This window comes from Pteronotus mesoamericanus, unplaced genomic scaffold, assembly GCF_021234165.1.
Source record: "Pteronotus mesoamericanus isolate MK-2021 breed Mesoamerican mustached bat unplaced genomic scaffold, CSHL_Meso_final contig_65, whole genome shotgun sequence".
Classification (NCBI taxonomy): domain Eukaryota; kingdom Metazoa; phylum Chordata; class Mammalia; order Chiroptera; family Mormoopidae; genus Pteronotus; species Pteronotus mesoamericanus.
The window spans coordinates 6,104,051-6,371,443 of record NW_026555228.1 but is presented as its reverse complement, the minus strand read 5'-3'; the positions used below and the strand labels follow the sequence as shown (position 1 = coordinate 6,371,443).

General features: G+C 38.6%; 5 protein-coding genes and 1 non-coding gene across 7 annotated transcripts; 5 read left to right on the top strand and 1 right to left on the bottom strand.

The window, feature by feature from the left end:
- The first annotated feature begins 25,716 nt into the window (after positions 1-25,716).
- On the top strand, positions 25,717-65,649 carry ACE2 (angiotensin converting enzyme 2). 2 transcript variants are annotated; one of them, XM_054581190.1, is made up of 18 exons: positions 25,717-25,905; positions 34,700-34,849; positions 37,989-38,082; positions 38,516-38,659; positions 40,697-40,809; positions 42,818-42,923; positions 45,176-45,273; positions 47,754-47,923; positions 51,119-51,345; positions 53,477-53,621; positions 55,744-55,842; positions 56,570-56,692; positions 57,100-57,272; positions 58,174-58,232; positions 60,895-60,995; positions 61,828-61,944; positions 63,650-63,844; positions 65,541-65,649. In XM_054581190.1, the coding sequence occupies exons 1-18, from the start codon at positions 25,717-25,719 to the stop codon at positions 65,647-65,649; spliced, it is 2,412 nt and encodes an 803-aa protein (XP_054437165.1). The 2 variants fall into 2 exon arrangements, with proteins under 2 accessions (XP_054437165.1, XP_054437166.1); XM_054581191.1 differs by lacking the exons at positions 57,100-57,272; positions 58,174-58,232; positions 60,895-60,995.
- A 3,527-nt stretch (positions 65,650-69,176) lies between these two features.
- Positions 69,177-125,430, bottom strand: BMX (BMX non-receptor tyrosine kinase). The gene is made up of 20 exons (XM_054581188.1): positions 125,305-125,430; positions 117,199-117,345; positions 116,238-116,342; positions 113,889-113,970; positions 109,300-109,419; positions 107,022-107,086; positions 102,935-103,110; positions 101,396-101,404; positions 100,084-100,155; positions 99,129-99,182; positions 97,183-97,237; positions 93,688-93,767; positions 90,851-90,978; positions 87,426-87,500; positions 86,514-86,685; positions 82,973-83,189; positions 82,018-82,082; positions 79,056-79,174; positions 71,224-71,381; positions 69,177-69,307 (listed from the first exon to the last, which is right to left on the bottom strand). The coding sequence occupies exons 1-20, from the start codon at positions 125,305-125,307 to the stop codon at positions 69,233-69,235; spliced, it is 1,977 nt and encodes a 658-aa protein (XP_054437163.1). The 5' UTR covers positions 125,308-125,430; the 3' UTR covers positions 69,177-69,232.
- A 7,847-nt stretch (positions 125,431-133,277) lies between these two features.
- On the top strand, positions 133,278-219,779 carry PIR (pirin). Its single transcript, XM_054581085.1, has 10 exons — positions 133,278-133,387; positions 134,940-135,070; positions 142,771-142,863; positions 157,048-157,131; positions 159,019-159,225; positions 181,753-181,837; positions 197,882-197,926; positions 206,001-206,083; positions 214,679-214,745; positions 219,245-219,779. The coding sequence occupies exons 2-10, from the start codon at positions 134,975-134,977 to the stop codon at positions 219,355-219,357; spliced, it is 873 nt and encodes a 290-aa protein (XP_054437060.1). The 5' UTR covers positions 133,278-133,387; positions 134,940-134,974; the 3' UTR covers positions 219,358-219,779.
- LOC129077001 (U6 spliceosomal RNA) lies at positions 151,741-151,847 on the top strand. Its single transcript, XR_008529767.1, has one exon. It is a non-coding gene; the product is annotated as a U6 spliceosomal RNA (small nuclear RNA).
- A 160-nt stretch (positions 219,780-219,939) lies between the features above and the next one.
- Positions 219,940-246,537, top strand: VEGFD (vascular endothelial growth factor D). Its single transcript, XM_054581187.1, has 8 exons — positions 219,940-220,499; positions 225,599-225,607; positions 234,329-234,530; positions 236,767-236,957; positions 239,952-240,100; positions 241,310-241,410; positions 245,307-245,502; positions 246,111-246,537. Exons 1-8 carry the CDS (start codon positions 220,401-220,403, stop codon positions 246,235-246,237), a joined length of 1,074 nt encoding a protein of 357 aa, XP_054437162.1. The 5' UTR covers positions 219,940-220,400; the 3' UTR covers positions 246,238-246,537.
- A 5,921-nt stretch (positions 246,538-252,458) lies between these two features.
- On the top strand, positions 252,459-263,929 carry PIGA (phosphatidylinositol glycan anchor biosynthesis class A). Its single transcript, XM_054581186.1, has 6 exons — positions 252,459-252,534; positions 254,171-254,945; positions 259,234-259,366; positions 260,305-260,437; positions 260,599-260,805; positions 263,660-263,929. Exons 2-6 carry the CDS (start codon positions 254,228-254,230, stop codon positions 263,924-263,926), a joined length of 1,458 nt encoding a protein of 485 aa, XP_054437161.1. The 5' UTR covers positions 252,459-252,534; positions 254,171-254,227; the 3' UTR covers positions 263,927-263,929.
- Positions 263,930-267,393: the final 3,464 nt, after the last annotated feature.

Below are 267,393 nucleotides of genomic sequence, written 5' to 3'. Positions count from 1 at the left end.
TGCAATTATATTATGTCCGAGTCTGTCTGGCTAGCAGATTTGTCCTGGAGACTCTCCTTGCTGGCTTGATCAAGTAAGGGGCCATGTTGGGACAGCCCACATGAAAGAAACTGTGAGCAACCTCTAGGAATTGCTGGTGGCCTCTTGGCACTGAAGGCAGCCTCCGATCAATCAACATCCAGGAAGACGGCGGGGTCCTCGGTCCTACAAACACAAGGAAGTGGATTCTCTGAACAATTAGAGTAAGATTGGAAGTGGGTTTTTCCACAGTCAAGTCCTCAGATGGGAATGCAGTCTGGCCAACACTTCTGAGTGCAGCCCGATGCAGAGGGCCCAGTTAAGTTGCGGCCAGACTCCCGACCCATGGACACTGTGAGATGATAAATGCGTGTCTTTGAAGCTCCCAGGTTTGCGGTAATGTGTTACGCAGCAATAGGCTACTAGTAAGGTAGGGTTAGGCAGAGGAAGAAGAGACCAACAACACGGTTACATCAGAGGCCTCAGCAGGTCCTTCAGGGAGCTTAGGAGCTGAGGTTGTCCCTGATCGAGAGAAGATGGCTGGGCCTTTGTATCTTGTTTGCCACTTATGCTTGTGGGTGCTGCCTGGAGAGGGTCTGCCCGTGGAAAGAGTTCCCTGTGGCTGGGGGCAACTCCCGTTGAAGGACTCATCTGTGAACCTTCAAAAACAAGTATTTCTAGAAGCTGGGGATGGGTACATGGGCCCTGAGAGGGAGCCTGGCGGACCCTCAGAATATCCACCACACCACCCAGTCCATTGGCTACAGTGTGCTTGAATGAATATCCAAAATGTAAACTTAATCCTGTTAGTTCCTAACATAGAAGCTTTTGTTTTTATTTATTTTTAAATTAAATTTATTGATGACACTAGTTGATAATGACATCATATAATTTTCAGTTGCACAACTTTATAATATGGCATCTGTATACTCTATTGTGTGTTCACTAAATGCCTTATTATCTTTAGGATAAAGGCCAGACTTCTTAACAAGTGAAGGGCCCAACTGTAGTTCGACCTTCACTTTCCTCTCTAATTCCATCCCTCCCCCCTCCTCCCCTTTCTGTCTCTTTGCCTTTCTTTCATCAGCCATACTAGTTCCCTCACTTCTAGGCCTTTGAACAAGCTGCTCCCTCTCCCTAGAACACTTGTGCCTATCTCTCAGCCACTCTTCCAGCTTATCCGTAGGGTCTCCCTTAAACATCTTGCCCTCCTGGAGGTCTTTGCTGGACCTCCTGGCTATGTGCTCCTAGAATACTCAGCTCATTATGCTCATTTTATTGTACTATAATTATATTTAAATGTGTTTTATGGAAGAAGGAGACCACAAACCAAGAGTTTTGTAGGGCCCACAAAAGTCCTAATATAGCCTTGTCTCTCTAAACTTTTTCATAACCCAGTTCAGTTTGCTACCACCTCTAACCAGGTAGAATTAGCCACTGCTTTGTAACCTTACCATATCTGTACAACTTTTTAAAATTATCATTATTACAATATTTTACTTGTTTACATGTCTGTCTTCACCCTAAATATTCTTAGAGGCAGTCTTCAAGTCACTCAGCATAGTGCTTTGTCTTTCTCTTTTCTTCCCTGCCTTTTGCCCATCCTTTTTTCTTTCCTTTATTCTACAGTGGTAAGCAAAATCAAACACAGTCCCTGTTCTCATAGAGCTAAAATTCTACATAGTCAGAGCTCAATAAATATGTGCTAATAGACAAGCACATGAGCTGGTAGTTGTTGCAAGCTCATAGTCTTATCCCTTCTGAGAGTAAAGCCTGCCTCTCTCTATGTGGAGAAGTTTGAATTTGTGGCTGCAAGATTTTTTGACTTGGACACCATTTTTACTTGGGAACCATATACTCTTTAATATTATTAGAGTTTCCTTATTTTTAGGAGAGGAATGAGATTTGATCTCTCAATTGTAAATGATTTATTAAAGAACCATTTTCTATCTTACCTCCTCTTGAGTTGTATAGTCCAGAATAAGGTAGCTTTGCATATAGAATTGACAAAACATCATCTGAGTTCAATCTGTGTACTAGCAAGCATAACCTAAGAGGATGGAAACCGTTCTTGGTGGAGAGAGAAAAGTTTACATATTATAATGGTTTGTAGTCCTCCAAAGGACCACAGTACATAAACAGATACATAGTATAGCTATGGTATTAAAATTTCATAGCTGAGCTATTAGTAAAATATATTTAAAAAGTCTCAATAAGGGGAAAAATGGTTGAGAAACACTGATTCTAGATAGGCTTCTTATTTTTAAGACATAGATAAACCAATTTGTTTACTAGATCATTTTCTTCACTGTCTGTTTATTCTGATGCTGAGGGGGATTTATCCCAGTTGCAAAGGTCTATTCCACTAAATATACTAGTCGGGGAAGTCTTCTATTGTAGCAGAGATGTGCTGTAAACCTGACAGTGCATGTAACAGCAAAATGGAGCTTATGTCTCCTGCCTACTGCCTTTGACAAACACTCTGGGTAATTAGAGAGCAGTCAATCTTCAACTATGCCTTCCATTTTTAATTTAATGATCCTGAAATGTGTCACAAGGGAACACATTGCAAGATGATATGTACTGGAAATAAAATGTTGTAAAGCAATTGGAAATATAGCTGTCATTCAAGTCGCCAAGCCCTTAGCAAAAACTACAATGAAACTGGAAAGAGGGAAGTGTCTGAGAACCAAGTCACTATAAAAAAAATTAGCTGGGATAGTGATATCTGGACTTGTTTCACAGAAGTATTTTAAGTACAAAACTGGGGGGTACGGTTTTACCTTTCATGTTTTTCACAAGGACTAATCAATAGAAAATACCACTATATAAAAGAATTCACTGAGTTCTTGAATTTAGAATGATACGTGATCAGATTTCAAATGTGAATATCACCAAGTGAAATATGTACATTTATCATTCCTGGATAAGGAACAAGGAATAGGAGAGAACACAAGTTAAGAACCAAAAAGAGTAAGAAATTCCTTAGAGTCCCAATCCCCAGTCCTTACTTGGAATTCCTAGGGTCCCTTAATATAGTATTTTACTCCCCATTTTACACCTTGTTTTCCTTCCTAAAAATATCACATATCTAGTTGCCTCAATTACTTAAGCAAGTGTATAGAAGTTTCCTTCTTTCCTCCTACTCTTCCTGTGCCCTTTCCTTCCTTTCTGCCTAAAGAATTTATTGAATGTCCACTCTATGTAAGATACCATGTTTGGTTCAGGAAACGAATGGAGAAAGAATGTCCTAGAAGGGACTCTCATTATTTATGACAAGATTAAGTTTATTACTAAGAATACCACTCTCTTTTAGGGGCTTTTAGCACCCTTCATCCCCCCTCCTTTGACACACAGTCCCTTCTTGAATTTTCTGTGATATGGAGAAGCTGAAAGAGAAAGAATAAACAGGTGAAAAATTGAGTGGTTTTGTATAAAATATAACTTAGTTCTCAGTAGGGAAAGAAAGAAGAGAATTGCAACTTGTGCATAATGAAGGTGATGGAGAAAATTCTAGGGATTAATTATTCTTTCTGAAGACTACCAGCAGGTTACTATCCAGAGAAACGTTGAAGAGAGAAAAAGTGTGCAAGTGGTTGTTGTTTATTAAATGATTAGTTGCTCCATATACTGGTGGAGAGTACCAGGGCTAGAGGAATACATCTCCACAATCCCTTATCTGCAACTCCAAAATCTGAAAACCACTTGGCAGTAACACCTGACCTGAACAGATAGGTTTCGTGGGATCTTTATATATTGTACTTAATATTATTGAATGTAGAAATATTCAAGTGTTTGGCAATAGGATTCCACTGGAAGTAGATTAATATATGGTATATGCACAGTATCACCTGTACTGCCTGAGTTCTAATTCTACCACCACCCTTTACTAACTGGGTGGCCCCAGGTGAGCAGGAATTCATAAAAGTGGAGAGAAGGCAATCCAGTGAAGTATCCTGTCTCCATTTGATGTAAACAGGCTAGCTGTAAAAAAGGAACTAATTGGCCTTATTTACCCAAAGGGTTATTGCAAGAATAGAATTAAATGATAAAGAGGCAAAATTAATAAAGAAAATGTGCTCTGTGAATAAAATTTTTATTTATTAAAGTTGATATTGAGACTTACTCAACTTGAGGCCATTAAGAGGAATAAAATCATCTGAGGGAAATATTTTACTATATAAATATATATTCATATCTACAATGGCTGAATATCAGAATTAGATAACCTACCCATCTAGAAAGACATAACCACATGTAGATCTTGTAGGGAGACAGCAGGTAGGCATTTTCAACACAAAGACATAAAAAAAACCGTACAAAAACTCTGCTAAGAAAAAACTTTCAAGTACACATCACTTCTAACCCCCAATAATGCTGTACCCACTGCCACACAGAGAATATCATCCCATATAATCCCTAAAGAGAGAGACACCGAGAGAGAAACAGAGGCAAACTTGTGATAACAGCTAATTATCCCAGTATTAACTTCAACTCAATTAGGTAATGATGATCATGTTTTTAAACGATTACTCTTTTTTTTTACTTTATAATTATCATTGAATCAGCTGACATTTATTGAATCAACTACCCTATCAATTCAGTTAAAAAATTCTATCTGACTGGATGGACGAGCTGTTAGGTTGAATTATCTAGTCAGCATGGTAGAACTTGGTGTATCTGGTCAAATTCTAATGATACTTAGACTCTCTTATATTCAGAACTGGAACCTGTGACTTATCTGCCAGGTAAGTGGGGATGAGTCACCTATCCTATTTTCTCATTTCTTGGAGCCTTTACAAGCAGATTCAAAGGTCTCTGGGAGGACCGGGCCACAGCCAACAGTGGAACAATTAATTCATATGATAAGCCTTTGGCTTTTATTTGCTACAATTCCATGAACACTATAACATGGTTTTTTTTTAAGAGCTAAAGAAAATTTAAACTAATGAGTATAAGAACTAAAATCTGCTTCCTCAAAAGTGACAGAGGCTTGCCAATGTTATTATCTTTGCCATCATTCCAAGGATAATTGAGGCTCATGTTAAAGTCCCATCACATGTTTTAGTATTTGCTTCCTAGATTATCATCTGCTTAGCCATCAAGGGGAATACCAAGGTTCATTTTAATTGTACAATGATTGCAGAAAACCTTAGGCTTATAGTTTCAAATGTAATGCTTTGACACAGCACATTCCAATAGATTAGCAAATAAAATGTCATTTATAAAACCTCCCCAAGGATTATACCAGAGCCTTCTGGGTGGGGGGTGGAATTGAGGGTGTTGTTGGGGCTAAAAATTAGTGTACTTGGCAGTTTTTCTCATAGTTTTGCAGTTCTTTTTTAGGTTGGGAATCCAAATAGGTGCGTTACTTATATCAATGTATTTCCTTTCACCATTTCCTTGCCGATTTTATGTTTCTATCCAGATAAGTAGGTTATCTTACTTCTAAGATTTAGTCATTGTGGATATGAATATGTATCCAAATAATAAAATATTTTCCCTAAATAAATCTCTTTCTTTCAGGACTCAAGTTTCCATATCTTTTTATAAAGAATATAAAAGTTTTACTCATAGAGTTCATTTTATTCACTAATTTTTTTACTGCTTTTCATTATTTATTTCACTGAATATCAAGTGTCACTAATCCTACTTAAAAGAAACAGAGGCTAAGCAAATTTTAATGTTTTGTCCAAAAGTATACAGTATTTAAAAATGTTCATACATCATGTTAAAGAATCAGTTGCTATCATACATTGTGTTAAAGGATTCATAGCAACTGATTCTTTGTTTCCATGTTTTAATTATTACCGTTCTACTTTTAGCTTATTTCCACCTAAAAAGTACTTTCTCGTCAACTCTTCTTTCTGTAATAACTGGAACATGTCATCTATGCTGTGCCAGGTGTGTGCTCAATGGAGGACAAGAACTGGGATTGGGGTGCCTGAAACTCCGTGACTGAGGAATGTCCAAGGTGATTTCCAGGCTTATTCTTGGTCCAACTGAATATAGTACCATGGGCAGTGGAATGGAGAGAAATTAGAATCTTAAATAGATATATTTCACAACTGGAAAATTTAAAAGTGAAGATCATATTTTTGTTTCACTATTTACATAGCACTTTCAATTTTGTTGGCCATTTTCTGTGCTATACTTGATTTAGGTCATTTGCTATTTGTGAGTAATGCAGGGCACATTTTAGAGGCTACAGTAAAACTGCAACCAGATCTGCAACTTTCCTTTAAAATAATTTATTTTTAATTATAATTAACATATAGTATTATATTATTTTCAGGTGTACAACATAGTGATTCAACATACCTTACAAAGTGATCGCCACATATCTGGTAACCATCAGTCACCATAGTTATTACAATGTTATTGACTCTATTCCCTATACTCTACATTACATCCCCAGTATATAATGAGACCAGTACATACACATTTCTAAACAGGATCGGATACTTTGTGCTTGAATGTGTTGGCAGCTTTGCTACTGGGAGTAGGTAATTGACTATTCTGCTTGGTCCTGATTAAGATGTTGAGAGATGGAGTCATGTATTCATATTAGTTCTTGAGAGCACTATGTTTATAGCACTATCTAGATCAGGGTCCCTTAACTTAAGCACTCGACATTTGGGGTCAAATAATTCTTGTTTGTGGGGCACTCTCTGGTGCATTGTACAATGTTTAGCAGCATCCCTAGATGTAGTAGCATCCTCCCTCAAGTTGTGACAACTAGAAACGTTTCCACATGTTGCCAATTTGTCCTCTGGGAAGCAAAAATCACCCTGGTTGAGAACCACTGCTCTATACCACTGATACGGATTTGCTTTTAAGAGAACAAAATTACTGACATTCCATCTGAGTTTGTCATTTGTGAATCTATGATCTCTAATTACTCTCTATTCCTGAACATTTTCACCTTACTGAGAAAAACATAGCTTTTCACCAAGATAGGACAGAGCATCAATGGTAACCCCTCAGTGAAAATCATGACAAGTACAGTATAAGAACTGCGAGGAGAAACTGCATTTATAACTAATGCAAGTTTGATGTCATTCTGGGACCATTTTTTGAGCTGCCCAGCCACACCTTTTATGCTTCTTCATTCCTTGACTGTCCCTCTCTTCCATGTTTGCAATAAGATTTGTTGCAAGGGTTTTCAAAAGGCCCTTTCTGACCACAGAGAGTATGAGCTCGAAGCCAGACTGCTGAGGTTTGAATCAGTTTTATTGCTTTCCAGCTTTGTGACCTTGATTCCATGCCTCAGTTCCTTCATCTAGAAATGAGGATGGTGCTATTGCTTACCTCATAGGGTTGTTGTGAGGGTTAAATGAGGGAGCACATGTAAAGCAGTTAAACTCTGCCTGGCACATAAGCACTCAACCAATTTGGATATTGTTATTGTTATTGTTGTTAGTAGTATTAGTCTTTATGATTCAGAGTCTCATCTCCTTCAGAAAGTCTACCTGACACCTTGGGTCCACACTGACCTTCTATTTCTCTGAAATCATGAAAAGTTTTGTATCTTACAAATCAGAGTTTATTCACTTCATCCTTTATATGTATCATCTAAGTAAAGTTTCCCAACAACAGAAGTTGTTTGAGCCAGAGATTATGTGTTCTACATGATTTACATTCTCTCATCCATCTCATTTATTGGGTAAGTAGCTAACACTGTTTCCCCATTCTTATCTGGTTATATCATATATAGTCAGTGGGTAGAGTCATCAGCATGACAGTGATACTAAGATGGAAACTCCCTTCAGAAAAAGGCGCATTTCAGGAAGATCTTGCAAGTTCTGTCTTCTGTGTCTGAAATTCATGAGAACCTACACTCATGGTTGGAATAAAGTTTCTACAGAAAATGTCCCCAGAAATAATCTCTTCTACAATGGACAGAAGAAGTACTACCTATATTACCTATATGAAAGACATCCCTTCCTATTTCCGTAAGGCAGAGCCAAGTTTAGTTGGATGTCTACTATTCTCTGACATAAACCAGATGTAGACATTAGTCTAATCCAATTCTCCAAGTCTGCTGGGAAAGCTTCCCTTGTTATTAAAAAATTCATTAAAAAAGAGAGATTCACAGGAAGAAACAGTTTCTCATTTTTCACATCGTCATTTTTACATATGATGCCTGAAATGAATGTAGCCATCTTGTGGCTTATCATGAGGGAAGCTTGTATCAGAGCAGAGGTCAACATGCTGAGGGTGGCACAGTGGAAAGATGGAAGAAACCTAGGTCTTTAATGATATCATTAAGCCACCAAATTAAGTAACTCTGGATTTAACTTATAATGGTGTTTTATGAGTTAATATATTTTCCTTATTGTTTAAGCAGTTGAGTAAAAGTGTCTTCTTACTGGCAGCCCAGAAGCATCGTGACTGAATAGATAATTTGGAAAGACCTTGGTGAAGTAATTAAGAGAATGTATCAGTTGGCTTTAACTACATTAAAAGCTACCCCAAAACTCCATCACTTGAAACAACAGCCATTTATTTAGTTCATGATTCTATGGGTTGACATTTTGTATGTGCTCACCTGCTAAGTTCTGGTCTCAGCTGCTCTCACTCATGCATCTGAAGTCAATTGCCAGGGAAGCTGGAGGCTGGCTGGTCTAGAATGGTCTCAGCTTGGTTGTCTCACCTCTGCTCTAGTGATTTCTCACTCTCCAGAAGTTTGGCTCAGACTTGTTCACTCTGTGGTGTGTTTGGCCTTCAGAGAGAAAGAGAGAGGAGGAGGAGGAAGAGGAAGAAGAGGAGGAGAGAGAAAGAGAGAAGATTCTTGAGATCTAGATTCAGAATTGGCCCACTATTACTTCCCCCACATTCTAAAGCAAATTCAAAAGGAAGAAAATACATTGTATATCTTGATGGGAGAAACTGAAAAGTCACAATATAAAGGATGTTGATCCAAGGAGGAGTGAATAAGTAGTTTTGCAATCTACTATAAATATAGTAAATATTTACAAAGCCCTCTCCCTAATTACTTGAGCATTATGGTGAATAAATGGGTTAAAAAGGACACCCCTACTTTAAAAAAATTCTCATTTGAGGACATGTTCATTGATATTGAGGAGGGGAGTGAGAGAGGGAAACATCAATTAGTTCCTTCCCACAGGTGCTCAGACCGGGGATTGAACCTGAAACCTAGGTAAGTGCCCTGACCCAGAATCAAACTGGTAACCTTTTGGTTCATGGGACAATAATGCTCCAACCAACTGAGCTACACCTGACAAAACTACACCTCCACTTTTTAATTAAGCTTAATTAGTTTTCTTTAAGTCTTCATTTATACTCTTATTAAATGGAAATTATAATAGTTCCTTACTCATTGGGTGACAGCGAGGATTCAAGAAGATATTGCTTGTGGTGCATAGGTTCTTTGGAATTGGCGTTTTGGGATTCTTAGGGTATAGTCCCAGCAGGGGAATCACTGGGTCAAAAGGCAGTTCCATTTTTAGCTTTTTGAGAAAATTCCTCACTGCTTTCCACAATGGCTGCACCAGTCTGCATTCCCACCAACAGTGTACTAGCGTTCCCTTTTACCGAGGAAGTAAAAGACCTGTATGCAGAAAACTATATAACACTGAAGAAAGAAATGAAGGAAGACACAAATAAATGGAAACATATATTGTGTTCATGGATTGGAAGAATTAATATAATCAAAATGTCCATACTACCCAAAGCAATTTATAGATTCAACACAATCCCTTTTAAAATACCAATGACGTATTTCACAGAAATAGAACAGACATTTCAAAAATTTATATGGAACAATAAATGGCCCCGAATAGCTGCAGCAATTTTGAGGAAGAAAAACAAAGTAAGAGGGATCACAATACCGGACATCAAACTGTATTACAAAGCCACTATACTCAAAACAATCTGGTACTGGCACAAGAACAATAACCAAGTGTTGGAAGCAACCTAAATGCCCATCAGTAGATGATTGGATCAAAAAAACTATGGTACATTTACACAACGGAATACTACACAGCAGAAAGAAAAAAAAGAACTACTACACTTTGCAACAGCATGGATGGAACTAGAGAGCATTATGCTAGGCAAAATACGCCAGGGGGCGAAAGACAAATACCATATTATCCCACCTATAAGCGGAACCTAACCAACAATACAAAGATGCAAGGAAAATAAGACCAGCAACACTGAAAAAAAAAGAAAGAAAGAAAAGAAATCAACAGAGACAAGAGGGAAGGAGGGAGGGGTAGGTGGGGAAAAGGAAGGGAAGTGGCAAGTCAAGGAACATATAGCAAGGACTCATGGACAAATCCAAAGTGGGGAAGGACTGAGGGAGGGAGGGGGGCAGGGGAAAGTCGTGGGGGGTAGGCGAAGACAAATGTATTTGAAAAAATAAAAAAAAATTTTAATTAAAAAAAAGAGAAGATATTGCTTGTAAGTTGCTTAATAAAGTTCATGGCATATCAATATCAACCATTATTTGTAATCTATAAAGACAGACCCATACTCTCTAGTTAAAGCCCTAGAATTCTCTTTCTTTCACTCTTTCTCATTCTCTTCCCCTCTCTTTGTTAAAGAAAACTTAAATAATTTTCTATCCCTTTTGCCTCTACTCATCACCCCATTACTATTCTAAATAGCATAATTTAATGCATTTTTATTTTATTATACAAAATATAACAGTACATGTATGTAATTTTAGTTTTTTAAATTATATTTTATTGCTTATGCTTTTACAGTTGTCCCAATTTACACCCTTTGCCCCCCTCCACCCAGCACCCTCCACTCCCTCAGGCAATCCCCACACCATTGTTCATGTCCACTGGTCATGGTAGGTGCTTTACTCCATTTCCTATACTGTACTTTCATCCCCATGGCTATTCTGTGACTATCTATTTGTACTTCTTAATCCCCTCACCTCTTCACCCATTCCCCCACACCCCCCTCCCATCTGGCAACCATCCAAACACTCTCCATCTCCATGATTCTGTCTCTGTTCTTGTTTGCTTAGTTTGGTTTTTAGATTCAATTGTTGATAGATTTGTATCTGTTGCCATTTTATTCATAGTTTTGATTTTCTCCTTTTTCTTAAATAAGTCCCTTTAACATTTCATGTAATAATGGCTTGGTGATGATGAACTCCTTTAGCTTTACCTTGTCTGGGAAGCACTTTATCTGCCCTTCCATTCTAAATGATAATTTTCCTGGATAGAGTAATCTAGGTTGTAGGTCTTTGTTTTTCATCACTTTGAATATTTCTTACCAATCCCTTCTAGCCTGCAAAGTTATTTTGGGTAGTCATCGGACATTCTTATGGAAATTTCCCTGTAGGTAACTAACTGCTTTTCTCTTTCTACTTTTAAGATTCTATCTCTCTTTTTTAAAATTAATTAATTAATTAATTTTTTCAAATACATTTGTCTCTGCCTACCCCCCACCACTTTATCTTTAACCTTTGGCATTTTAATTCTGGTGTGTCTTGGAGTGGGCCTCTTTGCATCCACCTTGTTTGGGACTCTCTGTGCTTCCTGGATTTGCATGTCTCTTTCCATCACTAAATTAGGGAAGTTTTCTTCCAGTATTTTTTCAAATAGATTGACCATTTCTTGCTCTTTCTCTTCACCTTCTGGCTCCCTTATGATGCAAATGTTGAATCTCCACAAGTTGTCCCAGAGGCTGCTTACACTATTATTGTTTTTTTTTAAATTTATTCTTTTTTGTTCTTGTTGTTATGATTGGTTGTTTTTTGCTTTCTTATGTTCCAAAACATCAATTTGATTCTTGGCTTCACCCACTGTATTATTGTTCCCCTGTGAATTGTTCTTTATTTTAATTAGTGTATCCTTCATTTCTGATGGGATCTTTTTTATGCTGTTGAGGTCCTTACCAAGTTCCTTCAGCATCCTTGTAAACAGTGTTTTAAGCTCTGCCCCTGACAGATTGCTTGCCTCCATTTTGTTTAGTCCTTTTTCTGGAGTTTTGACCTGTTCCTTCAGTTGGGCCATGTTTCTTTGTCTCCTCATTTTGGCAGCCCTTAGTTTTTTTTTTTCCCATGTATTAGGTAGAACTGCTATGACTCCCTGTCTTGGTAGTGTGACCTAATGTAGTAGGTGTTCTGTAGGGTCCAGTGGCACAGCCTCCCATATCACCCAAGCTGAGTACTCTAGGTGCAGCTTTCGTGTGGGCTGAGTACACACTCCTCTTGTAGTTGAGCCTTGGTTGCTGTTGGCAGATCAATGGGAGGGATTTACCCAGGCCAGTCAGCTACAAGGACTGGCTGTGATCACTGACCACCAACCTCCACCCTCTGGGAAGGATCAGCTCTGTAGGGGCAGGGTGGTGGTGCTCGGATATGGTCTGTAATTGTCCACTGGATGTGCTGGTCCTAGGGTTTCCCAGGTGGTACAGGCCACGGTCAGCCCCCACCTGTGTTTTTCCCAGGTTATAAAGCAGTCTGAAATGGCTGCTACTTGTGCTTGGAGGTTCCCACGTGAAGCCAAGCTGTAAAACTAGGCTGCTTGCTGCTAGTGCTGGGTCTAGGGTCCCTTAGCAAGAGGTATGGGGGATGGGGGCTCACTGAGGCTGGCTGTTGCTTATTTGAGAAGATTTAGGAAGTTGTGAAGCAGGAGCCATGACAACCCATTTATATGGAAAAGCAGCTTGGGTGGGCCTGTAAGTTGGGTGGGATAGAGTCTCTGGGGATCTCCAGGGTGGGGCAAACAGTGTTAGCCAGATTAATGGAGTCTCAGATATGGCACCTGCCTACCAGCTCTGTGGCTCTGTGTGGGGAGTGTTCAGAAAAGGGACAATGACCTCTGCACACATTTTGTCTGGGAGAAAGCTGTTCCCTAGCTTTTGCCTTGATGCCAGACACTTCAGTTTCTCCATGTATGACACTCTCCATGTATGACCTTTCAAGCTACTACCCTGGTGCTGGAGCTCAGAGGGAATGAGTCTGAGTAAGTCCATGTGTGAGTTCTTTAAGAGGAACTGCTTTGGACTGCATGAGTTTCTTCCACCAACTCATTCCCTATTGGTTTTTGCAGCCAGAAGTTATGGGGAATTATCTTCCTGGCACTGGAACCCTAGGCTGGGGGGCCTGGTGTGGGGCTGGGATGCCTCACTCCTGAGATATCCCTCCTGAATTTTTGTCCACCACCCGTGGGTGAGGGACCAGCCTGTTCCAAGCCTGTGCCCCTCCTACCAGTCTAGATGGATGTGGTTTCTTTAATTCTGTAGTTGTCAGACTCCCATTCTACTCATTATGACGGTTCTGAGTGATGGTTGTTCCATATTTTAGTTGTAATTTTGATGTGGTTGTTTGAGGAGGTAAGCTGTGTTTACCTGTGCTGCCATCTTGACTGAAAGTCCTCTGGTTTTTCCCTCATTACTATTCTAGTTGGTAGCTTGACCACAGCATCTGCATACCTGTCAGAAGCTCTGAAGAGTAAAGCTCTTCAAAGTGCTGGATTGCCAATGCCTAATGCTTACCACTGGGTGTCTTAGTGCCTGGCCTAATGCTTTGCCTTTTCCTGGGCCTTGTTGCCTCTGATTTTTGATTATCAGTGGCTTTCTCCTTAAAAGTATGCCGGCATTGAAATCCCAATTGAGTAATTGATGGAGATTTTTGCCCTTCCCCATTGTTTCTCCAGTTTTCCAAGGAGAATGTTATTTTTAGGTGTGGATCCAGACTATGAAAAGTGTCTCTAGATTGCCCTATGCTCTCAAGCATCAGAAACATTTTAAGGAATTTCAGGTTCATATTGAATTTGTACAGGGCATGGGCCTAAGGACTTCTTGACCACATCAATTCAGAGGGGATTCTAAATTATCTCCCAAATATTATCAAACTATCAAGTGAGCTGTAACTGGCTCCTTCTCCCCAGCTAATTTTAGGGAGATTCCAGTGTACTATAGGAAAGGCCATGAAAGGAAACAACTTTGGGTAACACCAACCACAAAAATCTAGTGAAAAGCCTGACCAGAGAAAGATACTCAGTATGAGAGCTCCTCCAAGTGTTTTCTCAAGTTTTCAATGTTCTCAATTGCTTAGGGACATCATCCTTGCAGAGGTTGCTGAGGCCTTGCTTAAGCTTACTCAAACAATTTTAAGTAAATCAATGTTAAAATGTTGAAAATCACTGAGATATAAAAATAACATCTTGTAGCCCAATGACATTATTCAAATTCCAAGGCCATAAGGCCTTGATTTCTTTCTGGATAGAATCCAAATTAATATTCCCAACATCTACCACGTTCTGGCTGTCCCCAGGAAAGATGCATTCTGTCCTGGGATTTATGTTGTATAGTTTCTAGGCACTGACCATATTTATCAGCCAAAGACTCCTCATGAGATTGAAGGGAGTTGGGCAGATACTAGGAGGGTCTTTCACAACAAAGAATAAAGTAATAGTAAGGTTGTTAACCACCTTAACTTCTAGTTTTCATATATTACATGTCCTGCATCATCAAAACCAAGAGATTTTCATTTAAAATATGGTATATTCTGAAGCCTCAGAAAAGTTTTTATAATTTCCATTGCATGTATCCATGTGGGCATGGGATTAAAGCTTTTACCCTTCAATTTTTGACTTCCAGACTGATCCTCCTTAAAGCTCAGATGCTAGGCAGTCAGGGATTTACAATGTAATTTATTCACTTCCCACCTCTCTGATTTTGGGACCTAGAGTCATCCATTGTACTTCCCTCTACACCTGTTACTTGCTCGGGTTCCAGAGAGGGAGAACAAAGGAGCCTTTCAACCAAATAAACATTATCATCTTTAGGCAGATTCTTACAGGATAACCTAGAAGAAAAGTTCAAAGCTCCAATTAAATTCTCTTTTCTTGTCCTATAGACCATACAAACAAGCTTATGTCTGAACCTCACCCTGGTCCTTCCAGCTCTTCAGAGCTGATGTCTTCAAAGAAGGCTTCCCAGCTTTGAAGCTTACAATCCTTCCAGCACCACTCATATTAATAGGCTCTTATCTGGGACATTGTGTGCCAGAAAAACAAATGGAAAAGAGAATTCTGTACATTGTAGTCATTGTCATACACCTTGCCATGGCATTCTGTCTTTGTAATAACCATTTTTCTTTCTCCAGACTTTTGGAATATTAGTTTTGTAATGTACCAAGCTATTACATAGTCAGGTATCTTAACTTTGTTTCTGAATTCTCATCATCACAATCACATATTTTATTTTGAATTGGTGACTTGGCCATCAATTATGGATAAAAGATGTTACATAGAAATCTAGGGTGACCTTATTATCCTATAGGGCATGAGAATAGAGCCTCAAAGGGTCAACACAGTTCTGGGGCATATTTGCCAGAGAATCCTAAAGGTCTCATTATTCAGAGTTACCTTACTCCTCTATAACTGATGTTGCCTAATTTATTCTGAAGTAAGCACACCCATTCCGGTACCAGACTTCTTGTTAACAGGTTTGGCACCTCTTAGATTTCCTATCATAATGACCTCATCCTCATTCTCTTGATACGTTGTCACTTTTGCAAGCAAATGCATTCAACCTGGCTGCCAGAACAGCTTTTCAGTCTAGCCGGTATTCTAGCCTCTGAGGTCAGTTGACTGTCTAATCTTGCTGAAGTTAATGGCTAGCTATGAGGGCCATTTTTAAATAACAGGAACTCCTCAAGAAATGGCATGAAATTTTGATGGCAGTCTAAGCTTTTAAATTCAGATCACCTCCAGATTGTGGAATAAGTTAGCAATGCTAAAATAACTAAGGGTGTGTATAGCTCCTGACTCAATCCAGAATACTTAGTTTTACAGAATAGTTTATATTTATGTCCTAGAGTACTGTTATTTTAAGGAACATTTTATTTTTATATCCCAATTAGAATAATATTTTCCATCTGGTTATCTGGGAATCCTGATGGCCACAGCTGCAAGGAAATGAATGTTAGCTTATGGCCACGATGATACAATCCCGGGTAGAAATGAAGAATCAAAGTAGCATTAAAAATTAAAAGAGTAGATGAATGAATTTAATAATTAAAAATGAAAAATTTTAATAAAATCAAGTGGAAATTTTTTTTGCAATAAAACATCATTTACTAACACTGAAACATGAGTTTTACATCGTTTTTTTTTTGAAGGTTAATTTTTTAAATTTTTTTTCTTTCTTTCTTTCTTTATTTATTTTTAAATACATTTGTCTCTGCCTCCCCCCCACCACTTTCCCTTGCCCCCTCCCTCTTTCCCTCCCTCAGCTCTTCCCCTTTGGTTTTATCCATGAGTCCTTGCTATATGTTCCTTGACTTTCCCCTTCCCTTCCCTTTCTCTGCCTGCCCCTCCCTCCTTCCCTCTTGTCTCTGTTGATTTCTTTTCCTTTCAGTGTTGCTGGTCATATTTTCCTTGCATCTTTGTATTGTTGGTTAGGTCCCGCTTATAGGTGAGATCATATGGTATTTGTCTTTCGCCCCCTGGCTTATTTTGCTTAGCATAATGCTGTCCAGTTCCATCCATGCTGTCGCGAAGTTTAGTAGTTCTTTTTTTCTTTCTGCTGCGTAGTATTCCATTGTGTATATGTACCATTACTTTTTGATCCAATCATCTACTGATGGACACTTAGGTTGCTTCCAACACTTGGCTATTGTAAATTGTGCTGCTATGAACATTGGGGTGCATAGGTTCTTTTGTATTGGTGTTTTGGTGTTCTTAGGGTATAGTCCCAGCAGGGGAATCACTGGATCCAAAGGCAGTTCCATGTTCAGCTTTGTGAGGAAATTCTGCACTGCTTTCCACAGGGGCTGCACCAGTCTGCATTCCCACCAACAGTGGATTAGGGTTCCCTTTTCTCCACAGCCTCGCCAGCACCTGTTGTTTGTGGATCTGCTTATGATGGCCATTCTGACCGGTGTGAGGTGGTACCTCATGGTGGTTTTGATCTGCATTTCTCTGATGGCTAGTGATGCTGAGCATCCTTTCAAATGTCTCTGGGCTCTCTCTATCTCTTCCTTGGAAAAGCGTCTGCCCAGGTTCTTTGCCCATTTTTTGATTGGATCGTTTGTCTTCTTGGAGTGGAGTCGAGTGAGTTCTTTATATATCTTGGAGATCAAACCTCTATCTGATGTGTCATTAGCGAATATATTTTCCCATAGGGTTGGCTCCCTTTTCATTTTGCTGATGTTTTCTATAGCCGTGCAGAAGCTTCTTATTTTGATGAGGTCCCACTTGTTTATTCTTTCCTTTATGTCCCTTGCTTTAGGAGGCATATCAGTGAAAAAATTGCTGCGTGGGATATCTGAGAGTTTCCTGCTAATGTTCTCCTCTAGGATCAAGTGGAAATTTTTAAATGATTTTCACCTCACTCCCTGACACCCAGTTTCATAGTCATTAATGAGCTTTGTCACCATGGCAGCTGTGATATAAAGATGGTTCATCTCATACAATGTCAGAGTGCCCCACTCCTTCTGTTGCCTGCAGCATAGAATGTGGGCTGAAATATCTGGCTCAAGGGAAAGGCTGACCAGTGTCCAACCCTTGCTTTTCTACTTATTAATTAATAACATGGCCTTGGAAGAACTGGCTTGATGGAGGGAAATTTATTTTCTTCATCTCTAAAAAGCTGGCAACAATACCTTTCTTAAACAGTCATTTGGTGGATTCAGTGACTTAATACATGTAAAGCACTTAGCCCCAGTGCCTGGATTATAGTAATCATGCTAGTTTTTTTTCTCTCTTATTAACTCAAATCATATCTTCCAAATCACGTCTTGTTCCAGAAATTTTTCCACCTTTTCTCAGTTGATACTCATTTCTATCCATTATGTCTTGTGGAGGGGAAAGCAAACATAATATGTGACAATACCATATGATCTCACCTATAAGTGGAACCTAATTAACAATACAAAGATGCAAGGAAAATAAGACCAGCAACACTGAAAGGAAAAGAAACCAACAGAGACAAGAGGGAAGGAGGGAGGGGTGGATGGGGGAAAAGGAAGGGAAGGGGAAAGTCAAGGAACATATAGCAAGGACTCATGGATAAATCCAAAGGGGAAGAGTTGAGGGAGGGAGGGAGGGAGCAAGGGAAAGTGGTGGGGCATAGGCAGAGACAAATGTATTTGAAAAAAATTAATTAATTAATTAAAAAAATTATGCTACATACAGGGTCTATCCTCCTCTTCTTCCTTAATACTGAATTTATATACAATCTCTTCATTTAACAAATATGTATTAAGTTCCTATTATATGCCAGGCATTTTTCTAAGAAGCTGGGGATATGTTAGTGAACAGAACAGAGACAATCCCTGCCCCCTTCAAGCATATATTATAGTGGAGAGAGACACACAATAAAATAATTAATTATTTAGTAAAACAGGTAGTTAATTATCAGTATACTGTAGCAGTTGGTGGGGAGTGCCATGGAGGAAAATAATGGAAGTTGTTTAAATAGTATCACAATATGTTTATGTGGTGGTAGGGAGTATCAATTTTAATAGGGTGATTAGGTAGTTTGAGCTCCACTCCTTGACTCATTACAAAAGAGAATAATAATTTTTTTAAATTCTGAGTTTTCAGATTGGCAGGAGGCAAAATAGTGTTGAGTAAAATTGAGAGAATTTAATCTTGTTCAGCATTCCTAGGACCAACCTTGGACTTAGTATAACAGGCTTTATTTGGATATTGTTCCATTAGCTCTCTGTGAGATCTCCTCTTCCAGGTTGGTAGAAGGAACTCTCTGAGTGTATAGGGAAGTTGGGGATGGGGTCAGTAACTACCCGTGGCCAAGCCCCACTGATGGCCCAGACCACACAGATCCGTTAGAACAGTGATTTTCAACTGCTGTGCTGTAAGAATTTTTAAATATCTGACTATTTAGTCAGGGACACTGACCCCTTTTCCCTTAAATTGTCAAATAAAAAAATGACAACAGCCAACACAAAAATAGCCATTTGGTGTGAATGCCCTGTCTTGAACCATAAATATATACTTGTAGATTATATAATAGAGTTGCATCTTACTGGTCACGTTGCATAATAAGATTGCACCTGATTAGTTATTTCTTGGTACCATAAATCCTTATATACAAATATAGGCACCTGAGTTTTTAAAAAGTCACTTTGGAGCAAAAATGGTAATTACTGTTATTATTTTTTAAATCATTCAAAATTATACCTGTTGTTTTTGTCAGATCGGCAAAAATGTATTTTTGGTATGCCTCCAAATTTTAATGATTAGTTTCTGTGTGAAATGTGATGAAAAAGTTTAGAAATTGCTGCCTTAGAAGATGAGGAGGGGAGGTTACAATGTCTCCAAGAAAGCCTGCTAGACTTCAAGAAGACAACTACTGTTGGACATTTCTAGTTGGATTAGAAAACATGGGCCTTATATTCAATTTGAAGACTGAGGTAGAAGACAATAGGGATGCAGGCTTATTCTAAGATATTTAGAGCCAATTGAGAAGCATTAACTGATGTGTAAAAAAGTCTTCAGTCACCCTCAGATTATGCTTTGAATACCCCTTTGGCCTTGACCTGAATGGGTTGTAAACCACTTGACTTTGACCATCTCTCATGTCAGCTGTTTTCTCTGAATCTGCACCGTGCTCTACCTCAAGCTTCCTGTGCTCCTGAGATGTATCTATCTTCTTTGCTATAAACCAGTGAAGAATGTTATGCTCTGGCCAAGCTCATGAAACACCCTTTTATCACATCCCTGTTTAATCCACAGATGGCTCCTTGGGGCCAGGGTTTGTTTCAAGTAACTTTTCCCCTTATTTATCCATCCAAACTTCCTCCTGAAATCTGGAGTACCACATTTTGCTGTAATAATGCGCAACCACGTTTTTGGCCCAAACTTTCAGGAAAAAAAATTTTCATTCTAATTTTTTAATTTGATTATTTATTTATATTTAGATACTTGTTTTTTGTATTAAAAAGGAATTTTAGCATTTATTTTTGAACATATTATATTACAAAAAATTTTATGTAACAAATAATTAGAAAAAACAAGAACAGATACAAGGTATTTCAGGCACTACCCATGTATAATGTAAATCATTATTTTCCCTTCAAAAATTTGGGCAACAGTGTGCATTATACATGGCAAAATCTGATAAGTAATACTTTCCAGCACGTTGGGATTCTGAAGAAGTAAGATCTTTTCCTCTTGGTCTTAACTGAAAAGGCATATTTGGCTAACCATCTCTAGCTAACAACTCTCAAACATTTATCTCCATCCCTGACCTCTCTGCCAAATTGCAGATTTGTTTATCTAACACCTTCTCAACGCCCTCACTTGGATCTCTAACAGATACCACAAACCTGACTGAACTCCTAGTCTTTCCTCCAAACTGCTTTATCTGCAACCTTCTTCATCTAAATCAGTATCAACCTTGTCCTTCCAGTTGTTCAATCCAAAAGCCCTGCAGCAATCCCTGATTCTTCTTTTCTTTCACAGCCCACATCCATTTCACCAGTAAATCCTGTTGGTTTTACTGTCAAAATGTATTCATGGTACAAAATGTATTCAAAGTCCAGTCAACTTTCACAAATTTTACTGCTACCACAAGCCACCATTATATCTCACCTGGAAAATTTCAGTAGCATCCTTACTAGCCTCTCTGCCTATAGTCTTGTCTCTATGTAGTCTATTCTCCATATGGCAACTGGAGCAATTCTTTTCAAAGGCAAGTGAGGTCATGTCACTCCTCCGTTCAAACTCTACCATGAATTCTAATTTTACTTAGGATAAAGGCTCAAGTTTTACTCCTTAGACTCTAGATGTAAATTAATGCTAGTGGCTCTAGTTTTACCTGATATTTTTCACAGTCTGGGTATGAAAAATAAATTAGGGTTACATGGCAAGCATTATATTATCATATATTTAAACCAGTAATAATCAGTATAACCTCCCTGGAATCCAGTTTGTTCTCATAAATTTGCAGTCTGTTGGAAATAACTGTCAGTTTGGTTAATAAAGATAATCTTTGTTTTATCTATAGGAAAAAATGACTGCTATGCAACTAGAAATGTAAACAGGAAAGAGCTTTAGCTTTTTCTTTGAACTAAAAAGTCAATTTGTTATTTATTTTCTGCAAAGTACTTATAAATTCACTTCATATAATAAATATATGTGGTCAAAACCAATTATACAAAATGCAAGTAATTCTTGGCCATGTAAGTTTTAAATTCTTTATGCTTTATATTCCTGATATCCATTTTTATTTCTGTCGGAAGCATTACTCTATCAATTTTAAGATAAAATATTACCCAAAATATCCTTTATTTCCCCTCTCTGAAGTTTACTGAAGTTGTCCTCTCATACTTAAGTTGTCCTCTCAACTTCAGGAACTAGAGGAAGCTTTTGCTATAGCTATTTGGCAACCTCGCCATTTATGACTGTTAGAAGTAAGTAAAAAGTTGAGCAGTAAGGGAAATATGGATCTCAAAGTCTATGTACTTTGCTCCAGCAGAGTGGAGACCCACCCTCAGGTCTGAGCCTATGAAGGGGGAATTTTCTGATTGAACTCTATGGTTATCTAGTTTCCATTTAGGTTTTAGCAGGTAGCATATCATAAACAGGGAGGGGATTTGTGGTGGGCAGGGCTACTAGAAGTACATACTTCAAGAAGTGACAGCAAATTCAGAGCCTGCATAGACAGGAGAGTTAAGAGCAACAAAGCTGTTTGGAGCCATTTAATGTAAAGCCTTGATGACAGTGTCACATTATAGCCTAGTCAGTAAACAATGTTCACGATAATGACAGTGAGTCATTGTAAAAAAGAAAGACACGCAAAATATTGTAGTCAACATCCTGATTAGGATGGAATATATTATAGAAACATTTCTACCTTAAGTGGTTTAAAAATGCAAAATTGGTATAATCCAACCAGTACATTTTAGATGTGTTTATGTGAACCTTCTTATTCGTGGACTATAACAGTTTCCTACAGAACCACTATGGGCAATTCTCCCATTTCCCTCACTTCTCAAAGTTCCCTAATGATTACACAGCTCCTCTCATTTTGAGTGACTTTTATTATTACTAGGCTCCTAGCATTCTTCTTTGTGTTCTCAAGTATTAATTAATAAAATACTTACGACATCCCTATGAGATGGGTATAATGCTGTCATCAACTTTGAACTTAGGAAATTAGGTGTGGAGGGAATATTACCTGCCTAAAGCCACATAGCTAGTATGTGGTGGAGTAAATCTGTTATGTTACCTAAGTCTTCTTTCAACTGACAGCCCCATGATGGGGGAGAGATGTCCATCCTAAACCTTCTCTTCCGTGTCTGAATTGTGCTTCAAATGACATTATTTTAGATGCATTTATTTATTTTTCTCTGGATATCCTCCTATGTCTCTCTAAAGTGGTGGTTATCAGAAATGAGTAGGATGCTCTAAATTATTTCATACCTAATACTTGTATTAACAAAGTCTAAGAGAGTCTAAGATGGATTTACCTTCTGTTGAGCAGCCAAGTTGGATTTACAGCTCATATTAAGCCTTTATTCAACCTGCTTGACTGGATTGCTGTAGTAACTCCCTGGCTGACTCCCTGCATCTACCCTTACCCCTTAAGTGTCTGCTTGCTATTTGACAGTGAGAATGATCTGGTTAAGACTTTTGCTAGATCACTCTTCTGCTTGAAACCCTTCAATGTCTTCCTGCATTACTCAGAATAAAAGCCAAAGTCCTACAATTGTCTCTATGGCCCTCCTCGTGTGGCCTCCAGCCTGGGCTCTGGACACAAAGGCTTCTCATGTTCTTGAGATCTGCCTGTACTCTTTGCACTTGCTGTTTCCTCTGCCTAGAACAGTCTTCCATTAGATGTCCACATAGCTTTCGTCCCTTCCTTCAGGTCTTTGCTCAAATGTCAGCCCTGTCATCCCAAACCCGTCATTCACCATCCTCCTTTCTTGTTTATTGTAAAGTCATAGCATTTTATCATCAGCTATTTTGTTTCTTCCCTCTACCCCACCTTATATAATATGATATCCACAGGAATTTTCCTGTCTTATTTATTAATGTATATCCAACATCTAGAATAGTGCCTAGCATATAGTAGGTAGACAATAAATAATTGTTAAATCAAGACCTGTTGTTTTGGACACCAACTGTTGTTGATCAGGACTGCTTAATCCTATAGTGTGTGGTTGTCTCTGGGACATTTACATATATCTATTCATAGGACTTTACCTTTGTTAAATCCCTTATTGAAATGGAAGATACACTGTGTCTTTGTCTGTTTACTATTCTATTCTTTTTTCAAAAAGGAAATGAGGCAGACAACATCTGACTTGTTCATAGTGAATCCATATATATATATGAATATATATAAATATATGTATATTCCAAGTGCAAAACACATTTTACAAGTTATATTTTATAGTTTTGTGAGATGTCAAGATCAAGAGCTCTTCTCTCTACCCTTTATGAAATTTACCCTCCAGTCCTTTTGAAAAGTAGAACACGTTTCCTGCATCTCCAGTCTCCTAGTATTTTCTTAATTCATTTTTTTTCCTCAAAGAGAATCCTTTCCTCTATGCCAATTGTCTATGTGTGTTCTGTCCCTGGGTCTTCAGTAGATTCTTTCCATTCTCAGAATGGGCTTGGAGAGAATGCATCTGGGTAGCTATCAGGAAAGCGACATCTTCTCAATGGAAAGTGAACAAAAATTCCACCAATATAGTCACTGCTTTTAGTTGTCTATCATCTAGCTGGTTTCCCTACAGAATTATTGTGGATAGCTTACCCATTTCCTTTGCTTCTCAAAATTTCTTGGCTTCCAGAATTTTCCTGCCTCACTGTTATCTCAGGCTCCTTGTCCATCTATTTTTAGCTTTCAGATTTTATATTCTGCTTTCGCCATTTTAATTTGATCACATTAATCTTATTTTCTGCCTCAGTGAATTGAAGTTGGACTACTCCCATTTTTTTCTAAACCCAAGAGCTTCATTCAGGAAGTGACCTTAGTAGAGTTTTGTTTCAGCTCTTATTAAAGTAACATTCCAGCTCTTTGTTCAGAGCCTCCTGTGATGTTCCCCTTCTCTTGACTGGTTTTCTCCTAATGCCTGTGAGGACTGAGTGGATCTCAGCTTTCTCAAATGTAGGAGGAAACTCACTGAAATTTCACTGATTCCCCCGTCTCACTTTCCTTAACATTCGTTATCATAATTACTTAAATTTGTCAATTACTTTATTTCTTAAAAGATTTGTGTATTACAGGTCACATCAAGGACAGTAAGAATCTACCTCTTCTTGATGTGGCCGAACCAAAATCCATTACCTTCACAAAAGGACAGCATCAGCTCTGCCCCTCTGCTGCCCTTGATCTACACTTCCATTATTGCTTTTAGACTATTGACTACAAGTTAAAGGCCTGGGCTCTAGAATCAAGCTGCATGCATTTGTGTCCAGGCTGCACCACTTACTAGTAGGTGAGGTTTAGCAATTTGTTTAAGTTCTCTGAGTCTCAGTTTCAAATCTGTATAATGGCAATAAAAAATATTCACCTCTAGGTTTTTGGTAATGATTGAGATATAATGGAAAGCACTTACTTATAATTATATTTCCTTAATAATAGTATGTACAACTTTGTAGCAAGGGGAAGTTGTGAAAACTTTTTTAAAAGGGTTGGTTACTGACATTTCGTCTGGACCTGGAAGACTCGTTTTTCTAGGTGAAGAAATGTTTTCCCTGTTTCAAGGTTTCATAATCACAGTCAACCAGGCCCATGAGCCTTGCCATTTAAAGTGGCTCCTCTCTTTTATCTACTACATGAATACCTACAGCCTGGGAATGAGGACACTGATCCTGCCCCTGAGATTCGACAGGATAACAACTAAAGTCTCTTTAAACTCTATACTGCCATGATCCTATGGCTAAGGATGACCAGAGCTTGACATGGACTCTCCTTCAATTTCATACCATGCAGAGGCATTCTTATTTCCTTGTGACCTTCAGTGAGGTTTGAACAGGTAAGTGAAAGGGAAGGAGGCACAGTGAAGTCAGCCATAGAACCAGTGTTTAACATGGTTGTTTGGTAAATAGAAAAATGAACCTTTTTAAGTTTTCCCAAGCTAGATCAGGAGAGTTAACCTGTGGAATCTTATTGTTTTAAAAAATGATCATGAAAATTAAAATTTATCAGAAAGAAATGAATTCCATGAAGACAAGGGCTAAGTCATTTATTAGGAATGGGAAATGTTACCCAAGTAAACAGTTTCTGGGAATATGAGCTTGAAATAAAATGAAAGCAGTGGTAATTTACTATGGAATTGTCTGAAAAACATATAAGTAACAACATTACCCCCATGATGCCTAATTCTAGGCTTCTTTGGTCACTGTAAAATTAAAACACTTTCAGTGTTTCTTTAACAAGCTTTCAAGGAATTTGGTTTATAAATTATTAACCCAAATGTACAAGTTTTCATTTGGTCATAAAAGCTAGGAGAGCTATGATTCTCTGGGATTAATGAATAACATTTTTTATTTGATTTACTTAAAAAAAATCTTCTAAAATATGCTTACATATCTGTCCTCTGCAGGATGAATTTTATATTGGTTCATCAGATTGTTTACTGTTTTTTTTCTTCTGTTTTTTTTTCTATCTTCCCTGCTCAGTGCCCAACCCAAGTTCAAAGGCTGATGAGAGAGAAAAACTCATGAGGAGGTTTTACTCTAGGGAGAGTTGTTCAGTGAATGGGATCTTGGCGCACAGGGAAAGATGTCAGGCTCTTCCTGGCTCTTTCTCAGCCTTGTGGCTGTAGCTGCTGCTCAAAACCTCACTGTGGAAGAAGAAGCCAAGGAATTTTTGGAGAAGTTTGACCTTGAAGCTGAAAAACTATATCATCAAAGTTCACTTGCTTCTTGGAATTATAACACCAATATTACCGACGAGAATGTCAAAAAAATGGTGAGTACTCATAGCTATATAGGAGAATTTGTTGCTTCTTAAAAGTTAGATTATTGCCCATACAACAGAAAAGGGAAATCAAAGAAATGCTCTGAGCTGGGAGATTGGATGTTTTCTTCAGTATTTCTGATTCTGAAGTCCCAGATGACTAACCTTAATTGACCTTGGGGCTCATTTGGAAAACTGTTACAAAATAATTCACTGGTCTCAGGCTAGATTCTTGGAAAGCAGTGAACATGCTTCATAAATTTGCCACCATAATTCTCAATATAGTCAGGGTTTCAACGCATTTCATGGAAATACTATAAGTTAGTGAGTTAATAACTTCCCCCAAGCCCACGGTGTCAACAGAAAGATCTAAAGACTCTCTAAAATATTAACTGAAAAATGCAGCTGGAGGCTTAGTGAAAAGAGCTAGCTAGTAGTTATCTAATGATGGATTGGATGAGGCTGGATTTGGGGTTTTCTTCCTTCATTGTTGCCGAGCTCTGAAGGACTCATAAAGGTCACAGAATCCATCCAGAGCCTTCCAAGAAAAACCATAATTAAAACAGTTCTGACAAATTTCAGAATGTTCTGGGAAAGAAAGATGCTTTGTTTGACAAGTGCAAGGGTTTAGGGTTCTTCTCTTACAGATCCCAAAGTAGTATCTTTCCACATTTAGTCCTGGAAATTGAGCAACATTATTTAAGAAAATATTTTTTATGGCACTTGCACAGCAATATATTCCTTTAAAAATGTAGTTCAGAAGCTTATTTTTTCAAATGATTAGTAGCTTGCATGTTTAAATTAAATAACTGCCATTCACTGGACAGATCAAACCTGAGACCTACTGTCTCATTTGAAATCTGCCAACAGTATTTTTTTTCGTCTATTTTTCTAAAGCTCAAAGAAATCCAGATTTTGACAGCCCAGTGTTGTCATGGAAGATCGTGTTTTTCTTGTCTCATGTTTTTATCTTACCTCTTTTCATCTCTTCATTGTTGCTTTTTCCTCACTTTTTATTTGATCTCTGTTGGAGGTGCCTGTAGTGTATTGTGTATTTATTTTCATGCTCAGCTGAATGGTCCTGTGATGAAGGTATACCAGCGTCATGCCTAAGAGCTCTGGAACCAGGCTGCCAAAATGCAAATCCTGACTCCACCACTTTCTAGCTGGGTGAACTTCAGTTAGTTAATCAACCTCTCTGCATCTTTGTTTTTCACCTGTAAAAAATAACATAACATTCATGTCTGCCTCAGGATCACTGTGAAGACTGAATTAATACACAAAACCACCAGTATAGGGTTTGATGCTTGTGACCATGGGAGAACAATAAGATATCATTATCATTAGTGTGAAAGGGAATTATAATTGAGGAAGGGACTTGTAATAGTTCTGTTAAGTGTCCAGAGGTTGAAAAAGCCTGTTATAGAATGACATGTAGTGATGTTTACTAAACTCATCTCTGGATCATTAAGTGCTATTATTTTTGGATTTTTTGTGTGTTTTGTTATTTTTCATTTTTATTGACTTTATTGGGGGTGACATTGGTTAATAAAATCATATAGGTTTCAGGTGTACAATTCTTTAACACAATACTGTATATTGTATTGAGGGTTCACCACCCCATGTCAAGTCTCCATTTATCACTTTTATATTGCACTGGTTGATCAGAGCAAAGGTCAGAAGTGAAAGAACATAAATCACAAAGTATAGCCAAACTGCATAAAGTTTGGGCCTTTTAAAGGAAAGTGAAAATATTTGAATGCAGTGGTGAAGGGTGCATTAGTGTACTTAGGTGCACCTGTGTGGGTTTACTAGGGGAGAGGGGCAATAAGCAGGGAGGGAAATGGGTTTTCCTTCTATTCGCTTATCACATGTATTGATATGCCCCTAATGAAATAGGCACTGTGGCAGGTGCATTGAGAGGTATCAAGATGAGCAGCATGCTTAGAAATGGTATGCTGCTGATGGCCATTTTAGAAATGGAGAATGTTCCCTAAAAGAGAGCAGCTGGAATGATTTAAGGGGATCAGAGAGCTAGGAGGAAAAGCAGAATTAGCTGTACAAAGCCTGACTCAAAAAGGAAAAAAAAAATTAGTCTGAGGTGGAACAAGAAAGGATAGTGTGTTCACAATTATATTGGCCAAATCTCTTCATATTAGAAATGTGGTGCCTTTGAAAGCTCAAAAGAGATAAATTTACAACAAATAGAAGGAGGTGGTAAAACTGGTAAGACTTGTAGAACTAGGCCATTTGTTTCCCCCTACCCCACACCTCCCTCCCCTTTGGCAACATTGGCTTGTTCTCTGTATCTATAGGTCTGTTTTTGTTTGTTTAGATTTTACATATAAGTAAAATCATACAGTATTTGTCTTTCTCTGTCTGACTTATTTCACTTAGCTTAATACCCTCTAGTTCCATACATGTTATTGCAGATGGCAAGATTTCATTCTTTTTTTTCAAATTGCCTAGTAATATAAAGCCTAGGCCATTCTTTAATCTGAAGAAGTGAGACATTAATAACTATAAATAGATTCTTGAAGTATTTAAGCAAATGTAAGAACTATAGATCAACTCTGGATAAGGAAGTATGGTCAAGTACTCTGATGGACCCAGTTCTTTATCCTTTCCTATATCAATGCCCAAGATTATGTCACTTTGCAGTGCTATCCCACAAAAGATGATGTGACTGTGTTCTTCATCATGTGACTTTCTATGATCAATGGGATGTTAGTAGACATGATGCAAGTGGAGGCTTGGAATACATTTGAAGAGTGGGGCTTATCCTTTGCTTCTTTGCCTTTTTTATGAGAGTGTGCCTGGGTTCACTAGCTAAAGAATGAGAGACATACGCAGTAGCTATCCCAGCAGAAACCAACCCCCCAAAGTTGTAAGCCAATCCAGTCGAGGTCTGCAGAGCTGCCTGGCAACCTCCAGTGATTCCAGGCATGTAAACAATAAATGCTTATATCGTTAAGGTTTTTGGTTGTTTGTTATGTAATACTATTGTAGCAATAGATAATATGGTAAAGGAAATTTGGGCCATATTTCAGAGTTAGAATATTGGACTTGTCGGCCTATGGATCTGAGCTAGCATGGTGATTTTTAAATCAAATGGTATGAACATACCTTAAAATAATAGAAGGCATCAAAACTTGATCAGTGTAGTATCCCAAAACTCCCTACTTAGGAGATAAGAAGAGAAGCTTGATAGAGATAAGAAGAGAAGCTTGGTTCAAAACAGGTTCCCAAATAGTTCAGAAATTCAGTGAAAATTAATTACCAAACGATTGTCATGTACTATATAAAATAAATTGCCCCCTTACTTTATAGCAAACACAGTTGTCATGTTTGAGACTGAATATTCACAATTAAACTGTACTTATTTTCTCAGTAAAATGACAAAATAATACTCTTATCCTTTTTTTTTTTACATTGCCCCTTCTTTGTGAGTTTATCGTTGGCTTGATTTTTAAAACAGGGTCCTTTGTAAATCAACAGGATTTTTTTTTTGTAAAGTCAGAAACTCTGCAGCAACATAGGAGGTCCCTGAACAGTTTTATCCCTTGAAGAGAGCAAAAGGATCCTATTTCGGTAGAGACATCCTGGTTCATTTTTCCATGCTTGCCAGTAACTACTACAGCTGCCCCAAACTCCTGTCCATGCAGCTGAAGTGTTGAAGAATGTCCTCTTGGAGCCTTGAAGGTCTCCAAGAACATTTTATTAATATTTTTTGGTGAGTCGTAAGGAACTGTGAAGAGAGAGCAGGAGGCCAACACTTAACCTTTTGGGTTCTCTCTAGAGCTTCTTCAGATCTTTGTTTCTGGCATGCCCTAGAGTCCTGGGGCATACTTTTCCTCTGCCTTTCGGGCTGGCATCACAGTGAACTCAGAACAAAGTAATTTTGAACTGCTATTATGGACCCAAGGGAAGAATGTAGACTTTATCCCTCTCCAATGAGTATGTCCCACCCTCCCTGACACACACGAATACCTACACACAGGTAGAGGGTAAAGAAAGATCACTGTGCTGGAAATACAATGGAATTCAGAAAATCCAATATTCTCATGACTCTTCTGAGTTGGCTGTGATGCCTTGGAAAAATCACTTATTTCTTTGTCTCTTGAAATATAAGGATATAGGTGGACACAGCTAAGATTTTCAGTAGAGAACAATTGTGGATGAGTAACTTCCTCATGTAGACAATTAACCTGGATCAAGTGTATCAGAGGCCTTGTTCATATGTTTCCTTTTGTCATGAAAACTTGGCAATGTCCCAGTTTAATGAAGTAATTTTGGTGAAATTAAGCTTGAGCAACTCAAAATGACATGTTTAAATACATCCAAATTTGGCACAATTATTCACTGGTCTAAGCACTCTGACAGGATGCCAGGCTACCACCAGGTACACGGAGGAAGGGTAGTCTGGGGGTCAGAGACTGCCGCTGCTTCTTAGTGTGTGCTAGGTAACTGGATGAAAGAGCATTACATTAATTGGGCTAAATTCTTTGGTTTAAATCACTCCCATGGGGAGTTAAGACCTTGTTATAGGACTTCGGGAATGAGGTGATTTTTTTCTTTGCATTTACTATTGCAGGCTTTAAACAATAGCTTTATTAAGATATAACTTATGTACCATAGCATTAACCAATTTGAAGCATACGACTGAGTGTTTTTTAAGTATATTTACAGAATTGTACCATCATTACCACTATCTAATTTTAGAATATTTTTGTCACTCCAAAAAGAAACCACCTGCCCAGTAGCAATCATTCTTTCTCCTATCCCCAGCCCTAAGCAACCACTAATCTACTTTCTGCCTACAGATTTGCCTACTCTGAGCATTTTCTATCAATGGAATCATACAATAGATGGTCTTTGTGACTGGCTTCTTTTACTTTGCATGTTGTAGCATTACTTTGTTCCTTTTAATTGCCAAATAGCATTCCATTGTATGAATTTTTCTTTACTTTTCATCATAAAAATTTTGAAACATGTAAAGGAAGAAAGTCTAGTATATTGAATCTCCTTATACTCATCATCCAGCTTCACCAATTGTCAGTCAGCACTTTGGCCCATCTTGTTTTATTTTTCTCCCCAAACATCATGTAGCTTTATGTGTAAATGTTTCACCTTATGACTTTCAAAGTAAGAATTTTTACAATCATCTCAATATCAGTACCATACCAAAAACTCAATAATCATTCTGCAGTATCATCAAATAGCTCACCAATATTCAAATGCACCCTGCTGTCTCATTAAAAAATTTTCAGCTAGTTTATTTGAATCAAAATCTAGCAAGGTCCTCTCCTTTCAATAATTTTGATGGATGTACTCTAAGCCTCTTTTAATTAATAGAGTCCATCCCTCTCTCTTGCTGTCTCTCCCTCTCTCTCTCTCTCTCTCTTTTGTAATTCATTTGTGGAGAGATTGAATTGCTGGCCCTATAGAAACTCCCACTTTCAAGATTTGTCGATTGTGCTCCCTTAATTTTGCTTTACATGCTCTTTTGTCCCCTGTATTCCCTGAAAATGTATAGATCTAAGGCAGAGGTCAGAACAATTTTTCCGTAATAGACCAGATAGTAAATATTTCAGGCTTTGTGGGCCCTTCCACCTCTATTCAACTCTGCCATTGTAGTGTGAAAGCAGCCATAGGCGGCATATAAATGGGTATGACTATGTTCCAATAAAACTTTATTTGCAAAATGGATGGTGGGTAGAATCCTCATGTAGATACTTTATCAGATTCAAGTCTCACCTGTGAGTTATTTAATAGGTGTGGAAGTTGAATTTATACTACTAGCATGATGCAGGAATATTGAGCCAAGAAATTAATCAAAAGATGGTTAAGGTTCCCAGAGCTCTGGAAAAAAGAATATCTTGGGATGGAACAGTATGTCCTCAGGGGTCAAAATTCAAGGCAACATAATGTAATTTTTTTATGAATTAAAGTGCAACACTTGTAGTATGGTAGTGATAAAATAAAGCAGATATCTTCAAAGTTTCCATATGCAATATAATAAAAGATGTTATCAGACTGATACATTTTGAAGATTATGAATTGTTTCCAAAGTAGATTGAGAATAAAATCATTCCTATAATTTGTTATGAAAATTTTACCAGGAATTTTGCTTAATAGTAAATCATCCTGGATTGGGTGAATAAGGGTAAAGATTGCATAGATGAGTTTGTGCTGTAGAAAAAATTCTTCTTTCTATAGCTCACTCCTTCCAACTCATGCATGTTAGAAAGCTAGAATGTGTCAAATACAATCTATAGTCAATGGTTAGAGAGCATTAGCTTTGGAGGTAAATATATCAGAGTTGACACCCTGATTCTTTCAATTACTAGCTGTGTGACCTGGGGAAAGTCACTTACTCCCTCTGTGCTTCATTTGTGAAATGGAGATAATTAGAACTACCTCAAAATATTGTTTGTGAAGATGAATTGAGAAGTAGTTCCTGAGGGGTTGTGTGAGCTCAATAAAGAGAGAAATCAGCCCTGACCAGTGTGGCTCTGTTGATTGGGCATTGTCATGCAAAGCAAAATGTCACCAGTTTGATTCCCCATCAGGGCACATGCCTGGGTTGCAGGTTCAGAGGCAACTGATTGATGTTACTCTTTCACATCAATGTTTCTGTCCCTCTCTTTCTCCATCCCTTCTCCTCTAAAAATAAATAAATAAATAAAATCTTTTTTAAAAGAGAGAGAAATCATTTTTCACCTCTACTGCCACTATTCTCTTCATTTCTTTTTCTGATCCATTGTTTTTACTTTATGCACAACTTCCATCTTGTCACCTGTCTGCTTAGAACCCCTAAGTGACTCCCTAGCATTCACAAAGTAAAGGTAAAATTCCTTGGCCTGGAAAGTACAGTGATGCCTATAACCTGTACTAGTTATTTATTCTGTAAAAAAAAAATTACCAGAAGCTTAGCAGCTTAAAGCAACACACATTTATTAACTCACAGCTTCTGTGGATCAGGAGTCCAAACTTAGCTATATCTCCTGCTTCTGAGTCTCTAGTTGCAATCAAGATCCTGGCTAGAGCTGTGGTCTCACCTGAGGCTTGACAGGGGATGAATCTACTTCCAAGCTAATGTGGTTAGTGGTAGCATTCAGATCCCTATATGCTACTGTACTGAGGTCCTTAGTTTCTTGCAGGATGTCAACCAAAAGCCATCCTCAATTCCTTGCTGAGTGGCTGTTTCCACAGGGTAGCTCACAACATGGCATCTTGTTGCATCAAAGTCAGCATGGGAGACAGAGTCCTCCAGCAAGATAAAAATTACAGTCTTATATAACATAAACATGTACATCCTATCTTCTTTGGTATATTTTACTGGTTATAAGTGGGTCCTGTTCACATTCACGGGGAGGAGATCTCACAAATATATACCAATAAAAAGTAGGGGTTGTGGGAGTCATCTTAGAGTCTGTCCACACAAGATCCAAGATCCAGATGCTGGCAGTTGATTCCAGCTCCGCTATTTATTTCTCTCAGCCCCTTAATGCACATATGAAAAATGGAGACAGAATGATTTTTTATCTCATGGGGTTCTTAAGAAGATCAAATGAGGTAAAGGATTTTGCAGAGAGCTCTACACACATCCATCTCCTACCTACTTTAAGGTCTGTCTTAGGTCCCACTTTCTCCATGAGGGATTGGCTAAATCTACTTGTCTGAATGAATCTCTCTTTTCTTATAACAGAAACTGCTTGGCTTACTCATAGTTTCTACATTATCATATGCTGCTGTGTGTCACTAATGAAACATTCATGATGCATATCTTATCTGTCTGATAAAACTGCCAGAAACTTAAGGACAGGGATTTTTTCTACAAATAAAAAATAGAAAATATTTGAATGCAAAGCTTCATTGGGCACCCTAATAAACATTTTCTTATTTGTTCATTCTTCTTATCCTTAAAACATCCCTTTGAAGTAAGTTCTATTATTACTCTCATTTTACAGATAAGGTAACTGCAGCTCAGAGGGGCTAAGTAATTTGCCCAAGGTCACACGGCTAGATGGAGGTATCTGACTCCAGGAATGGGGCTCTTACTTGCCTCAAAAGCTACCTCTTTTATATGGTCTAGAGAAGTACAATGTACAAAGTAGTTGCTCATTTTAGCCTTTGATAAATGAAACTTTGTGCATTGAGGGAAGACTGTACTAGAGAAGTCTAGAGGAGTCTACTTGCATGCTGATGTTCAAGATGGGGCACAAGTGAGTTCTGGCATTAATACCTGCTTGTTGATTTCTTTTGATGGTAAAAAAAAATCACCATAGCTACCAAATAGCCATATTCTGGGCAACCTTCTTCGGGGAACATAATTTAAGATCACAATCTCTGGTAAGACATAGCAAGTCTTGGAGTTTACTGCAAACTGGTGCTCATTTCCCATGGTTTCCATAGTCATGAGGGGTTGTATTCCCACTAAGTCCATGCTGAGTGCTATTAGGCTCTCCCTTTGGAACATTCATCCTCAATTCCTGATCAACTCACCCATGTCTCAGTGCTAAGGCAATAAATTCCAGAGCTCTAAAATGTGAATCATCTGTGAGAATTCACTTCCAGTTCTGAGAACAGGACCCTTGGGAAAACTAGGCACTGGGCCAGACAGAGAGAGTGACCAAGAGTGGCCTGGTCACTCTTAACCTAAGCCTTGACCTTCAGCAAAGTAGAGAACTAAACCACTTAGGAAATATTAGATGTCCCACCAGATGTTCTTTGGACCATATCTTCTGTCCTATCTGTTCAAGCAGTGTCGTTCTGACTTTAATTTTATTTTTTGTCATTTCAGAATGAGGCCAATCAGGAGTGGTCTACCTTTTATGAAAACATGACCAAGCTTGCCAAAAAATTTGAACTAAAGCAAATATCGAGTGATAAAGTCAAGCGTCAATTGCAGGCCCTTCAGCAAAATGGGTTATCAGAAGATGAGAACAAACGGGTATGTGAACATTCTAGTACAGATCCCAAGAGTTGAAATATTGGGGAATGTTAAACATCAATATCGCCCAAGGCTACTTCCTTTACCTGCAAAGAGTGGTATGCTGACATTAAAAAGAGCTTTGGCCTTAGGTGGGGTGACCACATAATTTGTCATCCAAACTAGAATCCTTTTGAGAGTGAAAGAAGACACATAGTAATTATGTTAGTGGCACAGAGTTAAACTGGGATTATCTGGGCACTGTAGTGTAAATGGACACCCTCTACAGAAGTCACCTTCCTGAGGACCAGGCTGCCTGAAGAATACACCTAGTCTATGTCCATGGTTCTCAACTGGAGGTGATTTTGCCTCCCAGGGACACTTAACAATGTCTGGAGACATTTTTGTGATCACAACTTAAGAGGGGTGCTATTGGCACCTAGTGGGTAAGAATGCTAGTAAACATTCTACAGTGCACAAGATAGCCCCAACAACAAGAATTATCTGGTCCAAAATGTCAGTGCCAAGCTTGTGAAGGCTCGTTTAATTCTTCCTCCCTTTCATTCCTGACTCTCCTCTGCAACCTCTTTAACAAGTGGCTAACAACTTCAGCTCAAACTGCTTTAGGGACGGGTGATTCATCTCTTTCTAAGATATCAGTTCCATAGATGGGTTCCTCTAACTGATGGAAAGGTACTCCCTCCATTGAATGGTAAGTGCTTTACGTCCACTTTGCTCCACCTTCTAAAGCCAAATTGCTCTTTCCTATAATAGTCTTTAATGAATTCTTTACTTTGTCAATTTTCCCCTATACAATGGTTTTGAGTCCACTAACCAGTCTTAGCTACTGTTTTCACTTTGTCCATATCCTTGAACTGAATACAGTACTCTGAGTTGCTTCTGGTCTGCATGGAGAAGCAGCAATGTGACATTGTGCACTCTGTGCTCTACATCTACTAAGACAGTCTAGACCTATATTAGCTTTTGTTGTTTGGTTGTTTTTGTGTGTGTGTGTGTGTGTGTGTGCAACAGTCAAGTTCATGGTTGGCTCGTATCAATGTCACTGTTAATGAAGTCTCTTAATGTTGCTATGAAGTGATCCATTTTCAAATTCTATTCTTAGGTAGCTCGTTTATCCAAATTCAAGAAAGCCTATATTCGCCTCTGTTAAAATGACATTTCTCATTCCATCTCTCTAGCCTAGGAGTTAACAAACTGTTTTCTGTAAAGGTAAAGATAGCAAATATTTTAGGTTTTGTGGGACATATTGTCTCTGTCACAATGAGTCAATTCTGCTGTTGTGATGGGAAATCAGCTATGTTCCAATAAAACTTTTAAAAAATAGGAAGCAACAGAATTTGGCCTACAGATCATAGTTTACAGACCCTTGAACTAATCTAATGAAATATTTTAATCTAAAATAGTCCCCAGGTCTCCAGCTGGGGGCGTGTGAAAGGTAGCTGCTTGATGTTTCTCTCCCACATTGCTGTTTCTCTCCCTCTCCTTCTCCCTCCCTTCCCCTCCCTCTAAAAATAAATAAATAAAACTTTTAAAATATCTGGCTATTTAACATCAAAGCCTTCTTTCTTAGTTGCTTATCCTCTGGAACTCTGTTTTCTAATCTACATCTATAAAGAAAAAATGCATGATAAGAAGAAAGATGAAACCATATGGTCTATATCTTCCTACAAGTTGATATTTATTTTTCTGCATTCTTTGGATCTAGTCATCTAACTAGTTATTAATCCACATTATCTTATCCATTTCATGCTTCCTCGTCTTTCCCACAAAGACACCATGTGAAACTTTGCCCATTGCCTTGGTCTGGGGTAGGTGGAACATGAACATTGTGCTTTTAAAAGATCCTAGATAATTCTAATATGCAGCCAGGACTGAATACCACTGAAATGAATGTACAAACTTGAAGTGTTTGGGAACAGGGAGACTCAAAAATTCATGAATTCAGTGGGGAGAAAGAAGGGGGGAATTGAAAAAGCATGTAGAGAAGGAGACCATGAGGGGCTTTGTGCCATGGGCTGATTCCTTTGCATTATGGGATGTTGCTGAAGTTTTAAACATGGAATCTATTTTATGTTTTAGGATAATGACTCTTGTAGCAGAGTGAAAGAATGATGGAAGAGGGAAGTTGGAAAAGGGGAAATAGGACCTTTCATCTGGTGTTTCTTAAATCATCTATGGGAGAGGAATAAGTCCTCCCTCCCATCCTCCCTTCCTCCCTTTCTCCTTTTCTTCTTTATTACCAATCCATCACAGATCAATCCTTGGTTAAGATCTCATGCCTAGATGTCATGGAAATGTTAAATGGCTTTAAAGTTTATAAACATTTATTCTCTCAAGTCATTTACTGGCTTGCACTGATCCATGGACCATACTTGAGTAGTAACTACTTTATTGTCTTGGTCTTTTAAACTCTACCTACAGGGTAAAGTTTAAACTTTTCAGTATGGCATAGAAGGTCCCTTATGATCTGGCCCCTGCTTACCTCTCCATTCCCACATCCTCCACACCCCTCAATCAGCACTTTAGGCACTGCCCTCCATCTCTCTTTTCTGCCTCACCAATTTCTGCTTCTCTTCCAAAACACAGCTCTAATGTCCCCTCCTCTTTGAAGCCATTCCTGAATTTTCAGTTTATTAATTTACCCACTTTTCTCCATACTACCACATTACTTTTTGGTGACAGTTATAGCCCTTGTCACTCTGTTATGTAATTATTGATGTCATGGCTGACTCACTGTCCCATGACTGTGGGGTTGTTGAGGACCAGTGACTTGTTCATGTTACAATTGTCAGAATGTAGGACATAATAGATGTTCAATAAATGTACAGTCAATACTGAATAAAAAAACAATTGCACTTCTCTGTGCATGCGTAGGTGAGAAATGGTTTGGGGATTTTAGTAGATCTATTTATTTCAGTCACTCCACATATATTTATTACATGTTTATAAGGCTCCATACTAGTTGGCAGTGGGGAGATTTAATTGAGCTCTTTCTGCCCTGCATAACGGAAGATATTTGGTAAAGAAGATGTGAACTGTTATATTTCGAGGCATAAAAAAATTACATGGCCAAAAGGACATTAGCATTTTCTTTAGCATATTTTCCATTTTAACGGTGTTTATTATCTTTAAGTTGCAGTTGAATAAAATTCTAAATACAATGAGCACCATCTACAGTACTGGAAAAGTTTGTAAACCTAATAACCCACAGGAGTGCTTATTACTTGCAACAGGTAAGCTATTAATTTTGAACAGTGATTATGAAATTCACTTTTTTATTCCAAGTTTTAAAAATGAAATGGATGTTAGATAACGACATTGTGTCTTTCAAATGGATAATCCAAAGATGAGAAGATTCCAAATATGTGTTTCAGTACATAGATAAACTTTTACCATTTAACAAAATGACATTTGTAAAGTCTGCCACATTCGAATTTTTAGATTAAGTTAGTAGTTAAATGATGTTAGTGGTTTCTTTTCTTTGAAAAATATTTTGGAACTATAATAAGGATGAAGAAATTAATGAACTATGGATTTCATTTTATAACTTTGTGACCTTGATGTCTGCCAGTCTTACTCTTAATTCTTGAAAGTTCATGTAATTGTTTACACATAAAAATTTTACAAATGCATGTCTCTTTCCCTTCGGGTGGTTTGCAATAGCAGGCTTGGAGGACATAATGCAGTACAGCAAGGACTATGATGAAAGGCTCTGGGCTTGGGAAGGCTGGAGGTCTCAGGTCGGCAAGCAGATGAGGCCATTATATGAAGAGTATGTGGACCTGAAAAATGAGATGGCAAGAGAAAAGAGTAAGTTTGCTGGTCTGTAGAGGTCCTGAAGTTCTCTTTGGGGCTGTGGGGCTATTTCTCATGAATCACTAAGGCTGCCCTTTGATACAAACTACATCCCTAAATTAATGATCATCTGTTGAACAATTCATGTTGCCTGTCTCAGAAAAACTACCAGGGAATAAGGAAAAGTGAATTGACATTCTACAGTTTAAAGAACTCAGGAGTGTGACTCAGCTACAGGGCCTCAAACAAATCAGTTGTCTGGGAAGGTCTCAGGCCCCTGAAGTTCTTGGGGTTGTCTTGGGACTGAGTAGGGATTCTATTTCTTAGAAAGAATGAGAGACAGAAACACCATCACTCACCTAAACTCCCATCTAGCTACAGTTCATTCTCAAAGGTGATTTGTGTGTTTACCTCAGGGTGGTGCCACAGAAAGAAAAAATATCAAGTTAATTTAGACTGGAAACCCATTATTTTCTGCAGTTGTAATCATAACTCATCATGTGGTCATAAAAATGTTAACATGAGGAGAAATTTTCATATCTCTCAACTTACTCTCCTGCCTGAGTAATGAGCTTGAGCCACAGCATTATGAATAACTTTATGCTTTGATGATTCACTGCCTCCCGGGGTTGAGCGAGGAAGAATTTTTTTTCATTTGTTATTTCTAAATATCTTTCACGGCCACTTAAATTTGTATTCTCTAGCTGTAGGTAAGCTGGAGACAGTAGCTCTTCACCATATCCTCGCATCCAAATATTTACTTCTCTCCTCATCTTCATGATCACCCATTGCCAATGTGTCTATAAAAATAGAAATTATTAATATACATTTGCAAACTCTATTAGCTAATACCCTTAACACAAGCTCATGTTTCCTGACGAGTGAATACTACATGAAACACACAGAAATGTACTGTATATACATATGATTTGCAAATAAACACATGCCCACTGTGGCCATGTCTAAGATGAGTTGGGTTGAAATTGAAAATTTAAGACCTTGAATAAAATGAGACTTTTTAAATATATTTGACATGTTTAAAATTAATTTATTTATTTTTCCAAATACATTTCTCTCTGCCTTCCCCCCACCACTTTCCCCTGCCCCCCTCCCCCCTCTCCCTCCCTCAGTCCTTCCCCACTTTGGATTTGTCCATGAGTCCCTGCTATATGTTCCTTGACTTGCCTCTTCCCTTCCTTTTTCCCCATCCACCCCTCCTTCCTTCCCTCTTGTCTCTGTTGGTTTCTTTTTTTCTTTCAGTGTTGCTGGTCTTATTTTCCTTGCATCTTTGTTTTGTTGGTTAGGTTCCGCTTATAGGTGAGATCATATGGTATTTGTCTTTCACCCCCTGGCTTATTTCGCTTAGCATGATGCTCTCCAGTTCCATCCATGCTGTTGTGAAGTGTAGTAGTTCTTTTTTCTTTCTGCTGTGTAATATTCCATTGTGTAAATGTACCATAGTTTTTTTGATCCAATCATCTACTGATGGGCATTTAAGTTGCTTCCAACACTTGGCTACTGTAAATTGTGCTGCTATGAACACTGGGTGCATAGGTTCTTTGGAATTGGCATTTTGGGATTCTTAGGGTATAATCCCAGCAGGGGAATCACTGGATCAAAAGGCAGTTCCAAAACTCAGATCCAACCACATGTTTTAAAGCAAAATATTCCAACTGACCTATGGCGAGAGTAAAGAGATCCAGGGTTAGGAGACTAGGAGTATGCCTTTGTGTCTTACCAGTTGTGTGACTTTGGACAAGTGATTTAACCATCTAAAATCAGCCTGTTAATCTGCACAGTGTCAATCTTGTAGTGTTTGAGTTTATTAGATGAGACAATGCATTTAAATTTCTGGCACACAGCAAATGTTTAACAGATATTAGCTGGTGTTACTATTCATTTGCATTCCTTTGAGGTGATACTTAGAAGGGCAATAAACAAGTGACAGATGTTTGGATTTTTTCTTAACTTCCAGGCAAGGCTAATCTAAGTATACTGTGCTTAAACTCTTTCTTTCCCTTATGTTCTTCTCTTTCTTCTTTTTAAAAACAGATTACGAGGACTATGGGGATTATTGGAGAGGAGATTATGAAATAGATGGGGAAGATGACTATGCATACAGCCGCAACCAGTTGGCTGCCGATGTGGAACGTACTTTTGAAGAGGTAACCAAGGAATTGTACCTAGAGACAGATGTAGCACAGTGCACGTAAAAAAAGGACAGTGAACAAAGGCATTCTGGCTTGTTCTTAGCACACTGGTCAGCCATTCCCAGGACTCATAGTTATGGAATATCAGAGCTTAAAAAGATCTTTAAAACCAGAAGGGCAACTCCTACGGATTATCAGAATTGCTCAACTCTCCTCCCCCTTTCAGCCACTAACCAGCAATGACCAACAGCAAGATTGTAAGAAGGAAAGATTATAGGCAGGAATGATCTTTTAGATTTTAAAAAGGAATGGTCTTGGTGAGCTACCTGGGGCTGACACTGTCTTCCTTTGTTAGCAGAGCCATTGGTTTTGCTTCCTTCCTCAGGACAATTGATATTACTCTTTCTTTATGTTTGACTAAGGAAGCCTTTATAGGAAAGGGAGGGTCCTATTAGTAAAAGTGCCCCATGGGCACTTCTTAATGTCTCTATCTCCTTTCATTTTTGTCCCTATATCTCCCCCCTTATCTGTGCCTTCAAATTTCTTATGTGTGGCTACTCTGTCACAGACATAGTTTTGGGCAGAGCTATAAAAAATGGAAGCAAGACAAATACCCCCCCCCAAAAAAAAGGGAAATGGGCAAAAAATTTGAATAAGAACCTCATCAAAGAAATGGCAAATAAGCAAGTAAAGCATTATTAGGGAAATTCAAATTAAAACCATGATTATAGATACAGAGAACAGACTGAGAGCTGTCTGAGGGGAGAGGATAGGGAGGCTGGGTGAAAAAGGGGAAGGGATTAAGCAAAAACAAAAAAGTCATAGACACAGACAACAGTATGGTGATTACTGGAGGGCAAGTGGGTGGTGAAGGGAGGTAGAAGAGGGTAAAGGGGGGATAAATGGTGATGGAAGGAGACTTGACATGGGGTGGTGAACACATAATACAATATACAGATGATGTGTTATAGAATTGTACCCTTGGAACCTATATACTTTTATTAACCAATGTTACTCCAATAAATTCAATTAAAAAACGCCAGAATATCTATGATTTAAAAAAACTGAAAATACCAAGTGTTGGTGAGGATATGGAGATACTTGGGCCCTTATACACTGCTGACAGAAATGTCAAATGGTACAGCCACTTTGAAAAATAGTTTGACAATTTCTTAAAAGTTGAACACACCATATGACTAAAGTATTCTACTCTTAGGTATCTGTATGAGAGAAATTAAAAGGTATATCCATACAAAGGCTTATGCATGAAGGTTCATGGAAGCATTATTCAAAAGAGCCCCAAATTGGAAACAGATGGTGAATTTTATCCATGAGATATTAAATGAAGCAAACTCTGATGTATTCATACAATGAAATGCTACTCAGCAATAAAAAGGAATAAAGTATTGACACATGGAGTAATGTGAATAAACCTAAAAAAACATTATACTAAGTGAAAGAAGCCAGACACAAAAGGTCACAGAGTGTATGGTTTCATTTATATGAAATGTCCAGAATAAGAAAAATTATAGAGACTGAAATCAGTGATTGCCTGGGGTTGAGAGTGGGTGTAGAACAGACTGCAAATGGGCACAAGGAAACTTTCAGGAGTAAGGAAAAGTTATAAAACTGTATGGTGGTAATGGTTGCCCAACAATATAAATGTACTAAAACTCATTAAACTATACATTTAAAGATGGGTGAATTTTATGGTATGTAAGTGATATTTCAATTTTAAAACAAAGGGAGTAGGTAGCATCTTAGAAATGAATATTTTTGCATCTGCTTTCATTTTGGGACCTGTATTCTTCCAAGTGTATTTATTGTTTTATGCAGTGGAGCTAATTATCATCAACATCTGGAAAGAAGGAATGCTTTCAAAGTATCCAGAACATTTGAGAGGAAAAGGAATTAGAATTTAGCAAAATTCTAGTTGTCTAAAGGAGTTTCTATTTTTAGTGTTAAGGATTGGAAGTAGGGGCAGACTTCTTTTGGTCTTAAACTTCCTTCCTGGTCTTTTCAGATTACACCATTATATGAACATCTTCATGCTTATGTGAGGACAAAGTTGATGGATGCCTACCCTTCCCGTATCAGTCCAACTGGATGCCTCCCTGCTCATTTGCTTGGTAAAAAACTCCACAAATTTTTTGTGTACTTTGCTCTATGTTATTTCCACCAATAAAGTTGTTTTTTGGGAATGAAGCTCAACATAAAATTTTTGAAAAATTCTGTGACTGGAATTAGTAACATTATAGAAATCACATTTTGAAAGCACTGTCTTCAATAGAAAAATTTAAATCGTTTTCTTTTGCATTACTTTGTTTTGTACACAACAGGTTATTATGTTGGTTACAATCCAAAGGATAAACAGATTATTTAAGATAGCTAGAGAAAAAACTCCAAGTTCAAATGACAGAGGAAATGGGGGAAAATGTCATACTCTTCAGATTGTTTGTCTAAGTTCTTGAGTTGGAATTTGAGATTTTAGTATCATATTGTCAGAGAAAAGAAGCTTGACAGGCTAGAGGTAGTCAGCCATGAGAGAAAGGACTAGAATTAAGGTATAGCCTAAGTTAAAGCTTCATAAATTCTAAACTGTAGCAATTACTTTTGCTGGAAAGCACTTGGTTTGGAATCATATGAGTAATGAATGGAGTCTTCATCATGAAGAAAGATGCCTAACTTAGGAGGAAAATCAATCTTCCAAGAATTTTGGATTGTGCCACAGGGCCTTTGTAAACCATGCAAGACCTGGGGACCTTTATTGAACCTCCTAATTCCCTTCTAGAGAGTGGCTATCCTCCACTTCCCTCTCTATCACTCCAGAAGCTGAGACCAAATAAAATATATGTGTTTGAAAAATTCATGTCATGTATACATAACATTCCTACTACAGTTAAGCTAAGTTACTGGAAGCTAATTCTTGTCCAAGGCCAAGCTCCTTTCAGCAGGAGAAAATATGGACAAAGGACTTGTGGAGAATTTTTACTTTAAAGCCATATATAAATACACTCTACAATGTCTTTGGCAGGCATTCTTCAGTAATTCATTTTCTGTTTAAACCTTCCTGGTATGATGTGGCTTTTCCTTCCTTCCAAGGTAAACTATTCTGTTGCCTCACGGCACTGATTATAAGAAAGCTCTACCTTGCGTGGAACTGAATCAACACCCCTCTAATGCCTTCCATTCACTATGCCTAATTCTGTTATGAGGTTACACTGGGTATATCCATTCTTTTACAAGATGGCCTTCCAGATATTTATAAACAACCACCATAGAAGACATAACATAGTACCTGGCACAAGAATATGTATTAAATATATTTTAGTGAGTATTATTGTTATCATGTATATACTGTTTTCTTATTTTAAGTTAAATATCCTACCCAGATTTTTAACCATTCTTTAAAATGTCACTTTTCTAATTGTTCTCCTTTGGACAAGCTATCTTCTGTTGATGTCCTTCTTCAAACATCATGCCCAAAACTGAAGTTATTCTAGATGAGGTTTGATCAACATAGAGTAAAAATGGTACTATGGTTTCCTTTGTTCTAGACACTATATTCATTTATGTAAAGGTCACATTTGGGTTTTGGAAGCCATGCCATACTGTTTGTTAGGTCCTTTTTGGTCTTTTGCATGTGGACTATATTTCAACCTGATGTCACATATCACATATTTCTATAGCGGATAGATAGACTTTTCTTTAAAGCATGAGTTCATTGGAGTATTCTTTATTTAGTTATATTGTCTAGTTTCTTTGGTGTCAGGATTCTTGTCCTGCTATTAAATTGACTTTTTCTGGATCCATCTTTCCTTTTAGGGTCTCTGGCCTTGAAATCCAATTTAACATTTATTTGAGATGTTTAAAAAGTTACCCAGTTAAGTGTACTACTATATATAATAACAAAAGTGAAAGTCACTAAGTTAGAGATTCCTGAATGATGATCCTATATGATCTCTCTTGAATCCAACATTAGGGATTACCAATAGTTTAATTCGTAGTATTTTGTCCCTTGGATAATGGATTATATCGACATGTTTCTAATCTATAGTATCTATGATGTTCCATATATTTAATAAATTGTGCCTTTGAACTTCAGTTTTAAAAGAGAGAAACTAGGATTATTCCCTAGTAAGTTTTGCCTAACCACATAATCTGCCATTTTAAACTTTTAGAGGAGATAGAAAAAGAAGGGAGTATTGAAAAGTTAAAATAAGAGAAGAAAAAAAGAAATAGTGAAAAGGTAGTGCAGAAACTAGATTAAATCTAAACTACTATGTGGCCTGTTTACCAATCTCACCTCCTGCGCTATGTAAATATCCGGTCTATACTTCTGCTGTCTTTGTCATGTATTAACAAAATGTTTTTTTAATAGGTGATATGTGGGGTAGATTTTGGACAAATCTGTATGATTTGACAGTCCCCTATGGAGAGAAACCAACCATAGATGTTACTGCTGCAATGGTTGAGCAGGTAGGAAGAAGAGACCTTAAAAAGCAAATCTAAATTCTCAACTTCATTTCTTTATAGGCCATCTTTCTCTTCCCATCTGTAGTATATGAAACCATATAAATAAAAATCTCAAGATAATTTAAATTTATTTCTTATGTAGCTATCTCTTCATGGAAAAGTGGTTTACAATGTCAATGACATCAAGTGCCTTGAATAACCGCTAGGATATTGATCTTACTGAGAGATATTAAAAATGGAGATGATCTGAGCTTTCCATTAGGCAGTAAGATGTGCAATTATCAATTGGTTTGCCTCATTCTTTCCAAAGTTAGTCCTTGCTAAGTAATCAGTCAGTAATCTCTATAAATAATGAAAACAAGAATATCATTAGAAGATTTTTGCATATTTAATAATTAGTATTGTTTTTAATTTTTTAAATTTTAACTTTATTTTTATTGTTAGCACTATTACAGATGTTCCCATGCCCCCCAACCCCTTGCCCACCTCCACCCATTCTCCACTCCTCCTTCCCTCTGGCGACCACTACACTGTTCTCTGTGTTACAGAATATGCATAGATGTTCTTTGGCTAATCTCTTCCCCTTCTTTCATTCAGTATCCCCTTCCTCCAACCCTCTGTCAACTATCAGTCTGTTCCATGTATCCATGCCTTATTGTTAAAAATATTATGAAAATCTTTAAAATAATTTTTAAATCACCTTTATGTTGCCATCTTGGTGTAATTGTTTAAATTCTTTCTGGTCCCTTCTATTGATGAAATCGGTTATCATTATATACTTTTAGATAATTATGAAGTTTTATAAAAGTTATAATTGTATATTTTTAAATTTAGGTAATAGCCTACATTTCTGGGTAGAATTCACAGTCACACCTCTATTGGCTGTATACAATTTTTTCAGACAGTTGCATCATAATTTACTTTAAATTTTAGGCATTGCTGGACTTTTTTGCTTGTTAACAGTTTTAAATCTGTAAGCAGTCATGCAATGAACATCTTCACATATATAACATATTCCTGCAAAGAGTCCACAGCTGAATAAAAACATGGAGCTCTAAGGGTCTCCAGACTCCTGCAGCTGTTCTAACTCCATTTTTTAGTTGAGTAGCAGCAGAAGCCCATCTTTATACCTCCCCCTTAGCCAATCTACAGTATTTTTATACCCACCATATCTCCTAATGTTATTTCTGTAATAAACCTATGAGGCGATCAGGACAGGTACTGTGATAGTTCCGTGTTGTAGGTGAGAAAACTGAGGCTCAGGTGAACAACTTGCCTAAGTCACAAAGACAGTCAGCGGCTACAAAGCTTTGAACTTGGAACTTCTAGTATTTCCAGTGTGGTTTTCTATTCATTCATTGTTTATTTAACAGACGTTAACTGTTCTTAATAGTCTACACTGTTTTGGTATACATTCATTTTGCTCAAGAAAGGCATACTCATTAATACCAATATTGCCTGACATTAAGCCTTTATACGTCAATACTTTTAAAAAGCCATCGTGTCATATCCTGTTTAATATCCCCAGGGCTCCAGACTTTACTGGTCTTCAAGATCAGAAGACATTTTCTATGTTACCAGAAGTGACTCATGAAGTATATGTCAGCTACACAAACTTAGTTTGCCTGATATAGGCCTTATCTCCAAATAAATGTCAGCTCCAGGGACACTGGCTGGCAGAACAGTTTGCTGGGTGGGAAACATCTCCTGCTGCCTCTCTCTGCTTCCAGAATATTCTGAAGTTTAGATTCCATAAAGTCTATGAAGTCAAGGCCCAACTACACATTGGCTATTGGGTCACATGTCGGCCTTTTTGGTTCCAAAAGCCTATGACTTCATGTTCATGTTAATGTTTGCATCTTCCACCCATTGAACCTAGCATCAGGGCCTTACTCCTTGAAGGAGCTCACTCAGTAATTGTTGGCTTGCATTAAATAGCTTTTAGCAAAGAGGTTATTGTTGTTTATGCTTATACTTGGAATATAAAGAATAAAGACAAAAAGCCCATCACACATAATGTTACCTAGTCTGTGAATATTTTCATGCATTTTCTCATTAAGATTATATACTATATAAGTGGTTTACATATTCTACTTTTCACTTGTTAATTTATTATATTTTCCATTTCATAGTCATCATTATTTATTTAACCATTCTACTGGTTGTTTCTGTTTTTTCTTATTAAAAATCATTTTACATGCTGTACACCTTAAATTTATACAATATTATATGTCAAATATATATTAATTAAAACAATAATAAACAAAAATCATTTTAAATTTAATTCTTTGACCTAATTTCTGAGAAGTTCCTAGGTTAGTTTTCTAGAGACAGGACTACTAAAAGAAAGAATATAAATACTTTGAACACTGCCCATACATGTTGTCCAATTGCCATCCAGAAAGGTTATGCGTATGTACATATCCAAGAGAGAGAATGCTGTTATTTTAATGCTAGAATTAAATGCTGTTCTTATTTTCCAGTCCTGGGATGCAAAGAAGATATTCAAAGAGGCTGAGAAGTTCTTTGTGTCTGTTGGCCTTTTTAATATGACTCAAGGATTCTGGGATAACTCCATGCTAACTAAGCCAGATGACGGCCGGGAAGTGGTCTGCCATCCCACAGCTTGGGACCTGGGGAACAATGACTTCAGGTAGCAAGGCTGATACAAAGCTGATACTAAAGTGGGAGTCAATGGAGGAAGGAAAGAGGATGAATTTGAATTCCTTCTCTGCTTCTCTGAGCACAGAAGAGATGAATGAACTTCCCTTTAATGAAGGCTGGGAGTCCATGAGAGCACGTCTGGGCTTTCCCAGAAAAGGGGGATGGTCAGCAGGCCCTAACTTGAATCTTTGAACAATTTGACTCATTTGAAATAATATGCACCCATTAGAGTTGCATAGTCACGGGTATGGTGGTGCCCCCATTAGGAAAGTTTTGGTGCTAAGATTTATATGAGATGGATGTGTGATTCAGCCATTGATTCTTCCTTCCATGTGGATGAGACAGTACAGGTGGGTAAATAAGCTGGGATAAAAGAAAGTGGTGGTATCATAAGAGAAATAGAGAACGCTCAAGGGGGGAATTGGAAGACAGCTGACCACACCTGGAATAGCAGGTAGGCTCAGACAGGGCTTTTCAGGTAGTATTTAAATTGGGCTTGAAAGACAAGAAGTGTTCAGCCAGACAGAGCTGGGAGGAGTACCCTAGGCTGGGAGAATAGCAGGATTAAATGCAGAGAGGCAGGACCTAGCACTGTGTCCCAGAGTCAGCAGATTAGACTAGAAAAAAAGGCTGTGAAGAAGGTTCTGTGTGATAGGGCAAACTGGGCACAGGGTTTCAAATCCCAGGTGCCACTTAATGACTAGGCAACCTTGGGCAAGGTGTTTAACCTTCCTGGGTTTCAGTTTCCTTATCTATAAAGTGGAATAGTAATTCCCAGTTTGCAGGTTTGTGAGTATCTTAGGTTGGATTCCCCAGCTTGAGATGAAGATTCTTTACAAGTGCTGCACTGTGGGACAGCTCTCAGGCAAAGGGGAGTGAGGGAAGCAGAATGGGGCAGGTGAAAGATTTAAGTAAGGATGCAGTCTCAGCTGAAGACTTGCCTCAGCCTCATCCCACAGGGCTCTCTGGAGCAAGACTTGAACCAGAGTTGGTCACACCTTGGGACAAGGTGTATGCAACGGACTAATAGGTACCCCCATATTAGTCAGTCATTGACTGTGGACTGCCTGAGTTGGGGGAACATGACCTGAGTGGGGGGAACGCGACCTACCTGTTGAGGCACCTCACATTTAGCCAAAGATAGTGAAGAAGGAAGCAGCTATTGGCCTTTAAGGGATACACCTCAGGCAGCTGGGAGATGGGTGAATCTGCCTGGTAAAGTAGATCTGGGCAGGAATCCAGCACCATCCAGTACAGTAGCAGTTGGCCACCATTTTCTGTAAATGATCAGGTAGTAAAAATGGCCAGGTAGTAAACCCTTTTCTGCAAATGGTCAGGCCAAAGAGTCCATTATGTTTTTTCCATATGATGGCATTAGTAGTGCCTAGTTGTTTTTAACTTCATCTGAAACAATTTTGTTAGATTGTATTGTGACAGCTGTCCTATCAGCATGCAATTAGAAAAAACTTATCAAAATTGGTAAATTTTCATGCAGCCATTTTAATATTGAAGATGGAAGAAAATATGCAACATTTTTGGAGTATTATGATTTATTATTTCAAGAAAGGTAAAAATGCAACTGAAACACACACACAAAAAAACCGTACCGTGTATGGAGAAGGTGCTGTGAATGATTGAACATGTCAAGAGTGGAAATTTTCTGGGTACTATTGACATTTTGATCAACTAATTCTCTGCTGTGAGGCTGTCTTGTGCATTGGAAGATGTTTAGCAGCACCCCTGGCCTCTACCCACTAGAATCCAATAGCAGAACATAGCTGACAAACTCAAAATATCCAAATCAATCAAGTTATTGGTGAAAGTGAAAAATGTGTCTTTTATTTTATGGAAAAACTGTAATGGACTTTTTGGCCAACCCAATAGTTTAGGCATTGCAGGTCTCTATTGCAACTACTTAGCTCTACCCTTGTGGTGTGAAAATAGCCCTAGAAAACACATAAACAGATGGATGTGGCTGTGCGTCAATAAAGCCTTATTTATCAAAACAAGCAGTAGGCCGCAGGCCATAGTTTACTGACTCTAGGACTGAGTGAGGCTTACAAATAAATGTATGTAAGTTTCATAGCACAGGATCTTACATACAGTAGACATTACATATATAGTAGCTATTCTTATAATTGTTTCAAAAAAGGATGGAGAAAAACCAAGTTGGAAAAGCAGGTCATGTTGGGGTATATAAAGGAGGTTGAGTTCATTCTTAAGCACTGGGGAGTCCAAAGGGTATTTATCAGGGAGATGATACAGTCAGAGTAGTAGGAAAATTAATTTAGGAACTGACTGAAATATGATGCCCCCACATTCATCTGAATGAAATTGTCCTTGCCAAGTTGAGAAGGACCACTACCTAACTGCCAAATGTAGTCCTAATTTCATTGGGCCACAGCAGCATTAGATAACATTTACAAGTTGTCTTTGAAATGCTATTTTTCATTGGCCTTTGCATTGCCATCCTCTTCTGGACTTCTTTGACGTCTTTCTCCATCTCCTCTGAACCAACTTCGTCTCCCACTCTGTACATGCTGGGACCTCCTAGAGCTTTGTCTTTGGCCCTCTTTTCTTGACATTCTACCTATACCTGTTTCATGGACCACCACATCCACTGCCTGACTTCATCCACTGCTAATGATCACCAACTGTCAATTTCTAGACCCTTCTCTTGTTACTTCTCTATTCTGGCTATACCAAAATGCTCAGTGTCCTGAAGAGCACATTCTTTTCTTAAGTCTTTCTCACTGAGCTCCTCCAGGAATTTAAAACTCTTGTCCTTCCCTGCCCTCTACCTGGAAAATCAGGGTCCCGATTGCTCATTGCATCCTCAGTTATGCCCTTCTTGGTGTTTCTAGGAGACTGTGCCTGCATTCACTCATTGTTATACCCAAAGCCATTCCTACTAATCATTTATAGAGTATTTGTCTCAGAGTTTTTGTAGTAGAGGACTCTATTTATCTTTCTTTCTGTTAGTCTGTGAGCAAGACAAAAAGATTCAGCCCTGCCCATCACTTTATACTGAGCACCTAGTATAGTTTCTGGGATCTAAAAGGTAGGTCCTCACAATTCATTGGTGAGTGAATTTTGGAAAGATGATTCATGCTACCAAAATCCCACACAACTCTATTGTAATTATTCAATGAAATTTGTTTTAATCTTGTCCATTTATGCGCAGGATCAAGATGTGCACAAAGGTGACAATGGACGACTACCTTACAGCTCATCATGAGATGGGACACATCCAGTATGACATGGCATATGCCAAACAACCCTTCCTACTAAGAAATGGAGCAAATGAAGGGTTCCATGAAGCTGTTGGGGAAATCATGTCACTTTCTGCAGCTACACCTAAGCATTTGAAAGACCTGGGTCTTCTGGCACAGAATTATCCTGAAGACTATGGTACAGACATTTTTGTCATGGCTTGTTTTGGAGATTCTTTAGTCTGATGTGGGCAAAGATATTTATTATCATGCATAGGATATATTTAATTTTTGCCACATAAAGGTATTTATGGGTAACTGGGAATTGCTACTGGCTAAAAAATTAAGTATTTATCATGACACGCCAATTTGTAGTTTTGCATCTTTGTAAAGGACATAAGAGAGATAACTGAATGAATGATGTTGGGACTCTAAGAAACATCTAATGGGAGATTTTTTAAATGATGCTTAAACAGGCCCACAGAAGTGAAATGGCTTATCCAAGATCACCTAGCTAATTAGTGTCAGAATTCTGACTAGATCCCTCTGGTTCTAGGTAAAAACTTCCCAAAATGTTAGAGGGAACAGATTCTAAAAACCACTTTGCAGAGGAAGCAAAGTGAAGACAAGAGAGGGAAAGTAACCAGCCCAAGGTCAAAAAGCAACATGGCCAAACCAGAACGAGGGCTCTAATCTAAAGCTTTTTCTATAACATTATGCAAAATAAAGGGTACCTTGAAATTTGGGAGTTCTAAAAGAACAGGTGGTAAAATACCAAGATTGGAAGGGACTGAAATGTTTTGTTAATCCAACAGAAGCATGTATTTGCCCTCATAACATCCCCTCAGATCCATGCTATTTTTCAACAACTTTGCTAGAGGTAGCCTGTTTCTCTTTGGATGACCTAGACTTGCTAGAACACAACAAATGTTCACAAGATGTAGATTCTTCAGTGAGGATACCATGACTTCTGATTCTTCTCTGTAAAAGGACACTAAAAGCTAAATATGCTTCTCTCTTTTGAGTATTCTGTCCTCTCATGTTAGCTCTGGTGGTTGGAAGTTTTGGTCAATGAAGTCATGGTCATGAGCTCAATTCTTGTGTGGGCAATTCACTTTGCCTTGATTTCTGGCTCCAGACCTTACTGCGCTCATGAGCAGCTTGGGAGTAGGTCAGTGTAAAGCTATCATCATGTCTGAAAAAGTTACTGTAAGCAGACTCAGTAGGTAATAGACTCATAGCTGCATCCCCCCATAAAGGGAGAAACAAAGAGAAGGGAGTTCACAATAACTACACCTGTTTATTAATTTTAAAATATCACTCTCAAGTCAATTAATAGACAATTATTTATTTTATAATTTAAAAAAAAATTCTTGACAGCAGGAAAAGATGGTTGAATCACAAAGACAGTACTAAACATGGTTGGTGAAACCACTGGTTTGAAAACTCCTTTTCTTGGCCCTGCCCCTGATTAGTACATGATGTTAAATTAGTTCCGTTGTTCTTTCTCTCCTGCCTTCCCTCTTTCTCTCCCTTTCTTCTTCCAAAAATATTTCTTAAGCACATACTATGTGCAAGGCATATTTCTAGACACTAGAGATAGAGTGGTATGCCAAGTAGAGAATATCCCCTGCTTACATTTCAGTGAGCCCTCTTTGTACACTGGAGTGAGCTCTACTGCCTTTATATATGACTAATAAAGGATAAGTGAAATACCATAATTTCTTAAAGCATTTTAAACTCAGGTAAGGAAGATGTCAGTACACTTAAAATACATTGTACTTCCAATTATCCAGTAAATTGTTTCTTCTATGGAGGTTCTTTTTGATTTTTTGTTTGTTTGTTTTACTGTGTGGTTTGCTGGCTTTTGACCACATCTGTTTATTATTTGTTTATTTAACAAAAACACAGAGGGCATCATGTGGTAGACACCATGCTAGGTATACAGTCTTGAATGAAACATTACCAGTCACTGCCTTCATAAAACTTCACAAAAATAAACAGTAAGACTGTAAAAGTCGATAAAGTAACTTCAATAAGTTCTGATAATAGATATTCAAGGAAGACAATTGAAACTAATTTAAAAAATGAGGACTAGGGGTTACTTGTGAGTTTATTTCATCTGTCCTATCCAAGACTTCATTTTACCCCAAGTCCCTTAGCTGAGAAAATGAATATATGCATATTATTACATCAACTGTCAATATTTCTTATGTAACCATCCTTATGGTAACTATATCTTGAAGAATATTTTGGGATTGGACAATTATCCAACACAAAACATCTGTCATCCTCATCTTAATATTTATCCTTTTCTATTTTACTTTCAGAAACAGAGATAAACTTCCTGCTGAAACAAGCACTTAACATTGTTGGAACTCTACCGTTTACTTTCATGTTAGAAAAGTGGAGGTGGATGGTCTTTAAGGGTGAAATTCCCAAAGATCAGTGGACGAAAAAGTGGTGGGAGATGAAGTAAGTCAATGAATATGCAATGTGTAAAACATTTTCTCATGAGTTTGCTGTTTATTTAAAAGCGATTGACTGGTAATTTGCTTGATAACATGTCTTTTAAGAGCTGCTTTTCTTTCCCTGTCTCACTTCCTCACTTCTTTGCCAGTATTTCCTGGGGTCATTTCTCAAGACCTTGTCTCAGAGTCTGCTTCTGTGATAATCCAATCTAAAACAACTAGGATTGGGGTTCTCAGAAAATTAATTGTAATAAGAATAACTTGGATTTCAACAATTGTATTGTAATCTGCTGAGCTGGGGCTAAATATGTGAAAATAAGAGAGAAGTGCATTTAGGGCAGGGAAATACATCACCACACACAAAACACACCACCACCAGCACCAGCACACATTAAGTGCTTCCATTTTTTTAAGTCTTTATTTGGGTGCCCTCTCCTCAGATAATATTTTTTGGCCCTGCCCCCCACCCAAGCACGGTCAGAGGACACAACTTCTCACACTCTGTCTTTTTGAGTTTTTGGTCACCCATTAAACTCTGATATTATTTAGGAAGTCATCAATTTATTCATTCTATTTATTCTTTTAAACAAAGATATATTGATTCCACATTTTAGGCAAAACCCTGGGTATCTGATGCCGATCATTTCAGATGTTGTCCTTGACTTCAAAGAACTTTAGTCTATGGTTACTAGGGAGGGATGTGGAAAATAAAACCACTGCAACATATTGTGTTGTGATATGGGAGGGAATGGAGATTCATGAACAGCCAAGGGGAGAGCGAAGGCCCAATCTGATGGGTCAGATGAGGAAAGGCATCCAAGCTGAGCTCTGAGAAAGGTGTGGGAGTTAATCAGGTATATGTAGAGGGGAACAGAGATAATTTCAAGCTAGAGAGAGCTTGGCATATTTGAGCAACAGATAATGATCCCTTTCAATAGTTTTAGCACTCCATCGTTTGTCACTGTTTTCTAAGTGCCTTGGACAGTGCCTGATGCATGTGGATATGAAATAAATGGGTTTTAGATGAACGATTACAAAAGAATACAGGAAAGAAGGAAGAGGAAAGGCAGAAGGAATGAAAGAAGAAAGGAAGGGAGGGAGGGAGGGAAGAAGAAAGGAAAATCTTTTCCCCACCATCTATTAGTCAGACTGCTGCCATTTTTTTAAAATTTTCTTATTTTTCCTTTCTGTAGTGAAGATCTACCTATATAGCATTCAGCCCCATATCCAGAAGTTTAACTCAGCGCCACTTTTTTTTGGCCAATATTGTCTTTGTTAACATAAATCCTACTTGGGATTTCTAGTGTCTGAGTATTACTAAGAGTGTGTTTATAATCATTCCACAGTCAGATAGGACAAATGCATTAAGTTTAAACAATGCCAAATGCATGATTGCCCTAGCTTTATTCTAAATGAGTCATGTTTTGATCCTTTTAGTTTATTTCTAAAGGGACATGGAATCAGACCCTTAAGATGGCTCATTAATGCATTCATTACTCCGTTCACTCAGCAAATGCACATGACATTTTTCCTTAGCATTAGACACCATGTTTTACACTGGAGCTATAGGGGTGACCAAGACACAGCCCTGCCCTCTAGGAGCTCCAGTCTCAAAGGGAACAAGGAGGTGTATGTGGATAATTCTAAAATGGAGAGAGAAATGGCAAAGGAGGTGCAGCTAGAGAAGGCTAAGGGAGCTGGAGAGGTTCACTGTACTGGTGGGCGGATGGGAACAGGGGCAGGCCTCATAAAAGGAGACATTTGAGCTAGCCTTGAAGAATAAGGGAGATTTCAATTTTATACAATTCTGTCTGCCAGGAGCACATGAACTGTGGTGCCAGAGAGGAGTTATTAGGACTTCCACTGTATGTTTTTGGCCACACAATGCACTTTACTGAATCCTTGTTTTGAAGACACAGTTAGTTTCCAATGGTATACTCTGGCTGAATTAAAAACGGAAGAGAAAACCACATAATGAGCTGTAGTTTGTAATTTTGGCACTGTTTTTATTTCACCTGGCAACCAATTCTAGTACCATTGGCTGATGAAACAGCACTAGCTGCATCCAACTGTCCCTTCTCCTGGTGAGCAATCCACAGCTAATGTATCTTTTTTCTCCCCCATAGGCGAGATATAGTTGGGGTGATGGAACCTTTTCCCCATGATGAAACATACTGTGATCCCGCATCTCTGTTCCACGTTGCTAATGATTACTCATTCATCCGGTAAATTACAGTTTCTTTTCACTGTTTAACTTGTGGGGCTTGTGGACAACTGTGCTAATGGTAGAGAAATAGGGATCTATGAAGCAATGGCTGTAATTTCTCTTTCTATCTATACCTGCCTTCCCCCTCTAAAACCTCAAAATAGATTATCAGTTTCTATGCAGTTTAACTCAACACAATTTATTGTGTTAAGTAAAATTGTGTGAGATCTTTTATCTACCATCAAGGAATTTATAGTATCTTTGGGAGAAAACAAACAAGTATTTTTGTTTGTCTTCTTGTTACTGGTAGAGTTCAGAATGATTGTAAAAGAAAGCATTTTTAACGTGAAGTGCGAAAACCTGTGTTCTTCAGCTATTAGCCCCAGGTCTTGAGTTTGCTGAGCCTCAGTTTTTTTTATTTGTACAGAGAAAGTAATATTATTCACCTGCTGTAAGGATTGATTGGTATCATTTATATGAGAGGGCTATAAATCTGTGAAACACAATGCAAATGTGAGCTAATACTTAACAAAATAATACTGCCTTTTTATCACCTGATACAGGAATACAAGTAGGTTATAATGAGTCTGTAAGTATTCATGTTTGGGTCTTTCTGGAGAAAGAGGTTTGATGATTATGTCTTTGATTACTAGGGTCTCAGAATTTAAATCTATGCCCCAATCTATGACTCTACTACATTAACTAAACATGGGCCTGCTTTTTCTGTTTATTTGTCTCTTTTACAGTTATTACACAAGGACCATTTTTCAATTCCAGTTTCAAGAAGCCCTTTGTCGAACAGCTCAACATACAGGTCCCCTGCATAAATGTGATATTTCAAATTCCACTGCAGCTGGGGAAAAACTGCGGTAAGAAACGCTTCAAAATGTGGTACCTCTGCTGCTATCCAGAATTACTAATTTCCATGTCTAGCTTTAAATTTGATTTATTTTCCTAAAAAGAAAAGTTTAGGCCTCAAAATGTCCTAGTTCACTAATTAAATTTTTATTTTGTGGTCACACATGAACCTAGACCATGTGGTAGCTGAACAGGCCACCTCCTTTCTCCATGTCATTACTACAGAATTTTCTTCATAGTAATTGGAAGGGAAAAGTGATCGAAGTATGAATACATCCATTAACATGCATTATTTTCTTATGTGCCAGGAGCAAACTTACCAAAGCCAGAAAGGAGAAACCATAGATCAGACATGTAAATATTGTGTACATCTGAAATTCCTCAAAAGGCCCTGAACCTATTCCCTTTTTTCATGTAGCAAAATGCTGGAACTTGGAAAATCGAAACCCTGGACGTTTGCATTGGAAAATATTGTAGGAGAAAAGAAAATAAATGCAAGACCACTGCTTGACTACTTTAAGCCTTTGTTTAACTGGCTGAAGGAGCAGAACAACAATTCTTTTGTTGGATGGCGCACCGACCGGAGTCCATGTAAGTTCACTGAGTTAACACATTTCAGATCGCTCCCTTTCTGCTTCACTGAGTCTTCTCTGGCCCCAGTCTTAGGGGGCTGAGACATAGCAGAGTATGTTTTCGCTCTGAGCAGACCCTGCTTCCAACTGCTATGATGGCAACCATCATTTTATTGGGGGAGGAAACAATGTTTTTTGAGTACCTACTATGTACAGGGGAAACTACCCCCTCCTGTTTTATTAGCCTAATATTGAAAATAAAAGAATATAACAGTTCCCAACCCACTGTACTTGAATCCTGCTCTTCAAAGACAATAAAGCTTAGTAATGATTTTTAGTGAAGAAATTATCAATATTTACATCATTATGTCTACAGAGCCAAGTAATATACTATCTTATATCCTTTATTTTTGGGCTTTTAGGGACAAAGGATGGTGAAAGGGTAGGCAGAAGTACATGTCTAAAACTAACCAAGAAAGAAATAACAATATAAACAAATTGTTTAGAAATATGAAAGTAATTGCTGGGAAAAAGTTAATTCAAGAAAGAAGACAGAGAAACGAGGAAGCAGTAGATTCAATCCAGAAAAGCAGCAAAGGGATGAGATTGAAAAGAATAGATATATTGGAATAGTTGGTATCTTCTATCTACCTCCCACTGTACCTGAATCCCAAACCTCTCCAGGATTTTCTGGAACGTTTGAGGTCTTCAGTCTCTGTGCACACATAAGGCCATGGCCTCCTGACTGTTGAGAAGGCAGTTGCAACTCCTCTACTACTTCTTGTTTTCCAAAAGTGTATTTATACATTAAAAAAATTCCTTTACTATCATTTAGTGGGGTCGTGGGGGGAGGGCGGGAAATAAACACACATGGTCAATCTGTGATTTGTAACTATAGTCTGTGATTTCTCTTTCATCAGATGCTGACCAAAGCATCAAAGTGAGGATAAGCCTAAAATCAGCTCTTGGAAATGAAGCAGTAAGTATTCTGGACAGTGTGTTTATCAATTTTCAGTGCACCCTCTTAATTAGGATACAGTAAGCCCATTCCAGTGTGGTCTAAAAGGTGAGAGCCCACGTAGTTCTCTTAGGAACTACAGGTCCCAGATTCTGGCCTTCAGCTTTCATTTGTTTGTTTTCAGTAGCATATTCTTTATTGGATTGGCTATGTCTACTTTTTCCTTGTTGCCTTGAAGGTACTATGAAGACCAATGAGAAAACATCCAAATTTAAATAATATTTAAATATATAAGGAAACATCCAAATAGAAAATGATATTTAAATACCCACCCTTACAATTTACTCTTAATACCATTACTTGTATTTCAGGAGAACATGGTTATGTTTTGATAGAATGTTTGTTTTTAGAAGTAATGTAGGAAGCTTTGCTTTGTTTTGCTTTAGTCAATCATCTACATCCTGAAAGCTTGTTAAAATGCAGAATCTTAGGCCACAGCCCAGGACCTCCCTAACCAGAACCTGCATTTGAACAAGCCCCAGGTCATTTGTGTACACAATAAAGACTGATCTAGAACAGTTTCTTAAGTCTGGCTGCACACTGAAGTCATATGGGATGTTTTACAAATATTAATGCTTCAGTCCCACTCCCAGAGATTCTGATTTAATTGCTCTGGGTGTGCCATCAAGAGTTTGAAAGCTTTCCGTGTGCATTTTGGGATAACAATGTTTTACGATGATATTACGTATACCTTCTTGTGAATTACTTTAATCAGCTAGTGTTTTCTTCTCAACACCTGTTTCAGGTTAGTCAGTGTGAAGGTAGTGGCTTTGGTAGGTAAAGAGGAGAGCGTTGTCTCAGGCAGATGGGGATCAAAGGCCTGGGTGGGACATGGCATCCTGAAGGCTCTGCAGGATTAAAGGACAATCTGGGGCTACTGAATAAAACAATCCAAAGTGCTATAGTAAATTGATATTTGTACTGGATAGATCCAAAGGTTGCATTTCTATCCCCTTACTTTTCTTGGGAGGTTAAATATTATCCAAGACTCCACAGTAGTTGTAGTGTAATTTTCATAAATAAGTAAGACATCTGAATATAAATAACATAGTAGAAATAAAAATGAACATTTAAGAAAGAAATAATAAAAATAGAGGGACAGCATTTCTGAAACCCTCAAAGTTCAACTTCCTATTTTCTTAACAATCATTGAGTGTCTGTGGGATAATTTCTCTTTCTGTCATTATTAGCTCTCCCTTGACCTAATAAATTTTAATTAAAGTATCCAGCAGATCAGGTTCCTTCTCGATTTTCTCCTTTTTTTTATTGACATTTGTCCCACGTGTTCTTTCCATGCAGCAAGGGATTGGTAAAGTCTTTAGGAGGTTTGAACATTCTGAGGCCAATTCACTGAGCAAAAGTCTCCTTTGATGAGACCAGAACCATACTTCCAGCACACCTACTACATACCAGGGCTAGAAGTTCTGTTCAACTCAAGCTATTTCATGGAAAAGTCCAATTGGATCTTTTGATAACTCAACCTTTAGTTTTTTTTTTAAATATAGAAATAACAACCAGATGAGGCCAGTTTCTACAAGAAAACGTCGGATATTGCCCAGGCCTGTGTCAAGACCTGTTAAGTCTTTGATTTCCCCTGGTGGTTGTTGGGATTTCTTCACTTTGTTTCGATGTTTGTATTTTATTTTTCTCTCTGACACCTATTTTAGACAAATCTAAGGGAAGGGCCTTGACAACAGAGCACTGATTGCTGTGTCAAAGAAAGAAAGAAAGAAAGAAAGAAAGAAAGAAAGAAAGAAAGAAAGAAAGAAAGAAAGACCAGAATATTTTAGTAGTAAATATTAATAATGTTATTAATATTAAAGGAACTTTTTCCAGAGCCTGAGTGATATCAAGCTGAAGCTAATAATGTACAAAATTCCACAATTCTTTTGTGGAACCTTGTCTAATTGCTTTTCTTAAAAGAGAAAGGGGAGATACAATATTTGTCCCATTTATTAACCTCTACTGCCAGCTACTGGAGAAAAGAGTGAATGCTTTTTTTTTTTCCTGTCAAGTTTTTCATAGACTATGCAAATACACAAACCATTTGACACAAACCACTTGTTCAGCACTGAAAAACAAGAACAAATAAATTACCTTGTTTACAAAGAGTTATTTTTTCCTTTGAACCTCAAATTTCTTTTTCTTTTAAACATATTTGAGAACTTACTATAAAAATAGTAAAAGCTTGGCATATTTGTCTACAATATATGGACATTTTAACCAAAACACATGACTTGCCTGACTCCCATCTATAGACCTGTCCTCAGAGTGTTTATTTCATGTTACAATAAACTAAACTAAAAGAATCGATGAATCCAGTGGTTCTTAAAGTGTGGTTGCCTGGCCAGCACCATCAATACCACCTGGGAACTTGTTAGAGCTACAACTTCTTGGGTCTCATCACTTTGTTAATTAGAAACTCTGAGGGTGGGGCCCAGTGTGCGGTGGTTTAACAAGGCCTCCAGGTGATGCTGCCACACACTCAGGTTGGAGGCCAGTGACTTCATGAATATCAGGAATCTTTGAAATATTAGAAAATTTAAAAATAATCCTTCTGGGCTAGCAAGCCTTGCCTGTATCCTGATTCCTACTGAGCAGTGTTTTTCTTTTGAATTTGCAGTATAAGTGGAATGACAATGAAATGTACTTCTTCCAGTCATCAGTTGCATATGCTATGAGAAGGTATTTTTCAGAGGAGAAAAAGCAGACGACTCCTTTTGGGTGAGTTGATTTGCTATGCTTTCAGATTACTACAACCAGTGCTAGCCAGTAATGCAGACAATGGGGGAAAATGTTTCAGTCAAGGAAAGTAGCAGGTAGAAAGATTCTGAGGAATGAATATCCTTGACCTTTTGAACAGCAAGGCGGCCAGTGTGACTGGAGCAGAGTGAGCTAACAGAAGACAAGTAGGAGGTACATTGGTTAGGGCGGCACTGGGACATGGGGGTTGGAAAGGGAGAAGAAAATTCATGTGGGCCTCACAAGCCATTCTAAGGACTTGGGCTCTTGTTCTGAGCTACATGATTGGGCTTAGATTTGATTAGAATCACTCTGGCAGCTGTGAGAGCACAGTCTCATCACTTTGTACTGTAAACCCCACTCCTTGCCCACACCAGGGGGTATAACATGACAGTTCTGCTGAGTGGGGCAAGATTGCAGGATGTAAACACACCACCTCTGTCCATGTTACTAAATCACTACTGCCCACCGTGTTGTTTTTCACAATCCTGACTCACCAGTGATTCCTCACTGATTCTTCTGTTGCTCTTAGTTTGAAATTTCTCTGTCATTGAAAAAAAACATGCTTTTTATATAGTGGCAGCACCAATAGTGCCAAGGCATGCCATCACCACTTATGTAGCCAAGTTCATGTGCTTTGGACAGTGTTATGCTTTCATGGACAACTACATTCTTCCATTGTTTGCTCTGCCCCATATTTCTCTACTTAACCCCGTGGCCCTCTGCCAGTCTCCTTTTTACCAGCGGAAGTCTTCATTCTCTTCATTGTGTCCTCTGTGCTACAAAGGTAGATGTTTCTTTTGCTTCTCCACAGGGTAGAGGATGTGCACGTGAGAAATTTGAAACCAAGAATCTCCTTCAACTTCTTTGTCACTACACCTAAAAATATGTCTGACATCATTCCCAGAAGTGAAGTTGAAAACGCCATCAGGTGATATTTTACTTTCAAACTATAAGGTTGAGGGGCTTAACAAATGCAATATTGAGTATGCTGTTACTGTGTACCACCCGCTGGTCTTAGTCATATATATATATGTGTGTGTGTGTGTGTGTGTGTGTGTGTGTGTGTGTGTGTGTGTATGTGTGTGTGTGTGTGTGTGTGTGTGTATATATATATGGGGAATTCTGGAAGACTGTGTATAATATGCACGTAAATTGTTCCAGTAGAGCTGGGATATTTATTTGCCACCTTCCACCGGTCATTGGTTGAGAACTGCTTATAGGTGACATGGATTCCCCAGTACTTCTGGCCTGCAAGCAGGGCAGAATCTTGTGGCCTGAGAATGCTCTCAGGCAAAGGCAGCAGGTACTGGCTGAAGAAAGTCTGGCCGGCACTCATGGAAGATGTTTTAAACACAGAAGGGATATGGACAGGTATTACCATCACTTGCTAGGGGGACTTGGATATAGGATTCATTCAACTGACCCAAGTCTGAAACATAATAGGCAAGCATGGATTTTCTTCGGCACTGGTTAGCCTCCACACAAAGAGAGGCACTTGCTGTGGCAGTGGGCGTTTAGAAGAAACAGCTTGCCCAATTTGCCTCAGCTGTTTCCCAAAAGAGCAAAAGTGAAGAATGGGTAGATGACGATGGTTTCCCTTGTATTAGAAAGCTTAGGATGCCCTGACATGAGGAAGCTCAGTAGGTGGCCCTCTTGAGCTGAGAACTTAGACCTGCTGGGCACTGTGTGTGCCTGGAAAATCTGGCTTAGGTGAGTGCACAACCTACCCGCGCCCAGAGACTCACTACTACTTCCAAATGATTTATTTGTCTCTCATTTGGGGGAGAGTGCTAGCTGAGATCATCATGAAAAAGCCCAGTCCTCCTGAAAGCTGCAGGGGACCTCAAACTTCCTGTTTCCAGAATGACTTGAAACACTTTCAGGCCAAGGTTGCCAGGGGTTACAGGACTAATTCTGCTTTGACCTCTTTCCCTCCCTTGGTGGGCCCTGACTTCCTGACCTGCACTATACTCAACGGTAGGAGGATGGGATGCCAGACACTTTGGTTTTTGATCCAGAATATTCTCCATTTCACTAGTTTTTGTTTTGTTTTTAAAATAATCTTCATCCATTTTTATGTATAAAATCCAACCATGTCCCATCCTGGTGCTGGAGAAATTGGCACAGCCCCTTTTCTTTTGTTCCTCCCCAGTGCTGGTTCCAAATGTCAACACCTTTTATTTGGAAAACACAACTGGGTACAGGACCCAGTTCGTTTGTAGAAGAGGTGTGTTTGATTGCTCTTTTCCATTATTTGATATAAAGTCATTGTAGACATACTCTGACAGAAGGGAAGTTCTTGCCAAATATGCTAACCTTGCTTTTGCAACACAATCATCACAAATGAACAAATGCTATCTAGTTGCATGTTTCCACACCTGCAACCAGTTATCCAATGAAACTGTTGCCAAACATAATCCAGGTTGCAAGACATTAAAGGTGCATCATTATTAAAACATATCTTTCCTTGAACCGGATGATCTACTTTGATTTCACTGCTATTTAAGGTGTATGTTCTTAGGATAAGCCTTATGAAGTTCTTTCAGAAGGAGTGATATAAGGAGTAAGCAATTATACCCCATTTTATTTTGCCCAAGTGTTTCTTTTGCTTAAGTGTTTTGTTTTGGGAATAGGATGTTCCGGGGCCGTATCAATGGTGCTTTTCTCCTGGATGACAACAGCCTGGAGTTTCTGGGTATTCAGCCTAAACTGGAACTCCCTTCCCAGCCACCTGTCACCATATGGCTGATTGTTTTTGGGGTCGTGATGGGAGTGGTAGTGATTGGTATTGCCGTGCTCATCTTCACCGGGATCAGAGACCGAAGGAAGTAAGTGACCTTTCCTAGACTTATCTATCCTAAAACAAAGGTTCAGGGAAAATCAGCTGGAAATTTTGTAGGAAGTGGTAGGTTGTTCAGGACAATTAGCACATTTCATCAGCACTTCGTCTTCCTGGCAAGCCCTGCCACACAGTAGAGACCCAGCCTGCGGTTTACCAGCATGTCCTGGTAAACTCCACCCCGGCTGCAGCATCCTTTCCCTACTGCTAAGAGGCCCTGTAAATGGAGCAGTGGGCTGGCTCAGGCTGTTATTATTACTGATGAGTCCTCCTGGGTCTAGACATGACCCTAGAGACTGCAAGGGTGATGTGTTTGAACTGTGAAACATTTAAGAATGAGCTCTGAGATTTGTTTCAAACTGCTACTCTCTAATCATCTTCATTCTTCTGGGTCAGGTGCCATCTAATCTGTTCTTGAGTTGAAGATCCAAGTCCACTGGGGATTTTAATCACTGGAGACCTGGTTTACAGTTTTATTCTGCCACTAGATTTTTTTCCCTAGTCTTGTGAAATAATTTACTTTCATTGGGCTTATGTAATTAAGGTTAATAATATGTTTTAGCACCTAACAGAACTCTGCGCACTTCAGGTTGTTTAAATATCTTCTTGATGTAATTTTTACATGCACTAGCCTATTTTGCTCAATTTTCTTCCATATGGAGTTTTTCAGTTCCCCAAAGTAACTTCATTTTAAAAATTAGGTATTGAATAGAATACATCCATATGGTTAAAATTTTAAAAACACAAAAGGATATACAGGATTCCTCTGTTCCTCTTTGCCTCCAAGTTTCCTTCATAAAGCCAACCAAGTTATCCATTTCTTATAGATCTGTTGAATCAGAATCTTCATTTTGGTAAACACCCTCCAGGTGATTTGTATGCACATTACAGTTTGAGAAGCACTCTTCTACATACTAAAGTTTTGCCCATGAGATACTATTCCAAAGTTAATTCATTCAATATATTATTTTGGGACATCTCCTTCATGACACACAATATGTTATTAGAAGGTACACAGAAAAATAAGACTGGCTACCCGGCTCAGTACTTTCATACATTAATGTTTTCAGCAAACCTATACTGTAAATATGTAATTATCTTCATGTATATGTAAAACTGAGATTCGGAGAGGCCAAATAACTTTCTCAAGTTTACACAGCTCATGAGTAACAGATTGGAATATACATCCAGTTTTCAAAGCTGGTCATTGTACTACAAAGCTGTCCTACCCTGATTTTTATACTTTGAAAGCTGCTAATACAGTAGAGAGCTCTTTAATGAGGCAATTGGCTAAATGACCACTGAGTTCCTAAAAATAATAATGGTTAATATTTAATGAGGTTTACATGCCAGGTACTGTCAGTGCTCTGCCAGCATTACTTCATTCATTAATTGCTATAATTTCCTGAATAGGCAAACTGAGGCACAGAGATCCCCTCCCTCTGACTCCAGAGCTGATATCCTAACCAGACTCTTATGCTCTGCCAGCCACGGTGACAACCAAAGCTAAAGAAGTGAACCTAATGCACTGCAGGTGTTTGTAGTCCATTAATAGGAGACATACACAAACAAATACACCAGTGATTAGATGTTGACATGTAAAATTGCCTAGTGCCAGTGGAGTCCAAGGGAGGCAGTGTCATTCTAACATCACTATATTAAGGTGACTTCATTTTATTTAACAGGAAAAATCAAGCAAGCAATGAAGAAAATCCTTATGCCTCCATGAATTTGAGTAAAGGAGAAAACAATCCAGGATTCCAAAATGGTGATGATGTGCAAACTTCCTTTTAGAAAAACCTGTTTTACTTCTTCTTGAGGTGATTTTATTGTACATAAGCATTAATTTCACAGTACAGAAAATATGAGATTATAAAGATGTCATTAAACATCAACACCATGGCTCTCTCTGTTCAGGAAATCTGTCCAAAGAAGACATGATGGAGAGAGGGCCCCTTCACTTGCATTGCTTTTACTACGTAATTCTGCCTCAGAACTTGACTTCTCCTGTTTCCTAAAAGAAATGTTTATCTCTGAGAATAACAGAGAAAGTGTGTCTTTGGCCTCCCAGGCTGTTCGTGGGTAATGGAAATAGAAATGTCCGTTGTGTTGCTGGAGTTGTGGGAAAAAGGCATATAGGGCAGGATTCAGTGTAGGAGCCTGGCATGGAATCTGGATGGATAGCTTTTAAGAAAGGTGCATGTGAACCGATGGAGCTGCGGGGATTAATAATGACACATATTGTTCACTTTATTCTAATTCAAGTGTAAAGGATGACTTGCTGTCTTCACATTAATCTAAGTACTATAGTGATTTGCCCAATGATGATTGGACTAGACTGTGCTTTCCTCTCGGTGACAATTCTAAAGAAGAGAGAAGAATCCAGAATGTCAGAAGATGTGGCCTTCTTACTTCCAAGCTATTTAGCCCCTGAGGCCTCCATGATGCCTCCCGCACAGCACACCTGGTAGAAACTGACTTCCATTGCTCTCTAACTGTGGAGTGAGTGGAAAGCCCAATTGCATGTCACCCTCTGAAGTAGGCACTCAATCTCTTAAATCTTTTGTATTTATCCACAATGTCTGGGTAGTGCTGAGCACAAAGTAGATACTCAATAAATACTAGATTTGCACACTCCTGTGGTCTCGTGGATACTTACGTACTGGGGCTTCTGTGGATTCTGTGCTCTTTTCACTTCTAGGGACAACTAGGTTGCTGTTTGAATGCCTGGGGCCCTTGACCTCTCAAGTGGTTTGGAATGTATCTGAATTTCTTAAATTTCTTTATTATATGAAGCAATTGTAAATTCAGCCTAAAAAGAGTTGTGTTAAGATTATGTATCTCAAGAACCAAACATGATGCTGCTTTTATGTGTATCTCAGAGCCTCCAGCCCAGCTCTGAGCACAGCATCCACTACATACCTGAAGACTGATTTAAAATAGATTAAATAGATGAAAATATCCAAACTCTACCCATCAACTCACTCTATGTGGTGACCAACATAATGTTAGATACCTTTGCTCTTAATAAATTCTATAGAGAAAATGATGACGGTGGCTCAGTTAGCCAAGTCAGGGGAGGATGAACTTTTTTTTTCATTTCCAAGAAGTGTTAGCAGTCCCCTGGTTTAAAACAACAATAAATGCCAGGTATCACCACTAAACACAGTTGAACGGCATTAAAAATTATTATGCATGTTTTAAATAGTATACATGTTGTTCCTTTACCTGGCTACCCCTAGCATCACTGGACTTATTTTCTGATGAGCCTCTGCTAGGACCTTAAAATCTTGCTTGACTTGATTTTTGGAGCCAGGTTTGTAGGCTAGGTTTTGGTTTCTTTTCACAGTAGACAATTCTGCATTGTTTGAACTTTTGCAACAAGCATGAATTACTTTAATTATAAGGATGACTATTTTCTGAAAAAATACATAAAAATAATAAGAAAGAAAAGCAACATTCACAGGGCGGGGGGCAGTAAGACATAGCTTGGGCCTGGGAAATATTTTTCTGGACAGGGATCACAGTCTGTGCTGCCATCCCTGGTAGATAGGATCAGAGAGCTGATCGCGACACACTGAGAAGGAAGGGCTATGTTAGTTGTTCCTTCTTTCCGCAGAGGTAGGAAAGAACCTGGCACGCATTACATGCTAAATAAATGCTGGCTGAATGTGTAAGTACCCTAGTGGTTACTTTTAAAATTTTGTTTCAATATAAATTGAGATTTGTGTACCTCTGTAAAAAATAGAAAACTATTATGAGTCAATTGTGTTGAAAAGAAAGGAATCATTATTGAAATGTCAAGAAATAAATAACTAAGAGGGATCATTCAAAAAAGCTGAGGGGAATGAGGGAGTGAATGGGATGAGAAAGGGTACGAATGTCTCTTAAGGAAGATTGTTAACTTACAGCTCGAAGGTTAAGTAGCAGGGCTTAATTGGTGTATCTTTTTATTGTAATAGTGTCCTCCATATAACCTCTCTCTTCCCTTCTTGACATTATAGAAATGTCAATGAAAGACTCCAGAAATAAACTAACAAGCAAAATAGAACCAGAGGCATGGAAACGTGTAACAGACTGTCAGAAGCCAGAGGGGAGGGGAATAATGGTGGAAAGAAGAGGAAGGGGCTAGTCAAAGAGCGTGTATGAATGACCCATGGGCAGGGACAATAGGGTGGAGATTAACTGTGGGAGCTGGATCGTGGTGGGATGGGCGGAGGAGGGCAAAGGGGAAAAATTGGGACAACTGTAATAGAGTTATAATTTTAAAAATTTAAAAATAAAAATTTAAAAAAGAAAAATTCCAATGAAATGAAAACTGTGGGTTCAGCAGCAGGCTGTGAAGGGCATTCCGAGGAAGAGTTTTAAAGCTAAAGTATGTTTTAGTAATAGCCGTGAGAAACTAAATGCACACTTCTGCACTTTTCTGTCAACATAGGAGTCTGAAATAGAAACTTTAGTTACCAAACTGGCCAGAAACCTCAGAGCCCCAAATGCAAGGATTTCAAATGACTAGAAAGCAACAATCTAATCAATCCTAGATATAAGATCAGGGTTACACTTGAGTTGAGATCGATAATGGTTAATGGTAAGGAAAAAGGCACCAAGTTAAATCTTAGCATCATCTTTTAATATTTGCTCTATGTGAAACATAGTTAATATATTATGGGATAATATTATTCACCTTTACTTTTCTATTTGTGTACATGGTGACATAAAGAGTGATTGTTCTGATCCAGATGTCAGATGAGAACGGTGTTACTTGGATTCAATGATGGAGCACCTAATGATGCCCGCCACATAATGAGGTCCCCTAGGGCAGTTCTGACCGACTGCACAGTAACATCAAGGTGCTTTTTAAAGGCTTTACTTGGACCTGCTCTACCAGAATCTCTGGGGTAGTTCCTAGGAATCTGTGTTTTAATAAACTCTCCATTGATTCTCATGCATGCTAAAGATTGAGAACATTGAAGTAAATGTCCACATTTCTGTACTTATTAATAGCATATTTAGTTAGTATCATGTGAGTGACAATATAAAGAAAAGAACAAATACCCAACAAACAATTTTTCAGTTCTGTTCAAACTTTACACATGGTACATGCCTACTCTCTATTGCAATCAGAAAATGTGCTTTTGCTATAGGCTTGGAAGTCTAATAATAAGAGCAGCATAAACAAAATTACTAATTTGACCTAAATTTCAAGGATATCATTTGTTTCCTACCTTCTTCATTTCTAGATAATAAAACAGACAATCATCACACAGAATATCACTAAGAACTACTTAGATTACATCATCTGTGCCTTGCTACTTTCCTTAAAAATGAAGATGTTGGCTAATATTTGTATTCATTCCCATCAAACCTCTTTTCTTCTTCAAGGCTTGTCTTTTTCCCGAAGTGGTTCAATGGAAGATAGGAGTTGCTGAAATGTGGGACGCTTTTCAGGAAGCTAAATAAAAGACAAAATCCTTTGGCTTAGTTTATGAAGGTTGTGATTAAAAATAAAATATGTAAATATTTATACCTGAGTCCTAAAGCTAGCAACTTTTAAAATGTGGAAACACTACAGACATTTTTACTAAAGAAAAAAAAACAATTAAAGCCCTAAGAATTGACAGGAAAAAGTAAAAGTATCTTTGTTTGCATAAGATATGATTGTATACCTGGAAAAACCAAGAGAATCAATGATAAAACCAATCCAAATAATAAAGGAATTCACCAGGAGAGCAGTGTGTAAAATTATCATACAAAATCAATATATATGTACAGTAACCAATGAGAAGGTATAATGAAAGAGAAATCCCCATTTACAGTAGCAACAACACCAAAACAAAATACTAACAGAAATGTACCCCCCAAATAAGGAAAATTTTAAAATACTGCTGAAAAATACAAACTTAGACTTGAACACATAGAAAAACATTGTTTGTTCTCAATGGGACAAATCAATAACATAAAGGTGTTAAATTTCCCAAGTTAAAATATAAACTAAATACAATCATTTTATAAATGGAATTTTTAAATTGATGTGGGGGAAACAAAAACCTGATAGGAAAAAAAAAGGTAAAAGCAAGACACATAATTCTCAGAAAGATACACAGATGTCCTTAAAAATATACCTCACTCTTACTGAAAGACGGACATATGAAAGCTGCACTAAATGCCATTTCGCATCTATCAGTTGGCATGAATCCAGAATCTTGACACTGGTCTGCGTGGTGAGATTGTGGGAAAATAGGCACAGGGCTAGAGGGGCCACACGTGGGGAGAGAAATTTGGCACTTTTTTGGTAAGGAAGAAAGGAAAACAAAAACACACATACATACATGTTTACTTTTGTGCAAAAAAGTACAGGAAAGATAAATCACAATCTAATGAAAATTGTGAATGTTTTTCCAAAAGTTGCAAAATAAAATGTAAAATGAGGGGAAACTAAAATTTACCAAATGCTCACTATATGCAGAGCCTCCAGCTGGGGGTTGTTTCTGCAATCCCCTCTCAACGGATTCTGCCACAATTCACACTCCTGGGGGGGAGCAGCTGAGGGAAGAAGGCAGTTCCTGCCTGTTCAGGGGCCCCTCCATCCGAGGGTGCAGTCCTAGCCCCTGGAGCTAGAGTGGGGAAGGCCAAGGATGTCTGACTTACTCTCATCCCCTTGTTTAGTCCTCTTCTCCACCTGACAGGAGACAGCAGTAAGTCCTGTACTTTTCTATATTTATATTGTACATGTATAATATATAATTATAAACTCCTTGGTCTTTTGGTCCCACTGTGTGTGTATGTGTGTAAAGACTGAGTTCTGGGTTCCGATAGGGTAAATCAATTTCTTGCAATTTCAGTTCCATGTGTACCCCCAAAGATACTCCTCACTTGCAGGGAATGTTTTTATTCAGTATTTGGGAAGCATGGGAAGAGAGAACGGAACCGTGTCCATTATGTGTTCTCTACATGTGGTTGTAAGTTCTTTGTTAGACATTTTCTACTTGAGAGAACCCATAATGTACTTCAGAACAGTGACTCCCAAGGCTAGCCAGCCAGTCTCTTAATAGCTGTGTGACCTTGGGCAAATTACTTAACCTCTCTGGGTCTGTTTCCTCTTCTGTTAGTTTTAACCATGATAAGAGTACCTACCTCATAGTGTGTTTCCTGATGAATAAATAAGCTAATATTTATGAAGTTTGTAGAACAGTGCTGGACATAAGTAGTTTGTTAAATTGTTGGTACTTGCATTGCTTGTTTCCAATTACAAACACTTGAAGGCAGAGGCCCAGAGCCATTTACACCTGATCTGTAGCAGGAGCCTCCCCTCAGCAATGCTTTGCCTAGTAGTGACACAGCACCCATCTCCCCTGGTGGTACACTTACCTCGTGCCAGCAGCTGTACATGATCTGGTAAATGGTGTCTGAAGCCAGTTTGGGCCGGTAGAGCCTGTGGCCCTGGGAGACCTTCACAACCACCTGGGAGTTGTCGTACAAGTCATAAGGCTGCTTCCCCAGGCTGAACACTTCCCACACCAGGATCCCTGCGTGATGCCGAGGGGTGGCCAGCAGACGACAAAGAAAGAGAGCCGATGTCAGAAGGTACCGAGTTTCTTGAATGAGCTGCCCATTTAAGGTCAGGAAGGCTTATGGGTCAGAGTGAGGAAACTCTGGGAAATGAATGCTTAGCAGAAAGGACAAGGTATGAAGAGTGGATCTGTGCCATCACTTCTGGAGCCCAGAGTCTCTCCTCCATATTCCCTGAGAACTAGATATCTCTTCTTGCTGGTAAGTGGGTAAATGGCAAAGGCAGCTTCAAGGAGAACTACTTGGGGTCATGATTCTTGGGCTGCTTCAGGGAAGCAACTGGGGTTTCAGTAAACCCACAAACTACACAGCTCTAGTCCTTAGGAGTGATTGATCGAAATCATCACCCTTCCTTTCTCTTTGTCTTGCCAGTTGTGTGCAAAAATTCATTGCACAATCAAATTACCTTTCAATGGAAATTGAAATATAAAATCATTGACAGCATTGGTCCTTTTCTTATTGCCACAGTGGTTCATAATATTCTGTGGGCTGGGCATCCTTTTGAGAATCTGATAAAAACCATTAGCTCTCCCTTGGGAAAATGAAAACACAGCATTTTTGTGTTTGGTTTCTGGGTGTCAACAGTCCTCCAGCCAGGGTATCATGGATTCCAGGTAAAGAAACTGAGTTCTGGCTGCCCTGGCTGGTGTGGCTCAGTGGATTGAGTGCAAGCCCGTGAACTGAGAGGTTGCCAGTTTGATTTTTGGTCAGGGCACAAGCCTGGGTTGCAGGTCAGGTCCCCAGTTGGGAGCGTTCAAGAAGCAACCAATCTGTTTCTATTGCACAGGTTCTTCTCCTTCTCTTTCTCCCTCCCTTCTCCTCTCTCTGAAAATAAGTAAATAAAAAATCTTTAAAAAAAGAAAAAACTGAGTTCTGGTCATGGTAGTCAAAGGGCTGGCATTGGGATGGCCTTTGAGGCCCAGTTCTGCCACTTAGAGGCCAGGAAAACTTCTTACCCTCTCAGCCATTTCCCCCATCTGTAATATGCGGGTAGTTGTACATCATGTAGTTTCCATGATGATTGAATAGGATAAAACATGCAGAACACTAAAAAGAGCACAGGGCATTTTAACTGTTCTCTAAATGGTGGCCATTTACTCATAGCCAAGGCAGAGAATTTCAACAGTGAGCCAGATGCAAAACCCTGGAAAACCAGATATATGTAAGAAGGAAGAAGATTGTTCTAGAACCATAAGTAAAGTACTACCTTCAAAAACTTGTTTGACTTTTAGGGGTACAGATTTTATGTAAAATGTTTAAAATAAAATAACAAAACAGGTTGTTGTTGCTCCCTTTACTTTTTCTTTTTCTTTTAATTTTTTTATTTAAAATTTTTTAAATTTAGTTTTTCAAACATTTGTCTCTGCCTACCCCCCACCACTTTCCCTTGCCCCCTCCCTCCCTCAGCTCTTCCCCTTTGGTTTTGTCCATGAGTCCTTGCTATATGTTCCTTGACTTTCCCCTTCCCTTCCTTTTCCCCGCCCCCCTCCCTCCTTCCCTCTTGTCTCTGTTGGTTTCTTTTCCTTTCAGTGTTGCTGGTCTTATTTTCCTTGCATCTTTGTATTGTTGGTTAGGTTCCACTTATAGGTGAGATCATATGGTATTTGTCTTTCGCCCCCTGGCTCATTTCACTTAGCATAATGCTCTCCAGTTCCATCCATGCTGTCGCGAAGTTTAGTAGTTCTTTTTTTCTTTCTGCTGCGTAGTATTCCATTGTGTATATGTACCATTACTTTTTGATCCAATCATCTACTGATGGGCATTTCGGTTGCTTCCAACACTTGGCTACTGTAAATTGTGCTGCGATGAACATTGGGGTGCATAGGTTCTTTTGTATTGGCGTTTTGGTGTTCTTAGGGTATAGTCCCAGCAGGGGAATCACTGGATCCTAAGGCAGTTCCATGTTCAGATTTTTGAGGGAATTCCACACTGCTTTCCACAGTGGCTGCACCAGTCTGCATTCCCACCAACAGTGTACGAGGGTTCCCTTTTCTCCACAGCCTCGCCAGCACCTGTTGTTTGTGGATCTGTTTATGATGGCCATTCTGACCGTGAGGTGGTACCTCATGGTGGTTTGGATCTGCATTTCTCTGATGGCTAGTGATGCTGAGCATCCTTTCAAATGCGTCTGGGCCCTCTGTATCTCCTCCTTGGAAAAGCGTCTGCCCAGGTCCTCTGCCCATTTTTTGATTGGATCGTTTGTCTTCTTGGAGTGGAGTCGAGTGAGTTCTTTATATATCCTGGAGATCAAACCTCTATCTGATGTGTCATTAGCGAATATATTTTCCCATAGGGTTGGCTCCCTTTTCATTTTGCTGATGTTTTCTTTTGCCGTGCAGAAGCTTCTTATTTTGATGAGGTCCCACTTGTTTATTCTTTCCTTTACGTCCCTTGCTTTAGGAGACATATCAGTGAAAAAATGGCTGCGTGGGATATCTGAGAGTTTCCTGCCAATGTTCTCCTCTAGGACTTTGATGGTGTGGCGACTTACATTTCAGTCTTTTATCCATCTTGAGTTTATTTTTGTGTATGGTGTCAGCGGATGATCCAATTTCAATTTTTTGCATGTAGCCGTCCGGCTGTCCCAACACCATTTGTTGAAGAGGCTGCTATTGCTCCATTTTATGCTTCTGCCCCCTTTGTCAAATATTAGATGCCCATAGAGACCTGGGCTTATTTCTGGGCTCTCAATTCTGTTCCACTGGTCTATGGGTCTGTTCTTGTGCCAGTACCAGATTGTTTTGAGTACAGTGGCTTTGTAGTAGAGTTTGATGTCCGGTATTGTGATCCCTCCTACTTTGTGTTTCTTTCTCAAAATTGCTGCAGCTATTCGGGGTCGTTTATGGTTCCATATAAATTTTTGAAATGTCTGTTCTATTTCTGTGAAATATGTCATTGGTATCTTAATAGGGATTGTGTTGAATCTATAAATTGCTTTGGGTAGTATGGACATTTTGATGATATTAATTCTTCCAATCCATGGCATGATATATGTTTCCATTTATTTGTGTCTTCCTTCATTTCTTTCTTCAATGTTGTATAGTTTTCTGCTTACAGGTGTTTTACCTCCTTGGTTAAATTTATTCCTAGGTACTTTATTTTTCTTGTTGCTGTATAGAATGGTGTTTTTTTTCTGATTTCTTCTTCTTCTATTGCATTGCTGGTGTACAAAAATGCCTTTGATTTCTGAATGTTGACTTTGTATCCTGCTGTTTTGCCAAATTCACTTATTAGGTTGAGGAGTTTTTTGGTAGAGTCTACAGGGTTCTCTATGTACACTATCATGTCATCTGCAAACAATGATAGCTTTACTTCCTCCTTTCCTATTTGGATGCCTTTTATCTCTCTCTCTTGTCTGACCGCTGTGGCTAGGACTTCCAATACGATGTTGAAAAGAAGCGGTGAGAGCGGACATCCTTGTCGTGTTCCTGATCTTAGTGGGAAAGCTTTCAGTTTTTACCCGTTGAGTATGATGTTGGCTGTAGGTTTTTCACTTATAGCCTTGATTACATTGAGGAATGCCCCATTTATTCCCATTTTGCTGAGTGTTTTGATCATAAATGGGTGCTGTACCTTATCGAATGCTTTTTCTGCATCTATCGAGGTGATCCTGTGGTTTTTGTCTTTTCTTTTATTTATGTGATGCATTACGTTTATTGACTTGTGTATATTGAACCATCCCTGCATCCCTGGGATGAAATCCACTTGATCGTGGTGGATAATCTTTTGAATGTATTGCTGGATGCGGTTTGCCAATACTTTGTTGAGGATTTTAGCATGTATGTTAATCAGCGAAATTGGCCTGTGGTTTTCTTTCTTTTTTAGGGTCTTTATCTGGTTTTGGGATCAGGGCGATGTTTGCCTCATAAAAAGAGTCTGGGAGTCTTCCCTCCTGTTGGATTTTTTGGAATAGTCTGAGAAGGACAGGGGTTTGCTCTTCCTTAAATGTTTTGTAAAATTCTCCTGTGAAACCGTCCGGCCCTGGGCTTTTATGTGCCGGGAGTTTCTTGATGACGGCTTCAATTTCCCCAGCTGTTATCGGTCTGTTCAAGCTCTCTGTTTCTTCCTCCTTCAGTGTTGGAAGATTATACTTTTCTAAAAATGTGTCCATTTCATCAAGATTTTCAAATTTCTTGGCATATAATTGTTCATAGTAGTTTCTGACGATCCTTTGTATTTCTGCGGTATCAGTTGTTATTTCTCCTCTTTCACTTCTGATATTATTAATTTGGGTCCTCTCCCTTTTTTTCTTGATGAGTCTGCTTAAAGGCTTGTCAATTTTATTTATCTTTTCAAAGAACCAGCTTCTGGATTGGTTGATCCTTTGAATTGTTCTTTTTGTCTCTATGACATTCAGTTCTGCTCTCATCTTGACTATTTCCTTCCTTCTACTTGCTCTGCGATTTATTTGTTGTTGTTTCTCCAGTTCTTGAAGTTGTAGTGTTAGGTCTTTCATTTGAAATGTTTCTATCTTTTTTAGGTAAGCCTGTATTGCTATGAACTTCCCTCTCAGGACTGCCTTTGCGGTGTCCCATAGGTTTTGGACAGTTGTCTGTTCATTTTCATTTGTTTCCAGAAATTTTTTGATTTCTTCTCTTATCTCATTATTGACCCATTCATTGTTTAATAGTGTACTGTTCAGTCTCCATGAGTTTGCAAGTTTTTGAAGTTTCTCTTTGAGGTTGATTTCCAGTTTCAAGCCCCTGTGGTCCGAGAAAAATTTTGGTATTATTTCAATTTTCCTGAATTTGCTGAGGTTTGTTTTGTGTCCTATCATGTGGTCTATCTTTGAAAAACTGCCATGAGCATTGGAAAAGAATGTGTATTTTTCTTCTTTGGGATGTAAGGTTCTATATATGTCAGTTAAGTGTCTTTGATTCAGTGTGTCATTCAGTGCCACAATATGTTTATTAATGTTTTGTTTGGCAGATCTGTCCATTTTTGACAGTGAGGTGTTGAAATCCCCTACTATCAGTGTGTTGCTGTCTATATCTTTTTTGAAGTTGTCCAACAATTTCCTTATATACTTGGGAGCATATAAGTTTACAATGTTGATGTCTTCTTGATAGATTCTTCCTTTAAGTATGATAAAGTGCCCCTCTGGGTCTCTCTTTATGGCCTTTGCTTTGAAATCGACTTTGTCTGATACAAGTATGGCAACGCCAGCCTTTTTCTCATGTCCATTTGCTTGGAATATTATTTTCCATCCCTTTACTTTCAATCTGTGTAGGTCTTTTGCTCTGAGGTGGGTCTCTTGTAGGCAGCATATGTGTGGGTCATGTTTTCTTATCCATTCAGCTACCCTGTGTCTTTTGATTGGGGCATTTAGTCCATTCACATGGAGAGATATTACTGATAGAAACTTACTCATCTTTTCTCTTTGTACCCATGTTCCTCTTTCTCTCATTCTTTTCCTTCATCTTCTTAAACCAGTCCCCTTAGCATATCTTGGAGTGCTGGTTTGGTAGAGATGTATTCTTTTAGCCTTCTCTTGTCTGGGAAACTCGTTATTTCCCCTTCTATTTTAACTGAGAGACTTGCTGGGTAGAGCAGCCTTGGCTGTAGGCCCTTGCTTTTCATGACTTGGAATATTTGTTGCCATTCCCTTCTGGCTTGTAGTGTTTCTGTGGAGAAGTCAGCTCCTAGGCATATCAGGGCCCCCTTGTATGTTACTTTCTCCTTCTCCCTTGCTGCCTTGAGGATTCTCTCTTTGTCTTTGATAGTTGCCATTTTAATGATGATGTGTCTTGGAGTGGACCTCCTTGAGTCCCTCTTGAGTGGGGTCCTCTGTGCCTCCTGGATCCATGAGAGCCTTTCTCTCCTCAAATTAGGGAAATTTTCCATCATTACTTTTTCGAGGAGGTTCTCTATCCCTTGCTCCTCTTCTTCTCCTTCTGGTATCCCTATTATACGGATATTATTGTGTTTCAGGTACAACCCTTTTCTTTGAAAGGATAGCCACTTATCTCGAGAATAATTTCATTGCTTAAAATATCTGTACAGCTTCTCTTTCAGGATTGCTTTCAGAGGCTCTGGTTCATTTTGGATACCTTTATTGGGACCAAATTATTTAAGAATGGACTTAGTTTTTAGAAATAGCTGGAAAATGTCAGGAGCCAACTTCTGGTGCAAAGATGAGTAATTAAGATGAATGATGCAATTTTGGTCAGAAACAGGGTGGAACTCTTGAGTAAGCATACTGAATTTTTTTAAAAAGTGTTTTTCATAGGTATAGCAACTGAAATAAGGAGATTGAAATTAATTTTGACAAGTTAATTAGCTCAGAATGACATCAAATATTCACCAAAATGCTCTCTTTTTGGTTTTTTCTTTTTCTTTATACATTGGATTATTTTTAACAATAAACAATACCACTTTTTACAAAAGGAGTAATTATTTTTTAAAAAATCATGTCATATAAAAATAAATGGCTAACTTAAATTTTGCTTTTCTAAAAGACAGCCTTATAGCTGTCATGTAAATTATGCTTAAGGATCAAGACAAGCATGAAATAGGTCTCAGTTGAATTTAATATGTTCTGTAGCTTTATAATAATTTGGATTATTTATCCTGGATCCATCTGACAGCGATTGTAAATAGACCTCACATTCCTCACAATGTAGAAAAATATCAACAAATCTACAAACTTGCAATCAAAGAATTATTTGTTTTCTAATTATCTTTGCTAAATTTCAATATAGATCTTTTAACAAAACAGAGGTCAGCAAACTTTTTCTGTAAAGGGTTGCACAGTACGTACTGTAGGATTTTTTGGATCATGCAGTATCTATGGCAACTACTCTGCTCTGCTAGTGCTCTACAAAATCAGCCAGAGACGATACTGAAACAAATGAGCATGGCCAGGTGCCAATAAAACTTTAGTTACAGAAACAGGCCACTGGATTTTTGTCCTGGGCTGTGGCTTGCTCATTCCTGATCTAAATTATGAATTTTAATGAGAACATTAGTTGAAATTGCTATGGGCCAAAGAGAGCACTGAGTCATGTTTGGTTTTTCACATCAGGCATGCCCCGACATTCGTCAACTCAGAAGGGAATTGTTATCACAGCTGTTTTCATGCCAAAAGTTGATGACTCCATTGTAAACCCTTCAGTGTTTTGGGCTTTATGCAAATTCACTTTTAGTTTTCAATGGCTCCTTTTAAGATATTACTTGACACAAATGTATTTGAACAAAATAAATAGAAAATATTCAAAATTTAACATTTTATGTGAAAATAAAACAGAAAAAAATATTTTTAAAATCCAAAATGTAGAGTTACTTAGAAAGCCTACTCTTGTTGAGAAAATCTAGTATAAATTAATTAGTAAAAAAGTAAAAACTATAAAATGGAAATAAATTTCAAGATAATTTAAAAGAAGATATTACTTGAAATCTTCAGTAGAAGAGCTTTTATGACAAGGTGGCAGTAGGATGCAAATTATAGAATATGTGGCAGACATCCTAACACTGACCCAATAAAAGATTTTCTTCTACTTCTTGCTTGTGTACAGGTAATTTTGTAAGTGCTCAGGGCTTTTGCTAAAAATGGATGTTGCTCCTCTTGCGGTTTCCTGTTGTGGAAGGTAGCTTGTGAAATGGGGCTGGGGCCTGTGTGGCCACATTCTTACCGAATGCCCATACGTCTGACTTGCTGCTGTATTTGAAGTAGTGAAACACTTCTGGGGCTGACCACTTGACCGGAAACTTTGTTCCTACTGAGCTGACATACTGGTCATCAAGAACATACCTGTGGGGGGAAACATCAATACAGACATTAAGCTTCTTGGCTGTGCAGAATGGGAAGACTTCTGCTGGCCGCCGTTTCCTCGTGGCACAGGCTGATGAAGGACATAGAGGCAACCAGTCTCAGCCGATTGCCTTGCTATTCTTGATCTTTCCCTTCCTTTCAATGGTACCCTTTTCCTAGAGGCTTCTTATGACTTGTAGGCTTTTAAAAATGATGTCTCACTTTGAAAACACCAATATCCGAATGTAAAATGTTTGGTAAATACAGAAAAACACAAAAATGTAAACAAAATCACTCAGAATCCCACCCCAAAGATAACTTATCATTCTACTTCTCAAGATACATTTTTGCTTATATTTTCCAATATTTTTTCTATATATAACTTGAACAAAATTGGGTTTCTGTCATATTGAAACTTGCTTTTATTTTTCCTTTAATGACATATCAAGAACATTTTGCCTATGTGGCTACATTTTCATCTGTAGCATCATGTTTAATGGCTGAATGCCCTCTTATGGATTGACATAATTTGTTTAACAATGTAAATGGATTCTAATCTGCTGTTATAAACAATGATGGACAACAACAATATCCTATGGAGATATAAAGACCGTAAAAATATGTTCAAAGATATTCACTATACTCTTATTTATAATAATGATAAAAATGGAAGCCATCTTAATTTCCACATACTGAGGAGTGATTAAATATAATATGATGCATTAATACAATAGAATAATATGCAGCCATTAAAAATGAGATAGTTCTATAGCAAAATAGAGACACATGGTATATGGTTATGTGTAAAAGCAAGTAGATACGATGTGATTCCTCTTTTGTGGAAACAAACAGTAAATGTACTTATTTGTGTATATGATTGGGTATACCTAGGAATCAGGTATGGAAGGACATCCACCAATTGCATTAGTGATAGTTGCTCCTAGTGCTGAAAATGGAGTAAAGGGGAGGGGGCAAATTCTACTTTTGACTTCATATACCACTGCTATACTTCTCACAATAAGCACAAACCATTTATGTAATTAATAGAGGGGAACCACATATATTTGCCCATAAAACAAATAATGACTCATAAATAGGAAAATAATAAAATAATAAAATGAAGATTATGGAAACTGAAATTTTAGATATAATTTATAAGAAAACTTTACACACCTAAATGTGTTAGAGATATTTACTGTAATTTAAAACATCAGAAAAGGATGGTTTATCAAGTCATTCTTTGAAATATTAATAATAGTAATAATAAATAATGCCTTTATATGATTACATATAGCACTTTCTGTACTTTCCTCCCGAGGCATCTCCAGCTTCTCAGACATTGCAAAGTACCCAGAAACTATGCTGGTATCCCCTCCTACTGGGGTATGCTCACAGCTTAACCCTTCCTTCAAATCATCAGGACCAGGTTAAGTCTCAGGCATCTGAATGATGTGACACAGAGCTTCATGACCAAAAGGGCTTGGTGCATGGCACCCAGGATCCCTTATTCAGAGCAAGACCCTGTGTTCCCCTTTTCCTAAGCAACAAAGAACTTGAGGTATATTTCCTGTATACTGTCCTAACAGCCAGTATTCCTACTTCTGGAAAAAAGAGGGGATCAGCCCTGTTCTGGAAGCCTATCCCTGCCCTAAGGAGCAGAGAGCGGCTTTCTCTCTTGCATTTGGGAGAGCTATACATATGGAATGTCTGTGCAAAAGACTTGGTGTATGGTGCTTAGAGTGATGCAAGTAGCACACAGCTAAAGGGATACCTTGCAATACTGAGGGGTCCCAGAAGAAGAGCACGTCCTAGTACTAAATTTTGGAGAAGACTTAAAGAAACACATCCTCCTATGCTGTTTTAGGGATATGTTTGCTAAATACAGAACTGGCCTTGGTCAACTTCTTCAGATCTCTGCATTATTCTTTCTCAGAATTACGTGAATTTATGTTGAGTCAGCACAACTTTATAGCTATATTTTGTCTTCACATCAGGAACGTTGACTTGCCCTTTATACCAACTGTGGGCATTTTGAGGGTATGGGTTATCTCATTTATATCAGTATATTCCAAAGGCCAAGGAGTCTAATATAAACTCAACAAACATTTGTTGAATGGCAAGGCCAGCATGTATGTCTTCATTTCCTATGTAAAGTTATGAAAATTGGCTTTGAGGCTTAAATAGTATGATTCAGAATTAGGGAATGGAAGACTCTTTTAAAGTGCTATTATAATAAAAATGATTCTCCGAATAATGAAGTGGTGATGGAGCCAACATCAAGGGAACCTCAGAAAAATTTAATGCTGTGACAACAAAAATTTTCCTAGTGTTAATGCTCTACCCATTTGAACATATATTAAGAAAAAACTCTGACAGGGCTAAAGGAGACTTCATTGACTCTGTCTGTCTGTCTGTCTATCTATCTATCTATCTATCTATCTATCTATCTATCTATCTATCTATCCATCTATCCATCCATCCATCCCTCCATCCATCCATCCACACATTATTTATCCAAATCATCTGGCTATAACATGTTATATTTAAATATTTAGAATCTTTCGTCAAATTTATTTGTAAGTTTAGAAAATATATTTATTAAGGTGCTGAAAGAACTAAAAGGAACTTTGGATGATTTCTAAAGTACAAGTTCATCTTACAGGTGAGGAAATGTATGGAATGTGTTTCATAGGTATTCACAAATTGTATGGGGGAGGAGATCCAGGTTTCTAAGCCTACAATTCAGGGCACATTCTGTATCCCCACAGGGCCTTCAAATACGATGGCATTTAGATGAGAATGGAAATCCCCCTTCATTGATTGCCCTGTTGGAACTGGCTCACCTTGTCATTCCAAAGTCAGATACTTTCACAGAGAGATCACTGTCGACCAAGCAGTTCCGAGCAGCCTTTGGAGAAAACAACAAAATTACCACCTAATAAAAGTGACCGTGAATCTTCTGACATCAAAACCTGACATTTTTCTTCTCTTTGACAGAATTCTCAGCAAAATCTAAAATTGTTTCTCAAAACCCCCAATGTTGGGAAGCCATCCTTTTTTTCCTCTGCAGTTTTCAATTTTACAAAGTAAAAATGTGCTCCCATAAGTATTTTTACCCAGGCACCCATCTTTTTCAAACACAAAAGGTATTTCACATTAAACACAGAATATGAGCTCCTCAATGAGAAGGGAAAAATTGGTTCTAGGGGCTTGTCTTCACCACTAGGATCCCTTGCAGTTACATGTGCTCTTAATGTATAAGTGCTGCACCAGAGACTCAGAATACACTTGCCTAGTGTGTATGGCATGTTTGCTGTTCAGCACAAGAAAATCTCTAAAGACAAATACCAGTACATACCAAGCAGAACACTTCCCATTCCCATTCTGACCCAAAGACACACAAGTTTCATTTTTTTCTGTTTTTGTTTGTTTTTTAATTAAACGACTGCTTTAGCACTAAGCCCTTCCCAGAGCAAAGGTCAGCTTGAGTTTAATCGTTCCAAAAAACACTAAACTGACCAAAGCCTTTCCTTTCCATCTCTTTTCCTTCAAACCACAACACAATTACATAGATCTTAATGGCTTCTTTTACTTTTTCTGTCCTTTCTGTACTTCAAATATCTTATTTTGAAACTGTGATTTTTTTAAATCACAAAACTGTCATGTGTTTAAGCAAGTCATAAGTGAGTAAAATCAAAAGTGTCCTTCTTGCCATTCCTCTCAATGGCCCCATTGCTGGAGGTAGGAGCTGTGGATTACTTTCTTTCCTTCCTTTGAATTTCCAATGGCTTTGCTTACCAAGTCCCGATGTATGAACTGGTGGCTCTCCAAGAAGGCCATGCCTTCACAAACATCATAGCACATTTCTAAAAGCTGGTAGGGTTCGAGTCCTTTTCCATGACTCTTCAGATAATTAAGCAAGCAGCCATTGGTTATATATTCAGTTACTATGTATATGGGGTATCTCTTTGAGCACACTCCATAGAATTTCACCAGCTTTGGATGGTTGAGTTTCCTGGAAACAACAGATTTTCAAAGTTCAATATTGAATTTCCACACTCCATTTTCTAGATGCCCTGAAAAAAGAACACTCTTATGTTTTTCTTTGTTTGAATTCACCCCCATTCCCTGCTCCTGCTTGAAGAGAAAGAAGAAAAAGTTTTGGCTCTTATTCTGGGAACATTAGCCTTTGGAGGTAAAAAAAAAAATGCTGTCTCATATTAGACACCAACAATCCCAGCAGCAACTTAGCAGTTATGGGTGCTGCGTTCAACTTTCATACAGAGAAGTAGGGAAGCAATGGTCTGGTGCCTTGAAAATCCTGTTTAGTGTGTGGCATCTTAAGAACTTCCATGACTAATTTGGAAGAAACTAAACCTAAATATCACACACTTGCATTTTAAAGTCTCTAACTTTCATGTCTAAATATTTCTAAAAAAAATTGTATCTGATTATAAAGGGTGTAGATAAAATGAAAATACTGGTAGTTGCCATGTTAGGGGAGTGAGAATAAGCATGTTTTTTTTTTAAAAAAACCCCTCATTTTACATTATTGTATATTATTTTTTAAATAATCAACTTAGAGAATAGTAACCACATGCCATAGCACTTCTGGTAGGTCATGATGGATGGATAGTCAGTTGTTAAGATGTTCATCAACTTGTCTTTACGTAATTTATTCTTATCAATTTGCAGGATGATTCTTTAATGTTCAAATGTGTAAAGTAAACCTAAATTTAATATGCCAACCTTTAAATTTTTCAATAATTGAGGACTTATTAAATATTTAGTTATTTTTTTCTTGATTTTTTAAAAAAATGGTTTGTGTATTTTTAGAGAGAAGGGAAAAGAAGGAGAATGATGGAGAGAGAAACATCAATGTGTGGTTGCCTCTCATGGACCCCCTACTGGGGACCTCACCCACAACCTAGGCATGTGCCCTGACTGGGAATCAAACCCATGGCCCTTTGGGCACAGACCAGCACTCAATCCACTGAACCACACCAGCCAGGGCTCTTCTTAATTTAACTATAGGAACATGCCTTATTATGTTACTCAGGGCAGTGAGCCCAGTTACACATCATTCAGCAACTGTAGAGACCTATGTGGTACTCATCAATTCTCTCTTCAGAGGGAGGACTTGGGAAGGGACATAGGTCTATCACTCAGTGATAGCTATTCCTTAAGCAAGTTTTGTCACTGACCAGAGAGCATATGGCAGGAATACCATGCCTACTGGTACCCTCCACCTGTTAGGTTTCAGTTTGACCATTACATGTGGGATTTGACATTCCCCTTATGGTATAGTTTGACCCCTTTTTTATGACTAGGTGATTTGTTAATGATTTTATTATTCTGTATGATCACCAGCCCTCTAATAGCAAAAAATGTAAAAGTTACACCAGGAGACAGAGGGTTATACCATGAGCCTAAGGCAGTTTCTGCCAGATTTTTCTATGCTACAAAAGGGAGACATCAGGGTCCCCTCCTCAGTTTTATGATGGCCCAATTTCTAAAAACTGAATGAGCTACACAATTTGCAGGAATCAGAGCAAGATGAAATTCAGGGGAGCTTGTTTAAGAATTATTAAGAATTTCAGGATGGTGACAGCACAACTCTAAACCAAGCATGGAGCCCTTCTAAGTATAGGGATTCTCAAAACTGTGCAGGCTGCATGCCCATAAAGCCAGCCCTAGACAAAGGCTTATATGCACATAGGCCCTCTGCTTCGAAACCATTCTGCAATTGTGGTAAAAGTGATTGTTCTGGCTCTCCTGCTACCATTGGCCTTCATAAAGGAATGACTAAGGAGATGGACACTGGAATGTCTGCCTGGGTTTGCATCTCTGCTCTGCCACTTTAACTAGCTTGGTGACCTTGGGTAAGTTATTTAACATTTCTGTGCTTTAGTTTCCTATAAAACAAAGATAACAATTGTGCATCCCCCATAAGCTTCTTATGAGTCTCGAATGTGCTAATACTTATAAAGTGCTCAGAGAGATGTCTGTAAATACCATGTAAGTGTTTAAGTAAAAAAAAAAATTATTTCTAGAGAGGGGAAGGGAGGGAGAAAGAGGGGGAGAGAAACATCCATGTGTGGTTGCCTCTCGTGCATCCCCTTCTGGGGACCTGGCCCACAACCCAGGCATGTGCCCTATACTGGGAATCAAACCAGCGACCCTTTGGCTCACAGGCCAGTACTCAATCCATTGAGCCACACCAGCCAGGGCTAAGTAAAAACTTTAAAAGGACTATTACTCTGGCATTGTTTTTTATATCATGCTGCCTATTTCCCTAGTAGGGTGACCAGCTGTCTCGGTTTGCGTGGTACCGAGGGCTGCCAAGGACACGGGACCTTTAGCACTAAAACCATGGAAGTATCAGGCAAAGCTTGGTGATTGGTTACCTTTTAAAATCTGACTCACCATGTTGGCAAGAAGAGGTAGATTTGTTAAATTAATTCTTTGTACTTTCATGGAGTGGAGAGAGAGAGGGAGAACATATATATGCGTATGTACTGCCAAGAATTGCAGACCGTACTTGGAGCCAAGGCTCATTAGGAAGGGTACCTTCACTATCAGTAAGGAAAGAATAGGTTGAAAAAGGGATTTGTTAGACTGTATTGAAGGTACTAGGAAGCAAAAGGGTATTGTCTGTCGGGCATTAGTTTTCAGTATTGTCTTACTCCTGGCCACTAGAAGCTCCTGCCCTCAGACACGTACTTTACAGAAACCCACTATGTTCCTCATTCCACCATATACCTCACCAGAGGGCCAAGGAGACATGCTCACTCAGAACCATACATCCCTTTCTTTATCACCCTTGGGCTGTCCCCTGTTGACATAGCCCTGAGGTCCCTTCCAGGACCTGTGCAGACTCTTTTAGGGTCTTTCCCTCCAGGAGTGAGTTGCACTGTAGGTGTGCCTACTAAACCAAGATAATTAGCCAATAGTTGTTTGTGGAAAACACAAAGCAGTCTTGGATGTACAGAATGCTATGTTTGCACACAAGTACTGAGTACAGTTCAGGATGGAGCAGAGGTTGGGAGGAGAAACAGGAGGTGGGGAGCTTGGGGGGGCCATGGGCCAGAGGCTGTTTTCTCTAAAGAGTCTCCAGAATTCTAAATTTTAATATAGCCTTTCAGGTTGTCATGAAGTTCTACTTGTCAAAGCAGGAGCACAGAACTGATTTTATTTAACAGTGTGTTAGCTTGATTTATAACTTCTAAGTACTTTTATCTAATATATATGGACTCTTGCAAATGTTAGACCCAGGCCTGTTAACATGAATGTCCTCCCATGGCAAGTGCTAAATGGCTTTTCCTCAGAAGAAACTTACATCATGGTCTGAGCCTCCTGGAAGAATTCGTCTTCTGACATGGAGCCCTCCTTGATCATCTTAATGGCAACATCATACTGCCCCTTCCACTTGCCCAGATGGACCACACCAAACTGGCCACTTCCCAGCTCTCTCAACAAGGTAATCTCTTCTCTTTTCAGTTCCCAGATTCCTAATAAGGCAAGACAGACACTCTTTAGGGTGAGAATAGAAGGCTTTGGGACTAACAGCTTCCCAAATGGTTTCCTCTCCAATAAGAGTTTCACACTGACAATAAGAAGAGCAAGAATTTTGATTTTTGGTTGATCACTTAAAAAATCCTTAGTGATGGGTCTTATGACTAATAAGCCACATGATGACACCAACAGCACAATATTGTTCTTGAAGAGCTACAGTTCTTGACAAGAATGTTTATAGTAAAAACACTCTGCCCAGCAGAGGCATCTTGGAAAGAAAGACTCAATTTCAAAATGTGCTGATGCTCTTGATGCTTGGTAAAATATTATATTTTCTTATAAAGCAAATTAAACTGTGGTCTGGGTGGATATCATCATCCTAAATACACAAAGTTGAAAACTGGCTCCCCTGTGCAGGCACCAAATCTTGAAAGAACAACAGGCAATGGGTCTCTAGAGGCTGACAACTTGGTTTAAGAAGGAAAAATTTTGACAATATTTTTCTCAAATGCTGGAGAGATTACAGAGTTAGGTTGGGAGGACAGGAAAGGTTTTTGTTTTTTTGTTTGCTTTTAGAAAATGAGCAAATATATTAGAGCTGAAGCCCTTCCTGGCACAATCTGACAAGGACCACCTTCCTGTCTTCCCTATTATTTTCAGTAAATTAACAATATATGTATATTTTAACCAAAAATGGTAGGAAATGGAGTTTAAGAGTCCAAGGGTATGTCCATACCACTTCCCAAGGACACGGAGGTGGGGACCTTGTTGGCCTTCGGTGACACAGGGTGGCGGAGTCTTGTGATCATGCCTGCAACACAATCAGCATCATATTATCACATTGGCATCACATCACATCACATCACATCACATCTGTGTATGTTCTCTCCAGAGTAGCTGGAAAAGCATGGAGTTGAGGATGTTGAGATGCAGGGTTTGGGGGGAGAGACCCTTCTGATCATATTCATCCTGTAGTTGTATCAGTTTGCTTGACTTGACTAGTTAGCTCAATGTAAAGCAAAGCTTGAAGGACTAAAAGCACTTTATGTGATTTTGAAAATCCCGTCCAAGTTAGTTGTTTGATAGAATCTTTCATTTTTAAAAACCCCACTTTAATTTTGCTATCTTTTTAGAGTCCTACATTTAAATGTAGATAAACACAGCACATACCTTTGGTAAAACAAAACAAAATAAAACATCATCCAAACAGTACAGAAGGGTACAAAATCAAAAGTGAACCACTTGAATTAAAAAAATTAAACCTATCACTAAATGGCTTTAAATGGTCAAATTACTTTAATTGTTTACATCAAATTATGGTAAAGCTGGGTTAAAATAATCATAGTATTTAAAATGGCTTGAAAGAACTCATTCAAACATTTCTTTTTCTTTTTCTTTTCTTTTTTTTTTTTGCTTTAAGTGTGTGACATTTTCCACGTCCTGGGAACTATCACAGTTGTACTTTTTCTCCCCTTGCTTTTTCTATGTTATTTATTAACTTTTTATTTGAGTGGTCTTCAAATGGTTTAAATCCTACACCTTTAATTGGCAAAAAAGTCTGTGCACTCTATACACACACCCACACACAATTGCTGCTGTATTGCTACATGATATAAATCAAAATATCCTCATAAATAGAAAACTTAAGAAAATAAGATTTTAAAAACCAACCTTAAAACATTTTATTCTTCTTACACTCTGTGGGGTTGTTTGTGCATGCTCTGGAGGGGAATCATCCCATCTGGAGATGTCTATTTATACAACCCCTTTCCAAGGGGGTGCTTTTGCAGCACTACAGGTTAAATTAAACAATTGAGGAAATTGGGACAAAGAAAAAAAATACAAGTAGGAACCACAATGAAAGTGAGGAATGAAGCCAATTCACTTATGTGCACACAGTCAGGTTAGGCAGATTTGCACAAATATGACACTGAGCCCACAGCCTAATTTTACTCAGTGTTGGAAATTCATCCAGTCGCTGCCTGTAAGAGGCACTAGTGTGGAAAGGGAACTTAGAGGGGATTTTTTTTCAACTTCTTTCTTTCTATATTTACTGAGATGGTATTGATATATAGCATATGTAACTTTAAGGTGTACAACGTGATGAATTCATATATATATGTATGTATTGTGAGATGTTTACCACAATAAGGTCAGCTAACACTTGCATTAGGAGGGATTTCTATATACAGTTTCACCAGTCAGTTAGGCAAAATTTAAAAAGAATAATAGTACCCAGTGTTAATGAGGATGAAGGGTTTTGCTGTTGGTGGGAATGTACATTTCTAAAAAGCATGTGAGAATGTCTAAATTGTAAATGTTCTTAACCATTATTTCAGAAATTCCCTTTCTAGGGAATTTGGCTACAGAAACTCATATAGGTGCATAGGCCTATGTGTGCAGGACTGCATTAAAACATTAATTGTAATGGGAAAATATTGTATATGATCCAACTGCTAATCAATACAGGATTAGGTGAATAAATTATGGAGTAATTCTGTAATAGCATTCTCTGTAGCTGTTAAATAGACCAAAGTAAGCTGTATGTATTTGCATGGAAAGACCTCTAAGACATCCTGAGTGAAGAAAGCAGCTGAAAAGTGGCATGTGTAGAATGATCTCATCTCAGGAAAAATATAATGTATATATATATACATATATAAATAATGAATAATAAGGGTTAGTATCAGCATAGAAAAAATTCTGTCAGGAAACAAGTTGTACATCATTGGAGAGATAAACTCCATGGACATATCTATAATGCTTGATTTTTGCAATCAACTTCTATAGGCAGAAAAAACACTGCAGATATTTTTACAAAGATAATGACATAAGCCAGGGTGTGAAAGACAAATACCATATGATCTCACCTATAAGTGGAACCTAGCCAGAAAAGCAAGCAGGCAAGGAAAATAAGACCAGCAACACTGAAAGGAAAAGAAACCAGCAGAGACAAGAGGGAAGGAAGGGGGGGCAGGGAAAAGGAAGGGAAGGGGAAAGTCAAGGAACATAGAGCAAGGACTCATGGACAAAACCAAAGGGGAAGAGCTGAGGGAGGGAGGGGCAAGGGAAAGTGGTGGGGGGAGGCAGAGACAAATGTATTTGAAAAAATAATTAATTAAAAAAATAAAAATAAAATAAAGAAGATAGTATATAAAAATAAAATTAAAAATGTTCTACTACTATAAACATTTAAGAGCAGAGATTTTCCTCTAAATTCTGACTTAGTGTCTGATATGTATCTTACATTTTTATTTTTGTTATTCAGAAAACTGATGTTATTGTGATCTGGATTTGCTTCTTGATGGCTGTCTGTTTATAAAATTGATAATAAACAAACAAACAAAAAAGAAACCAACAGGGATGGGAGGGAGGAGGAGAGAGGGAGTGGGGTAGTCAGGAGGGGAAGGGGAAGGGTCAGATCAAGGAACAAGCATGAAGGACACAGGGTCGAAGCCAAGGTGGGGAAGGATTGAGGAGGGGAGGTGGGGGTGGGTGGGGCAGGGGAGAGTGGTGGCAGGTAAATGGAGACAAATGTATTGGAACAATAAAAAAATTTTTTTAAATTAATTTATTTTTCCAAATACATTTGTCTCCGCCCCACCACCACCACTTTCCCCTGCCCCCTCCCCCCTCTCCCTCCCTCAATCCTTCCCCACTTTGGTTTTGTCCATGAGTCCTTGCTATTTGTTCCTTGACTTGCCCCTTTCCTTCCTTCCCGCCCCCCACCTTCTTCCCTCTTGTCTCTGTTGGTTTCTTTTCCTTTCAGTGTTGCTGGTCTTATTTTCCTTGCATCTTTGTTTTGTTGGTTAGGTTCCACTTATAGGTGAGATCATATGGTATTTGTCTTTCGCTCCCTGGCTTATTTCGCTTAGCATAATGCTCTCTAGGAACAATACAATTTTTTTTTAAAAAAGAGATAATCTCTACTCCTAAGTCACTCAGCTTACTCAATTTATTTTTTTCTGGTATTAGAAAGTGTATAATATTATATTCCAGGGAATGTAGGTTAAAAATCACAGCAGGTGTAGATCTTGAGAACATTTTTTTCTTACTTTCATGGTTCCTTATGTAATTAAGAATATTAGGAGGATCAGTAGTATCCAAGACAATTGATATTTATTAACAAGGATCTATAAAAGAAAAAGTGAAATAAATTACCTGCTGAATTGTGTTGATGATAGTGAATAAGCTTTGGAATGGAATCAAAATAGTAGTTTTCAGCCAAGTACAATTTGTTCTCTGCATTTGTATGCACATGGTAATGTTTGACGGTTCCTTTTTTATCACTAGTAAGAAAGAAAGACTGTTAGAACGCTTTTAGTAAACAATTGGAGATTGATTACACAATGGTTAAATTATTTTAGGTGCATTTGCAAATTTTGGAGAGGGAAGTCAAGAACAGGTTTCTTGACATCTGGCGTTTTCCCGGAGGTATCCATGACAATCAGTAATTACAGAAGAGGGCTCCTCTCTGAACTCAACATATCCTTTGTGCTCTTACAGAATTCATGTACAATAAAATTCAAACTTTCTAGATTGTTCCTCACTTAGTAAGTATAAGGCTGGAATCTTACTTTGATGATTGAAAGCACTTCGGTTCTTCAGGATCATTATTCTGAATATCAAATCTTTTTTAGGATAATAATGAAGATTAAAATGTGGGAGGCAATGGTGCTTAGGCTATGGGTGTTCTCCCCCAGAGTATGGGTAGGAGGCTCTTTGGGGAGTGGAACAGGCAGGATGGAGTGGGTGGGGATGTCCTTTAATTCCTCATGTGAACTTGAACCTTTTCTACATTGAACATTTTTTTCCTTTTCTCTACTTTTAGAAAATAGTGGTGAATTGTTGTACACTGATTTAGGCTAATCAGGAATAATATATCTGTCTTAGACTTGAGAGTATGGCATAGTGGTTAAGAACTGGGCTTTGAGTCCAGTTCTATAGTTTGCTGACTATCTTATCTGGTTGTTATGAAGATTGAATGAAATTATACACATATGAATCTGTACTATGCTTGGCACATAAGAAACTGTTAAAAAATTGTTGTTGCTGTAATGCTAGTCTAGATAAAACTGCAATTCTTTTTTAAGATTTTATTTACTATATTTTTAGACAGAAGGGAAGGGAGGGAGAAAGAGGGAGATAAACATCAACATGTGGTTGCCTCTCATGTATCCCCCACTGGGGACCTGGCCTACAACCCAAGTATGTGCCCTGACTGGGAATAGAACCAACGACACTTTGGTTTGCAGGCTGGCATTCAATCCACTAAGCCACACCAGCCAGGGTGAGTACTTTCTTGTTGCAAATAGATAATCAGCTCTTGGTCTCAGAAGAAAATACACTCAAGCCCATTGATAATGTTTTCATAAAAGAAGGCTTCTATATTCATTGATTTGGATTATTTTCATTTGATTTCTTATCCATTTGCTGATTTTTCTGCCTGACCACCTTCAAAAATAAATCTGGTGTCAAGAAACTTGACTAGGAATATGTATGCTATCAGGTTTGGCTAAAACTGCAGGGCCAGAGAGCCACAGAGTTTTTTGTATTCAGTGAACCAAGTCTTCTCCCAGTTCTTACTGGATTGGTTTCAGCCAGCATCTAGATGTGCAATCTAGTATGTGAGATGCATCAGGGACATGGCTTCTGGCATTGGAAAATGCCAGATGACTGCGTAGAATACATGCTATTCTTTCAAATTGGAGATAGATAATTCTGTTAAAAAATTCTCTAAATAAAATAAAGTTTTAATCACTTAATTATTACAAAAATACATATATGCACCGCAGGGCAGGACATATGGAGAAGGTATTAAGACAGCAAGTTATTCAATCTAACCATTAAAAGAGGGTTGCACAACATAGAAATAATTTTTTTCAAGTGGTACTAATCAAAATTTGGCCAGATTCTTATTTTAAAACAGGGGGAGTTTTAGTGTAGGAATAGAAGCATGGTTGAAGGAACATGAACTTAGCTTTTGAAGGCCCAGTTTCAAGTTGGTCATTTATTAGCTTTGTGGGTGGGTCTTCATAAGCTCTTTTTGAGCCTCAGTTCTCTCATCTGTAAAATGGCACTAATAGAAATACCTTTCCTATTTGCTTTGTAGGATGATTAGAAGGAAAAGAAGAGCTAACAACCAATGGGAAAGCAGCTTGTGAAACTCTGAAGTGGGATCCTGATGTTGATAATGATGACTTGCATGAGATGACTGTGGGGGTCTTTCTGCGATGGAGGTAGGGGAGCAGGTAGAATTATTCTTTCCCAACAACAACAATAATAGTAATTGCTGTTAGTTTATTAAGTATTTACTATATACCAGACACTATTCTGATTCAATACATGAATTAACTCACTTCATCCATAGAGCACAATAATCATTATTATGTCTGCTTTTCAGATGATGAAGTTGAGGCACACAGTTTAATAAACTTACTCAATGTCATAAAACTTTGTAAATGGTAGAGTCATGATTTGGACCCAGAAGAGCAGCTTCAAATCAGAACTCTTAACCACATAGAGAGGCCAGCACCCTGGAAAGAAGGTATCTAGGGAACAGAGCTACAGTGATTCAACCTTTTGCTAACTCTGCACCCACTGGAAAGACTTATTAAATTCAGAGGCTGGGGTAGGGTTTTCAGTTCAGCAGGTGGCTAGGACTAACAGTGTAAAGGCTGCAATGCTATTTTTCTTTCTTTCTACACTTACAACCAAACTGAGGGTAACAACCGAGGATTCTCAGTAAAATGTTTACTGAGGCATGCTATACACTGGGCACTCTGCTGCCATCTGGAATGAGCAGGAGAGGATCCTGGAGAGCAGCCTCTTAGAAGTAAGGGGGAAAGGCCATTATAAATGGTCCCATTCAACAGAAATACTTTGATATAAAATTCCAGAGTTTAAAGATGGTGCATTATCCCAAAATGTTACTAAATGTTCAGCATATTCAAAGAATACACAAGAAAATAGAATAAATAAATCCATGTCATACTTACTTCACAGCCTTACTAAATAGGGACACTGTGTACATTCCTGCCTGGCTGGAATTTCTAACCATAAATGCTCCTTCTTTTCCCTGGAAAGGAAGGAAAATACAGAAGGAACAGAAAACTTTTTTTATTATCCTTGAAAATGATTTTTCCTGGTAGGCAGTATGTGCATAGGTCATTTAGATTCACTTTAAATCTCTTTGATGGCACAGATTACTCAACAGTTGGCACAGAAGAGGACCCACACTAGCTTTCTTCCTTTTCTCATTCAGTTTCTTTATTGACCTACCCTATGTGCTTTGACTTTTCCTTTCCAGTTAATTTTTAACCCTCGCTGATAATTTTCTCTGTTTTGTATTTATGTAATCTTAATGTTTTAATCTTTCAGATATAAAATTTAAAACCACATGTCATCATATCATGCTCTTAAAAGGTTTTAGGAAACCAAAGATGTATAACAAATCTTTCTTAATGAGTTTTGCTGAGTCTAAAGAGATTCACTTCTGGTCAAGATGGAGGCATAGGTAAACAGAGCTTGCCTCCTTGCATAACCACAGCAAAAATTACAACTAGACTACAAAACAAATACCACCCAGAATCATCAGAAAATTGAGTCATATGGAAGTCCAACAGCCAAGAAATTAAAGAAGTCACATTAAGCTGGATGGGTAGGAGGGAGAGAGATGTAGGGAGAGGCACAGAGGCACTGAGACGCAGAGTGGGCAGTCCCACATCCACGTGTGGTGGATAAAAATCAGGAGGGATACCTTGGGGGAGAGGGTTCCCAGCCCTACACCAGACCATTCAGCCCAGGGTTCCAGTGCCAGGAAGGTAAATTGCCATAACTTCTGGCTGTAAAAAACAGTGAAGGTTGGGGCGGTGGAAGAAACTGCAGGATTCTCAGCTGTCTCCTCTTAAAGGGCCTGCAGTGGGCTTAGGACTTATGCAGACATACTCCCTCTGGGCTCCAGCACCGGGGCAGCAGCTGCAAAGGCACCAGTGGCATACGGGGAGAAACTGAAGTGTCTGGCATCAGGGCAGGTGCCAGGGAACAGCTTCCTTTTGGACAAAACTCCAGGGGCCAGGCAACAGCATTGTTCCCTTTCTGAGCCCTCCTCCCCACACAGCTACAGAGCAGCCACACCATATTGGAGATTTTATCAACCTGGTTCACACAGGTTGCCCCACCCTGGTGATTACCTAAGGTTCCACCTCATCCAGCTTACTGGTGCACTTTTCTATAATAGGCCACACTACTAAGACAGGGAGTCAAAGCAGCTCTATCTAATACATAGAAACAAACACAGGGAGGCTGTGAAAATGAGGAGACAAAGAAATACGGCCCAAATGAAAGAATGGAATAAAACTCCAGAAAAAGAACTAAACAAAATAGAGATAAGCAATCTATCAGATGCAGATTTCAAAGCACTGGTTATTAGGATGCTCAAGGAACTCACTGGGCACTTCAACAGCATACAAAAGACCCAGGGAGAAATGAAGGTTATACTAAGTAAAATAAAGAAAAATTTACAGGGAACCAATAGTGGAATGCATGAAGCCTAGAATCAAATCAATGATTTGGAACATAAGGAAGAAAAAGAAAAAAACACTCAATTAAAACAGCAAAAAGAAAAAAGTACCCCCCCAAAAAAACCCCAAAACCCTCCAAAAACATCAATGAGGCTAAGGAGCCTGTGGGACAACATCAAATGTACCAATGTTTACATCATAGGGTTGCTGGAAGGAGAAGAGAAAAAACAATAAATTGAAAACTTACTTGAAAAAATAATGAAAGAAAACTTCCCTAGTTTGGCAAACAAAATAGACATACAAGTCCAGGAAGCAGAGAGTCCCAAACCAGTTGGACCCAAAGAGGGACACACCAGGACACATCATAATTAAAATGCCAAAGGTTAAAGATAAAGAGAGAATCTTAACAGCAGCAAGAGAAAAGCAGAGAGTTACCTACAAAGGAGTTACCATAAGACTGTCAGTTGATTTCTCAAAAGAAACTTTGCAGGCTAAAAGGGAATGGCAAGAAGTACTCAAAGTGAAGAAAAGCAAGGACCTACAATCAAGATTACTCTATCCAGCAAAGCTATCATTTAGAATGGAAGGGCAGGTAAAGTGTTTCCCAAATAAGGTAAAATTAAAGGAGTTCATCATCACAAAATCATTATTATATGAAATGTTAAAGGGACTTATTTAAGAAAATGAGGAAGATCAAAACTATGAACATTAAAATGGCAACAAACTCACAACTATCAACAACTGAATCTAAAAAAACAAACCAAGCAAACAAGCAGAAAAGGAACAGAATCATAGATATGGAGATCATTTAGAGGGTTATCAGCTGAGAGGGAGAAGGGAAGGGGGAGAATGGAGGAAAAAGTGCAGGGATGAAGAAGTATAAAATGGTAGGTACAGAAAAGACGGGGATGTTAAGAACAATATAGGAAACTGAGTAGCTAAAAAACTTATATGTACAACCCATGGACATGAACAATGGTGTGTGGATGGCCAGAGGGAATGGGGGTGCTGGGTAGAGGGGGACAAAGGGGCAAAATTGAGACAACTCTAATAGCATAATCCATAAAATATATTAAAAAATAAACAGATCCAGATTCAGAAAGAGCAGATAATAAATTGGGAATGTGACAAAATATCAAGTTAGATAGTGAAGTTATCACATTCTCATCAGTACCCCTAAAAGAGACAATTGGTATATTATATAAGGTTGAACTATATAAAAATGTCATTTTGTAGGTCAAAAGTTTGTTATTTGTCATTCCATACCAGTTAGTAACAAAATTATGGAGATTTATGCCTTATTGCATCTGCTTTATTGTAGTTTAGGTGCTAATGAGAAGGGACGGAGCAGAGGTTGACTGTTCCATAGATGGCCCCCAATAAATTACCATTCTGCAGTCATGCCCTCTGTATTCCCCTCCCACATTGACTCTGGGCTGGACCATGTGACTTGTTTTGGCTAATGGGACATTAGCAAACATGACAAAAACAGACGATGGTGCTCGCACTGAACTATGAAGCTCATCCTCTTCAACCACTGCCTTGAGATCATCATGCTGTAAGGAAGCCCAAGTTAGCCACATGGAGAACTATGGCATCCAGTTTGACTGCCTCAGCTAATCTCAACCCTCCAGTGACTGCATCCACCAGCTAAATGCAGCCAGATAAGAGGACCTAAACAAAACCTGCAGAAGTACTACTGGCCCAGCTGAATCACTGACAATTGTGAGAAATCATAAATCTTGTTTCAAGCTGCTGAATTTTGAAGTGGTTCATTACACAGAAATATATCATGGAAACATGGTAAATGGCTATATGTGAAGGACCTGGTAACCTATAGGCTGGACAATCAACATTATGATGACATGACTGTATAATTGGCACTAAGGTTTCTATAAGAAGTACATTACGCCCTGGACCCAACAGAAGAAAGAGATTCTTAGGGGCTCTTTTAAAGACCAGACTATTTACCTTTTGTCTCAGTAACTGTTCAGATTGTGACCTGGAGATGTTACCTGCAAACCAGCTGCAATAGGAAAGAATTCTAATTTTAATAGATAATGATATTCAATTGCATAAGTTGTTACTCAGCTTTATAACTGTATCCTTATATAATATATAATTAACACGGTAGATATCAAGTTATAGTTTTATTACTAATATTTTAAGCTAATCATAGTTAATCAAAAGACTGTTCAGGGAATATGATTCAGTATATATGCCTATGAGAGACAGAAGAAAGAGATGATCAGGAATATGGAGAGAGGCCTGGAGAGGTGAAATGAGATCATGTGTGAGACCCTCATATACACATACACACACTCACAGACATACATACTTTGATTGTGTCATAATTTTGCTGAAACTTAGCTTTGTTTGTTTTTTAAAATATTTCAGCATTTCAATGTCAGAGCAGCAGAGGCTTAGGTCTAATACTACCACATAAGTTTTCATCTAAACCTTGGTGCCTCAGTCTTTATAGAATGGAGTAGAGATGCTCATGAACTTATGGTCATAAAACAGATGTTTCAATGACACTGATAGAGCAGGAAGCTGGGGGAACAAAGAACAGTGTGAGAAGGCAAAGCTCCAGATCATATTGCCCTCTGGTCCTCATCTCTCTTTGGCATCTCTTTGACTTTGAAGAGGGCAGGTCTCTCCTATCATTTCCCATAATGCATAGCTCTCACAAAACATTTGAATCTAGAAATGATGGCAATGTAGACTCTGTATGATCAGATCTGGGTTTTCCGAATCAAAGAAAGACTTCCAATTCATCTAAATACTAAAGACTAAAATCCACAATTAGAGATTCCGTCACATTGGTTTAAGTATTTGTCATCTGTTAAAGTGCAATTGTCTTTGGATAGTTTTGGTGCCTGTCTTCTCAGTCTTTTATGTCTTATTTTGAATTATTACATTGGAGGTGTTTCTGACTGCAAATGTTGTGGAATAAAGTAGCGCTAAGGGGAACTTTAAGGGTTGTAAAGAGACCACAATACAAAAGGGTGGAGGGTACAGCATTTCTACTCCAATATGACAGGTATGTCTAGGACTAGGCTGGATTAGAGGGAAAGAAGAAGAGTTGAAACAGTAAAATGTACTTTATAAAGGCTCTCACTACACTTAAAGCCAATAAATCAATAACAGCACTCATAAAAAAACAGAGCTAGATACATGCATAATCCTAGTGTCTAAGAGCTGCAGTATGTCCTTTTACTCCTACATCTTCCTAACACCAATCTTTAAGTCCAGAAGACGTGTTTGACCTTATTTGTACAATGATAGAATCTCAGATTTTGGAAAGGAACTTAACCGCCACTTTGACCTACATGTCTCAGAATAGTTGGGATGATCACACAGTCTTATTTGCCTGAAGAGCCCAGTTGTAGTATTTAATAGTGATTTTTCTCTCTCTCTAAAGTGCCCTGATTTGGATGTTAAGTCATATGGCTACCCTAGGAATAGGAATCTCTCAACATAAATGGTGTCATGTGTAAGTCTTAGTTGTGTTAACTTGTAAAATGACTGCATCATAAATAACTTTAAAAATGGGACTCAATGCTAAAATGAGCCTCCAAACATCATTCTGATGAGAGGCCTCTAGGGAGGAATAATCAGCAGAAATGTCATATGTTGTATCTATGAAGATAAAGAGAAATGACAGGAATACCAGGTATGTGATAAATCCAATGAATATGTGCAGCCGATTTAGGTAATACAGATTGGGAAAAAATATTTTCATTAGTAAAAACCCATCATCCAGATAAATGGCCCAGAACCTCACATGAGTTTACCCATGTAAACACTACCTCTTTAGCAAGTCTGAACCATATGTTGTAATGCCTTTTGTAAAGGATACGTATAAAACATCTATGTCTAGTTTCAGAGGAACACAGAGGACTTTCAAAACTCACTCATAGTCTTCCAGGTTTTCCTCTTCTTCAGGTGAATCTGACTCAGGTAATCCCCTTAAGAAGAAAGAAATCAACATGAATAGAAAAGAACCACCAAGAAATAATCCAAGGACCTAGAAGTACAGTATGAAATCCCACCCTGTTTTCATCCATGTAAATAAAATGTAGACTGCTAGGTTTCCCTTTTAGCACTTGGGAAGTTATCAGCAAAGTGGATAGAGAGTGACTGAAAAGTTGAGATAATGCTCACTTTAATGAGAAAATGGCTGTTTGATACAAGAAGACCCCCAGGAGACACCCAGGAATGTGGATTTCTTTGTCTTTCAGAAAAGTGTGCTCATGAAATACATGAAGATGCCTTGAGGGACCACTGTAGTATGAAGTAAAAAAACCCTCAGGTTGTGCTCTGGCTGGTGTGGCTGAGTGGGTTGGGCATTGTCCTGCAGACTCAAATGTTTCTGGTTTGATTCCTGGACAGGGCACATGCCTGGGTTGCAGGCTAGGTCCCCAGCTGGGGTTGTGTGAGAAGCAGTCAATATTTCTCTCACACTTCAATGCTTCTCTCCTTCTCTTTCTCCTTCTCTTCCCCTCTCTCTAAAACTAAATAAATAAATAAAATCTTAAAAAAATACTTAGGTTGCGTATAGAGCTATTCTTAGAGGAGAATTATTCAACTCTAGGTTGTTCTTCCTCTTGCTTAAGATGCCTGAACCAGGTGTATTAGTGTTCATGCTAACACCAGTGTATGTCATAAATGATGAATGGGAAAAATCAGTGTGAAGGAAACAGAAACCCGCAAGTTATAAGGGTTCAGAGAGGCAAACTACATAGATTTTTGGGATTTATATTTACTTCAAATGTAAAGTCTAGTTGCAAAATTATTGCAAATTTGGTTAGTTTTTCCTGCAAATGGTAGCAAATCCTGGGTGGAAAGGACTATTTGTATTTGATATACCATGACATCTTTGAGGTGCTGTGGTTCATAACATTTCTTTCTCTTTGGTTACTCCATGTAAAATCTTCACTGCTATTAAAAAAAAGAGAGAGATACATTGCATAAAATTATATTTATAAGTGTTAAATGAGAAAAAATAGTTTTGTTAGATATGTTTTAGCTTTATTGAATATTTTGATCCATGAGTTTCACTTGGTTTGGAAATTTAAGCTATTGGGTCATTTTCACAGTTTTGTTGTTGCAGGGACCCCAATAAAATGCTGTAGTTTGACAGTATTCATAAACAAAAATAAATTGTTAATAATGGCTTATAATAGCCCCAGACAGTAGAAAATTTGGATTAATACATTATCTTGACTGGGCTTTCCCTGATTTTCCTGTAGATATGCAAGCATTCTGCCAGATACATATTTAAAATAGGTTATTTTCTTCTTTGCTGTTGTGATTGCTATTAAGAATCTTGAAAATACTGAACTTTTAACTCCATGTGGACACAGATGGATCAGCAGGCTTTTCATCATCCTTTGTCACCCAACATTTTTTATTCTGGGTGGTGAGCAGAGCATGAGGAAGTGCCTACTGCTCCAAGTTCAAAGGCTGTTTTATTTGGAATGTGGAACCTATTTCCTGTTTGCCTTCATATCCCAGGCTCTTATTCAAAACCACACTTCATAGTGACAAGTTTCCTTAACAAGGAATGCTCCTCTGGCTTCATTTCCAGGAGTGCCTGCCCCTCCGCCTTCCCGAACAGCCTTGCTCACTGGCATGGTTTTTTCACTTCATCTCTTCATGAGAAAATACTTACTTAAAATGCTAAAAAATATAGTTAAAAATTTCCTATTAAAATTTTTAATTAAAGAGGTTTGTTCATATAATGGAATACTATATACACTTAAAAAAATAAAGTAAGTTGCACAACAATATGCATATATTTAACACTGCTGAACTGTATGCTTAAAATGAGTAAAATGGTAAATTTTATGTTATATTTTACTACAGTAAAAATTTTTTAAATTAAAAATTAAGTACCCACATATCTTCATGTATTCAAATGGGATAAACGTCCAAGACATTAAATGAAAAGAGCAAGTGGCAAAGAAGACTGTATAGTGAGAATCTGATTTTTTTATTATATATATAAGGTAACATGGACATAGAAAACATTTTAGAGGAATGTACTTTGAAGATTCTGCAATATTTGAATGTATTAATTAGAACATGGGTTATTTTACTACTCAGAAAAAATAAAGATTAGAAAGCAGCTCAGGCAAAGAGTATAAAGGACAGAAAGTTAATAAAAAGTATGATGTACTTACATGAGCTGAGAATCATGACTGAGTTTTTTTTTTAAATTCAAGCCCCATGAAAATCTTTTAGCAATAATTATAATTCACTCATAGGTGATGTAATGCTGCTCATGCTAAGATGTGGTTAATCAATTGTTTGTTCGGATAACTAGCTTTTTGAGCTCCAGGGAAAAATTCAGGGTTGGAACTAAATTTTTGGTGCAAGACCTAAGGCAGTGTCAAAAAACTCAGTAACCAAGACAGTACTTTAATAAAATATTTTTAAAATAAAAGTTAACACAAAAATCCATGATGAACAAAATATCAACATTTTAAAGATAGGATCTGGCAATCTATGAGTTGGTAGTTCTGTAGCAACCCCATGTGAATCTATAGTGCTCACTACTTACTTGAATACTGGTCAGTCAGTTTTATTGCATATCTCCCTTGATGAATCACTTGGATTTCTATCAGGGAGGGGACCTGGTACAAAGTTGACATGACATCTACTCTGCATGAATCTGAGTTTATTGTTTCTTTCTACCAGAACAGTGGGCTGCAGGCAAACAAATGTAACTCCTGCCCTCAGGAATCAACTATAGATCAATACACTTGGATTCTATCTCCATTTTGGAATGAAACCTACCACGACTTGTTATACTGAACACAATAAATAGCAAGAATACACTTACATTCTTTCAAGTTCCATATAGCCCTGTGGCTGTATCATTGGTACAGTGAGGTATTTGTTTTGGGTAAAAATGATGATGAATAGAAGAAAAGAATAAGAGGACAAGGGAGAAAACAAAGAAAAGAGATACATGGTGAGTCAGAGAGATGCTCTGCATGCTTTGTGGGGAAAGACAGACATCTGTACTCTGGAGGAATGCTGATAACTGGGTGAGAAGATATCAGACAGTGAACAGCATGATGGGAAGGAAGTATGAGGCAGCAAATAAGGAAGGATAGTCAGTTGACCCTTTATTGTCATCTTGCAATTCGAGTTCATATTTGTTAAGCATCAAGTATGGAGCCAACTTGGTTCCAGACCTCAGAGATCTACACAACTTAGGTACTGTCTTCAAGGTAGTTTCACATTTGGCTTTAGGTAGCATCTTTTGCCTTAAAAACATGAGGAAACTAAAACATCCTGAGATGTTTTAATAAAATAACAAGCTTGAAATGCTCTTTGTCATTTGGTCAGTGATGCCCAAGCACTTTACAAAAGTTAGCCCACTCTAAGCTCTCTCATATAAAAGATATAACTCAAATATATGGAATTCTGGAATATGATTGTTTAGGGGGGAGGGGAGAGAAACAAGATGGAATAAAATGCCTAAGTATTACTTAGAGCATTGGATTGGAGAGTCTAAATGGAAATGCTGTGCTGCTCAGTCCCAATGGGGCCACTGCTTCTGGCTTCTGGCTCAAACAGTGAATATTTTCTGACAAGAAATCCCTATCTCAGCTAGGGCCTGCATGGACAGCTTTGAGACTGAAGTCCAAGGCAGTGGTGTAATGTTTATTCTACACACTGGGCAGCCAGACTAAAACCTGAGGTTTACCTTTTCAGTTTTCTTACTTGCCACCAGTCAGGGCTGTCTTCTTGTGGAACATGTCGCATATTAATGTTTGGCTGGGAGCCATAGCTTTTCTTTGAGTCACTGTCATACTGGGCTACAGTTGTACTTGAAGATGGTTCGTCCATTTTGAAAATAGGAACTGCTCGAGGAATCTTCAGCTTTGGAGGACAAGATATTTTAATAGATCACAGTGAGGCACATGCACAGATTCATGTATTGGGAACTAGCACCTGAGGTATATCAACTCTTAAAAAGGAAGGAAGGGGAAGAGAGAGATTGAGAGAGAGGAAAGAAAGAAAAAAAGAAGAAAAGAGAGGAAAGAAAGGAAAAAAGAAGAAAAGAATGGAAAGAAAGAAAAGAGAGAAAGAAAAAGGAAGGAAGGGGAAGGGAAGGAAATGAAAAGGAAAGGGAAGGAAGGAAGGAAGGAAGGAAAGATGGAAGGAAGGAAGGAATACTAAGCATTAGCAAAGATAGAGCAATAGGAACTCTCAGCTTTGCTGGTTGGAGTTTGAAGAGTTAGAACCATATGGAAAAGCTGTTTACAGAATCTACTAAAGCTGGACATGCACATACCTTATGATCTTAAAAGTTTATATACATACCCAACAGTGAAATCAAAAGACATGTAAAAGAATGTTCATAGCAGAATTATTTCAATTAGATAAAAACTGGAAATTACCTAAATGCCCATTATAAGAATAAAATATTAAACATTGTGATTGTAGTAGGCTAGATAATGCCCGACCCCCCGCAAATGTTCATGTCCTCATTCCTAGTACCTGTGAATGTTACCTTACATGGTAAGAGAGACTTTACAGATGTGATTGTTAGGTATCTTGTGATGGGGAGATTATCCTGGGTTATCAAGGTAGGCCCAATGTAATAAAAAGGGCCCTTTTGATTTTGTCAACAGGAAGACAAAAAGGTCAGAGATTAGAGAGAAGATGTGAGGGTGGAAGAAGAGATCAGAGAGGAAAGAAGGTGCTACCCTACTGGCCTTGAAGAAGGAGGAATAGGCTAGGAACCAAGGAACATAGGTAGCCTCTAGAAGCTGGAAATACATTTTTCCCATAAAACCTCCAGAGGGAATACAGCTGCATGAACCCATTTTAGACTTCTGATCTTCAGAACTATAAAAGAATAACTTTGTGTTAAGTCACTAAATTTGTTACAACAGCAATAAGAAACTAATACAGTGGCATATTCACATGCTGGAATTCTATATGGCAATGAGAATAAACTATAACCCCATACTAAAAAATGGCAAATCTCATAAATTGAACAGAAGAAGACAATCAATAACTATGTGATTCCACTTTTATAAAAGTCAAAAGCAGGCAAATAATTTATAATGTTATAAATCAGGTTAGTGATTACTCTGGGCAGGATGTAGCTACTGAAAGGAAACATGAGGCTACTCCCAGGGTTCTGTGATGTTCTGTTTCTTAATCTGAATGTGAGTTATAAGGATGTGTTCAGTTTGTAAAATTTATCAAACTGAACACTTAGGACTCATGTACTTTTCTAAGTGCATGTTATACTTCAATTAAAAATTTATATAATATGTATATAAGCTCTGAATTTAATTTTTCTGACTGCATTTTAGTTTTTTCCAGGGAGTAACATCCTGAAAATTTTAGTTATGCATGACATTGCTATTTATGAGCTGTGGGGTGGTTATCTCCAAATATAAATGCAGTGGAAAGTTCCCTAATCGGAAATCTGAACAGAAGGGCTGAAAAGTGAATTTTAATTTTCCTCAGCTCACTAAATCCTCTACTGAATGTTCTGGTAAAAACAAAACCAGGAAAACATACTTTTCACAATAGTCTCTCTGATCCCTGATCTCTTAGGGCAGCTAGTAATCAAAACAGGCCTTGGCCACTGATTTGCCTGATTGATAATTTTCAACACATTTTCCAGAGAATTCCTTACCCTAGACTAGATGCAGTGGTTTCTGGATCCCATTTTATCTTCTGCTCTTAGATTTGTTTTAAGCAAACTTTATTGGAGTATAATTTACTTATCATAAAAATCACCCGTTATAAGAATTCAGTGACTTTCAGTAAATTTATCAAGTTGTCAACTATCATTACAACCCAGAGTGAGCACCTTCCTATCAGCCCTGTAAGGTCCCCCACATCTATTTGTAGCCAATTCTCATTCCCATCCTAGCCTCAGGCAACCACTAATCGACCTTTTGTCCCTACAGATTAGCTTAGTCTGGACATTGCTCTTGGGCATGTCACAGGGCCACAATTTTCAAGCCTTAGGACTGGAGCATGCATCTAAACCAAAAGAGCAATGGTGTTGATAACAACAACAATAACAACAAAACTCCTCAAACCTTAATAATTGTATTAATTTCCTGAGGGCTGCCATAACAAATCAGTACACATTTGGGGGATTAACACAACAACCTGTCACATTTCTGGAGATAGAAGTCCAAAATAAAGGTTTCAGCCTGACCATGTTTCCTTGAAAAGCTCTAGGGGAAAATCTTTTTTTGCCTCTTTCAGCTTCTGGTGGTTCTAGGCATTCTTTGGCTTGTGGCAGCATGATTCCAATCTCTACCTATGTCTTCAAATGGCCTTCTATTCAAGCATGTCTCATCTTCTTGTAAGACACCAGCCAATGGATTTTATGGCCCATCCTAATCCAGTATAATCTCATCTCAGTCCTTAACTAATTACATCTGCAAAGATTCTGTTTAGGTCACATTCTGAGATTCTGGGTGAACATGAAATTTGGGGGACATAATTCAATCTACTATAACAAGGGGTTTGTTTTTGCCTTTCATGTTTGTTCACAAAATTATACTGTTTTTACTTAGAGAGATAGAAGTAAGTATGTGTGAATGTGTGTAACTGAAAATAAGTACCCGAGAAACCATAGAACTGATGGATGGGTAGAGATGCTCCCTGAATTTCAGGTGAGATTCCAGAAAACCACTGGGATGCCTTTTTTGTGTCTCCTGGCATTTGAGGTGGCAGACACTTGCCTGGGAAGTCTAAAAGCAGGAGATAGTAGCTATGAACCTAAGAAAGCAGAGCACAAGGAGAGCACTGGCCTATACTGTGAAAGCGAGCCACATACAGTTTTACTAACCAAAGCAGTCAAGGTTTTGTGTGTTTTCCTGGAGGCCAACTCCATCCTTGGGAGAGGGTTGACTGGGAGCCATCTTGAAAACTCTGTCCAAGATTGGTGAATTGACCAAGCAGAAAAATTGAGGGCTAAAAACCCAGGAACTAATAGTCAAGACATTTCCTCTGTCAGAAAACTACATTTGGATGTCCACCCCAGTGTGAAACCCATAACAGTATTCTGCAAGATAAAGAATCAGCATTGGAAAACTATCTTACCAAGAAGCCACCACAATCAAATGATGATGGGACCAACCATATATGACTCTCTTTTTCATTAGAACTGTTCTTTCTGGGCCTCAACCCTTACACCTAAGCAGGCTGTTCTTTGATACAGACTTGAACTAGCTGAAGGGGAAAAGTTTTAGTCTGGAAAGATGTTCAAAGTCATGTGATTATAGCATTGGATGGGACAATTGGAGGCTGTTCTCATGACTACTGGTAATGTGAAAATTTATGTCATCTGCGAATGACTAGAAGAAAGCCTACTGAGTGGCTTTGAAAGGATAATGGAGAGAAAGAATGATATTGTTTTCTGCTAGTGCCCTGTGGGGTCCCATTTTTATACCAAAATACTTACATGAGGTACTCTTGGCCATGCTGGTGGTAGGAGAGGAATGACAGTTAGTAACAGCTGCCCATTATATGTGATGCTACCTCCCACATGCACCATTTTTAGTGACTATGTACTTAAAGGTTATAAAAAGGCCCAATTATTAAATATAAAAATACAAAGTGGTAAGATGGTTCAGTATTTGAATTTATTATTTGATATTGCCATTGCTATTGGTGATAGCTCACAGTTTTTCTCTCTTTGCTGATAATCTGAAGGAAGCCCATATTTTCTATTTGGCAACTCTTAGATTTGGCAGCTGTTGATTTATTTAATATATCCTGATTATGAAAAAAATTAAATGTTGACTTACCATTCTGTCTGGGAAGATGGGAACTCTTAGTTTCTCTTCCTTTGTTGCAATGTGAAGATCAGCATCTGAAAAGTAAAACCAAGTAATTTCAGAAGGACCTTTAAATAAAACAAAGCAAAATATCCAATGTTATGAATCAAAAGAACTACTTGCATAAGCAATACTGCAGATTAAATTAATTTAGATACAACATCTTGAGTGATCACTTTCCTGTGTAACACCCAAATAAAACACTACTCTTTCACAATTATCAACATCCTCTCAAAGTAGATAAAATATACAAGTTCCTCTAAATCCTAAAAGCTATTAATTTGTACCACATTTCCATCTTGTATTTGAGTAGTATATTTCTAATCCCTTGGATAGGACCTATGACCCTGGGATTCAGAATCCAAATCTGATTCATCTTTAATTGGTTCATAGAAGATGATAATAAACAGATGATTTATAAAAGAACAAACCTATTTCATGAGTTTTTAAAGTTCTTATCATTATTGTTGATTTCTCTTTCCACCCACACATGTAGATCAATGTCCAGGCCATGAGTGTGAAGCCATTATATGCCTTATAAATGGGGTGGACATTAACCAAACTGGAACATTCTTGACAGTAATAGATAGGCTTTTAATATAATTATGCCAGGTTGCCAGCTGCAGAATGAGACTGTCCCAGACAAAATGGGGTGTACAGTGAACTTGCTTATAGGACGCATATCCTGGAAAGAGGGTGGTCCCGGGCATTTTGGAGGCAAAAAGAAGTAAAAACATTCAACTATTTCCTTTCTGTGCCCATGGGCTTCCCTGTAGCTCAACTACAGAAGTCCAAGGGAGTAAATTACACTTGGGCAGGTAGACAACATCACAGCTGCTTGTGAGTCATAACAACTCTATATTCTGTAGTTTTCTTCAGAGGATGGCAAAGAGCCTGTGGCCACTAGGACATGCCACAGGTGGCAACCAGCCAGAGCCTAAGAAGGTAATCCAAAGGCAGTGCTCTCTCTGGCATTTCTCCTGGCTATTCCTCTGGGAGTTAGGGCAAGGTCAGAGCTAAAATTTGGCTTGCTGGGTGATGATGCCAGGTCATGGACAGTGTAATTGGAGCAAATGATTAATGATATAAGGAGACATTACTCCTTAACCCCTCACAGTGGAGGGAAGATTCAGTAAATTCTGTATAGTTCATTAAATCACTATCTTTCAAGAATATAAAGGGCAGTGATAGAATTAAGATTAATAAATATTCATTGTGTAGTCTAATTGAGATGGAAAGCACAGTGAATATTTATTCATTGTTCTTTGTTGTAAAGTGACCAGCAGTAACATTAACATAATTGTCAGGTATCAATATCATTATAAAGTGAACTTGGATAACATTACACCTGTTTCTGTGTTTTACAGTTTAGGAAGTGTTACCACACAGCTGATCTCATTCAATCCTTTAAAGTTATCATAATCCAAGCAAATTTTGTCCAGGCTGGTAAAACTGTTACCAAAATAAGTTCTCCTTTTTATTTATTGGCAAGTTCGTGTTGTTAAACAATGATGAACTAAAATATGTAAGACTGTCTCATGTAAGTATCTTGGTGAGGGAATGGGACTGAAGGGCACAAGAAGAAAATAACATAATTCTCTCCCTCCATTACCCCTTTAAAATCACTCCATAGGCTTTCTTTTCTATCCCTGGATAAAGTCTCAGGCAGATTTCCAGAGGACTGTAACTCTGCATAAAACCCTTTGCTAACTTCTTTGATGTTATTAAAAAATCAAAGAGTATATAGAGAATGGCAAACCACTTTAAATATATCTTTTAAAACTTGGCTGTTCATCATTTTGTTATATATGGTGATTAAAAGTGTTACTTAAATTTGATCTTTTGACATATTTTTTTAATATTTTTTTTCAGTTTATGATTTAATTTATGAACCATAGTGATATGTTCACCACGTTCTACCTACTTGGAATCTTTTTTAAACCAGGAAGAGTTACGGAGAGAGGATAAACATCTCCTTGCTTGATTTATGATTCAAAGGTAAAAAATATTTCTCATGGAGTGAAAGAATGGCAGATTTTAATATTGTTCTTATTTTAATCAGCATGACTCAATTGACCCTAGAATTAGACTTCATTTGCCAGATAGCATCTTTGAGGCTGAAATTTCATGATGCCAACCAATCTGGCACATCTTGTTTTCCTGAACTGGCGAGCTGTTCTGGCATGGGGCAGATTTACCTAATGGGGTACCATCCACCCAGGGTCCACCCAATACAGGGCCACATTACATGCTTCCCAGAGAGTACATCCCGGGGCGGCTTTGCAACTCTGTTGGCAGCACAGGAACTTCCCGTCCACGAAGAACCCACTGTGGTACTTGATCAGCAGGTGGGGGTTGCCCCTTATCTCTGGGGAGCAGACAGGAAGAAAACATATTCAGTAAGTGCTGTTATCACAGAACAATGAAAACATCATTTTTGCCAGCAACCAGGGTAAGAGCAAATGGTTCCCAAAGGATGTAAGTCTTTCACTTAGAAGTTAAAAAGCCAAAAAGTCTATCTATGCATATAGTGAGAACAACACAATAACTTATATCAGTCTTAAAACTGGTAGAAAATGCTTGTACAGATCAGCTTGGTGTTAGGATTTTAGAAATACATCTATAAAGAAAGTAAGCAGGTTACAGCACGTCCATGTTGTTCTCTTATGGCAGAAAGAGGCTGGAGAGTAGGACTAGATCTTAGCAAAAAGTGGGGGATATATTCCCCCACTCTTTATTTTGAAGCATTTCAAACATAGAGAAAAGTTGCAAGAAAAGTACAATGAATGTCCACAGACACTTTACACAAATTCAATTTTTAACTGTTTGCAGCATTTGCTTTATTTCTCTCTCTCTCGCTCTGTATAACTATTTGTTATTTTAAAATCATTGTTATATTTTGCTTGACCATTTGAGAGCAAGTACAAACATTATGATGTAAATAATGTCACCCACAAATGCTTCAGCCTGTAACTTCTTCTAACAACGATAGGCAACCTTATATAACCATAATGCAATTATCAGATTCAGTAAATTTCATACAGATACAATACTATTACTTAACATAAAATTTTCAATTTTTTCTAATTGTTCTAATAATATCCTTTATAATCATTCATTTTCTTCTGATTGTGGATCCAATCCAGAGTCACAAATGACATTTAGTTATCTAGTTTTCCTTGATATAGATCAATTTTTCATTCCTTCTTTGTCATTCATGACTTTGACCTGTTTAACACTAAGGAATTAATGGTTTATGGGAATACTTTTCTAGGATTATGTATAGATTTTAAAACTCATGGGAATAGGACAAATAAACCCAAAGAAATGAAATTCTCATATTAGAGTGTAATACTATATCTACAGCAAGCTAGCATCTCTTAAAGAAGGAGAGAAACCTACACCGTCTTAGTAGAGAATAGTTCAAGAAGAGTCTCTAGGTGGGGAGGGCTGGTTCTACATGTGGCTTCAACTCTTTCATTCTTGATTTTTTTTAATCCATCTTGAGGATTTCTTATTTTGATTCTAGGGGAATTCTGCTCCTCCTTTACAACCCCAGTTCAAGGAAGTGTATGGAGAAAAAAATAACCACTTTGCTGCGTCATTGGAAGTGTATGAGAAAATGTATGTAAAGCATCAAGCACAGTTTTTGGCTCAGAGTAGGTGTTTGGTGAGCAGTGGGCTTCAGTAATATCATTTCCTTAGTTTAACTCAACTCAGCTTACCTGAAAGGTCTGGCATTTTAAAACCTTTACTACTTATTAATGAGAATGAAAGAAATTATTATAGAAACCACAACAAAAGAAGTTTATAAAACACTAGTTTCTGAACTTGAGCTTTCTCAGAAGCCTAGCATCTATACTGTATTAGTTAAAAAGATGGATTTGGCAGTCAATGTGATACATCACATAAATAAAAGAAAAGACAAAAACCACAGGATCACCTCGATAGATGCAGAAAAAGCATTCGATAAGGTACAGCACCCATTTATGATCAAAACACTCAGCAAAATGGGAATAAATGGGGCATTCCTCAATGTAATCAAGGCTATAAGTGAAAAACCTACAGCCAACATCATACTCAACGGGCAAAAACTGAAAGCTTTCCCACTAAGATCGGGAACACGCCAAGGATGTCCGCTCTCACCGCTTCTTTTCAACATCGTATTGGAAGTCCTAGCCACAGCGGTCAGACAAGAGAGATAAAAGGCATCCAAATAGGAAAGGAGGAAGTAAAGCTATCATTGTTTGCAGATGACATGATAGTGTACATAGAGAACCCTGTAGACTCTACCAAAAAACTCCTCAACCTAATAAGTGAATTTGGCAAAACAGCAGGATACAAAGTCAACATTCAGAAATCAAAGGCATTTTTGTACACCAGCAATGCAATAGAAGAAGAAGAAATCAGAAAAAAAACACCATTCTATACAGCAACAAGAAAAATAAAGTACCTAGGAATAAATTTAACCAAGGAGGTAAAACACCTGTAAGCAGAAAACTATACAACATTGAAGAAAGAAATGAAGGAAGACACAAATAAATGGAAACATATATCATGCCATGGATTGGAAGAATTAATATCATCAAAATGTCCATACTACCCAAAGCAATTTATAGATTCAACACAATCCCTATTAAGATACCAATGACATATTTCACAGAAATAGAACAGACATTTCAAAAATTTATATGGAACCATAAACGACCCCGAATAGCTGCAGCAATTTTGAGAAAGAAACACAAAGTAGGAGGGATCACAATACCGGACATCAAACTCTACTACAAAGCCACTGTACTCAAAACAATCTGGTACTGGCACAAGAACAGACCCATAGACCAGTGGAACAGAATTGAGAGCCCAGAAATAAGCCCAGGTCTCTATGGGCATCTAATATTTGACAAAGGGGGCAGAAGCATAAAATGGAGCAATAGCAGCCTCTTCAACAAATGGTGTTGGGACAGCCGGACGGCTACATGCAAAAAATTGAAATTGGATCATCCGCTGACACCATACACAAAAATAAACTCAAGATGGATAAAAGACTGAAATGTAAGTCGCCACACCATCAAAGTCCTAGAGGAGAACATTGGCAGGAAACTCTCAGATATCCCACGCAGCCATTTTTTCACTGATATGTCTCCTAAAGCAAGGGACGTAAAGGAAAGAATAAACAAGTGGGACCTCATCAAAATAAGAAGCTTCTGCACGGCAAAAGAAAACATCAGCAAAATGAAAAGGGAGCCAACCCTATGGGAAAATATATTCGCTAATGACACATCAGATAGAGGTTTGATCTCCAGGATATATAAAGAACTCACTCGACTCCACTCCAAGAAGACAAACGATCCAATCAAAAAATGGGCAGAGGACCTGGGCAGACGCTTTTCCAAGGAGGAGATACAGAGGGCCCAGACGCATTTGAAAGGATGCTCAGCATCACTAGCCATCAGAGAAATGCAGATCCAAACCACCATGAGGTACCACCTCACGGTCAGAATGGCCATCATAAACAGATCCACAAACAACAGGTGCTGGCGAGGCTGTGGAGAAAAGGGAACCCTCGTACACTGTTGGTGGGAATGCAGACTGGTGCAGCCACTGTGGAAAGCAGTGTGGAATTCCCTCAAAAATCTGAACATGGAACTGCCTTAGGATCCAGTGATTCCCCTGCTGGGACTATACCCTAAGAACACCAAAACGCCAATACAAAAGAACCTATGCACCCCAATGTTCATCGCAGCACAATTTACAGTAGCCAAGTGTTGGAAGCAACCGAAATGCCCATCAGTAGATGATTGGATCAAAAAGTAATGGTACATATACACAATGGAATACTACGCAGCAGAAAGAAAAAAAGAACTACTAAACTTCGCGACAGCATGGATGGAACTGGAGAGCATTATGCTAAGTGAAATGAGCCAGGGGGCGAAAGACAAATACCATATGATCTCACCTATAAGTGGAACCTAACCAACAATACAAAGATGCAAGGAAAATAAGACCAGCAACATTGAAAGGAAAAGAAACCAACAGAGACAAGAGGGAAGGAGGGAGGGGGGCGGGGAGAAGGAAGGGAAGGGGAAAGTCAAGGAACATATAGCCAGGACTCATGGACAAAACCAAAGGGGAAGAGCTGAGGGAGGGAAGGAGGGAGGGGGCAAGGGAAAGTGGTGGGGGGGGTAGGCAGAGACAAATGTATTTGAAAAAATAAATTAAAATTAAAAAAGAAAGATGGATTTGGGTAATTGAATTATGAGTGCTCCATTATTGGGCATGTGATATTGGCCATGTCTCTTTAACTTCACTTATCTGTATAAAATGGAGAGAAGTATGGCCCGTTTTCACAGTTACCAAGAGGGTTACCTAAGAAAATGTTTTACAAGTATTTGACACAGTAGCTGGCAAATGATAAGTGCTTAGTATTAGCTGTAACTTCCTATGAACATCGAAAGGACAGTAGCTACAGGACCTAACAAAACCCCAGGAGACCATAGAATGGACTTTGTCCTGGAAAGCAAGTACAGTACGTGGGGAGCAGATGGCCTGGCTTCCTCCAAGCTGTTGGGAAGTACAATAGCCAGCTCTGTGCAGAGCAGAGAGGGCGGGGGGTAGGGGACGGGGGATTTGGTGGGGGAAAGGATATGTGATCCCCAGCTTTCTCCTATGTAACAATGAGAATGCAAAATGAGGATAAGCATGGCATATTCACTGAGGTTGTTAGGAAAATCAGTACATTCTGTCTTGGCATTGAGTTCTTTTACTGACATATGTCTCCTCTACCAAACCTCAAAAGAACTCAAACGATAATTCCCTTTTATGACTGTTTAAAATTACCTTTTTGTAATGCTTTCAACCACTGACTTCGGCTCTCTTCATTTGATGCATAGACATAGAGAAGCCCATCTTTATAGACGATCTAGAAAGTAAAATATTTAGTGCACTTAGTTGTAATTGCATCATAGTTCACTCTGGCGTAACTGCAAGTTTTCTGCTTTACAAAAGAAACCTTGAGTTTGCTTATATAATATCCATTAGCTCTGGAATTAGGTAGAAAAAAGTCTAATTATTTTTATCCTCCACATTTCAATTTGTTTTTATCTCAGATACCTCTATGCTTTTGAAAATCACAGCAGAGAATTAGAAAATTATAAAATGATTTTTTAGATAGTGCAGGTGTTTTAGGAGTGTTCTGGTCTACCCACTTACCCAATGCATGACTCTCTTTATAGCCAGTTGGAAAATGTTTATCTGCTCTATCCTTAAAAATATCTTCAGGGATAAAATTTCCTTCACTTTTACTATGACACCCTTGCCAAATTTCATATATTCTGATCATTATATAGTCCAGGCTTATATTGAGTAAAAATATGTCTCCCTATTAGGTATTCCCTTGGGTCATATCCCACCCTATGAATCCCAAGCATAAGTCATTTTCTATTCCTTAAGACACTTGTTTAAATATTTGAAGATTATAGTGTCTTCCCAGATCCTTCCCTAGTTTAGTTACTTTTGTGGGGAAGTAATACAGATCATTTATTAAATACCTACTTGGATCTTTCCTAGGTGCTTTAATATTTTAATCCCATTTCAACTTTGTCAAAAGTATATGATTATGCCCATTTTTCAAGTGAAAAATAAACACAGAGAGAGACTATGTTTTTGGTGGTTACACAAGTATAAGCAGGGGCTAGGAGCTCTGAGGGGCTCTAAAGCCTGTGTTCTTTAAGAAACCCATGCCCCTGTGATATGAATTTGAAGCATCTTCCATGAGCACACACTCCTCTGGTTTCTCCCAATTAGGTAATGATCTTTTTTAAAGCAGGAAGTATAGATTGTTCAGCAATCAGATTATTTTATTTTATTTCTTTTTTGGCCACAGCTCTCTCATACTAGCACTTGGTAGTCTGAACATCGGAACAGCAGTCCATCTGCCTTTTGTCCTGAAAGATAACTAGTCATGACATAATAAAAGTAGGGCTTGACTTAGTTCAAGCCACTTCCCAAGGGTACTGTAGGCACACTCCATAGCATGCCATTTAAAAAATACTCCAGGATAAAATTAAACTTCTTAGCATGCTGTGCAAAGCCTTTCTGATGTGGCCCTGTCCATTTTTCCAGACTCATCTCTTTCACTCTTTCACAGGGCCGCTTTATTCATAGGGACTACTTGGAGCTCTCCAAATCTGTCATACTTCACCTATTAGTGCCTTGACACTTGCTGTTTCTTTTGTTTCACTGCCCTTTCCCTTTTTGCTGGGTTTAACTCCACTTGTCCTTCCCAACCCACTTCCAGTAGAAAATTTCCCTGATATCTTCGAGTAAAGAGTGAAGCTTCTGCTTCCTGGGGCACCATGGCTATTCTGCTGACTTTTACCTTAACACTTACCCTCACTTCATTATAATGATATGTAAATACCTTGAAAGCAGGGATGACATTTTATTCCTTATAGTGTGCTTAGTATCTTTTAGCACATTGGATATGCCCAGCAATATCTGATTAAAGAGATTGTCAGAGCCCAAGGCAAGTCAGACCACTGGAGCTCACTCACTCACCTTTCTTCCCCTCTCTCTAGGGAAGGCAGATGGTTAGACAGAATTTTTGCAAGTTGCCCAACTCCTATCTAGAAATGTTCCATGCCTTAACATTGTCTTAATAGATCTTTTTGCAACATCTTTATTTATCCCCGTTATATTGAGTTCCTCTTAGAAATTATTAAAAGAAGAGCCATTCTACCTTTTGTGATAGCATGGATGGAACTGGAGATTATTATGTTAAGTGAAACAAGCCAGTCAATGAAAGACAAATACTATATGACCTTACTTATAAGTGGAATCTCATGAACAAAATAGACTAAAGAGAAAAACAGAACCAGAGACATGGGAACATGGAGCAGAATGATAGTTGTAGGAGGGAAGGAGGGAGGGGGGAATGGTGGAAGGAAGGAGAAGAGACTATTCAAAGAACATGTATGAATGACTCATGGACGTGGACAACGGAGAGGGGATTGACTGTAGGCAAGAGAGGTGGGCTGGGTGGAAAGGGCAAAAGGCAAAAAGAAAAAAAGAAATTGGGACAACTGTAATAGAATAAACAATAAAAAATAAAAATAAATAAATAAAAGGTCAAAAAAAAAAAAAAGAAGAAGAATCATCCATCTAATGGAATGTTGCCCCTCCCCTTACCTGAAATGGGTATTGTCTTTCCACAGGGGTCTGCTCCTCGAGGTTGACTTTCTCTACACATCTGATTTTCTTAATTTCAATTGAGCCTTTTCTGCTGCCTCTTTTCTGAATTACAAAACAAAATACAAGATGCCTCATGTGATATACAGTGGTGCACAAAGAAAAGCATAAAGTTAAGGTTATGCTTGGAAGGGAGATTAGGAAACGGGGTGGGCATGTGAGAATTTTTCCAATTATTCTATAATAGTCAAAATCCAATGGCAACAAGATATATTTTCAAGTATGGACACACCCATATATGCCTCCCAAAGCAAGTCTTCAAGCAACATTTAATAATTTTGTTTGATAATCTTGAAATACATTTCAAGTCACCTGCCATGTAGTTAATCTACTCAGGAAAATCAAGATTTAACTTTACAAAGGATCTTCACTTTTTTTCAATTTTATGACAGTATTTCAGTGTTTCTACTGTGATAGAGTTCTCAACTGTATGAAAATAGTCATATTTCCAGCACTGTGTTAAGGCAGGATTTCTCATTCTTAGCATTATTTGGGGCCAGAGAATTCTTTCTGGTGGGGGGCTGTCCTATACATTATAAAATGTTTAGCAGCACCCCTGGCCCGTACACACTAGAAGTCAGTAGTACACTACTTCCACAAATTATGACAACCAAAAATGTCCCCATTGTTAAATGTCCCACAGGGAGCAAAATCACCTTCAGTTGAGAACCACTGTTCTAAAGTAATTTGCAATTTGTCTTTGTAAAGTTAGCCAATGTTTTAACATCCTTTATTCTTGAATTAATTATACCTCAGTTAAGAAAAGACAAATGTTATAGAGTGCAAGGTGAACTTTACTGTGGAAGCTAAGAAATCTGAGAATTGTTTCATTATAATTAAGTGCTTTGTGGAGCCTTAAAAAATAAACACTATAAAACCAATGGAATAAATAGGGTCTCACCATTTTGTCATATTCATAGTAGGAGAGGTTTGTTTTGGTCAAAACAAAGAGCCGCTCTTTGTAATTATTTGGTGACATTTTCTTCTTTTGCTGTGATCTTTTGAGAAGAAGTTCTTCTAGAATGGATTTTGTATCCATACTGTCGTCCTAAATAAAATAAAATAACTAAAATGTGTATTTGTAGCACCTAGCTCGGTTCTCTTTTACTTTCATAATTTTTATTCAACTATTTCTCATTCAGGGATAAAATAAATAATATAATTTTTAAAGTTAGATTTAGGATTATAGAGGAAAAGTAACTAAGCAGGCTCTTAATAAACACATACCTGAACTTTTTTCTACTGCTTTGGCTTTTACTTTTATAAATGTATTAATTTTTATAGCTTTTTATGCATTTTACTCATCACCTCCTCTAAATCATAAATTCACCATCTTCATAATACCCACCAGGCCAACTCATCAAAATTCTCCTTATTCCTTGAGCATCTTATAGGCATTTGTTAAATTGAACTGGATATAATCAAACTTAAAAAAAACTGGAACTACACACAGCTTACTGTGTCTGAAGTAATTGATCAACTGAAATTTCTCTCCATTAATGTGACTAGCTATTTGACCAAATTATCCAAAGCACTGTGAGACTCTGATATCATTGTAAATAACACCCATAGACCCTGATCATGATCAGATCTTTACTATAAAGGACATGGGATTACTTTTCAAGGGTTCTAAGAATAAAACGTTTAAAATGATATCAAAAGAGATCAAAAAACTTTAAAAAGTGATACTTTATAAACTAAAAAGACTTTTTTCCTTCCCAAACCATGTAAAACATTAAAACTTAAAGTATTTCTGGAAAATAAATGCATTAATTTTCTGGTTCTTCTAAGACAATTGCTTCAACATTTAGTCTGATATCAGGTCTGATCATGAAAAGTAGTATTCAGCAGTAGGCCACAAGAAAGTTTCTTATGTTCTTTGCTTTGTGAAATCACATCATTATTAGCAGTCACATGCCCAATAATTACCATCTTTATTTTTCTTATTGATAATCAGAAGGAAATTAACTTTACTCACCTTATGTTGGAAAGAGCTGAAGTGTTTGTGGTTTCTTACCTTTAACTGTCAAGCTCTAAGCAAAAAGTTACTGCTCTAAGGCACCATAACTCATATTCCCTCTGAAGATATTTGCATCCTATTTATCACTCTGGATCAGGAAGCACCCACATGGGCATTGCTCTGTCTAGATAGAGGTAGATGCCAAGTGAACTTGTCCAATCACTAAAGGACACTTCTCACTGGCCCAGGAATATGGTGGGCGCACTATGGTAGGGGAGTGGGAAGAAAAGTACACTAAGAAACACAGCTTGGTATTGAACAAACCATGGTAGGGCCCAGACAGCTTCTGTCCTAACAGAGACAATACCACTCTAGAAATGGGAATCCAGGGAATCAGCTTTAATTATTTATTTACATAGATCAGAAGACTATTAATCTCTCAAGTGTTCTCCAAGGGCATCATTTGATTTATAGGCAGAAGTAGTAGAAATCTTATCCATTAAATTTAATAGAGTTTTGATCACTTTTTGTTTTGAATATTGTTTTATCTGGGGGGAAAAAAGTAAAATTCTTTTGCAAACATGGAATGTGCTTCTTGAGTACAATGGGTGCTATTTACCATGGTCACTGGTATCTTTGCCCTGGACAGGGCAGAGATCGGGGTGTAGTAAACCCAGCAGGACCTGGGGAGTCAGATAACACACTTACCTTTCACCTTCGTCTCCATTAGAAACTCTACCCATATTCCTGTTCAGATAAGATTATTTTCTACACCTGAAGCCTATGGCTGAAAGAGAATTTGCTTGAAGACTTACTGAAACTAAAGTTCTACTTTTTGCGAGTTAAAGTCAACTTTTGGGCATATTTTTAGGGCAGTTTTGCCTTTTACATTTCTACATTTAAAAATTAACTAACAAAACAAAAAGAGAAAACTGTGAAAATTCGTGTCAAATATCTTTTATATCCAAAGCTAATACAGTACTCTTCAAAGGAGAGTGCTAGTTAAATAAATTTGGTTAGTAGAATAGAAAGGTTACTTTTCAAATTTTTTTCAGATGCTGAATCGATTTGTAACATTAAGAACACTGTTTTGAAAATGCAAATCCCAGTGTCTAAGGTGGTACTCAGCCTTTCCCAGTACTGCATGATGATACACACACTTTTGTGTCTATAGATCTTTTACATTTATCACATTAAGGATAGTATTGGGAGAATTTTACCTAAAAATTAATATGGTGAGTCACAGAAACCATTGATGAATGAAATTCACAAAGTCACTTCTGTCTATTGAAGGAAAGAACAGTGACTAAAAAGGAAGGTACCAAGTCCACAAGCACATTCTCTAATAAATCGCCAGGGTTTATACATGTTGTTGTGTCTAAAGCAATATAATTTGTCAGATTTCAACAAAATTGTTCATTTCAAAATCCTGTCTTTTGTGAATTTTTTGGCTTTCATTTAAAAAATTATATGTGATATATATTCATTCTGCAAAGTCAAGAATTACACCAAGCAAAACAATAAAAAAAGTCAATATTATGGTGCACATACCTTTATATTTTTTCAAGTATAGACATGCATGTGTTTATTTTTACAAAAATGAGTTTGCATACTATACATATGGGTCTGCAATCTGTTCTCATGTAACAAACACTCAGAGCCACAGGTCTTTGAAGTCTTTCAAAGCTGACTCTTTGAAGCTGACTCTTCAAAGCTAACAAAGTTGAAGAATACTGTTTAGATCAGTTTCTTCTAATACCTGGTTCCTGCCCAAGTTTGGATCTGTCTTTCTCCTTCTATTTGCTTCTGTCCCTTTCTTGTACTTCTCTCTTCTCCTAGATTAGCTTAGGAGACATGTCTAAATGAAGACATTCAGACATCTGGTCTAAAATGGAGACATTTCATTACCACCTCCTTTGGTATAGGAGGTGATAATCAGTGATAACTAGTTTTTAGAAATGTAATGTCTCATATATAAGGACAATAAATTGACAGGGCTGAGGTACAAATGTTGACTCAAATGCTTATCCAAAGACTAGCAAAATTGATTCTGCCTACACTTATTTAAGGTAAATTCAGTTGAAAAAGTTAAAAAAACTTTCAAAATAAAATGAAATCCTAAATCTAGTCAGTATTCACCAGAAATCTATTTCCATGGAGGAGCTGATAGGATGTGGCTGGACTCTCATGTTACCACCTACACAGAATAGACACATCGATTTGCCTGCCAAATAGCCCAGGCTAGTTATTTCCATAAGCACATGAAACTAGAAAGAGACTAAAGTACAATGGAAGAAAAAAAAACCTGACAGAAATTAATATAGTATTTTTTTATGAGGAAACCAACAACCATTATGTACCCTATAACATATATAAAGGATTCATGCTGAATTGGCATGGGTTATTTAGCATTTATAAGGGAATTGTATCATGAAAGAAAGGAGTTCAACTCTGTAGGTCTATTCAACACACTTGAATTTGAGCCTACAATGTACTCTGAGTGACAACAAACAGGTTGAAGAGCTAGGTTTCACCTTAAAAGGATTATTGTGTTTTTAAGAAGAGACAGGAGTTTGTTCCTTCTCTCTCTGCTCTCTACCATAAGACAATATGACCCTTTGCAAACCAGGAAACAGCCCTCAGCAGACCTGGATCTGCTGGCACCTTGATCTTGGACTTCCCAGACTCCGGAACTGTGAGAAATAAATGTTTAAACTACCCAGTCTATGGTAATTTATTATAGTAGCCTGAGCTAAGAGAGACAGTAACCCTAGAAACTGGCAAAGCGTGATCTTCCTGGAAACTGGATAAAAAAATAGCCATGCAAGTTCCATTAGAGGCTATGCTCCAAGGACTTCAGCATTGGGGAAAAGCTGAGGATCCCTATGTTTCAGGGAGACACCAGTCATGAAGGTCGTCATTTACAGCACTATAACTGAGAAGCCACAGGAAACAGTGATACTGATGGAAATTAACAGACTCTTAATGCATCTTCACATATACTCATTTACTAGGACATAAGTGCCAAAGAGAGGGGAGTCCATCAAAAATTGATAATCAACTTATTGCAAATCTAAATGAGTTGAGAGTATGTAAGAAATTATCATTTGATTTAGAAAAATAAGGAGATGCTGTGGAACATTTAATACCTACTAGGGTTAGTGAGTGAATTGTTAGAGCAAATCAGTATGGAATTCATTAGTAAAATACTTAGTGGTTTATAGATAGAGAACAGACAACATTTTTGTATTGGTTGTTTTTGATAGATTCTGTAATCCATTGGTAGAGAAATAAAAGTGACAATATGGTTAAAAACAAATTTGATGAAATCACATACTTTTATAAAATCAGAAATTAATACAAAAAAAGAGCTAGGTTTCATAACTGATTAATATGCAAGGTTGCTGTGGGGTGGTAGACTCAAAAGGCTTGGAGGAGGTGACAGTATTGTCATTTGTGAGCTGTGTCACCTTGGCTACACCTCTTCCCTGCTCTAAATGTCAGTTTTCTGATCTGTAAAATGAGATAGCAATAGCTCTTTCACTTTATGGGACTTAAATGAGAAATCTTATGTGAAAATACTAGGCACACTGGTGGATCTGAATCATGATTAAAAGAATAGAAGGTGAAAGGAAACAACTCAAGTGCTAGAACAGAGTCTGTTGTCTTTGCTATGAAAGGCCAGAAGAAAAAGGGTTTTTTTCCCCTTAAGATAATCAAGAAAGATATTATGAATTGGAGGGAAGTAATATTGGACCTTGAAGGATAAGGATGATTGTAGTAATAATTAATAATCCTAGCTAACATTTCAGGAAGACTCACCATGTGTCAGGCAGTACTTAAAAAGCCTTAAAAATATGCTTTCATTTACTGGTCACAATCATCCTATTGGGTAGGTTGTGACATCCTACCCTATGAGGCACACAACCACTCTGTGGGGTATGTCACAACACCCCAGTCCTGTGGGGGTGAGTTGTAACAAAGTCCCTCTGTGGGGTGGGTTCCAACCTTATTCTCTGTTTATAGCTGGTGAAGCTGTGACAGATAGTAAATTGCCCAGGCTAAACTGCTAGTGTGGTGAAACTGGGATTTTAATCCAGGCAGCATAACTCCACAGCACATGTTCTTGACCATGATGCTAATGTTAAGGAAGGCCATACCAGCTGTGTAACCCTCCTAATCAGAGAAGGTTCTAACCATGGGTGTCTAACCTGTGGCCCACAGGTACCATAACAGTCCACGATGGCTGTGAATGAGGCCCAGCACAAAATCATAAACTTACCTGAAACAATATGAGATTATTTTGTGATTATGTGTCGCAATGTATTTAATGTGTGACCCAAGACAACACCTCTTCTTCCAGTGTGACCCAGAGACACCAAAAGGTTGGATACCCCTGCAACCTAAATGTACGAAGGCAGCCATAGAATATCAAAGCTGGTAGGAACCCTAGAAGTCATTTTATGGATGCAATAACTAGCCCCAGCAGCCTAAAGTGACTTAGCCAGAACTGCAATGCTGTGACCTGAGACACACAGCCCAGGGAGCGAGATTTTGGTGTCTTATTTGGGTCGCTGTCCACACCATCATGACAATAAATAAACTAAAAGAAATCTGTGTCTTCAGTTAAACATACTATAACCTTGGATAAATTTGGTATTACCAGACCCATGCAAGGGATCTTTTATTGGAAATAACAGAAAGATGTGACCTATGAATAATCTTTTAGCAGGAACCTCCAAGTTAATGTTAAATAGCAAACCTCTAGCCCACATTTTGAAAATAGGTAAGAACATACAACTCAAAAGTTAGAATACATTCTAAGAGGTGAAGAAGGGGGACAGGAGGCAGGAAAGGAAGGGAGAAAGGCATATGTAGTTAAATGGGGTCATTCAAAAATTTCCTCAACCAAAAAGTATATTCCCTGATTGGCTCAGGATGGTGCCCTTAAATCTTTATTCCTTTGAATTGAGATATGAGAGTAGCAATTCCTTATTCCTTTACTTGATTTAGTTATCGTCCTTTATCTAACATATTATTTAGCTAAAAGTTTTCGTGGCTTCCAAGATATTAAAATAATCCATATTGCAGGAGGACAATCAGTGGAGGAGGGGGAAGGAAAGGAAATGTGCTTCAAGTGAGGACTTGGGGGTAGGGAGGCCTGTGGAAGGGAAAATGGACAACACTGTGACAAACTTGATCTGCAAACATTTGTCCCAGGCCAGGCCTGCTTGCCTTCCTGCTAAATAACTGAACAAAGTATGATGGTAAATTAAATAGGAACAAAAAGTTTAACTCAGAATCAATTAAATTGGTTCAAAAGTATAACTCATAAGATGCTGGCCAAAGACAAATACTAGCTCCACAGAACCCGCCAAGTCCCCCTTTCACATGATGTTATACAGAAGAGAGAAAGTTACAATTGTCTTGGCATGATGGAGACAGAAATCCCTTAACATTAACACAAATTCTCAGCATTTTGAAACACCATACCTTAATTACTTCAAAATTAATTTATGAAAAACAGACATTTTGTGAAGGCCATTTTTGCACAAAGAAGGCAAAAATTCCAATGTCATTTTTGTTGGAGCTTAAGTTTGTGTTAGGTATGAAATTCATCAGTAGTGCCCCACAGAACTTTTCTAAGCCCTTCCTTCTTTTCACTCACCTCTTCCCTTCTGCTCCCTCCCCTCCGAGCACCTTCCTTAGGAGAAAAGTGAAATGTGATAAATCTATGTCCTAACACCTTATGCTAAATTAGTTTAACACATAGCACTTCATAGAGAATACAGGTTGGTATGTGCAAAAGCACCCAGGTTTGGTGGGTTCAAATCCCTACCATGTCTCCATGCAACCTGACATGTTACTTAACCCTGGTAAACCTCAGCTTCCCCATCTTAAAGGGAGTAAAAAAAAAAACACCTCAAAAGGTTAGGAGGAGTAAAGAGAAGATGTCAGTAAAATGCCTAGCATAGCAGCAAATGTTCGAGAAACCCCACTCCTTTTTCTCATCACTCTGTAGGCAAGTTTTTAAAAAGTCCATAGAAAAGTCTAAAAAAAACATTACGCTCAACATAAAATTTCAGTTCTCATCCCCCTTCCCCCAGCTCCTGGGCATAAGAGGTAATGAGAGGCAGGAATATTCCCCATGTATTCGGTAGTCAATAAGCACTGCAGGTCTGTTACCAGCTTTCAGTCATGGAATCGGACCTTAAAATCAGGTGGAGCCAGCCCCTTAGTGACTGCGTATCTGTGCCACCAGATTTCTTACAAACCAATGTGAGATGTTACTCAAAGTGTACTCCCTGGACTGGTAACATAAGAATCACCTGAGAGTTTGTTAGAAATTCAGAGTCTCAGCTCCCACCCTAGACTTAGTGCATCAGAATCTGAATTTTACTGAAATCCACAGGTCATCTAAGTGCATAGGAGATTTTGAAAATCACTGATCTAGACCACATGATAGTGCACCACTTTTTAAATCCAATGAAATCATCACAGTCCACAAGAATTTTCAAAATTATATGGATGTGGATACAGCTTATGGTTCCCCTCCCTTCCATCTTTTTTATTTCCATCTAAAATACCCCTAAGCCTCTGATTTAAGGATACTTCAGGGACCTAAGAACAAATATCTGTAGCTAAAATAACATCATAAAAACAAAGAGAAAAGAAATAATGGCTAACATTTCTTTGCCTTTGGAAGCAAAGAAGCCAATATGAAAAGTCACGGACAGGCAATATGTAAAAAATAGTGAGGAGAAAATCAGAGGAAACAACACAAAACTCGATGGAGACGGTGGGGATATACATACGGCCTGACAGCTGCCCTGGACAAGATTTTGAGCCAGGAGGTGGAGGGGGGAGCAAATTACACGGTCCCATCCAAAGTCCTGGAGGAGCCCCAACAACTATATAGTCATAATTTTTGTATTTTTAAAAGCTGGCTCCCCAAATTTTTTGAACTGTAGGCTCTACAACACCCAGATCTGCACCTGTGTTCCTGTAGGATATGAAATTGCATAGCCACCTGTTGCTTAAACGCACCATTTTGGCCTGTTCCACTGCCCCGGTCCTCCACGGTGAAGTCGATCTCTTGCAGGGACACAACCCCACTGTCCTTCTTCCAGCAGCAGCAAATTGTCTCACATTTTCCCGGCTGCCAGGTCAGAAATGACTACATTACTCAGTGCCCCCCAAACGTTTATTGTCCTGCAAGCCCTTACACAATCCCACAGGAAACCACGCTCGACACTTAGCCAACACTTGTTGATCTGATTGAATGCAACAAAAACGGAGACAAAAGCATATTTCTTAAAGGTTCCAACTTTGATAACCACAGCTCCTGCTTTTCTCAGGCAGCTCTCAGGAACAAGTGATAACCCTGCATTTGTTTATAGAACTTGGTGCTGGAAAGGACAAGAAAATATCTCTGCAAAACTCCACTTCTGACATTGACTTCTCTCACATGAGTCAGGAAACCATGAGGTAACGTCAAAGTGCACAGAGGATAAGCAATGAAAATTTCAACTCAACACCAGACAAAGGAGGCAAGAGAATATATGAGAGAAGATAGTTAGTATGACTGAAAAGGGGCACATTGTACACTTTAGATTATTAAGAAATCCAGAAATGGAAAAGAGATCAGTTTTGCTAAAGTGCCATGCACTGAGATTATAATGAAAGAATGTGATTGGCATTTGACATCATTATGAAGACATCACAGCTTTGGTTTTATTCTTTTCTACCATTTTCTCTGGTGCACACTGGCTGGTCACATTAAATAAATCTGACTTATTTTAGGTTTGGCTATGGGCAACCAAGAAAATTAGTTACCGTATTGACATGCATTGTCATACTGTTTACTTATAAATCGTTGGCTATTTTAAGTTATTAGTAAACACATACAGTATGATGAAATCTTGAGTTGGAAGAGGAGAGTGAAGCTACTGACATTCAAAGAGGTATTATTTTGAGTGGACACAGGATTAGCATCATTTCTTTTCATCCATTCAGTCAGCCAAGTCTTACTGAGAACCTTCCATGTGCTATGCAACCTGTTAAGGGCTGGAGACACAGTAATAAGCAGGACAGAGGCAGCCCACATCTTCAGGGGGCTTATGTCTAGCGGAGGAAGAACTGCAAGTAAAGATTCAATTATAGCAGAATGTATGAAAAATAACTTGCAGAGACATTTTTAATATTTCTATTTCAAATTGGGATTTTGGGAAGGGCAAAAAGTCCTTCAGAAGATTTCACACAAAGAGAGATTACACTCTGACAACAAGTAAGTCACTGATGAATTCCAAGTAGCTCTCCATTCCCTAGGAATAGAGTTGGCAGTCACTTGAGAAACTGCAGGTGAATCAATGTTCTTTCCTACATGGCTACTTGTATTTACTCCACTGTTTAAGCATGGGAGCATGGCAGAAGATCTATTCTAGAATAAAAAGTAAATGGAGGTGAGGGGAACGAGGAAGCAGTAGAGCCCTGGACATACTTGGGCACATTCTCTTGGGATGCCCATCCCTTCTTGAGCCTTAAAACACTCAAGGGCAGCTTGGAGGAGTGGTTTCCTCTGAGTCAAAAATGTCACAGTTTTATTTACTTATTCTCTATTCATTTACTTCCTCTGCCACTTCTCCCAAGCCTTTGTTTGGCTCTGAATTTTCCATATCTTTAGTTTAATTCTAACTTATTATGTCAACCAGCTCTTTTGATTACAAAATTTATTTCCTCAAGTTCTAGTGTGCCTTTTCACCTCTACCCAGCGAGAACCTTAGGAATTTTCTTTAAAACCTGTTCTTACAAGCCTTTAGTACTCGCCAAGCATAGGGATGCAGCATGGGGTAATTTGACTTCATGACATAAACAAGCTTGTTCACTTGGGAGTTGTAGTGCTTATACCAAGGTCTATCCAGAAAAAGTCCAGCCATTGTTAATGTAACGAGAATGGTTTGTGTGACATCAATATAACCTGGCAGCCAAGGAGAGTGGACTGGAATGCGCATGCAATGAACAATGATGACTTCACTGTACTAGTCAGTGGGGGAAATAGATGCCATTGAGTTAGTACTGTGTACTGTGTGGCTGTAACATTCAAAATGACTGAGCAAGTAGAGCAATGAATCTGCATCTAATTTTGCATTAAGCTTGAACATTCCTCCGAGGAAACTATTTGGATGATTCAGAAGGCCACATCTATGGGCAAATGGTGATAGGCAGCTTCATCATGACATCATGCCTGCTCATGCATCATGTCTTGTGCAGTTCTGTGGTGAAACATCAAATCACCCAGGTGACTCAGCCCCCTACAGCCCAGATTTGGTGGCCTGCAACTTCTGGCTTTCCCCCAAACTAAAATCACCTTTGAAAGTGAAAAGGTTTGAGACCACTGATGAGATTCGGGAAAATACAACGGGGCAGCTGATGGCAATTGGGAGAACTGTGTGAGGTACCAAGGTGCCTACTTTGAAGGGGACTGAGGCATCATTGTCCTATGTACTATGTTTCTTGTATCTTCTTTAATAAATGTCTCTATTTTTCATACTACATGGCCGGAAACTTTCTGGACAGGTCTCGGTGTGGTTAGCTTTATCATCAAAGTATATCCAAAATTTGGCCTTTTTACCACCTCTACTGCTACCTGCTGGTCTAAGTTGCCACCATCCGTCACCTGGAACACTTCACTTTCTTCCTGACTCTGTCCCTGTTTCCACAATTGCTCCCTGCAGTCTATTCTCCACTTACTAGCCACAGTGATTTTTCTAAATGTAAGTCAAATGCTGCCACTCCTCCAGTCTGAACTCTCCAATGTGCCCCCAACCTCTCTTCTGCTCCCACCTCTTACATCTTATTATTCTTTTACCTCGCAGAGCAACTCCTAAAACTGGCCTCCTTGCCGTTCTTGCAATATTCAGAGTGCCATCTGCCCCAGGTCCTTTGCATTGGTGCTTTCCTCTTGGTGCTTGGCAAACTGTCACAGATACATGCCTGGTTAATTGCCTACATCTCTAGGCTCTGCTTCAAACTGCATCTTCCTAATGAGGCCGACCTGGAACACTGTTGAATACTGCAACCTCCCTCCACTCAGTGCTCCCAATCTCCCTTACTCTGTTCTTCTTGTTCATTTTTTTAAACTAGCATTTAGCACCTTAAAGCCTACTACATAATTTACTTATTTATTACATTTAATGTTGGTCTCTCCTCACTAAATAGCAAGCCTGCAGGGCTCCAATAACTTCTCTCTATAGCCTGAGCTTTTTCCATAAGAATCTCTTCATGGCAGTGAGTGGGGGGTGTCACTTCCTCACCTCCTACACTTATTCATTCTGGTGCTGAAATAATCAGCTGGGAGATTGGGATCTGATGTGAATTATTTACATTTACTAGCATCGAAGATTAATGTATCACCTTTCCTAAGGGTGCTTCCATGTTAAACTTCAGGTTCGATGGTGGAACGAATCTTTCATGAGCCTTGTTTGTCATGAAAGAAGGTAGGTAATTGAAGGGTAGAGGTGGACATGAAAAGGTTTGTTGTTTTGTTATGACCTTGAGTGACATCTGAAATATTTACATAGACTGTTGGCATTTTGCCAATTTTACTCCTACTTTTTAGTGGAAAGTAAGGATTTGGGGTCTAGATGGGGTTGGCAAAGTATGACTACCACCTGTTTTCATAGGTAACGTTTTTGGAACACAGCACTGGCCATTTGTTTATATATTGTCTATGGATGCTTTCATTGTACAGTGGCAGAGTTGAGTAGCTGTGACAGAGACCATATGCCCACAAGTTGCAAATATTTACCATCTGACCTTCACAGGAAAATTTTGCCAACTCATGCTCTAGGAGAATTCTGCCAGCTGCGGAAGTGACTTACCAGCTTGGAATTTAATTTAACAGCTCAGTTCAATAGACATGCATTGAATTTTACTGTGTTCAAGGTGTCAGAGTTGGAAGCAAAGAACATAAGGAAATGGGGTATCATTATGGAACTCTTCTAGCCATGAGTCCTACTTTGATTCAAATTATTCAATAGTTTTTCCCAAAATTATATCATGAAAAATTTTGAAATACAGAGAAGTTTTTAAAAAATTGTACGGTGAAACCCATACATCGCCATCTAGATTCTACAATTACATTTTACATTTGCTTTGTCATCTACCTGTTTATGAACCTCTCTATCCATCTATCTGTCCACCTTCCTGGTATTACTACTACTGCTATTATTATTTTTTTGTGCAAAGTAAGTTGCAGCCATCAGCATACTTCATCCATAAACACCAGAGTATATAAAACATTAACTAGAGTTTAATTCAAATTAGCTTTTATTTTAATCCAATACTATAATCTTGAAAGCAGCCTTTATTTGGCCAGAAGATACAACCTTACAAAAGCTGAAAACGGAGAAAAGTTATCAGAGTTTCTCTATTTCCCTGGTTCACAGATGAATTGGCTTTTCAGGGCCAAGAGCGTTTGGCTTATGATGAATTCTAGGAAAGTTCTGTGGCTCAGAAGAAAGGGTCATAAGCCATTCCTTCCTGGCATGCTGCCCAAAGCTCAACGGGAAGACAGGAACACAGTTATGAGTTTTGTGCAACTGTTGGTTACATATAGCTTCTGAGTCAGAACTCTGGTCAATGGAACAGACCAGGTCTGTGCAGATTGCTCTCATGATGGTGGAAATGGGAGTCACATATGCTCATCTTTTCTGGATATATTTGGATGTCCTCAACCACATTAATGGCTTTCATAAACCAATGCCTACAAAATAATCAGTCCCAGGCTTGGAGCCAATTGATTTCCTGGGTTCAGTGAGTTTGAATCCCTAATATGGAATAGTCCAGAGATATTCATCATTTAATGAACAGCAGCTACAGTGCCCTGGGAGGCGCATCATGAAAAATTGACCAATCTGTAAGAAAGAGTTTTTGAGTGACTGTTTCAAGGAGAAAAAATGCAAATAATGAAATGTACAAGATGTCCATATATTCCTATAAAATATATCTTTCAGAAGAAAGTCAAGTCATACAAAAGAGAAAAATATAATTTTCACATAAGGAAGGAAAAAGTTCAAATAAAATCTATTTATGTAGGTATCTTTAAAGATTATAATGCTGTTATTTGCAACTATTTAGGGAAGACTCTCTTCACCGTCATATCAGCATGGAGTTTTCTTTGTTTCCCAGGGTTCCAAAGACCATCGATGGTCTATTTATACACTCATATATCCAGTTGCCTGCTTCACATCTCAATCTGGGTGGCAAATGACAGTGTGAAAAGTGCTCAAAGCTCTATGTCACATTTCTCAGCTCAAAAGTGGGACCTGCTATAATGAAATGCTACATGCCCTATATTCTATTTGTAAAAATCTGTCCCCTCCTAACTTTGTTTTACCTCACTTTAAATGTTCTAGCTTTTCAGGCCTAACAACACCTGCCCTTGGACTTAGCTTCTCCCTGTCACTGGTTTCTCATACTGAAGGAGGAAGGGAAACTCTTGCTCCTGTTATAGTTTCAGAGGTGGAGGGGATTTTAAGGCCCAGAGAAAGCTTTGAAAGGGTGATAAACTGAAAACCTCCCCAAGAGTACCCCATACCCAGTATAGAATGCATAATGACCCAGTATAGGTGGTAAAAATGCATAGTGAAGTCATTCTCTCCTGTTTTCTTTTATTATGAAGCTGTCCCTGTGAATGCTACTTGTAACAGAGGAGCTTTTCAGGACACCTGAACTCCAAGGGTCACTGCTATGGCCTGTGGGATCCCACAGTTAATCTCTCAAGTCTAGTTTAATAATTGTTGATCTTCCTGTAAGGCTGGTTGCCTTGCTAATAACATTTAAATGGACATAGATACTTTCTAATAGGGCAAATATTTAAAAGAGTTTTCCTTTAGTCCAGAGAACTTTGAAAATCCACCTCATGTCTCCTGTCACATAAAAGAATATTTCTCAGCTGTTATTATGAAACAAATGACTTGGAAATTGAGTGGCTTAAAACAACTATTTTTATTTGCTTACAATTCTGTGGGTCCAGAAGTAAGGAAGGATGCAATTGGATGTTCACATCTCATCACTTGCCTCAGCTGGGGCTAGGGGATCTACTTCTACGATGACTTCTTTGTCTAGATGTACTGTTGGGGCCATCTTAGGAAGAGAATCTTTCAAAGAAAGATAAACTGCAACTCTGGTCAAGAAAGCATAAGTGCGATGATTACTGTGTCCAACATCTCATCCAGACTTGAAGTGACAAAAAGGGAAGTTTTCCCAGAGGGAGTGATACCCAACTGAGAGCTGAAAGATGAATGTGAATAAGCCAGATCAGGAGATAGAAAGTTTTAGACAGAGGCACAGCAAGCCAACAAGAGAGAGAATGCACATTGCAGAGCCTAAATGAAGTTCAGTATGGTGGAAAAAGGCGGTGCCTCTGTGTGTGTGTGTGTGTGTGTGAGTCCTTGAGCAAATGTCATTGTGTTGAGGGTTAATGACATCCCAGGACTTTCTCTTGAGGGCAATGCAGGTCTTAGGCAGTTATTCCATTCCCCTGTGAGTTGGAGTGGTAGGCCTGAATGTAAGAGTGGGACCGGCTATCAGAGAAGATGGATGGTGGCAGTCAAAATGGGAAGGACTGGATGTATTTAAGAGATTAGGAGCAGCATCCATAGGATTTCAAAGCAAAAGTGAAAGATTGAGGAGAAAACTTGTGTTTTAGGCTCAGACAATTGGCTAAATGTTGAACTTTTTGGTAAGGAAGGCAGAAGCATTTACTAAAGATTGCAGAATGCCAGAGAGCCCGTGCTTCTATTTTATTTGGAGACAGTTGCAGAAGTAGGCATAATGAAGATGTAAGCCACAATACTTTATTTCATGACACTTTTAGTGCTCATGTGTATTATCTCATTTAACTTTGAATTATTTAAGTAAGGTGGGGAGGGAGTTTGAGCCCCACTGACATATTAGACATCCAGGGGAAAGTCCTTGTTCCACTACTAACCTCTTTTAAAGCAGGGGTGGGCAGACTAGGCCTGTGGCCACCTCTGACCCACTAACTAGTTTTTACAGCCTGCAAGCTAAGAATAGTTTTTACATTTTTAAGTGGTGGAAATAAAAAAAATCAAAAGAGGAATAACATTTATGGACAAGTGAAAATCACGCAAAACTCATATTTCAGTATCCACAATTAAGGTTTCATTGAAATAGCCGCACCTATTTCTGGTGTTTAGACAACAGACACATACCCCTGGTACCCCTGGTATCCTGGCTAAGAATCCTAGCAATGAAGAAAGAGAAGGAGAAGAAGAAGGGGGGAGGAGAGGAAGGGGAAGAGGAGGAAGAGGATGAGGAAGAAGAGGAAGAGGAAGAAGAAGACGAAAAAGAAGAATTCTAACAGTGAACTAGATCCCTTTACTGGCTTTTCTAACTCCTCCCTCTCCTGGGAAAACTCTTCAACAACCGCCCCCCCCCCCCACAAGTGGCAAACAGCAGGCAACTTATTTATGTTACAAACAATTGTGTAGAGTTTTGAACCTGTCAAGCTCATTTAATTCTCATCACAACTCTAAGAAGTTGTATTGTATTATCATCAACATCCTCATTTTACAATGGAAGAAATGAGCCACTTGCAAAAGGTCACGGATTTAAAAAGTGGTGGAGGCACGATTCAAATCCCCGGCAGGCTCTGCGGGGTTGCTGGCAAGTAGATTCCAGTTAAAGACAGGTTTCCTAGGGAGTCGAGCTGGGACCCTCACTCTGATCAGAGCACCTGTCTGGCCCACACATTCCTCCAAGGGCCCAGCCCCTCCACACCCCCAGGGCAGGAGGGACGCAGAGGCCAAATGGCAGCTGGCAGTTGAGCTGGCAGGGGAGCGCGGAGCAAGAACACTTGTACAGTGTCAATAAGGAGTGTCGCCCCTGCCCAAGGCCCCTGAGACACGAACTCTCGCCTCCCGCCTCCCCCCTCCCCCCTCCCCCCTCCCGCCTCCGCCTCCCGCCTCCCTGTGTCAGCAAAGTGCTGAGTCACAGTGATGCGGCTTCCCTGCGCCCGCCCTGCATGCTGCCTCCCTGCACTCGGCCCGCTGCCCACACACGCACCCGCACCCGCACCCGCCGCACAGATTCCAGCCGCCGTTGCGTGAGTACCCAGGCGCCCGCGCGGGGTGGGGGTGGGGGTGGGGCGCTGCGCATCAGGAAGCAGCACCCCTGGCTTCCCCATCTCGCTTCAGATGCCTAGGGGAATCTACGAGGGAGATGACTAGAGATGCTTAGTAGTTCTTTGCAATTGGGGGAAAGTGGTAGCCAGCTCTTCTTTCTGCGAAGCAGTGTGATTTGGGAGTTGCTCGTAGGTCCTTCACATGCATAGAATTTATTATAACAGTTGTTTTTTTTAATTTTATTGTTTATGCTATTACAGTTCTCGCTTTTCTCCATTTTCCCACCTCCACCCAGCCCCCCTCCCCTCCCCTCTCTCAGTCAATCCCAATATCATTGCCCAGTCAATAGATCATGCATAAATGTTCTTTGATTAATCCCTTCTCCGTCTTTCATAGAGTCTGGCCCCCACCAACTCGGCAGCTGTCAGTCTATTCCATGTATCTAACGTGCATAAAATTTAATTGTAGGAGCCTGGAAGGCTCAGAAATAGTCCACATGTGGGCAAAATACTTCCGAATTGCTAGTTTGTAGGTGATGACTATTTTGGATGGTTCTGAGGCTTGCGCTTGTATCTGTGCCCCACAATCCAGCACCCAATAAATATTGATTAATTGCTCCTGGGAGGGCACATCTTAGGTTGGGCCTTGACTGACAGAGGAGGGCATTGCCAGATAGAGTGCTTTGAACAACAGCAGCTGACTTTAGAGCGCTGATGGAAAAACTGAGGAAGGAGAGGTTTAGCAAATGGCCTAAGGTCACACAACTGGTATGTGGTGAAGCTGGGATGCAAACCCAAGTTGTCTAGCTCCAGGATTTATGCTTCTTGCTAAAGCATCTGTTGGTTTGGCTAGGAATCTTAGACGTAATGGATTATATTTCTTTTGAAGAAGAGCTTTAGGAATTGGGGTTCCTCTCTTCAAGCACTTGAGGAGGAAAAACTACTGGTTATACTTGTTCTGTGCTTGGTCCTGAAACACTGTGCTCTGGAACACTTCATGAGAAAGTGTGAAGATTTCTTGCCAGAAGACCTGGTCCTGAACTTTAGGGATAGATGGGCCTTTGAATTTGATGACCCTTAAAGATTCCTTTCAATGCCATGTTCTTCAGCATTCTGCAGAGAGCCACAGACCTCTTGTTTTCCCTCAGTGTTCCCTATGTTACCATGCACAACTCTCTCAGCCTCATGGGGCAATGGGTGGGGGGCAGGCTGAGAGATTTTAGTGACATAAAGCAGATAAAGTGCCCATAGTGCTAAACCTTGTAGAAGATGGCTGGAGGATCATATGAGAAAACAATTGTAAAAAACTGGTGTCTGGGAATCCAGTAAGTACTTATACACATTAACCATCATGACTGCTGTTTAAATCATCAAATCATATCTCATACATAATAAGCAATCAATAAATTGTAGCTGTTAGTATTTGGGGCAAGTCTGACTTTCATATCCTTTATTTTGTATTATTTGGATGTGACTTAGGACTTAGTAACTTTTCTGTTTTGTTATCCCTCCTTTTGCCTTCCACCCTCTACAGTTCAGCATCAGAACAGTCTCTTTTGGGACTTCAACATGGTATCCTCCAAGAAGGTCACCCTCTCAGTGCTCAGCCAGGAGCAGTCAGAAGGGGTTGGAGCAAGGGTCCGCAGAAGCATTGGCAGACCTGAGGTATGTGTGGTTTGGTGGCTGTTTTGTGCTTTTTTGCAGAAGGGACTGGTGGGACACTGAGGGCAAACTTGGGTATAGAGGGCCCAAGACCATCATGAACTGACCTGTGAAGAGCCATAGGAGCTAAGTCTAAACTTAGCATTTGGGATCCCTGTCAAAAGGGGATTTCTGTAGCATGGATATAGAGGTCCTGGGCAGAAGGTGCAGCTGAGCATCATGAAACATCTGTTCTCTGCCCACCCATATCCCATCAGCCTCAGCATGTGTATCACCAAGCATGCCCATCATATGCCCCTAAGTTTACATGCCCACAAGTGAAAGTAACTGGGATGACTCTGGGTCTCAATTCCAAATTCCTAGGAGAGAGAATCTGATTGGCTTGGCTTGGAACAAGTCTATACCCTTGACCAGTCAGGCATTGCCAGGGATTTGGGTTCATAGAGAGACTGCTGGGATCCAACCCTGTGGGCCTCTTGTGATGGTGGAGGCGGTAAGTAGAGGCTTTCTCTGAAAGCTCTGAAGCTCTACATCAGAGGGCTCTTTCATTTGAAAATTATGGGAGACATGGGACTTGTGAAAGGAAAATCTTATATTCACAGAAAGATATTCAAATGATGATTATAACACATGGAATACTATGCCCAGCACCATACCAGATTCCAAAAAGATACCTTTTTTTGAGGTATAATTGACATATAACACTATATTGGTTTCAGGTGTACAACATAATGACTCAATATTTGTATATATAGTGAAATGATCACCACAATAAGTCTAGTTAACATCTGTTACCATAGATAGTTAACAAAAATTTTTATTCTTGTGATGAGGACTTTTAAAATCTCTCTTAGCAACTTTCAAATATGCAGTGCAGTATATTAACTATAGTTGCCCTACTGTACATTACATCTCATGACTTATTTATAACCGGAGGTTTGTAACTCTTAACCCTCTTTACCCATTTCACTCACCCCACCCCCCACCTCTGGCATCCAGCAATCTGTTCTCTGTATCTGTGACCTTGTTTTAGATTTTTGCTTTTTTTAGATTTCACATATAACTGAGATCATATAGTATTTGTCTTTCTCGGACTTGTATCACTTAGCATAATGCACTCAAGGTCCATTCATGTTGTCATAAATGGTAAAAATTTCCTCCTTTTTTATGGCTGAGTAATATTCCATTGCATATAATACATACCACATCTTCTGTGTCCATTCATCCATGGACAGACACTTAGGTTGTTTTCATGTCTTGGCTATTGTAAATAATGCTGCAACAAATATGGGAGTGCAGATGGCTTTTTGGGTTAGGGTTTTCATTTGAATAAATATCCAGAAGTGGGACTGCTGGATTCTATGATAGTTCCATTTTTATTTTTTTGAGAAACCTCCATACTGTTTTCCACAGTGGCTGCACCAATTTACATTCCCACCAACAGTGCATGAGGGCTCCCTTTTCTCTACATCCTTGCTAATACTTGTCTGTTGTCTTTTTGATCCTAGCCATTCTAACAGGTGTGAGGTAATATCTCACTGTGGTTTTGATTTGCATTTCCCTGATGAGTAATGCAATGCAAATAAAGGAAGAAGTATACTAGGGAAATAGATTTGTTTTGAAATGTGAAGTTAGTTTGTTCTTCTTAAAATCTGCCCTGATATTCTCATATGCTTTTTATCATTAGCTTCCTCTTTAGCTACGAATATCTTTTGAGGTCCATCAACATTGTTTTCCAAAAGATAGATGCAAACAGGATTATTCAAAGGGCTAAACACACAATGGATGTTGGGAGATGCAGATGGATGTGGTATCATATTCTACTAGGCCACATCACCAACAAAGAGTTGTGAAGAATTTGGACACTCATCAGTAAACCCATTATTGTATGTTGAGGATAGCTAATACTTTAATTACTCCACCTATCAGGAACACATCTGCTGAGGGTTTCTACATTTTTTTTTTACCTGTGAACCCGTTTGGTGGTCTGTTGAAACCTATCACTTCCTTCTCAGAATAATGGTTTTTAAATGCATAAAATAAAATACATAGGATTACAAAGGAAAACTTTATATTGACATGTGGTTAACAAAATATTACAAAACAAATTTGTAATGTAATAGTTTTACATTAAACCACAAGACTTGAGGGCAGTTCTAACTACTTAATTTCAAAACTGTGAAGAGCATGAAAAATAGTTCAGTATACCTGAAACAACTGTAACATGATATGAAAATAGCTTTGATTTGTATTGGCGACAAAGTCAGGTACTGATAATTTACTGTGGTTCTTTGACTACATTCATAATTGAAGGAAGTGTTAAATTTCATTCTGGAGATAGATGATGGTGACTGTTGCACACCAGTGTGAATACCCTTAATACCACTGAAATGATACCTAAAATGGTAAAATTTATGTTATGCATATTTTACAGCAGAAAAATCCAGAAGAGGTAAATTTCAGTTAGAGGTTAGTGAAAATGAGAATGTAATTTTTTTCCAGCCAAGTTTATAGCCCCTGAATTCCACCCACAATGCCCAGTTAAGAGTCCCTGGCTGAAAACCTATGCTTTAAAGATCTCAACATTCTACATACAATCATATATTTTACATTGTGGTGATTGCATAGAATATACAGTTTTGTACCCTTATTTTTTCATTTAACATGGTAGCATAACCACTTCCTATGCTGCTATTCATAGGAATAATTTTTCATAGACATCATTTCAATACCTATGACATATTCCAGTGTATGGGCATACTATTATTCTCTTACTTATGGCCCTACTTTTGGCCATTTAGATTGCTATTATATTTTTAGCACTCTATACACTACCACCTTGCCTAGAAGTTAGACCATAACCGGCCAATCAGCAGAGAAGGAAAGCATCTATCTAACTTCAAGGCAGTTACTTTTCAAACTTTTTGCACCAAGGATTTGTCACTGAAGGTATGTCTCATAAACTTCAGAGCCCAAGCTATTTTAGCATAGAATTTACAACAGTGTTTAGCATCAGTGGCTCTAAGTTACTTGTTCCCTATGACTGTAAGTATGGAGTTATAGGAATTCACAATGCTCTCACTGAGCATTTTGGTAATGAATTATCAAGAAGAGATGGAGTGGGGCTGGCCCACACCTTTCATTACAATTATACATGGGCTGAATCAGCCAGGCTGGAATTTGAATGATTGCATAGCATGATGTTAAAGGGTGATTTGTCTGTGCTCCCAATAGGAGGGAAGTCCACTACTCGTCTGCATTTGTCTCTGTGCCCACTCCCTCTCCCCCTCCCCCTCCTTGGGTGGAGTGTGAATTTCCGGGGACCACTCATATTTCTTTTTTTGAATTATGAAGAATTTCAACCTTATCAAAATAGAGAAATAGTATACTGAATCTTCATGTACCCAGTGTCCACAATGATCAGCTCATGGGCAATTTTATTTCATCTATATCCCCATCACTGAGAGTATTTTGAAGTGAATAATTTCATTTATAAATATTTCGGTTTGTGTCTCTAAAACATAAGAACTTTAAAAATATAACTACAGTCTGCCCTGGCTGGTGTGGCTCACTGGATTGAGTGCTGACCTGTGAACCAAAGGGTCACCTGTTCGATTCCCAGTCAGGGCACATGCCTGGGTTTTGGGCTGGGTCCCCAGATGGGGGCATGACAGAAGCAACCAATTGATATATCTCTCACACATCAATGTTTCTCTTCCTTTCTTTCTCCCTTCCTTCCCCTCTCTCTAAAAATAAATAAATAAATAAAATTTAAAAATATAACTGTAATCCAATTATCACACTAAAAAATTATGAGTTCTTTAATATTATCAAATAATCTTGGTTCTGATTGATATAGCCTCTGTAGGTGGAATTCTCCATTATCAGGGTCTATAGATAGTGAGTAAAGGTAGAGGGGTGTAGAGTTATAGCTGAAGTCCTTTCCAGGCTAGACCTGGACCATGTACTGGCAGTTTCCTTCTGCCTTCTCATCATTACCCTCAGGCCACAGTCTAGAGGCTGAGTAAATCCAGGAGGTAGGCAGTGCTGTTGGAGCTGCCTTTGAAGGGCTTCCCCCTTCTGCTGCTGCCATATTGTCTTGATGTAAGCTGGCCTTTTGTGGGGTATTGGGAGGATGGGGTCTGACTTGATTGTAGGTTGCTGCCACAGGCATTATTGCCCTTATATCTGTTAGAACTAGGTCTGATTATACATAACAAAAAGCACCCTCCAAAACCAATGGTTTACATACATGAAGCTTCGTGTTTTTCTTCTGAAAACTGAAAATTAAATGGCCCAGGGTGGGCCTGGAGGCTCCATACTTACCAGAGACCCACACTCATTCTATTTCAGTTCCTCATTCTTAGTACATCCATACTGCATCACTTTATGGCCCAAGACAGCTGCGGGAACTAGAGCTACCATTTGCCCTTGGATACCAAATGGAGGAAGAGAGGAAAGGCGAAAGAATACCTGCCAACACTCTATCCTCCTTTTATAAGGGATTTCCCTAAAAGTCTCACCCAACAACTTCTCTATAGCTCTCTTCTGAGTCTCTAGTGAGATTCAGTCATACGATCACACTAGTTGCAAGGGATGCTAGGGGCCTAACACAGTACTACTTAGGATGTTCATGGAGTATTTTCTATATACACAGAATTATTCTTATTCAATGGAACATTATAAAGTAGAGGGTTGGCCCTGTCCCCAAGGAACTGACATTTCTGGTAGCTACTTCCAGTGCTTCCTGACTTAAAAATACCAGGCTGCTGAAGCTTTATTATGGGAGTGCCGCAGACTTGAGGGGTGGTGGCCACAGGTTTTGACTTGCCTTCTCAAGAGATCAAAACAAATAGCTTGGAAGCTGATACCTGGATGTGGCAACTAAAGGATTTGGGAATGTTTGAAGGAAAGGAAATTCTCATATGGTCCAAAAACTTTGAAATATCATCAGTTTAATATGTAGAGAGAGAAAGATGTAGATGAGTTGGTGACCAAGTCAAGCGTTTTAGGAAATCAGAGTTCTCATACAAATCAGATCTTGTCTACAGGTAACATGTTTCTTTATTAACAAATGCTCTTGAATACTCGTCAAATGTTTATAGACTATTAGGAACTTTCATGAGGGCTAATATCTAGCCTGAAAATAATACTTTAGTACAATAGTCTAATGCAAGATACTCTTGCCTGATGGAGGAAGAGTGTTTCTCACACTTTTCCCTCATCCCTTGGCAAGTTAAACAGTTCATCCCTCTGACTCCTTTCTCAACCAGCTCCCTGACTTCTGCAGTCTTTAAGTTGAAGCCCTCCTTTGACATTTTTGAAAGAATTCAATGAATACTTTGTTTTCAATTACTTTTTAATATTGGATTGGAGGAAACACTGGACTGAGACAGGCTACAAAAAGATGGACTTACCCGGCTTTATATAGGTCACAGTCTACATTTTAAAGTAAAGAGACTGAGACTTGGTTAGGTAAAAAGAAACTTGCAGTAGATTGTTGACTTTGTGTGTATGTACTATATATGTTATTTATATACACATGTGTGTGCACCTGTGTGTGTGTTTTCCACCTGTAGCGAAAACAAGAGTCAAAACCGGAGAAAGAGACAAAGAGAGTATTTGTACTTTCATTTATAGAAGTATAACAGAGTAAATACCCTGAAGAAAATAAATAAATAACTTAAAATTAATTAGCTAGCCATATAAGCCAGAGAAAGACAAATATCATATGATGTCATTTATTTGTGGAATCTAAAGAACAATATAAATGAACAACAAATCAAAAATAGGCTCATAGACTAATTCGTGTCATTGCACATAAACTATTACTAAAATTCTGCAGCACACCAAAAAATAGATTTTTTGCCTGTCTGACAAAAATAGGTATAATTTTGATTCATTCACACTGGACAGCTATTGTTGTGTTGACTACTGTCATTTTTTATTTGACAGTCTAAGGAAAAAGAGGTCAGGGCCCGGGACTACATAGTCAGGTATTGCAGAACATGAGTTGAAAAATTGCTTCTGTAATGGTATTATGCATGCCCACCCACTTTTAGTTGCATTAGCCCTGAGTCCCATAAGGAAGGTTTAAGTATGGCCCTCCCTGACTTTGGGCTTGGCCATGTCACATGCTTTGACCAATAATATGTATTAATGTGATTGTGCATGATTGGCTTGGCTCATTTTTTTGCTCCAACCTTGGTTATCAGAAAAGCATGTTCTAGATAGTGGCCACTGTTTCAGCTCAGGACCCACACTGAGAAGACATGTAGAGGCCAGCCAAGCTTAGCAGCCTTCCACGGCTTTAATGGAAGTGAAAAACTTGTTTGTGAGCTATTGGGCAAAAACTTATTGATAAATACACTGGTGCTATGAATGTTTGCAAAGAAAACCCAAAAGAAGCTATAGATGAATTATGAAAATTAGTAAGAGCTTAGAAATGTGTAAAATCACCTATCTACATTTCTAATCCCCAGCACCAAACTATTCAAAAACATAATTTAAAAATACTGTTTATAATACCTTCAAAATTATGTTAGCTAGAAAAAAACGTATGCAAAATCTTTATGGAGAAAATAACAAGTTCTATTGGAAGACATTTTCAAAGACCTAAATAAATGGAGATAACCATGTGTATGTATAGGAAAACTCAATATTATATTTGAATGTCCATTCTTCCCAAATTGGTTTGTAGATTCAGAGCAATTTCAGTCTGTTTCCAACTCTCATTTGAACTCAAGATTTATCTTCAATTGCCTTCTAGCTTTTGCACAATATGCTGGACACTAAATATTCAAAGTTCCATTTATACAGGTAACATTTATATAGATATCTCAAACTCAATGTGACTAAAATGAAGTCACCATGACTGCTTCTGTTATATTCCTTGTGCTTCTGGATGGCCCTGCCATTCTCCCAGGCATAGTAGCTGTTTAAGTTTGGGAGTCATCTAATGCTCTTCTTTTTTCCCCATTCTCTATCACCACTGCCATTGTTTTAGGCCTGGCCTTTGTCCTTATTCAGATTATTGAAGTGACTTTCTAAATACTCTCTCCCCTTTCTCTTTCTAAATCTGATCATCTCAACCTCTGATTAAAATCCATCACCTTCAGGATGAAACCCAAACTTCTTTAATGCTTGACCTATCTCCTCAGCCCATCTTTCATCATAATTCCATGTTCATCTTTTGCCTCAACAGTTTTCTTGCAGTTCTTCAAGGTTACAATCTCTGTCTCTGCTATTTTTCTTGGAATAGTCTTCCTTCTCCCCTTTCTACTTGATTAACTCCTACATGTATTTTAAGACCCAGCTTAAGTGACACCTTCCCTGATCTTATCCCACTCTCCTGTGTGTTCCCCCAGAGCATTTATCATCACAGCGTGATCATTGATATTCTAGTCTTGTTCCCCCATGAGATTATGAATCTGTTTAGGATAGACTGTATCTAGTTTTAGATCTTAGATGATCATGAGGTGTCTGCCCACTGTTAGTAATTCTCATAACTGTTAATTCAAACATAATCAGTGAATCAGTATGTGTGTATAAGGGGCTCCTTCCTGAAAGCAGTTTTCATTACAAAAAGTTGCTCCCGGCTATGTAGTTTTCAATGAGTTTTGCTAGATCTCTTCATGAATGTAGCCCTTAGTAGTGTGGCTTAAAAAACATGCCTAATCTGCTGAATTTTATTTTTATTTCAGTTAAAAAATCTGGATCCATTTTTACTGTTTGATGAATTTAAAGGTGGTAGACCAGGTGGATTTCCTGATCACCCACATCGAGGTTTTGAAACAGTAAGTAAAATAATTTGACTGGAAAAGTGTGTATTTTAAAACTTGCCTTTATTCTTAAATTTAATAATCATTTCTAATGGAAAATTCAATTTTAGAAGCAGTGAATAATAGGCCAAAATTAATTTATAGGTTCCTGGCTATCAACTGGCTACTAGAGAATTATAATACCTATTTTGCCTGAAGTATACTCAAATGGAATTATTTGTTTTTAATATTCTTCGAATTTGTGCCACTGGAGACATTCCTATTTGAACAGTTAATAAAGAGTAAGAGTTGGCCCTCGCTGGTATGGCTCAGTGGATTGAGCACTGGCCTGCAAACCAAAGGGTTGCTGATTCAATTCCCAGTCAGGGCACATGCCTGGGTTGCGGGCCAGGTCCCCAGTAGGGGATGCTCAAGAGACAACTACACATCGATGCTTCTTTCCCTCTCTCCCTCCTTTCCTCTCTGTCTAAAAATAAATAAATAAAATCTTTAAAAAAATAAAAATGAAGAAGAGTAATAATTGACGTCTTAAAATAGTTGTATAATTCAAGTTTATTGGTGATAGAAGAAACTACGATGTGATTAAAATAAAATTATATCGAAATTTGTTTTATATGAATATTTCAAGAATATTCATTTGTGACTATTTCTTGAAAATAATGATTCCACATAGTTTAAATTTGCATTTCTCTTTCTGAGTGAAGTTGATTAACTTTTTAATTTTAAACATTTGTTTACCATACATATTTATATCCTTGCCCTATTTTTTTTCCATTGGGTTGCTGGTGTTCTTATTATTTTATAAAAGCTCTTTTTATGTTAAGGAAATTAGGCCTTTTCAGTGATAGAAGTTGCAATAGTGTTAAGAGGGATTAGGCTTGTTTTGCATACCCCTGAAGGTACACCTTTGAATACAAAGCATAGAATCAAACAAAAGAAGAAAAAACTTCGTAACAATTCATTGTACAGAGGTAGAACAGCCTTCCTCAGTTGAAGTGATTTCCTTATTTCTGAGGAAATACAAACATGCACTGAATGTTAACATAATGGGTGTGTTAGCAGATTCAATGTTCCTCAAAATGCTTGCGTGCTAGATGAGTCAGTGCTGTCTGTGCTGGAGTAAAAACAATATCAGAGCACAAGAATTTGTTAAAAATAAAAATGATATTGTTTGGTACTAACATATGAATTTAAAATATAAATAAATATACATATTTTAAGTGCATGCTCACAGTTTTTGTTTTTATTTTTTAAAAAATTTAAAAATATTTTATTGTTGTTCTATTACAGTTGTCCCAGTTTTTCCCCCTTTGCCCTCCTCCACCCAGTCCACCACTTGCTCCCAGAGTCATTCCCCACTCTGTTGTCCATGTCCATGGGTCATTCATACATGTTCCCTGATTAATCCCTTCCTCTTCTTTCCACCATTATCCCACTCCTCCCTCCCCTCTGTTTGCTGTGAGACTGTTCCATGTTTCCATGACTCTAGTTCTATTATGCTCATTCGTTTGTTTTCCTCATTAGGTTCCTGTAATAGGTGAGATCACATGGTATTTGTCTTTCACCGCCTGGCTTATTTCACTAAGCATAACATTCTCCAGTTCCATCCATGCTGTCGTGAAGGGTAGGAGCTCCTTCTTTCTTTCTACTGTGTAGTATTCCATTGTGTAAATGTACCACAGTGTTTTGATCTACTCATTTACCGATGGGCACTTAGCCTGCTTCCAGCACTTGGCTATTGTAAATAACGCTGCTATAAACATAGGGGTTTTTAAAAAATTCTTATTACCTCAAGTGTCATTGGTATACCTGCAGTGGTCCCACCTGGAACCTCGGGCTCCTCCTGAGATCTATTGAATCAGAATCTGCACTTTAACAACATCCCTGAGTGATTGATGTGCACATTAACATTTGAGATGTCCTGAGCTAGATGACCTTGCAAACCAGAAATATTATAATTTTACAAGATAACAGTGAAAACCTGATTTTACTGTGTTAATGGTTAATTATTTCTTTTTAAACTTGACCCTTTGGTTTGGCTAGCTGCATATTTTCTGTGAAACACTTGCCTGAAAATTGAGGAAGAAGGAATGCCCTGGAGAAGGAGGCACAGCTGGTGGTCACAGACAAAGGGCAAAATTTGTTCAGTATTTCCTGCCAGGAATTTGGACTCTGGGGAGCATTCTTTTCCAAAGCCCTGAGTGGTAAAAGGGTGGAATAATTTTGCATTGAACTATTTCTGGTCAGGCCTGATATCTTTTTTTCTGATATCTTGATTTGTTTAGGGCAACTGTAAATGATCAGAAACAAAGAACTGTCTGAAAAATGGGCAATACTCTTCCCTTTTTAATCCATGCCTTGCCAAGGTTTAGTTTACCTTCAAAAAGCAGTAAAGTTCACACACTGTTGATGAACCCTTCCTCTACTCTGAAAAGAAATGTATTTTGTGCCTTTCAAGATCATCCTTCAAATTATAGCCTCATTACTTTGCAGATTCTAGCACTGAACATCCCATGTCCCTTGGAGCCCGTCATTCCTGGGAGACCAGGATGGCTGGTCACTCCTGCCTAGTTAAATTTAAGAACTGGTAGGCATAAATTGCCATGCCTGCTTCTCAGGAACATTTTGGAATCATTTTGTGAATTATATTCTTACTCGGGCTTAGAAATGTTTTAAAAGTTCTTTGCTACAAGCCTCAACAGGTTCTTTGATCAAGAGAACAAGCCTTCCTTGTTTCCAAGGGCGTGCCCATCAGAACAGCCACACTAGCAGCCAGCAGTGTTTGCAGGCAATGACTGAACAATGTCCCGGAGAGGAAGGAAAGGGTCATGGTGATTCACACGAAAACTCACATGGGATTCAAACCTCCCGTCTCCCACACGGCCTGCTTTTTCTGGCTTGCTATGTGCTTTCAAAACCTAACCATCCCATTATTGAATCAAAGCTTACAGTGGGGCAAGATTAATTAAATCAAAATCCATTTTGGGGGGAGGAGAGAGATACTCTAGAAAAATCAGGAGAGAAGGATATTTTCTCATCATTATAAAGGCTCTGTTGTCCAAGAAACACCCTATGTCATATCTAACACTGTGATATTAAACATAATCCTGTTAATTTAAGAAAAAAGACAAGAATGTCTACCAGCACCATTGCGATTTAATGGTTCTAGGAGCTTCGAAGCTAATAGTAAGAGTTATAGTTATTGTAAAGGAGGAGGAAAATATTTCTTTGTAGGTAATATGCTAATAAAAGAAAACCCCACAGTGGCTGCATCCACCTCTGGGGGTGATGTGACCGGAGGAGGACCAAAAGCACAGGACTTGTCCTGACGTTACAGTTACAGTGCCTGCACATGGATTTTTAGCTTATGCATTTATTTGGCATGATTGAGGGGGTGAAGCTAACAGTTTACAGGAAGGAAGCTAAACCCACCCTTACTTCCAACATGTCTCTAGGCACCACCATGCTAAGAATACCAGCCAAAACCTAGATATAAAATGTACAAAAATCACCCACTTTCTGAATAAAAGCAACCACCAGATAGAATGGAAACATCCCATTCACAATGGCAATAAGAACATCATGTAACTCCAGGGCGCAAGTTATTCCCCTTTAATCCAGTAATCCTACTTCCAGGAATCTAGTGATTTCCTGGAAAAAATTCAACATAAGAACAAAGGCTTATTATACAAATATTTATAATAAGTGCAATTTTACAAAGTCAAAAAAGAAAGAACAAAGTAAGTGTCCAGAATAATAGGAGAATGAGTCTATATCTGGGAGCTATACATGGGAAAATTATCATCTATCTGGAAGGTGGAATATTATGCAGGGCTATTTATAAAAGGAATATTGTAAATTTAATTTTTATTAATCATGGCCTGTTTAAATCAAGGTTTCTCAACCTTGGCCACTTTTGACATTTTGAGTGGATAATTCTTGGCTGTAGGGGGCTGTCCCAGGATGTTTTGCAGCATCCCTGGCCTCTACCCACTAGATGCCAGATGCTAGTAGTAGTTCTTTTTTCCTTTCTGCTGCGTAGTATTCCATTGTGTATATGCACCATGGATTTATTTAAGAAGAAAATATAAACAGTATTTACAATAAAGGAAAAGACTATATCTTTATTTTTTAAATGGTTTATTATAAATATTATCGTGGGGAAGATGGACTAGTTTAGTAAATGATTACTTCCACAGACTATATTGATGCAAATAAAATAAAATTACAAATTCATATTTCAATATTGGAAAAAGATGGTGCTTAGAGAAAAAACAAACATGTAATAACAGATACACATATGTAGTCACAAAGCTTTTAAAAATTTCATAGATTTTTTAGTATATTCATAAGATTGTGCAATTAACACCTGATTCCAGAATGTTTTCATCTTCCCCAAAAGAAAGCTCACACCCATTAGCAGTCAGTCCCCATTCCCACTTCCCCCAGCTTCTGGCAACCACACTTCTGTCTCCATGGATTTGCCTATTCTGAGCATTTCATATAAAAGGAATCATACCATATGTAGTTTCTCGTGTCTGGCTTCTTTCACTGAGCATATTGTTTTCAAGGTTCAACCATGTTACAGTTTGTATCAGTACTTCATTGCTTTTTTATGACTGAATAATATTCCATTGTACAGACACACTACATTTTGTTTATCCAGTCATCTATTGATGGACACTTAGGTTATTTCTAGTTATGCTTTTATTCTTGGACATGCCTAAACTATTTCTGAAAGGATACCCAAGAAACTAGTAATGTATGACCCAGGAAAGGTTACTGGGTGATGAGGGAGAGTGGGAGTTAATTTTCACTCTAACTCTCGTTCGCTATCTGTACCTTTAGAGTTTTGACCTATGCCTATTGGTTAATTATTTTAAATATTGATATTTTCAGATGCCATATCTTCCTATGGCATATTTGAAGATTTTGAAAAGTGTTCTTGTGGTTGTGAAGCTTGTGATGCTCACCTGCTCTCCAGGAACTCTTGCTGAGGTGGTTGACTTGGGTCTACTTCCTCCATATAAAATTGACCCAGTTGTGTTCTGTTCCAGTAAACCAGTTAAGCTAATAATATATGGTAATGTGTAATAGGGAGGATAACCTAGAGGTGGCTTCCTCTAAGAAATATTTGTGGGCCATTTGAGGTTCCCATGAAATTTAAAAGAGTGCTTCAACATATAAGCACAGCTGTCTCATTTTTCACATGTTCCCTGGCTGAATGGAAATTAAAGTGGTGTGTGCACGTGCATGTGTGCATGTATGCCTGTGTGAGCTTAGATGTAGAGGCGGAGGACTTCTAGTTTGCAAAAAACTTAGAAAATGATTAAGAAGGGACAAGAGACATGTAGTTGAAGAAGTTTCATGTTCTAAGGGGGAAGTTAGAACTTCTAACAAAAGGGTCTGGGAGGGTTTCAGGGAAAATTTGGCCACTTAGTAAAACTTCAAGGAATAAGTTAGATATGACTCTCAGGACAGTGGGCGGGCAGGGGGGAGGGGAAAGATGGAGGGCATAGTAAGGCAATAGACTAGAAATGGTGAGTAGTTAATTTGGACTTAAAAATTGGATGTGTGTGCACAATTTACAGTAGCCAAGTGTTGGAAGCAACCTAAATGCCCATCAGTAGATGATTGGATCAAAAAGTTATGGTGCATATACACAATGGACTACTACGCAGCAGAAAGAAAAAAAGAACTACTACACTTCGCGACAGCATGGATGGAACTGGAGAGCATTATGCTAAGCGAAATAAGCCAGGGGGCGAAAGACAAATACCATATGATCTCACCTATAAGCAGGACCTAACCAACAATACAAAGATGCAAGGAAAATAAGACCAGCAACACTGAAAGGAAAAGAAACCAACAGAGACAAGAGGGAAGGAGGGGGGGCGGGGAGAAGGAAGGGAAGGGGAAAGTCAAGGAACATATAACCAGGACTCATGGACAAAACCAAAGGGGAAGAGCTGAGGGAGGGAAGGAGAGAGCGGGCAAGGGAAAGTGGTGGGGGGGAGGCAGAGACAAATGTATTTGAAAAAATAAATTAAAATAAAATTAAAAAAAAATTGGATGTATGTAGAGTGAGTGTAATCTAAAGCTATAGGTTGAGCCATTACTAGGGGAGGTCTTGAAAGCAGAGCTCAATCTTTGTTTATGAATAAATGGCCAATATTTCATGTCCCCAAAACTCCAAAGTTGATGCAATCATATTAAATTAGAACTGTCTTTAGTCTAAAAGTTCCTATTTAGACTGTGTCAGCGGTTCTCAACTATAGGTGATTTTGCCCACATGTGGCAATTTCTGGAGACATTTCTGGTTATGACAACTGGGGCATGCCACTGCCATCTAGTGAGTAGAAGCCAGCAATGCTGCTGAAAGTCTTACAGTACCCAGACATTTCCCACAGCAAAGAATTAAGCCCTGGTCTATCAATGAACATACGTTACATGAGGAAATAGTTTAACTGAAATATTCTTTGAAAGTAGTCCAAATACATTTTCAACAAATTTCTCCATTATGCCCCACCCAATTAATGATTACAAATAGAACCCATTCATGTCTGAGAGACTGCATTCCTAGAATTCTTATGTAGATGAATTGGAGGGGCGCTGTAATAAAGGATATAAACCAGTCCTTAAACATTCTTTATGTCACCAAATATAAAATACTTCTTTTCAAGTGAGACTAAAAATAAGTCGAAAACAAATGAACATAGATCAGCACATGATAAAAAAGCTCTTTGCAAATCTTCAACACTTTTAGCAAAGTTGCTTTGGAGTTATCCATCAATAGGCTCTTAAAATGGAATGCCTGACCTTACAGAATTAAACCCAAAGGACATTAGGACATGCAATAACATTAGCTACCAGTTTTATGAGAAGATTCACATGCTTTCTGTACATTATTTCTAAGCCTGACCAACAACCCTGAAAAGTAGGAATTGTTAGGCCCCTATTTTACAGATGAGGAAACAGAGGCTCCAAGAAGTGGTGACTTGTCATGCGCTTATAGCCCATACAGAGCAGGCTTTGGCTAGCCCATCTATCCCAGGGTCACACCTGACCGCTCTTCCATGCTCCTACTCCTTCTAGAACAAAGTTGCCTTTCTATACATCTGGTATTGTGTTGATACGTTGACAGGCTGATCCCATTAGAAATGAGATTCCACAGGTGATACAGATCCCCAAATTGAACTCCTCATACTCTTGCTGTTACTCACTTACTATGGGACTCAGTGCTTTCATGGTTCATGGTTGAGGGATCCAAATTTTCCTACCTGTCAGTGCAAAGTAACTATCACTTCTCTTCTGAACTTTCGGTAAATGGATTAGGTTGGTTGACTGCCTGGATATTTAAGGGCAATCATTTAACTTCTTGTAGCCACAAGGAGACCATTTGCGATCTAGTAATAACATGATAGTGAATAAAATCATGCTTTAATTGCTTACGACCTTTTATCACAACCTAAAAACCCCTTTCCTCCTATATACCTTTTTGCCCCACCCCACTCAACTCCAGCTTTTCCCCAATATTCTAGTCTTTTAAGGACCAGCCGTGCAGCTGCTTCCTCCGTGGATCACTTCCCCATTCCTCCAGATTCTTCATCATCAAAATTAATCTTCTGTGTTTCCACTGGGACTAATTGTACTTCTTTTCAGTATTCACTTCTTTTATCTGTATATTTTAGTAGTGTTTCCCCTGGTAGCTCCCTGAAAGTGAGGAAGAGGTGATCATTGTGTTCTTTCTGGGTGATTTCTAACTTTCCACTTTTGAGTTTGTGATGACATTTTCCTTGTGAAGGCAAAAATAGAAGAGAGAGGAAAAAGAGATTTAAAATTCTTCAAAAATTTAAAGTTTATTAAAAAAGAGAAAGACAAAAATTGGCATCCCCATATCAGACCCCCTTATTATAAAATGTTGTATCACTTCTTGAAATCCAAATTTCTGATAATTGTGGCCCAATGACACCAAGTACAATGAACACATTCACTAAAGTTCTGAGAAATTAAGTCCTTGTATCGAATTGAATCAGGGAATAATAATAATGTACTGATCAAAAGGTGTCAACTGCTCAATTAAATTAAATATTATTGTAATGGAATTTTAACAAAATATTAAAACAAGATGGGACTCGACATGGTTCCCTTAAACCTCTCTGTCTGTAAGAGTCCCAAATCTGCCTGGGACCATGTGTGTAAGGCAGCATTTTTCAGGCACTTCATTTGTAAGAATCTGCCTTGACAGCTTTTAAGTAGGGATTGTACTGAGCAGAAAAGCCTCCTTTTACACCACAGCACAGCTCATCCTTTGATGACTAGATAGCAACCTGTCACATGGACACATGGACTCATGGACACAGTCTGACTATAGAAAAACAGTGAGCACATATTGCTAGCTAGGATCAGCAGAGGGCACTGTTAAGCAAAAGTACTTCTGACTACCCACTTTCCTCCTAGGTACAAACACAGCACTTTTGTATGTGGGATATTTGGGTATTCATAGAAGTTGGCAAACCATTCTCTTGATGCTCCTTCAATATAACAGGGGAAATAAAACAATGAACATGAACACCTTGACTACAGATTTACAAGATGTAGGTCATATCAGTAAAGAAGCTGGCCTGATTACATGAGGAGCCAGGGGCAGTTTGTTTGAAGAGATTCCCCAAAAGATTGAATCCTGAGTGGGGTTTTGAAGAAGTAAGGCATTCTTGGCCCTGGGGTTTTAGAAACAGCTAAAAGTTTGTGAGGGAGTATGCAATTCAGGTCACCTGACGAGTTAGACTTAGGAATATGATCATCATAGAACTGGATGCGCATGTCAGAAATTTCACCCAAAGTGAAGTGAATATTAGTAGATTTAGAAGACTTTTAAAAATAGAGGCAATAGTGCTCGCTTCGGCAGCACATACACTAAAATCGGAACAATACAGAGAAGATTAGCACGGCCCCTGCTCGAGGATGACAGACAAATTCATGAAATGTTCCATATTTTTATTTGAAAAATTAAAAGAAATTTAAAAAAGAAAAAAATAGGGGCAATAAAAAATATAAAGTGAAATTGCCTTTTAGTCAATTGTTCTTTTCTATGTAGTTAGATGCTGTTGGGTAGGACTCTTCAACGTCCACACCAAGAAAGTATCCGTTGATCACCTCATCTCAGGATCCCATGGCTGCCTGTCTCTTCATCGGCCTCTTCTCTACTTTACCCCGGAATCATAAGGCCTAAGTTTTTGTTTGTGTACTATAGCGCAAGGATTCCTTCTTTGCTAGAGATGCCAGTTTGTCTTCAGCCCTCAAAATTGGCAGTCCTGGCTGCTCTTGCACCTCCCATCAGATCTGTCCTTGGAGGGAAACACTGTGCTCACAACACATACATTACTGCCAGGTGTTGGCAACCAGGGAGGATGGAATAGTTTTATTCTCAGAGATAGAACATGTTAATTTAAGTCCTTGCTCTGCTACTATTACTGGTGTAACCTTAGTTACACTAAGACACATGTTTTTATTAATGACATATACATAACAATATATTCCCAGGATCAGGTGCTTTGTAAATACAGAAATGCTATGCAAACACAAGATGCTAATATTCATCCATTTGTTCATTCATTCAACAAATCTTCACTGTCAGCTATATGCTATAGTCCTCAGGGAGGTAACATTCTCTTAGGTAAGACAGACAATAAATGCATAACCAAAATAATTATGTCATAGAATGTCCCTTTATGAAAAGGCTTGGAAGAAGAAACAAATCAGAATAGGTTGGCCAATTTGATGGGGTGGTCGGGGGTGGTCTCTCTTAGGCAGTAACATTTGAACAGAGGCCTGAATGAAGTGAGGGAGTAAACCATGAGAATATCAGGGTAAATACATCCAGGAGTAGGATCTCTGTCCCCAGATGGGTGGTAGATATGCTAACTCTAGAACTTACTGACCTCTTGTTATGTACCAGGAGCTTTCCAAACATTACCCGGCACTTGGTGAACTCATTTCCTGGGTTCATGTTATTACATGGAGAAACTGAACCTCTCAGAAGTTAAAGCACTTTGCTTCACATCTCACACCTGGTAAATGGCCCCCAAAAGGACCATTTACCCAAATGGCTAGAACCCCAAAGCCTGAGTGGTTCCCCAAGGCAGGGCCATGCCAGCAGGGGGCAGTGTGTTGGGAATCCCTGAAACATTGGTGCCTCCGCAGGTTTGGGGCAGGAAATGTCAAGGCAGGACCTGGTAGAGCCTTAAAATATTTAGATTCTTACGTTGGCTGAATACATAACCCATGTTGGTTATGTTTTCCTTTTATGTTAAAACCACCTTTTGCCACATGTGAAAGTGTTATGTAGGGCTGGGATCGGATGAGCCAATTTAGTGGGTTGAGTTTTTCAGGTTTCTCAGTGATTGCTCAAGTAATTAAAACATTTTTTTGGTAAAATAACTTGGGCCCTTAATTGTATGGATTCAAACATTATGTTTCTGTCCTTGCTTCCATTATGCAAGATGTTCCTTGCTGGCCTTCCTCATCAGCCATGATCTCAACTTGTGTTTTTGTTTTTTTCTCTTTTTCTTAGTCAGCTACCAAGAGAAAAAAAAAGCCACCACTTTAGAGCAAATAGAAATTGAAAGAGAACATAGTTTTATTTATAACACAGACTTCTTGCTTTAAAGAATAAATCTTGCAAAGAAACAACAAACTATATTATATCTTGTGCTGTAATTCTTCCGAATTAATTTAAAACTCTATGAGGCATACCTTTCCTGTATTTCACATTGCAAGGGACACTTTTCTTTTATTATTGTCATGGGTTTGTGCCCTTCCCCTTCCAAATACAAACAGACAGAATATAACAAGAAATAGGAATTGACTAGGGAGTAAAAGTATGTAATAAAGACCCATGGAAAGTTTAGGACTAGAAGGAGGAAAGGATGAGCAGGACCAGGAAGCATGGCAAGTCCTTTAAGGAAACACCTGTTTCAGATTACACATTTCTTACTTAATTAGACACATGCAACTCTTGAGTTTAAACATAACACTCCCAAATCAATCAACCACCTCTGGCAATTCTCCAGGTGTTTGCAATTATGTAATGTCCTAAAAAAAAATCATCTGGATTTTGTCAACTTGCAAAGTATTGCTGGAGTTTTAAAAAAATTTTTGCAAGCATTAACTTAGACTTCACATCTCAGTGTAACATTTATATCACTTAGCAAAAATTAAGAAAATAAAAGGTAGACAATAATAAAGAGTCGGTTATTTCTTTGGTTTCTGATTTCCCCTCAAAGGCTAGAAATATGGTTTTTGCTGTAAGTAGCAAAAGGTAGGCATTATGGAATCAGATGACCTTCATTGTCCAGACTTCTCTAATTCAGATTTCATAGTATTTAGGATGGGAGAACTGATGTTTACTTTTGTATTACCACAGAAAAGAGGAGATCCCCACTTCAAGATTAGAGGAAAAGGGGGAATAATTGTCTTCTCACTCTTTTAGAAATAGAGTTGGAATTGCTCTGTAAAATAAAATTTGCAAAACAAGAACATCAGAAATCTCTCTTGGTGTCCATGTAAATTTTCACTTTTAAATGAGTCATGCTTACCACACTTTCCTTTTTAAAGTTGCTTTATGCATTTTGAGATGATTAATGACTTGAAAACTCCTAGCCTTGGGTAATTGAAAATCACTGGGGATGGAAAGAATATTATTTGAAAGAGACTTCTTTGAGAATGTAAAGGAGAGCTTCAGCCCAAACAGAATGAAAATTGCCTTTATTATGTAGTTATTTTAATTAAAAATGCATGCGTAACACAAAAAGGAAAGCAACTCTAGACACTGCTCCTGGAAGTTGGGCTGCTTCTTTGAAATTTGGAATTTTTAAGCTTTGTGTGGGGTCCTAAGTGCTTAATTTGTATTTTGGTCCAAGTACTCTATAACAACTCCAGGTCTTCTCCACTTAGTAACACATAAAAGTCAGAGCTAGCTATATTTTTAAAAGATTTTATTTGTTTATTTACTTTTAGAGAGAGGGGAAAGGAGGGAGAAAGAGAGGGGGAGAAACATTGATGTTAGAGAGAGAAACATTGATTGGCTGCCTCTTGCACACACCCTGACTGTGGACTGAACTCGCAACCCAGGCATGTGCCCTGACCGGGAATTGAACCAGCAGCCTTTTGCTTTGCAGAACGATGCCCAACCCACAGAGTCACACTGGTCAGGGAAGATCTAGCTATATTGCCCTCACACATAATATGGAATTATTCTTCTGATTCGTGGTGTTTTCCCTGATGTCTCACTGCCTTCCTGCCTAGCTGCAGTTCACTGAAACAAGGAACAAGACACATCACTTATTTTCATTCACTAATTAGCGGCAACATCTTTATACTTTTCCAAAATAAATAAATTGTTTTTGTTGTACAACTGTAAAGTACTCATTTGAGTCAAACTATCACACAAGCGGGAAGAATATAACAACACAAGGCTGTAATTCCACCATCTAGAGATGATCACAGTTCACATTTGCTGTGTCCAACCAGGTACTCTAACCGTGCAGAAAGTTCATTTCTTTAATCTGGCTTTTTCTCCTCCTTTCCTTTTGATTCAAACTGGCCTTGTCCAGCCTGGGAACATCCCGGCTAACCTGCCACCTTCTCCCTAGCATGTCCACCCCTGTCATCACTAAGCTGTCAGGACAAGGAGGTTCTGGCCTGCATCAAATCCTCTTAGGAACAAAGCCTCCTCAGGTCTGCTGACCACAGAGAGAGTTTTGGTCAAACTGGAGACAACATCTAGGCCTCAGCCATGTTTCAGCTCCAGGCCCAGAAAAGCAGAACAACCCCACCGACCACAGCCTTGGCAGAGCAGACAGAGCGACCCCATGGCTGGCATCAGGTCCAGGCGCACTGATCAGCTACCCCTACGCTAGCACCGGCCAGTCAGTACAGACCACGACCCTAACTCCCGTAGCCACCCTGATTAGTGACTTTTCCCCTGTATAACCCATCCCCTAGAAGCCATCGGGAGGCAGGGTCTTAGATAATAGCTCACCTGTTAATCTGGTCAGGGTCCTCCAGAAAACAGAGCCAATACAATATATATAGATAAATATAAAGAGGAGTTTATTATAGGAATTGGTTCACTTGGTTATGGAGGTGGACAAGTGTCATGATCTAGCGTCTACAAACTGGAGAACCAGGAAAGCTGGTGGTATAATTCAGTTTGAGGCCCAAGGCCTGAGAACTGGGGTGTAAGTTTCAGAGCCTGAAGGCTGAGAGCCAGAAGCCGTGATCTGAGGGCAGAAGACAGAGGTTTTGTCTGAAGAACCGAGAGTAAGGATTCATTTTTCCTTTACCTTTTTGTTCTGTTTGGATCCTCAAGAGATTGGATGCTGCCCACCCACATTGGTGAAGATCTTCTTTAGTCCATGGATTCAAATGCTAATCTCTTCCAGAAACACCTTCACAGATGCACCCAGAAATAAGGTTTTGCCAGCTCTCTGGGCATCCTTTAGCCCAGAAACGTTGGCACATAGAGCTTACCATCACAACCTAGAACCTCCAGTTTCTGAAGCCATCGCTTGTTACCTGTGGGATGAAAGTTGCTGCAGAGTCCATTGTTTATGCAGTATATTCCAATGACATTGCTCTGGAGGATGACACATGGAGAGTCCTCACATCAGCTAGTCCTGATTTGCACTGTAGTAAGTGTTCTACAAATATTTGGTTTCAGGAACTGGAACCCAATAGTTAGCTGAAGATGTGGGTTCATTATAAGGGTACAATAAAGGATATCAACAGTATGACAGTATCAGGTCTTTCATTGCCCTTAGTCTGAGGTATGAGGAGGCATAATAAGCAATGCCTGTTTTCCCAGCCTGGATTCTGAACCAGTTGAGACGATAAAAGAGATAGAAAGAGAGCAGACAAAAATACGTCTACCTTTATTTCTGATAAAGCTGAGATTGGAGAATGTGGCTTATGTCTACAGGCTTCTGGGCTTCTGAATACTGCACCTGAAACTTAGGCAGACTTTATTCAGAGGTCACTGGCTGTGCTGGACCCTGCAGGCCATCATTACCACGAGGGCTGGCTCTTCTCACAGAAGCAAAGAGCAAAAGAGGACACTTGCTTTCTGAGGGAAAAGTAAACAACTCTTCTTAGCTACCTAACACCTACTCTTTCTTCTGCTTGTTTTTTTTTTCAAAGGTATCTTACCTCCTGGAAGGTGGCAGCATGGCCCATGAAGACTTCTGTGGACATGTTGGTCAGCTGAACCCAGGAGACCTGCAGGTATGGCCAAGGACAAGGAATTAATGATGGTTTAATAGTCTTTGGTTGTGCATGCCTCATCTGCCCACTGACAGTGCATTCACACTTTACTCCTTGGCTTGTATACCTTTGACCTTTCCCTTTCTATGGATCCTTCCACTCAGCCTGGAAACCTGTATGGGTCTCTTGTATTCCTCTCACACTTTCCTTGACCTCCTCAATCGCTTTCAGCTCCCACCTATTCTTTCTTTTATATTTCTCAAAAGAGTAATGAAGTGTAACTCTCTCAACTTCCTTTATCTTCCATTTCATCCTTCACTCACTGAATTCAGGGTTGGCCTCTCAGCATCCCCCAAACCTTCACTGGAGCTGTTCAGGTAATGGTCACTCATGATATCCCAACTGCCAAATTCAGTCCTCATTTTTATAGACCTTCCTGCTGTATTTGAGACAATTCACTACTTATCTTCCAGCTTGTTTGCAGGGGTAGGTGTTGTCACTTAAGACAACTGCCCAAACCTTGCCACCATCCTACTCTTAGTGAGACGTAATAGAATTAAAAATCTCCAGGAAATGCTTGGGTCATCTTCGCCAGTTTTGTAAGTCCGAACTCTGTGTCAGCTATTTACTGGGATCATTCACATATTTGGCAGATTGATAACTGCCAATATTTGACTCATGGTGTTTCAATGTACATGGAATTTGAAGGCAGAAAAGGAAAAGGATGGAGTAGTGACCAAAAATTAAGAGTAAGCTTTCAGTGGAGCAGAAGGTAAAATGGAGATGGCCTAGAAAGGTCTATATGATGACTGGTTGTGACCTAACCAAGGAAGTGGCGACTGCTCTGCCCTCCGTGCAGCAATTCTAAAGTGTGTATGTGTGGATCCCAGTGGGGCTGATCTCCAGGTGCCCACTCTTCTTTTGCCTTCCTCCCTTGCCTAGCTTGCTCTTCCCTACTCTTCCGTACTTGTGCTTTCTGCATCACTTTCCACATAAATTATCTGCACTGAAGTCCTTATCTCAGGATCTTCTGTGGGAGATCTCAAGCTAAGAAAGGCAGGAAATCTATCGTGTTCCATTTCTTCACCCTTAATATACTCTTAATAAATGAATGCTTGACAAATCTGTACAACAGGGGAGGCAACAACTCTTTTCTCCCAGTATTGAGAGTTCCTGTACCAGAATTGAGCAAGCAGAGACTCAAGTCACTCAACCACAGTGTAGTGGATACTGTGGGCCTGCACATGTATCTTTAGGCCCTCGCACTGATCCATCCTCCAGCTGCTGTGAATATTGACTGCTTGTGGCTCACAGCTGCATCACACCCTGGGCACTGCCCTCTGCAGCAGGAACTGTCTCTTCCAAGGCTGTACTCCCTACTAGGGGGTGGTGCACAGTCACTGGTTTGCTGATGTGGGGATAAAAAAAGCCTGGCTACCTCACCTTAGTTTGGGACAATTCTGAAGGTTTATCCAACTCCAGACCTCCCTGTTGGATTGGCTAAGGCCTTCGTTGTAACTGCATTGCTGGCTGGCTTCTTCCCCTGCCCAATCAGGCTTTTTTTCTTCTTAAGATGCTTCCAAGAGCATCCCCCAGTATACTGTCTGCTTGCATCTCCCCATCTCAGTGCTCAGTGAAAGACTCAGGGATACCAAAAGACAGGCTCCTTCTGTTTGTATGAATTTGAGATCTGATGCTTTGATTTCAAATGGGAAGCATAGGATGCATCAGGAAAACTAGAAAGGATTCCAGCAGTTGTTATTGCTGTTTTCTTATTTCTCATGATGCCCAGGACCGTGAAAGAAGCACTTGTAAGTTACCACACTCAGTTACCATGTCATAATGGCCCCACCTGGGGACTTGTTCAACTCTGGGTTTCATTTCTCTCTTTTGGTCTGGTGTTTACAGTGGATGACCGCGGGCCGGGGCATTCTTCATGCTGAGATGCCATGCTCAGAGGAGCCAGCCCATGGCCTACAACTGTGGGTCAATTTGAGGAGCTCAGAGAAAATGGTGGAGCCTCAGTACCAGGAACTGAAAAGTAAAGAAATTCCTAAACCCAGTAAGGATGGTGTCACAGTTGCTGTCATTTCTGGAGAAGCCCTGGGAGTCAAGGTAAGCCCTGCTGCTGTGTGTTTGTGAAAGCTGGGGATGGGGACATGGCCTGGCCCCATCCAGGCTGTAAGTTCTCACTGGGTTTATCACAGTTCATGTCCCATAGCATGGACTTGCTTCAGAGGTGTCAGAATATGTGGAACCTAAGGGGACTCAGAATTTTTTTTGGCCACATGCAAACCCAGAAAGTTAGAAAAATTACAAGAAAGCAAGTTCATATGAAAACTTTGGTCAAAAAGCAATTTTCAAGGTATATCTTAATAAGTGTGCAGATTTAGCTTCTTGTGCTTATCGTGTAATTTCATAGCTCCTTGGAACTGCAAGATCACTAACTTTTTAAGAAACAATCAAAAACCAAAATGAACTCCACTCCCTGAAGGTTTATTTAAATTATATATGCCCAACTTAGTAAGGAAAGTACACTGCTATATCATAGAAAGGTTTTTAAAATTAATCTGAACATTTAGTTACTCCACACACATCATACCCTGTGCATTCTTCTCAACTAAGACTACAATATTTCAGCTTAGGATCCCACCTTTTTAATCAAGTAAGATCAATCGAGGCTAAAAGTTATGGACAGATTTGTGATAAGAGAAAAGTATGGTAAGTACTGCGTCAGTTGCACACCGGATATGCTGCTGGAAAGGCCAAGTTTGAAGTAACATCCAGCTGGGTAGTTAACTGCATAGTGTGGTCTCTTAGGTAAGGTTTTCCCAGAAGCATACCCAAGATGAGAATTCATGTGCAGCTGATTTTAAAGGAAGTGCCCATGGGGGAACAGACAAAGGAACCAGTACAGGCAAGGGTAGGGAGCCAAGGGTATCATCTCAGGTAAAGTCCCAAAAAGGAGGGTGACTTGAGGATCAGTCCACCTCCGAGTTCTCCTGACCCACCCCAGAGCTAGGCAGCTGGGCTTTCATGCTTCCTTACCTTAACTCATGGCCATTGATTCCTTAGTCATGGCCATTGATTTTGGGTCAGGGTCACAGGAATGGTTGAAAGGGATCCAAGGAGATCTGGGAGGGGCCCTGACACTCAGGTCCACACGTGCCGCCTGGATTCGAGAGCATCAAGAAATTGGGAACCACTTTGCCATTCTTCATGTAGACAGCCAGCACTTAAAACTATTGTACATATAATTTATGTAAATTTACATTTTGTTTAGAAACATCCATAGGGACAATGGCTTGGCAGTGGCTACTGGCCAATCACTCAATGAGGGATGCATTTCATGGGTAACAGGTTGGTCACGAATACTGGTTGGGACTTAGGGGGTTTATATTTTCTACACTATTACTGTAGTTCTTTTCCCTATACCAGGCCTAGGCATGTGCATTATTTTGCTTTGTGTTTCCACTGCAAACAGAAGTAATTGGAGGAAAAAGAATCAAAATGTGCTCCCTATTAAGCATACCTATCTGCTCCCTATTAAGCATATCTATCTGCCTGCTCGCTATGCATACTTTGCACTTGGAAACATGCCCCTTCATCGTGTTTCTGACCCAGTTCTGTTTTGCCAAGCATTGGGCAGTGCCCTTTCTAGCTGTATGACAAGCATTTCCTTCCCTTCAGTGCCACAGGGGAGAATTCAGGTCCTGTGGGTTCTTCCTGGTATAAGGCAGAGGACGTTGCTGTGTGTGGAGTCAGGGAGGTAGGTCTGAGGAGAGCTGAATTTGTGCAGGTGAGAAGCTGTTTTCTCTGTTTCCTATAGGGCTCTGTTTCCTGTAGTCCGTGTTTTCAGGATTCTCCATTTCAACCAAAGTACAAGTCTTTGTGGAATTGTCCTTAAGATTTCCTTTACAAAAAGAGTTGAGCTGTCTATAGCTAAAAAGAAAAAGGAGACCACTTATTTAATAGGTAAGCAAAGCCAGCAATGTCACGAATCTTCAGAGTTCACAACTGCTTCTCATTTATAGAAAACACAATGCAATTTTAATGTTGGAGTCAATTGCAGTTACAGGCACAAGGACATTTTAAAGCACTTCTAAGCAGCAGACTGCATAGTCTTGCAGTCACAACCAAGAATTAGAGACCAGAGGTAATGTTTTAATTTTGGAAAATAATGTTTTAGTAGCTGATGGCCTCTAATTTTTTATTTTTGTTGAGTAAAATCTTTGAAATGAATTACATTCAGCCAAGTCAGTGATCAATTTTTATTATAAGAGCATTTTAATAAGGAGCTCTGGGAACCCAGCATTAATTTGAATTTTAAGAGGCAGTGTGCTAACGTGGGCGTCAGCACGGACTCTGGAGACAGATGGCCTGGATTAGAATCCCCACCATGAAGTAGCTGAATGGCTTCGGGCAACCTCTCTGTGCTTCAGTGTTCTTGTCCATCCATTAGGATTGCTGAGAGGATTAAGTGAGTTTTTAATACATTAATCTATTAAAACAGCATCAGACACATTGTAAGCACCACATAAGTAGTAGCTGTTACTATAATTATTTTGATTGCTTTGTGTTAACTTGGGCAAGAGCTGGGCTGAGATTTATGTTTGCTCTCTATGCTAAAGGGACTTACTGGGATTTGGGAAAGGTAATTAGCTTGCTCTGAAGAAAAGACACCAGCATGAGTCAGTGTAAAGATGGGTGAACTATTGGCCGTGTTTTTCTGGGTCTCACAAGAAACATAGTTTTCTACATCTGAGACCTTAATATCTGCTAACTGAGGAATAACTGGATCTTAAAAAGTCTAGATGGACTATAAAACAAACTGAAGATAATTTTATGTTAAATTACCAGGTGAGGTTAAGAATTAAAAAAAGAGAGATTGAGGTATTGATACTTATAACTAATACGGAGTCAACAGCAACTCTTATCCCCCCAATTAAAATATCTAGAAAATGGACTTAGTGATCATTCCAGTGCTTCTCCAGCTTCAAAATTCATGATTACCTGTGTGCTTTGTTAAAACGCAGATTCTGACTCAGGAGGTCTGGGTGGGACTTGAGTGTCTGCATTTCTAACCACTCCCAGGAGATGCCAAAGTTGTGGTCTAGGGACTACTATTTGTAATGTGTGTAATGACTCATCAAGAGAACCAGTTTGATTATGAGCCTATAGATGTAAAGGTCCAGCTCTGTGGCTTTTGGCAAATCTTATTTAACCTTTTTGGACTTCAGTTCCTACATCCACAGAATAGGTGAGAGGGTTTTGTGCACGATGCTATTAGCTTTTGCAAACAACTCAACTGTCCTTTTGATACTCCCAAAGATAGATGTCTCCCTGTTTCTCAGCTTGTATGTGTCTCAGCCCTTGGAAAGCCACAGCCAATTTTAAGCAAGATTCTGCCAGAAGAGCACGGTCTGAAGTGAAGGCTGAAGGGGGGGTGGTAGATAAAGATGGGATATTTAGAATAGTTTCTGTCACTTCTGGAAGGTCAAAATCACATGTTTATTTCATGAGAGTATGGAATTCTCCAAACCCCATTCCATCCTTATCAGGCAGCCAATCAGCAATATTTATTGCCAGTTCTCTCTGGAACATGATTCTTTTTCCAACAAACGCCTCTACTTGCCTCCTGCTGTTTTAAATTCCATTATGTCAGAAGCAAACCTTAAGGAGGCCTCAGCCCCACTGGGGTCAGAAAAAGGCAATCTGGAGCCTGACTGCCTGAGTTCAAGGCCAATTCTACCACTGACTACTAACTTTAAAGAAGTCACTTAAGCTTGCTGGGCTTCAGGGTTTTCATCTGTAAAAGGTTTTCATCTGTAAAATGAAGGCACTTATAATGACTCAGAAGATCTTTGGGAGGATTAAATAGGTTAATACAAGGACAGAACTTAGAACAATAACTGATGCAGAGTTAGTCTTCTATAGCTGGCGGTTCTTTTACTTCTTTGCAAAATCTTTGTACAGTGTTCATGTGACCACAGATGTAATAAAAGAATCTTCCTTTTGAAGGACAGACTGCATATAAATGTATTGAATGATAGCTAAAAGTTAAAAAATTCAGTTTCCAAAAGACTTTGCCGCTCATTTCATATAATTCACTCAGGTCTTGCTTGTTACCATGGTGCCCCCAGTGCCTGAATCAGTGCCTGAATCAGTGCCTGATACATACAAGACGATGAATAAATATGTTTCTGGGTCTGTAAGTGAAATCAATAAAATATAAATGAATGCTGGAATAAGAGAAATGAGGGCAAAGTGGTAACAAGATAAGACAATATAGGGATTAAGAATGACTGCAGTAAGCTTAATTATGAGTTAACTAAAGAGTTGAGAGAACAATAAAATTAGCTCTCCTATATTTTAAAATAAAATAAACTATTTAAGGGATCAGGAAGTAGGGAGATAAAAACCAGATTGATTTTTTTTTCTTTAAAGGTGAATGTTAGGCTGTTTTGCAAGACCCAAATTATTTCCTGCAGGTTTCTTAAATTCAAACGGGGACAACAATGAGAAGCAGAGGTTTGGGGGTCATGATTTTCTTCGGGGGTCCACAGGCAGGTGTCTTGTCTGCTTTAGCATCTTTCCTGTGGGTTTTCAGGGCATGGCTTGATCTCAAGTAGCTGACCTACATACCAGCTTTCATCGTGGCCCTGCTGTTCTTTACGCTGGTTTAGCTCCTGCAGGCACTGGGAGACCCCGTGTCTCTTAGGCAATTCTCTCCCAGCCAAAAAGCAACCTGTCCACTAAGGAACCTGTGTTGGTTGTGGGTTGGCAGGATATTTATAACCAAGTCTGCGATTGTCACCTCCAATTCGGAGAACTGATGGAGTCTCTGGGCTATGGCAGGCCACTGGCACACACACACACTTCGTCCTAGACTAGAACTGGAGAGAAACATCTGAGAAACTAGAGAGAAACTAAAGAGCTCAGAAACCAGAGAAAAAAACACATTTTCCAGCTTTTGTTTTCATCCAGCAAACTTTAAAGGCAGAATGCCATTTGAAACACTTTATTATCAATATACAGTTTTGTCAGTATCCCTTCTACCTTAGTTTGATTTAAAAGTTTCAGTTTATGTAGCTTTTCAGGAAAATACTTTTTTAGCATGATCAAACAGCAGTGGGTTTTTGACAATCATAATACTAGAAAGTAAACTCAGAACATTTTTTTGCATTGTACCTATTTCGCTATTTCAGGGGAAATTTGAATTCTTTGAATGTGTGCTGCACAATTTAAATAGATCTTGCTAACCTTACAGTTGACGCAAAATTCTCAGCTCTTTCCCTCATCTATCTTTTCTAAGTTTGCTTCAAAGAACGAGTTCTCAAAGTAGCATTTAAAAACATTAAATCAAGAAAACAGGTAGCACAGGTGCACCTTGTTTTTTTCTCTTTTTACCTTTGAAGGAAGCCAGCAAGTTTATGGGTCTAGCTCAGAAAAGAATGATGCATGTTCTCCTAATGGCAGAGGTTGTGTTGGAGGCAGTGGGTTTGTGACAAGGAGCTTAAGATGACAGGCTCCAGCTGTCCCTGAGAGCAAGCAGAGGGAAAACAACACTTGCTCAGAAAGAAGTCCTCCCTTCCAAAGGCTTCTCTGTGAATTTATTTTATTTATAAATCAGAGTGCTCTGTGATAGACTTAAATGCTGGAGATTTTAAAAACATTCCTTTTGGGCTGAGGGGTTGGGTAAGGATGGACCTGAGACTTCTCTCAGTATGTCTTTTATTTCTAATTTTGAAAGATATAAACGCTTACATATTGAAAACATCAATTTAAGCCAGAAAAAAAATCTTAACATTAAAAACAAGTGGAAACAAGTGAATACCCTAACATCTGTGTAAAGATATCAGCCACATAACCACTCAGAGAAAATATTTATTTTAAGGGCTTTTAAACATAGTTCTCTGACTGTACATTTTTAGTGGGATATATTCTAAAGACAGAAAAACAGCACAAAAATTTTGAACTTCAAAGTTTCTTTTAAATGGAATTTATTGGGGTCACGTTGGTTAATAAAATTATATAGGTTTCAGGTGTACAACTCTATATAACACATCATCTGTACAACGTATTGTGTGTTCACCACCTGAAGTCAAGTCTCCTTCCATCACCATTTATCCCCCTTTTACCCTCTTCTACCTCCCCCACCCCCTTCCCCTCTGGCAATCACCAGACTGTCTTCCTTGTCTTGTCTTGTTTTGTTTTGTTTTGCCTAATCCCTTCACCTTTTCCACTCAGCCCTGCAACGCCCCTTCCCTTTTCCTGAGTGCAAAGTTCAAATGTGGAGTTGATTTCACCTTCTCTGTCTCCTTGCCACTACTCACCGAAGTCCAAGCTACCTCCCCTCTCTTCAGTGAAGCCTTCTTAGCTTCTCCAGATCCATACAGCCATGTGTCTTCACAACCCATGAGATTTCTTGACTGGCAGTTACTTAATTCATGTGTCCCATTTCTCTATGAGTTCCGTTCCTTCAGCCATTAGGTACCTGCTATGTGTACAACGTGCAGTGCCCTAGAGATATGATATGAATAAGATGCAACTGCTGTCATCAAATAAGGTCACAATCTAGCTGGAGATGTAATCTGGCAAACATCATTAGTATAATATGATATAAGGAATGCTAAAACAGCAGTATGTAAAACTTGCATAGGAGTCTGGAAGAAGGAGGCTTGATTTTGCTTGTGTGGATGGAGGGAGGGAAAGAAAGATAAGACGGGGCAGGGGTCATGTCTTACAAGAAGTTGTACAAAAGGCGTGGATAGTAGGAATGCAATAAGTATGTGGGGATTATGATGGAGGGAGGGCTGCTGCTTGGGCAACCAGATCTGGTAGGGTTGTAACAGGGCAAAAGGAAGTGATGTAAAATATTGGGCTGGAGGAAAATCCAAGACCAAATTTGTCTATTCCTGGATTTTGCCTACAGCTGACTTTGGTTGTATGTATATTTCTGCATCCCTCTCTCCCAGGGTTTTCCATAGCATGGTTTGAGGTTAAGGTAGAGAAGGGTGCAGTGTGCAGTCCTTGAAATTCACAAAGCAGTTCATTGCATAGGAGCTGCCCAACACAGACCATGCAGCCGGAGCAGGTGATTGGTATCATTCCACAGACAAGTGCAAAACTTGGTTTTGATTCAGTGTTGAGAATAGGCACGATTTGGACTGTTAGTCTTGTTGTAAATAGGAAGACACCAAAGAAATGCACCCAGCAACTTCAAAGACTTGTCCTGTGGTAGGCAGCCATAGTTGGCACTTCATTTGCAGCCAGGAATGTTCGAATAAACAGTGGTCAGCGTCTGATAAAATCAGCTGCACAAAAGCTTGCTCTTGCCCAGGGCAGCCCACTCACCCCAGAAATACCATTCTTGGTGTACACAAAGGGTGCCAGATGTTCTTATCTCTTCAAGATGTCCCTGCCAACCTAATCACCTAGAAAGTACATTCCAGTGGTGTTGCTAAGCCCTCCCTTGTCAGTAAATGAAGAATGGATAGATGCACTTTTAAACCAGAAGTTATATCTTGCACCATTCATACATCAATGGTCCTAGTCATTGGGGTTACAAATTAGCAAGAAAATTTTGACTAAGAAGATAATGAAAGCTGTATAAAAAGAAACCCAAGGTGTAACCTTCAATGAAGGTGAGTGGCTGCTTTACATATCAGTGTAATCACTTCTATGGCTATCAAGTCTTGTACTTTTAGGATATAGTAAGTCTTTCCCCAGGAACACATTACATATGTTCTTTAACCGCAGTGAAATATGCAGAACATCTTCAGAGAGCTTCAGATGCTCTTGCAGGTTGCATTAAAAGCTGAGCCCTTGTGGATATAAATGAGGTAGGCATCAGTATTTTAAGGAATGGCATTGGCATATATACAAGCATGGGCAAAAGTAGGTTTACAGTTGTCCATATAGAAAATAATATAAGAATTAATAAATAATAATACAAAAATAAACTGTGTTTCACATACTCACAACTGTAAACCTACTTTTGCCCAGCCCTTTATAAAGGTATGCTGTTGATAACTGCAAACACACTATTTCATTTTGACTGAAGCACAAATCCTTGGGATTATGTAGCTTTTGAACAGTTTGACCAAACTCATGCTAAAATGTAATGAGAAAACTTGGCATCAGAGATAATTCTGATTACTTGAAACTTAACCAAGAATTCAGCTCCTATGGAAAGGTATATGTACACCAAGATAGATAACAATGTAAAACTTTCCAATGAAATGGGTTCTAAATCATTGATGGGGGTACTCTATTAAAGGAGGAGTATGTTGTGGCCTTAAAACCACAGAGAATCCTTTTCACCATCCATTGCAGATCCATGGGCTGGTTAGATTCCCTTGCCTAAGTCAAATGAGATAAGAAAACAGATCCTACCATTCCTGGAAGGACTTCCACATAATGGAAAATTGGAAGGATTCCCCAGAAAGCTATCTATGCCATTATAGTTCAGTTGAGCTCAGCAAACATATACTGAGGACCAACTGTGTACAAGATCCTGTGACGGTATGAGAGAAAAAGATGGAAAAAATCAGGGAGCTGAAAGGGCACAGTTGAAGAGACAGACATATCAACTGTTATTACTACTAACCTGTGGTCAGCCATGAGTCTAGTAAACATGGTGGGTTTAGGGGAAGACTGAATAGATAGGAGGCTCAGCCTGATCTGGAAGTTCAGAAAAATCAGGCCTAAGTCTAAAGGAGCCAACTGACCTGGCAAAAAAGGGTGGTAACAGTCTACACAGTACAAAGGAGACAGCATGAAGCCATAGAGGTATTTATAAGGTGTTGCTCCACAGAAGTGTCGAAGTATCCAGGGGAATAACTCAGTGCTTTTTAGAAGGCTTTCAAAACATGTGTTCCTTGTCTTAAGCATGAAAACTGGAAAAGTTATCATATCTACCAAGTAAAAATTTTCAGGTAATTTCTCTGTGTGTTTTTTGAAACTTTTCAATTTTATTCTGTTTAGAAATATCTTCAATATGCCAGTAATATTTCACCTGCAGTCATTGCTCTTCTGCCCTCTCTGCCTTTTATTGTTCCCTCTGAGTGACCAAAATGAAAATAGTGCAAAATTCCAAAGATGCAATGCTCTCATGTCACTCTCTCTGGGAGTCATCCATGTTGAGAGGATCGCTCATACATTTGGAACCCAGTATGAATTGATTAAGGTCCAGCTCATCTATGTTCATGAAGAATAAAATAATGTTAATTTGACCATTTTTTATGAAACCTTAAAGCCTCCTTGTTCTCTTTGCTTCCATATAGATGGTCATTTTTAAATTATGGAAGGAAACCATGATGGCCAAAATTTTTCTTTTCTGGTCCAATTATAAATAACAGTTGAAGAAATTTAAACACTTCCTTTTGGAGGAAACCATTTTGAAGTCTGGAACAAGAAAGGCTCTTTTTCCCCACCACCTTCAAACAACTGCCTGGCTTCCCCCTCCCCCTTCTGCTATTCCCTGATTACAAGAAGTAGCGTGGGAGAGAGAGCTGGGCTGTGAAAAGGAAGACGAAAAATAACCCAACACCTTTTCTACTCGACCTTGCTTCCTTTAGCATGGATTTTAGTGCTTTTCCATCCTTTCTTTACCATAGAGTTTTCTAGCAGACCACTACCCCATCACCAGTTAGGGGTTCTGGCAATTGAGTCCTCCTGGCTGGATTCTTTACCCAGCAGTTCTGCTTGTCAGTAGTCAGTACCCACCTGCATCTTTGTCTGTTCTGAAGACTTTGAATGTCTCTGAGTAACTACCAGAACTTGGCTGGTGGGTTTTCCTGGTGTCAGATACTGATTTATGGCCATCTGTTACTGATAAGAAATTTTGAGTGAGAGTTTTTGGTGATTGCTTGTGATTAAATGATTTCATAGGTTTTAACTGACAGAGTCTGTTAGCCAGACAAAAGCAGGAGAGGACTCAGAACTGGGTATAAGTCAAATGGAGGGAGTTGAGGTGGAGGAGAGAAAAATATGATTATCCTTTGTTCCACACCAAGTTCAGAATGCATTGAGAAGTAGGCTCTGGGGGGTTGGCCAGATGGGGATCCAAATCTCATCTTTATGGCCAGTAGAATCTGGATAATAGCACATGGCTTATATCTGAGACCTTTTGGGCTTCTTACTACTTCCCCCACTTCATTAAACATGTCCAGACAGAGCTGTACGGTTGTAGGCATCCTTTTTGGAAGCAGGTTTATTACCTCATAGCAGAAGAAGAGATAGGGATAGACATAGACATGGTCATAGACGTAGGCATAGATGTAGTCATAGACATAGATATAGTCATAGACATAGCCATAGAGACATAGACATAGAGTACAGCCTATAATTTTGTGAGCTGAGCACATTCAGTTCTTTGAATTTCCCTCACCAACCAGATCTCATCCTTCCCCCTTCCATTTGCCCCAAGGAATGAGTGAAGAAGGTAGGGAACAGCTGGCTGTTGCCCCATGGGTACATTAGGGAGAGGTCTAGAGGCTCTCCCAATATTTCCTGCATTTTGTTCTGTCAACCTGTTGTATCTTACATTGAGCAGTGACTATCCCACTCTGGGTAGGAGAAGAGAAATTTATCACTGTGGACCTCCTCCCACTAAAACTAACTTGTGCTCACTGGGATACATTTCACACACAGAAGGATCTGAAATGAGTACTGAAAGTATTTTCACTAAATTAAAAGCAAGACATATTTGTATTCTAGGCTGCATATTTGCTCTCAATCCTATTTCCCTGTCAAATTATCCCCAACCATTTTGAGAGGTGTGTGAGAAGCCCAAGTGGCAGCATAAAAAAAATCTAAATATTAAAATACCCCATATTTGAACATGAAACTCTCCCATTATTAAATTTCTTAGAAAAAATCTAAACCCCTGATCTAAACCTCTTGCCTTTATACACCAAGTCAAAAGAAGTTAAAATTAAGAGTTATATTCTAAACAAAATCCCAACGCATACTTACCAAGTTGTAACATGCTTTGCTTGGGTAAAATATGGATTTTCTTTTTTTTTATAAGTACCGTACTCAGGTGGATTCCCCTGGACTGGGTGTGGCTCCATCAGAACTGCCAAACTTGAATTCATTCTACTTCAATTTTTATTTGTTTCACTTTAAAAATAGTCCCAGAAGGTAATAAGCACACAATTGTTACAATACCAGACCTAGTTCCATGAGGTTTCATTGCACAAGCTAATCTCCAAGCTCTAGAGCAGTTATATCTTTAGCAAATTGATGTACGTGGTCAGTCCAGAGCATTGGCAACTGGGAGAACAAAGCCAGACATCCATAGTGTCTTCACCCTCTAAGGTCAGACATTCCTGCCTTTTTGAAAAGTTAGATGCTTATGTCGGTGGCAACTCCAAGCACTAGGTCTTAAGAAAATCCTTTTCCCTCACTCTCACTGCGCTGGGATTGTATATGAGACCCGCCTTAGGCTCTATTTTCTAGAGAACTCAAGTTAAATCAGGAATAAAAGAACTGGTACATATCAAGCCTCAGGATGTCACTGCCCCATACAGTTGTCACTAGCCACATGAGGCTACTGAGCACATGAATGTGGCCATTGTGAGCTGAGATGTGCTGTAAGTATAAACTGAACACTGGATTTCAAGACTTCCTAATGGAGAAAGGGAGAATTTTTCTGTCATTCCACATCTTCCTTCCCTTTTTGGTCAAAGTCTGCTCCCATGGGGGCTAATTCCATGCCCTTTGGAATTGTGACACCTAGCCCCTTGAGGCAGCCTCTGCGGAGGCCACATACCACATCTGGTGGCTAGGATCTTCTTTCCAGTCTGGGAGTGGATCCAGACACTTAGTAGGTCTAGTGGGTAAAGCCCAGGAGCTCTGGAGCTGCTGTATCTCCCACCACTGTGGGGGCCATCAATGCCATTCAGAATTTGGCAGTCAGGAAGAGGCCAAGGCAGCTAGACATGGCAACAGTAATGGCACCCGGGATCGCCGTAAGTGGCCAAGGAACCAGGAGCTAGTGAAGCTGGGAAACTCTGTAAAATGTATCCAATCAATTTCTCAACCTAACGAGGGAGGGAAGTGAGACATAGCGAGATAAGCAACTTGCCCAGAGTTATGCATCTAGAAAGTGACAGAACTGGTGTTCTAATTAGATGGCTCCTGCCCAGTTTATGCTCTTAAACACAAGCTCATATAGGTCCTTACCATGGACAGAACTCAACATAAATCAAATTTTCTGCCAAAAGCAGGTTTTTATCCATAAAAACTTTAAAGGCAGAGAAGGCCTAAGAGGAGAGATGGATATTGAAGGGTTCAGAAGAAATTCTTGACCCGTCTGTAATTTTACTCAGGAGCCAACCACTTCTGACTTGCTCTGGAATTCGTGGACCATTTCTTGTCCCTGCTCGGAGCTAAATACTAACCCTTCCATAGGTCTCCAGCCTGTCCACAGATTTGGTCATCTCTTCAGCTTCTAAGAGCTGTTGCTGAGCAGTAGGGAAGCTCTTCTCTTCTTGTTTGTAAATAGATGGAAAGCCATATTTGATACCTTTGGAGCTTCTTTGTATGATCACTTTATTTAGATCAGTTGGTGTAGCAAGTTTGGGGATTTGGAGGCTGATCAAGTAGCAGACAGGCTCTTGAGAGATGGTAACATACTATCTTTATTTGGGTGGTACTTTGACGGTTGCATGAGAAGGGGCTTCCCTCACAGTAGGAGACCTTTCAGAGCCAGTGGCTTAAGGCTACCACCCAAAAAAGGAATCAGGCAAGTGCTCTCCAGAGGGAGTCAGGGAAATTGGAGAGGAGGCTCACCTGTCGAGGTTATGCAGCTCAGCAACAAGGTAGAGGCCCTCTGAGTCAGAGAGCTTCAAAGGACAACAGTAGCCTGGGGTGTTTTATAGCTGTCGGGTTTGTTATTATGGGTAGCTGATGTTGGGCATGGTTTCACAGGGTATGCAAAGTAAGTAGGCTCAAAAATGGTTAAAATATATTAATTTGGAATGTATTTAAAGCAATCTGATATGTGAGAATTTGAGTGGGGCTCCAGCAGACTTTGGTCTAAAGATCCTAGCATGCTGTGAAGAAGTAAACAACATGGGGGCCATTTTTGCCTAATATAAGGGGCTATCTGTGGCCCACTTATGTAACAGTTGGCCAGGAAGTGTTCCATTCATTTACTTCTTCCATTGCTTTAACGGACAAGTAGAATTCCTGATAGTATGAGATGCTTTTCAGAGCCAACTAAGACTCACTCTTCCCTTTTGCTTTTGGTGCTTCTGTTGGAATCAGAATATCATGCAACAATAGATGTGAGATCCGCTCTCCAACTCCACCACTTTGTAGATGAGAATGCTGCAACCCAACTAGGCAAAAAGTCTTCCCCAAGGTCAGAAAGCTCATTATGGAAGGAACCTAGACCCACACTCAGGTTTTCTAATTTTGCCTCATTTTATTTGCACAGTACCCCTTATCACATCATTCAGCCCCTGTACTTAAACTTGCTGAGTGTTTCTTTCTCTAGTTTTGGAATGCTGTAGCTCATATTCATGGAAGGAAGCTTCAGAACAAACTTCCCTTTTTTTCTGCACCAAAAGGGTACCTTCATATCTATACAAGGAGATACCCCTGACCACGTCACAATGCCCTGCAAATGATCACATAGGAGGAGCCCTGTGCCATAATAAATTCCCCCTTAATTGCGTCTATACAAAGTTATCAGTCCCCAGAGTTCTGTGAAATCTTATCTTTGCCAAAAGATGAGATAGTGTCTCATCTCGATATATTTTCTTGCAAAAACTCATAAAACATCTTAGTAAATTCCAAATGTAACTAATAGAAATTAAAAATATTATAAAGCCCTGTGAAGATATTCTAGCATTGGTTAATAGATTTGCTAACTCAATCTTGCAACAAGTTACCCATACGTGGGTGATAAGGAATATGAAGGCTTCATATTGGCATATTTGGGGGTCATTTGTGGTTTTATCGTACTATTGTCTTTGTAGGATTTTTGGATGAATTGGTCATATAAGAGGAAAACATTTGTCCCTTCTCTGCTTTTAATTTTCAAAAAATTTAGAACATCTGTAAGCCTACTTCAGTCAAGAATGCTGACTCAAAGGGTGAAGAAATCAAAGTTCAGTTTCATAACTTACATGTCTGGTTAAATTTCAGGACTGTGAAATTCCCTTCCTCTTTAGCTCTTCTCTCTTTACTACCCCTCCCCTAAAAAAAGGTGAGAAGAAGAGGGACTAGCATGTTACTGTTGATTGAAGTACTGATTGAAAAGGAGGCTGTAGAGACTGGACTGTAGGACACTTTGGCTTGTCCAATATTCTTGGTGAGCGGGACAGTTTGATGCTCAAGATTTTTCACAATCATTATTGGTTGACAGAAGTTAAAACTATTGTCTGGCCCTCTCTAACTCTCACCCTATACAGAGTCATTGGCATGTTGCCTAAGAGTTTCTTGTTTTCTCTTTGTGTAGCACTTCATGTACATGTCAAAATATGATTACAGAATTTTAATCCTTCCCACGATACCTTTGGCACTGGGGATAGAAACTAATCTCTCCCACTCCTTATTGGAATTCTGTAAAATAACCCAGAATTCAGAAATCAGAGTGCTTTGGATTGGGGACAGAAGACATCATTTTGTTGAAGAACATCAGCCTATTCTAAACAATGGGAGTTGCAAATTTGCTTTAAATAATGTGGCCAGTCAACTTTTTCATTTCCTCAAAGCCTTAAGATCCCCAGGAGAAAGAGGAAGATACGGTTCTTCATGCAGTGGCCAAAGGAGCGTGGTAGTGAGTTTCTTGAATGTGTGTGAAGGTGTAAGTGGTGGAGAGATGGGTCTCTGCTGATGGATTTTCTCTGCAGTGAAAAGCCCAGCAGACCAGGAGGGTGGGAAAGTGGTGGGAGGAAGATAAGGAGATTGAGCAGCCCTCTGGGAGATGTACTAGATGCTAACAAGAACTTCTTATGGAGTAGATCTTTCTCTGTTAGTTGGGGCTCCTGAGCTAACTAGTGGTTTTCTCCTTGGAGGCACTTCCTTGGGATTGGCAGAAATAGGACCTACCTGAAATGGACCCAAGTGTATATGCAAACTTAATGACAATAAAGATTATCATCAAGTGGGGAAAAGAGAATGCTAAGTCAACTGAAACAACTGGTTAACCATTCATAAAAAGAAAGCAGTGTAGCTCATGACCTCATACCTCACAGTAAAATAGATTTGACATAGATCAAATAATTAAATGTTTAAAATATTGAACTGGAAAAATATAGGAAACTATTTAATTTCATCTTTGGATGAGAAAAGACTTTCTCAGTTTAAAAGCATTGGAAGGATAAGATTAATAGATCTGACCCATGTGAGAACTGCCATCAGTGAAATTAAAGGCCAAAAACAAACTGGAGTGGTTTCTAATAGATATTGTTAAAGGCTAATAGCCTTACTTTATTTTTTTTAAACCCACATTTCATATAAATTGATAAGAGAAACACCAAACCCCTTGACCCCACCCCGCCAATTCTCTGCCCCCTTTCAGAGTCATACTTCACCGATGATTTGTCTGCGAACATTATCTCCACTTCCCCGCCTCCTCAAAGCTGTCAACGTGGCATCCACCCCATCAGTGCACTGAGTCACCACTGACTTCCATAGGGCCAAACCCAGAGGTCTTTTTCCCCCTCACATTAACTCTTCTTTTCTGAGGATTGAATGCTTCCTCCTTCTCCACATTCTCCCTCCTTACTTTGGCCTCTGAGATCATGCATCCTTGTGTCCCCAGATGCTCCTTACTTCTCAGTTTCTTTTCTCACCTTTTCTTCCACCAAACCCCTGAAGTGCTCAAGTTCCATGGATCTCAGTCCTGAGTCCTCTTCTCTGTCATTGAACATCATGTCCCTAGGTGACCTCACTCATCCCATGGATTTAGATGTCATTTATAGCCTTGTAACTCCCACATTTATATTCACAGCACAAGCCTAATCTCAGAGCTCTGTGTACTCTCCCTGTTTGACATTTCCATTTGCATCGTTCCTAGGCATGTCAAATTTAAGATAGCAGAAGTTGAAGTCTTGACCCCCTGCACCTGTCTTGACAACAAATAAATGAAAACTGGTTTCCCTTTCAATGTTCTCCATCTTAATGAATGAATGGCATCATCCCTCACTGCTCAAAGTTGGAACGTCGTGGTCATCCTTATTCCTTCTCCACCCCCAACCACCTCCAATCTATTAGCAAAACCTTTCGATTTCCAAAGTGGATTTTAAATCTATCTACTTCTCTCCTCTCCCTGCCTAACCGTTGCCAGGCCCACTGCAGCAGCCTCTTCACGGGGTTCCTGTCTCCTATTGTTACTCTCTTCCAGTTCTCCACATAGTAGCTTAAGATGTCTCTTTAAGATAAAAATTGGATCAATGTGTTCTCACTGTACTTTAAACAAGTCCCAAATACCTTACTCTGGCCTATACCTGACTAGGTATTTTCTAATTCTCTCAACGCATCTCATGCCATTCTCTCCAGCACCTTCTTTGTGCCTGCATATTGCTCTCCTCTTGGCTTCCAAATCCTCCAAGCTCTTTATTGCCACATGTGACCCAGGATGGCTATGAATGTGGCCCAACACAAAACTGTAAATTTACTTAAAACTTTTTTTTTTGCTCATCAGTTTTCATTAGTGTTTGTGTATTTAACATGTGGCCCAAGACAGCTCTTCTTCTTCCAGTGTGGTCCAGAGATGCCAAAAGATTGGACACCCCCAGCAGACTTTTAGACCCAAAATTTCACTGTAAAGGAAAAAAAAGAATAGAAATGTGGTCAGAGATTTATGTGCAAAGACATTCATCAAAAGTTAGCAACTGTGTAAAAGAAAAATAAACATAAAACATAATGTTCGACATTTAGGGGGGTGATCCAACATGAGTGTGAACAACTAGAAATAGGTAGAAACACCGTTTCTCTCTTATTGGATATTGAGGGTTTGTACTTGTTAGTATAGTTACTTAGAATAATTTTTTAAGCAACATAGAGTAAAATTGAAAATTTGAGTGCATTTCCTGAAAAATCACTAAATCATAAAGGGTCTCTGAAATAGTTCCCCAAAAGAAATGTAAAATAATTTATTACAGCTCTACCATGTGACAAATTGCTGCTACTTGCTTTTAAGGAAGGCCAGCATAGTGGCAAAATTAGCAGCATTCAGGGATAAATGGGTGGCAGTTAACTGTGAAAAGAGCAGTGACAAAATAAAAGATATTTCCTTTGCCACACTCACACATTGCGACCAACATAGCATGCTCTCGGAAGATGTTTGTAAGCCACATGCCTTCCATGTGGAAGTGATTTCATCTCCAAATTAAGAACACATTTACAGATAAAAACAGAGGAAGGAAGCCAGCTTGACAAGCATATCATACCAAAAGCCAGGGTAAGCAGGAGGTATTTGAAGGATATAAGATGAAGGTAGTTGGGATTTGGAAGGAAGTGGTTTTGTAAACCCTGTTTGGTCTTGGTTGTTTTGCAGTCATTATTGAAGTGGTGTCTTTGCCTCATGAAGGGTTTAATTCTGACATATTTATAGAGAAAGAGAGACAAGACTTGTCTGGATTTGGTAGCTCTCCTGTTGTTGGTTAGCCAAAATTTATCTATCCTTAACCTCTTATAATTACATGAAGTGTTACATGACTTACCTTCTAGAAGCTTGGCTTACTTGGTATTTGAACTATAAGATTTTAAGCCATTAGGTTTTTGCAATATAGACTAAAACCTTTAAAGATAAATTCTCTAAGCACTTTTAACAGAGATTTATGAAATGAGAAGAAAGACAAAAGAGGAATGGCTTTGGATTTTAGTATCTGCGCTGGCACTATTATTCAGGACCAAAACAGAAAAAAAGGAAAAGAATAATTTCCGTGATGGAACTGAAGGACTTCCATGTTACTTCTGTTCATGCTGAAACATTGGTAGAGAAATGTTTTATTATAGATTGTAATGGGCCAATTTATTTTAATCCTGTGGAAATAGATACATTGCTAAGTTTTGCCAAAAAGATGATGAGTTCTTTAATTAAATTCTCATTCTATTTTGAGGGTATATTAATAGTTTAATACTATTCATAAAAATAAACAAAACAGCCCTGGCCAGCATGGCTCACTTCATTGGAGTGTCGTCCTGTAAAACTGAAAAGTCCTGGGTTCAATTCCTGGTCAGCACACATGCCTAGGTTCTGGGTTTGTCCCCGGTTGGAGAGTGTATGAGAGGCAACCAATCGATGTTTCTCTCTCTCTCTCTCTCTCTCTCTCTTTTTTGATGTTTCTCTCTTACATTGATGTTTCTCTCCCTCCCTTCTCCTCTCTCTAAAATCAATAAGCATGTTCTTGGGTGAAGATAAAAAAATAAACAAAACAGAACACAGAAAAGAATGTGCCTACTGGCGAATATTTCTTTATGGTTGCAAATCAGCAGTGTGTAATAGAAAAATGAAATCCAGGTTTGCTTAAAGTGTATTTGAGGCTGGTGTTATCATCCTTGAGTGAAACAAATATAATTTATATTTGCTATTTCAACAGAGTTATTATGGGAGATAAAAATTTAAAAATAAAAACAAAACCTACCTGCTTCTCAAAAACTATGTGTGTGTATATATATACACATACCTACACACATTCGTAGGAACAGGTTCCATATTGAGTTTTATCTCATTATGGATTAACTGAAATAGAATAATATACTTTTAGTTTTGGGGTAGTTGATTATTCAAGATGTGTGTTTTATTGAAACCTTCAATGATCTGATTTTCATCACAGAGTATTAGAATCAGAATTCTATTTTAGACTATAGATGAGGTAAAAAAAAACCCTTTCAGAATGAATTAAAATTTTTCCTTTAGCCCTTTTAATGCTGTAAGACAATAGGGTATATTTGTGGCTTTATAGTGTTATAACATCTCTCATTGATTTCTGTTTAAATTTTTATAAATGAATACGTAAGTACAGACTTCTTGTGTGTGTTGTGTGCACACAAAAATGTATCTATGTAGTTGCAGTCTTAGAGAGATAAATTACTATTTTTTGGACAATACAAATTAGGTGGAGAAACTAGAGGCAGGAAGAAAAGAAAAAGAGCTAGCCCAGAGGGCAAGACTGATGAGTGAGTTTGAGGACAAGAATAGAGTGAAGTGATCAGCGACTCCTCACTCATTCCCCACAGCCCTAGTTGCTCTCCATCACCCTAGCCACATCTCACTTTTCTACAGCTCTAGTCTGAGAAATCAGAAGGGAATTTAACAAATGAAAACATTGAGGAAAACATTAATTTTCTGATTCAGAATTTCAGAATCAGGGTTAGGCTTCAACGTCAGTGAGTCTCAACTCAGGATTTTCAGATGAGTGAACTAAGCCCAGAAGAAAGAAAGTGTTTTGCTAGTCAGCAAGAAAAGCAATCCTAGCATCAAAGACTCCTGGCTTCAAGTTCCAGATTATTTTATGATACATTCTGGGAGAATAAACTGAAAAATTCTGGAAAATAAAGATTAAACTAAGAACGTCTTTGTAACTAATCTCGTTGCCGTAGGCAGGGATTCCCTATTTGCCACTGAGGCAGAGATTAGGAAAGACTTAAACCAAACAGGCATTCTTTTTCTGGGAGAGAGCAAAATATTGCCCAGATAAAGGAGTCATCTGATATTATGTGATGTTTACCCTTGATCTTTTTAGAGGCACTTTTAAGAGTCTTCATTAGACAAAACCAGATTTTTTCCATATGGTGCCTTACACACCTAATGAGCCTAGAGAATTAGCTCCTGTGTCATGCTGGTACTGCCTTTGTGTTCTGTACGTTTCAAGCTCTCCAGACTGATTGTGAATCTTTGGCCTCAGGCTGCACTTGATGTCATAGGTCTTTCTGGTTTCACTTAATGTGTGCACGAGGGAATTGTTTTTCCTGTCTTTGAAGCTATATTGATGTGGCTTGACCTTCTAAGCCATGTAAAACAACCTACCAGAACATTTAAAGCCTAAAGCTTCAGTACATGAAGCATTCATAGAAAAAAGGAACAATCTTCTGATAGCATTAGTTATAACTGTCTATTCCAAAATTTAATGTAGAGATGTACACTTTGGCCATACCAAATCACCCTTCCTGAAAAAGAGGCATTTTGCTACATGCAGACAAAAATAGTAATGAATATCCTGTGTATACTATAAATAAATTTTTATTATATATGAGATTTTCCATTAGGAAACATTCAATAAATATTTATTGAATACCTACAATGTGAGAGGCACAGTGTGTTGGTCCTGGGTGAAAAAGGCAGAAATGTCCATGTTTTTGTGGAGTTTACATAATTATTCTCTGCAGAATGATGCCTTTATTAAAGAGGAAATAATTCTGGGCTCTGTATTCTCTCTTTTGGTCTATTTACACATTCATGTTTTTAATAAACGTAAGCTTTTATTAAAATATAACATGTATACAAAAAAGTATACAAATCAAGTGTACAGCTCAGAGCATGTTCATCAAGTGAACATAGCCATGAAGTCGGAAGCCAGGTCAAGAAACAGAACATAATTATTGAAAAATTATTGAGTTAATTGAATAAATAATTATTGAATAAAGAGGCATGGAAAACTTTTGAGACTGATAGATATGCTTATTATCTTGATTGATGTTTTCACAGATTTATACATGTCAAAATGTATCAAATTGTACACTTTCAAATAGTCCATTTATTGTCTATCAGTGGTATCTTTAAAAGTTGTAAATTTTTTAATTGGGAAAATTAATTTTGGTAGTAATTCCTCAGAAGGTACATGAAGAAACCTTTTGGTGTGATAGTTTCCTATGGCTTGGTATAGGTAAAAGGCAAAATGTAGTAAAAACTTAAGCTGTGTATTTCAGATTGGTGTATTTCATTGTATTTAAATTGCAACTTCATAAAAATAAATTTTACAAAAACGTTTAACAAAAAGAAAAGAAACAGCCCTGGCTGGTGTGGCTCAGTGGGTTGAGTGCCAGCCTGTGAAACGGGGGGTCACCGGTTCGATTCCTGGTTGGGGCATGTGCCTGGGTTGCAGGCTGGGTCCCTGGTGGGGGGTGCATGAGAGGCAATCACACATGGATGTTTCTCTCCCTCTCTTTTCCCTCCCTTCCCCTCTCTCTGAAAATAAATAAATAAAATCTTTTTAAAAATCTTAAAAAAAAAGGGGGGGAAAGAGGCAGAACATTGTCAGGCCCCAGAGCTCTGTTTTGAATGCCATCCAATTACTAACTGTCCCAAGGTAACCACTTTTCTGACTTTTGACACCATAGATTATTTTTTCTTTGTTTTGAACTTTATGGAAATAGAATCATATGATACATGATATTCTGTGTCTGCCTTCATGTGCTCAACATTATGCATGTGAGATTCATCTGAGTTGTTGCATGTGGTGGGGTTCATTCATTCTCCTTCCTCTGTAGTATTGCATTGTGTAAGTATATTATAATTCACTTATCCATTTTTATCATTAAAGACATTTGGACTATTTCCAGTTTTTGTATATTACTGAAAATGTCACTATCAAGATTCATGTATATGTCTTTAGGTGAACATTTCCATTGGGAATACACTTTTGATTCTTGTATGTGGCCTGACCACAGATCAAACCCACAACCTTGGTATACTGGGATGCTGCTCTAACCAGCTAAGCCACCAGGCCAGGACTTCAGGGATGCACTTCTGAGCTGGAATGCTGGGTCACAGATTATGCACATATTTATCTGCACTACATACTGCCAAGCAGTTTTCTAAAGTGTTTGTTCCAAGTCATAGTCTCAATAGCAGTGTATGAAAGTTCCAGTTACTCTATATCCTTGACAAATTTGGCAGTATGTGCTTTTTCATTTTTGTGTGTGTTTTGTTTAAAAAACTAGGACAGAACCACTTGGGCTTTGTGATAAACAATGAAGCATCATCAAATTTGTAGCAACAGTGTTAATCCTTTGGATTTTGGTCTATGCCAGTGATTCATAATGGTATCATATTGAATTACAAACTCTACTTAAGTATTGACAGAATCAAAGCCACTGTGTACAATGGAAAATCCTGTGAAAGTTTGTGTTTCTTACATTTGGAGTCATGGCTTATTCAAGCCAGCAATGGTAGACTACCTTTTTTTGCAAGAGGGCCAAGTTAGAACAAATAAAAATACTTACAGTTCACTTTTTTGTACCTCGTGTTTCAAAATATACGTCGCTTTATTGAGACCTGGGGAAGAAACATGCATTTGGATGAGAGATAGCATGCCATATCAAGTGGAAGACTGGAAGTGAGGAATTTGGAGCAACTATTGGCCTGTAAACTATTACCATTGGACCATTTTTGAAAAATGGCTATTGAGAGATAGCTATCATCCTGAAATGTTATAGCTTGTCAACCATATTGTAAAGCTAGGAGGGCTAACTTTTAGACCAAAGCCCTTAAGAGGAGGCTGTAATGGCAAACCAGCCAGCCCCTGACCCCCACCCCTGCTTTAACAGAACCTTCCAAAGGAGGAATTGTATGTATAATGGATTCAGGCCCCAGGCCCATCCAGAAGGGCCCAGCTGAAGTAAAGAAGAACCTTATTCTTGGAAAGATGCTGATTTTTTTCCCTCTCTTTTCAGTCCAAGGTTTACACTCGCACGCCAACCTTATATTTGGACTTCAAACTGGACCAAGGAGCAAAGCATTCCCAGCCTATTCCTAAAGGTATGATGAGTTCTGGGGTTTAGTGAACATTTCAAGTAAAAGAAAAAAATGGGGCCACTTTCTCTGGAATGTGCTTGATTCTGAACCTCAGCACAAAGTTCTATGAATTTAGTTTAGGTTTTATTATGTTTAAACTAGCCAATATTGAGGAGGCCTTTCAAGTTAACAAAAATCATTGAATGTTAGGGCAGGACCATCTGGGCCACCCCCCTGATTTTACAGGTATGAACACTAAGGCCCAACCATTACCTAAGTGTCAAAGCAATGTAAAAGCTTGCTGGACAAGGTAGGACTTTTACCCACGTCTCCCAACTTCCTGACCACTATTGACTTACAGTGTTCCTGGAGGCAAATTCTGATCTTGTTACTTGTGAACAAGTGCATCCTCGATTGAGATACAGAGACAAATGTATTTAAAAATAAATAAAGAAAGAAAGAAAAAAAATAAATACAAAGAATATTTAGAAAACTCCCAAGCATTTATTAATTAAAAAAAAATTTTAAACCTGAAGTCATTAGGCATCAACCTCAGAACCATTATTTTCTTCTTTGATTTTTTTCATTCTGGCTATTTTTAAGTATAGAAATATTTTTAATTAATTCACTTAAATATATGCCTACCCTTATACATAATTTTTATAACAACATATGTGGTAGCCCATATGCTTTAACTTTTTTCTTTTACTTTTGAGATTGCATCCCAGCACTCCATTTTTCTCCCTTATCAGCATGTAGCAGACCTGTGTATGTCCCAGACCTCAATGTGTCCTTGAATTAGATCTTACTGTGTTTTTCTCCACACTTACATTTGTACACTGACATATATATGCATGTAAATATACAGACATATGGGGTTATTTTGTCATTGTTTTACTAAAATGGAATTGTATTATAAATACATTTTTGCATCTTGCTTTTTTGATCAGACTATACCTCATGGAAATTCTTCCCAATCTACTCCTGTGGCTCTCTTAAATGATGGTATTCTATGTCATGGGTTGACTGCAATGCATTTAGCTATTTCCTATCAATGGGTACTCCCTTTGTTCCTAGCGCTTGGCTACTGCACACTGGTCTGCAGTGCACATCCTTGTACTCATGTCCTTCCACATGGGGACTTATTTTGATGTGGCAGGTTTCCAGGGATGGTCACATGGTATATACACATTTAATTTTAAAAAGACATTGTCATGTTGCAGTCCAGAAGGCAGTTACACTTTTCATCAGGCTTGTACCAGTTTCTCCATGTCCCCACCAACACTGTATATGATTCACGTCAATTTTTTTTCTACACTTAGCCACCGACCTATATGGCCTTAAGAGAGTATGTATCTATCGGTTAGCAAAGCTGTACTTCTGTACTATTTGGTCACTGAGAATTTTAAACCTTACTTTTGTTTTCAAAAACATTTCTGGAAGGAAACAAAAGCAAGCAACATGGAAATATACATTTATTGTTGAGTCACTCAAACCCACTTTAAATACATCTTTTATAAACCCAGCTATGAGGCAGAAGAGCCTCCTTTTCTAAGACATCACTTCTAGTTTTAGTGTTTTCTCTGTCTCTGTCTGTCTGTCTGTCTCTCTTTCTCGGACACACACACATACACACACACATATTTGTTCATGCTTGCAAACTTTGAGGTTCCTCTGTCCAGTATCACACAACCAATTCTGATCTTATAATACATTTTATAGATGTGATAGTTCCGGCTGCCTGGAATAACACATATTGGTTGATAAAATTATGCTTTATAAATTTTATTATCAAGTCACTCAAGCCAAGGTCGCCTTTGTCTTTTTTTAAAACTACCTTTCCATTTGCATGAAGTATCTTTTTCCACCCGTTTACTTTTAGTCTGTGTGTATCTTTCATTCTGAGGTGGGTCTCTGTCCAGGTCAAATTCCATTGTAAAATCCAAGGCCTGTCTAAATTAATTTTATTTGGATGTTTTGGAGCATCAAATGTTTTGTTTATAATATTTTGATTGTTTTGTTACTCATGATAAGTGGACTTGACATGGATATCTGGGTTATGTTTGGATTTTGGCATAAAGTTTGCAGTCTAACTAATGTTGACTTCATTGTTTCATTACCAAATGAATGGGCTAGAAATAGAGGCATTCATTGCCACCATCCCATTCCTATACCAGGAAAATGCACATTTCCCAAGGGACGTCCAGTTAAGGGAGACTGAAAACATTTCTCATGAATCCGACTACATTTTTTTTTTCTGAATTCCTTCCCATAAATAGTATTGGAATCAATTTTTACCATCTCTTTATTTCCTTCGGGCAAGGCACGTTTCTGTGGAGCTGTGCTAATCTCGCAGAAAACAGATGTTTCATGCAGTGATGATTTTGGAAGGCAGTTAATATCAGGAATGGAGCTGCATGGTACATCACTTACAAATAATCCAATTTGTCAAGTCTCTGACAGTACCAGATTCTTTGCACATTGGCTACACATTTTTCATGTTATTTCTTGGCTAAAATAAGAGTAAGTAGTTTCTTTCTCTTTTTTTGCAGTAACTTTTACCATCCCTTGCTAAGCAATCTGATTTTCCTTGCTGTAAAGTGATGTACAGATAACACTGTTTGTTATCATTCACTTAGAAGGACATAAATCTGAATTTCTAGGAAAATATTAACCACTCCCAAGAAATTCATGGCTTCTGGTCCTCATGTCCCCTTTGTCTTCTGACTGACTGCCTCAAGATTTGGCCGTCAACAGCCACGCTCTGTTTTCCCCATTTCCCTTCATAGCACCTCTGTTACTAGGTTCTTAAAAACATGATCTGGGATGTTTTTTAAAAAAGGAAGATTGTTAAAGTATGGAAAAACTTAAACTTTTTTTACATCACTCAATTTTTAACTTTACAGTATATGTATATGTAGGTCAATCAACAAAATTTCTTTAGGAAATATATAGCCTACCCCTCTGTGGTAAGCAGAATAATGACTCCACCAAAATATCCATGCCCTAAACCCTGGAAGTTGTCAATATGTTACCTTACATGATAAAGGGGATACATTAAGGATCTTGAGATGGGGAGGTTAGCCTGGATAATCAGGTGGACCCAATATAATCATAAAGGTCTAGATAAATGAAGGAGGGAGTCAGGAGTCAGAGGCGGCGGGGGAGGGGGCAGAAAGAGAGGTGTAACAATGGAAGCAGAGATCAGAGTGACGCAATTGCTGGTTTTGAAATGGAAGGAAACCACCAGCCAAGATATAAGGGCCACCTGTAGTAGCTAGGAAAGACAAGGAAGTAACTCTCCCCTACAGCCTCAAAAAGGAACACTGCCCAGCAGACACCTTGATTTTAGGCCACTGAAACCCATTTTTGGACTTCTGACCTCCAGAACTGTAAGATAATAAAGTTTTATTGTTTTAAGACACCAAGTTCCTGGCAATTTGTTACAGTACCAATAGAAAAATTAATGTATCCTCTTAAATATTAATTTATTGTTGCTTCCGTGTTTACCTTCAAGGGGGAGAAAGGGTAAGGAGCCACATCAATTATATCTTAATAAAACTTGGGGGAAAAGAAATAAATGCTTCAAAACACTTTTCAGAAAGCAGATTTTAATGTCATGAATATGGTAGCTACTCAGTAAATCACATTAAGATATGTTTAAATTAGTCTTATTGTATTAGTTATCTATCTATATATCCACAGCTTAGTGGCTTTAAACAACATTTGTTATCTCACTGTGTCTCACAGTTTAGCTGTGTCCTCTGGGTCAGGGACACTTACAAGGCTGCAATCAAAGTGTTACTCGGGGCTGCAGTCATCCCAGGGCTGAAATGGAAAGGGTGCACTTCCAAACTCACAGCCATGGGGTTGTTGGTAGCATTCAGTTTCTTGAAGGCTGTTGGCTGCAGTCCACTCTCAGGTCCTTGCCACATGGGCCTCTCCATAGCGCAGGTTACAACATGGCTGCTGGCTTCATGCAAGCCAGCAAGTGAGAGAGCCAAAAAGGTTAAGCCGGAGTTAAGATGGAAGCCGGAGTCTTTTATGTAACCTAATCTCAGAAGTGACAGCCCATCACTTTTGCCTTATTCTGCTCCTTAGAACCAAGTGACGAAGTGCAGGCCACAGTTAGAGAGAGGGGATCACACAGGGCTTGAATACTAGGAGGCAGAGGACATCTTAGAGTCAACTCATCAAGCTTACAATCTTGCTTCAAAGTGCCACACATTTTTCCATATCATCAACAACTCAGAAATGAAGTAGTGATTTTTTTCTCTGATTAGTGATTTTTTGAAACAAATTTGAGTGAGCCTAGACAAATACATGGGGAGTTCTCCTTGGAATTCCTTCCTGAATGTCATTTCATTGTCATTATCTGCTTTTTAAAGGAGAATGTGCCCAACGTGAATGATTCATGTGGAATTTTAGATGCTCAGGTGTTTTCATAGAGAAATACAAGAGTGATTTTAGTTTTGTTCAGTATACACAATACATGATTTAATTCATGTGTAGTTTTTGCAAAACTGTTTATCTACCTGTAGTACTTTTGAATATTGAGTCATAATTCCCCTCATACATTAGAATATACTCGTAACAGTTATAGATGTTAATAAATCTTCAGAGTAGTGATGAACATGAGCCAGAGCCTGAAATATAAAATTGTCATACCATTTTCCTTTGGGTGGGTTGTTTATCTTTTTCATATTGATTTGTAGGAGCTCTTTATATATTCTGAATTCTAGTCATTGTCAGTTATTTGTGTTACATATCTTCTCTCTTTTGCCTGTTTCCACTCTTCTATATTTTCTATATTTTAATAATCAAAAACTCTTTAAATGTATCAATCTGTTTCTTAATACTTAGTTCTTCCTGTGGCTTCTTTAATAATCATTCCCCAAACCAAAATCACAAAAATTTTCTATTATAGATTTTTCTTGTATTGCTTCTTTCTTCCCATGTATCTACACCTGGAATCAACTTTCATGTATGGGGATGTCTGATTACACTTTTTAAATTGGTTTTGAAAAAGACCCCCCCAAAAAAAAGCAAAAATCCGTGATGGGAAATAATCATGAACATTTTCAGTAGCCCACAGTTCACTGAATCATCTTGTAGTAATAATAATCTTACTGAACATTTATTAAGTGCCTACTGTTTGCCAGAAATTACTGTAGGAACTTCCCCTGTACTAATATCTGCAATCCTTACAACTTCTTGAAGCAAGGACTGTGATTATCTCATTTTTCAGGTGAGGAAACTGAGATACGAAGAGATTAAGTAACTTACTTAAGGTCAACTTGCTAGTGAGTGTTGGGGCTGAGATATCTAACCCATGCAGTTTAACTTTTACTATGTCTCTTAACCACTAAGGTCCAGACAAATTAATGGAACTATACTGACCAATAACCCATTGGTAGTGCCCTGGGTATACTGGTAAATAAACCCACGATTTTGCAGATAGGTTATAAAAGTGACTGGTTTTGAAATATTTAAATGAATAATCTCATCAGTTTGAAAATTATGTTCTGTTTTTCTGACATATCGTCTTTAAGAGAATTAGTCATCTTTAATTTTCTCTTACATTAAGAGTCCATGTAGAGTAAGAAACTACTCAAGAATTGAAACACATTTCAATTTTGACAACGGTATTTTTTTTTCATATTTTCCAGGTCTTGTTTAAAGATCTTTTTGTCTTAAAACCAATCAGATGTCTAAATACGTACTCTTATGATAACCCTAAGGGGGTTATGATATTCTCTGCTTATTTCAGGTTTTTATTGTTTTCTGAAGCTTTATTTAACCCTTAAAGTTCTATTTCAATTCTTAATTGTGTTATTACTTTGGCTTTAGTCTAAGTTCAAACACCTAAAATACTTCCTATTTTACAGCTCTAAAAATAATTTTATTACTATAACTACATATTTGAATTATTTTCTGAATTTTTCTCAGCAATTAAAAACCAATTGTGAATATTATATATTCAAAGAGGAGAAAATGTCTGTTCAAATGAAACCAAGAAATAATAATAACATGTATCATTTTAGTTTAAAAATGATCATATTAAATGTCCTGTTGCTGAGAAAACTTCAATGTAGACAGTTTCTAAAGACCACGATAAGCTTCTAAGGGATTCTAATATGTTTTTTATTGCTATTTTATTACCAAGAAAATAATCCATGGAATTTATCCCAAAGAGGGCTAGGCTCCATTCTGGGCACGTAGAAGTCTGTCTTCTGAGAGTTTACATTCCAAAGAACTTATGTTGCTAATCCATTTCTCATTCAAAATGTTTAATTTCCTTTCTAAGGTTTTCTGTTAGTCTCTGATGTTCAGCATTATCAACGTGGACAAAACTGTAGGGAAGGTTTTCCTGTAAGTTGCAATTATTGCTGTTTATAATATAGGATCTTCAGAGACAGCTTATAATGTTATGGCCATGACATATAAACACAGACCATATGACCATTAAACATATGATCATTTTAGAATGTTTCAAACACATTCTGAATATATTTTACTCTGGAAAGTCAGTTGTCTCGAGTATCTTTGTATGGGTGACATTCTATGCAATATTGTTGAGTATTATTGATGTCAGACACCATATTTAGTAAAAATGGGCATTTTCTCATTTTCATTTGATGGAATTTCCACAAGGTCCTATAATAACCTGTATCTTTTCCAGATTGCAGCACTACAAAGTTGATACCTCTCTTGGCATTTATATTTAGTTATAAGATAAGCATTGAGTGCCAGTACTTGGCCAGCTTAGAGGTCTCAGTGAGTTGTCAGTTGCTGTATGATCAGAAAGCCCACCATATGTTGTCAGCTTTACACTGCATTGGTTGTTGCGACACAAACAGCATCCCAAGTGCCACAGCGTTCTTGAAGAGGACAGCAAGGATCTGTTCTCTATATTTTGGGAAAGAATGATCCTTCTGAGCTTTGTTTAGTGTTCAGTACAATCTGCAAGGAGACCAGTTGGCTTGGAGTTTAGGGGAGTGCACTGGGGAGCATGAAGCCATCTCTCTGGTGATGACCCTTCTCTGGCCTAGGTCACAGCTTATCAGAAGTGTAGATAACAGCCATTGCAATCTTGAGGACTGCATAAAGTTAGAGGGAAGTGGAAAGAGAAGGAAGGAGCAGGAAAGGGAACTGACATTTGTTAAATGCCTAAGTGCAGACATTGTGGAGATAAGGTAAAAAACATATAACACATGTATATGCATGAATATATGTATATGCAGATGTAGAGTGCCACTTGATTATCACAACAGCCCTGTGTTGCATAAAACAGGCTCAAAGAGGTTAAGAGTCTGGTCCTAGAAAGTCATTTGCTTATTTTTTTAAAGATCTTATTTATTTATTTATTTATTTATTTATTTATTTATTTATAGGAAGAGGGAAAGGGAGGGAGAAAGAGGGGGAGACACAAGCATCAATGTGTGGTTGCTTCTCATACACCTCCTTCTGGGAACCTGGCCTGCAACCCAGGTATGTGCTGTGACTGTGCTGTGACTGGGAATGGAACCACGGACCCTTTGGTTTATAGGCTGGCACTCAATCCACTGAGCCACACAGGCCAGCGCCATTTGCTTATTTTTAAACCTGCACTTTCGGCTGATGATTGTGTGTTTTTGTTGCTGTTTTATAGTTACTTAGTTGTTTTGTTTTCCATGACACCACAAGGCCTCTCTAAGGTTTGCTGCTGCCCTGCCCTCCCCGCTTTTCCTGGAGGAGGTTGCTGGGTTAGAATTAACTAAGGAGGTAGGACAAGCAGAAGGGGGGATTGTGCTTGAGAAAAAGTGTAACACCAGACTGAGAAGTCTTGTCTGCTAGGGTCTGGACTTTGGACTTGTCCTGGGAGAACAGGAACCATTAAAGTGTCTTAGGTGGGGCTTCTAGAAAAGTCACATTTTCTGTGTGTAGAAAATGGATTGAAGGCAACCAGTTAGGGGACATTTCCCTCACCTATATGATTTTATCTGTAAACAAAAAGATATGAAATAAATGTGGCAATATATATGATCATTATTTTATTCTTTGTGCTCTTTTGAATTAAACAAATTAAAGTATTGAAATTAAACACAGTTCTCTAAAGTTGAGAGGAAAAAGAATTTAACAAACAGTTTGGTCTAATGATGAGGAAACATCAGAGAAAACTAAACTGAGGGACATTCTACAACAGGGGTGTCCAACCTGCAGCCTGTGGGATGCATGTGGCCCAGGATGGCTATGAATGTGGCCCAACACAAAATCGTAAAGTTACTTAAAACATTACTTTGTTTTATTATTAATTTTATACTGACTTTTATTACTTAGATATGTACATTTTCTATATTAGTGATTATGAACTTGGGACCTGCTTGATGATTTTAAAAGATTATTGAAAGGGCCGCTGCATAATTAGGGTTATTATGTGAGGATTTCTTTGCTTATCTGTGATGGCAGAGATCATGAAAATTATGCACGGACCTTTTCATTGCTCATCAGTTTTTGGTAGCGTTTGTATATTTAATGTGTGACCCAAGACAACTCTTTTTCTTCCAGTGTGGCCCAGAGATGCCAAAAGGTTGGACATCCCTGTTCTACAAAATAACTGGTCTGTACTTTAAGGAAAGAAAAGGACTAAGGAATGTTTCAGATGAAAGGAGACTAGACTTGGAAACTAAATGTAGCAAGTAAACCCAGATTGCAACCTGGCCTTGAATTTTTTTTCCTTTTGCTGAAAAAGACATTACTGAGACAACTGGCACAATTTGAATATCTGTACATAGATAGTAGTATTGTATTAATGGTCATAATTTTTTCATTGATATTATATCAATTTCATAATTTTTATAAGAATACTATGGTTTTATAAGAAAATATCTCTGTTTTTAGAAAATACATACTAAAAACTATTTCAAGGTAAAGGGGAATCATGTCTGTGAGTTTGCTCTCAAATATTCCAGGAAAAAGGAATGATACATATTTCTAGAGAGAAGAATAATAAAGCATGTATGAGATAACATGTTAGCTTTTGGAGAATCTGGGTGAATTATGGTCATTCTCTGTACTATTTTTGTAACTCTTCTGTACATCTGAAATTATTTCAAAATGAAAATTTTGAAAATAAATTTTGAAATAATTTGGTGGAATGAAGAAGGGAAGGAGAAGACCAGGTTGCTCTCCCTCCTGTCCCAAGAGGCCAGGCATGAGGTCCATGGTGAGGGAGCTGCCTGCCAATGCTGAACACAGTTGGAGGAGAGCTCTTAGAAACCAGCACGAGAGCCTGGCCACATAAGTGGCCCAGAGTTTGGGGAGAAGTTCATTCTCCCCTTGGCCACATTTCCTTCACTTCTTCCCTACCCAGAGCTGACCTTTGTTAAGGGTTTGGTGTGTCACCAGGCCATGTTTTTCTACATCTCCACACATACATGTGTAAGGAATGGTTGTAAAGTTCATTGAACTAATGAACTCCAAGACTCAGAGGCAGGAAGAAAATGAGCTGGATTGAGGCAAGGAATGTAGTCCAAGTAAAGCTCTCACTAGGGACCTTTGCAAGAATTGGGAACCTCTGAGGAAATGAGAGTGAATGCCACAGAAAATGATTTACACACTTAAAAGAAAAGTGTTACATTTTTTAGGTTTGACTAAAGGAGTTCTGACTTAAATGTGTTACTGATTAAACCATCCTACAGGGCCAGAGGTAGAATGTGACCTCTATCACAACTCATTTTCTTTGTTATTGCCCAGGGGAAGGGAAGAGCTTCCCAATTGCAAAGATCCAGTAGCTTAGAGAGGACATTTGTAGAAGACAGGAAACTGTAGGGCCAGTGACCTCTGACAGCACAATAAAAATGCGGGGATGGTATCAGTTGCTGGTGCAGGACATCAAAGTGGGAGGAAAGGTAGGAGAAGATAGAAAGTAGAGAAGGATTAGAAAACCTCACAAAATAACTCTTTGCTGATGCAGTTCTGCCCTTAGCAGAGAAGGAATTCTAATAAAATGCGGTGGTTCTTAAATATATAGTAAGCATTCACACAATTTGACTCTTGTTTTAAGAAGCAATGCTTGATGGAAATTAAAGTTTAATAGAAGCAAGTGCAGATGGATAACATGTTAAAAGGAAGGAAAAAAAAGGAAATTGCTCCCCACCCCCGTTCCTATTTCATTCTCTCTAAACTCTCTGCCTTCCAACCAGTAACCTGAATAGTTATTACTAATAAAGATGGACACTATATACTATTAGAAGACTTTTTTACAGAACAAAAATAGGTGAAGGTACTTAATAAATTGGCTTGGCCATTCTTTTCAGCAAATATTTGGTTCTTTTGGATCATGTAAGAAAATAAAAAGGGAAACAAAACAGACCTAGACAATTATGTATAGAGTAGTTTTATGCATGGAAGGTGAGTAGGAATGAATAGAATAGAGGAGAGATGAGACTGGGACAATCAAAATAATCCCAAACCAAAAGCCAGTTGAGCAATTGAAAACTTCGAGTCTGTCAAACTTGGAAACCATTACTTTTTAAATACCTTATATGAATTACAGCATGTCCTTACAATGGAATGTTTTGCAGTCTTTTCCAAGGATGTGTTATTTCTCTACATTTCGACATGGAAAGGTATCCAAAACAGATCATTGAGTTAATTCTAGTTTTTAAGCAAACACTATACAGTGCATAAAAGATAAAAGAAACAAAGTACAAATACATAATTGCTAACAATAATCATGTCAGGTAAGTATGAAGATTGCAGAAAGATTTTTCTGTTTATTTTTTAATTTTTATTATTTTTATTTTTATATTTTAAATCATTTTTATCCTATTACAGCTGTCTCAATTTTTCCCTTTACCCCCTCCACACATCCCACCCCAAACCCCTCTCCCACAGTCAATTCCCACTCTGTTGTCCATGTCCATGGGTCATTCCTACATGTTCTTTGTCTAGTCCCTTCCCTTTCTTTCCACCATTGTCCTCTTTCCCCATCTCCTCTGGTCACTTTTATTCTGCTCCATGTTTCCATGTGTGTGGTTTATTTTGTTCGTTAGTTTATTTTGTTGAATAGATTCTGCTTATACATGAAATCATGTGGTATTTGTCTTTCACCAACTGGCTTATTTCACTTAGCATAATATTCTCCAGTTCCATCCATGTTGTCACAAAAGTTAGGAGTTCGTTCTTTCTTTCTTTTTTTCTCTTTCTTTCTTTCTTTCTTTCTTTCTTTCTTTCTTTCTTTTTTTTCTTTTCTTTCTTTAATGCAGATTGATTTTACTTATTTTTTTAAATGTCAAGGTCAATTATAAAATATTAAAACATTTAAAACCATTATAAAGTCTCAGCAATTAAAACAACATGACACCAGCACAGAAATAATCAAGTAGATCAATGAGATATAATAAGCATTCTAGAAACAAATGTATATATCTAACAGTGTAATATATGATTAAATTGCTATTTCAAATCAATGGGGAAAATAAGGCTTATTCAACAAATAAGGTGCATGAACCACTATTACTTAAAATTAAGCAAATATAGAACCCTATTTCACACATTATACAAGAAATATTCAGGTGAGTTAAAAATCAATATGTAGAATCTAAGGAATTTTAGGAGAAAATACAAACTAATATTTTTCTTAGCCTAAAGTAAAATATTCAAACCCAGAAGCTATAAAGTAAAATATTGGCAATATGGCTATATTAAACATTTAAGACTATATAGTAATATACATATAAAAAAAAGTTAAAGGACAACCAATAGAATGGGAAAGTATTTGCCACACATCTAAAAAAGGGTAAGTAGTTTTTTGTTGGTTTTTTTTTTTTTAAGGGAAAAAATTCTACAAACCTTTAGTCAATAAATAGATAAAGAATACCAAAAAGTCATTTAAAGCTTTTTAAAAATAATAGAAATAGGCAAGAAATACACAAAAACAGGTTTAGTCTCAACAAATAATAAAGGAACAATTAAAATACCACATCATTGTCATGATCAGATTAATACATATTAAAAATATTGGTCATATCAAGTATTGGCAACTGCGAAAGGAAGTGAGTATTCATAGACTCTTTTTCTTCATCTTAAAGCAGTCCCTTTAGCATATTTTGCAGTGCTGGTTTGGTGGAGGTGTATTCTTTTAGCCTTCTTGTGTCTGGGAAACTCCTTATTTCACCTTCCATTTTAATTGAGAGCCTTGCTGGGTAGAGCAGTCTTGGTTGCAAGCCTTTGCTTTTCATGACTTGGAATATTTCTTGCCAGTCCCATCTGGCTTGCAGTGTTTCCGTTGAGAAGTCAGCTGCTAGCCATATTGGGGCTCCCTTGTATGTTACTACCTCATTCTCCCTTGCTGCCTTTAGGATTCTCTGTTTGTCTTTGATATTTGCCATTTTAATGATGATGTGTCTTGGAGTGGGCCTCATTGGGGTCCTCTTGAATGGGACCCTCTGTGCTTCCTGGACTTGTGTGACTTTTTTCTCTCCTCAAATTAGGGAAGTTTTCCATCATTACTTTTTCAAACAGGTTCTCTATCCCTTCCTCATCCCCTTCTCCTTCTGGTATCCCTATTATATGGATATTATGATGTTTCAGGTTGTCCCGCATTTCCCTCAATGCCTCTTCATTCTTTTTGAGTCTTTTTTCATTTTCTTGCTCTTTCTGGGAGCTTTTTTCTACCTTATCCTCCAGCTTGCTGATTCAATCCTCTGATTCATCTAGCCTGCTTTTGATTTCTTCTACTGTGTTCTTCAATTCAGAAATTATATTCTTCATTTCCTCTTGTCTCTTATTGATAGTTTCTGTGTCCTTTTTCATGCCAGTACAGTTTGTAGTAAGTTCCTTGTAGTGTCCCTGTAGTTTTTGGTAATTCTCTCTGAGCACACTGAGCTCATTGAGCTTCCTTAGAACTGGTGTTTTGAACTCAATATCTGATAGTTCATTTGCCTCTATTTCTGGGGATTCCTCCTTTCCCTTCGAGGGGGGAGTATTTCTTTGTTTTCCCACTGTTTGTGAGACTCTTCTTTTTCGCTCCTGCTTCTTAAGTTGATCTGTCTTGATTTCCTGACTTTGTGGTGTGAACTTCTATGGTAGGAGACTGCTGTTTTTACTTTCTGGATCTGCCTCTGATGATGTCAGATGTTGACCCTGTCTGACCTTAGGCAGTGTGTTGGAGACTTAAGGTAATCTACTGTCTGTGGCTGTCTCCTTCAGTTGTTAATCTAGCACTCTGCACTCAGCAGGTCAGCTTAGACAGGTCAGGGTGGGGTGGATTCCTTCCTATGGGGCGCGGTTATTGAGTCCTCTCACGCTACTGCCACTCAGGACAGTGTTTTTGCGTGAGCAAGATGGCTGCTGCTGTATGGGGGAGGAGTCAGCACTGGGATCCTGCCGGCTACTCTCTCCATTCTTTCCCCAAAGCCTCTGTCCCCAGTCTCTCCTCAAGTGTCTCCAGAGCACTCTGTGCCCCCTTTATCCAGGGATATACTATCTGTTGTTGCCACTCTGCACTCAGCAGGCAACTTAGACGGCACAGGGCAAGTCAGAATCCCACCTTGAGGTGGGGCTATTGGGTCCACTGATGCTGCTGTCGCTCAGAGGGAGTGGTCTCTGCCTGAGCAAGATGGCTGCTGCTGCATGGGGAATGAGTTAGCACCAAGATCCTGCTGGCTACTCTCTTAGTTCTCTCCCTAAAGCCTCTTTCCCCAGTCTCTCCTCAGATGTCTCTCGCCCACTCTGGCCCCGCCTTTGCTGGAGACCAGGGTAAGTGGCTGCAAATAAAAATTTTGCATTGGCCCTTTAAATGGCTCTTTGCATATCCAGCTGCCTGTTTCTGGCAAAGAGCAACCCTGCCGCTTTTCGCAGCTGGATATGGATAAGCTGTTAACTGCGTACTTTTTGGGCTCTGGTGCTTTAGGCTGGAGATTCCCCACTTTTGGTTTATACCCCACTCTTCTCGGGGGTATCCAACTGGCCGTTTCAGTATCCTTCTGGTGCTGCCACCCGTGGGTGCCCCGCCCGCCTTCTTGAGTCTCTACCGTACTCTTTACCAGTTAGATTGCGTTAAAGCTTATTCTTCTCTCTCCGAGGTTACAAGGCTCCTCTCTCGCTATTGTTCAGTTGTTCATTCCAGGTGATTTCTCCACAATTTATTTGTAATTCCAGGTTGGTCCTGGGAGGAGGTCAGTGTGACTTCCACTCACTCCTCCGCCATCTTGATTCTCCTAGATTTTTCTGTTTAGATGACATCACACACACAGGTGTAGGCAAAAGTAAGTTTACAGTTGTCCATATGTCACAAGACATGCTGATTATTACGATAGCTTTATCAACTCAAAAGAATATGTCACTCATAACTGTAAACCTACTTTTGCCCATGCCTGTATTTTCCAGTTAATGTGTATTGCTTTTTGTAATGGAAAAAAACAATATGGATATTTACACTTTGAAAAATTAAACAATTTTCAGTGGCAAAAACTCTTAAAAAGCAGCTGCGGAGGGGGTTTTGTTGTTTTACTATCAATCAGATTAAATAGGCTAGGAAAGCTTAACATCCATTAGAAAACAGAGAGAGAAGTGCTCTAGTAGAACCAGGCCATCTGGATAAGACATGTGGAATGGGGCTGTGAATTGTTAGCATGGATTTTCAGCATCTACCATGAACCTCCCTCCCCAAATTTACACTATCTGAAAACTTGGCTATGCCTTCTTCATCTTCCTGTCTCCACACACAGTGAGAGGTAAATATTCACTAAATAATGGGAGACTGAGCGGAGAGGACTGAGCAAGTGGGTCAGTAAGGGAGAAAAAGTGTAAGTGAGCCGTGAGCAAATAATGTTACTTCCAGAGACCTTAAAACTTATCCTAGTAAAATCTCAAGAGAGGAAAAACTATGAAATACAAGGGTGAAAAAATACCCTCTGGCATTTACCCAAGTATCTTTCTTTTGCCATCCTTCAGATTTTCTTAGCCAGATTCAATTTTTAAGTTTTATCAGACCTTTTATTTTGTGCCTCTGTTGCACATTTCAATCCACCTGCCTTCACATCCACATCCGTAGAGATTTCCTCTGTGATCCTTCTACCCTGCCCTTTGTTCTGATTACTGTGTCACCATGTTGATTCTCACAGACTCCAGTTAGGGCCCTGCCCTTCCACCTTGAACTCCGCCCTGCATTTGCTTCCCAGAACTTTTTCTTTTCCACTGAAAGCATGGAGTAATGTCCTAATTACATTTTGAACTTGCCGTTTTGAGCTTGCAATTTCCATATTCATGTCCCTCAGTGGTACCACAGCATCTCTTCTGGGCCATAGGTACAATAAATAAGTGTCCGTGAAAATCCAGTACTGATGCTCAGAGAACCAATGGCAGGTGGTCCATGGTTGTGAGCTCTTGACCCCATGGGTCACAGTAGGAATGTGGTGAATGTCCTACACCCTCTTCACAGAAAAGTGTCCACACTGGAAAAATTGTGGAGATAGTTCCAGGAAATGCACAAGCTGTCCAAAGCCCGTTTGTGCCCCCAAAGATTATGCATCCCTGCATTACTGGATCTGATGCTCTATTTTAGGATAGATAAAAGGAAATAAGTTCACTGGAAACTAAAGTGCGACTAAGTAAATGAAAGCACATTTCTAGATTCTATTCCTGGAGAGGAAGAAGCACAGCAAACTAAAGATAAGCCACATTGGTGTGTTACATTTATTAGTGTGATGTTAGAATCAGAAGGGACAGTTTGTCAATACAGCTGTTGGTATGTAGATATATACAGATATATAGCCAAGCAAATTGTACACTGTGTACTTGCGTGGCTCAAAAACACTTGTGGCCAAGTCATTTAGGGTTAGGGCTGTGTGTGTGAATGTGCGCACATGTGAGTGTGTGTTTTAAACAGCCTCACAGAACTTAACTTTTAAAATATGTATGTAAAAGAAAATAAAGGATTTCATCTCTACATTTATCTTTTATATCTGTTATATATTTATATATTTGTTTTACATAGACAGATATTGTTAAATATATTGTTATATCTTTGTTCCTTTTGGTATTATGGATATTAACCTTTTCATATCGCTGGTCCCTTTTCAGGGTGGACAAGCTTCATTTATACCATCTCTGGGAATGTGTATATTGGTAAGTGATGTATACATTGCTTTGGGTTCAACTGCAATATAATTTAAACTACTGAAGGGGAGGAAAGGTAAGATGAACCTTGTCATATAATTGAATACAACACCATATTCTTTGTATGATGACAATGCAATGACCATACCATCTAGCTTGTCATCCTAGCTCCCCAGGGCCCACTGAGGAACTTCCAACTGACAATAGCATCTGTGTCTCTTAGCCTGAGGCATTCTCTGAAACCTGGGAAGGCTGCTCTGCCCCAGTCAGTGCTGGGTAATTAACATCCCTGGATGCTACCTCACCCCTCAGGTAGGATTAACTCTGAGGCCTGTGTGTGAGGCCTTTCCCCAGAGCTTCCTGTGGGATTCTGTTCAAGTGGCCCACAGTGACTGTGTGCTTGATACCACACCCTTCATTGTCTGCCTTCCCTTTCCTAACTTTCTTGGACTGGTGTTTCCTAGGACTACCTCCCAAATAAACTCCTTCCATTCAAATATGCATGTAAGGCTATGCTTCTGAGAAAACCTAAGATAAGAGAACCAGTCTCCCCTCTCCCCTTTCCTGACCCTCATGGACAGTGATGGGTGGTGTTGATGGTGGGGTGGGGCGCAGAGCATCTGACCGCTCCAAGGTACAGGCCAAGGATCCCATTTCGGAGACCCTCTTGAGTTGGGTGCTTTCCACCCCACTCCGGCAGGCGAGCTTCTCAACAGTGAACTTCCTGAGGCCCCAAAATGGCCACCTCCTTGGACAATACACTTCCAGCCCTAGCTTACTGATAACATCTGCTCAGGGCTTGAAGACTGCACCCAGAGCCATTGAAGCCATTCTTTTTATCTCCTCCACAAAGGGTGTTCAACTGCCTGCAACATTTTTTTTTTTTTTTGGAAAATCATGGTAATACAAATCCATGGATTTTGATTAAAAATGGGCTTAGCTCCTCTTTCAGTAATAGCATTTCGATAAATGGGTCAAAAGCAAAATTCATTTATTTTAGCATTTGAGAAAACGTGAAAAAAATGTAGTAGTATCACAGGCCCATGTGCACACACATTCAACTCTATTAATCATCCGGAAGAGATGAAGCATCATTTGTGTTTATGATTTTTTGAAAATCTTGAATATCATGTAGTTCTTTATAAAAATGGAGAGTACAAACCATTCTTTTTTGGAGGTAGCACCCCTGACTTATGATTTTGAGAGAAACAAAATAATCTGCACAAATGGAAAGCAATAAATAAAGCACATGATTCCTAGGGTGGTAAGGACACCAGAAACATTTGTGTAGAATGAGAAAAAGCAGGGACAGCAAACTTTCTGTAGAAGGCCAAATAGCAAATATTTTCATCATTGTGGGCCATACAGTTTCAGATGCCACAATGTATTCCTGCCTTTGTAGCATAAAAGCAGCCACAAGTAATACAGGAATAGTTGTGGTGGCTGTTCCAATAAAACTGTATTTATGGCCACTGAGTTGTGAATTTCACATATTTTTCATGTGTTATTACTACTGAACTAAAAGGGTTCATTTGCCTGCATACATCAAAGCCCAATAAAATGAGAACAGGAGTTTGCAGCAAAGAAAGTAAAGGTTTATTTAAGCAAATGGTGCCGAGTCTGGAGGCACAGGTGAGCTAACATCTGGCTCCCCGATGACTTCTAGGGGATGGGTTATCGGGGGAGGGTCACTAATCAGGGTGGAATACGGGAGTTAGGGTCGTGGTCTGTACTGACTGGCCGGTGCTAGCGTAGGGGTAGCTGATCAGTGCGCCTGGACCTGATGCCAGCCATGGAGTCACTCTGTCTGCTCTGCCAAGGCTGTGGTCGGTGGGGTTGTTCTGCTTTTCTGGGCCTGGAGCTGAAACATGGCTGAGGCCTAGATGTTGTCTCCAGTTTGACCAAAACTCTCTCTGTGGTCAGCAGACCTGAGGAGGCTTTGTTCCTAAGAGGATTTGATGCGGGCCAGAACCTCCTTGTCCTGACAGCTTAGTGATGACAGGGGTGGACATGCTAGGGAGGTGGCAGGCAGGTGCGTCAGGGAGCGGGGTGAAGCCAGTCTGAATCAAAAGGAAAGAAAGGAGAAAAAGGTCATATTGAAGAAATGAAGTTTCTACGCAGTTACATCATCAAATGCTACTCTTGGTATTTTCCAGCCATTTAAAAATGTAAAAACCTTTCTTTGCTAGTGGGCGCTACAAAAGTTACATTTGATTTTCGCTTTAAATGTTGCTGTAAGGATAACACATTAACAAATAATTCAAAACCTATTTTAATCAATAGTTATAGCCTTGTTTTCTGACAGACCTTTAGTCCAAGAATTTACAGGTAAAAAGCTTGACAGTTCACGGAGGAAGAATGACTTACACATCTATTTGTCTGTAGGTGAGGCATATTTTCCTGAGTCATCTCTGCTCACTGGCCTGGTCCACCCTTGTGACCATGAGCCATAAGTCAAAACATCTGGCAGGAAATGGGGTCACAGTCTGTAGCATGGGAGTGAACTTGCATCTGTCCACAGTAAACTGGACCTTGGAGAGAATCCAGTTCGCAAAACTGGCCTCTTGGGTCTCTGCTTTAGCCAATGAGTGACTGGCCAGATGACTTCATTTGAATATTATCTCCTTCCTTTCCTTCTACCCACCCTCTAATAGAGATGCTAATGAGAAAAACAAAAGGGCAAGAACAAATCACCAAAGAAAAAGAACTGACAAAGCAGAAATAGCTATTGAATATATACTGATTTATAAAATCTATAGAAAGGAACCAGGAAATGCTTTCTGACTTGACTGCCTCAGTTTTATCTTTCCTACGAAAACCAGGATGGCACCTGCCAGCCAAGGATGGTAGGAGCTGATAAGCAAGTAATTATCCTTTTCAAAATATCAAGCACCTCCATTCTGTTAAATAGATATTATAAATATATATACTTTGTGTAATGGGCCAAAATAAATAGACAACACTTTGCACTCAGAAAATAATCTGAGGGGATTCCATAAAATGGAAATTTAGGAAGGCTATTAAAAATATTAATTGATGCAAGAAATGAGTAAAAGATGAACATCAGTAGATTTAGTTTGAGTATAGATAGGTGGAGTTTTGAACAGTAGAAAATGGTGGATATTAACTAGCTGTCTAAGTTACTCCAACATTTTAAACTTCAAGGTGGGTATGGTGAAGCCATGTAATTGCCTTCTAATGACACCCTGAAAAAGAGCAGAAGTTAACAGAAGTAAGATGAGTAAACTTAATACATTTTTATTTTAAAAAGTATGCATTTGAGATGTCTTATGCTTTTCTGCTATCTTCTTAATTTTTGATACATTGTTTTTTTTTCAAGCCTCCTAAACTGACTGTAAAATAGTAGCTTTAAAAATTGAGCAGGAGAGAGAGATCTCTTTGACATAATCTTTTACTGAGGCACCCAGTCCTTTGACCAGCCCTCAGTGGAAATCTCTGCAGTATGTGATTTTAAAAATCCAAAAAAAGTAAAAACTATGGTCGAAAAAACAATAGATCCCAAAGATACTAGCACTGAACCCCTTCCTTGTAGCTGCGATGAAAATAGCATTGCACATTAACACGAAGATCAAAAGGTAGAAAAATTTAGATCCTGTATCTCTGAAGCTCGGCACAGTGTATCAGCCTGGATGCCAGTCCTGAAAAGGACCATTATCAAGTATACTGTTGGGACTAGAAAATATATTTAGAAATCTAAAAATATTTGTCTGTGGTTATTGTACTGACAGCTAACTGGCTTATACGGGTAGCAAATGTTACAAACATATTTAAATAAGTAATTATTTGTCCTTAGTCATGCTCAATTCTTTGCTTCTGGTTCTGGGTAGCATTAAGAAGTTTGACACAGCTCCTGGGTCTCCATAAAGGTGAGGAAACATGCTAGAAGCCCTCTGAATTGACCTCCACTTACCCAAAATGAACTGGACTCACTCGTGTGCTTCATTCTATGGTGAATACCTTGAGTTAGGGTGACTGAACGCCCAGAATGGTCAGCTTCCCTGGCTACATGTCCATTGCTACTCCCTCCAGCCAAATCCAGGTTAACTCAGTAGTTATGATTGCTCTCAAATCTGTTTATGCCAGTTGCACCAATAATTGCAATTATGCAATTTAATTAAGCATGTTTAATTAATATGTTAATTAATGAAGTAGTGTGAAAAGGGTTCTTTTAGGACAACTAAGTCAAATGCTTTGCAAACATGAATTGCTAAAGAAAAGCCTTGAATTAATATGGGAGAGATGACTGTAAAAGATTGGGGAAAACCGGAATAATCAAGGAGGATTTCAGTGACTCATTGTGTGTATACTTTATAAGGAAAAATGGTGCTTCAATCTAATCAGTAGACCTAACTTGGCTTTATTTCTAAAAATTGCCAAATGAAGGCACACTTACACTTTAATTTAAAGTAAATGTTAAGGCAGTCTGTCCTTTCCAGTTAATGATTTTGATTGAATTAGATAAGAAAGCTGCAACTGTATGTATAAAATTGATGATATCAAAATCTGTGATGTTACTACCAGAGCATGTGGAATAGAGTAAATGGAACAGGCGTTCTTATGAAGGGAAGAAAAAGGACAAGGCAAACTGGCATGTGGGGAAAATCTGCACAGCAAACAGTCACCCACTGTCGATGTAGCACTAATTTTAAAATATGTTTTAAAGTATTTTGCCTTTTATTACTGTTTAGACAAACAAAAATATTTTAATTTAATTGTTTTCAGTTAAATTTTTCTTAACTGCACTATTAGATTTAATATTCTTGGCAAAGCTTCCCAATGGAAACTATTTATTATCTGATTTGGCTCTATTTATAATTGAAAATAGTCAAAAACAGTAAAATATATTTTCTTTGAGACTTATTTTGGGCTCAGGAGATAACCAGATGGGTGAAATAACATAGAAATGACATGAAGATAGAATCAGTCTTTGCTTTCTGTGATGCTGTCTTAAATGTTTCATAAAAGAATACAGCAGCTAAGGTATACTTCAAATAATTAACCTGGAAACCCAACTCCAGTATCTGTAAGAAAGGCCTCCTTTGGGAGGGAGCATTTCAAATGGGCTCTTCAGAATCAACACTATTCTTCCTCTCCTAGATCAGCAAGGACAGTAAAACAGAAATGGAATTTCACGTAAAGTTAGCATGAGAGTTCTTAGGAAAACATGAACCCTTTGTTTCTAAATAAAGATTTCCTTACAGACCAGCAAACACAATAATCAGGCAAGTCCCTGATAAGGGGTGCAGAGGAATCACAACCCAGCAATCTTTTTGAGAGCTGTCTCTTTCATACACTCCATTAAAATATAGTGAAGGGGGTGTATAAATTATTTGGGTCTATGTATCATGAACCATCCTTCATGATAAAATTAGAGGCCAGGAGTAGACCATGTAAGTAATGGGTGTTATAGCTGAATTAATTGAAGGTAAAGGCATGGTTCGTTGCTCACAACAAATCACAGTAAAGCACGCTTAATAAAATTCTGCTCCATATCACAGTTAAAAATATTACCCAACTTTAAATGAGATTATTCTTAGATTCCAGGAACTTTCTTTTGTTGCCAAATCCTTGCATGAGTGGAAAATCAAAAGCTCCATCATTCACTTCTATGGCATTTGTTGACCTAAATCTTGGATGGAAAAGAAAGCTGTAGTGGTGTACGGGGGCTGGCTCCTGCCAGCTTACAGAAGCTGGTTGTGCACCTCTTCTCTGACCTCAGATCGGTAGCTTGAAATTAGCCACAGTAGGAGCACTTACACCACAGAAACTGGAACACACTACAGATAAGTTTTGTTCTCCCCCTTGTCTTCAAAAGCTAGTTTGAAACATTAACTGGCATATCCCTGCCTCTGGGACAGAGCTTCCTAATCTTTTTTTATGCCATGGACCCTTTTGACATTTGCCGAGGCCCCACCTCTGAACAATGTATTTTTTTTTAACTCAACGAAATCATTCAAATATTAAAAGAACAAATTTGTCATATAGTTATATGTGTGCTTGTCTAGTGGCATTTGGAATAATATGATCCAGCAGCCAGTCTACTCTGGATTCTGAGTAGTGACTATGATGAACTGTATTTTGAGATATCTGTATCACTATAATGTGATATGAAAACATCTGTGATTTCTACTGGAGACAAAGGCATTGGTCTAGCTAATACTACTGTGCTTTGTTGGCTACATTTATACCTGAAGGAAAGGTCACATTTCAGTTAGGTGTTAGTGAAAATAAAAATGTAATTTATCTTCCATCCAAGTTTGTGATTTCTCTGAATTCTGTCCACAGACCCCTTGAGAACACATTGACTCCAGGTTAAGAACTCCTGCCCTGTTAGAACCCTATTTCATGTTGTGAGCATCAGAATGAACCCTGTTGTTTCATATAGGTTATCTCCAAAGTGGAGGATTTCTCTAGAAAATATAACTATATTTGGACTCTAAGCAATATTCAAAAAATCCACAAATTATGTTCCTGCTCATTTAATGACTCCTCAAGCTATTGTCTTTTTTCAATAAACACTTCATTATTGATTATTACTGTCCTGCAGATATAGCCCCCTAGACATCTTTATGGGCTTCTCACCCTCCTTAGAATCTTCCCTCTGCTGTCTATTCACATGACTGTCCTATTCTGCTTTGGCTCCTCCATTCTCTAGCTTCCTCTTGAAGAACCACTGTTGTAATCTTCAGGTCACTACATTATTCTGCTTTTAGTGAGAATCATATTAGACTCTTTTCTCTGCCACTGTTGCCAAGTCCTTTAGATTCTTTCTTAACTCTACCTCTCAAATAATTCCCTGTGTTTGTGTCTACTCTCTCAGTTCAGACTGTAATTAATTTTCACTTAGACTATTACAAAAACTCCTAATAGGTCATCATAACTTGAGTTTTACCCCCTACAGTTTATTTTATGCTCTGATCCCAGAGGTATTTCTCCAAGGCACAGATTCTCTCTCTGTCTGTCTGTCTGTCTGTCTGTCTCTCTCTCTCTCTCTCTCTCTCTCTCTCTCACACACACACACACACACACACACTTTTATCAAAGGCCCTCCATTTTATATGTATAAATATGACCCTCAAGTCTCACCTTGACCTACTTTTCCATCTACTTTTTTCCCCATATACTTTTCCATCATTCTTCCCCAAAGAATGTTCTAGCAATTATAGAAGATTCACCATCCCCCCAGAGATGCTCTATACATTCCCAGCACCTCACCTTTGTACAGTCTGTCCTCTTGACTAGAACGCCCTTCATCCTAGCTTTGCCTTTTGTAGATCTCTCTAAGCCTGTAGAGCTCCGTTCAAGTCTTAACTCATCCACAACAAATTACTGAATTAGCCCCTACAGTGTCTGTTGTTTCATTAAACTTTGCTTATTACTTTATTGTTGCCTTTAAGACAGAATTTCACCAGTTTTATTTCATCTTTGAGTCTCAGTATAGGAGGAATGGAAATGTATCCATCTTGAAGATCTCCCCACAGCATTTAGCAGTAGGACTTGTTCATAGTTAACTAGCTCTCTAACTTATATTTCAGCCATATCATTCCCTGACTATTTTGTTAATGTTATTTAGTTTATTCCAATGAGATTTTGAATTATTTGTATGTAAGGAATCTGCTTTGCATTTCTTTGTATTTTCTCAGTACTAGCAATTATAGGTGCTCAATAAATACTTGTTGAAATGAATGAATGATAGCATTTACTCATTTTCCTAAATATGCTTAATTATTGTGAGGTTTATAATTTACTCAAGGAAATATTCTTCTTATCATGTAATGTTAAGGGCTTTATTTATTAGTTGAACTACTAGGCATGACATTAAAGGTGTAAGTGGAAACACAATGCATGATTCATCTCCCTCTTCTTTTCTACATTGGAAACCAGCAAGTCTCAGACTTTAATAATTGTACATAGAATCAACCAGGAAATATAAGATGATTCCTAAGTATGTTATTTCTGAATTAAGTGAATATTATGGTGCTATGTATTTCACCAAATTTGTAACCATATGATAAATATACTGTGATGAGTATTACATTTAGTGGGTCACCTTTTTTTGTAGGGCCTGATGACGCACAACAAAAAATAGAACCACATCACACAGCAGTGCTGGGGGAAGGTGACAGTGTCCAGGTGGAGAACAAGGTAAATATTAAAACTCTTTGACTTTTCTTAACTTGTTTCTACTAGTTTCCAGGAAAATGCCTGAATCTCCAGTATAGCAGGAAATTTTTCTCTTCCATGGGTAAAGAAACTATGCCACAAATTTATCAACCCCTTTCCTTAACTTGTTATTTCTATTAGTGTATTTTAAAGTTTTATCAATTCTGATTTCTCATCTTCAGGAATCATCTATGTCCATATTGTTTACGCCTAGAAATTCGAATCTGGAGGCAACACATTTTCCTTGTCTCTTAACTTTCTTTTTTTTTTAATTTTTTTAATAGAGCATTTAAAGATTTTTATTTATTTATTTTTAGAGACGGGAAAAGAAGGAGAGAAACATCAATGTGTGGTTGCATTTCACATGTCCCCTACTGGGGACCTGGCCTGCAACCCAGGCATGTGCCCTACACTGGGAATGAAACCAACAACCTTTTGGTTCGTAGTCCGGTGCTCAGTCCTCTGAGCCACACCAGCCAGAGCTCTTAACTTTCTTTATACAACTGGTTTATTTTTAGCATAAGTGAAAATGGATCAGCCCTCTAGGAATATAAATATTGATGTGCACATGTAATCACAGAGAACCCTTTGGAAGTTGTCCCCATTTTTAAACTGAGAGGAACATATGATGTATTTCATAGTTCTTTTGTGTTAAAGCACTCTCATATTTTAGGAGTCTTAGGAGTTTTTTTCCCCAGGTTACCAAGCTTCTTCCCTGTCTATTTCATTCCTTTGGGTGATTCACTCACCCACGATCTTGTGAGCCTGTGAAGCCAATCTGACTGCTTTACATCATTCTAATAAAGAGGATTGAAGATACAATTTTGCAAAAGATCCTGAAGGATAAATTTTGAAAAATAGGGATAAAAACTATTTCAGTGCAGTGACTGGTGAAGAGGGAGTCTGACCGACTTCTGGTCCTCTGACCCTGGCATTGTAGAATGCAATGGATTTGAGGAATTATTCCATCTTACCCCACTTTCCTGGCAGCTCACCTACTGCTGCCTTAATCACCTGTAACACCACCATGAACTGTCAAGTAAATAGAAGAAAAACTCATGAGCACCAGATGAAATGCATATCTCAGCATCTTTGCTCTCTATTATTAATTTGAACTGTATGAAACTGCCACTTTTGACCTACAAAAAAATGACAATTTTATTTATTTCAATCCAATACAGGAAAGAGGCATGGAAACTACACACAGGCCAGACCGTACTGATAGTACATTAGTTTGTAACACTATCTGGTTTAACTTGATAACCTCAGTTCTTCCTATAATATAGCAGAGGGCACATTGCTAATGTAAAGAATTTGAAAGCTAAAATGGAACACCAGAAAGAAGTGCTGAGGGGAGCCAGAAAGACAGGGGGTAGTGGGATAGAAAAGAATTGGCTGAAACCATCAATTTATTGATAAGCAGCGCTCCTGACTCTGGGGGCATCATTCTGTTATGTGCACTTCTGTAATTATTGCTGTGTATATATATAGTCTGAGCTATCAAGACATTAGAAAGATTTCTTTGAAAAATTTTATTTTTTGAAAAAATTAACATTTATATGGACATGTGTTGCTTATATTCATGAAGAGTAGAAAGCTCCCTTAGATCACAATGGAGATGAGACTGTGAAGATGTGAATTTGGCTTTACAACTTGTTAGCTGTGTGACTATGGACACATTTCTCAACCTCTCTTGAACATCAGTTTCTCTCTCTGCAAAATTGAAATAATGACACCAATTGCATGGGAGACTTAGAAAGAACATGTGTAATTATATATGTTAAGAGTCTAATCCAGATCTAGCACTGGGGTCAGTAAATTATGTCCACTAGGCCAAATTCAAATCCATTTTTTATAAATTAATTTTTCTGGACTGCAGCCACACCCATTCATTGCTATTTCCTATGGATGCTTTCACACCACAATGGTAGAGTTGAGTGGTTGCGAGAGCAACTGGATAGCCCACAAAGTCTAAAATATTTACTTGCTGGCTCTTTATGAGGAAAATATTGCTAATCCTTGGTCTAGTACAGAGTGGGTGCCCAAGAATGGTAGCTGGAAAGTTCACTGATCTAAATACCTAACTTAATGAATAGTCATGCCAGATACATGTTATTTAATGAGGAGTTGTACCTTCGCCCTAAGGTTTAGGGCACATAACAGTTTCTACAGCAAGAAAAAGGCCCTAAAGGACCTTGGATTCACTCAGGCTCCAGGCCAAGGTTATCTTCACATGGAACTAGACTTAGTCTGAGCATTAGATAAAGAAGGAAGATGTGACTTTCTAGTTCTCCCCCAATCCTATTTGTATTGACTTGTGGTTAAGAATGAGGAGTTGATACACTTACTCCCTGGATTCCTTCTAGCACTCAGAGGGCGGGTTGTCTTTTGTGCTCATTATCCTGAAGTCTTCCATGGCAGGTAGCAATTGCAGGGGGGCCTTGGTTTATGCTGGATTTAAGAGTCTTTAAGCCAGACCCTTTGACTTCTTAGGGGAAGCACAAACCCCAACAATGGTGTCCAAATGGCTTAATTTTTTCAAAGTTCTTAAAGATTGGGATCAACCCAGGCTACCCCGGATATTTAACCCTGGTCTTTACTGGTCACCCTGGAACAGCTTCTGTTTCAAGAGCTAAGGCTCCCTGTGCTGCTTTGGCCCACAGTTGGTACTCTGGTTGCCAAGATGGCTCCATGATCAAGGGCACATGGATTTGATATGAAAGGCTCCACTCACCTTCAGCCCTGTGTTTATACTAGTGTCCTATTGAGAAGGTCTTAACCCTCATGGATTTGCAAATCCATGTAGTGTGTCAAGGTAGACAGTCAGTTTCTCATGGGATGCCATCAAAACCATACGTGAAAGTAATGACACTTTTTAACTGGCACCATTCATGGGGAATTCATTAAATTAATACAGATGAACATTTTATTAAAATAAAGTTGAGAAGACAAAACTAAAACAAAATACACTATTAGAGATAGAGTGAACTGTTTTGCTTATTTATGTGTAAAAATTCATAACAAGCCATAAATTTTTAAAAACTGATAATAGTTCATTGTTTTGCTTTCAAATTGACCTAAAAATTTTAAACAATGAACTCTAGTAAGAACAGTTGCATACAATTAAGTCATGCTACAAGTCAGTTTCTTTCTGGTAATTTTTTTCAGCTAATATATCACTATAATAAATGTTTTTGAAGCAAAAGCATGCTCTTACATTCATTCCCAGAGTCTAATCAATCAAACAGGCTATGAGTACATACTTATAGTCTAGAAGTTATCATCACCTTAAGTGAATCATAGAGCCTTCATCTGGACTTTGATCATTTATTGTTGATATCAGTGGAACCCAAGACATCTTGGCAATAAGATTTATGGAATCACAAGAGCAATTTGTAAAAATAAATTATTAAGTAAACACAGAAGGGCCTAACTCCGACCTAGGAACTCTGAAAATGTGCACCAAAGTAAAAAACAAAATAAAAAGGTGTAAAATAAAAGACATGGTTGGGCCCCAAAAGATCAGGATTTTTAGTTGGAAGTTAGGTACATGAAGCAGTAAGTGGGCCTCTGTTACCTTTGTAGGGGTTTTCCATCATATCCCGAAAGGGCATCTACTTAGATTGACCCAGGGACTCATGTCTTAAACAGGTCTTTCATTTTCTGCTTTTGCATGATGTCCATTATTTGACACAGTACATAAGGTCACTCACCATAGACAAGGATTTTTCAGGATAACACCAATTGGAATTTTCAGCTCCATCAGCACTCTACTGAATATTCAGAAAAATTATCAGCTTTCACTAAAGAAGGCTAGTTAAGGAAAGAGAAATTATGCATTTAAGAAAGAAGAAAAAGACACAAAACATCTGGTTTAGGTTAGAGCAGAAGGGGCCACTCAGAGGTTAATTTTGTGGAAAAGTCATTAAAAGAAGCTTGGACCATCCTTCAGATTTCTGAAATGGGAAACCAAACCCCTGAATTCCTCAACACCCAGCAGCTGAATCATTTTTCATCAGACCAAATGCAAGTGTCCTTCTATTGTCCGAATTACAAATGGAAAGTCATCGTTTGATTTGAGTAATATCAAAAGGAGTAAAACTTTAATTTTTAAAACATTATTACTCCAAAATGTATAAACTGTAGGACAAGTTTGTTACTCACAAAAGATACGTCTTCTGAATTAAAAAACTTATAGTCTTAGAAGTCAGCACATCCATGACAGAGAAGGCTAGCCTCTCCTGCCTCCTCCTCTCAAGACCCTCAATCCTCTTCTCTTCCTCCAGACCCTAAAACCCAAGTGCTTCTCCCCTCCATAAAACACCTTCAAAACACTAGTCAATGACATCTTCTTTCAGATTAAATTATAAATGATGCAGTACCAATGTTCAGAACTATTTTTCTAAAGATACTTTTCTTTCAAATGTCTATTAATTCACACTAAATTTTTATCACTCCAAAGTCCTTAGCGAATAAACATTTTTTTGATAACTGTGCTTTTTTTTAAGTAGAATTTTTGACATTTAAATATGACATTGAAAAAAAGAAATAATTTCAGATAGAAACCTGCCCCTTTCCTGTGGGTTGAGATCTCACTTATTCATAACCTTGGGACATCAGCATGTATATTAATTATTGTTGTGAGCTATAAAGTATGATGTAAGTATACCTAGACTAATTTTTAAGCTTCTGTGCCTGTTTTATATAGTTTTTTTCATTTCCATCACTAATGTTAAGCTATCTGTCTTCTTGTATTGCTCTCCAGAAATGCCTTCCTGTCTTCTAGCTTTGAATCTCTTAGAGATCTGATAACCACAAAGCCTAATCATTAGCATTGGGTATAAAGCAACAATAAATAGGAATTGAGTGAGGGTCTGCGCTAAAGTTAAAGCACTAATCTTTATGTATGCAGTTTATGACATCTATTTTTAAAATTTAAATTAGCAGAAGTCTTTGTAGGCTCATTCTTTGATTTTCAACTGAGGTCACATTAGCATATTTTGACAGCAAATTGGGCTATGGATAGGTAAGGGTGATGATGTATGAATAAATGCAGGTCTAGAAATACTTAAACATATTTTGTAAACATGAAGAAATGATGAAGTCATTCAGTGGGTAGATGTACTAAATAACACCACTCTGGAATTGTAGGGAGTAAATTAAGACTTTTGCAGAAAACATTCTACCCTAAATTCCCTTTTAATTTTTTTTTAAGTTGGAGGCAGAAGAATAAGTAAATTTTAGTCCTGTAATATACAACATTTTTTAACTGCATGGAAAATTAAAGAATTTATTATTCATTTGTATTAGATCCAGTAATAACTCTTCTGCTACTAATAACATTATAATAATTTCTAATTAAAGAGATTAGTGAAAGCATATAAATATAATATATAACATTTTATTACATATTTAGATATATGCTATACTATTAGAATACGGCTGAAGTTTTTAAAAGTTTTTAAAGGCTTTCTAAAAAGTACGTAATCATCACGGCTTTACTTATTGTTTTATTCTAAATTAGATAAACCTAAGAGATGCCTCAAAAGTAATACATAATGTTCAATTATTTATTAGTGAGTAGCAAACTACCCTAGAAACTAGTGGCTTAAAACATTTATTATTTTCATAAGTGAGGGGGTGTGTGTGTGTGTGTGTGTGTGTGTGTGTGTGTGTGTGTCTTTCTTCTGTGGGTTTCTCTGGATTTACTGGGTCAGAGGATGTGAGCGGTAGTGGGGTTTGGAGTCACACTGTGAAAGTGCTCTCTGGAAGGATTCCTGTACCAATTTAAAACAACACAAATGATACATAAAAGTGTATTTTTGTCTGCATCCACACTAACACTAGATATTATAATTAATGTTTTTTAGTTTCAGGGGAAGATCTAATCTTTTTAAACATTTTATTTATTGAGTTTTAGAGAGAAAGAGGGAGGGAGAAAAAAAATCACCGTGAGAAAGAAACATCAATCAGTTGCCTGCTGTATGTGCCCTGACCGGGAATCAAACCCGCAACCTTTTGGTGTATGCGGTGATGCTCCAACCAACTGAGCCAGCCATCCAGGGCCCACAACTTTTTATCCACCTGTCTATTGATGGGCATATGGGTTACTTCCATGGCTTGGCTATTGTAAATAATGCTGTAAGGAACACAGGGCTGCATATATTCTCTCGAATTATTGTTTTGGGTTTGTTTGGATAAATACCCAGAAGTGGATGGAATTGCTGAGTCATAAGGCAATTCCACTTTTAGTATTTAGAGGAACCTGCATGCTGTTTTCCATAGTGGCTGCACCAGTCTGCTTTTCCTACCAACAGTGCGAGAGGGTTTTCTTTTCACCACATGCTCACCAACATTTATTTGTTGGTTTATTGATGATAGCCATTCTGACTGGTATGAGGTGACATCTTATTGTGTTTTTAATTTGCATTTTTCTGATGATTAGTGATGTTGAGCATCTTTTCATATGTCTATTGGCCATTTGTATGTCATCTTTGGAGAAGTGTCTATTCAGGTCCTCTGCCCAATTTTTAATTGGATTGGAGTTCTGGGGTGAGGGGTTTGGTGTTGATTTGTTTGAGTTCTTTGTAAATTTTGGATACTAATCCCTTATCAGATATATCATTGCCAAATATGTTCTCCCATTCAGTAGGCTCTCTTTTTGTTTTGTTGATGGTTTTCTTTTCTGTGCAAATAACTATATATGGTGCCAGGTAGGTTCTTGAAATAATAAGGGGAACACTTTGTAAAGTCTATGATTGTCTAACCACCAAGCTATACACCTAAAACTAATACAAAATAATACTGAATGCATACTCTAATTGAAAAAAACACTTAAACTTAATTAAAAAAATACAGTTGACTTGTGCCTACAGTTACCTTCATTGCCTTAACACAGTTCTCAGATCACCTCATTCTACTCCTTGTGCTCATGTTTTCAGGTTCTCTGCTACAGTAATTGTTTTCAATGGGCACAAAGAGGACTTATTTCTGTCTCAATTGACCTGCTTTGGAATACTCCCACTTTAAAGCCGAATTCCATCTGGTTGGGGAGCAACTGGAAGACTTGAGTAGTTACCAGGAAGTAGTGCTTTAAAATGGAATCTTAGATGAACATTTAGTACCTAAATATGAGGTCTGCCAGTTCTTCCTCTGTAAAGGTCTAACCTAAAATAAAGAGGTGTATGGTGTTGAAAAAAAAATTATATTAGTGGCAAATTACAAATCCTATAATCACATGGTCAATTCATAGCAAGATTTCTCACACAGTTTGTCTTAAAGATGTTTCCAGTTAAGAAAAATCTTAATTTAAATTCTTTATTTTATTTGAGAAAATTAATATTTTTGTGGTCTGGACTGATGTTCTAAATGCTACTAAACATGTTAGGGAATAAGTGTTTTCATATTGAGTGCTGCAGAGAAAATATTTTGGGAATTTATATTCAGAATTAGGAACTTTGTCCATTTGGCCAAAATGTCAACTTCAAATTATTCCTAATTTGACATTCAAAAATAAGCATGTTAATATGCAGATCATATATTAATGTACACTTGAAACCTATATGGCCCTATAACCAATGTCACCACAATAAATTCAATTAAAAAATAAGCATGTTTATTGTTTAATGTTTTCTTCTTTTTTTACTTTTTTAAATAAACCTATACCTTATTTTATTTACATGCAATTTTTAAAAAATTTTTATTGTTCAAATACATTTGCCTCCATTTTCCCACCACCACTTTCCTCTGCCCCACCCACTCCCACCTCCCTCCCTCAATCCTTCCGCACTTTGGCTTTTGTCCATGGGTCCTTCATACATGTTCCTTGATTTGACCTTTCCCCTTCCTTTCCCCATTACCCCCCTCCCTCCTTCCCTCATGCCACTGTCGGTTTCTTTTTTCTTTCAATGTTGCTGGTTATATTTTCCTTGCTTGTCTGTTTTGTTGATTAGGTTCCACTTATAGGTGAGATCATATGATATTTGCCTTTCCCCACCTGGCTTATTTCGCTTAGCATAATGCTCTGCAGTTCCATCCAAGCAGTCATGAAGGGTAGTAGCTCTTTCTTTCTTTCTTTCTGCTGTGTAGTATTCCATTGTGTAAATGTACCATAGTTTTTTGATCCACTCATTTACTGATGAGCACTTAGGTTGCTTCCAGCACTTGGTTATTGTCAATTGTGCTGCTATGAACGTTGGTGTGCATAGGTTCTTTAGAGTTGGTGTTTTGAGATTCTTAGGATATGATCCCAGCAGTGGAATCTCTGGGTCAAAAGGCAGCTCCATATTTAGCTTTTTGAGGAAATTCCAAACTGTCTTCCACAGTGGTTGTACCAGTCTGCATTCCCACCAACAGTGCACTAGGGTTCCCTTTTCTCTACAACCTTGCCAGCACCCATTGTTTGTTGATTTATTTATGATGGCCATTCTAACCAGTATGAAGTGGTATCTCATTGTGGTTTTAATTTGCATTTCTCTAATGGTTAGTGATGATGAGCATCCTTTCATATGTCTCTGGGCCCTGTTTATGTCCTCCTTGGAGAAGTGTCTGTTCTGATGCTTTCTTCTTTGACTTTAGGATCCTGAGAGAAGCCACTTTGTCCTAATTGCTGGGGAGCCATTAGGAGAACCAGTTGTCCAATGTGGTAAGCCCAAAAGATATGTCCATTGAATCATTTTTTTGTTTTGTTTGTTTTTAACTTTTAAAAATCCAGACATTTAACTTACTCTTTTACCCATTCATGTTTAAAGACAGCCACAACCATCTATTAACTATTTCGGAATGAATTAGCTAAGGCCTTTGTTTCTGTTATCATGGAGTGTCCTTAGTTATGTGTTCACAAACTAAGCACAGGATGTCATAGATTGTTGGAATAGGAAATGTCCTTAAGTAGTCATGTCCCTTTTATAAATGAGAAATGAAATCTCAACATTTTATTTATTTACTTAACAGATCCTTGAGCAGCATTTACTGTTTACTAGGATTTGTTGAATGCTTTCCAAATATTAATACTTTTAATCTTCAGAACAACCTTATGAGGTGGCTACTTTCATCCCTGTTTTCCAGATGAGGAAGTGGAGGTGCAAAAAGGTTCATTGGCTTGCCCATGGCCATGTAGTTGGATTCACACTCAGGCGGTCTGGTTTCCAACCACCCCACCCTTTTGCCTTATGCAATGCCAGTTGCCCCTCGCTCTGCCCTGAGGCTTCTCTGATGGGACATGATAGTTGACAATGGAGCTAGGATTCAAACACTAACTCTTGACCCCATATTTTATGCTCTTTCCACTATACCAGGGTTCCACATCATGAGAGATTAAACTCACATGACTTTTATTAATATCGCTTGTGTGGGAGTTTAAAGATTTAATTAGAGAAGAGATGAAAACTGTAGTTTGAAAGAGGATTAATGGGATTTTCAACAATTATCAATTTTCTTGTTTATAACCCTTTTAGTTGATCAATTAAAAATATATTTCCTGGTGGATGTAATGTATAGCATGGCAATGATAGTTAATAATACTGTATTGCATATTTGAAAGTGGCTGACAGAGTAGAGCTTAAAAGTTCTTATCACAAGAAAAAATCTATAACTATGTATAATATGTAATGCATGTTAATTAGACAACTTATTGATGTGATCATTTTATAATATCTACATATATCAAATCATGTTGGCCACCTAAAGCTAATATGTATGCCTGTTATACCTCAATTTTTTTAAAGATTTTAATTATTTATTTTTAGAGAGAGGGAAAGGGAGGGAGAAAGAGAGGGAGAGAAACATCAATGTGTGGTTGCCTCTCATGTGCCCCCTACTGGGGACCTGGCTTGCAACCCAGGCATATGCCCTGACTGGGAATCGATCCAGTGACCCTTTGCTTTGTAGTCCAGCACTCCACTGAGCCACACCAGCCAGGGCTCAATTTTTTTAAATCAATAAATTTGGAATATAAGAGCAAAAAAAATTATAAAGGAACATGAGAAAAAGGAAAAAACCCCAAACTTCCTTTCTGGTTTCAGTGTTCTTCTTCTTGAGGATTTGAGGAGATGAGCTTCCTCAACCTGGCTTTGGAGGGCTTTAAGCTTCCAATACTTCCCTTGTTTCCCAGAGTGGGGTCTGCGGACCAGCAGCATCAGCATCACTCAAGACATAGAAGTGCAGAGTTTCAGACATTACTCCTGACCTCTCAATGAGAATATACATTTTTCAGGAGATTCCTGGTGATTTACATGCACACTATAAATTGAGAAGCACAGCAGAATACCCCAGAAAAGTGTCAAAATGGAAACCCAGAAGTGCACCATTTTTAAAGAAAGATAATTGGGGATGGGAGAAGTGTTCCACAAATCCAAACTATAGCAAAATTATGATGTGCAGGAAATCAGTCCATGGCTCAATACCTGCTGTTTTCTGAGTTCTACTCCCTTTCCTCCGCATGTCATTTGAAAAGTTGGCTTCTTCAAGGTGCCCTCTTGGATTTATTATTTATTCTACATATGAGGGCTCTCTCATTTTTTCCTACCTGATATCATCTAAATCTCCATTTCCAGATGAAAAAAAAAATGTTAAAGATTTTATTTATTTATTTTTAGAGAAAGAGAAGGAGAGAAACATCGATGTAAAAGAGAAACATGGATTGGTTGCCTTTTGTACATTCCCTGACCAGGGACCAAGCCCACAACCTGTGCATGTACCCTGACTGGGAATTGAACTGGTGACCTTTTGCTTTGTGAGATGATACTCCAACCAGCTGAGCCACACTGGCTAGGGCTCCAGATGAAATTTCTCTAATGAGCCCCAGATCCATGTTTCCAACAATGTACTAAGCACCTCTGGCAGGAAGCCATTTTATTGTGTCCAGCACCTTCATGTCAAAATACCTAGAACTGAACTTCTTGCTCTACCCACAGTCTCCTATGTCCTGTATCTCAGTTACCCTTAGCACTTCCACCATTAGCCAGCCTCACGGTTGAGACATCATCTCTATCCTGATGCCAAAATCTTCTTCAAAAACTGCAAATCAGATCACATTATTCAACTCTTAGGTGACTCCTAGTCACTTGCAGCATTATGTCCAAACTTCTTCCAGTAGATGGAATCCAAAACCAAGAGAGATCTAGCCTCTCCTACATGTAAGATCCCCCCACTCCCATCCCTCCTTCCAGAACTGTGCCTCCATCCTTAGTTCCTCCAGCATGCTAATCATGAAAATGCCTTTCCTCCTTGTATGCTTGTTCAAAAATCACTTCCTTTGTGAATCCTTTTCTGGACCCTTCCTTCCCTTTCTATACTTATTCCATCGATTTTACTTACTTTCATCATTCAGTGCGTCACACTGTTATAACTTGTTTTCATATCTGTCTGTGTGATAGGTGTGACGGGGTTCCTTGGGGGATGGAGCCTGTCATTTGTTTCTAGCTCCTAACACAATGTTTGTCCTTTATAGGTACTCAATAAATACTTGAAAGATAGGTAATTGAATGAATGAATGAATGAATCTAGATTCTTTCTGCCTGTTTCTCTGTACGGCCATCCTATTCCCTGCAACATCCCAAAAGACCTCAGTATCATCAAAGCATATTATCCTGTGTCTTCCTTCTCAAGTATTAAACTAAAGTGAGTGTCAAAGCCCCAATATGCTAATGGTGGTTAAGAAGGTCAAGTGTGTTATTCCCTCTCTCAAATGTGTCCAGCCTATAGCCTGTGGGCCGCATGTGGCCCAGGATGGCTATGAATGGGGTCCAACACAAAATTGTAAATTTACTTAAAACATTTTTTGTTTTTTGCTTGGCAGTTTTTGTTAGTGTTTGGGTATTTAATGTGTGGCCCAGTGACAACTCTTCTTCCAGTGTGGCCCAGACACATCAAAAGGTTGGACACCCCTGCAAGTAATACAGTTCTATTTTAATTTGAGTCTCTCTGTGAAAGCCCTTTAGATGAGGAACATTCATAAAAGGAATGCCAGGAACCTCTGCAGGATAGTAGAAGAAATATACTGAATGGACAAATCTGTCATCTGCTTTCAAGACACTGCCAATGCCATAGAGGAACTGGCCTTGTTTATCCAACAGATCTTGGGGGTGATACAGTCCAAGACAGTGTCCCTTTGCTCCTTTAACATGAGAAGGAAACGGAAGAGATAGACACTACTGACTTCTGCACTCTTAGCAAAACCTGAATTCAAACCTGGAATTAGACAAAGGAACCAGCAAACTCTGACCCTTGTGACAAATCAGCCCACTGCATGTTTTTGTAAAGAAAGCTTTATTGGCACACAGCCATACCCATTTATTTTTTTATTGTCTGTGGCTCCTTTTGCACTTCAACAAAAGAGTTGAGTAGTTGGGACAGACTGATGGATTGCAAAATATATATATGATCTAAAATATATACTATCTGGCCATTTACAGAAAAAGTTAGCCAGCCCCTAGAGAGTCCAAAATATGATGCTTTTTTGACTTGGAATTTTTGTAATCTTTTGTTTATTGTCAACAAACTTACTAATTTTCAAAAATGACTGTCCCATCATGTAAGTATGCAGTCTCATATACTGTGTAGACACCAAATTAGGATGAGATTTGCCAGTTCTTGGTACCAGATTGGTTCAATTCTTGATATCAACTAGTGCTATAAAACTAACACTACAGTAAATCTTAAAAGTTCTCACCACAGGGGGGAAAATGGGTATTAACTACACTTAGTGTGGTGATCATGTTACAGTATATACTAATCTAAATTCATTATGCTTACACCTGAAACTAATATCATGTTGCATGTCAGTTATAGCTCCAAAATGTAAGGAAGGAAGAAAACCTCAACAACTACAAAATAGGTGTAATAGAACCAGACCTAGGAAGGTTTTGTTATAGAGACTGCCATTGCTGATGACAGCCTGCAATGGATGAATGCGATGTAATTGCCTTTGCTTATCTGGAGTTTGGTTTTTATAATCAAACACAATCCTAGTCAAGAAACTTGTATTGCCGTCTTTGGGGATTGGACACTGCAAGTAACCTTTTCCTGTTCCGTTATGCCTGGATTTGTTTCATGTTAAAAACTACAGAAACACATACCATTTCTAGTGGTAGACGAAAATGTTATCATTGCTCAGAACTTTCTGAATGTCTCTTTCTGCCTTAGGTCCATTTGTGATGAACACTAATGAAGAGATTTCTCAGGCCATTCTTGACTTCAGAAATGCGAAAAATGGGTTTGAAAAAGCCAAAACCTGGAAATCAAAGATTGGAAACTAGTGAAGAGCACAAGGGCAGGTCTCGATGCTTTCTAGAATTTTGCCATTTGTGGCATCCATTCAGTCAATGCATTCAATTTCCAAAGCTGACTTAGCTGGTGCTTCTGAAGAATTCCACACTACAGTGATAGTATGGTTTTTATATTGATGCACATGAGATATTTCCCGGCACATGCCAATAAACCTAATCCTTTAAAAATCAGCGTTCTTCATTTTGACCCATGTTACTATGCTTCTGTTGAAAAAACCATTTTATGTATGTTTACTTTTCGTGTGTGTGTGTGTGTGTGTGGATACTTTGTTATTTTTGTGCATGTGTGAGATTTTAAAGCATATTTGATTACTTCTGTGTGTCACCAGCAATTGATACGTGAGCATCTGAGACCCCTTCCTGAACACTGCAATTTCGATACACAGTCATGCCTGTGTGCAAGGGTTTCACGTTACAAGTTATCAGCATTAAAATAATAGCAGTCTTGAGTGTTTGACTCGGTTTTTAAAACGTCTCTGCTATTGGTAGGGATGTGACAGGATTACAGCCAAGACTTCCCTGCATTTTCTGCCAAAATCTGTGTCAGATTTAAAACACATGCTCCTGCAAGCTTCCATGTGGGTTGTGAAAAAAGTTAGGATCCAGAATTGGGTTCCAGCTTTTCTGTGGGTGCAAACATTGTTGGCCACACCACCTCTGTACAAAACAGCTAGAACCTGGGGCATAGGGTGAAGAGATTTTTTAAATTTACTGGACATGAAATGAATTTAAAGTGCTTTCTCAATGCAAGTGGAAAACATGTCCACCTCCTGATGATTTTTGGAGCATGAGGACATTTAAAAAATTTTTTTCATCTCTCTCTGTCTGCCTAAGATTGTGCAAAAACGTACCTTAACTAATTGAAGTTGTTTCATTGGATTTTGATCACAACTGATTATTTGTTCTTCCATGTGAAATCTTGGGATTTTGAACTTTCCTTCTGGAGAATGCCTTTTGAAACAGTTTTCTCTAGCTGCCTGATGTCAATTACTTGGTAATCAGTGAATATTAAAATGTTCAAAATGTACAGACAGTGGGCAATGGTGAATATTTTCATGATGTCTTATCTGCAATTGGTGCAAGACTCCAGTTATGAACATGGACCAGAGAAGGTAGGTGAGCTCAATTTTTAATATGATGCAAATTTTTTTATTGGCTTATATGGTGGACTTTCTTGTATCCTCCATTTGTTAATGAGTGTTCTGTTTCTTAGCCTTCCCTTGATTCTTGCCATGGATGTATGAAAATGCTGGGGGGTGTTTTGGAGATGTAAAAGACCATAAATGAATATTCTGGAATCTTTTCAACTGGGGAAGCTTCACCTCAATTGTATATGTGGATGACATAGTGATTTTTCTAATGAAGCACTGACTTATTTTTGTGAAACACATAAATTTGTGGGCCATTTATTTTCAGGTCATTTGTGAGCAGCAAATATTAGCTAATTTAGTTAGATAATTACTTCTGTCAGTGGAAGCCTATCTGCTTTCCACAGAAATTCTCTATCTGATTTTCCAAATTACCCATTGCCACTATCTAGAAAAATATTTTCTCAGAAGTTCATTTGGTGTTTTGCTCTTTGAAACATGTAAAATTCAACAGTAATTGAATCTTTGGTTCTATGAGCAAGCATTAGATAGAGCCCAATAGACTGAGAGTAATGCAAAAAAATTAACTGGGATGTTACTGACTGAGCAATATTTTACCTGTTTTTATGTATTTCATAGGTTATATTCTTTTTCAGCTTTTGACTTTGAAAATGATTCTGATATAATTGTTCTGACTGAAGTGGTGCTAAATCATTATGGATTTAGGAATTTCTGGTCATGAGCAGACAATGAAATGTGGGCTTGGGTCTTTATAGCTGTCATTAAGACATGCATTTTCACTAGGGGTGATAGTGCCCCCAACAGGGGAAATTGGACGTTGAGGCTGAAAAAGTCTTAATCTTGTTATGTATTAAGTACTGATAAACATACAGTACATGAACTGATATACATTATATCTATAAAGGGTGAACTCTGTGTAAGGGGCAGAGAGTTACCTTGTCCAGCAGTTTATACTTTTCTAACTTTCCAGATTCCAGATGCACATGGGAGAGGTCACAGTTATTCAGCTCCCCTTCATTGCCACCAGCCTGGATGTTGGATCTCAATGCCAGGTTACAGGTGAAAAGGAATCCAATTTTGAGCCTATGTAACAAGAGGGGGAAAAATCTGACTTGTTTGAAGCAAGTAAGACTTTTCAGGCTGTTCAGCTTTTGAAGTGCACAAAACTCAGGTTTAGATGTGCTGAGTTCATGGAGTTGCACTTTTTTCCCATTTCATTGCATGGAGTTTTAATATGTTTACATTGTACTTTGAAAACATCAATGTATTTGATGGGACAAGAAGAGACTAATTTGTTGGAATTAAGTACTGTTCTTGAGGCTGTTCGACTCTTTTAAAGAGCATAGGCAACAAGAATTCTTTAGGTGTCCTGGGCACAGTAAGGTTTTAAATGTTTTGAATTTACTGCTAATACATAAACTTATTTAATGGGGCAATGGAGGAAAGCAGTTGAATTTGCATGTGACAGAAAACATGTCCTTACACATGGAAAATGCAGCATTGTATACTTGGTAATATTAGTGGTTTCCTTCATATATATTAGAATTTCCTTTAAAAAATAAAGCTACATATACTCTGCTTATATCTACCCAATCCCCAGGCAAATTAAATATTTCTGTTGTGAAGGAAAGATTTCCTATATAATTAAACAGAAGTTTTGGTATACATGTGACTGAGTGGTGAGGAAGAGATAAGGAGATTTATCATATTGATTATAATATTTTTCCTTTCCCCCCAACTTTTTCTTGAGGCAATCTAAGAAGAAATATGTTTCTTAGTGTTAATGTTTCTCTTGTTTAGACTAAAAGTTAGTATGAAGGCATATTCAGGAGAGTAGTTGTTTGGACACTGGGCTATGAATTTATTTTTTGCTTTTTGAGATGAACATGTTTTATTTATTATAAGACATTTTCAGGGTCCTCCTCAGTAGTAGGTTCATGACAAGTTTCTTCTCTCCACCCTCCCCCATTGTTCTCACTTTGTTGCCTTGAACATTCTCCTGTTTTTTCAGCTTAGATTAGAGTTGCCTCTACTAGAGTTGTTCACGAGTCTGTGAACATTTTTTTTTCTGTAGCAACCATGCAAACAGCTACTAATATCTCAGACAATTGTGCTTCACACCAATTGAGTATAATAGACCCTAATTTCATTAGCCTTGCTACTTGTACCTAAGATAGCTATTTGGGGGAAGCAGTGCATGGAATTTGTGAATTGAGATAAACACGTTTGAAAATATCAACACAAATCTACTGTATATACTGTTTAACTGCTAAGTTTCTCAATCTAAGTAGAGCACATTTTCTTCTAGAAAAGGTTAACCCTTTTTTGCCTATTTTTGACTTGATACTATAATCAGATTAATCATCTAGATGTGGGATCTATTTCTGCATTTATTTTCTTCAGCTTTTTTATACAGGTAGGACAGTCATATAAAGTTGCACAGGTTGTGCACCGCACAATTCTAAGAAGCTCCGTCCACATAGACTCCCATCTGTATGTGACAATCTTGTGTACAATAGCATAGATACTCTGGGCATTTGGTAAATAAATACCTACAACCTCACTGTCCTGTCTTTCACATTGACCTTTTGGCCAGCACTATTTCTGGTTTATTTGACAAGCTACTAAGGGGAGAATTCCCCCATAAATCTTTTCAAAGTCACCGATGCAGATATATCAATAGAGTGATGAGTGAATGATCCCGGGTCATGGTAGGCTTTCCCAACTCTTTTCTGGCAAATTTTTTTCCTTTCTCCCCCACACTTACTTGTAGCCTCCTCTTTCTTAACTTCACTGGTGGAAAAATATTGCTGCGTGTTGAAGTCATTCAAATTCAGCATAAGACTGGAATAAGTCCAGTAGTTTACCTTCTCCCAAAACTGTTTATAAAGTGAATTGAATAACAAGAACTAAGGTGTACCTTCCATATTTAACTCCGGGAAGCAGACACGCCACACTTCCCTCCCTCTCCCCACCTCCAGAGTAATACACATGAAAGTCCGTTGACTTTGTTGGTAGTCATATGGGCCAATGAGGTCTTGTCTACTATTCTATCAGGCACAGCACTTGGCATAAAAGACATTTGAAATGTTTTCCATTAATTTCTTCTTCAAGTATAACCTTGCAATTGAATGTTTTGAATTACATGCTTCTATACACAGACCTAGTCTATCCTAGTTAGTCAATTTTAAATAGTGGTTGAAGCTTTTATATCACTATAGCATATTACTGGTATTCGGGATACCACCTGTATCTTATATCTTGAATATAGTGCTTCTTTGTATGACTTATTTTTTAATTTAAAAACCTGATTTGGACTTATAGATAAATCGTTAGGCCCCTAAGAACTCTAGAAAAAAATAACAATGAAGCTGAATATTGAACAACTTCCATTATGAAACTCCCCTTGGGACAGGTTTATAAATACAGTTGGTGAAATGAAAATATAGTATTTGGACATATGGATGTTTCCATGTAGAACTTAACATAGTAAGATCTGCAACTTCCAGATGCATTTATTATTGGCTAGAAGTACTAGAGAAGTAGGGACACGAATGGCAGTAAAATTGTTTGTGAACATATTTCTAAGCTTAACTTTCCTACCACTTGAGATTAGCAGAGCTGGCAGGAAACTATCATTGGGATGTCACTGAGTTGAAATGAGATGAGACATTTCTTCTCTGATTGCTTTTATAGTGGCAAGTTCACTATTCTCTTTTTTTTTTTTTTTGCCAGTAGTTCTTGTCTCTACCAAGGTATTAGCATATTATAAAAGCAAAGAAACGCTGAGGTTCCCCCTGTATCATGAAAACCTGAGTGGCTTCGATGTCCTAGTTCATAAAGGATCTCCCTTGCCTCTCAGAACTTTTCAGGATTCAACAATTCATTTTTGGTCGTGTACCTACTGTGTCTCGGCACTGACCTCAGTGCTGGGAATGCAGCAGGAAATAAGGCAATGTTTCAACTGTTATGGAACGTATATTCCAAGTGTGGTAGGTGGAGTCAGGCAATACATGAATCTATAACATATCAGGGGTGATAAGTACCATGAGAAAAACCAAACGGGGAGGAGATACAGACTAATGGGTGGGGTATACGCCTCTGATTTGGTTTCATTCATGCAGACTCCTAAAGGAAGTAAGGGAGGCAGAGGTCACTACTGTGCAATGGCCATGGTGAGTGCAGGGAGGTGACTCAGGCATTTGGGTATTAGCCAGGGTGAGTGTGACTGGAGTAGGGCAAGGAGAGGCCAGCACTCTAGTCTTTGAGGTTGAAGAAATAACCAGGGCAGATCATGCAGGGTATAGCTGTTTTTCTGTACAACTTTATAGCTACTGACATTGGACTTGTATATCATTCTCGTGCATCAGGAAATATTCTTCTTTTCATTTGTTTCCACCATTTAAAAATTTCAAAAATAATTCTTAACTCACAGTCCACACAAAAAGAGGATTCAGGCTAGATTTGGCCCACAGGTCAGAGTTCGCCAATTGTGATCTACATCATTACACTATTTTGTCTCCTTTATAGTATGTATCAGTACCTGACATTTTAAAAAAAGATTTTATTTTATTGTTACAAGGAAGGGAGGGAAAAAGAGAAGGAGAGAAACATTAATGTGTGGTTGCCTCTCGTGCGCCCCCTGCTAGGGACCTGGCCTGCAACCCAGGCATGTGCCCTGACTAGGAATTGAACCAGTGACCCTTTGGTTTGCAGGCCAGCGCTCAGTCCATTTTGCCATACCAGCCAGGGCCAGTACCTGACATTTTTATTTGCTTGTATCTAAGCTTACTGATTTGTTACCCTCCATTAGAATGAAAGCTCTTTGAAAACAGGGATTTGTCCTTGTCTTCTTTACTTTAGCGTTCCAATCACCTAGTGCAAAGCCTGGAATAGAGTGAATTCTAAAAAAAAGGTATTTGTGGGCTGACTAATGAACTGGGCTTCTACGATTTTGAGATACCAAGGTTATGAACTATTATGTTAAGTAGTCTCCAACACTTACACAGCATGGTTTGTCTGATTTCATTTTTTAAAATCCTAAAGCATTTTTTTATGAGGCAGTATACTCACTCTGGGCTATTTTCCTGTGAGGATTAGAGAGGATTTCAGTAAAGGTATCAAAGAACCCTCCAGTGTCCTTTCAGCCACAGCTATTCTATAAGGTGTTCACTTCTAGGAGCCAGTTATAGAAGGAAGTCACCTTAGCCCATCATTCTAGCTTGGCAGTCACAGAAGGTGAAATGGGCAAAGCAGCATCTGACCACACAACAGATCTGGTTAAAATATGCACATCTTGATGATCTCTTTCATCTTTGAGATTCTTGAGAAGTGCTGTCTATGTTTTCATCTTGTGAAGATGTGAACAATTATGGCAAAGTACTCTGGTCACTTTATCAGTCAGGCTAGGCCAGCATATTCTGCAATAACAAACAACCCCAAAACTTTAGGGCTCACAAACAAAGAGGTTTATTTATTGTTCCTACCACATGATCATCCTGGTTCATCCAGGATCAACTCCACGTCAGGATGAAACTGGCTGAGCATCCACATCTTGAATGTCATTAATCACCATGGCGGAAGGAAGGAGATCCCTGGAGAGTATCACCCTGGCAGTTAAATGCTCTGGCCTGGAATTGGCACTCATCACTTTTGGTCACAGCCCCTTGGCTCACCACCCCATCAAACACACAGGGCCTGGAAATGCAATCCTTCCATGTGTCCAGAAGATTGAAAGCTGGAAATACGTGGTGAACAGTATTAACGACTAACACATACAACTTGAGTCGCCTTTAAATGTTTCTGAACATACTTTTGAGATAGACATGGTTGGACACTGGGACAGAATCGCTGAAGGAAGACACTCAGAGTTATTTCTGCTGCTCAGGAGGCTCCTCCCTGAAAAAGGAAAACTGTACATTCAGTTCAGTAAACATTTGTGGAATGTCTTGCGTGTGCCAGGCACATGAGTGAAAGTGATATTTTTTACAAAGTAAAGAGGTCTTAGTTATTTGCATGTCTTAACAACAGCCAAAGAGTTCACTTTGACCTGTGGGAAGGATAGTTTTAATGCCAAAAACTTTAAGTAACTCTGTAACTTTTAATAATGAACCTATTTTTGTCATTCATTATTACCTAAATAATTATAACACTCACATGGAGAAAACAATTGGTTTCCTGAAATCTAGATTTGGCTAAAAGTGTTTCTGGAGAAAGTAAAATGACGCATTGAATATTCCTGTGGCAAATATTTCATTGTTGCATACTGTTTCACTTTGGAGAGAGGTAGGAAGAACGTAATTTTGGTTGAATTTATACCCTGAGTTCATCCTAAATAAAAGACTCCCCCCCCAAAGAACAGAGTGGGATGAAAAAGTAAAAACAGCCTCTGTAATGGTGTGTTGGTTCATAACTACACTGTTACAGCAAGACTCAGGATCATTGTGCGTCTTAGATAATGCAGAAGATGTTGATCAGGAAGAGAAGGAGAACCGTGGATGTTGACATGGGACTGATACATCTTTACGAAGAAAGGTGCAAGGGGGCAACACAGCAGGGCTGCCATGTACAAAGGATGAAGAGGTTTTTTCATAAAGATACTCTGCCCCTCCAATGGATTATGTTATACCTAGGTTGAAATAGGACTGTAAGAGTTAATTATTGCCGCAATAGTGGTGTGTAACAAACCAGTCCAAATTTCAGTGGCTTCAGACATCATAAATCTATTCTCACTTATGTTTCTGCGGGTTGGCTGGGAGTCAAGACTCAAGCTATAGGTTGAGTGTGTATCTGCCCCACATGTCTCTCCTCCTTGGAAAAGCGGGCTAGCACGGGCAGGTGCTTGAGGTGATGGTGGAACTGTAGGAGAACTGTGCAATCATAACTACATTTCAGTCCTCTCCTTGTATCATGTCTTGTAACATCCTATTGCTCAAAGCAAGTCACATGTCTCAGCATCAGTGGGGATGAGAAATAAGACTCCTTCCTTGGTGGGCAGAGATGTGGGAGAGGCACTGAAATTGTTTTTAACAATAACCAAATTACCATAAAGGTTTTGGGTTGTTTCCTTAGACATTGGGCCCTTTATCTTTGAGATCAGTGATAAAGATCTCAACTCAGGAATATATACTCTTGGGGTTATTCAGAGATCCTTAGAGTTTTGCCACTCAAACCCATCCCACAATGCATCAAATGGGAACAAAGGCATTTGAATAGAGCACAGACTTAAAACATGTAAAGTGGGGCATAGCTATCTCCCCAAGTGCTAGACAACATGACTGGGGAGAAAACCACCAATAGTAATCAAATTGTTGGTTGTGAAGGTTTCAGGCATCTTAGCCCTCTAGTATCCCTTCAAATACCCAGACAGCCATTCAAACACACTCATACAAATGCATACACACATGAGCATACACACACACACACACTTTCCCTGCATTTGTAGTTCCTTTCCTTAGTCTAATTAAGTACCCTGGGTTCCTCACATATGTGCATTTAAATATAGAACTGCATAAGTAAAAGAGCTGCCAGTAACATGAAGCACCCTGCACCCCTACCAAATGGCCAGGTTCCTGGATTTCGGAGAAGCAGGACCAGGCCTTTTGCTGGTTCCAGTTGAGTATCTGAAGTAGCGGTAGCCACAGCAGTCATTATTAACAACTGCCCACAGTCGGTATCTCTGTACTGTTAGGTACCATCTATTATGAGTAAGACCAGACCCTAATAAAACAGAGGTTTAAGTGGGTAATTTTTTCTTCATCGTCTATAAAGATATACATAAAGCCTGAGCAGATACTTTAGAATTGGCCTTTTATCTGAAAATACCCCCAAGAAATGTTTTGTTTTGTTTTTTAAAGAAAAGAAAAAATGTGCTCTTGATTTACCCTGGAGAAGTTTTTCTCCTTTTACTTTTTATTTACTCTGATTGGAATTGTCCCGTCTTGCTCTTTTCCAACCTACCTCTCTGGTTACTAAGGAAAATCAAGGGCCATCACACAGACCTGTAAACCTCAGCATGGGCCCAGATGCCCTGCCCCTTGAGAAAGGGAAAAAGGAAAGGAACTTTATTGAGTGCCTATTCTATATGTGACTATTTCCCACGTATAACCTCATATAATCTCCACATCAGCTCTATGAGGTGAGTATTATTAACATTGCCAGCTCTAAATAAGGAAACCAAGGCTTAAGGGTGTTAAAAAATTAACCCTAAGTCAAAGAGCTAAAAAGGATCAGTGTCTGGATTCAAAACCAGCTTAGTTTTTTTAAGTTACTATATAGTAAAATCAACATTCCATTTTGATATGCAGTTCTATGAATTTTACCACATGTATAGATTTGTGTGATCACCACCACAATCAGAATAGAGAAAAATTTCATTTATGCTACCTTTTTATCATCACACCCTCCCCCAACCTCTGGCAACCAGTGATCTGTTTTCCATCACTATTGTTTTGGGTTTTTTGAGACTGTTGTAAATGGAATCATACAGCATGTAACCTTTTGAGATTGGCATCTTTCATTCCCGATGCCTTTGAGAGCCATTCAAGTTGCTACATGTACCTCACTTTGTTCCTTTTTATTGCTGAGTGGTGGTACATGAGGTGGATTCAGCTCCGTCAGCTTGCTTAACCATTCACCTGTTAAATGACACATGGGTTGTTTCCAAACTATAAACATTCATGCAAAGGGTTTTTTTCTGTGAAAATAAGTCCTCATTTATCAAGGGTAAATTCCCAGAAGTGGCACTCCTGGGTCATATGTTGACTGTATATTGAACTTTATAAGAAACTGCTAACACATTTTCCAGAGTGCTATGGCCGGTTTTAAACACTCAAATCCATGCCCCCACCCCGTCCAATCAGTTGTCTCTCCAGGGGACAGAGGGGTTTATTGTATCAGGCAAAGCTTCCTTTCAGGAGATGTTATTTCCACATGGGAGTTGCAAAGTCACTAAAGTTCAACTTGGACTCACAAGTTTAACATAGCGAACAGGTTCCTTAACACGTAGAAGAGTGAGAAAGGGCAAAAGAGACAGGGGCAGTTATCTGTGGAGAAGAGCTGGGGACCTGATGGTGGAACCTGGACCCCACCCAGGGAAGATTTGGTAGCTTTGGCTAAGCCTTAAATATCAAGTTAAAAATGTAATGCAAAAATGCTCTTCCAGTGAAGTGAAAGTTGCTAGGAGATGGAGGGAAGAGGAACTATTTATGCTGCAACCTGACCCACCTCCCTAAACCCACTGCAAAGAATTGTGCCTCCAGAGCACACTTGTAAATCCCTGAGCAAATCTAGGGAAAGTGATGTGAAATGTGTGCCCTCCATACTTCACCCGGAAGCTTCTGGATTTTTCAAATATACAAACACTATTTACCCCATCCCCTTATGAGCAAACTTCCTGAAGACATTGCCAACACAATTTGACAAAATAACATCAGCAGTTTGTAAAATGCTTGGGAACATAACCTCAGAGCCACTGTTCTCAAGAGGTCCAGTGAGGAGCTTTGCAAAGCTGGTCTCCTTTTCCACATCTAGAACAGGAGGGTTCTTAAGAGCACGGGACTGGAAAGGCTCAAGAAAAGCTCAGAGCCAGGATCTGAACCTAGTCATGTACTCCAAGCCATGCTCCTTCAACCTGACATCTATGTTTCTATTCTCATTTATAGATCCTTTCAAATATTTTATAGACCACCTTGTAAAAGGATTATAATTTACACTTCCCTCTTGAATTCCAATAGGTTAAAGCAGTACTTGTTATTTTTAAATCTATTTTTGACAAATGGGTTGTTTTGGCTTCTTGGGAAGTTGAGCAGCAATTATCTGGGATGGCCTCACGTGAGGCAGCTGACCTCCTTGTGCTATTTAGCCTGGAAAACAATATTGTTGGTCTTCAATCTTGAAAAAGTCATACAGGTTGGGAACTGGTCCACAAACAACTGATCAGGTGACTTGAGTTAAGAAAACACTTAGAAAGTCCAGTTCACCAAGATACTCATGCAAATATTTTGAATCTAAGGTACAAGTCAAAGGGGTTTAAGGAATAAGACTATTTCTCAACATTCATCTACAATTTTGTCCTTACTAAATGGATTTGTATGTAGCTCAGGCACTCACCCAGGTCTTTGAGCCAGCATGCACCATCCCCAAAGTTGGTGCTTCTCCTTCAAATTGCCTGGGAAGACTTCTTTAAGTAAACTTTTTATTTTGAAGTAATTTTAGATTTACAGAAAAATTACAAAGATAGTATACAGAATTCCTGTACATCTCACCCAGCTTCCCATAAGACTTGTTAATGCACAGGAAATTTAAAAAAATCTGATGGCAAAGCTGCAGTTCAGACTCAGAAACTGAGACTCTCTGAGGATAAGATCCAAGCATCAGTGTTTCTTTGAAGCTCCTTCCCAGGTAGGTTCAAGGTGAAGCCAAGGCTGAGAACTTGTGCTACAAAACCTTACTTCTCAAAGGATGGTCTTCCAACTAAGAGCTTCACGATCACCTGGGAGCTTGTTAGAAAAACAACATCCTAGGTCTCACCCTAAACCTACTGCACATAATCTGTATTTTTATAAGATCACCAGGTAATTAGGATTCATGTCCAGTTTTGAGAAGCAGTAGTCTATACAAAAGATTAAACACATCACACAAATCTGGGCCCAATCACTATTTGTCAAATTCATGTGTGTATTATTCATAAATTCTTTCACCAGATATTTATTAAGTATTTATTATGTGAAAATATGAACCAGACATATGTCTGCCCTCACAGAGACCACAGTTTAGTAAGCAGAATGCAATTTGTTCATAAATAATATCATTTATAATATCACTTCTTCCATCATAGAATACTTGATGGAAGAAGTGATACTTGATTTGGACTTAGAAGGAGGACACCTGGAAATACTTAAAAGATAAGCGATGTAGTTTGAAAAAATGAATAACCTCGGGGTTAACTTGTCTATAGCAATTTGTTTATTCATGCATTTGATGCATATTTATTTAGCTCTTACTATTGCCATGTGAATAAGACACATCTTGGTTGGTGTTCCAGTGGCCCTTACAACCCAGTGGGGAAGACAAACACTAAACAAGTAAATTATTCATCAGTGTTAGTGTTGGTAAGCACTGGAAAGAAGGAGAGGGTGCTAGGAATCCATGTGACAGAAGAATCAGACCTAGCCAGGGATGGGAGTTGTAGGAGAGGTTTCCCTAAGAAAATAACCCCTGGCTGAGAAAGGTTTAGCTACACAGAGATTGGAGGGCATTCCAAGTAGAGGGAACAGCATGGACTAGGGCCAAAGCAAGTAGAAATAAACAAAAGAGAAAATCAATGTAAGTGGATGTTCAGTAACATTTCACTGTTCAACTGTCCAGTGTTTTACATTGTCTATTTAACTGGATACAAGTAGCATGGCCTACAAGCTTCCAATCCTCCTTCTTGTTTGTTTTAAACAACTATATTGCCATACAATTTACATACTGTGAAATTTCCTCATTCACTTGTTTTAAGTACATCAATTATTTTAGCAAACTTACTAGTTGTGCAGCCATCATCCATATACGATCCTCTGTGCCCTTTTACAATGAACACTCATTCTTACTCCCAGCCCCAGGCATCCAATAATCTATTTTTTGTCTCTTGGGTAATACCTAGGAATAGAATTGGCTGGTCATGTGGTAAACTTATGTTTAACTTTTTAAAGAACTGCTGAACTCCTTTTCAAAATGATGGCACCATTTTACAAACTTATCAGCAATGTCTGAGGGTTCCCATTGCTCCACATCCCTGGAAACACTTGGTATTGTTAGGATTTTTGCCTATAATCATCCTAGTAGAGGTGAAGTGGTAACTCATTGCAGCAATCTCTCTTCCTAAGTTTATTTGCCAGTCCCTCTACTTTTAAACCTTCTCTGTGCCCAACCAAAAGGAACCCTCTACACTGTTTTTCAGTGAAGCTCCTTGATATCCCCAAATCATGCCCTTGTTTATTCTTTTGAATGTTACTTAACTAGATATTCAGGGGAAAGGGGAAAAGGGTTGGAAATTTAGAATTCAAATAGTAAGATAGAGAAGGCCTTTGATTTCCCCAAGACATGGACACGTCCACATTGCTCATACAAACCCAGACACCATACCTTTCCAGATATCTTGCCTGTGATCTTAGTCATGGAGACACGCACGCTTCCTCGGAGGAGAATGCTATGTGAACTTAGAAATTAACAGAAGGAAAAATGGCTACCCTTCCTATTACACCGCAGAAAGCAGTTTACACTTAAATAATGATAAAATCCTGTTACAAAGACTTTAAGCCTCACAATTTAGAAACCTGATTGTGGTAACCAAGACATCGAAGAATGATTTATTATTTAGGAGTGAAATTGCTAACAGTCTTGGATTAATTATCCAAAAAAAGATGCTGCTGGAATAAAAAGCAGAGATCTGGTAACCTTGTTTTACTTCCTCCCTCTTGCTGACTGTGTTTTAATTATTTTAGTTTTGATTAGCACTTCCATTAGAAAATAGGAAGAAATTGTGAACAACTTATTTGGCAAAGGTTTAGTCGTTGAAATCATTGAAATCGATGGTTTAAATGTGTAGTTGGGACTACAACACTTTTTAATTGTATTTTTTGTCCTGTCCAAGCATATAACAAAGTTAATTATACAAAAATCAACCAGTGCAGAAACCCTGTTGAAAACAAACCACCATTCTTGACTCTTTGTGAATGTATGCCCCCAATGAATTAGTTGTCAGGTTTCTGCTTATGTTGAATTGTTAGTACTTCCACTTATAATAGCAAAATAACTACCTGCAATTTCTCAGTTCTTTCAAGCTAGGTTTTAAATTATGAGGCTTAAAGTGTGCTTAAATATCTCTGAGTTTAAGTAAACATTACATTTTTTATGATGACGCAAGTCACACGAACCATTCAATACCTTTAATTAAATCCAGAGATTCAATATTTTCTCCTGAGTTCTCACAGTTAGATAGTTTAAAATTATTTCTGATATTGAATTGGAACCCACAAGAACTGGGAAGCTATCTACATTACTCTGTAGTTATGGATGGCATTGAATGAAATTTGTCTTAGTAAGTAAAAATCCTTTCAATATAGTACTATTTTTAAAAACATTTTAAAACCTACCTCATTGGTTTCTTTATTTTCATATGGAAACAGTGTTGTAACAAAATTTTATTTTGAAGATTGAATTGAATATGAAATAGTTATGCTGCCCAACCAGAAGAAGCAATGAAAGATCAGGCGAGACTGTTGACAAATGAGCCTTAATGGAGAGAGAATCACTGAATTTCAGAGCTGCTAGATACACTAGCCATTATTGTTTCTTCTCCACATCTTTTTAGATGAAGAAGCTGTAAAATGCTGCTTAAATTCTATGCCTATTCCACAAACCCTACCTATGCTCTTCAAGTTTCCTCCTCCTGTCACTCATAGAAAACAGCCTTGATTCAAATTCACAGATAAGTGAAAAATCATAGGTCCCAAGCAGTCCTGCTATCTACAAACTCGTGTCATTCTCTGCAAGCCTCCTGTTTCAGAGGCTGACCCTCTCATCCATTCATCCTACATCCACTTAATCCCTGGAACCTCTGTCAAACCAATCCCTCTAGGTCCCTCTTTCTCTCTCCTGCATATGCGTTCAGTTTCATCCCCTCTCTTGGCCCTTTCCCTCAGCTCATAAACATATTAGATATCCTCCCACCTTTATTAAAAACATGCATATGCAAACATACATTCCCATCTGAACTTTATCAGACAAAGCAACACTTTGGTAACTTGCTTTTACACCAGTATTTTGTCTTGTTTTGTTTTTTTAAGCAGTCAATGTTAGAACGGTCTGAACAGCAGATTAGGGCGGCTTCTGGTTTGGAAGAACTGCTACAAATCACTCACTTCGAGGACTGGAAGCTGTGGAGATGCCGACTGAAGCTGAAAACTTTTGCTAGCCCAGACACTCGCTCAGCATCCCATCGGTCCACCAGGTTTGCGGCAACTTTCTATGACATTGAAACATTAAAAGGTAGGTATGTGTATGGAGACCAATTCTTGCTCTTTCTCAGATAGTCAAAACTGCACCAACCTCTTCCAAAAGTTTGAGCAGGGAAGCAAGCATGTGTTAGAGAGAGGAACAGGGTGTCTTTGATTCCATAGCTTTGGAGAATCCTGGTTTCCTATATCTGCTCTGCAGAGAAATGTGTTCAACATGATTGAGGGATAAAAAAATTAACACAAAAGAACACTTCAGGATATAGAAGTATATTTAACGCAAAGACATGAGGGCAGCCCTGGTTGGTATGGCTCAGTGCATTGAGCGCTGGCCTGCAAATCACAGGGTCGTGGGTTTGATTCCCAGTCAGGGCACATGCCTGAGTTCCGGGCCAGGTCCCAAGTAGGGGATGTGTGAGAGGCAACCACACATGGATGTTTCCCTCCTTCTTTTTCTCCCTCCCTTCTCCTCTCTCTAAAAATAAATAAATAAAATCTTTAAAAGATGTGAGGGCAAAACAAACCCAGAAAGAAGGTGCTTAATAGAAAAAAATCGTTGAGTTTACTTACGAAATAACCTGGGTATTCATCAATAAGGAGCATTCTACTGCTATACATACATGGATAAAAACTAATAGCTTAGCTATAGCTTTTTTTTTTTTTTGTTTCTCCAACATTCTGCGAATTTTTTTTTAATGAAAAGTAGAAGCTGGAAGCTGAGTTGTGATAATGCTGTGTTCTTTAAGCAGAAGTTTTCTCTGTCTCTTCTAGTAGAAAAGTTCACATATATGGGAATTTAGAATTCTAGGGAGAGACCGAACACATTTTTGAAGATGGTATAAAAATAGAAAGAGTTTATCTATTGCTGCATAACACTCACCCTACAACTTAGCTGCTTATAAGAATGTTTTGGGTTTTTTTAAATCTCACAGTTTCTGTGGGTCATAAGTGCACACATAGCCTAGATGGGCGTCTCTCCTTCTGAGCCTCTCCAGAGGCTACAGTCAAGGTGGCACCTTGGGCCACAGGTAGCATCTCAAGGTGCAACTGGTGCAGGAGATGTCTTCAAATTTACTTAGTGGTTGTTGGCAGGGCTCGGTTCCTCACAGGCTGTTGGACTGAGCACACCTTCCATCCTTTCAAACCTTTCCAATATGACAGCTCGCTTCAAAAAAGCCTGCAAGTCAAGAAAGCAAGAGAAAGAGAAAGTGCCAGCAAGAGACAGAGACAGAAATCAGCCTCTTTTAACCTAATCATGGAAGTAACATCCCATCACTTGCTGTATTCTCTTCTAAGAATCAAGTCACTAAGTGCAGCCCATGCGCAGAGGAGGTGATTACACACGTGTGTGAACACCAGGAGGTGGGCATCCCTGGGGGTCAGTTTAGAAGCTGCCAACCATAGGAGGTTTTTACCACCTCCCTCAACATGGAATAAATAAAAGAATGTCTTTAAATGTTGTCTTTATCATAAAGTTGAATCATTTCCCAAAACATCCATAGAAAGGCTATACAACATTAAGTATCAAAGTGTCAAGTCCAATCTAAAAATAAACTATGAGAGAAAAGCAAGCACTATTTTATGAGGGTGTATGTAATCTTTTTATTCCCAGAGGCTTGTCTCTTTTTCTTGTTTTTCTCAAATTTGCTAAAAGAGGCCAGAATACTGTTCCTTCCATCAAAAGGAACTGGTTTATTTCAGCATTTTAGGTAAACAGGAATATCAGACACTTGCAAATGAGAAAACTCTCACCTGAGGAAAGATTAGTTCCACTTAAATTTCCATTTGTGTGTTTGCCACGTTTGAATCTTACCATAGATACTTAAGCAACTAACAAAAATGTATTCCTCAATGGTGCTAAAACCTATCCACTCCTGGCTTCAGGTAGAAGAAACGCTATTCAGCTGTATCATGTAAATTGCTTAATAAATGACACTTACATGTTCATTTCTTTACATGTTTCCATTTACTTCCTTATTAGCCAGCTTCTCCAGTTGTACCCAATGTGGTTATATACAGGATATGGTGTTCTTCAGCAAAGAAAAAAATATATATTCTACAAAGATAAAAGATTGTGTAAGTGGGAAGGAACACAAATTTTGTTTTTCAATTTTCTGAATCTTTGGTTAAAGCACCGACAAAAAATATCCATTTAGTAAAATAAACAAGCACTGCAAATGTGAAAGCAACTGTGTCCAGCATAACCCTGGCTCACCTTGGCATGTCAGGGCCGTTTCTTCTACTGGCCCCAATGAGCTTCCTCTCTGCAGTTATAGATGAGGAATGGCAAAGAACCCAGTGCAGCCCTAGAGAGACGTGCGTGGAGGTCGCTAGCGAGCTGGGGAGTAGCACCAACAGGTTCTTCAAGCCTCCCTGTGTGAACGTGTTCCGGTGTGGCGGCTGTTGCAATGAAGAAAGCGTTATCTGCATGAACACAAGCACCTCGTATGTTTCCAAACAGGTATGAGGACGTCAGCAAGCATGCCCTCTGCCAAGCCCTGCTAATGATGGTGTTGACAGCTGCAGCTAAGCTTGTTGCCACGCACTGTGCTAAGTGCTTTATGTGCCTCATCTCATTTAGTCCCTGAAACAAGCTAAAAGGGTGTCTTATCCTCCTTTATAGATGAAAAAGTGTCTTATCCTCCTTTATAAATGAGAAAACTGAGGCTCAGAGAAGTAACTTATGGCAGAGCTGGGCTTCAAATCCAGGTCTGTAAGAACCCAGAGCCTAAATTTTTATCAGTTATTGTCTCTCTGGTGCTATAATGTCAAGAATTAGAAAATCATATGGAAGTTACCAGAACAGATATTAAAAGGAATGAAGACAGCTGCACTGTCTTGTGTATTAGTCAGGTTCTGTGTTGTTCAAATGGAGTGATAGAGAAGAGTTTAATGAAGGGGGTGGGCTGGGTTAGGGTAAAGTAGGAAAGACTGATGCAGTACCCAGAGCTAGCAAAAGGGGGAGCTGTTCCCACCCTTAGACTGATGAGGTAAGGGGATGGAGCAGTTACGGGACCCACAGAGAAGGTGGTGAAGAGGGCGGCAGGACTAGCTGGAGTAATGGCGGCCACTGTCAACCCTTAACCTGGCAAGGAGTTGGAGGAGGGGGTGGAGGAGGCAGGCGGACCCACAGGTATCCGCAGAGGCCAGCATCCTGGGACACAGAGCCCAGTAGGGAAGAAAAGAGAGAGGATGGCCTCTCTGCAGGGGCAAATGGAGAATGCGTAGCACAAAGGACCTTTGAAAATAATTTTGCAGTCTCCATGAAAGAAATAATTCTTCCTCTCCATCTTATAGAGTCCTTTTTGTTCATTAGATAAGTCTTTCTTTTTATTGCTACCATATTGTTGTAAAATAAAATAATTATTGCATAAGAGAGCGATAATAACAAACTTAGGAAAACATACTGGTAAAAAAACATTTAGGAAAAAAAGCTGTCAAACTACATTCCTTTTGATTCGATGTTGCAAAATCCTCATGCATGTTGATATATTTATTTAATTATCACATTTGCCTATACAGTTTATTTCTCTGTATACATATGCACTATATATAATAGCAGTACAATAAAATTACATATGCACCAATTATATCCATATTAGGTAATTATCTTAATTGGATGTAAAGAATGGAATGCTGATTTGTTTGGCAATAAGTTAATTTATCCTTAATTTTGTTCCCCAAATCCCCTAAAATATCCCTTAAACTGTAGAGTTTCTTTTATTAAATTCTTTTAGAGAATCTTGGAAGTTGTAAATTCTAACCTTTACAATTTGACAATCAGGTCAAAAATAACATAAGTGTGGCTAAGCACCAACTGTCAGTAGAAACAAAGCACGTATAATGTAAAATGCTTTAGTTCATGGCCATGTTGTTCCCTAGAGCATAGCTGAGAAATTCTGCGAGAAGATAAAGTTTATGCAAAGTAAACACTCTAAAAACACTCTCTTACTTATCATGGAAGTTCCATTACATATTGAGAGGTCAGAATAAACACGACTTTAATGGATTGTTTCTACTTAATAGATCGTCAAGTACTTCATTTTGACTGCTCTACTCAACAAATGATTAGTTTTAAAGAATGTACTTAAGTGTATGTGTGCAGCAGTTTTTCTTTCCAACTACGCATACTTGAACATTAAAAAAACTACCTCTCATCCCAAAGTTATGTATTATTTGATGAAATACATCTTAGAAACAAAGGGAATAAATGAATACTCTATATAACAAGGACTTCATGGAATGGTGATTGAATGGATAGAGCATTAAAATCAAGTTTGAATTCATCTATATACAATAGAAACACTCTAGAAACAAAGTAATTGACATTTTTCTAAATTCTACTTGCCAAGATCCCATTTTGCTCCTTCTGGTCATAGCAATTTCGTTCCAAAAAGTAATAAGGTACATTCTTAAGAGTATTACCTCTGGCTCTAGAGTAGACTGCCTGGGTTCAAATTCCCACTCTTTCAGTCAATGGTTATGTAGCCTGAGGCAAGTTATAGAACCTCTCTGCACATGTTTTTTCACCTGTACAGGGAGAGGGGGGTGAGGGTAATAAGAAACATACCCTGTGATGTTATTGTAAGGGGTAAATGAATTAATATAACAATGCTTAGCATATAGAAACATAGAAAGAATGACATTCATGTTACCTATAATTAAGTGGTTGAGTATGATAATCATGTATCAGTTATTACTATTTTATGCTGCATATTAAATATACTATTAAATATTCTCAGGGGCTTCAAAACCCAAAAACTTATTCTCACTCATGTATCTGAGATTTAGTTAGTTTAGAGTGGACTCCATTGGGCTTGACTCCAAGCTACAGGTTGAATCCAGGCCTGTTCCCTGTGTCTCTAATTCCTTGGACCAGTAAGCCTGGCAGATCATGCTCGTCTCATGGCTACAGCATACACATGCAAAAATTAGCCCCACAAAGCATGTGCACTTCAAGTTTGTAGTTGTGTCATGTCTGCTACCATCCTGTTGACAAAAGCAAGTCACATGGCCAACTCCTAAGTCAAAGAACAAGAAGCTATATTCCTTCAACAGAGGCAGTATGAGAAGGGTAAGTAAATTTTTGTGAACAATAATCTACTCACCATGGTTTCAAAGAAACTTCATACGTATAATTTTATTTATCCTTACTATTTACACTCAAATTTAAAGCAGGAGCAGGGACTAACAGTGCCATTTCAAAAGGCTACCAGTGACACAGAAAAATTATGAGATTTAACCTTAAATACTTGGTAAGGGTAGATAAGCCTCCCAGTCTCGTGACTCTCAGCCCAGCATTCATTCCACCATGTCAGTCTTTATCTTTATTAGTTCTATTCTGGATGGAAAACTTTGCTAAAGTCACTACCATAAAGGACAAAGACAAAAGTGTAGACTGTGGACACTATTCTTTTAAAAGTATATGTATTATGGTTATTTTTCTCTACTCTAGCTCTTTGAAATATCAGTGCCTTTGACATCAGTACCTGAATTAGTGCCTGTTAAAGTTGCCAACCATACAGGTTGTAAGTGCTTGTCAATGGCTCCCAGCCATCCATACCCCATTATCAGAAGATCCATCCAGGTCCCAGAAGAAGATCGGTAAGCATTTCTTGTATTTGATTAATACTTGTTCTTGCCTTTGCCAAAGCTGTGTGTGTGTGTGGAATTCTTCATTAATTATAGTCATCATTTTCTCTTCATGATCCTCCTCTTTTAGCTTCTAATCCAGATTTACTGGTAATAACTGTTTGGCAAATACATTTTTTATTAGCTGTTAGATGTATGTTGCAGTAAGACCAAATAATTCAGCGGTTATGAACTCAGCATGTCTGCTTATGGACACCTTTGTTCTTAATACATATACTCTAATGCAGTTGTAAAACATTATTCCAGCCTTAAGTTTGGCAGATGTTCCCTTCTTCCAGAGCAAACATTAAATAAAACTCACTCTGGCCTGTTTATGCATTTCAGTCTGAAAATGATAGGTGGGGAAAAGGTTCCTGGAGTCCTTGAGGAGTGGCAAAGCTCTCTGCAACTGAGTTTGGTGATTTTTCTAACCCTTCCTGTTGAGATTACCAAATGGAAAATTCTTATTTTAAATGAAAATGATTTAAACGTAATTTGGCCTTGAAATTTTCTTAAGAGTATTTTGTGATTCTTTATGGCACCCTGAAGTGCTCTGAAATCAAAGGTAAGAATCATTGGTCTGGAAAAAAAAAACATTGGGAAACAAAAGTCAAATTATGAACACTGAATAAAAGCATAAAATAACTAAGTTGGATATTTAGATCTTGCAAAAGTAAAGCAGTAAATGCATATGTGAGTGGCAAGTGATGGAGTGAGCTGGTGGTTATATGTTAGTTGACACTAAGCCAAGAAGATACCTCTACCTCCCTTTAGCAGAAAAGAAAGCTCATATATAAGGATTATTTATTCCACAAGATGTTCTTGCTGTCCTGGCCAATGTTCTTATCTCTATTTTAAGGAAGATAGTGCTTAGGAGCTATGTTAGAACAATATTTACTTTTGGTAAATAAGCTCTGTTGACAGCTAATTTGCATCATTTTAACACCAATCTTCTTTAAAAGATTATAACTAACCAAAGTTACAGTTTCATTTCCAAAGTTTTCTAAATACAATATTTGTAATTATAGAATTGCTAATAACATGCAGTTCATAAATGTGAATTAAGCTCTTTAAAACTCTTAACTATTCTTGACTCAGTAATTTATTCCACATTTTTAAAAAAATGTTCCAAAGGTATGATGCCTTTGAAAGCTTTTAAATCTGGTTTATTTCTTTTCCTAGCTGTTCCCATTCCAAGAAACTCTGTCCTATTGACATGCTATGGGATAGCAACAAATGTAAATGTGTCTTACAAGAGGAGAATCCACTTGCTGGAATGGAAGGTAATGATAGTACTATTATTACTATAATAATAGTAATAATAGAAATTACAGCAATAGCAACTAACATTTGTTGAGTGCTTCCTATGACCAGGCAATGTTGTAAGTCTTTTATATGTACTAACTCATTATATCCTCACAATGATTCTTCAATGTACTATTATTATCCCCTTTTTTTTTACAATTACAAAGTAGACATACCATGATGTCTAGTAATTTTCTAAAGGTCACACAGCTAAAAGTGGTAGAAGCAGTGAGATTCCAGAATCCTCTGTGCTATTATTATATAGTAAGCCCTCCAATGAATCATCTGCTTTTTAATATTAAAGAAAATCCCAGAGCAATTAGAGCATCCCAAAACACTGAATTTGAAAGGGTATGGTAACCTTTAATGAAACACTTAATCAACCATGTTTTACTAATTTATTTGTATAAAAGTCTTACCAGAATATAGAGTAATTTTGGATTTCTGGGTTTCTTTTAACTATCATGTAAAAAAAATCTCAATAATTTGAAAAAAGGAGGAATGAGAGGAATCTTTTTCTGAAACTAGGGCAATCTAAAAGCAAAACACAGCTCTTGGGCTAAGGGGAGTTGGGAACCAAATGAGATAGGCAACCATCACTGCTCATAACTCACAATGCTATAATTTTTGGTGATGAACATTTGGCTGAAAATGAATGCACTTTTATTCTCCAGAGAACTTGATATGATTCCACTGGAAAAAAATTGCAAGGAATCATTCCATTTGAACCTTGCTTGTTTAAAATATGATTTGCAAGCAAGACTAGTAAGGATTCAACTCTAAGGAATCAGACCCTAGAAACCATAAGTGATATCCTACTTCCTATATTTCTGTCTCTCACCATGAAAGCTCAACCATGTTTTGAGGGAAACTTAATGTTCATGTAGTTTAAATGCTCATGAAGATCTTGAATGCTATCTACATCCTTCCCATCAAGTGTTCAGCCATCCTCTGCTAGACTCTACATCAGTCATGGGGAAAGTCACCACCCACTGAGACAACCCAGTTAGTCTGGCCACATTCCTGTTGCTAGTAAACTATATTGAACCTAAATCTCTCTCTTCCATGAGCAGTAATGTCCAATGAAATTACCATGAGAGTCACATATATAACTTACATTTTCTAGTACTTGCATTAAAAAAGGTCAAAAGAAATGGGTGAAATGAATTTTCATATATTTTATTTAATCCATCATTTCAAAAATTGTATCATTTTAACATGCTTGCAATCAATATAAATTTTATTAATGAGATATCCTCAATTTTTGTGCTAAGTCTTTGAACTCCAGTGTACATTTTATACTTACAGCACATTTCAATTTGTACTTGCCATTTCATGCTCAATGTAGTGTGTATTACCATGTTGGACAGTCCAACTCTAGAACATCAACATGTTAGTTCAGATTTTATCCTACTGGCTCATGTAAAAGAAACTTTGTATTTTATATTCCTCAAGATAGCCACAACTTCAATAATTTACTTGGAAGAATTCCATCAGTTTATTGATAAAAAATGATAAATGGAACAAGACTAGGAACAGAACACATTAGTATTCCATCATCAACCTCCCTAGGATTAAAATCAATATATAATACTTCATAGTATCACCCTTAGCTAGTCGCTGCCCCACTCAGTTCTCCTACATCCCGTCTCTGTTACTTTTAACTTGTCTAGAGGGACTGAAACCGGCCTCTGCCAACCACCTTGCTAAGTTGGGCGAACACCTAGTGGGCTGTGTTTCCCTAAACCTTCTTAAGAATGGAGTTGGTGAGGCCCGCAGTGTTCTGAGTGAGTCTCTACTGCCACCTTGTGATCCATGCAAATCTTTACATGCTTCTTCACTGTGCTTTAACAATCTATTCTCGTCTTGCCCCTAAGTGACATTTGCCTCACTGGCATATGGCTTACAAAGCTTATCTTTTTCCTCTTCACACAATTCTAAATAAAATTGCACCATATCTAGGCTCCCAACACCAATTTTACATGATCCCTCAAAGACCATTAATCACAGAGCAGTTAAAACTATGAGACTGCATGTCATGAGATTGCCATTTTGATATATCATTAATGGTTTGATATTGGCGAGAACATATGGTTTAACCCAATGTCTTGGAATGTTAGATCGGATTCTTCAGTCTCCATACATCATCTGGATTCAGAATCCTTTTATTATACTAAATAAATTAAACAAACATTAATCAAGTGCCTATTTTGTGCCAGAGCAATGAGACCTAGTCCCTATAACCCTTAGGACTTTTTAAATTAATGGAAGGAACAGAGAAATAAACAGAAAAGTATAATCAGTATTAAAAAAGATAAGATGGAAATATGCACATGGCAATGGCACTTGGTTAAACTTGCAGAATTGGGGAAAGATATTGGGGGAAAGAATTAGTAGCAGAGGGAAGTACAAGGCCAAAGGCATGGGTCTGAGAGACCCTGGCATATCATGAGAACAAAAAGTACTATAATTAATACGAATGGGACATAGACTATATGGCGGGGGGGAGAGAAGGAGAGAGAGAGGTGAGTATGGTTCATTTCAGTTCATAGAGGGTCTTGTATGTCCTGGTGTGAAAATTGGCTTTTATTTTGAAAGAGAGGGGAACATTTTAAGGTACATAAAGCAGTAGTGAAGTTATTATATTTGCATTTGGTAACCTCATGGAGAATGGAAAGGGTAAAACTTGTGCTGGCAAATGAGTGACAGTCATCTACACAAAAAAGACAAGGTACTGACTGAATTGAGGCAGTGGTAGTGGTGATGGAAAAGAAAGAACAAATTCAGTGAGGCAGAACTGGGTGGCTATGGTGATTAGGCTCAATATGGCAGATGAGTCAAGAGTGATGGGACCATTCTTTAAATCAGGTAAACTGAAGAGAAGCAGATTTGGGGAAGAAACCAAACGTGTACTTTGCTCCCAAACCTTCAGGAATGCTAAGATGACATAGTCAAGTTATTCCAGTGTTTCTCTCATTGTTTGCAATGAATTTTAACTTGATTATTAGAATTGGATATGGAGTAGTAGTTACCCAATTGTTTTGTACACTTTCTAGAAGTGCCAGTCAGCTAAGTGTGTCAAAAACTTCTTAGGCCCTCCTCTCTCAGCTGAACATATCCCTCAGCAGATATCTATGGAATCCAAGTTCATTATCACCATTGTATCTTTTTTAAAAAAAATATTTCCTCACCCTAGGACATGTTTTTTTAATTGATTTTAAAGAGGAAGGGAGAGAAACATCAATGAGCTGCCTCCCGTGCATGCTCCAATTGGGGATCAAACCTGCAACCTAGATATGTGCCCTGACAGGGAATTAAACCCACAGCCTTTTTAGTGTATGGGATGATGCTCCAACCAACTGAGCGAGTTGGCCAGGGTTTACTGTTGTATCTTTTATATCAGTGTTCTGATCTGTGATGAGAAAATACATCACTGTTTCTACCCAGTCTAGAAGGTCTGAGGTGCGTTTCTACAGTGCCAATACTTCTGTTCCTCTCTCCTTTTAACCTCCACCTAAAAACTTGGAAGGACAAGACTCGTAATCCTTAAACATCCTATATTTTATTACTTATTTTTGGTTGCAAAAATTTACATTTTTAATAAGTCACCAACCTAAAAATCTCTAACAATTATTACCATGAATATTCAGTTTACAACATTTCTATCACAATCTAAAAGAACACATGAATTCTGTATTTGTATTGTGAAATCAGAGGTGAATCTCCTTTACTGTGCAAAGGTTAGGGGCAAAAATCTACAAGAAAGGAGATCTTGTTAATCCAAGTTATCTGAGAGTGATATAAAGTATACACTTTGGGCATCATGTTATTCATGCTACAGCTATGTGACCAACACCTACCTGTTTCTGTTTAGACCGCTCTCACCTTCAGGAACTGGCTCTCTGTGGACCGCACATGAAGTTTGATGAAGATCGTTGTGAGTGTGTGTGTAAAACGCCCTGTCCCAGAGATCTCATCCAGCACCCAGAAAACTGCAGTTGCATCGAGTGCAGAGAGAGTATGGAAAGCTGCTGCCGGAAGCACAAGGTATTTCACCCAGACACCTGCAGGTGAATGGCTTTTTCACTTTCCCCTTAACTTGACTCATTGACATTAAATGACATTTAATGTAAATGCCATTTTGATTCCGTGGGATTCCTTAGTACACCATTTTTCTTTTCAGTGCCCAACCCCCTTTTTGATTGTAAAGCAGAGATTTGGCAACTAAGGAATAAGCAAGTGTATGTAGAGTGATGATTAATAAAGAAATCAAGAAAATCCTGCTTGTTATTATTGGCTTATGAATCTTTAGGCAAAACTAGATTGCTGAGATGTAAACAATTATCTGTGGGAGTTTCAGATCAGCAGACTCTTTGCTTCAACTTCTCTCTCAAAATATGTTCGTATGTGTTTGGGTTTTTCTTTTTCTTTGAGGAAGGGGATGTCAATGAACTTATGTAGCAAAAAATGTCGCGATGACTAGAACAGTTAGAAGTTACCAAATGTACTTTAATAGATTTGGAATCCATGTGGGATAACTATTCAGGATTTTACATAGACATTTTAAATACATATCTGGAAAATTTACTTTGAAAGCTTAATTAAACCAGAACAGAATTATTCCTTTGAATATAGTCCTGGATTCTGAATTCTCATGTTTTTTTTTCTTCTGCAACAGCTGTGAGGATGGATGCCCCTTTCACACCAGAATGTGTACAAATGTAAAACCAGCCTGTGCAAAGCCTTGCCGCTTTCCAAAGGAAAAAAGGCCTACCCATGGGCTCCATAGTCAAGAAGATCCCTGATTCAGCTTTGTTCCCAAGTTCCCCACCCCTGTCATTTTAAACAGCATGCCGCTTTGCCAAGTTGCTGTCACGTTTTTTTCCCCCAAGGTGTTGGAAAAAATTCATTTCACATAGTCCAGGTGAGTCCAGACCAACCTTCCATTGAACACCGGCTGAGGATTCCCTGGTTCACTGACAGATGTCTTCTAACTGAAGGTGCCTCTGCACACCAAGGAGTGGAGGAGACGGAGCCTGTGTAACCCTTTTTGCTTGTTTGGTAAATGTCATCATGGAATGACAAGTGCCATGTGACTGATTACTCACAGCAGATGAGGAGGTTCGAATAATCTCTGAGTCCTTTGCTCATTGCAACTCTCTTGTGAATTATTCTAATTCTTTCTTATGCAGATTTTCATTTGTATGATCAGCACTGATTTTCTGATTACTCTCCAGCTTGTAGTTTTCAGTTTACCGAACTCCTGTCTGTTGTTTTATATTTAAGTGTATTTAAAGAAAATAAACACCGTTATTCAAGCCATAGAATTTTGTTACTTAATATGCTTCCACTATAAATTTTATGCTAAAGAAAAACCTCTTTTGAAAACAGAAAAGGCTCTGGATGGTGTAGCTCGTTGGGTTGAGCATCAGCCTGCAAACCAAAAGGTCACCGGTTCAATTCCCAGTCAGGGCACATGCCTGAGTTGTGGGCCAGGTCTCCAGTAGGGAGCGTGCAAGAGGCAACTGATCAATGTTTCCATCCCTCTCTTTCTTCCTTCTCCTCTCTCTAAAAATAAATAAATAAAATCTTTAAAAAATGAGAGAGAGAAAGAGAGAGAAAGGAATTTAGAACTGGGGAGTGTGGGGAGAGACAGGAGCACAGCAAAACAACACCAGTTTTTGAAAACCCAAGGAGTTACTCTCAGAAGGTTTAGATGCTAAACAAGGTTAAATAAATGTGACCCGAGAATCAGCTGGAAACCAATCTTTCCTTTGAGAGTCCGTTTAACTTGATTTGACCCTCACTCCATGGCAAAGGAGAGTATACTGAAGCCCCTGACATCTTTGGATCTGTCCTAAAACCAATTCAAACCATGTTTTGGTTAGTGGCTCTATCTTCCTAATTGCCATTTAGATGGAGCTATTATCAAGAATTCTGAGCTAGGACAAAACTGTTTGAGATCTGGCTTTGTACTTTTATTGATAAAAACCCTTCCCTCTGTTTCCTCCTCAACCCACAATAACCACTAAGAGATTTGCACTTGGATTCTGAGGCTGGGTCTGACCTGGGGTGGGGCTAGTCCTCAGGGGGGAGGTGGGGTAACTAGCCTATCGCCTTATTAGAATTCACTGGTCATTGTACAGGGATATTTGTCATACTAATAGCTTTGGTATGTGGGCTGATATTTCTCAACTTGTTTCAAAATAAAAATATGTAAAAATCCCCCAAGAGCTTAAAGCAAATACAATAAATGCCAGTGATGTATGATATCCCTAATTATCTAAGCCACAAGACCAGAAAATTATTAATATGACAGCTCAGATCATAAATCTGTGACTAAGCAGTGTGGTGGGAGGCCTTTTAGAGATGGGAACAGGTTGGACAGCATAATGGTCAGAGATGAGTAAGATTAAAATGCTATCTGAGACACTTGGTAAAGGAGATGACACAAGTAATCCATTTTAAGGCTTTTAAGGAAAGCAATAGACTGGTGAAAATGGTAAGCTTAATGAATTTGGTCACTTGGTCAAGCTGGAGGCCAATCTTTCCTTTGAGAGTCCGTTTAACTTGATTTGACCCTCATTCCATGGCAAAGGAGAGTATACTGAAGCCCCTGACATCTTTGGATCTGTCCTAAAACCAACTCAAACCATGTTTTGGTTAGTGGCTCTATCTTCCTAATTGCAATTTAGATGAAGCTATTATCAAGAATTCTGAGCTAGGACAAAACTATTTGCGATCTGGCTTTGCACTTTTATTGATAAAAGATCGTGATTTGACAAAGCTAGACTTTGTCAAATTTAATCATAACCCTCAGTGTGAGAACAATGTTTTGCATATAGTAGATGACTAATAAACAGTAAAGTATTGCATTGATTTTGTGATCAGGGAATGGGAATTCATCTGCTGCTGGGGGAATGCCCAAGATGAACTCTTATTCTCCAAGGCGTCTCTCTGTCTGGTTTTTCGTCGTTCAGTGTCTTGCCAGAGCTTCTTCACAGCAGAGCCAGCCATTGTCTTTCAAGTGGAAAGGTTCCAATAGGACATGCCCCAGTGCAAAAGCACTTAGTAAGTTTCTGCTGTATCTCATTTACTGATATTCCATTGGCTAAGCAAGTTGCATGGCCAGGCCCAGAGTCAATGTGGGAGGAGCTTAGACAAGGATGCAAATATCGGAAAGTGATTCATTGAAGGCCACCAATGTAAATCTCCCACAAAGGCTGGTTCCTGCCTCTAGGCACACATGGAGCCCTGTTAGTCTATTATTCTACAAGAGCTGAACCCTAGTTCATGTTTTCCTGCTGCCACATACAGAGTCCAGGACCTACTTGGCTTTGTTCTGATTACCGTTTTGTATTTTGCTTTTGTTTCTGATTACCATTTTGGTTCTGTTTCTTTTAAAGATTTTATTTATTTATTTTTAGACAGAGGGGAAGGGAAGGAGAAAGAGAGGAAGAGAAACATCCATGTGTGGTTGCCTCTTGTGTGCCCCCTGCTAGGGACCTGTCCCACAACTCAGGCATGGGCCCTGACTGGGAATCAAACTGGCGACCCTTTGGTTCACAGGCCAGTGCTCAATCCACTAGGCCATGTCAGCCAGGGCTAGTTCTGTTTCTGATACATGGTAGTGTTTAAGTTCTTTTAAAAGTCACAGCTATAACATTTTAATTTTCTCGCTTGATATCTCTTTCTTCCATTGAAAGAATGATGAGTGAGGAGTCTCAAAATAGTAATTGAAATGATCATCTTGGCTGGAAGTCTGGCTCAACATCAAGTCCATTTCTCTTAATAAAACCCTTTGCTAGTTTGCTCCTATCTTCATTGGAAATGCCACTCTTCTTCTGGCTGAACCACTCCCCTTCCCTTCCCCTGTACAATCATACAACAGGGTCCACTGGAGAGTTGGCACCTGTCTCTGTACCTTGATCACATTGTTCTTGGAATGGTGTTGCTCCCAACAGATGTATGAGCACCTTTTAGTTCTACTTGCCAACTGCTGACAGCTAGAAATACTCTTTCCCTATACACTCCCAGTATTTTTTGTATTTCTCTTACAGCACTTATCACTTCCTACCTTTATCATAGATGTTTTCGTATGCCTTAACTCTGTCTTGGTTCCTTGGGGGTAAAGCTCATGCCAGACTTTCCTTGCCTTATGCCTTAGATAGCAGGCTCTCAATACAACTCTGTTGCCTTCCCATTTCAACATCCAGGGGAGCGAATTTACATATGTATTTACAAAGAGCTGAGTTTCAAGGGAAGGTGATCTCCACATTTATTTTATACCTTCTCCATTTATAGGTCATTTTATATCACAACTGGTACTGATTGCCTTCATATTTTATTAAGTGTAATCAGAATACGCTGCATGTATATGAGTCTACTTTTAGTGGTTTTTGAGAAATTTCGCTAAAGGCATACCTTGATTCCATACATTCAGGCAGAACACTATACTTAGAATTATCCCCAGATTTATAGCTTAATTTGGCTGCTACAACTTTCTTTTGACTTTTAGAAAATATCCTTAAATAGAGACTTTTGCTTAAGGTTTAACTGATTATAAATGGAGTCTTGTACCCATGTGAGATTATGAACCATGTACAGAATCATGATTTATATGCCTTTTAATACTCCGAGCCTAGGCTGGAGATTGGAGTATGATGAATGTTCAATGTTCTCAGACTTTGTTGCAATAGCCTGAAACCCATCCTCCACAGAGACTCAGCAACAGTGTGCCTTTATGAATACATATTTATAAAGGCCAGCCTATTCTACAGTATTTAAAACACAAAGAACCTTTCAAGAAAAGTGAATTCCTTTATACTATTGGTAAAAGGTATATAAAAGCTAGGAAGGGTCAACAGTTTTTAAAGCATAGAGATTATGTTTAATATTCCTTGTATTCCCCCCCCCCAAAGCCTTTTACAGAGTAGGCACTCAATAAATATTCGATGGTAAAGATAGAAAATATTTGTTTTGTTTTGAAAAAAGATCACAACTCTTTTCAAGGAGTGTTGACATCAAGATCTTAGAGGATTCATGGTAGAATTTCAGAAGTATATTGTGATCAGAACTATGGCGGTGGCAACCCAGGGGCTCAATAAATAAATGAGGGCTTAAGCCTCATTTATACCTTGCAGGATGTCTGCCCACATTCTGTGCTTACCCTGTTGCAAAAAAAAGGAGACCAAAGCAATGTTGTATACCATATGGCACTGTTGCTGTTTTCTGTGAAGCCAAATGCAAATTATTAAGCTTGAATAAGTATCCTTGAGTCTTCATCATCTTTATGCACTGGTGCTTCAATAACACAGGGCAGAGTATCCATTCCTACCTGTGCCTTACTCATTAAGATTAACTCATTAATACACTTCAAATCCTACAACCGAAATGCTCTTTGAATTATATCTCTGCATTGTAAGTTTTATAAGGTACACTCTACAAAATATTTTTAATACATTTTACTAGGTATATAATATGTGTCAGGGACTGTGCTGGCATCGGATATAGAAGTTCATTAATACAACTTAAACTTATTCAATGTCTATTACTGGGAACAGCCCCTGCCTGAGCTTACTATCTGGCTGGGAAGGCAGATATTCAACAAGCAAATACAAGTGTCATTTTTCAGAAAGACGTCCGTGTGAGATTCCAAGAAGGCACAAATCTTCAAGGACCAGGTTGAGGAGGAATGGGGACAACAGCCAAGCAAACAATTTGAATATCATCCGATAAATGCTATACCAGCAAATGGCTAAAAGTACTATCAAAATACAAAAGCGGCAAGATTTAATTCTCTTTAAAGATTTGGGGGGGAGCGTCAGAAAGGAGCTGAAATCTTCAGGGATGAGTAAGTTTTCTACAGGCTTAGACGGGGTGCCGGTGATGAGGTCGATTGGGGAAGGCATTCGTTCTCGAAAGTATGCAAGGCAGGGCTGGGGAACTCCAAGTACCAACAGGAAAGGGTGTATCAGACCACTCCCATTGATTTATTAGCCTCTTGGCCAAGCATCACCATAGCCAGTTGAACCAGTTTGAGTGAGAGTTGATATTTCAGGTCAGACCCAAAATTTTTTTTCCCCCCGAGTGTACGGTTGCAAGGTAAAACACAAAATGCCCAGTTAAATTTGAAGATAAACGACGAATAATTTTTTATAAAGTCCCCAATATTGGGGACATAAATTACATAAAGAAATGTATCTGAAGTTAAAATTTTTTTAAATTTTTATTTAACTTACTTGTATGTTTTCATTTGCTACATCAGGGAACCCTACCAGAGTGGTATGAACTAGTACGGTTCTGCTGTGGCACAGCTAAAAGCCACAATAACCCAGCCTTTCTGCAGTCTTCCGACCCCAGTCTTTATCTTCGGAAGCCAGAGAGAACAGGCTTCCAGAAAAGAGACGCTGTAACTAGGCAACCAAGATTCGAACCCCTCGACCTTTCTCAGGATTCAGGTTTAGAATCGCGGTGCATTCTGGGAGTTAGTTTTTTAAGTTCGTATTCGCCTTCATAAGACTCCAGACTACAACTCCCAGCAGCGCTTAAGAGTCGCTGCGAGGCACCCTGGGAATCCTGTCTATACATCCTGCGAAGAGCCCTAGGGGGCTGATTGTGTAAGAAGACACTAGGGCTGATTTTGAGATTCGCGACATACTAGGAATTCATATAAAAGATTAAACCGAAGACTAATGCTATCAATACAGAGACAACAATTCTTCCGTAACATCGTGGAGGCATGTGCATGCGCAGTGATGTTACATCCCAAGCTGAAGGGTGGGGAGTGAGCGCCTCTCCTTCACGTGATTCCAGCGCCTCTTTGTTATTGGCTGCTTCGGGAGCGCGGTGCTCGAGCGCGGACGCCCCGGATTGGTGTTTGGGAGCAGCGGGGTGGGACTCCAGCCGCTGCCGCGGGAGGTCCGGACACTGGCGGCCATAGGACTCGCCGGTAAGTGCGTGTCTGACCTCTCTGTGCCGGCGTTCTGAGCCGCTTCCGGGTTGTACTAGATTGTCCCCATGGGAACTTGGCTGGCCGTGGAGGGAGTGAGGCCGGTCCGTCTTGAGGCTCAGAAGTCGGGGTCGAGGGTCTCTGGACTCAAGTAGGGCTGAGGATGCGCTGGGGCGGACTTACTGGAGCGGGGTCGTCCCTTCTTTGGTATTGGCGCTCCCCAGGGACCTCTTCCTGAGTGAAGCCGGGGCAGAGCCCAGGGGGTGGTGGGTGGAAGCACCGACCTCTTGACCACAAGCTCCCGCCACGTCTCCCTCAGGCTCCTCGGGAACCCCTGTTGCTAGTCACTGCCCAGGGGCTCCTTGACCAGGGTTGAGAATTTACAGCCATCTCGCATTTGCCTCTTAAGTGGCTGGGTGAGGACCTTGGACAAGTCGCTCAACTTGTCTGGCTTTTCATTTGTAGAATAGGAAGTGTTTACTAGATCTAGCCTCTCTTTAGCTTGAAATCTAAGATTTTGTGATTGTACCGTTCGTTCAGCTTTTACAACATAAAGATGTTATAACCTGATGGAAGTAGGCAGACTCCTCACAGAACACTGCGGGTTGATGAAAAACTCAGTGATTTCATTTGGTTCGTTACTCACTTTTTGTTATCATATATCTTTTTAAATTGACTAGAACTGGAAATTCAGGTTTAATTGGCAAACCACAGATAGAATGTTAGTGAAGCCACTTAAATACAAACTTGAAGAATCTCAATATTTGAGAATATTGAATCTGAATTAGTAAATACGGGTCAACAGAGTATTTCTGAGAATGTATTTAAAATGTAGATGAATTTGTTGGAAAGAATAGGCAAGACTTTACACCTGCCGTTAATTTGCATTTTCTGAGTTTGCAGGAGAAATTGGAAACTGAGACAGTTAGGATGGCTTCCCATTGTGTGGTTGAGTTTCTGGAGGCATGGAATTCTCATCTGTAAAGCTGAGGAGGGGTCTCAGTAGGTTTCCAATACTCCTAAGCTTCCGAAGTCTTAAGAATTTAGTAATATTGAATACTGAGTGGGCATTTGCACCGATAACAATCTAGGAGTCCCCTGAGGTAAACATTTCCTACTTTAGATGTAGAAATGGCCCCAGATTCATCCCATCTCTAGTTTAGTCTCTGTCTCCAGACTCCAAACTGAAAGGAAGGGCACTCAGGGCACAAAGGCCCAGGTGACTGAAAGAAATGTTAAGAAAATGAAGGGAGCAGTTTGATTATCATCATCCTTGAATAAGGGAGGAGAAAATGTGGATGTCTGCAGCATTTGTGGCACTTGCAAAAGACCCTCCTAAAAAGACAGCTCTAGGTCCAGGTATATTTTAGTGTGAACCACAAAAATAATACTAGCAGAACTTGATGGTATGACATTCATTGACTCAGTGGCTTAGTTCTCAAGTGGGGTTGCCACACTTCTTCTGTAAAGAGTCCTGATATGTCATTATTGAAATGAACTGGTTTGTTAGCATAGCAGATTACCATATACCGTGGTATTTTTTGAAATCGTATGTGGAGGTTTTTTTAAACACAAGATATAAGGACATTGCAAATTGTAGTTTTGTGTGGCACATAGTAAGTGCTAAGCAAGTAAATGTCAAATGAGTTCATACATAGTAAGTTTTGCTTTATTTCTAGGGTGAAAGCTACCAAATTCACATTAACATTAAAACTGTATTTATATCTGGATTTGGAATGTGGAATGTATTTTCTCTGAGCTAAGATCCTCTTTTACTCTCTTTTCAGGTGCTAGATGACACATAACTGAGTTGCTCTAAGGACTAATGCCTAAACTGACTCAGCATGGCCTATCAAGGAGGAGGTGGGCATGGCCACAGTCCCTCAGCTGCGCTCCACCACGTTAGCCCTGGAAATCTTGTCACATGTAGAACTGGGACTCATAATATATGCATGGTGTCGGACTTTTTCTACCCAAATATGGGCGGCGTGGAAAGCCACATTTACCAGCTCTCTCAGTGCCTGATTGAAAGAGGACACAAGGTCATAGTTGTCACCCATGCTTATGGAAATCGAAAAGGCATCCGTTACCTCACTAAAGGCCTCAAAGTCTATTACTTGCCCCTGAAAGTTATGTACAACCAATCTACAGCCACAACCCTCTTTCACAGTCTGCCATTGCTCAGGTACATATTCGTTCGGGAGAGAGTCACAATAATCCACTCACATAGTTCCTTTTCCGCCATGGCCCATGATGCTCTCTTCCACGCCAAGACAATGGGGCTCCGTACAGTCTTCACGGATCATTCCCTTTTCGGATTTGCTGATGTCAGCTCGGTGCTTACAAACAAGCTTCTAACTGTATCTCTTTGTGACACAAACCACATAATTTGTGTCTCTTACACTAGTAAGGAAAACACTGTGCTAAGAGCAGCACTGAATCCTGAAATAGTGTCCGTCATTCCTAATGCTGTAGATCCTACTGACTTCACTCCAGACCCATTTAGAAGGCATGATAGTATAATAACTATTGTTATTGTCAGCAGACTTGTTTACAGAAAAGGTAATGAAATATTAGCTACAATTGCACTGCACAGACTTTTTTCTTGTAGAAAGCTGTTGAATACTTGTATATAATAATTGTTTAGCTTTTTATTTTTTATGGTTTTATGACTACTTCGGCATTAAATATGGCAAAGAAAGGTCAAATATTGTTTTATGCACTCAAAAAGAAATTTTTGGAACAGTGGTGAATGCTGCCTCCCCTCCCCCCCAACCTTTGATGTTTTAGTAGTTACTTAGAAAATAAAACCAAGCTGATGCTCTTTAGCAAGTCAGGTCTTTTTAAAAGTTAAAGCAGCCCTGGGCATGCAGTAAGAAGTACAGGGCCAATTCCACCACCAGTTTCTAATTGCAAAAGTAATGTCTTTGCAGATATTTTGAAAGCTAAGAAAAGCACAAAGGTGAAAACTAAAATCAGCTGTTACTTTACTATTCAGGGATGACTGTAGTCAATATTTTAATTTGTAGCTTTCCTGTCTTTAATGCATATACTAAAAATCTTTGAGCTTTTTCTGCACATTACTGTTTGTAGCTTGCGTATGTAACATATTGGCAGGTAAGTGATGAAGGAAGGGGCTAGCTCTGCCCCATTGTGTGATGGAGGACAGGCTACATAGCATCTTGGAGTCTCATTTTTTTTCATTTGTGTAACGGGCAAAAATGGGGATTTTGTGAGGGTTCCATGTTGGTTTCCATAAAGTATTAACCTAGTTTGTGCTGGATGAGCGTTTGTTCTCAGGGAGGACTTTTTTAGTGCCTCTGCAGCTCTTCGTGGACACTGCAGTAGAATTTGTAGAGTCTCATTTACTAAATGTGAAACAGTTTGGTTAATCCAAACATAAATGTTCTGGATGCTCTTTGAAAACCTATCTAGTAATCAAAATTAAGGAATCATTTAAAAGATAATATATAACCTCCCTTTAAAGATTTGAATTCAACTCAAAATGATTATGTTTAATCCTTACCCAAGGATATCTTTATTGATTTTAGAAAGAAGAAGGGAGAGAGAAAGAAATGTCGATCAGTTGCCTCCCATATGTGCCCTAACGGGGGGTGGGACACACAGCCTAGGTATGTGCCCTACCGGGGGATCGAACCTGCAACCTTTTGGTGTATGGGAAGATCCTCCAACCACCTGAACCATCTGACCAGGGCTAAATTCAGCTCAATATTATTAACATGCACCAAATTTGCCAATAGTTTGATGTAGGCCTGCAGGCTTCACAGTACTGGTCCACCGATTGGAGCTGCATTATCTTTCCTGCACAGTCACCTTCAAAAAGCATCATTTACATTCACCAACTTGGTTCTTTTAAATGCAGTGGGAACCCAAAGCCATATGAAGTAACATGCTTCCACATTTTCGTTTGTTTCTGATTTTATACAGTGGTTTAGGATACCCCCTAACTGATAAGAGCTTTTTTCTGTGACTTTATTGAATTCTTCAAACCGTTCAGCTTAGTTTCAGAGAAACTCATTTTGCCAGTTTCTGTGCTTTTTAATTAAATAACCCAACATAGTAGGAAGTGCAACTGGTATCAAACAGATTTGTAGACAACACAGCTGATTCTTGGAAAGTGTGAAGCATGGCAGGTGGATCAGAAGTGTAGCAGTCTGTCCTAGGGAGTGGCCCAAGATCTGCTTTTGCCATTGTAATGGAGAGCTGTGGTTGATCCGACTCTTACGCAGAGGTTGGTGAGAAAAGTGTTACTGAACTGTTTTATGAGGTGAAAGCGATGACGTGCTGTCATTCTCTACTCAAGAAGATGTAATGGACCAGCATCGTGCATTCTGAATCCCTCAGGATATTGCTGATGTTTTGTTGTTATTTAGAAAATATGTTTAAAATGTTTTTTCATCAAATAGTATGCCTTTCTGGGATAGCTAGTTAAGAAAGTATGATGCATGCATGGTCAAGGATCAGAGCAAAATTAAGTATTTGTACAATAGTTAAACCTGTTACCTGTACCTCACTAATTATGGTATTTTAACCAGCTGAGCTAACCGCCAGTGGGGTGAAGTTACAGCCTTTCTTGTTCTCAGTTCAATAATTTAACAAATACTTATTGAACCCTCTCCATAGGCCAGGCATCATGCAAAAAATAACACTCTGAGAAGGAATGGCTACATTCGTAGCCTCAAAGCGAGTAATTATATTAATGGTCCATTAATGATTAACAAATTAATTTCCTTAGGTGTTCATTTGGACCAGATATCAAAGGCCCGCTGGAATGTTATTAAGTAAGGGACAGCATAAATCAAAAATCTTTTCACGCAGTTTTCCTGGATGGCTTCTTCCTTTTCTTGGGCCCCTTTTTGCTCAGTTAGCATTTCACAGTGCTCCTGTGAGTGTGCAGGCACGCCCCACTTCTTGCTGTAGTGGTAATGACATATTTATGTTGTGCAGTTGATAAAGCCTCACTGCTTCACTTGACCCTCCCAAGAGCTGTGGGATATATGTTATCTGTTGACAAACTGAGTCTCAGAGAGGGTAAGTAATTGCTCAGGATACACAGCGAGAACAGAGACGACAAACAGGAGTTCAGCTCTTCCTAAGTAAAGGCCTCCTGTTCCTCCATCCCTGGCCCAGCCACCATTATCTTAGAGATTCAGAAGATTGTTTAAAATAGTGTTTGGCTTAACTTCAAAAGCAGTACAAATCAGGAATTTTCCTTGTCCATTTCGGGTGACTATGGAGATTGAAAGTCTTTTGGTATGTTCCATTGTGCTCGATTCTTCTTACAGGCACTAGAACGTTTTTGTGGGGGGAAACCCTTTATTTTTAGAATAATTTTATAGGTAATTGACAAAATCAGTTCCACTTTGTATAAGGTACCCGCCAGGATTAAACGACATAATGTATTTAAAAAGTATATTGCCTGACGTCGTGAGCGCTCAGTAAATGTTAGGTATTATCAGCAATTATGATTATTATCCTATATGTTTTCTTTTCATTTAAAGAATAGGTTCTTAACCTTTGTATTAGAAGGGAGAGAGGAAAGAGATAAAATGAAAGTTATAGGAGGACAAATGTTAAAAGTCATTAATTAAGCCTTTTATCCAATTGGGTAATAGACTTGAAAAAAGAGAACTAAGATTTTAATGAGAAGCCTTCATAATTCAGAAAAGATGTGTGTGAATTTATGTTTGCTCATGCAGAAAATACTAGCAGAGTTCACTTAAATCCTATTTTGAATTATTTAATAAAAATGACCTGTATATATTATATCTCCCACCATTTTTTTTTTATAATTGACCTGCCAATACTTGGGTAGATTGATAGTGTGATTCTTTTGTGTGTGTGTGTGTGTGTGTGTGTGTGTGTGTGTGTGTGTGTATGTGTGTGTATGCATTTCTTTAACTGGGTTGTTTTACATTTTTACTTTATATTTTATAATTGTTAATGAGTTTTTAAATAGTGTCAACATTGCTGTCACTTTGGATAGCCACTTTCAGACTCGTAGGACATGATTTATTGCTTCACATTACCTGAGGTTGTATTTACATATTACAAGAAAAGTGTTTCGGTAGAAAAAAAGGAACAAAGATGCGTTCTGTTCTGTGGAATGTAATGGTCTGGCTGATGGGTCCTGCCACCTTCATTTACTCTCCTTCAGGGAAGTGGGCTACAGCAGGCTCAGATGGACATAGTATTTTGTTAATACCATAGTATTCACTGCAGAATCCTCTGTATACACTGCATTCTGCACAAAGTGGAGATAGCATTTAACACTCTGTTGCTCAGCCCTTTCCTGTGGCAGGAGGTGGAATCATAGGGTAGTAGAACTTTGTAGCTGAAAGAGACCGTGTACTCTAGGTACACAGGTCTCTTAATATTCTTTATCAGGAAACTTTCCCATCAGGAAGAGCTTGCTTATTAAAATGGTGGGACAATATCTAGATTTCCAGTCAGCTGTCCTGCTCTGTAGAAAACTTGAACTCAAATGTTAGCTACCTCAAGTACCTTTTCTAGACGTGGCCAGTGTGTAAACACAAATGAATAACTTAAAGAACATTATGCTGAAATGAAACAGAATAGGACACATATTGGGTGTATGGAAGGTAACAATGGATGTCAGTGTGTGCACCTTCAAGAACCGCAACTCTTGGGGGACTTCTGGCAGTTTATGAACTGTTCTACTCTCAGGAAAGGTTTGAGAGAATTTGTTTCTCAACTTAAGGAGGGCATAGCTAATACTTTTCAAAGTGAGTGGAATCTCAGTTCTGATGATTTTTTAAAAGTTTAAATATAAATATCTCCAACATTTCAGTTTATTTTCTATTTACAGGTACCGATTTGCTTAGTGGTATAATACCTGAACTCTGTCAGAAATATCAAGATTTAAATTTCATAATTGGGGGAGAGGGACCAAAGAGAATAATTTTGGAAGAAGTACGGGAAAAATACCAGCTACATGACAGGTATTGATGGATTCCATATTGTCTTGGGTGAGAGAATATCAATTACCTATATTCAGTTTGGCTACATACATTAAGTGGGCTGCCTCTTCTACATGGATTTGATGTAAAAATGTAATGCAAAGCCTATTTTCAAAAAATTTATATAAAATTGGAAACCCTAGCAAAAGAATTCACAATTTTATTTTTTTCATTAGCCCACTATCACTTGACTTTATGGGGCAGTGATTGGAGGCACTCTAGAAGGTACAGAAAACCAACTGCTTTGATTGGAAATGTTTGTAGATTTTCAAGCCACACCGAGTTCTGATTTAAATAGCATGGTCCAAATCACGTCAGTTCCTCTGCACATACAGATTTGAACCTTTCCTCAGTAACTTAGATAACACGCGAGGCTTGTGCCTGTGAAACATCAGTTTAAAGGGGCCATTCTCTCGTTGAGAAATGACATTAACATTTACTCATCCAGGTGTGTTAATACTTTGATTAAATGCAAACTCATTTTGGAAATGATGAAATTTGGTATGTGTAATAAAAGTAGAACTATGTTAGCTGTATGAGTTTTAACCAAACAGCTTATTAATAAGACTGTTTCTTTTAGATCAGAGTTTGGCAATATTAATCTTTTGACAAAACATTAGAACCAGTAAGAATCTAAGTGCAGGGTCCTGCAGAAGTAAGGCCTGCTTGAGTGGTTGGTAGGGTAATAATATGGGGTACTAATGTATAGTTTTATTTTGAACATTTCACCTAAAATGTCATAGGGTGTGCTTGAGTGTGATATTGTTATGTTATAGAATTACATGCTTATGATTTTGTAATAAAGAAGGGGCGTTATTTGTGCCAGACCCCGTATAATATGAATAGCCCACTGGGCTTATAAAATTTCTTTTGTAGTGTGATTTTCACTGTCCTCTTTCTTCTCTCATTTCAAAAATCAGAGTGCGTCTCTTGGGAGCCTTAGAACACAAGGATGTTAGAAATGTCTTAGTTCAAGGACATATTTTTCTTAATACTTCCCTTACTGAAGCATTCTGCATGGCAATTGTGGAAGCAGCCAGTTGTGGTTTACAGGTAAAAAGCTTTGAGGGCTCTTACATTGTTGGGGTTCCTGTACATGTATTTTGAAAACTAATCAGACATATTCTGTAGTAATTTTTTAAGTTGCTTTTGCTTATTTTCCTGAGACGTGAATTACGTCGGATTGTATATTCTTTTTCTTTCTTTCTTTTTAGGTTGTAAGTACCAGGGTTGGTGGAATTCCTGAAGTACTTCCAGATAACCTTATTATTTTATGTGAGCCTTCTGTAAAATCTTTGTGTGAGGGATTGGAAAAAGCTATTTTCCAACTGAAGTCCGGAGCATTGCCCGCTCCAGAAAAGATCCATAACATAGTAAAGACGTTCTACACCTGGAGGAATGTTGCAGAGAGAACTGAAAAAGTATGTCACCTGCCAAGAAATGGGTATTTGAAGATTGTGTCTGAATTCCTGATGTTTCATGCACACGTTGGCTTTCTCTTATACAGGTTTATCTTTTCTGTTCTATTGCTTAAGTTCACGAAGTCTCTTCCAAATGAAAAGAAGTGAACTGTGTCCTTTTGGTCTGTGCTAGATATAACCCTTCTCATGAAATCATTGCATTCGACACCTGAAAGTAACAGTAATGCAGTCTCCCCCTTTCATTAAACTGGGCATAAAGAAGTTACAGCTGTTATAGAGGCAGAACTAATTTTATGCCTACCGTGAGACATTTTCTTGAGGCTGTTTATAATTCTAAAGTGTTTAGGTTTATTAGAAAATGCATGGTTTTACTTTAGTCCGATTGCAGCAACTCTATAACTTACAAATATTTAATTCAGACTATTTCCTAAAACTCTTGTGTCACGTTTGCTAACTACTGTGATTTCCTACCGGAAAAGGAATTTTGCATCTTTGGGCTGATCAAGAACATAATAAGTTAGAATTCAGAATGCACACGACAAATGTCAGAAGTATAATCGCAGATAAAAAGCAGTGGTAGAGAATTTCCAAAAGGACAGGAACAGGACATAGATAAATACCCTTAGGTGGGAGAGTATGATTGTCGGAAAAGCGTCCTGGTTTCAAGTTAGGGACTTCATTTATTCTATTCAGTTTTGTCCTTTGTTTAATGTTATTACTTCATGTGCTTCATGCCTCTTATCACCGTGTAACACACTGGACGGAAACACTCTACTTCTTAGTGCGTAGAAATTATGAACCGTAGGTCATTCCGTTGGGAGCATGGAGAAAAGAAGGTCGTAGTTTAGACTGTGCTTTATGCTCTCATTGTAGGCAGTGGAGCAGCTAGCTTCTACCCAGAAACAGAGAGCAACATGGAGTGGGTGAGTGAACAGAATAGCTCTTTACTGTAAGGCTCTCTTATTTGGTTTCAATTCTCAATTCCCATACAGAAGATGAACTCATATTTGAATGTAAGTGCGGAAAAACTCTTACCTCTTCCATTGAAATATGAGATATTTGAGTGAAGAGTTTTGACTGAAAAGTCTCCAAGGCACTCACCTCGAAGTTTTGCAGTATCTCCACCCATATGAAATAACTACCCTTTTCCTTTGGAAGTTGGAGTGTAGTGCCGATTACCGGCTGTGAGGTCATGTCAGAATCACCTAAGAAACCTTTTCAGGAGCTGATCATTCCATCTTCCTGTCCTCCTGCCCTCGTCCCCCGCCTCTCCCTAGATTGTAATACGGCCCTTTAGGAGCAGAGGTGGAATTTGGGAATAGTTGGCAGGGATATTTGGTTAGACAGGCTTGTTTGTTTGTTTTTAAGTGATACTCTTCCCTGCTTGAGAACCATAGCTCTGTAAGTTGTTATTTCACCTTCTTGATGGACATCACGTGAATGTTGGAAGTCTAAGCTACTGCAAATACTAAGCTCGGGTCAAAGAACTGTGGTGACAGAACGTCAGCAGATGATAAAGGAGCCAAGTAGGATTTTTTTTTAACCACAGATTTTCTTTTAGCTTTGCTAAAAGTAATAGCAAAACATCTGCATTCTTTTCTGTTTTATGCTCCATGGTGACTTATAGTATACATTTCAGAAAAAAGTTAATCCTTGTGTGTAATGGTTTGTTATGTCTGCCATTCTCACAGTAGGAAACTACTTTGTCACTTAAGATCATACATTAATTGACCTGGCAATAAAGGTGGACACACAGGTCAGTTTGCAGTTGCTCTTTTAGTTCTACCTATTCCACACAGGACATTTTGATTCTTTTCAACTCCTCTGCTTTAGTTTAACTGTGCTTTTTAGAAAATTGAACAATTGCGATTCATCAGTCTCAGCATAATTTTCAACCTAATTCTGATTCAAAGGTATTCCAAATGCCCTCGGAGTGGAAGAGCTAGATGAAAACATCCTGCATCTTTCAAAGGCCACTGGCCTGCAGAACTCGCGCTGCCGATCCTAACTTTCTTGAGTTCTAAAAGAGATTGTTCACAGATCTGATACAGGAGAATGAGCACAAGTAACGCTCAAGTGCAATTGAAAAATTAATGCTGTCTCATTTGATGTGTTCAAAATAAGTATGTTTAAAGATCTTTGTTTTTAAAAAATATTTCCGAGTTTAGTACTTACGTGTGCTTTGAAAAGCAAGCCACCTACTACTAGTTCTCAGCAATAAACTTTGTTTCCGTTGCCAGTGTTTGACCTATACCATATGCTAAGATTTCCCCATCTCTTGGCCCTTTCTTTGTGTGGAACCCATGAGATGTTTCTGTATACTCTCACTGTCTGTGCTCAGCAGCACGGCCTCCTGTGGCTGTGAAAGGAAGAGCCGCTCTGTACCCAGAAAGAAATATGCCTAGATTGTCACTGATTTCGATTGATGTCTACCCGATAGCAGGGAGAGCTTTTCAGCCGAACCAGGGAATCTTAGAAGGCCAGCCCTGCCTCAGGGAGTCTCTGCTGAATTAAATGTGGTCTCCACAGAGGTGACCTGAAGAGCAGTTCCAATGTCTCAGGTCTTTAGGATTCTCATAGTTGGGTTAAAATTCACAGTGATCCCCTAGGATACAGGAACTGTGGCATATTCATCTTTGGATCACATGGCTCCTAGCCCAGTATTTTGTCCAGAATAAGCACTCCATGAGTGTTGAATCAAAAGGCAATAATTACTGTAATGAATTTCATTAACTGCATAATTCCTATAACAACAACATTGCAATGTAAGCAGCTTCTGTTTACATCTATAAAACATTCCTGGTCGTTCTTTGTTATGGACTAGAGTGCTCATTCTCGGCCTCTCTCCCACCAGGTGTACAACCGTGTGGCAGGAGAAACTGTGTTACCAATGGACAGACGACTGGACAGACTCATCTCTCACTGTGGCCCAGTAACAGGCTGCATATTTGCTTTGTTGGCTGTAATTAACTTTCTCTTTCTCACTTTCCTGAGATGGATGACGCCAGATTCTATCATTGATGTTGCAGTTGATGCCACGGGGCCAAATGGTGCCTGGACTCATCAACAGCCTAATAGTAGAAAACAGGGCAAGAATAATGAGATGTCTAAAACCAGGTAGAAGAAAGCCTGGTTCGGAAGATTTTAAATACTTACAATAGTTCTGTTAACACTATTGAAAATGACCTTGTTTTTTTCCTTTTTTAAAAGTTAATTTAGTAAGTTATGCTACCTCTATATCATTCGATGTTTTATTTTGAGGAAAGATAACTTATGCAATTCCTGAGTGTAGAAACTCCTTGCACTTATGTAAAATTTAGGAGAGAACCTATATAAGCCACCCAGGTATGCAATTTTTCAGACTACTGAAATCCCTCTAGCAAAGATGTTTTCACATATTTTGGGAGCTTTGGGTGCTGAAGGGCCAAATGTTTTCTGGGCATTTTTTTTTTAGCCAATTTTAACTGTTCTACCATTTATTAGATATTCACCAGATGTTTACAAGTTTTTTTTTTAGAGAAGTACAACAACTCTGTGAACTATCTTAAGTCATATCCATTTACTTTTATTAGGTTTTTAAGTTCTGTTCTTAAACATTTATTGGGTACACTCAGTAAGTGTTACATATAATCAGCAGGTTTCTTGAGTAAGAAGGTCTGTCAGTTAGCAGCATGCTTTTAGCACCTACTTTGTGTAGAACATTGAACTAGACACTTCCTGCCATGAAGGACCAGGGTGCATTTGCCATTCATCACTGAAATGGCTCACTTCATTGTAGCCACAGTTGCTGTGAAATTGTAAAACATCCATCATGCCAGAAATGCGTGTGCTTTTAATGCCAGGAAACAGTTGCTGACACGCTCCGGGTACTTCTCTGATCCCGCTGTGTGCATTCTCTAGGCAGAACCTTCATTTTCAGTTGTGTTTATGAAAATGCTTTTTGCTTTTTAACTACTAGGGACCGATATCACTGTTGACGAGAGTGCAGAGAGAAACCCTCCACATCTTTCAGTGCGTAATTGAGTTCTCTGTAAATGCCTTCGTGTTTCCCACACAGAATGTATGAGGGTGTGCCATCTCAAACTCAGCTGCTACCCTGTACCTTTGAGAGACGTCACTTCCCTTCACTTGTGGCCTAGCTGATGTCTGATAAGTATTGTCAGTGTGCAAAAAAGTCTTGACCCCAGAACATTTTATTCAGTGAATTGAGTCTGCAAACTTTACGAATTTAAGTCTCTTTGTGGATGGATGTGTTGTTAACTGTAATTGCTGTTGCCCAGAGCCATGGGTTTTTAAACCCCAAATTATCTACATGGTGTGTCTTATTGAACTCCTTCGAAGAAGTTTTTGTGATAAAGGATTGACATCAAAAGACTGAGGAATGTGTAGGTGCACTTCGATTCTGGCAGTATTATGATTCTGTACAGGATTTTTTTAACTGACAATATTTACAAAACCTTTTAAAAAGTATCTTAACATACCTGTTAACCAGTTGCCACTGATGTACAGAAATATACTTGTGTTTTGTACTAAAACACAAACGCAAGAGTAGTGATTTTTAAAACCTAGAAGTTAAGAGTTCTTTAGTTGAAGAAAGTTGAACTGACCCAAATCACTAAATCTTACTGGGATTTTTATGCACAGAAATGACTTACATAAATATGGAATAAACAGTGCCAATATTCATGATAAAGCGAGAAATTGACATTTGGTTTTATTCAGCAATTTTAAAAGGCATACTATTTTTCCTTATATTTTTGTTTCTTGGCATTTTTTCCCCAAAATTGTTATTAAATTGTCGTTTTATTTTCAATGGATGTAGGATTTAAAGTTATTCTTGCATGTAAAATATGTAATTTGCGAATTAAAATTACCTTTCTTTTTTTCAACAAATGGAAGTAAATTTGCTTGTTCTAGTAAATCTTCATTTTCAAACCTCCCAGATACTTTACTTGTAATTATCAGTGTTGCACTGGTCAGTATATGAAAACATATTGTTCTACCCTGCTACTTACATCTCTTTGAAAGTGAACTTGCAATGATGAGGAATTTATGAAAAATGTATTGTAGTTCTTTTGATGTTACAAAAGTAGCACATGTAAAACTGATTTATGAAAACATGCTACGTGTCCTATAAAAATAAAGACCAAATGACATTTTGACAATTTTCTGAGTTTGTCTTTTTTTATGACCAGTATTTTATTTACTAGTTGAATAGCACTCCTCTTCCCCTCCCTCCTATGCATTCTATTTTTTAAAATTTTTATTGGATTTATTGAGACGACATTGGTTAATAAAATTGTAGAGGTTTCAGGCATACAATTCTATAATACATCATCTTTTCAGTGCGGCTTGATGGCTTGCTAGGTCTCTTAGTAAAACAGGAAATATCCTTCTGATGATGAATTACTCTGTCATCTTTTCGTTCTAGAATACATTCTGTCTTTTACTTATGGGATAGCAAGTTCAATAGTGCCTTTGTTTCCTGGTCCAAACAAATCCTTGTTTTGTGCTGTGTTTGAGTCAGCGCATGAGACAAAAGAATACATCTATTAATTGTTGTGCATGTGAACTACGTAATTATACTTTGTCTTATGAACTATTTTAAGAGAAATTTGAATTTTGATTTTATTTACAGAAACCCAGCTTCTCCCACTCCTTTTGTTGGAAGCAATGGAAAGCAGTCACCTACACTGGTATGTTCTGATTTGCCTTATACCGAAACTTATTTTTAGCAAACTCAGGGTATAATTGGTGTGTGTTTACTTTTTGAAATATTTTTAAAACCCTCTTTATTCTCTCCATTCCCAAAAGAATGGGCTTGATATGGTTATATCATCCTGTGGCTGGATTTTTAAATTGTGATATTCTGAAAATTGAAGTTCTATACAGAATTTACTTTGTAGTTATTAGTACTTTGGGGAGTTGGTTTTTCTTTATCATTTATGTTTAGCTGTGGCTTGGTTCACACCTGGATGTTGGCAGGGGAGAAAGGGGGGGCGATTTTGTCCCTATGGGAACAAATGGTGAGTGTCTGGAGACATTTCTGGGTGTTACAACTGGATGGGAATGGGGCATTGGCATCGAATGCATAGAGGTCAGGGATGCTGCTAGACACCCTGCAGTGCTCTCAGACAGCCCCCAGCAACAGGGCATCATCTGGCCCAAAATATCAGTGGTGCTGCAGGGGATTTCGTCTCGTGTAAAAGACTGAATGGACTCCTTCCTTCAGTAGCCATAACGCCTATCTCAAATGTAAAGATAGTCTCTCAGAAATAGTATATGAGAGGGGGGGCCCAAAAACCCCGGAATTTATAAAAAATGGTGTGTCATTCTTACATGTTTAAACTTCAGTCACCTTCACAGTACTCTCCATCTCATGCAATACACCTATTGAGATGTTTTTTTCCCACGGCTCAAAACAGTTTTTGAACTCCTCCTTGATTCTGATGGCTTTTAGTGCTTCTGTCGTTTTTTGTTTCACGTTTTCCATGTCGGCAAAACCTTTGAGGACATTTTTTTATCCAAGGAAACAAAAAATGTTGCCCAGGGCAAGATGGGGTGAATAGGGAGGGTGGGGCATGGAGG

What these genes read in the sequence shown, in the direction of transcription:
- ACE2 (XM_054581190.1), top strand. Translation starts at nt 25,717, where the DNA reads ATGTCAGGCTCTTCCTGGCTCTTTCTCAGCCTTGTGGCTGTAGCTGCT. An exon ending in CAGAAGATGAGAACAAACGG is followed by an intron (nt 34,850 to 37,988) that starts GTATGTGAACAT and finishes TTTAAGTTGCAG; the next exon opens with TTGAATAAAATTCTAAATAC. An exon ending in GAATTATCCTGAAGACTATG is followed by an intron (nt 51,346 to 53,476) that starts GTACAGACATTT and finishes TTTTACTTTCAG; the next exon opens with AAACAGAGATAAACTTCCTG.
- BMX (XM_054581188.1), bottom strand. An exon ending in ACTATGAATATGACAAAATG is followed by an intron (nt 116,343 to 117,198) that starts GTGAGACCCTAT and finishes TTTGTAATTCAG; the next exon opens with AAAAGAGGCAGCAGAAAAGG. An exon ending in CTATTTAGTAAGGCTGTGAA is followed by an intron (nt 90,979 to 93,687) that starts GTAAGTATGACA and finishes CTTTCTTACTAG; the next exon opens with TGATAAAAAAGGAACCGTCA.
- PIR (XM_054581085.1), top strand. Translation starts at nt 134,975, where the DNA reads ATGGTATCCTCCAAGAAGGTCACCCTCTCAGTGCTCAGCCAGGAGCAG. An exon ending in GAAGCATTGGCAGACCTGAG is followed by an intron (nt 135,071 to 142,770) that starts GTATGTGTGGTT and finishes TTTTTATTTCAG; the next exon opens with TTAAAAAATCTGGATCCATT. An exon ending in TTCCCAGCCTATTCCTAAAG is followed by an intron (nt 181,838 to 197,881) that starts GTATGATGAGTT and finishes GTCCCTTTTCAG; the next exon opens with GGTGGACAAGCTTCATTTAT.
- VEGFD (XM_054581187.1), top strand. Translation starts at nt 220,401, where the DNA reads ATGTTCAAAATGTACAGACAGTGGGCAATGGTGAATATTTTCATGATG. An exon ending in CAGGTCCCAGAAGAAGATCG is followed by an intron (nt 240,101 to 241,309) that starts GTAAGCATTTCT and finishes TTCTTTTCCTAG; the next exon opens with CTGTTCCCATTCCAAGAAAC. An exon ending in TTTCACCCAGACACCTGCAG is followed by an intron (nt 245,503 to 246,110) that starts GTGAATGGCTTT and finishes CTTCTGCAACAG; the next exon opens with CTGTGAGGATGGATGCCCCT.
- PIGA (XM_054581186.1), top strand. Translation starts at nt 254,228, where the DNA reads ATGGCCTATCAAGGAGGAGGTGGGCATGGCCACAGTCCCTCAGCTGCG. An exon ending in AAATACCAGCTACATGACAG is followed by an intron (nt 259,367 to 260,304) that starts GTATTGATGGAT and finishes TTCAAAAATCAG; the next exon opens with AGTGCGTCTCTTGGGAGCCT. An exon ending in CAGCCAGTTGTGGTTTACAG is followed by an intron (nt 260,438 to 260,598) that starts GTAAAAAGCTTT and finishes CTTTCTTTTTAG; the next exon opens with GTTGTAAGTACCAGGGTTGG.